This window comes from Hydractinia symbiolongicarpus, chromosome 8 (assembly GCF_029227915.1).
Source record: "Hydractinia symbiolongicarpus strain clone_291-10 chromosome 8, HSymV2.1, whole genome shotgun sequence".
NCBI lineage: Eukaryota > Metazoa > Cnidaria > Hydrozoa > Anthoathecata > Hydractiniidae > Hydractinia > Hydractinia symbiolongicarpus.
Window position 1 is genome coordinate 7,162,109 of NC_079882.1, and position 284,278 is coordinate 7,446,386.

General features: G+C 34.3%; 25 protein-coding genes across 41 annotated transcripts; 9 read left to right on the forward strand and 16 right to left on the reverse strand.

Moving 5' to 3' along the window:
• Nucleotides 1-909: 909 nt before the first annotated feature.
• On the reverse strand, nt 910-3,954 carry LOC130654006 (brain-specific homeobox/POU domain protein 3-like). 2 transcript variants are annotated; one of them, XM_057456509.1, is made up of 2 exons: nt 3,672-3,954; nt 910-2,400 (listed from the first exon to the last, which is right to left on the reverse strand). In XM_057456509.1, exons 1-2 carry the CDS (start codon nt 3,798-3,800, stop codon nt 1,519-1,521), a joined length of 1,011 nt encoding a protein of 336 aa, XP_057312492.1. In that variant the 5' UTR covers nt 3,801-3,954; the 3' UTR covers nt 910-1,518. The 2 variants fall into 2 exon arrangements, with proteins under 2 accessions (XP_057312492.1, XP_057312493.1); XM_057456510.1 differs by lacking the exon at nt 3,672-3,954 and adding an exon at nt 2,815-3,636.
• Nucleotides 3,955-5,732: 1,778 nt separating this feature from the next.
• On the reverse strand, nt 5,733-23,435 carry LOC130653994 (DNA polymerase theta-like). Its single transcript, XM_057456495.1, has 11 exons — nt 23,215-23,435; nt 19,554-19,801; nt 18,181-18,646; nt 17,774-17,922; nt 16,798-17,656; nt 16,436-16,651; nt 16,122-16,354; nt 15,591-15,749; nt 12,078-14,334; nt 8,336-8,496; nt 5,733-8,157 (listed from the first exon to the last, which is right to left on the reverse strand). Exons 2-11 carry the CDS (start codon nt 19,761-19,763, stop codon nt 6,700-6,702), a joined length of 6,168 nt encoding a protein of 2,055 aa, XP_057312478.1. The 5' UTR covers nt 19,764-19,801; nt 23,215-23,435; the 3' UTR covers nt 5,733-6,699.
• A 2,605-nt stretch (nt 23,436-26,040) lies between these two features.
• On the reverse strand, nt 26,041-38,550 carry LOC130653998 (translation factor Guf1, mitochondrial-like). 3 transcript variants are annotated; one of them, XM_057456501.1, is made up of 24 exons: nt 38,390-38,550; nt 34,283-34,343; nt 33,619-33,739; nt 33,414-33,499; nt 33,242-33,307; nt 33,042-33,122; nt 32,870-32,947; nt 32,422-32,505; nt 32,266-32,330; nt 31,666-31,778; nt 31,478-31,568; nt 31,012-31,141; nt 30,621-30,730; nt 29,870-29,948; nt 29,620-29,668; nt 29,304-29,359; nt 29,033-29,134; nt 28,811-28,944; nt 28,470-28,515; nt 28,260-28,375; nt 27,783-27,842; nt 27,668-27,704; nt 26,646-26,789; nt 26,041-26,245 (listed from the first exon to the last, which is right to left on the reverse strand). In XM_057456501.1, exons 1-23 carry the CDS (start codon nt 38,410-38,412, stop codon nt 26,664-26,666), a joined length of 1,914 nt encoding a protein of 637 aa, XP_057312484.1. In that variant the 5' UTR covers nt 38,413-38,550; the 3' UTR covers nt 26,041-26,245; nt 26,646-26,663. The 3 variants fall into 3 exon arrangements, with proteins under 3 accessions (XP_057312484.1, XP_057312485.1, XP_057312486.1); XM_057456502.1 differs by having other exon boundaries at nt 38,386-38,542; XM_057456503.1 differs by lacking the exon at nt 32,422-32,505.
• Nucleotides 38,551-38,708: 158 nt separating this feature from the next.
• LOC130653996 (transmembrane protein 214-like) lies at nt 38,709-57,148 on the forward strand. Its single transcript, XM_057456498.1, has 20 exons — nt 38,709-38,948; nt 42,762-42,976; nt 43,894-43,959; nt 44,097-44,187; nt 44,302-44,433; nt 44,527-44,609; nt 45,091-45,184; nt 45,680-45,761; nt 46,395-46,502; nt 46,771-46,810; nt 47,008-47,109; nt 53,661-53,752; nt 54,192-54,240; nt 54,359-54,466; nt 54,729-54,761; nt 54,953-55,079; nt 55,447-55,543; nt 55,878-56,046; nt 56,415-56,776; nt 56,919-57,148. The coding sequence occupies exons 1-20, from the start codon at nt 38,819-38,821 to the stop codon at nt 56,941-56,943; spliced, it is 2,205 nt and encodes a 734-aa protein (XP_057312481.1). The 5' UTR covers nt 38,709-38,818; the 3' UTR covers nt 56,944-57,148.
• LOC130654008 (uncharacterized) lies at nt 49,486-51,523 on the reverse strand. The gene has a single exon (XM_057456511.1). The coding sequence runs from the start codon at nt 50,649-50,651 to the stop codon at nt 49,680-49,682; it is 972 nt and encodes a 323-aa protein (XP_057312494.1). The 5' UTR covers nt 50,652-51,523; the 3' UTR covers nt 49,486-49,679.
• Nucleotides 57,149-57,302: 154 nt separating the features above from the next.
• LOC130653997 (uncharacterized) lies at nt 57,303-64,639 on the forward strand. Of its 2 annotated transcripts, XM_057456499.1 has the most exons (12): nt 57,303-58,547; nt 58,698-58,776; nt 59,573-59,638; nt 59,984-60,233; nt 60,902-61,140; nt 61,291-61,443; nt 61,753-61,949; nt 62,423-62,581; nt 62,773-62,831; nt 63,068-63,213; nt 63,417-63,640; nt 63,713-64,638. In XM_057456499.1, the coding sequence occupies exons 2-12, from the start codon at nt 58,704-58,706 to the stop codon at nt 64,298-64,300; spliced, it is 2,154 nt and encodes a 717-aa protein (XP_057312482.1). In that variant the 5' UTR covers nt 57,303-58,547; nt 58,698-58,703; the 3' UTR covers nt 64,301-64,638. The 2 variants fall into 2 exon arrangements, with proteins under 2 accessions (XP_057312482.1, XP_057312483.1); XM_057456500.1 differs by having other exon boundaries at nt 57,303-58,776; nt 63,713-64,639.
• Nucleotides 64,640-64,837: 198 nt separating this feature from the next.
• LOC130653995 (microtubule-associated protein futsch-like) lies at nt 64,838-73,211 on the reverse strand. 2 transcript variants are annotated; one of them, XM_057456497.1, is made up of 3 exons: nt 71,899-73,211; nt 68,667-68,754; nt 64,838-67,428 (listed from the first exon to the last, which is right to left on the reverse strand). In XM_057456497.1, exons 2-3 carry the CDS (start codon nt 68,721-68,723, stop codon nt 65,263-65,265), a joined length of 2,223 nt encoding a protein of 740 aa, XP_057312480.1. In that variant the 5' UTR covers nt 68,724-68,754; nt 71,899-73,211; the 3' UTR covers nt 64,838-65,262. The 2 variants fall into 2 exon arrangements, with proteins under 2 accessions (XP_057312480.1, XP_057312479.1); XM_057456496.1 differs by lacking the exon at nt 71,899-73,211 and having other exon boundaries at nt 68,667-71,839.
• Nucleotides 73,212-73,326: 115 nt separating this feature from the next.
• On the reverse strand, nt 73,327-80,673 carry LOC130654011 (vacuolar protein sorting-associated protein 28 homolog). The gene is made up of 9 exons (XM_057456514.1): nt 80,499-80,673; nt 77,737-77,765; nt 76,802-76,839; nt 76,480-76,569; nt 76,361-76,400; nt 76,069-76,134; nt 75,884-75,985; nt 75,131-75,276; nt 73,327-74,600 (listed from the first exon to the last, which is right to left on the reverse strand). The coding sequence occupies exons 1-9, from the start codon at nt 80,533-80,535 to the stop codon at nt 74,480-74,482; spliced, it is 669 nt and encodes a 222-aa protein (XP_057312497.1). The 5' UTR covers nt 80,536-80,673; the 3' UTR covers nt 73,327-74,479.
• LOC130654001 (nucleoporin p58/p45-like) lies at nt 80,555-94,212 on the forward strand. The gene is made up of 10 exons (XM_057456505.1): nt 80,555-81,044; nt 91,347-91,530; nt 91,604-91,675; nt 92,377-92,476; nt 92,582-92,656; nt 92,734-92,932; nt 93,035-93,117; nt 93,193-93,283; nt 93,362-93,448; nt 93,871-94,212. The coding sequence occupies exons 1-10, from the start codon at nt 80,717-80,719 to the stop codon at nt 94,134-94,136; spliced, it is 1,485 nt and encodes a 494-aa protein (XP_057312488.1). The 5' UTR covers nt 80,555-80,716; the 3' UTR covers nt 94,137-94,212.
• LOC130654010 (uncharacterized) lies at nt 83,856-88,467 on the reverse strand. The gene is made up of 2 exons (XM_057456513.1): nt 88,002-88,467; nt 83,856-84,545 (listed from the first exon to the last, which is right to left on the reverse strand). The coding sequence occupies exons 1-2, from the start codon at nt 88,338-88,340 to the stop codon at nt 84,099-84,101; spliced, it is 786 nt and encodes a 261-aa protein (XP_057312496.1). The 5' UTR covers nt 88,341-88,467; the 3' UTR covers nt 83,856-84,098.
• Nucleotides 94,154-97,248, forward strand: LOC130654002 (F-box/LRR-repeat protein 17-like). The gene is made up of 2 exons (XM_057456506.1): nt 94,154-95,267; nt 96,933-97,248. The coding sequence occupies exons 1-2, from the start codon at nt 94,309-94,311 to the stop codon at nt 97,237-97,239; spliced, it is 1,266 nt and encodes a 421-aa protein (XP_057312489.1). The 5' UTR covers nt 94,154-94,308; the 3' UTR covers nt 97,240-97,248.
• An 890-nt stretch (nt 97,249-98,138) lies between these two features.
• Nucleotides 98,139-102,043, forward strand: LOC130654009 (collagen alpha-1(I) chain-like). The gene is made up of 9 exons (XM_057456512.1): nt 98,139-98,373; nt 98,543-98,652; nt 100,191-100,277; nt 100,357-100,422; nt 100,759-100,803; nt 100,885-101,359; nt 101,447-101,484; nt 101,562-101,605; nt 101,893-102,043. The coding sequence occupies exons 2-9, from the start codon at nt 98,548-98,550 to the stop codon at nt 101,972-101,974; spliced, it is 942 nt and encodes a 313-aa protein (XP_057312495.1). The 5' UTR covers nt 98,139-98,373; nt 98,543-98,547; the 3' UTR covers nt 101,975-102,043.
• Nucleotides 102,044-104,016: 1,973 nt separating this feature from the next.
• On the reverse strand, nt 104,017-113,688 carry LOC130654005 (nuclear inhibitor of protein phosphatase 1-like). The gene is made up of 7 exons (XM_057456508.1): nt 113,462-113,688; nt 108,699-108,759; nt 108,201-108,354; nt 107,431-107,663; nt 106,225-106,366; nt 105,977-106,044; nt 104,017-105,590 (listed from the first exon to the last, which is right to left on the reverse strand). Exons 1-7 carry the CDS (start codon nt 113,563-113,565, stop codon nt 105,264-105,266), a joined length of 1,089 nt encoding a protein of 362 aa, XP_057312491.1. The 5' UTR covers nt 113,566-113,688; the 3' UTR covers nt 104,017-105,263.
• Nucleotides 113,689-113,829: 141 nt separating this feature from the next.
• On the forward strand, nt 113,830-116,479 carry LOC130654004 (uncharacterized). The gene is made up of 2 exons (XM_057456507.1): nt 113,830-115,061; nt 115,447-116,479. Exons 1-2 carry the CDS (start codon nt 114,873-114,875, stop codon nt 116,389-116,391), a joined length of 1,134 nt encoding a protein of 377 aa, XP_057312490.1. The 5' UTR covers nt 113,830-114,872; the 3' UTR covers nt 116,392-116,479.
• A 758-nt stretch (nt 116,480-117,237) lies between these two features.
• LOC130654000 (XK-related protein 4-like) lies at nt 117,238-120,265 on the reverse strand. Its single transcript, XM_057456504.1, has 2 exons — nt 119,470-120,265; nt 117,238-119,062 (listed from the first exon to the last, which is right to left on the reverse strand). The coding sequence occupies exons 1-2, from the start codon at nt 119,811-119,813 to the stop codon at nt 117,793-117,795; spliced, it is 1,614 nt and encodes a 537-aa protein (XP_057312487.1). The 5' UTR covers nt 119,814-120,265; the 3' UTR covers nt 117,238-117,792.
• An 8,167-nt stretch (nt 120,266-128,432) lies between these two features.
• On the forward strand, nt 128,433-146,645 carry LOC130654152 (ubiquitin carboxyl-terminal hydrolase 19-like). Its single transcript, XM_057456689.1, has 12 exons — nt 128,433-128,531; nt 133,452-133,549; nt 134,195-134,269; nt 134,676-134,791; nt 135,390-135,728; nt 136,204-136,337; nt 136,666-136,758; nt 142,157-142,348; nt 143,589-144,625; nt 144,749-144,895; nt 145,005-145,168; nt 145,424-146,645. The coding sequence occupies exons 1-12, from the start codon at nt 128,478-128,480 to the stop codon at nt 146,140-146,142; spliced, it is 3,168 nt and encodes a 1,055-aa protein (XP_057312672.1). The 5' UTR covers nt 128,433-128,477; the 3' UTR covers nt 146,143-146,645.
• A 3,526-nt stretch (nt 146,646-150,171) lies between these two features.
• On the reverse strand, nt 150,172-158,497 carry LOC130656046 (nuclear factor of activated T-cells 5-like). Its single transcript, XM_057458882.1, has 8 exons — nt 157,678-158,497; nt 157,516-157,596; nt 156,850-157,040; nt 156,508-156,698; nt 154,670-154,807; nt 154,528-154,577; nt 151,664-154,358; nt 150,172-151,538 (listed from the first exon to the last, which is right to left on the reverse strand). Exons 1-8 carry the CDS (start codon nt 158,185-158,187, stop codon nt 151,531-151,533), a joined length of 3,864 nt encoding a protein of 1,287 aa, XP_057314865.1. The 5' UTR covers nt 158,188-158,497; the 3' UTR covers nt 150,172-151,530.
• A 7,689-nt stretch (nt 158,498-166,186) lies between these two features.
• LOC130656047 (nuclear factor of activated T-cells 5-like) lies at nt 166,187-172,589 on the reverse strand. The gene is made up of 7 exons (XM_057458883.1): nt 171,764-172,589; nt 171,602-171,682; nt 170,936-171,126; nt 170,594-170,784; nt 168,756-168,893; nt 168,614-168,663; nt 166,187-168,444 (listed from the first exon to the last, which is right to left on the reverse strand). Exons 1-7 carry the CDS (start codon nt 172,271-172,273, stop codon nt 166,345-166,347), a joined length of 3,261 nt encoding a protein of 1,086 aa, XP_057314866.1. The 5' UTR covers nt 172,274-172,589; the 3' UTR covers nt 166,187-166,344.
• Nucleotides 172,590-181,237: 8,648 nt separating this feature from the next.
• LOC130654276 (exosome complex component RRP45-like) lies at nt 181,238-190,766 on the reverse strand. Of its 4 annotated transcripts, none has more exons than XM_057456825.1 (15): nt 190,137-190,766; nt 189,694-189,788; nt 187,437-187,556; nt 185,753-185,855; nt 185,091-185,188; nt 184,905-184,944; nt 184,666-184,748; nt 184,459-184,591; nt 184,066-184,154; nt 183,753-183,877; nt 183,445-183,469; nt 183,297-183,324; nt 182,882-183,020; nt 182,108-182,174; nt 181,238-181,744 (listed from the first exon to the last, which is right to left on the reverse strand). In XM_057456825.1, exons 1-15 carry the CDS (start codon nt 190,206-190,208, stop codon nt 181,531-181,533), a joined length of 1,431 nt encoding a protein of 476 aa, XP_057312808.1. In that variant the 5' UTR covers nt 190,209-190,766; the 3' UTR covers nt 181,238-181,530. The 4 variants fall into 4 exon arrangements, with proteins under 4 accessions (XP_057312808.1, XP_057312810.1, XP_057312807.1 ...); XM_057456827.1 differs by having other exon boundaries at nt 181,238-181,729; nt 190,137-190,765; XM_057456824.1 differs by having other exon boundaries at nt 182,108-182,177; nt 190,137-190,765.
• A 2,497-nt stretch (nt 190,767-193,263) lies between these two features.
• On the forward strand, nt 193,264-197,287 carry LOC130654278 (uncharacterized). 3 transcript variants are annotated; one of them, XM_057456828.1, is made up of 3 exons: nt 193,264-193,525; nt 193,995-194,652; nt 195,508-197,287. In XM_057456828.1, the coding sequence occupies exons 2-3, from the start codon at nt 194,284-194,286 to the stop codon at nt 196,570-196,572; spliced, it is 1,434 nt and encodes a 477-aa protein (XP_057312811.1). In that variant the 5' UTR covers nt 193,264-193,525; nt 193,995-194,283; the 3' UTR covers nt 196,573-197,287. The 3 variants fall into 3 exon arrangements, with proteins under 3 accessions (XP_057312811.1, XP_057312812.1, XP_057312813.1); XM_057456829.1 differs by having other exon boundaries at nt 193,264-193,490; XM_057456830.1 differs by having other exon boundaries at nt 193,264-193,446.
• Nucleotides 197,288-203,812: 6,525 nt separating this feature from the next.
• Nucleotides 203,813-231,454, reverse strand: LOC130656051 (GREB1-like protein). 4 transcript variants are annotated; one of them, XM_057458887.1, is made up of 23 exons: nt 231,369-231,454; nt 229,658-229,813; nt 226,838-226,864; nt 226,391-226,519; nt 225,672-225,875; nt 225,397-225,588; nt 222,737-222,910; nt 222,576-222,665; nt 222,245-222,394; nt 220,351-222,006; nt 219,918-220,077; nt 219,560-219,811; nt 219,335-219,441; nt 219,137-219,251; nt 218,704-218,912; nt 210,255-210,332; nt 209,774-210,097; nt 209,623-209,700; nt 209,384-209,487; nt 208,697-209,309; nt 208,448-208,617; nt 207,662-207,804; nt 203,813-206,886 (listed from the first exon to the last, which is right to left on the reverse strand). In XM_057458887.1, the coding sequence occupies exons 2-23, from the start codon at nt 229,800-229,802 to the stop codon at nt 205,965-205,967; spliced, it is 6,042 nt and encodes a 2,013-aa protein (XP_057314870.1). In that variant the 5' UTR covers nt 229,803-229,813; nt 231,369-231,454; the 3' UTR covers nt 203,813-205,964. The 4 variants fall into 4 exon arrangements, with proteins under 4 accessions (XP_057314870.1, XP_057314871.1, XP_057314869.1 ...); XM_057458888.1 differs by lacking the exon at nt 231,369-231,454 and having other exon boundaries at nt 203,813-206,883; nt 229,658-230,571; XM_057458886.1 differs by lacking the exon at nt 231,369-231,454 and having other exon boundaries at nt 229,658-230,569.
• A 3,105-nt stretch (nt 231,455-234,559) lies between these two features.
• On the reverse strand, nt 234,560-235,646 carry LOC130655937 (elongin-C-like). Its single transcript, XM_057458758.1, has 3 exons — nt 235,485-235,646; nt 235,034-235,082; nt 234,560-234,833 (listed from the first exon to the last, which is right to left on the reverse strand). Exons 1-3 carry the CDS (start codon nt 235,627-235,629, stop codon nt 234,692-234,694), a joined length of 336 nt encoding a protein of 111 aa, XP_057314741.1. The 5' UTR covers nt 235,630-235,646; the 3' UTR covers nt 234,560-234,691.
• A 977-nt stretch (nt 235,647-236,623) lies between these two features.
• Nucleotides 236,624-250,028, reverse strand: LOC130655936 (tetraspanin-31-like). Of its 2 annotated transcripts, XM_057458756.1 has the most exons (10): nt 249,681-250,027; nt 249,414-249,494; nt 249,209-249,257; nt 247,880-247,932; nt 247,202-247,276; nt 246,156-246,224; nt 245,547-245,648; nt 245,258-245,341; nt 244,337-244,460; nt 236,624-243,982 (listed from the first exon to the last, which is right to left on the reverse strand). In XM_057458756.1, exons 1-10 carry the CDS (start codon nt 249,726-249,728, stop codon nt 243,876-243,878), a joined length of 792 nt encoding a protein of 263 aa, XP_057314739.1. In that variant the 5' UTR covers nt 249,729-250,027; the 3' UTR covers nt 236,624-243,875. The 2 variants fall into 2 exon arrangements, with proteins under 2 accessions (XP_057314739.1, XP_057314740.1); XM_057458757.1 differs by lacking the exon at nt 245,258-245,341 and having other exon boundaries at nt 249,681-250,028.
• Nucleotides 250,029-253,507: 3,479 nt separating this feature from the next.
• On the forward strand, nt 253,508-254,498 carry LOC130655939 (uncharacterized). Its single transcript, XM_057458759.1, has 2 exons — nt 253,508-253,915; nt 254,200-254,498. The coding sequence occupies exons 1-2, from the start codon at nt 253,748-253,750 to the stop codon at nt 254,338-254,340; spliced, it is 309 nt and encodes a 102-aa protein (XP_057314742.1). The 5' UTR covers nt 253,508-253,747; the 3' UTR covers nt 254,341-254,498.
• Nucleotides 254,499-256,807: 2,309 nt separating this feature from the next.
• On the reverse strand, nt 256,808-277,226 carry LOC130655935 (acyl-CoA dehydrogenase family member 10-like). Of its 3 annotated transcripts, XM_057458754.1 has the most exons (25): nt 277,132-277,226; nt 272,184-272,236; nt 269,397-269,929; nt 269,151-269,309; nt 268,295-268,426; nt 267,609-267,734; nt 267,489-267,535; nt 267,084-267,152; nt 266,638-266,819; nt 266,406-266,556; nt 265,974-266,119; nt 265,680-265,853; nt 264,586-264,711; nt 264,322-264,494; nt 263,555-263,695; nt 263,378-263,449; nt 263,188-263,253; nt 262,933-263,023; nt 262,599-262,675; nt 262,170-262,251; nt 261,956-262,044; nt 259,972-260,150; nt 259,704-259,752; nt 259,292-259,369; nt 256,808-258,498 (listed from the first exon to the last, which is right to left on the reverse strand). In XM_057458754.1, exons 3-25 carry the CDS (start codon nt 269,907-269,909, stop codon nt 258,346-258,348), a joined length of 3,075 nt encoding a protein of 1,024 aa, XP_057314737.1. In that variant the 5' UTR covers nt 269,910-269,929; nt 272,184-272,236; nt 277,132-277,226; the 3' UTR covers nt 256,808-258,345. The 3 variants fall into 3 exon arrangements, with proteins under 3 accessions (XP_057314737.1, XP_057314736.1, XP_057314738.1); XM_057458753.1 differs by lacking the exon at nt 277,132-277,226 and having other exon boundaries at nt 272,184-272,308; XM_057458755.1 differs by lacking the exons at nt 256,808-258,498; nt 259,292-259,369; nt 259,704-259,752; nt 277,132-277,226 and adding an exon at nt 259,759-259,923 and having other exon boundaries at nt 260,045-260,150; nt 272,184-272,308.
• Between the last annotated feature and the right edge of the window lie 7,052 nt (nt 277,227-284,278).

Here is a 284,278-nt window from a genome sequence, read left to right on the forward strand (position 1 = left end):
GGGAAAAATAGCAAAATATTTTTAGGCACCCACAGCTTTTTGTAATAATTATACAGTATAAAAAGTATTTACTACGCTGCCCAGATGTCGACTAACTTTTTTCTATTAAATTATTTACCTCTAACATGAAGGCATTTTTATTTATTAATCTAATTTTTATGTATTATTTATTTTGTTTTTCATTATTTATCAAAAACAAAAAAGTACTCCGCGAAAAATGCAACAAGATTTTTTTATTGATTTTCGTTACACCTTTTACACTTTTCTCGTTTTTTTTTCTTTCCGCTGAAAAAGGAGTACACCGCATCTTTCCCTTTTATACTTTTCACCTGCGAAAATACTTTTTTTTCTTCTTATTTTTCTTTTCGTATAACAGAAGCGACATTATCGTTAACGGTTGTCGTGAAAAAACCTTCAATGTATTGTTCTCCACGTGGTTTGTTCAAAAGAAAAAAAATATGAGAACTGGATTTTTCACATTGGCGGTCTGAGAAGTGAGAAGAAAACGTTTTTCTTTTCACACAGTTTTAGCTTTTTTATTACAAGTCTGTAAAAAGCAGATAATCTCTCCCAATTCAAAGTTGTAGATACAAATATTTTTTTTCTTTGAAAGTAAGAGAAGAAAAGTTTTGCCATCAAATCGAAAACAATAACGTTAAAAAAAGCAGGTGCATAGGGAACCGCAAAAGGGCGGCAGATTTTTTCTTCTTCTTCCTCTTCTCCTTAAAAACAAAACTTCCTCTTTCTCGAGAAAGAAACCAAAGTTTCCCAAAATATTAAACGTATATATGTAAAAAATTATATTAAATTTTCACTCCGTCTGACCTTTAAACACTACATTTATATTTTATGAACCTAACAAGCAAACTTGATCAACTTATAAAATATGTAGAAAAAAATAACAAAGGGTCATGTTAAACATTTATTTCCCCCTGTTTATTTTCGTATCATACAAATACAAAACAAAATGAGCAACAGACATCATTCCTGCACACACAAGAAAATCTTGAACGTGTTCTTTTTTCAAGGACGACGCTGGAATTGTATATTACAAAAAAAAATACGCCGCCATTTTGAAAACCAAAAAAACCAATGTTTTTATATTTACTTATTTTTTTGCAATATGGACGTTCTACAAATAAAAAGTTTTTCATACATCATTTTACAACATTGAAATGTGCAATAAAAAGTATATATTACAAGTTATTTACAATAATATTATAACAAAAAAGTCAAAGAAAAAAACGACAAAAAATACGGACAAAATAAACTAAAAAATGATTCCTAAAATTTCTAAAAAACCAAGTGTATTGTAAAACTATTTTCTCCAAATCTCGAATCCATGCTTGCTTATGTCTAACCTAATAAACAGCAATAAAATTTCAGTTTAAAGCTAACTTTATTTAGAATAAACATTATGAGACATCCTTACAACAGATTCTCAAAATGTTGAATATAGCTTGTCAGAATGAGTTGTAGTAGATACAAGGAGTAAAGAAGTTTTAAAAATATTTTCTTTTAATGAACGGAAAACTTCATTCTCTTTTTCTTTTGCCTTTGATTACAAAACCAAACACGGACCACGTTTTTCGACAAGTCTAATTTTTCAGCGATGGCCGCGATTTTGTCACTCGAAGGGCGAGGCTGCATTGCAAAATATGCTTCTAAAGAACGCTTTTCAGCTGCTCCTATCGAAGTGCGTTTTCGTTTTTTGTCGGCGTTTGGTAAGAACGCACTGTCTTTTGATTTCATTCGATTAGCTCTCTCAGCCTCGTCTAGCCAAGCGGACAACACTGGCTTTAGTGCCATCATGTTGTTATGACTCAAAGTTAGAGATTCGAATCGACATATCGTTGACTGACTAAGTGAGCCCACTCCAGGTAGTTTAAGATGAGCGAGTGCACCACCGACATCAGCTTGCGTTACTCCCAGTTTGATGCGACGTTGTTTAAATCGTTCAGCAAACCATTCTAATTCTCTCGGAGTGCATTCGCTTTCTTGTCCAACCTGTGCGGCGGCCGCAGCAGCAGCTGCTGCCGCTGCAGCAAAAGTATTGTTGAAGGAACTGAAGTTCCCATTACTAAAAGATGACGAAAACGAGGTGGATGTGGGTGAAAGAAGGTGGCTGCTTGAGTAATTTGAAGCGTTTGTAGTGACCGCTGATTGATGGTGGTCGTAAGAATTTTCAGAAGCATTTGGTTGTTGTAAAGTTGCGGTAATTTGATCCAATATATCATGCGGGTCGTATTGCGGGTCTGGGTTGGCTGCGTGTAAACTATGTAAAAAGGCTGTTGGCATTTTTGACGCCCCGCTGCCTTGTTTTGGCAAATATTTTGCCATCGAGTCTAATTGGGAGGACAATAGATGGCTTTCATCGAGATTTTCAAACATGCCGGATACCTAAAGAAAAACAACAAAACTTGAATAAATGAAGCACGCAATGCGGTTACTGTAGCAACAGAATTCGTAATCAAACTTAGCACGGTTGACAGAGAAACAACTCGCATTGAGTATTGTGTTGAAGCGTTTTTTCAAAACTTCACGTTAGTTCACTACACGAATTATGTTGAATAGATAATTGAGTTATAGAGTTGCAGGTAGCGCGTCGTTAAAAAATCAATAGTGGTCTTAAATTTTTAATGAAAGACATGAAGAATTTGAATGTTTCTATCCAGCGTTCTTCAAAATATGTAAAAAGCCGCTAGCTACATCAAATATATGAAAAACATGACTATGTGAAAAATGTTAAACCTTTTGCCACAAAAATATTTAATGTTCAAAAAAACTCACTTAAGCATATTTTTTTTTACTTACGAGTTTGTGGGCCAAGCTTTTATTATCTTCGATTAGCAAACGCGATTTAATATCTTCCATGTTCATTCCCGTTTGACGTTATATATTAGAACTTTAAACCGTCGAACAACGAAACGACGTGTCCGGCTCTCACAATGTGGTTGAATAAAATAAAATTTTCTTTTTCACAATATTTTCAAGTAGAATATATTGCCTTTTGTGTTGTGTTGTTTTTTTTTATTTTAATTTTGAACTTGTCGCGTAACAACGTGTTTTGTGCAAATTTCTTTTGTATATTCTTCTGTTCATTTCAAAAAATCTTTTGTGCTTCTAATTACGCACAATATAATACTTTAGGCTAGATACCATATGTGACCCTTACAATCAGACTACGGCCATTTTCACAACAAAGTTAGCCAGATTGCTTCGAAAACTTTCTCTTTATAACAACAATGAACAACAAACATTTGTCTTCCTTTAAAAAAACAAACCTTTTTTTAGTTAGCTCAAAAAACTACAAAAATTCTCTTTTTATTTTAGATAGCTAGCTAGCTAAAGTTTTAAAAAACATAGAAAACTTTTTGTAGCCAAGTTTTATCGAGAACATTTAACCGCTGCTTCTTCCTTTTTCTTTTCTTTAAAATTTTTATTTTCTCTCGTTTAAAGCAAGCAAACATTAACGTTAAAAACACAAGGAATGTTGCTGCAAAATTTTAATTTTAAATAAAAGAAAAAAATTGATCAGTAAACTTTCATATAAAATATTGATGCATTTTTTTTGTAGAGCGTTGTTAATAATACAGAGAAAAGGAAAGAATAATACAAAATTAATACAAAACAAAACTGAACAAATAAACGAAAATAACAGAATTGCGTACCTGGGAACCGATATTAGGGTGACCAGTACCATTATGTAGAAGTGAGGGCGGTCCACGTGAGCCTAAACCACCCAAACTTTTGGCTAAAAAATCTCTCCCAATGTTTTCTGCTGTAAACATGTGCGACATTTTCAACTCAGGTTCTTGCGCTTCTCGAGCATTTACAAACCTTAACTTCTGTATTATTTTAAAACTACCGGTATACAACCTTCAGCCTTGGTCGGCGCACCGTAAATATACTTTGCTATGCTTGTTCAGGCCGTACGTTTATGAAAAATAAACCACCTGTCCCATTCGACCACAGCTTACTATAAAAGCTCAACTAAAATACTCAATGCGCACGCGCATAAACGGCAGGTGTTATGAGTTAAAATTGTTTATGAAACATTTTTGACATAAAAAAATTGTGTGATGTGAAGCCATATTTCCCGAATCCTATTAGAACATATTGGTAGAAAAATTTACATAAAAAGAACATTTGTAGCGACGTGTTACCGAGGCGTGAACAAAAGCTTATGAAGATGAATAAACGCAAAATACTCAAACGTTTTGGAATTAACCGAAAGGCGCGAAAAGTACGATAAAAAATATCGCCCAGATGTTTTATATCAAACTTAGCGTAAATTTTACAAACAAAACCAGGCTTAGAAATCTTGAAGGAAAAAGCAATATTATCGTGAGTGAAATCGTAAAGCACATTGGAATCGATCACGTGCTTTTGCAAGGCAATTAAACAGGCCGGCTTTTTAGCAAAACAAAACATCATGCCATAATCAGGCTAATTAACGTTGGGAAACAGATTGAAATTTCAGGGTCGCCATTTGTTGAAAAAGCGTTATCACATCGAAATGACTTCATTAAAAGATCATTAAAAAAATAAACAAAAAAAGTTGATTAATATTTAACATGAAATACGTTAATAAATAAAACTATAGAATCCCTTATTGCAGACTGACTCCGTATTTAACGACATGGAAAAACTGTTTCTTTAGCGTTACGTCTTTTTTTAGTGAGTCATGAGAAAAGTTGTAAAAAAGAGAAAAAAAACTGGGAGAAAAAATTTGATCAGACATGTGTTGTATTTATGTTTTTTTCTCCCGATCACACGGCGGCCATTGTTGTCGACATATTCCACATTTTCTTTGATGTCGCCTCAACAATATAACAATACGACATATTGTTTCCCACGGGCATGTTATTTTTAAACAAACAATACCACACGATCAAATGCGCATTGTTTAAAAACACTGGGTTGTCTGCCCGGTGTAAGTGTGGAAAGAGGTTGAACACAAAATATTTTGAAGTTAAGCTGTTTTGCTAATAAAATGACGCAATAAGTTCTCCAGCTAGAAAATATGTCAACAGAGCAGAAAAAAAACAAAGAAAAAACACAGAAAATCTATAAACTGGTTATAATACCAAAACTGAATAGATTTTTAACCTTGTTAGTTTTATATATAAAACATAAAGGAATTTCTCTCTTCAAGTTGTTTTTCAGTAAAAAAGTTTTCGTGCTCTCCCCTGAAAGGCGCGGTTTTCATAGCGCCATTGAAAACCTATAGCGATGACACACATTTCACATGAATGGTGAATTGATGCGCAAAACTTGAACTGAATAAGGACTGAATAATATAGCTGGCACCTGCAAACGCAAAACATCAATAAAAAAATAAAATGAATGATGAATTTTATTTCAATTCTGAATATTTGAAGATTCAAACATTTCGTAACTAGCGAAAGAGCACGTTTCAAATATTTGGTCATGTCTTGATTTTCCTTGAATCAATAAAAACGAAAAAGGGAAAAATCTGCTTTTTCGATTTATATTTATCTGCGTAAATTTTCTTTCTCATTGATTGGTTAAAAAAAACAAAAACATCTTGGGGATACAGAGCAAAAATAACATCTTTCAAAAGAGGAAAATCAAGACAATTTTAGGCAACAACAATATGTAACAAAATCCACCAAAAACGATCTGTATCTGTGTTCATCTTGCTCGAAACAAGTGTACGAGCTCTCAGTGCAACAACCATTTTGCTCAAAAAAAAATCTGTCAATCAATTTCGCCAAGGAATAAAAATATTTTTCTTCTCATAAAACCAGAAATGATTACAGTAAATTTACCAAATTTAATTAATTTCAAAATAAATATAAATTGAGTCATTACTCATGAAAATTCACGAAATACTACCACTACGAATACAATTTCATTCACGACCTCCTCGAAAAAACATTTGGTTAGCTGTTACAACATATCGATCGAGAAAAAAACTTTATTTAGCACAATGAAGGAAAAATTAAGTATATATACGATTGAAATAAAATATGCAACAACCTTTTGTTCATCTGACATTAAAAATGGAGGGGGAAGCATTATGATAACATATAAAATGAAAAATAAAAAGTTACATTATTCAAGCCCTCTCACACATCTGGTTATAACATATTGATAAGCACGGTAAATAATTTCATAATGAGGCTCCTGAGGAGGGGTAGAGAAGTTTTGTTTTTTCTAGGTATTTAAAAGTTGTAAATTTTTGTGCATTACTTTGCAACCTGTTTCTAGCACACGTACAAACACTCTAAACGGTCATAAAACATCTATTTTAAACTCACATTGAATCATTCTGAATAAATTGGAAATATACACCAAATTAAATTATCGAAAAATTTCGCGCGCTTTTGTGATAGCTGTTCAAAACCGATTTTGTGCAAAACAAAGAAGCCTGACAAACTATAATATCGAAAGAATTTGATCAGCTTAATCGTATAATGATTAGCCCTGTGAAAGATTAATAAGCATTTGAAGATCACATACAACAAAGCGACATGAATATTTAATAACACACGAGGTGGAGACCTTCACACCCGTGATGTCATCTGTTCGATTTCATTCAATAAAACTTCAAACGGGAAATTTTAAGCGCCCTTTTACATAATAATTATACAGAAATTAAAAATATATTATACAGGTTAAATCTGTTTACACATAAATCACAATTCTAGCTCCAAACACAACACAAACATTTCATAGGTCTTTTAAATTTCCCCAATTCGTACCCAGTTTCATTTTTACTGGCATCTTCACGCTTAATTCAAAGGAATGCTCCATTTCGAAACGTATAATATTTTTTACTGTCTCTACATCCTTTCTATTTACTTCATACATAAGCTCATCGTGGAGTTGCAACACAAGAAACGCTCCTCGCTGCTTGGCGCATTTCTTATTCTTCACCAAACAACTATGTCCAAATGTTTTTGTAAGTTTCCGATCAATCGCATTCATAGCGTTCTTAACAAAATCAGCAGCCGAGCCTTGAACAACCGTATTAACTGCTTGTCGCTCCGCTTGTGCCTTGGCTTGTAAGTTTCCAGATTTTATCGCGGCTAAATACCTCTTTCTACCAGATAGAGTCGTAACATAACCTTTATTGCGAGCGTACTCGATAGTCTTTTTCACATAAGTTTTTACACCGTTATATCTATCCTTAAATTGCTGCATATACACCGCAGCCTCGTCTTCAGACACACTTAGTTGTTCACCTAACGCTTTCGGTCCCATTCCGTAAATTATACCATAGCAAATCTGTTTAGCGTGTTGACGTTGTGACGTTGTGACGTGATCATATGACGTGCGGTGGATTTCCGCTGCAACGCTTTTAAAAACATCCGCTGAGGAGTTCAACACTTTGATTAATTTGGCGTCAGAAGAAAGATGCGAAATTAGCCTGAGTTCCAGTTGTGAGTAATCTGCAGCCACCAACACAGCTGCATCAAACGCCACAAATAGGCCTCTCATACTCACAGCAAACACCTCGCCTGGCGAATCTGCGTTCGGATCGTGGTCGGGCGCCATTTTTGTTCGAAACGTCGACGAAACCAAACTCTTATTGTGAGTTCGCTTCTTTTTGGTCATTTTTGTTTCAATGGGTGGACTCTCCCTGATAAACACGGGAAGTTTTATGTTAAATTCTTTTGGAACGTTTTGTATATTGGGCTCTGTAAAAGTCACTCTGCCAGTACTCGTGTGGTATTGTGCTTCAGAAAATATGCGATCCATTTCTAAGGACGCCACGGTTGCTTTTTTCCGCTGCAGGGGAAACACAACTTTGGTTAAAGCACTGTTTACACGCCGCCATTCTATTATTAGTTTGGGTAATCGATGATACTTGACAAGCTTTTCTAATACCTCTTTAGAAGTGCTCAGATATTTTGTCTTTGCTCCAGTTTTACTGCGGGTTTGCCTGGGTGGAGCGATTGCGTCAACATTACCATTAGGAGGCAACCCCAAATCATAAAACAAAACCCTTGCTACATCATTAGTGCTGGTAAGAGAAAACGTTTGATTGGCTAACTGGTAGCATTCACGTTCGATGCTCTCCAGTTTAGCTTTCATTGTATCTTTAAGGCGTTCGCACTGACTATTTGAAAAACCAATCCCGTTGATCTCTAAAACAGCCAGACTTCTTATAGAAGGCATTTCAATCTAAGAAAGGAAACAATAGGTCCATTAGATTAGAGCAGCGTTTTTGCATGCAGTATCTGCCCAGGGCCTTGTGTGTACTCAGGGCGTTATGTACCCAGGGCCTTATATCACACTTACACTCAAAGTTTTCGTGAAGTGAAACAACAATAATATACCCAACCTATAAATAACTTTTCACCTGCAGGAAAGGTTGCGACAAATTCTCGTCGATCAATCTCTTCCATAGCACATCCATCAAGTGATAGCACAAAACAACTTCCACGCATGCGCGTACTCTTCCTGTACCTGGGGAGTGCGGTACCAGTCCAAGACCGCGTGTACCGAAGCCTCCGCCAGCAGCTAAAAAAAACAACAGGAAATGCAGATCGTGGAAGCAATATAAAAACAGCTCAAATTGTATCAACACACCGTGTTAAAATTAAAGAAAAGGGATATCTGTTATGTACCGAATGCATTTGATATTGATAAGAAATAATTATATATTTATCAGCAGTGAAATGTACCTAGCGCCACGTTTAATTACGTCATTTTGTCTGACCTGCCTGCATACAAAAAGACGTCGGCCAGATTGTTATGGGCGGGCAAAAACACCTCCTCTATTTCTATATTTAATATCCACTACGTCAAACTTTGAGACGAAATTAAGAATTAATTTTTCTTCTCTAACCAACATTCCAATAAATATTAAAATTCTTCTTTTTTATGTATATTTTTGTTAGAAACATTATTTATTTACGACATTCCACGTCTACTTAACATGCGAAATATTATTTGTTTACCTTCCATTAAAATAATTATTTTTCAGTTTAAACTTACTTTATTATTCATGAGAACAAGTTAAACAACATCAAATATTTAAAAGTGAACAAAAACAAAACTTATCAACTGCTCAAATTCCGCACATGAAAAGTGCTATAAAGTTAGAGGGTTGGGGTAGCTATGTTCTATGTCTTTCTAATAAGACCAGGCAAAGCACGCGTCAAGAAGGTTATTTTTTGGTTAAAAGACTCATTGCTCTGAATGAAATGTGTCGAACAGTCTTCCTAGAACACACAAGTTAAATTATGCAGCCTGTAAAACACTCTACGCACAATGTTACTGCATTGAGTGATGGCTAGTCTACCATAAACACAAAATTGCTCGGAGCAAACTCTGAAATAAAATCAAACAAGGAGCACAATGTTGGCATGATCATGTCTACCCTCTAAAAAAGTTAGGGAATGAATTATGTTTGTTCAGGTGAGTGAAAGCATTCGCTCTCAAAATATCAAAGAAAGGATTTCTCGATAATGATCACGTGAGCAAAAAATGATAGAAGTAACCAAGTAAAAAGTGCAGTTAGTATTCTAACTCAGCGTAATTTTGGTCCACTTTATTATTTCGATTTCCCGATCGTAAGAAAAACCATGCTCGATCTCCTGGCTAAGTGATTACATAGAGAATTTAACACAACCAATTTAGATCCGAAAATGCTAAGCGTTCTTTCCTTTTTTATTTTTGAAATTCTATTGCTGCTAATTTTTGCTCATTTATTTTCTTTTATTAAGAAGAAATATTGGTAAATGTCATTGTTTTTAGTTGTTAAAATGTCAAGAAAGTAAGACGTTTTCATCAATTTTTTCTGTTCATACCATCACTTAGCCAGGAGATCGAGCATAGTTTTTCTTACGATCGGGAAATCGAAATAATAAAGTGGACCAAAATTACGCTGAGTTAGAATACTAACTGCACTTTTTACTTGGTTACTTCTATCATTTTTTACTCACGTGATCATTATCGAGAAATCCTTTCTTTGATATTTTGAGCGCGAATGCTTTTACTCACCTGAACAAACATAACTCATTCCCTAACTTTTGAAGAGGGTAGACGTGATTTCAACACGTCCCCCAACTGTTGTGAGTAGAAATTTAAGAAGAGAAGTTATATCCTCTTTAAGTACAGGCGTTCATACTCACTTTACAAATAAACAATGTTTCTTTTCTACTCTTCTCGACCAACAAAAGAGAAAATAGAAGATTCGATAAGAGTGGCAATAATTTTAGCAGCAATAAAAAGGAAAAGGGTAAATTATTAAAGTGAAGAAATGACAATATGCACAGAGGTACCTCCAAGCTACACTTTTTTTACATGCGCGAAGCATAAATTTTTCTTCTTATTTATTCCACACTTACTTATTTTATATTTTATATATATTCTTATCTTATATTTCAAGCATTTTTTTTATCTACGAGTTTGATTTGCAGCAATTTGAAAGAATTGATTGCGCTATAAATTTTGCCTTAAAAAGATATATTTCCCCTTTTTTGTTCTAATTCTAAAGCCATTCCTAACCTTAATGTTCTTATAAACACAACTGTATGCACAATTACAATAGAATTCTACAGGAAGGACGGCATGCACGTTAGGTGACTAAGTCAAAAACACGCTGATTACAATCAATACTTTCCTGATAGTAGAGCAGCCATATTTGTTTTATTCAAAACATTTACAATTGGTAAATACCACAAGGAATCGACATGTTGCAGAGTTGACGAGATGAAGTAATGACAGGAAGAAGTCCATAGTACGAATGATTTGCCACCATTGTGATAGTGCAAGATGTTTATAGTACTCAGATCATATAGTACACAAACTGTAGGATTGTTAAAACACAGCGCGTACGTTGTCAACCTAGCTATTTTATATTGAAAGAACTACTTTGTTCATCACTAACATACTGCCTGGCAGTGAGCGGGATTCGATCCGCGGTCCCCAGAACTGGGAGCCGCAGACGAACCCACTACACCACGTGCGGCAATGTTAGCGATAAACTCAGATAGTTTATCCGGATGATGTGTATACATAGGTGAATATTTATCATAGCACATCCGTTATCTACCTATTTTCTTGTATTATTTTCGCAGGAAATATAATTTTACCACAAACAACAAAAGTGGTAATAATGGAACAAGTTTCTCCCAGAGAGTCTAATCACACAACTCTCATTTGTCCGACATTCCTGACATTTTTTGAGCAAAATTTCTACCATTTATTTTCCTCATTTTTTAGCTATTTTTGGCTGGAATTTCACACTTATGGAGGAACCTTAAATTACCTTAAAAAATTAAAATTTTATTATAAGCATATTGATAGACTTTAAGAACAGTTCTGAAATTCAATCTTTGTCAATATTTTGAAAAAAATGACAACAGTTCAGACCATTTAAACATAACATTATCGAAGAAATTCTGACATTCCTGATTTTCTTTTGACATTTTTCTGACACGGTGGACAGTATGGCTTCTTCGTCGAATAAAAGGACACAAATTGAGTTTTTTTCTCTATATCCCTTGTACAAAATTCAGTTATTTGTTATTTTGGAAATGTAAAGGCGCAAATCATCAAAATTTTATCGCAAAATTTTGTCCTTGTATCAGAAACCACAGTCAATAAAAGTTCAGAGCTGTGTGCATGGATTTAGTTTTTCTTGAACTTTTAGGTACACAATTTGTTTGGTATTCCAGCTAATAAAGTGTGCCTACAAATGGGATAAGAATTCCATTCCAACGACACGCGATCTAATTCGCTCTTTAAAAATTAGGTTGATTTCTTTATGTTATTTCTGTCTTTGATACAACCCAATCACTAAATCCTCGCTTAAAATGTGGCTGTCAGTTTAAATATATGAAGCGTTTATTGCCAACACAGTGTTGGTGAACTCCCACATAAACAACAACAACAACAACAACAAATAAAATCTCAAGGATAACAGAAAAAAAAGACTAAACGCATCGCTTATCGCAAAAACAGGGATATTGGCGATGGTTAATGATCTGTGGTGTTGAGTTTTATTTGCAGATAGTGTCAGATGTTAAGGATATAAGCAAACTCAGTCTAAGCAGAAATAACGAACATTTTAATAATTATTATTGACAACTAACCTTCTGCTAGCGCAATAAAATCTTCCGACAGAAATTGCTTCACTAATGAATGTAAATTCTTTTGACGTTCGTCCGGATTTAACATCCAGTTTGCCACTTTCGGATCTTGTATGCAATCGCCTGGGGGCAGAAAGTCCACACACTCAAAGAGAAGCTTCATTTGTTCCTTCATATCAAAACTTACAATTTTTGCTGACGTTGTATTTTCCTTGAAAACGGCTCTCGTTTTATTCACACGTAATGGTAACGACAGCTCTGCACAAACAGCTGGAGGAAGAGAAGTGTCATCCAACTCTACTTGAGTAGGAGGATTGGGCTCGAAGTTGATGTAGTAAGCATCCTTCTGCCCCCAGCACAAAGCAACCCCAACAACTCGAAACTCGTCGTTTTCGTAAACATACCCGCTCTTTACGACTGCAGTATCGAGTTTTTGGATCTCATTTTTCCCTTTTCTTCCAATTATACAAGTGTTCGAAGTTTTCGGGATACTTTCACATGCAAAACAAAAACTGAAGCAACTCTGGTTCTTCCATTCTTGAAGAAATGTGAGGAAAAGCTCTTTCGATGACGCAACGTCGATAATGATAAATTCACCTGAGAAGACTTCATCGTGACCGACAACTGACCTTTCTATATCGTCTCGTGTTCTTGACGCTGCAGTGAACAGTAACGTCTTCTCGTCTACCTTTAGTTCTTGTGAGATCATCAGACTATCTGTTAAACTGATGGCCTCAAATACATTATCTGCTTTGTTTTCGCGTGTTCCATATTTTACACTGTTGCGTTTTTGACTGGAAGCTTCATCAAACTCACACTTCAAATTCATAGGTGGCACAAAGTTCTCCTCAATTGCAGATAGTTCATCAGATACTGATACTCTTAATGAAAAATCAAACAGAGATTCGGAAGAAGTTTCGTTCTTAGTCAGCTTATTATCAACAGGCGAGGTACTTTTTGCCACGTGTGGTTCAAGAAGATTTCCAGGAACAAACAACATGGAGTCATTAGACACGTCTATCATATCTCGCTTCGATTCATCGCCCTGCTTTGAAGATTCAACAGGAATGGTTAAATTGTTTCTCTCTGCGATAGGTAATTGAGTTTTGTTTTCTTCGGAAACGTTTTTCGCAATGTTTTCGCGAGCTAAAGGTGAAGGACTATTGATTAAACAGTCAGAACCATTTAGGAGTTCAAAGCTGGCTTCCTGATCAGAAAATTGATCTACAGATTTGCGTTGAGATTTCACTTCTGTCAATGGTTGAATTGTGGTCATATCAATTACCTGTGGAGTTCGTAAATTTTGTTTACTACTGCCGGAATTGTTACTCTCGCACGAGTTCTCTCTGTTTGAATCACTTTCCAGCTTACCATCCACCGATGGTGAACGGGTTTTTCTGTGGGTTTTCTTTTTCTTCTTCACACTGACATTAATACAATTTCGACTTGACTTTCTCTTCGCAGAAGAACTTGATCTAGAGCTTCCATTTGAAGATCGTCGATGAGTTAATGACGTGTTCGTTACCATAGCAACGTGCTCCATAGGAATTCCTAAGGCTACTGCATCTGCGTTTAAAATCCGTTTTGCCTCAGCAATTATAAGCTCAGCTGCTTCGTGTTCTGTCAATCCTTCTTTACCGGTCAGCCAAATGTATCTCGAAGCCGATGTCTTTGCGTTTGCTGTCTGTTTACTTTCAAACGGGACAGAATCACGAAGAATCTTAGCAATGTCGTCTTTGCTAGCATACGCTAACGCACTCACAGATTGGTATCCGCTGTCGTAAAAAGCACGAGCTTTGAACGCATTTAACAGAGGTATCCGAACTAAGTTGCACAGCTCCCGGCTTACACCAAACGAGAGGCGACTCTGAAATTGGTCAAGCAACAGCTCGATACAAGTCCATCCCAGTTTTTGACAGAACACTGTCACCATTCCAGCGAAAGTGGAAGATGAATTTTGAAGAGACTGTAAAAGTCCTCTGTTTATTTTATAACGTCTGCTTACAACAGGTAGAGGAACTTCGTTCACCAGATCCTGCAATACTAACGCAGCGTAGAACCTACGATGAAGACGTAGTACCTGCAGCTGAGTTTCGGTTCTCGTTTGAATCCTGTTACGAACAGCTCTCGCAAGAAAGCTCTCCTGCACACCCACCACCTCTCCGACGTATTTGGATTGCGCAGGTAAACGTTCCCACATGTTATAATAAGCATACCAGTCGAGATCAGGCCATTGGTCTTGAAGATATATGGGAGTAATCTAACAAAATAAATTTTGAAAAAGAAACGCATAAATTAATACAGTCCAACCTGGGTATAGCAAACACATGCGGTTCCTGAAATAATTCTCCGCTATAATCAGATGTCCACTACATGGAAGCACAAAATTTTTTAGAGAAAAAACACTTACAGATGTAATCCGCAACCTCGTTCCCAGCGCCTACTGTCTCTTTTTTATATCGGGACGGCGAGACGAACACGGCCCTGCAGGAGGCCTCGTCACGTGACCCTCAAATGCATAGTTTTTCTGGATGTAATATTTAATGTGGTTGTCTCAATGTACCAAGTTTCATATATGCTCTTGAAGAGTTAAGCGAGCTCGGTGTTTTACGCCACATATATGTGCGGCGAGTTTGTTTTCATTCCTCTCATACGAAGCATAATTGCCCTTGATTGTTTCCCAAATGTATAAACATACAATTATGTTATTTAGGTTGCTGCTTACTTGAAATTCAAACAGTTTAGCTGTGTGTATTTTACTAAAGTACTTTTTTAGTTATAAACTTTGCCAGTTATTGAAATATTTGCATGTGAGCAGTATTACTTTGTGATTCTTTTCTTGTACTTTCATTGCTTAGTAATGCTTTTTATTCAATTTTTTTTACTTTTAAAAAAAACATGCTTCAGCTCTTCCGTCATTTTATTTCGAACAGCTTTTTCCTGTTCGTTCTAGACTCACCGCCTTACTTTTTGTGACGCAATAATTATGCGACACAACCGCGCAAATCAGGTTTCATATCTGACCAGCCTCCTCCGGGTCCATGTTCGAATCGCCGTCCCAATGTAAGAAAAAGGTAAGAAATACCCTAGGGACGAGGTTGATGTAATCCAAATATTCTTCGCGTCATTAGCTATGCGTCATCACCTTATCAAACAGCGCTTTTTTACTTCAAGAAGCGAAAGAAGCAGCGGGTACAAGTTCGAAACAGTTTCCAATTCATTTCCCAAAGAAGTATGTATTCGTGTTTTTTAGTTTTCCCGAAAAAATGAAGGGTACGCTATAGAGAGGGAGATGTTCACACTGTTTCAAAAATGTATATCTCCTATTAAGTGTCCACTATGTAAAGGTTTTTCTATGTAACTTTGCCATGATTCGGCCAAGTTCCTGAAAATTGTCCGCTATATAGCATGTCCGCTATATCGCATGTCCGTTATAGCCAGATTAGCTTAATCAAATATGCATTAAAAAAAATATTAGCGTAAACAAATATCGATGCAAATAACTAAATTATCAACCTGGTAAATCACGTGCAACTCATTCTCCAGCACAAAGGATTTTCTCGCCTTCTGAAGTTCTGAAAAAACAACCAAAGCTTCATCAGGTGATAAAGAAGACGCAAGTGTGGCAGCACCAAGTTGAGTGGAAAAATATCTTTCTGGCTCATCCTCAACACTCTAAATAAATGAAAAAGAAATTTTTTGCGGTTTCGCGGAATTAATAAGTTCAATGGATTTCTCGGGATTTTATTTTCACAGATAATCAAAATTAAATTTCACCAAAAAATTTTTCTCGTTTTAGACATTGTATACACACTTAAAGATTTAAGGGTTTATTTATACAGACTATGACCAACAGGGGTGTTTAGGAATGAAATCTGAGATTTAAGAATCGCGGAATGAATCTTTGTGGTTGAATCTTGTGCGGTTTGAAAATTTTGGCAGATTTTTTCCGCCGTTTGCAAAAAAAATCTGATATTTCAAGGCTTTTAATTTCGTGAATTTTCAAAGAAAAAAAAAACACGAAACCGCGAAACATATTAACAATACCTGTTGATGCTTAGCATTCCGTAAAGAAATAAATTCATTTTCTAACAAAAACTTCATAGTACAATGAATAGCTCCCTCGGCATCATACGCCTCCAAAACAGAAAGACACGTGTGAAGGTATGTAGACTGAGCATATCGTTCCACATCTGCTGGTGTTACTGCCACGCCTGCAGCAATAACTTCTAGCAAGGCTCGCTTCATACTCTTGAACTCCTTTGCTCCAGCAGAAACACCTAAAAAGATAAAAGTTGCTTGAAAAGTATCAGAAAATTTTGAAGGCATTTCAACACAAGAGATACTTGAAACATGTATACCAAGTAAGCAACTGTACACGGGCTTTAAATGAGAGTTTAACAAGCCGAGCGCCTTCTGTTTTTCAGTATTTTTACACACTAAAATACTCTCTCCGTGCGTGTCAACGCCCTTACGCCCTGCTCTACCAACCATCTGCTTGTACACAAGAGAATCCAAAAGCTTCCCATGAAACATCGGAGATCTGATGATGACTCGTCGTGCTGGAAGATTGACACCTAAAAACGAATTTAAAATGCTGGCGGCTGGTAAACAATGTTTTTAACTAACATAATAGCAAAAAATACCTCATAAGGAAATAAGTTCTACGTATTCTATTCCAGGAGTAAGAAGCTTCGTTCTGTAAAAATATTAAACTTCATACCAGATGATAAAGTAGAGGTAGCCACAAGCACTCTCAAAACACCACGCTTGAACGCACCCTCCAAAATATCTCTCTCGTCGTATGTGAGGCCAGCATGATGAAAAGCCACTCCATATTTTACAACCTTTTCTAACGTCTCGTCTAATCCAACAGGCGAACGTCGAAGTTGATCGAGGACGGCGTCAAAATAAGATTCATCGTTATTTTGTATAACTTCCAACGTTTTTTTAAAGCAATGTGATTTTTTATCTAGTAAATGAGGATTCATGGAAAAATACGAGGCGATCGTGTTTGAAAGTTTTTCGCACCAGATTTTGGTTGGACAGAATATCAAAACAGAGTTCCCTTCTGTTATTGTATCCACACAAAGCGGAATGATTCCCTCGTTGTCACCATTTATAGGACCTAGATCTTTAACTCTGTCAACCTCTTTGTTATCCTGCTCAAAAAGACGAGCGCCAACTTTGATTCTTTCGCTTAAAGGAACAGGTCTGAAGTCTGTAAAATACAAATCTGCGTTCAACCATGACGCAAGCATATCGAGGTTCGGTAACGTTGCACTCATTCCAATCAACTGAATCGGTTGACTATCAGTGCTTAACGTACTAGATGCTACGAAATTGACTTTTGTCAAGAGAAGTTCCAATAAATAGCCTCGGTTTGGATCTCCAATCATGTGCATTTCATCAATAACTACACACGTGAGGGAGGACAGTTTCTTCTCTTCCATTAGCCGATTTACTAAGGAATTGGCTTTCTCGATGGTACAGACCGCAATATCTACAGCAGCGAACCCTCCTGCAGGAGATTCGCTGCCCATAAATCCACCAACATTTACCCCAGCTTCCTCAAATTGTTCCTAACAAAATATGATTTTATTAAACACAGGCGATAAAATACTGTTCAAGATGTAATTAAAATCTTGTAGCTGTAAATAAATAATAACACTAAGTAATAAATGAACAATAAACTTTACCCTCAAGCTGTACATCTTTTCTCTAGCCACGCTAACAAACGGTAAAATATACACAGCTTTTTTCTTCGTTTCAAAAACGCGCTTAAGCATGAGTATTTCAGCCACTAATGTCTTTCCTGCGCTAGTAGGTGCTGAATAAACTAAATTACCTGAAAATAATCACGAAAAATAAATAGTAAGAATTTAAGAGGGTTGCTTTAAGTGGAATTTACAATTTCTCTAACAACTAGGACAGACTATATTTCTAAATCTAACAATCTACAGGTTATCCGATGTAACAAAACTTTTACATGATTCTGACACAGAAAGAATTCCAAAATTTCACATTCTTAATATGTCATATGCACAACTAGAGCTGACACTAAGAAAATATATTTTAAACAAGGAGTCAAGAACTAAACCAATACCTCCTTCCATCACAGAGCCAGTCAACAAACATTCTTGTTGCCAGGAAAACATTTTTTCGATACCTTTCTCTTTATATACTGCCAGGACACTTTCAGGTAAACTCCAGTTGGAGAGACTTAAACTTTCATCCAAACTTTTTGATTTTTCACCATCTTTTAAAATCGGACCAGATTGTCTAGAGGTTTTAATTTTATCGTTCGAAAAGCTTTGTTTTGTCTCTTTTTTTCGTGCAGACTGTTCATTAACAATTGGTATAGGAGTGGATGTTTGGCTGATAGATTTAGCAACACCAACAGGAGAAAGGATGCTCGATATGCCAGTTTTTTTACACAACTGAGTAAAGCGTGGCTTTATTAAGTCAGCTGACGATTGAATATCCTTTTCAGTCAACTTTTCACCTGGCGTTTTAATTTGCTCAATTAATGAATCACTTGTACCCCAATCCAACGATGATATTCCCAAAGCCTAAAAAAACAAATGTTTGAATCAATACAGGCTGTTTCCTATCTAAAACCAGATCTTCTAGGAATGTTGGTTGTATAGTCAGAAGGCTCAATGAATCAGCAAATTGTTTATAATACAAACTAGTACAATATAAACACCTAAGCAAAATTTTAATGATTTTGAATACTTGACCTTTTCTTGGTAACAAAATGATATTTTGGCTGCACGCAATTGCAAAATTCTGCCATAATGACATTGCGATTAAACCTGTACAGATTCGCCTTGATGACGTATTTGAAATCATCAAATAAAAACGTGATTAAGGCCGGGTTACAAGCCAGGTTATTATTCTTGTGTTATAAGCAACAACATTTTTTATGAACAATACACACTTTTCTTTACTCCAAAGCAGTAATAAATACCCAGCCATTCTAATTCAAATTTGTTCGCATCGGCAGAAAATTGATTTTTTTTTGCCTCCTTTCTTAATCTGTTAGCATTAACATTAGCAATTGCCAGAAAGTTAGGAAGGTTGATATCAAACCTACTTATTGTGACAAGAAACACCTTTTGCTCATAATTTTTGAGTTGGATTAGAGAGCTTTAAATGTGTCTAGCAAGTCTTTAGGTTATTTAAAAACCTCTTTCCTTTCTCAAATATTCGCATTTAAAGATTTTTAAGGAGGAGCATTTTCTGTCATATTTAATTGTGAATATCTTTAGAACAAAAGAAGCTTCAGCCAAACACAAATAATTTTAGGTTAGTCTTTAATTTTACTTAAAACAGTAGATTATAAAAACCTACAAATATATGTAAAAACCTAAGTAAAGGAAGTTTTTCTTGTAATCTTACAAGAAAAACTTCCTTTACTTGGACACACTCTTGAGTGTATCCAAAAAATATCTAAATATGAAACAACTGCTTTACCATTGTATCTTCCTTTACTTTAATTGGCGGCGATACAATAACTTTATCTAGTGCAGCCTTGTTATCATCATTTCCATTGGAAGGTCTGAGCAAAGATGACGTAACGTTTTTACCAAGATGTATTTTTGACTGATTCCTTCTATTACCATCTCGGTTATTTGCTGGCCTGTGTTTTTGTTGTCTCCATGTATCTGATAGCTTCTTAATCATGTTGATCGATGGGAAATCATGTCTTGATATCTGGTCCACTAAAATATAATATGTTAAAAAATAATTTTGAGCAATAATATCCCAAATTTCCCATTCAAACACAATGTTCATAAAAGAGTTCTGAATTTTCAGTAATTTTTTAGGTTAATCCAATTTGCTAAGAAAAGTGTTTTAAAATAGGGAACTTTTACAATAAAGAAAAAATCTAAATAGTAAGTTCTAAAATAAGTTCTACAGCAAATAAAATCAACTTGTAAAATGTGCCCAAGAGCAGAATTTTATTTTTGTCTTGCTACTTTCTTAAAATATATTGTATTTTTGGAACACCATCGCTAAAATTAAAAAAATTAGCCAGTAATGCATTAGTAAAACAAACCCCAACTATTCCTGAGGGTTTCAGAGTTTTCATTTTGATCAAGTGTGAATGTGGAGATTAATCAAAGCAGTTTTTCATTAAACTTGGTTATGATAGAATTAAAAAATGATCTGACAATTCACTGGTTCTTTCTTACTATTCTTATTATATAGCGGTTTAAAAGTATTAAATATTTAATTTGTTTATGCTACTACCATTGAAAACTTACCTCCCACTTTAATATAAGTCTATCTTAAAATGTTCAGAACATATATCAGTCACGATTAACGATTCACTTAGTGATGAATTTAGTGTAAATGTTGGTTTACATCAGGGTTCTGTACTTAGTCCTTTGTTGTTTTTTCCAGTCTTAGAAGCGCTGTCGATGGAGTTCAGAACAGATTGTCCATGGGAGTTATTGTATGCAGATGATTTGGTTCTCATAGCAAAGTCGATGGAAGAATTAGTTGAAAAGTTTGAGAAGTGGAAGAAAGGACTAGAAGAGAAAGGGTTAAGGGGTGAACACAGCAAAGTCTAAAGTCATGATTAGTAGCATTGCAGCCAAGTGTGACCTTGTAGTTGGTTGGTAGTAACTAAATTTTCTGTTAGACTTGCAAGCATTAGGTACATAAGAAATGCAGTAGTATTGGTGGAATGTTAAGAGCTGACATCCAGTTTGTATGCAAGCATTGCAAAGGTGAGATTGTAGAGAATGAAGTATTTCAAGCTTTAATGTACAACAGTGGCTCATTAGAGATAGTTGAGAACTTCTGTTACTTAGGTAATATGTTGGGCAGTAAAGGGGGTGTTGGAAGAAGTGTTACTTGCAGGATAGGTTCTGCTTGGAAAAAGTTCAGAGAGTTACTTCCTTTGTTGACTAGCAGAGTCTTGTCAATTGAGTTAAAAGGTAGGTTGTATGAGGCCTGTGTAAGAAGTGTTATGTTGTACGGTAGTGAGACAGGGGCAGTGAAGCAGGAAGATCTTGACCATTTAGAAAGGAATGATATGAGAATGGTTAGATGGATGTGTAACGCCAGTCTGAGAGACAGAAAGAGTTCAGATGAGCTAAGAAGCAGGCTAAGTATCCGTGGAATTAAAGATGTTATCCAGATAAGAAGATTGAATTGGCTGGGGCACTTGGAAAGAATGGAGGGGGATAATTAGGTAAGAAAGTGTAGAGACTTGATAGTTCCTGGGGCAAAGCCCAGAGGCAGACCGAGAAAGACTTGGCAGGAGGTTATAAGGACAGACTTGATACAGAGGAAGTTGATTTTAGATCTAACAAAGTCTAGATCAGATTGGATGAGGTTCATTAATATACCCCATCTAACCCATGCTAGCATGGAAAACGGACGTTAAGCCGAGAATGATTATGATGATGATATAGTATCGAACAATGAATATTTGTTTTGCAAAAGCAAGAAATTGTGTTTTCCCCACTTCAATAACTTCTCTACTATATTGAAATGGTTTTCGTTCATACAGTTCCTCAGAGATGCGCTAGTTATATTAAAGAGCTGAGCAATAGAGGCTTAACAGTCGCGTTTATGTCTACAGCAACTTAATTTTGGATGGAGCAATTAATCCAACGTCAAAACTTAAAATTTTCCTGAATAATTTTTGTATGAGTTCCCCTATTGAAATTTTGATCATTTCACCGGCAAGCAACGTAATGACAATAAAAAATACTTTAATGTTAGTAGTTTGCGCATGAGCTCCTATTCAAGATGGCAACCAGGTTTGCAGAGAAGTAGCTCATTTATCTTTGTTTGTTGTAAATCAGGCAAAAAAGAGATATTTTTTTTAAACACTAATGTTAAATGAGTGTTTCGAGATAAAGTTGTTTTAAAGTGGGAGGTGAGCATTGTGAAAGACCAATTAGAAAAAAAGGGTATGTTTGGGATGAAGTCAACTTATATTGCCAGTAGTACATACAAGTACATACAATAATATCCAGGATTTTTCTTTACAGCCAATGTGTGGAAAAAGTGCTGGCATGAATTTTTTTTCTCCTGGTAAAAATGTAAATTTTTGATTATGAAAAGACTGAAAACAAGCTGGATGTCTGCAGAGATCTTCTTTGTACCACACTTACACAGGTATACTTTTTCCAAATTTAGAGTTTGTCTACAAAAATGGATACAAAAATCTAAGCCTCCTGAAAGAGAGAATAAAACTCTGAAAGCACCTTATACAGGCTTGGAGAGGAATAGCGTGCAGTCGCACGCCTCTGCACACGCCATTATCGTTTTTGGCGTGCGTAAGATCACACGCCTAGAAAGTATTTTGGCATGTTCTTAAAAGGTGGGGACGATTTAACCAGTTAACCCCAAACATTGGAGACTGCAAAAGCCTTTAAACATATTAAACAAAATAAGCCTGCCACGAATATGTTCGTTCTACAAGTGAGAAATAATATAAAAACATAAGCCGGCGGGCCCCAATTATGTTCGTTCTATAAAAACCTGCCAGAAAAATTTTGGCCTCATTAGCGGGATATCGCCGCTAAGGGGGGAGGGGGTCTGAAGTTTGAAAAAAAAATCCGCTAAGGATGGAGAAATTTCAAAAATGTGTTCGTGGCCCGAAAATTCTTCGTCGTTCAAGAGCATAATTCCTCTTGTCATCAATTCCGATAACTTTTATTTACAAAACAAGCCCCCTGATTTATCCGAATGTGTGTATTTCACGGACGGAAATCCGCTAAAAGATGGGGGGAGGGGGTCTGAATCTTAGCTGTACATAAGCTGGCCTGCCCCAAATATGTTTGTTCTATAAGTGCCAAAAAAATTTATTTAGCTGCCATATAAAATAAGCCAGCCTAAGTCAGCCTGTCCTGATTATGTTGCCCCGATTATGCATTTTCTGCCCTGTTTATAAACAGGGCAAGCTGCCATACATAATCCGGGGGGGGGGGGGGGGGGAGCGTTTCATAATCCGGGCAGAACAATATAAACTAATTGCATGTTCACATTGTTCATAACACTGTGCAATGCGATGCCTAAAAGTTCCTTTTTTATTAAAAATATAAAAATGATAAAAAAAACACAAACAAATCTGCAGGTAAAAAATAAAGAAAAAGACATTCTCATTTTTTACCTTTTATAATGACAGCATTTCATCTTGGTAATAACGAATTGTCAGTGAGAAACGAGATGTTTTATTAGGGATGATACTTTCTAGTAGGTTTCCTCTCTGGCAGTCATATTAGTAAAGTAAAGACTTTTGATTGTTCAAGCAAAAAACGTGGAACGTAAAACCGTCTAAAATAGTTTCGTTTTTTGCCGCCATTTTTTTAAAAGTGACAGCCTTAAAATTGCACGGTTGCCGACGTACTATATACATCATCAATCAACTAATATAGGAGGTAACATCAAAAGGTCGGACTCAGCGATCTTCCTAAAGAAAATATAATCAAACTTAACAAACGAAGAAAGTTCGAGGAATAAAATACAAGAATCGGTGTCTTCTTTCGAAAAAGTTAAGTCGATAGAAACATCCCTAGAGAATGGACCGTCCATTTGACTGACATCATTGATTGCCATTGAAAGAATATGGATTTGGTCTCGATAAACAGTCCTTTCGAGATGAGCTACACATAAGATATGGAATTCCTCTCCATAGAATTACCAACAGTGTGCGTTTGTGGTGCTGCTTTTTAACGTGGAGCATGCTTTTATGTGCCCAAGAGTTGGGTTTACATCAGCTGACACAATCTTGCTGCAACTAACTGGTAAATCTCTTTGGAAAATATCAACGCTGACAGGAGATTATGTGCGTGCTGATGTTTCAGCAAGAGGGTTTTGGATTATTGTTAGTTGAAGCCAAAACTTAAATTCTCATTGAATAAAGACTCCCGTCCCCAGTGATTTCTCTAATACAAAAAAGTAACGCTCGATTCACAAGGCAACAATGATGTTAATTTGTTATCCTTTAACATTCAACGTTTGTGTTTTAAATACCATTTATTGTTATTTAAAAAATACATAAAAACCTACTACGAAGTAGTTTAGTACCCAGGGTTTCCTTCCTACGAAAAAAAGCGTTATCGAAAAAAGCGCAAGTCATCTAATCAAAGAGGTTTTTAAGTTTATCCTTTTTGTTTTCAAACATTAATCTAGCTACCTGTAAAATGTTCTTAGCAATATATGTGTATATGACCAAGAGACAAAAAATCTTCTTGTTTCTCAGAAAGAGTAAAAAAATTCGGGAGGGCGTTTCGTCTATCTGTTTCAAGCTTAATGCCAGCATCATCAGGTTATCACAGTTTTTTTTTACAAACCACGACCTATTTCGCCAGATTTTGGTCGTGTGAATTAAAAAAAGATGCATTTTTTGCAATTTGAAAATACCTCCACATTTGCAGTAGGATAGCAGTAAAGAAGCATTTGTTATATTGGCACCAAAAACATTTTTGATGAACGTTGTTATAACAAGTATTTTGAATTTACACAACTTCTTGCCCCATTTTTATCCCCATCCATCCACTTTCCGTCTTTTCTTACTATGGAGTCCTTTATTCTTCGTACCTTCCTTAAATACAATTTTTTGTACCTTATTCCTTATATATTTTGCGCATTCATTTCATTTTAGCAATTGCGCAGACTTTCATATTCACACAAATTATTTAGGAGAATTGTTCTTCTTAAAAAGTAAAAGAACAATCTTTAACCTCAAAAAATAAAAAATACAGTTCTTTATTATGTTATGGCATGCAATTCAACCTTGTCCCCAGGGCTTGTTCGTTTTTTGGGACGGCACCGACTTAGAAAGAACCTAACAAGCGCTAGGGACGAGGTTAGTGCAATTCCAGTTTTAATAAATTCTGTATAATCGTAGAAAGTACTCGCATTTCAGCTGCACGAAAATTTAATAGGCACAAGAATTTAAAGAATCAATACAGCGCGATAACTTGTTGCAAAATTTAATGTAATGTAAGTAACGGGAAGTTTTAACACTCTTCCTCCCCGCTAGAGATACGTATAGCATTGCTTTTACTGGCTTACCTGCCACACATGCCAATAAGCGGTCAGTAGATGGCATTTAATAGACTGAGAACACTACATGGTAATTGCGTCGGAGTTGATACTAAATGACCAGTAGGGTATAACGTTCTTATTCATGATGGCCACTTGATCTCCCGATATAATCGAGAACATTCGAAAATAACTTTAGCAAACTTGTCCCCATCAGTTCTTGTCTTTTTGACATTGTCAGCTTTTAGCTTGTGTTGACACCCAGAAACAAAGCCTGGGGACAAGGATAGAAAAACAAAATAGAATTTTACACACACTAAAAATAAATATTGTCAGTCATCGAGTGTAGATAAGAAAAAAAAAATTCGGTTATATTTTTTCATAGGTATATAGCAACCACGTTTAAGACTTGGTTTTTGTCTTATATCCTGGTCGAAGTGCCCACAAAGATAACTAACAAAGCAGCATAAAATGGACAGTTCTGGGAACTAACAACATTGCTCTTTGTTGCTTACATCGACTTCGCGCCATTTATTTATCCAATTTCGTGTATTTATACGTTCACACTGAATGCCAGTCCGTAGCCAAATCAACCCACTTCGAAAAATATTATGTGTTGCTTTCCAGACAGTTCTATATACTAATGGAACTACATATAACCTGGATTTTTTACGGAATATCAAAAATACGAATATGAGACCATCCAGCGGGCACAAAGAGCTCTAAAAGACGTCTTTTAGACATCTTCCGCATTTCTAAAAGACGTTTTTTTTAGCGCTGATTTGTCCGTCTATAATGCATCTTTTTAAGCGTCTTAAAGAGTTCTTTTTAAAGATGCATTTCAAAAGATCTCTTTTAGACATCTTTTGAAAGACGTCACCCTGAACATGCTGTATTCTGGCAAAACAAAAAACGTTCTAACTAAATAGGCGAACGCAGGGAAATGGGATGAAAGCAAGAAAATATTATTTTAAAACATTCCTCTCTTTTAAAGAAATATTAATGCATAATGTTTAATCCTCGTAACAACCAACAATAGCCATGTTTGTTGATATAAACTTTGCTACACGATTTTAAACACATCAGAATCATGGAGTGGTAATTATACGGTAATCCCAGCAACGAGTCAACTCTCACGGCATAAAATAAATCACCTAAAAAAAACGAGGCACAGTTACTTATTAAAGCCAGTAAGAAATTAGGCTGATGTCCATTATGTTAAAAAACATCGCATATAAACATGATCTACAAAATTCTATTCCTTGATTTATTTCAAACTCATTTTGAATTTCATTATACGATGCACAGGTGGCAGGGTGTTGATGCTGACTTAGTGGGGATTTTAGTTTTTGATGAAGTATATTTGAATCATTGATTAAATGCGAAGGTCACATCTGTATGATTTCTAAATAGTTACTGTATTTTATTTTAATTGATTTACGGAAAAACATAAGAGTCCTTCTTAACCTCACCATAAATAAGGACTCTTCACGAAAATAAAAATCGAATTAAAATTCGGAAAATGGTAGAAGCTGTATGTTATTAACAACTTACCTTCACCTTGACCTGTCTTCATCTTTTAAGTAAGGCTAAAAACGCATCGTGTGGAACATCAACGCTACCGAACTTTTTCATTCTTTTTTTGCCTTCCTTTTGACGTTCAAGTAGTTTTCTTTTTCGAGTTACATCTCCACCATACTAAAGAAGAAAAAAGGTAACTCCACCATTGTGTGTAACAAAAAGTCACCATAGGGAGATTTCATTTAGGGTTAGCCCTTTTGTTTACTTCCCATTGATGACCCCCTCCGCCCGCAAAATACATTAGGTTAACTATAGTTTTGATGAAAGGCACCTTATGTATTTCAAGACTCATTTTTGGGAGAGCGAGGTTACCACTCTAGGATGGACCACTGTCATGAATATAACATTCGACACAAGCAATCTATCATCAATAAATTGCAGCCATCAGTATATTTTCGTTGACGTCATCATTAAGCCATATAAATGACCCGAAATTTTCGATTTTTTTTGTCAATCAATTTTTTCGTTTCGTTTTTTTTTTTTCTATCCAATGGTAAAAAACAACAACAAACAAAGATTTTTAACCGGGAACCGAGAATATGTTCCTAAAACCACCTTCCGGTTTAACGCCGTAAATAAAATTTTAAAACCTTTTTTTAGCGATAGACAGAAAATAAAGATTGTGAGATTTACAAGAATTACTATGTCTAGAAGTTAATTTGTGGTAAAAAATCGACGTAGGCTATTAAAATTACGCGGGAGTGCAAAGGAGGTGCACATTTCCCGATAATTTCGCGGATCTGTATCAGGTAAGCAAGGTTGGAAAAGAAAAATTTTATATTGTTTTTTCACCTCACTCAGCGTACTTTTATTACGGCTAATACATATAAAATTTTCGCGGTTAATTAATTTTAGGGATTAACTAAGATTAGTGAAATTTTAATAATTAAACACTGTATTTTAACACATATCTGAGTCTGTTGTATTTGATTATGGTAAGACTGACGAAAGCAGGGGGGAAACAAGTTAGATTTATTTAATGTGTGTCTACTTACACATTTGGCTGTTACGTCTTTCCGGATAGGTCGAATCCTGTGAACGATAGAACGTCAAATAAACAAAAGATTTATTATTTTCTATAAAACCAAAGCGATGAAAATAGTTACCCACGTTTCTCTCGCAATCACTTTGTCACGCACGGCTGCTTGTATAACTACTTCAAATAATTGCCTAAACAATCCAACCAAGAAAATTGTGTAGCGTTTGTAAACAACAACAACAAAAAAAAATAGAATTCGTTGTTTTATCTGAAAGCATGTAATTGTCTTTTAAATAGATCCTACTCACTGGTGGCCTGTTGCAGTGTATTCGCTTCCAGCACTGGCGGGGTTTAAACCCTGGCTGAGTCAGGCAAGAGACTAGAAAAGTGAAAATCGATCCATTCTGCTGAGAGAATAGGATTGATATTTTAGGCGGTTGTCTAGTTGTGGGATTACTGAAGCTTCAAATGCACTAGAAACCCTTCGCAGGACCCTCGTTTATAGGAGTACCAATAGGAACTGAAGAGGCTACTCTGGGAAATAACTTCAATAATAAAGACCAGAACGCAGTTCAAACACGACTAAATTTTTTTTTTACAATACATACCTCGGGATAGAATTTTTCAATTTAAAGCAATAACTCTTGCCCAAATCTTTAACTTTGGTTCGATGAACAATCACACTCAGAGAATCCAATCTTTTTCCATTTAATAAAATATCCATCTTAAAAAATGAAATGAATGACTAATGACGGAATAGGAATAAAAAAATGAAAAGCTAAACCGCGATACTAAACATTTGGAGGAAATGCAGCTACCTTTTCGATTAATGTTTCTTGAAAGCCACACTCTTCATAATCAAAACTAAAAATAGGGTGACGTATATGAAGTTCCTGCCCATACTCACAAGCGAGATCATGCAGTTGCCCACGAATTTAAAGTAACACCAAAAAAATGTTACATGTTTGGTCTTGTTTGTAACGGTTGAAGACTCGCTCTAATTTGCAAAGTACGAAGTAAGAAGCTTTATTTTGTTTCTATACAAAGATTTTGCTACAACGAAGGAAGTACCAGCAATGGAGTTTCACTTCAGAACAAAAAAAAAAGTAGAATTCTGATAAAAATTCTAACAAGTTGAACTCTCCATCTGAGTGCTCACCTAGCGTATCCAGATGATAATGACTTCAACTGATCGTAGAAGTCGACAACAATTTCATTTAACGGTAACTTATATTTCAGCAATATCCTTGAATCATCTATGTAAGATAATGTTAACTGTTCTCCTCGTTTATTCTAAAAAAGACGTAAAGGCAAATATAAAATATCATGCAAGGAGGAGAGAATAAAACTACACGAAGTCAACTCAATAGATATTTCTCACTTCGCATAAGCTCATGATTTTGCCAAGGTATTTCTCTGGGAATATCATCGTACCAGTGACCATGGGTTCATAATAACATTCGGTTTTTGAATGCGATGGAAACTAAAATAAAAGGTTCTACTTGTAAAAAATGACAATTTTAGGTCGGGTTTGGGTTCCGTCATGAATTTAGTTCTTGTTCTAGATGTTTTTTTTCAATTCTATAGTCCACTAAACGTTGTGTAAATCCATTCTTTTAAATCACAACAATAATGACAAAACAAGAACTCACATCTTCTGGACTTCGAATCTCAATTTTGTTTTCTTTATTTTTTCCTTTCAACATTGCTAAAAAGAAAGAAGTGCCAAAGCTCCCTAAAATAACTTTTTAATGCGAATTTTCATCGTTTTTTTGAGCAGCATACTGAGTGAGCAAGATTTTAGGCTAAGTGTTGTAAATGCAAAAATATCACCAACTTAACTATTATGTCCGAGAAAGGATAAAGACAATCTATTTTGATTTCTAACTTCACAAAAACAAAAGATTTTTCAAACTTTCAAACGATTCACACTTTATAGGAATTTATAGGAAAGTTGACATTTTTTACCTTGGTAAGGTACATTCGGTGTTGTCATGATAATTTCAGTATTATATTCCTAAACACATAAAATCATAACATGTCTTTTAAGAGAAACTACTGTTTTTTTTGGAAGAATAAATTAGAAGAATGAAGGTAAAGGGCTTGTTTGTGCTGTGCCATTATGATTTCTCCCCGCAGTGGGTAGCAAAAGAGGATTTTCGTGTAGAAAAGGAAGTCAATATATTATAAAAATTACGAAACTGTGAGTAGAACAAACCTGAGACAGTCTCTGTTTGAAAACATCCATGTGCAACAAACCAAGAAAACCAATTCGCCATCCTTGACCGAGTGCGACACTAAAACATACCAATCAAATCTAATGAAACAAGATGTATAGGTTACCTTTTAAGCTTAATAACGATCAAATATGGTGAGCACAAAATTTAACATTCAGTTCCAGAACAATCCAGGACAAACTTAGGTAAACTTGATTTTTAAGAAAATTCAAGAGACTTGTTAAAAGTGAGCAAAATCCCTGAAAATTGCAGGACGAAAGCAAGTTTGAGGATCTTCAAGGATTTATTTAACTAGCGGCAGCCTGTTTTAGGTCGTGCTTATAAAATCACCACTAATGTAAAAATTACTTAAGCACATTACTTATGTAGCTGGTGTAGTAACAAACTCTTTAATTCCACCAAAAACCAAAGAAATCTCATTAAAACTGCAATGAGGACGACTCGGCTAAGATTTTCGAAGCACGAATGCTGTTTAATGTGACCATCATGTACTACACGAATCCTATTTGCTAAAAGCTTGCTACAAGATGGTAGGATTATTAAAACGAAAACTGTAAACATTGGTCAATGAATTCAAAAGGGTTACCACCAGTGTATATGAGAAATTAGTTATTTTAAAAGGAGGCATTTGATGCACATTCCCTCAATACGAATTTAAAGGAACACAAAGGCAACTCAAAGCCAGCCCAGCCCCGATCTTTTGATATTATCTTCACATAAACAAGTGTTCACCTGTTATCTGGATGGACAGACACACTTGCATCATTCAGAGTAAGTTTTTGAATGGCTCGCTGTAAATTTCGGTACATGCTTTGATCCGATGGATAAACACCTGCAAAAACCTAAAATAAAGCAAACAATCTGTACTCAGGAAGTTATTATATATATCGTTGTAAAAATTCACTTGAAAATTAACTGCCTTAAAAGAACTATCATTCAGATGAAGAAGTAAGATTTACACTAATAGATTTTGTGTTGTTCAAAATACTTGTCTAATGTAAATAAAAACGAAAGCATTGGAATATATATCGAAAATATAATAATATCGTCTTAAAACCTAAATAATTATTGCAAAAAACCCATCAAAAACCACGTTTAGCACTGAGCTGTAAAGACAACTTACCATCGGAGTGGGAGTTTTAAATCCGGAAGCAGGAGTTACAGGTTTATCCACATGATGGAAAGTGTCTCCTACTAAAGCCAATTTTACATCTCGCATTCCCATCGTAATGAACCCGACTTGACCAGCATATCTAGAAATTTCATGCATTAAACACATACACCGCTGTTTCCAATAAACTCTAACGGTTCGCCAATAATTAAATGGAAATGTTATGACTAAAAAGGTATTTGGGTTTCTTGTCACATGACACGTCTGCGTCAAATGCTATTGTAAGGACAAGATGTCAACGACGTATGCAAAAAGGGTGTCACAGTTTAAACGGGGTAACTTTAAAATGAACATGACAGGCGGATTATGCAGAAGTCAAGATGTTCTGAAAGCTGAGATTAGGCGTGGCAACCTTGAACACATATTCTGAATGCCTTGTAGAACGCAAATAATGGAAATGTATAAATAAATATTTTACAATTTATCAACTACAACTTCATTCGGGTGAAGAATTCCTACTTCCAAAACATCATATGTTTCTTTTGAATAAGCAGATTGTAATCGGTCACCTGAAAATAATAAAAATAGTCAAATGAAACTATTCAATTGTGGCTTAACTTCAGTTTTGTTTTATACAACCAAGAAAAATCAAGATCTTCACCAGACCTTTTTTTACTACACCATTTTTCACAGCCATTAGACAGATAACACCACGATAAACATCATACCACGAATCAAATAAGAATAATGACAAATTCTCTGTGGAGTTTCCTTTAGGACTAAAATTATAAAAGGTGGGATTACTCATACTTTCTTCGAAATAGTAACATTGAATTTCAACAATTACTCACAAAATTTCCATAGTCTCATTTTTTATAAGGAAAGTACGGAAATGTTAACAAACACCCCAAGGAATTAGATCAATTCAGACAATCCGGTCAGAGATTAAAATTGGCAAACAAATGAAGGATTTTTTCTCTAAGACCCAGCTATTCATTCACTAAATTGTTGATAATAGTGGCTTCAAAATTAGGTTAATCACCATGAATCTCTAAACCGGAAAAATGGAATCTGATTACCAATCTCCAACACCAATGTACATCAAAAAAAGAGGTTAATACTTAAGCTTGTAGTAATTTTTTTAAGGTAGTGTTGCAAAACATAGTTATGGAACAAAATACAGCGTACAATTGTGTTTCGATATAGAATTAATTATGGCAGAATGCAGACACTGACAACTTTGCTGAATCTGATTATATAACTAACCACGGCATGCTGTCAAAAATATTTTCCAACATAAGCTCAATGCCAGTTCCCATTTTTGCAGATACCTAAATATTAAGAAGACAAGATAATCATTTATACTTTTCTTTCTTTAAAGTGTAAAAATCATCTGAACCATCATAATACATTTCAGCCAACCTTCATTATTTGCTCTTTTGGAAAATCTAACACATTTTCAATTTGTTTTGAGACATTTTCTACATCTGCACTTGCTAAGTCAATCTGAAAAAAGTAATTAGAATTGGTTAACCTACAGGGTGAATTTTTTTTTCAGAGAAGCTGTTAGTGAAATTCTTTGTTAATATTATCACATAATTTCCACATTATTTTAAAATGCATTTGCAAGTATATATCTTCATTTATTGCTACTGTAAATTGAAACTTGACTCTAACTGTAATAACCATGTACTTAACATTTTATGTCAGTATCATTGGAGCTGATGATACTTTCTAGCTTTATCATTGCATTTTAAATCATCTTTAAATATTATTAATAAATTTTGTTCATTTATTTAACTTTCAATTTCACACAGTTTAACTCTTCTTAACTGATACGGGTTTTAAAAGAAAAAATAAACAATAATACCTTATTAATAACTGGTATTATTGTTAAGCCATTTTCAATTGCATTGTAATAGTGAGCTACTGTCTGTGCTTGTATACCCTGAAATAAAATTAACAATAAAAACAGCTCGTATCAGTCATGATGATATACCATGATCCTCAACTTATAGTAAATCAAACAAATAAACAAAAACCTGAGCAGCATCTACCAGCAAGAGTGCACCTTCACACGCAGCTAATGAGCGGGATACTTCATAACTAAAGTCAACATGACCCTACAGTAAACAAAATAACAACTATTCAATGTACAGAATTAACAAATTTCTGTAGTTTATATCTTATAAGTAATTTTTATCATTGAAAATACAATACATATCCTGTAATAATAACTTACTGGTGTATCTATCAGATTGAATAAACAAGTATCTCCATTTTTGTGATGATAAAACATAGAAGAGGTCTATAAATAAAGAGATTGGCAGACGTTACAAGGCTAAACCCATAAAGAATAACTGCCTTAAAAAATCTTCATTTTCATATATATTTTTGTGATTTTTGAATAATACCTGTGCTTTTACAGTAATCCCTCGTTCTCTTTCAACCTGTAGTCTATCTAAAACTTGTTTGTTTGCATTTGTTTTTTCTATTGTTCCTAAAACAACAAGAAGTAAATTTATTAGAAAAGAAGTTATGCAATAAATAAAAGTTATTCCAATCAAATTCTTCTTAGATTGAGAAACACACTTAAACGAAAAAAAATTATTTTCTCACCTGTGTATTCCAACAGTCTATCAGCAAGTGTACTCTTTCCATGATCAATATGTGCAATTATGCTGAAGTTTCGTATCTTTTCTACCTCATACTGGCTCATTTGATAAATAACATCATTAGCCTACAAAAACAATCAATACTCGTTAGATACATAATAAATTATCAAATAGAAATGTCCCATGTAATAGTATGTTACAATATTTACCGTTAAGGAAAACAATTCCTTTTTGTTCGTAAAAAGACATAATCTTTTACAGTACTTTTAAGGAGAAATCTTTTGTGAATTAGCATATTTGGGTGTTAATTCACAAAAGTTTGTTTCTGCAAATTTTAGAAAAAAGTTTATTTGAACAAGTTTAAAATTGCTAAAAATTTCTATCTTTAATTTATACATAAATTGTAATTTAAAAAGAACATAAGGTCTATAATTCTATGAAAATGGTGAAAATTCATGTAGCCTTTATCAGTTGATTAAGCAAAAACTTAAATTTTAAGTTTTTCTTGCGTAATGTCAAACTTGATTATTCATGAAGTCTATACCCTAAATCTTGCAAATTTGCTTCGCATGAAAGTTTATTGTACAAAAGTTTCTTTGTTTGAAGTTAAAAATTATAAAGATTAGTTATATTGATTATATTGAAATGTAAAAAGTTAACCATTTTACCTGAGTATATGCTCTCTTGAAAATAGGAAATCCAAGTCTCCAAACCTTTACATGGCGATTTCTGAGGGAAAAAACAATTTTTAACTGCATGCATTAATTTCTTCGTGCTTAAACGAAGTTACAATTTCCAGAAGAATGTTACATTTTGTAACATGCCACTTCATGGAGAAAAACCTGTTGTCTGACATTCAAATAAGGATTTATAGTTTCTCCCACTGAGGATTTTTTTAAATAAAAAAAGTACATGTACTACCTTTTCTTTTCCGCACTTATAACAAAGTTTTTGAATAAAATATAGATATTCTAAATAGCACACGTTGATGACAAAATTATCATTTGAGGTGTGTGATGGTTGATTCTCTTACTCAAAAGACTGTTATAAATAGCTTCCTATAAAATAGATTCCAATGGAACAATTGGTAGCACTGCTCAACAGCACGTGTGTGGAGATGGAAAGACTATTTTTTTTAAAAAGTTACTCTGTCTGACCAGAAAAAACGTGTGGAACTCCAATCAATCAATATTCACATAATCTATAGCTTCAATTCATATAGAAGAACAGGAAGAGGTAGATGGAAAAAGCAAAACAGAAAAAGGACAAAGAGCGGAGGAAATGGAGGAAAGGATAATAGCAAGATTGACAAAAGTAATAGAACAGAGGCTAGGGCAACAATGAAATTTTTAGAAGGTTTAAAGTCAGAATTTTTATCCAAAAACGCACAAGAAACAAATGACCCAGTGAGTATAAAGGAAAAGAATAAAGGCAATGGATCAGGGACAGACAATGATGTAATGGACATAAGTAGAAAAACAAAAAAACAACAGTAAAATAAAAAGAAAGTATAAAGGAAATAATAGAAGCTCATAAGCCAGATGTAATAGGAAGAGTGGAAACACATTTGCAGATCGATGAACCTGAGACATAAAGGGATACAGAGTACTAAGACAGGATAGAAATAGCAAAGGAGGAAAGGTATTGGTAGCAATAAAAGAAAAATATTTTACGCCATGTGTAAGAATGGAAACTTTAAAAATGAAAGACCTGGAAAGCATATGGATACAGATCGGAACAAAAACAAAATATAAAATTGGGGTAATATATGCCCCACAAGGAGACAAACTAAAGATAACAGAGATCAGAAGTATATACAGAAACATTGAAGAAGAGATAAATAAGGGAATGTGATGAAGGGAAAAAATTGATAGTAATGGGAGATTTTAATGCAAAAGTAGGAGATAAGATAAGAGGAGGAAGCAACGAGGTTAATAGAGGTGGTAAAATGGCTAGGAGAAGTAGAATGAGGATAATAAACACGCTTGAGGTGGCAAAAGGAATCTGGACGAGAGAAGAGAAAGACAAGGAATCTACAATTGATTATATGATGATAGAAGAAGGGGAGAAGGAGAAAGTTGAAATATTTAAAATTGACGAGGGTAAGGAATATACTCCATACCACATTAAAAAAAATGAAGACAAATTAAAAGAAGTACACAGTGACCATAACACAATAATGGCAAAAATAAACTGGGAAACTTGTGACAAAGAAGAACTAAGAAAGCAAAGATGGATGATGACGAAAAAGAGTTATGGGAGGTGCAGACAAAAAGTTAATAAAGGTAAAATATCAGAGATGTTAATTAGACCAGAGAAGATGTTGCAAGGAATGGGCAAAAACTGTGTTTGAAATGAAGAGGAGTAAAAATAAGTGAGAGAAGAGAGAATTGAACAGTTAGAAAGTTAATGAGATTGAAAAGAAATTTAAAACGGGAAAAGAGAGATAATATGATAATTAACAGAATTAAATTGATCAATCATCATATATATGAAGTAAAGAAAGGAGGGTATGCAAGAAAAATTCACAAAGTTGTTGAAGAACTAAGAAGGAATGGAGGTGGGATGAAAGAAGAGAGTTTTTGGGAATTTAGAAGGAAATTGAAAGGGAGGAAGAATGAAACTGGGACACAAATGATAGACGACAAGGGAAATATAAAGTCAGACCCAGAGGAGATAAAAAAAGTGTATCAAAATTTTTACAAACTATTGTTTACAAAACCTATAAGAGAAGAAGAAGCAGAAAAATGGGTAGAACAAAATGTAATATAAAAAGTAGAGGATATTGTGAAAGAGGGAAACAGGCAAGACCCAATGAGAGTCAAGATTGAAACAGTAGAGAAAGTGATAAAGATGCAAAGAAGAAAGGCCAGAGACTGTGAAGGGTGGTGTAACGAAGTGATAAAAGATGGAGGAAATGAAATGGTGAAATCAATATGGATACTGACTAACAATATATTGGAAACATTGGAAGTACCTCAACAGTGAGAAAAAATGAAAATTAAATCTGCACACAAGAACAAAGGAAAGAAAACATTAATGAAGAACAGGAGAGGGATATTTTTGACAAGTATACTAGGAAATATTTTCAAAAAAATAGTATTAAAAGAAGTACAGGGAAAGTTAAGAAACAATAAGCACCAAAACGGAGGAAGAAACTAGAGACCGACGAAAGATAACTTGCTGGCGATAATAACTGTAATTGACCTGAACAGGGAAATAAAGAAAACACCTATATGCTTTTTGCAGATGCTGAGAAATGCTTCGACAAATTGTGGCTGGAAGATTGCATAATAGACTTGACGAAGGATGGCATGAGGGAAAGGGAAGCGTCACTTATCTATAAGCTAAACCAAAAAGCAAAAATTAAAATAATTACACCACTAGGAATTACAGATAAAATTGATGTTGAAAAGATGGTGAAGCAAGAAACAATCTTTGGACCACAGCTTTGCTGTAGTAGCACCTTGAAGGTAGACAAGATGGGAGAAGTTTCACCCAAGACTGTGATCTCACCGAGAATGGCACTTGGGACATTGGTATGTATGGACGATACAGGGGCTGTAGGGTCAAAAGAAACAATAAGAGGTGGGAAAAAAACTAGCTGAAATGGAAAGAATGAAAGGCTTTGTATTTAACAGAGAAAAAACAAAATATATGTTGATCAGGACAGGAAGGAAAGAACGAAGATCAAGTGAAGTTAAAAAAGAAATGAGACAAGGTAGAATTGAAGATACAGAAGAGTATAAGTATTTAGGAAACTTAATTGGAAGAGAAGGAACAGTGTGTGGGCAGATTGAGAAAGTGGAAAAGGGAATAGAAGGTGTAATTAGTGAAGTCTAGACTGGCAGATGGAAAGGCTGGAAAGGGTACAAGGTAAAATAGTAAAGAGATTATTGAATGTGGCTGAAACTACACCTTACTTAGGATTGATAAAAGAACTTGAAATATGGACAATGGAAAAAAGGATTTGCTACCAGAGACTGATGTTGTACCAAAACATGATGTCATCAGATGAGGATAGGCTTGGCAAACAGGTGATATTAGATCAGATAAGAAGTGGACAAAATGGTTGGTACAAGGAAATAGAAAAGATCGCAAGTAAGATAGGAGTGGAGTTGGAACATGTAAAAAAGATGACAAAAGCAGAGTGGAAAAATAAAGTAAAGGGAGGAATTGAAAAGAGACTAGAAGAGGAAATGAAGCAGAAAGAAAAGAAAATGAGGAAAATGAGACACTAAAGTGGACAAAAATTCGAAAGAAAAAAGTACATAAGTGGAATAGGGATAAAAGAAGCTAGTTATACGATAAGAAGAAGTTTGGAAATGTTAGACATAGTTAAAAATATGGAAAAAATAGGACGTGTGTATGTGGAGAAAAACAAACTACTAAACATATAATAGATTGTATGGGAAAAGAGATATAGAAAAGGATTGATTAAAGGAGACAAACAACATTGGCAGAATGAGAGAAACAAATGAATGGATTGAAAAGTATATGGAAATAAGAGACAGAAGGACAATGGAGCAAAAAGAGTAGAAAAAATAAAGGAAGGAGAAATAAGAAAAAATACAACAAAAAAGAAAAAAAGAAAAAAACAAACAACTATTAAAAAAAGGGAAAAGAGAAAAAGGAAGAAATTAGCCTTGCACCTAGTGGACAATAAAGACAGAAATATATTGTGTCAATGTATAGTTTTATTTTTTTTACTAGGAGCTTGTTGGCAACAAATATGGCGCTTGAAAGATTCAAAGGTTCAAATATAGATTACCTACAGAACATTACATCTGTTGAGCATTCTTTTCGTTCTGTATTTTACTTTATCTAGTTTTATTCACGCCTTTGAAGCTCCCCAAAGGGAAATCGAAACCAGCACATTACATTTGCATGGCGCAGCAAGGCATATTTCGTGGAAAATGCAAAATTCGATCCAAAAGAGAAGATGGGATAACCTTATTGCTCATGTCTCTCAATACACTTGATTTCTTTAAAGTGGAAGAAGTCTGGTAGAGAACTTTGTTGTACGGTTCCAAATCGGTCCGATATTTGGTGGTCATTAGCTATTGTGTAAGTAACTCGCATACGTTGTGTTGAATTCAGCGAAAGCTCCTTTTGTTGTCGTGTTATTTCAAATCAAAGTCTGATTTATTTCCACTTTTTCTTTCTCTGCGCTGACAAAGCTGTACAATACTGTCGAAAGGAGAATGGCAGCAAATAATGGGAAATGGGAAACAGTAGTAAATAAAAAGAAAAGCCAAGTTACTAAATCTGATGTTAAAAGAGCCCAACAAAAATTTATCCAGGGAGAAAAAGTGCCTAAAATCGAAATAAGAGGTAAGCCAAAAATTTGACAGGAAGTTTTATAGTTTTATTATTTTGGCCATTATTTTATTGCATTAAATTTTCCTGAAGTGAAATAAATCAAACTTACCATTAATGGGGTTATTTAGCCTCTTTTGAGTCCAAAAAAGTCAATTATAAGTGACATGGCCAAACGAAGAAGTTCACACTTAACCCTGAAACACACAAAAGAATGTGAACTTAGGGGACATCCAAACTCAAGTTGCTATACTTAAGGTTGATTCTAAAACACTTATGTTTATTATGAGACAATTTTATAGTTATTTTTTCAAAACAGTATAGTGTAAAGGAAAGGGTGAACCCATGGACTTTTTCCAATTATTTTTTTAAAAAAAGAGAAAAAGCTCAAGAAAAAAAGTAGAATAAGGAGAAAATGAAATATACCACACAGTTAGGGCATGATCGATGGTAACCAAATCAGTATACAGGCCCTTTGAAAGGTTTTTCAATATATATATATATATGTATATTTTTATCATTACTTCATAATCACAAGGTCCGTGGTTCGGTATACAGCGCGGACGTGTTTAGCAAGTGTATTTAGAACACCCAAGGTCAACCCATGCCATGCGAGGGAAATTCGGTAGGTAATGCCGGCGTATGCTTCATGTATACATTTCGAACACAGGACCCACATTGATAACAGTGTTTCCAACACTGAAGTGGCTATATCCTGTATAAATATTCGGAATAATAATAATAATAATAATCTGCCTACATTTTTTAAAAGAATTTGAATAATATTACTCTATTGAGATTTGTGATGTCAAATTATCACAGTTTTCATATTTTTATTTTTAGGAATAATATTATGTCTGCCTTTACTTGGACTTTTTGTTTTTCACCACAAAAAATGTGCTGCAAAGCAAACACAAGATCATAAATCATTATAATATTACATTTTAATATCATGCATCATGCTTATAGTACAGTCCAAATGTAAGCTTTGGTTTATGTGCTATACAACACATTTTACAAGTCAAGTCAAAAGCTGTTCTTTTGTTTATTGAAATTACTTTAATGATCTGTGCTTAAAAAGATTACAATAGTCATGCTTCAAACATGTTATTAAAATGTTTTGTGTGGTTGTTTTTTTAAAAAATCTTTCTAAACATTTTATTTGATACTTTTTTTTACAAAACATGTAAAGGATTATAAAACCGTGCACAAAACTACGTTTGTTCTGTTATTAAAAAAATATTACCCTTCTAAACATTTTATTTCTATATTTATCTTTAAACAAAACTATAAAACTCTAATAACAGGTCCTTGTGGATGAAAGTATTTTTAGCTGAGAAATTTCCTTTTCACTTCAACAGCCGATTATATCATAGAGTATTTCCCTGTAAAGAAGCCAGTTAGCCTTTCGTGGTACCATTTTCATAACTTTCATACAACTGCGGCACCATATCAACCTTCTACAGTATCGTTTTGATAATTTAAGCAACCTACTTGTATTAACCTTCTGAGATGCCATTTTAACAGTTTTTAAGCAAACTAAGGTCCTGTTTTAGCTTTACATAATGCTGTTTATATAATTTTAAAGCAACCTATAGTGCTGCTTTAATCTTCTATTGTACGTTTTGATAATTTTTAAAGCAACATACAGATGCATATTAACCTTTTCATCCCTGTTTTTACAGTTTTCAAGCAAGCTATGGCACCTTTTTAGCCTTCTACGGTACTGTTTTAATAATTTTAAGTGCCAAAATGCTGTCGTATTAACCCAGTGTTCGAATTAGAAAAGTAAAGTCGGTTCGCAAAAATTTCGGCACTCTGTAACGAAGTAAACCACCATCTAGATGTGCCCGGGAACACCCTAAATCAATTACCATTTTTCTATCGACGTTCTTTGTTTTATAATTTATAAAAATGCGATCTAACAAAGCGTTTCTATCGCCATTCTTCGTTCTTAAACTTTTAAAATGCAATCTAAAAAAGCATTTCTATCGCCACTTAAAAATGTTTGATTCGCAATTTTATCATTTTCTTTGCAAAGTGATTCGCAAAAATGGCATTTCGATTCGCAAATTGCTGCTAATTCGAACCCTGTAAAACCTTCTTTTTTGTTTTTTTTGTTTTTATAATAGGTTTCCCTGATCTATTCATCTCTTAGTGATGTAATTATTTTCTCTAAAAAAGCAATGGTTTATTATAAAAGTAATTATTTATGCTCGGAAGCTTACATTTAGATTGTACTGTATAATTGCGTTTATCCTTGCATCAAATGTGTTCTTTTTCTTCCAGTTCTGTTCACAAATATGAACCAGCCTATAATAGTCAGTTGGGGAAAACAGGCTATGTAATTTTCTGATTAATTCTAATTTAACCTCACCTAATTAAGCTCTATAGCCTAATTGGGATTTAAAAACATAACTTCTCAAAAAATGTGCACACTCACTTGTTATTTTCCAATTTTGGGACTATGCAGTGCTGCATGTCAAAATTCTAAGGTGTGCTGTAAAAATCGTTTTTCCCATGCAGTTCTTTTCAGTACTAAAGTTTGATTCCTCCCTCCCTGCCTCTATTAGCATCTGTTGAAAAATGTCCCAAGGTTATACTAATTTTCAGTGTAAGGATTTTTAGAAATTATTACAAAAATTGAAAATGTGAAAATTAATATGCAAAAAAATACATTTTTCTCCAGAGCCGATCCTGTCTTTTTGATTTGCATCAGAAACAGCTAATAAAAAGGATATAGGATTTTACAATTTACGAAAAAGAAACACATTATCTTACTATTTCTTCGTTGTTATATGTGGGGATGTTAAACTTGTGCAAAAATTAATACATGTTAAGTATATTTTATTCAGAAATGTAAAATAAGGGCCACTATTCCCAAATAGAAATTTCATTAATGTGGTTTTAGGTATTATTGAAATATTATTCCTTTATAACTGGCATAAATGGGCCATAAGTCCCATATACTTCTCTAATAAATTGGGAAATTTAAGAAAAATTTCAATTGGGAAATAGCCATTTAAGGCCAACTGAGAACACTGGAAGACGCCCTGATAAGGTAACTAGACAGCTGGAAAAAGAAAAAATTCTTTTCCGTCTTAGCAATTAGCTTTATTTGCATACAAATTGTTGACAAAAGCTTCACTGAAAAACAAAAATAGAATAATAACAAATGCTTACAATGTTCTCAATGGTGCAATAGAAAAGACAAAACACAACTTAATGCATGCAAAAATTTACACAGTGAATCTTTCACACATTCTTTCACACATTCACTGCAATCATTACTGTTTTTCTATAAAGTTTTAGAAATGCAATTTAAACAAGGAATGCGAGGGCACAATTTGTGTACCATGTATTTTTTTGTTCTGAAAGAAGCAACAATAACTTGTTTGCTGAACTGTTAACTCTCCGTAAATCAGATGAGTGTGTAAACAAGGGACAGACACAAATAAGCTATATATCTATATTATTTTGTTGAATGACTGACTTAAAATTAGGTCATTTTTAGGGCATAAAAAAGAATTAAATTCCTCTACTTCAATATAACGTTTTTAGAAAAACAATGAATCTTAAAATAAGTTGAACATTTTTTAAAAAAAAACCCGTTTGATTAAGGCTTTAACAATTAGGTACACATTAATAAGCATGCACCTAGCATGGACCTAAACTTCTTTAAGCAGAATTTAATACATATATTTCCATATTTGTTTTATTACGAACAAAAATTAACACAACTGACATCAAGGTGCACAGTGAGGTGCATGAATGGCGTATAAATTGTGTCTATGTTGATTATATTTTTTATGGGTTATTATTGTTTAGATCCAATCAAATTGGATAAAACATCTTATGCTGCTGGATTTGAAAGCAAACGATTAAATGAAAGCGAATCAGATGATGAAAAATACCCATCAAGAGTTCCATTTGAAAGTGTTGAAAATCTTCCAACAAGGTCTCCCAGAAATATTTCAAAGAAGAAAGAAAAGAAAAACCAAAAACAACTGCCTATATTTGATATGAATGCGAAGATGAAAAAGGTAAAAACTTTTAAATTTATTTGTGTACGGATAACAGCATGTGTAATTTAAGCTATGTTTTAGAGTGGATATAGGTTACCCAAATGCCTTTAAAACTTAAGTTGCTGTCATATTTTCTTATAATGTGTATTAAGTTTATTTACAAAAATACTATTTTAATGTTACTTAGTCGTCCTTATAAATATTAAAAAAAAAATGTTTGTTTAAGAAAATGTTATTATGAAATACTTGGGAATTTTTTTTTCTATATTATTAGCTGTTGTGAATCTTCACAGTGGGCACCCCTACTAAAATTCTCCTAAATAACTTGAAATTTTGGACCAAAATATTGATTTCTCCTGAAATTGTCCACTTTGACTCAAATTTGGATGTCATGGGGAAAAATAAAATTAAAATGAATTGGAGAGAGATTCGGATTGAAGAAAGTTAGTTTTTTGAAAACATTTTGGTTAAACTGTGGGATAGAAAACGAAAGGAACACGAACTTTCTGTTTGCATTACACCTGCGGCAATCCCAGTTAAGTATGCAATTATATAAAGTTTATACGGTTCAGGGTAAAACTACAAGATTTCGAATTACAGAGAGAGATTTTTTAAAGGGATTTTAAAAAAAAAAATTGTTCTGATTATGGTAGTTTTTGAATCAGAGAGACTGGAATCGGTTAAGAAAAATTTCTAAAGAGTATCTAAAGTTGACATAAGTTTATCTTTATTATAAAGATATTTAAATTACAAAGATCCTTATGAAAATCGACTGTAATAATATATTATGTTTTATGTGATAAAAAATTGAGCATAATGTTGATCATGCAATGGGACATTATATTTACATAATTACTGCAAGTTAATGAATAAAGCCTCTCTGACATTGAAAAACAGATTAAGTAAGAATGGAAATTTATGTCTGTTCTTTCTAGATTGATATTGCAGCTTTAAAACAACAAATATCTGATGTAAAAGACAAGTTTCCATCTCACCAATTGGTAAATAAATTATTATACCTAAATTGTTGACAGTTTATAAATAAAAAAGTTTTTCATAAATGTCACTTGCAAGGAATCTTTGTGTTTTGCCAATGGAATAATGTTTATTCACTTTCTGCTTTTTTTTCCTTCTTTAGATTTGGTTAAAAGAGATTGCTGGCTGGCTACATATTCAGTTATCTGGACCTCACGAAAAGGGAGATCTCGCATATCTTAACAAACCATCAGGTACACTTATAAGATCAATCTTAACATGCAGAAAAATAATTTTATTAAAACTACTTAGACAACATGCATTACGTATATAGACAAGGCATTTATAGCACGGCATTGATTTTTTAGATTACCCATTGGATGAAGTCCCCAAAGATATCCAAAACGTACTGCTTCAATTAATAAAAGGCTGTGACATTAAAGTTTTAAATAGTTTTTTTTGTTATTTACTGGCATCCTTAATTACAGAAGTTCAGCAAGGTTGGTAATATACAAATCATTTCTTTGTTTTGTTAATGTTAATATTTATTATTTATAGTTTAGTTTTAATTTTTATCGTACTATTTGTAATAGCACATGCTACTGTTGCTGATCGTCTATTAATTCAACTCCTCTGCTCCGTTCATACCAATGTTGTTGGTGATAACTGTGATGAAGTAAGAACTATTTCTATGTTAATTTATTTACATTTTTAAGTCACCCAAATCGCATTACTCTGTCGTTTACATTTTCCTGGGTTAATTGAACTAAGCCATTTTGGTGCTAGTGGAAATGGATAGTATTGAATTTTTAACATAACGTTTTTAGCATAGCCAAATAACAAAATCCCTTTGCACAACCTTACATAAGAAAACATGTTTAGAACTATTTATCAAACTTGAATGGTGTTTCCAACTTTGAAACCTCAAGAGAACAGCAGGAAAGTAAAATCGTATAAAAGTCATGACCTTTACAAAATTAAGATATCAACAGGATGTTTTTTTGGTCATGGGCATATATTAACCCCTTGGTTTTATTTACATTTAAAGAGATGTGTGTGTGTGTGTTTATTTCGGTATTTACAATAATCAGAATCCCCTCAAAATATACACTTGATTAAATCAAATGAAAATAGGCAGTAATTGTAATATATTTTAGGTTGTTGCGGGTAAATCGAGAAACGGGGACTCCTATTTAGCTGTTATTTGGGCATTATCACAAGGAAAAGGAAGTGTTAAGCAAGGATTAGAAAGTAATGTTCTTTATTTTATTTGATGGTTTAAGGCTGTGCTCAGATTTCTTATCATTTCAGCTGTTATTCTTTTTGAATTTTGCTGGCATTCTTAAGGAATTTCTTTGGTAACATTTCCTATTTTTCACCTTATTTAAAACTTAAGCAAATGTCATTTTGCATCAAGAATTTATTATCATGAACTTATATTTCGTGTATTATGCTTAGTAGGGTCAAATTCCTCATCATTTCTTTGATAATATTTCCTTTATTTCACTTCAAGAACTTTTTATCATGAACGTCTAAACATTTTGTATATTTTTGTTGATAAAACCAGCATTATTTTCTTCTTCATTATATAATATATTAAGTTTAAATATCAATATATCAATCTTAGGCATTGTGACCAATAACAGTTTCACTATTACTCTCAGTCATTTGCCATGCTAGCATGGGTTGGATGGGGGTTTTCTTGGTATATTAATATATTTAATATATTTTTCACTTTTGTTATAGTATGGTGGTCATCAATGTATTCAGTTTTGGACAAAAAGCATCATGCAGCAGCATCTATCGCTTATCTTACCAATCTATTACAGTAAGAGTTGCTCATATTTTGTTAAATAATTTTATGCCAACTTTTAAATACTGAAGAGAATTAGAATTCAAAAGTTCAGAAGCAATGTTTACATAAAAATTTCAATTTCACACCTCCACACACGCTTACACTCACAACAATTTATATTTAAAATAAGGGCCAAATTTCGAAAATGTTTTTAGAAGACACACATTTAACTTTTCAAAATTTCACTTGTCATTTCTAACAACTGATGGCTGATGCCAGCACACTTCATTTTCCATTTTTTTTTTCATCTTCACGTAATGCAGACATTACAGAAACTAGTTCATTTTTAATGCACACATCAAAGTATTGCCCAAATGATGCTGTTTGGTCATTTCGAGAACTGGCAAAGAAATTGATTTCCACAAATGTTATCAGGGGCGGCGCCACAATTTCCAACGAGGGGGGCTTAGGCAGAGTGGTAGATTTTGAAATTTTAGTGACAATCAACGAGCAAAGCGAGTTGCTGAAACAGCCCCCACCAGGGGCCGCTGTAGTGTACTGAGGAAACAGTACACTATCAGTGCGACTATCAGTGCGATATAAATCAAAAATATGATAGATTTAGCTCATTCAACTTTTTTTGTTATAATAGACGTGTTTTTCCAGGAGATGCAGCAAATCGAAGATTGAAAAGCCTTATATAAGTCCTGATCAAATGATGCAGTTATTGGAAGTGATCGTGAGTGAAAAATCTCCTTTAGTCCATACACCAAGGTAGGTAATATCTTCTACAAAACATAATATGCTAGCATTTGATCTATTCTACTAAAAAACAAAATATGCTATCGTTAGTAGGATTTAAAATAATGCTATTAAAGTTTGTGTAATTTTTTTATTAAACATTTGATATCATTTCTGATGTTGCGCATTCAATATAGTAATTCTTAATGGGTTTTAACTTCTGTATCCCAGGAAATTGCCAATGGAGATTGGCAATTACTTCCCAACCTATCATTTCTATTTCTTGTTTATTATTTTACAGTTTGATGGACACTCTCAAGAATCATTTTGACCAGTTAACAGTATGTTATTATCCATTACTTTTTTCCCAGATAGGTAAAACCGACTCCCACCCATCCTCAAGAGATAGTAGGTGCTTCCATCAGTAGAGAACACCCTCCCCCACTCTAAAAACAACGCACACAATGGAACTTACTTAGACCTGTATGTTTACACTAAATGTGAAGCATCGTGTATTATGCTGACGTTTCAACTTTAGAGGCTGTTATTAGGTGATAGTCCACAAGAGCATGCTAAAAACGTGTTCACTAATCTTCTTCCTGTTTTGCGAAACCAAGAAGACTCTAATATGAAAGATACTGTAAGTGTTTTTTTAATTTTTATTCGTTTGTTTCTTTTTGTTGTTTGTTTTTATTTGTTTGTGTGTTTGTTTGTGTGATTTTTTGTTTTTTTATTTGTTTTTTGTTTTTTTTACGCTCTCAAGGCCATAAAGCGGATTATTTGGGGGCTTGGGGAAAAATTTTGTGTTTTAAGCGAATTTTAAAAGTTACATTTTTTCATTTAAAAAAAGAGCTGCACCCGGATGAGTATGATTTATTGTTAAGAAAACTTGAGTCTAGCCTCAACAAAAGCGTTGCTTAAAACATGTTGAATTAAAAATTATAAATATATATAGTTTTTTTTGTTCTGCATTAGGAATATTTTTTCTCACCTCTTTCGTATTTTAATTTTATTTTTATTGTTCAGGTGTTCTTTGAAACAGCATTGCTTTTTTAATGTTAATGGAAAACAACCTACTGTTTCGTTAAATTTTCTTTTTTTCTTTTTGGACTTATTCCAATCTTTTTCCAATGATTCATGGTAAAACGTCCTGAAGAAGTAAGCAATGGAAAGACACAATTCGACGAATTTAACCCCTTGCAGTATCTGGGTAGTAAATAAATTGGGAGACATTCATGGCTACTCGTGGCAGAATGTGTCTTTATTTTGTGGCTTCTGCATGATTGCTGGCTTGACAGTAATTTTAAACTTTCTTGTTGTTAAAGTATTATCCGCTCGAAAACGAACGAGCGGTGAAAACCTGTTCTTTTTGTTGAGCATTTCTGATTTTTTTGTTGTTTTTTGGCTGCCGCTTTTCTCCTTGCGCTTTCTAAATCTCTCTTCGGAGTTGAACTGCAAACTCTACCCATGGATGAATTTCTTACCAGTTTTCCCGTTCGGATTTTCTTGGTGTTTAACAACTTTGATTACGATCGTACGATATGTTGTCTTGTTGCACAAGGACTGCCAAAGTGTGTTTCTCGTTAATAAATGGAACAATGTTTTCTGCGTGATAGCATGTCTGGGAAATATACTGCTTGGTTCAATATCAGCTTTGCTAAAAGAGCGGAAGAACGTGCCGAACTGTCTTCAAACCTCCCCAACATCTCGCTTACTCAGGTGGTTATAGTGTGTTTTGAAGCCTTATTGATTTTTTGTAATTCAGTATTAACGATGCGCTTGTATCGTTATGTCCAACGTCAAACGAAGTCGATCGAGGCGCATCGCCACACCAAAGAAGATACAAGCAAAAAAATGAAGAAGACTGTCATTAACATTTTTATATGTTTGACGTTGTGTCAGACTCCACACGCGTTAACAGTTACATCCCTATGGTTTAAACTGGTCGAAAACTCAGAGGCGGTATTCTTTCTGGTGAATATAACGACGTTGTTTTTATTTTCAAATTCATGCTGGAACGCTGTTATTATTTTGCGCTCGTCCAAAGTTCAGAATATGAGGAGCTCGACGCAGTCTAAATGCACGCTTAAAAGTTTTGTAAATAAAACACAAGGCTGTGAGAATGGTTAACTTGATCGATTATGTTTCAGATGTTGGCTAAATGCAAATAGAATAAAGTGTACGGGAGTTTTAAAACACTCAGGGACTAGTAACATTTATTTTTAAGGACATATATTTAAGATTTCATTTAAGATCATTTGTTACGCAAAAAGTTGCAAAGAAGATATATAAATACGACATATTATTACTCTCGTTTTGACTGGCGTAATTATTAATAACAGAAACAAAGAAAGATTGATTTTAAGTCCCTATTTTTGAGAGGTGTACAAACATTTGAAAATGACGCCAGTAAAAGCCGTAACATTAATGTTAATCTCTGTGCTACTATATAACTGTGTCTTTTTTTGTCTTTTTACATTGTTGTTGCGACATATACAGTCACGTAGCTACAAGAATTTTACTTCACCAGTAAATTGATTTCATGAAAAGGGAATGTCATTCCTAAAATGGCGTTTGATGTTACGCTCTTTAATCTTGAATTAATGTGAAAATTTATGTTATGTGATTTTAAACTACATTTTTGGAGTCCTTTTAAATTTTTCAACAAACCCCTCCTTCAAAGGCGGGAGGGGAGGGATACTTCAAATAAAACCCAATTTAAATCAATAATAGAATACAAGTTTTTATATGGCTGCCGATATTTTTTGGCTCCCACGCGCATGCGTGCTGAAGTGAAATTTTAAAAAGCTCATGTAGATCGTCAGTGCTCCGAACTTGTACAGGTGTTTTGTTGTTTATTTTTTATTCAAAATTGCCAAAAAAATGACGACAGCCGTTTATCGTTAATAGTTGTCGCAAATACAATGACGTCATTTTCACCAAAATGGCTGACGATGAGGACATTCACAGTTGGCCGGACTCATTTGTAAGCAGGTTTTATAACAAGTGATTAAGAGTGGGTTAATCAAGGAAGTCAACATCGGTAATTAAGTTAATTGGTTGTATCAATGAACAATAATTTATTAGTATATACACGTGAACAATTCGATGTCTTACAAAATCTAAATGACGAAAATTTTTTCCTTCCTTATTTTACGTGTCCTTGTAAAAAAAAATATTTTTTAAAAAATAGTTACAATCTGTGTTTCGTTACTTAGTCCTATCGACCCATTCCCCTTGCTGGCAAAGCTGCAACGGTCTCAGGTCTTTGCCGTAGTAAGCTTCTAATACCACCTTGGGTTTTCTCGGGCAATATGTTTGCTGGTTCATAAACATGCATTTCTTGACCGGAAAAATATCGCTGACAGCGAATTCTTTCTCAAACTCAGATGGATCTTTAAGTTTATTATTTTTTATTTTATAGTCGTAAATATCGATATGATAGTTTCGATGTATTAAACGACCAAACGGTTCTTCAAAGGAACAGTGGTCGCGATATTTTTTCACTCGCTTGCCCTTGCATGTGTATCGACGTCTTTGACTGTAAGGTAGTTTCCAATCCCTTTGTAAAATCAAATGGAATTTATTGTCAGTGGCGTCGAAGTTTCTTTTGTCGCGTATTTTGTGAAGCTTCATTGCGTGTTTGTGTGAGATGTAAATATCCATGTCCGTGTCTCCAGGGACGATGTCTTGATCTCTCCACGCACCGAGTAAGGAACCGCACGTGAGCATGTAGGGTATATTAAGTTTTTTCGTTATGTCTATCCATCTTTGAAATATTACGCTCAGTATTTCTTTATGTTCACTATCACCGCATGTGTTATCGCCATAATTTGAGTACGGTCTCCCTTCACTTACGTTTAACCACTCACTTATTGAATGAGTTGGTTTTTCGACACTGACGCTCTTCAACAAAAACTCATTCCCTTTAACTTTTCTTCTAGTGTAGTTGGAAAGCTTCGCTTCAGCTTTGTTCATAAGAACTTCAAGCTTGAATCTCAAAGCGTCTCGTTTACCAAGTTTCGGTGTTTCTTTTTTCTGGACTTCTACAGTTTGGCACAAGATGGCTTGACTACTAAATAAACATGAATCTGTCCCCCTTTCCATGTAATAAACGTAACACAATATTACAACCAGTGAAAACCCACACAAAAACTTTATCTTCGTTGTATTGTACATCATATCGGCTTTTTTAGTATTTATACAGACGTGTTTTTGACATTGATAACATTGTCGATTAGTTTTTCTAGTCTAATTCGTTGTCCTGAAAACGTAATTAACAAAGAATTAAAATAACATTGAATAATTACGTTTATGCGCCATGATTATTTAAGACAAATGTTCAAATTGTAAATCATTTAAACATCGATCTTTATAACGTTCGAGTTTACAAGTGTAAACTTTTACTTGTTTGTGAATTTGCGCTTCAAGTATACATCAAATAAGTTAATTTTTGAAATCGAACCTATCATCTTGTTCATTTAGTTTATTTGCGACAGGTTAGACATCAGAGAATAAAACGAGAAAAGTTTCTTTTGCTGTTGGAAACAGAATTTACATTCCAAATAGAAAAATTTTTGTAGATTTTATTTTCAAGAAAAGAAAAAGCTAGGGCGAGATCAAAAGGTCAACCCACTTTCTTCATGTATAACGTTTTTACGATTTACTTATCTTTTAGGCTTGTATGTAAAAGCACAGCTTCATCCAAATGACCACTTCTCTTTAAAATTTCTGCAAATAGAATGTGCAACTTGAAAAAACTTCTTTGTTTGTTTTAAAGTCAACAGATTATTGATATAGTTTACCTTTCTCTCTTTCTGTTCTTCTCGAACTATCTTAGTTGTAAAAAAAGGACAATATAGTCAACGTTGCTTCCCTTAAGTTTCCTGGAATACCTTTATTAGCATCAGCTAAGCATATTCTATTTAGAATTTCTAATATATTTTTATAAGGGGTGAAGCTAGCTGATAAGGAAAGTTAGGCTGTCAAATTCGATCAAAAATTAGCATCTTTAGAAGTTGTCTAGCCTTAGTGAGTAACCAGAAGAAAAACAATGCTACATAATTAGAAATTCAAAGCAAAAGAGTGCTTAATCAAAATCATTTACTGTTTACTATTGCTACAGCCATCACTTGGAATCTTGTTGCTATCATAAACTCTCGAAATTTATATAAGTACATGTTGTGATAAATAACACATTTTCAAAATATGAACTCATATTTAATGTAATTATAAGAACGTCTCAACAAAGTTGTATTATATTAAATTTCTATTTTTAATCCTACTCTACAAATTGATTGGTTGTTGTGCTAATTATTCTTTTGTTTAAATAAAATCTGATTTGTCTGTTCAAAATGTACGAGCGTATTAACCAATCAGAAAGAAATAATTCTCCATGTCTCTCGTGAAAGTAATTACTGTATAATTAAAAAACTTTCACGGACCGTTAAATTTGTAAAATAATATTACGAATATTTAAATTTAATCCCACAGAGAATTAAAAAAATAAGTTACTGACCTTCTGTGCTTACCGTGGAACTTGATAACATTACAATACGACAGCAAAAAAGCTGTTTTCTTTTTTGATGCAATTGCTGGAAATTTTTTAATACTGTAAGTTTGTGTACGCTATTCATGTTTATTTGAGCAGCAAAACAGCTGAAAAACAAAAGATCTCGTAAAAAAATATTTTCGGTAAACACAAAAAATATAGTTCATTAATGAAATACTTTTAGCTATTTTAAAAAACTGGTTGTTAGCCCATCAATGGCGGTTTGGAGCGTTCTGCATACTTTGTGCATCGGCGTACCAACAATTTGATTTTGTTTTTATAAAATAATAAATTTTACTAAAGCCCCATGCACACCATGTTTATTTCGAACATATCTCTACCTACTTATACTTGTCAACCATTTTTTCGTAATAACTGACCTGAAGATGATGCTGGAAGTCATCACTGAAGCCCACATATGGGTAACCAATGTTAAAAATTGAATTGTAGTAGTTGATGAAAGCACTTGCGTTATTTTTAAACTTTGTAACTAGCTAGTTGAGACTTGTGTGAAATCTGAGGCCAAGAAATACAAACTCTTTAAGAAAATATTTTTGTGTGTTTTATCAAAAAGGCCTTTCAAGATAAACACAAGTGTTCTTAATCTTGCATAAATAAAAAAAAATCGATTCCATCAATTAAAATCAATTTGACCATAGATATGCAATTTCCCATTTTTTACAAGTCGACTTTGGTCGAACTTACCCTTGCAAAATATTAGTCATATTTTCCGATAAATTCTTTTGAAAAAGTAGCCAGTTACAGGCGCCTATTTGAAGTAGTAAGTAGAAATTGTTTGTTTTTCTTTTGTTTTTAATTTTGCAACGTAGACTTGGAACTGAAACGAAATCTTTTTCTGTGGTATAAGGTAAAGAAATATACCTTACCTCATTAAATCGTTGTTGTTGTTGTTGTTGTTGTTGTTGTTGTTGTTGTTGTTGTTTTGATTTCGTCCTATCGTGACAATAAAACACGCGTGTTATAGCATATATAATCTCGATTTTTATAAGATTAATTTCTACTTAAGGGATGATAGGGAAAATATTTTTTCAAGGCCATTGATATATGGATATTGATGGCTTGTTTGATTGAAACACGAACACTAGTCCGCGGTAGAAGTATAAATAATTTATTTGCTTTGTGTAGATCATTTCTTGTTGTCACGAGTCTGATTTTGTTTTTGTTGTTTGTGTTGTTATTATTATTTTTTTATTACTGTAGTTGTTGTTTTTGCTGCTGTTCATGTTGTCGTCGTCTCCTCAGTTGTTGTAGTTATCAATGTCGTCGTCAACCTTGTTGCCATCGTCTTCGTTGTCGTTGTTGCCATCGTCTTCGTTGTCGTTGTTGTTGTCGTTTTCGTTGTTGTTGTTGTTGTTGTCGTCGTCGTCGTCATCGTCGTCGTCATTGTTGTTGCCATCGTCGTCCACGTCGTTGTTGTCGTTTCCGTTGTTGTTGTTGTTGTCATTTTCGTCATCGTCGTCTTCTTTGCCGGCTTCGTCGTCGTTGTTGTTGTCATCTTCGGCGTCGTCGTTTTCACGGTCCTGTTACAAGTAAAAGAAAAATACGAAACTTCTGTGTCATTTCTTTCTTCTCTCTTTTTTTTTGCTGATATACTCCACAATGTGTTATCGTTGTCTTAGGTGTGTCAACTTCTCGTCCACTGCTTGATTTTGAATAATCAATGTTTGGAATGGTGGCACAACAATTTTGTTCATCACCTAAGAGAGTCCAGGTAGGATGATTAACAACCTTGGTCCCAGGGCTTTTTCCAAAAAAGGAAAGGCCTGGTATTGGTCAATGGAATTTTGATTTTGGTTGCCTTTCCAAAAACAAGTTTTGTTGATTTTTTTTGTCTTCGACTGTAGTAGAGAACTCCAGTGGAATTACAACCACAACCTATTTAACCTTAGAAAGGGAAATTACAAAGAGAAAATTACCTTCTATAGTTTTTTGTTATGGTTGTTGGTTGTGCTCACCCAGAGGCTTGTTGAATGACTAGTAACTACTTTCTTTGCTAGCCGCATGTCTAAAAAATTAAAAAGCCCTTGGAAGAGAATTCTCTAAAGGTTGAGCATGTGTTTTCTTTCGAAAACGCTAACATGTGAACGAGTAATATAGTTTCATCAAATGTAAACAGTAGGGATGATTTGTTATTGTCCTTATTTTTTTAGTATACTGCTAAAGTACATCAAGGACAACTCTGATGCTATCAGTCAGAAGGTAGCCGATGCTAAATATTTATCTATCTAAATTAATTGATTCTTTGAATGATTGATTTTTTAATTCATTTATTCATTCATTTATTCATTCATTCATTTATTCATTTATTGTTTTCCAGTTTTCAACAACCAAACAATACAGATCAAAAAATGTTCTTCTAAATACATCCACACGGATGCTGGCTTCATTGGCAAAAGTAAACGAACGGGGAAAGTTTGAAAAAAAAGTAGGTCTCTTTGTTTTGTTAGTTTGACCACGGATGTCATATGTATTGCAATTAGTTTTTGGTATCAAAATATTGTGAAAATTGTAATTCTTTTATGTTGTTACGCCCTAATCGCGGTATTTGTGTAGCGGTATTTTTACAATATCCACAGATTCGCCCGTCCTTTTTATATCGCATTACGTGCGTCTCGCTATTTGCGGTACCATTTTTCGTAACTGACAGACAGACGTATACGGGTATTTTAATATAGATTTATTTTCAGGCTGGCTTTAAAGATTGTCGAAAATTGTGTTTGGTTAGTACTTTTTATTGTCACGTCACCTTCTCAATTTTACTTTTTTGACCTCTTGAGAGTCTGTAAGGATAAGTGTTGAATGAGTTTGACGCATGTAGTATTTCTATCAAATCTGAATTATTAAACCCCAGATCGGTGTACATGCAAATCAGATTTTGTTCTCCGTAACTGTATAAATTTCCGCATTTTAGGCTTTGCAACGATCTGAGACACAACGCAAACAAAAATCGTCTTCGCTATGGAGCGCGATAAAATTAATTCTTTTGCTACTGCTTGGGCTTACTGCTGTGGATGTTTACGTCAGCGGTGGTTACCGTGGTAACGCTTTTTTGTTTAATTATTAGTTTACTGAATCGGAAAAAAAAAATTCGTCGCAGAACAGTGACGAAATTTTAATCGAGCGATGCAAGACAAATAATTATCCTTGACGAATGTGGCTAAAGAAAAAGATCATTTTTTTGCGCTGCCAGATAAAATGTATCACTAAAAATACCAAAAATTTAGTCTAAATTGATGTAATCTTGATGCTTTCAGCGGAAAATTTTGTCGAGAAAAATGTTACAAAATTATGTGATAATGACGAAAGTTTACACCGACAAAAAAAATTTCGTCGACGAATTTTTAAGGTACTTCAAGCTTGGGATTAACCCGTAAATTTGTTCTAATTTTCTTCCAATTTTTTTAGCCAGCCATACTGGATTTTACTTAAAAGAATATGGCATTGAAGCGAAAGCTATTGTAGCCTTCGAGTATACCCAAGAAGTGACCGACTCTATGACGAGGTAAGCGAGTTTAAATTATATTTTTCATGAAGCAAGTGAAGAAGTGTTTTGAAATTATGTTAAACTGAAGAATATGTGCGTTTCTCGTGTCCTGTTTAGCATGTCGCGTGCTAGCTGTTAGCGTTCCACGGCATGTCACAAATACTTTTCATCACCAGTATGGTTGTATAGACTTAAATTAAAAGAATCTTTAAAATATAAAATGTTTCCGAATGTAAATCTTCGAGTCCGTGTCAGCATATACATTTTTAACGCAAGTTTGTTTCTTTTTACATTTTGCTCGAGTCTTCCAACTCTGCGAGACAACTGCCAGTTCTCATATTTTGTGTTCTAGATATTGCCAGAAACATGTACCGCACTATTATAGTAAAGTAAGCAAGTATGTCGACCCTGTCATCGAAACGACATGGCAATACATGGTCGTCGCTGGAAAGTTTGTTTACGAAAAAAGTGAACCAGTGAGAGAATATTTGAATGAAGTCGTGCCACCAATTCTTGAGAAGGTAATCTCACCCTCGTTTTTGTTTATCTTTGTTAGTAGTTTTTCTTCCTCGATTGGCCTCGATCGGCCGCTTTTCTTTAATCCTTGTACTTCGAAGTCATTGAGCACGATTTCTGGCCATCTGGTTGATCACTACCGAAGAGGAAATTTAATCCTCTTTTACATGAGCCTAGATTTTGATGTCTTAAAGTTGAGTGGTCTCACATTATAGAAAATAGACCTCATATCGGTATTTCGTTTTTGTTGAGATGCAAATGGCGTTTTTTGGAGTTTAAAGGCTTAATAAAACCTCTCATTCAAGGAGTTTTTTGTTGCGTCAGTTAAATTAGGTACAGCGTTAGTCACTAATACTTTTTACATCTGTTTTAGGTCAGCTTTTTCCTTACTGAACAATACCGCATCCTATCGACTTACGCACTTCAACTGTTACATACTTACTGGCCTATCATCGTGGAACACTTTAAAAGCATGTACGATTATTTATCAACTACAATTCCTTTGCTATTCAAGAATTTTCAACACGCAGTGGCAACCTTAAGTCAAAAGATTTATTCGGTGAATCCTGGATTCTTCGACAACGTATGGAATAGCGTGCTGGATTTGTGGAAATATATAGTCAAAATGACGCCAGTTGCTGTAAATGCTGTTACAGTTTATGCCAACCAGTGTGTGAACGTAACACGAAATGTGTTTAATCATGGGCAAACATGGGTGCAACAACATTTGGGAAAGTACGTTTTCACGTTTTCAAATAAATATGTCGCATCATTTTGTATCTTTTTTTGAACCAGTCAGGGGTCCAGAAAATCTATGTTTATATAATTTTCATAAAATTTTTTCCTGCGTAAATTCATATATTTTACGTATTTTTAGTGCCAACCCAGTTGCTTCGACGTGAAAGGCTTTGGAAAAATATCGATTGTTCATGTTGAACTGAGCTGGGAAATTTAAAGATGTACGGAAAGATATGTGTGCTGTTTTAGTTAGGGAAATTTTTTATTCATGCTTTTTTCATATTTTATGGAAAGAAAAAAATAATTTTTTTAGATAAAATCCATATTGTATTTTTGGAATTATTTATAAAATAGTGGCTTCTACAATTATCCTGTTTGTTTGTGAATTATTAATTTGCCATATATTTTAAAATGGAAGAAAAAGAATGGATATCTTAAACGGGGCTTTTGAAATCTGTGAATTTTCAGGAATGTCATCGTCATCATCGTCATCTCCATCATCATCGTCAATATTGTTATCATCCGGAACGACATCTTTATCATCCTTAACATCTTAATCATTCTCAAAACCATCGTCATTATCATCATTATCGTCAAAAAGATCGTCACCAACATCGTTATCATCCTCAACAACGTCATCATCGTCAACATCATCATCATCGTCAAGAACATCGTCATTACCGTTCGTCGTCGTCGTCGTCGTTAACAACATCGCCATCATCGCAAAAAAATATGTTAGAGTAAACTCACATTCCTCTGCAGCAAATCTGTCCTTATTTACCTCCTCCCAAGTCCTTCTCGGTCTACTTCTAGGCTTCTGAACATTAAAATATATTCGTATTTTTAAGTTTTCGTACACACCTATGTGATTGCCATGGTTACCGAAATTCGAAGCTCTTACTTTGTCTAAGATGTCACCAACTTTTTACTTAATTAATACCTGCTGCGCTTTCAGGTTTGGTGTATCCAAAGGACCTAGATTGCTTAAACGACAGGAAGTTCGTATTAAAAATCATTTTATTGTTTTTTCAATATCTTTTTGCTCAGAAAACGCTTAGAATAATTACACGGGTCATCCATGTAAATACAAAAACGGAAAAATGCCCCTTTTAATATCAAAAGCTATTCCTTTAGCCGCCACTAATGTCGCTAGCATTTATACATTAAAATTCAAAGACCCTAAATTTGGTACACTAAAAATATTTGCTAATATTTGTTGTTTCGAACAAGTTACATCAAATTATTTCGGGGTAACATCGACACGGTTTTAAGAGCAAATTTGACTTGCCCTTACCATTTTTGACAAATGTATAGAATGTTTCTGTCGCTTAAATGAAGGCTGTTATAAACGAAAAAGGTCAGTTGCTTAAGCAGTAAACTTTACGAAAATGTTAGTAGAACCTGTCAGGGGGTAAGCTCTCTAAGATAGCAAAAATTTGTGAAATGAGAAGTTACGGCTAACAGAAAAAATTTGTTTTTGTAATACCATGTCATCGAGGTTGACGATTTTTTTACGTAGAGATTTAACTATGATTCAAAAATATGCAATTCTGTTCATTTTTTTGTTGTTTTTTTTTTCTATGGGGAGCCCCCTGTAAATAACAAATTCGAATGTTCGAACGTTACGGTTAATGCGCTCAAACAATACAGACAATGCGATAAAAAAAATAAACCGATGAGCAACTTACATGCTTCAGTGGAGTTAATTTCGTTCTATACCTACTGCGAACGCATAGCAGGGAAGGAAAGAAATTATTCGTGAAAAAAAGTACGTACAATTTTTGCTGTATATTTTCTCTGTTGTTTTGATTTATTACATTGATTTTATAAGATGGTATTTCGCTACATTGTAATGTGATTTCTAACAATAAGCGAGTTCATAAAAATGTAAATTGGTGAAAAGGATATATATTTTTAGATAAAGATGCATTTCACTTCTGTTCTCTCAGTGGTTCTTCTTCTTGTCATCTTTTCGCACGCTAAGGTTATACAAAAAGGTATGTCTGTTAAAATTTATTTTTAACGCTATTTTGGATAGGAATTTCTTCTTTTTAAAGAGTGTAAAAGTTTTTACGCTATTTTGGATAGGAATTTCTTCTTTTTAAAGAGTGTAAAAGATTCCATTGAATTTCGCTTTAACGTAGAAACATATGCAGGCGAAAGCTTCGCGAATTTCACAAATAATAGCAAAATCCAGTGAAGATTATGTCGCGAAATTTTCCAAGTGCATCTATTCCTTTAATTCGAGAAAGTTAATGCTCGCGAAAAGAAATTTTAACCAAAAATGGTATATTTGGTTTCCAATTTTAGTGATAACTTTTGGCGATTCGCGAAAGTAAATGATCGCGGACATCGATTTACAAAAGTTCAGCTATGCTTGCAAAGTATTTTAATAATGGCGCCGTCGCGAAATATATAATGCAAAAATTTAGCAAATTTTGTTACAAAGTTTCTGTTTTTACATTTAAAGTATTTTTGTTCTTTTATAATTTTTACGGGTTAATTTTCTTTATACGATATTTTATCCTTAGTAATTCCTACTCTTAAAAGATTGAAACAGCGCAAACGTGCACGGACAAAAATAAATACGCGCTAAAATTAAGGCTTCTGAAAAAATATAGCTTTATGTAAATAATTGAAGAATTTGCAATATCACGTTAACGTTACGTTACGTTATTACCTTTCTCTTTCGGTTTATGTGAAATAAAATATAGAAAATTAGACTGTTTATAATGCACTAAAATTAATCCTCACAATATTATTATGTGGATATAATACTTGTCTTTTTTCCAGGGTCTAAGAAAAGTGATGATACTGGTGATAAACCAAAAGTTGCCGCTTTAACTGATGATGGCAAACGTAAGTGTTGGATATTTCATATATGTTAGTGAGGACTAGATAGAATATAAGTATAGATTTGTTCGCACGTTTCGAAGCAAATAACGTAACATCTTAATTCGCCGTGAACTATCACTAGTTTGAAATGCACAGGCCTGTTTAATCATTTGAAGACGAACTACAAAATTAGCTGTCTTATGTTTAATCCATGATTGTAGGAGTACTAATTGAAGCTAAAACAAACAGATTAATTTGAAATTTTTAGGCGTACTTAATTTTTTCATTTTATTATTCGGTCATTTTGGGGAGCAGACACTCAAACACAATTGAGAAAAAAAAATGCATTGAATTTTCTTGTCCCTTTAGTTTCCGACACTACAAAGAAAAAGCTTTTATCCGAAATAAACAGATTTCGTTTGATGCACGATGCAACACCACTTGGCATTTGTCCTGTATGCAGTGACGCAGCACAAATTCATGCTGACGAAATTGCGAAGTCGGGTGTTGTAAAGCCTGATCACAAAGCCAAATATGGTCAGATTATTTTTTCGACAAAAGACCAACAAGATATTGAGCCTGGCGCAGATTATTTTGGCACTTTGGTCCCTGCTCGAATGTATGTTAATTATAATTCTTTATCTAATAGAGTTGTTGTTTTCAGTTGCTCAATAAAATAAAATAAGCCAAGATTTTTTCACGACAAATCCATATTATGTTTCAACAAGCTTTCAGTAGGAACAATCCAACATGATCACGTCGGTAGTACAAACGCCAACAATATCGTTTGATATAGCAATTTTTTTATAAATTTATACAGTAATAAATTATAATGTAATCATAATGCTAGAACAATTCTAAAGGTATGAATTGAACAGTTCTATTCAGTAGAGGTTAGTTATGGTTAAACAACCTCTCCTTCAGTGTCAGTCTAAAATCGTTAGAATCACGAGCTAAAATAAAAAAATAGACAGAGAAGGAAGACATCCGCAAAACAGCGTATGTTTAAGAATCGCTGTTTTTAACTTGTTTTTGTTTTGCAATAGGGTTTCGGTCACCAATCCGTCCCGAAAAATGCCCCAGCCATACGTAATACATATTTTCATTTCCTATGAAGGCTTGTATAAACCCCCAGTCAAAGTTTCTAGATTTACATTTAAAATCATCAGCGGCGTATCACTGAAATATGTGGTACATAGGGCATATAACCGTATGTAACACAAATTTGATCATTGATGATGATGAACAAGACAAACTTTTCTTATGAGTGAGTGTGTTTCTTTTTAGCTACAATCAAATTAAGAATTACGATTTTGTCAAAAATGAATTCAAAGACAATGCTGCAGATTTCACGCAATTGGTTTGGGAAGGAAGTGAAGTTGTTGGCTTTGCTAGCAGTAAATCCAGCGACAACACCGTATATGTTGTCATGTACTTCAATCCTGCTGGCAACAATGACTCACTTAGTTATTATGAAAATGTTAATCGAGTCACCGGAGCTGGTGATATTGAAGCCAGTGGCAGAAGTAAGTTCTGAATAATTTGGTCTAAAAAATAGGGAATTTTGTTTTAAAATTTACTTGAGTTATTTTCGCAATTTATGAAAAACACTTCGGCTCCATCTTATGTTTGTAATAAAAGTATTTCTTTTTGATTTACCGCTCTGTTGTTTATAGTGAAATGTTTGGATGGTTGGGACTTGCATGGATCAAGCTGTTTCAAGTATTTTGAAGACGAGATGTCATGGCCTGACGCGGTTGATCATTGTAATGTTCTTAAATCCTCGCTTACTTCTGCTGAGTGCATGGATGAAGGGACTTACATCAGAAGTAAGTTTCTCCTTTTTCGCAAATGTTCACATTATATTGAATTATAGATTCAAAAACTTACGCTGTGGTCATTAAAATATATCTAGTGTAATAACCCGGAGGTTTTATCCCGCATGGGCCCTGCTTCTAATATACTAAGCTTTAAACGGGGAATGACATAGATTCTGCATGACCAATTTAACAGCACGTTTTATAGTCCAATACTCACCCTCATCCCTAGGGTTTTTTGCCCTCTCAATATAATAGATGACAGCGAAAAATATTTTTAATACCATCATGAAAATAAGTAGAAAATCAATCCTATTTCAGCTATGATGATGGAGAAAGAAAAACCTGCTTGGATAGGAATGTCCGATACGGCGACGAAAGGTGGTTTCCAGTTTGTTGATGGAGCACCTTATGTTTACTCTGATTGGAGTTACGATTCATACACGTGGTTATATGCCCACCCAGGAGAAGCACGTGGTAAATGCATCACTGCTGGAAAGGATGGCTGGAATTACAAGGTAACTGTTTTTATCTCATCTATTTTTTCGTAATTGAGAATTATATTTATAACGAATAATATTCGTCAAATTAGGCTACCATTCTGCACGGTTTATATTCGAATGCGGAACTACATGTTTTATTTTGTTTTTGTTTTCGTTTTCGCATATGTATTTATTAAACTTGCTTCCAGGGCATATTGTATCTTCTGGCATCATTGTCAGAAAAATACAAGATGCCCTGGGAACGAGTTTGGTATTTATTGAAACCCATTCAATATTGTGTTCCGCATTTTATGGCAAGCTAAGAAACTTTACAACTTTTATTTTTTTCAAATTTTACGTTTTGACGGGGGCGGAGTGATTAAATAAAAGTCGTCGGATTGACGCTTAGCGTACATATTTCTATTTGTGAGTCTTCCCTTATTAAGTTAGTTTTTGTTACTTTTCATGCCAAAGATTATAACATTCTAGAACTTTTTGTACTTTGGCAGGATTGCAATGAGAAACTTGGATTTATTTGCAAAATGCGTCCAAATGGTATGACGAGTTATTCTCTTGATTTATACTTCCCTGGAAGTTCATTTACCAACGATCTTAGTATGCCTGGTTCCAAGAGATACGATATCATGAAAGCAACTATTGACAAAGCTGTAAGATTCATTAATTTTTTTCTTTCTTTTTCGCATCATTTAAAATCTGAGAAATGTTTGGGTAACGTTTTAAAAAAAGATTATGTTTACATGTTTTTCGTTTGTCCAATCAAATAATGACTGAAGCAAGCAAAAGACTTGAAATTTTAATGTGGTTATCACAAATTCTGGTTCAACGTTTTTTTTTACAGTTCAACACATCATATGGATCAGATATATGGTTTGTGGGAGATACGTTTTACCAATTTATGTGAGTAGATTAATCCTTTTGATATCCATTTGAAAAAAGCATTATAGTTTTACTCAATGTTAGGACATCTCAGTAATTGGCTGGTCACTCGGCACTTGTATTGTTCGGTTTGGTACTTGTTACTTTTAAAACTACTTTAAGACCATCCATGGAAACAACAGAAAAGGGTATAGACTTTTATGTTATGTCAGAAATATTTTTATGTGTGTTACATTCAATTATTTTTATTTTTGCAGGCCACGTGACAACGGTGAGGTAGCTGCTTCAACTTTAGTCAAATTTGCTCCTGATATTCGTGCTCCAGTTGATCCCATCACAAAATTGAGAAATTACTTAAGAGAACAAAGTGATTTAAAAATTTTGGCTGTCAGACTCATTCCAGGTACTTATAAAATTCCAATAACAATTTCTTTCTAATTTAATAGTAAATTGGTACCTACTTAATCATAGAAATAAAAGCAATTTGAAACTAGAGTGTCGCTCTTGCATTTTGTTTGTTTTGTACAGGATTTACGTTTTTTTTTATTGATATACATACTAAATAATTTAAGTAGTAGCTAAATTATATATTCTCAAAATTCTTAGGTATTGGTAGAGTAACTAGCACATCTGTTAGTGGAGGTACTTGTCCATCAGGCTGTTCTGGAGATTGTTACCCTGAATGCAATCCTGTGTGTTGTGGTGCTGCTGTGTCACTTAGTGCTCCGGCTGTACCTTCTGGTTATACTGCTTGTGCTCAATACCCAGGATGTGGAAGCACTTGTCAACCAAGTTGTTCTCAGCAATGCTGCCAGCAAAATCCGTACCAGGTAAATTTCTGTTACGTACTTTATTATTTAAAAATATAAATCGCATATAATATCAATTTTAATATCATTTAGACCCAACAACAGGCCCCCCAGCAACAACAATGCCCGCAATACCCAGGGTGCAGTGCAAGTTGTGCACCTTCTTGTACCCAATCATGCTGCCAACAGCAACAGCAACAACCAACTCAAGCTGTGGCTCAACAACAAGCTTGCCCACAATATCCAAGATGCAGCCCATCTTGTGCTCCATCATGCTCCCAATCTTGTTGCCAACAGCAACAACAACAACCTCAACCGATGATGCCAGTGCAGCAGCCAATGCAACAAGCGTGTCCACAAAATCCAGGGTGTAGCCCAACTTGCGCTCCTAGGTGCAGCCCTTCCTGTTGTCAGCGCCAACAACAATTTGCTCAGACACAGGCTATTAGTGGCTCCATGGTTATTCCTCAAATGATGATGGCTCCACCACCACCACCACCACCTCCACCAATGAACGCCTGTTCTGGAATGTACCCAGGTTGTTCAAGTGCATGTGCACCCGCTTGCCGCCCAACCTGTTGTGGTATGCGAACATTTGGAGGTAAAAAACGAAGTAAAGTGGATAAAGTTAAATTAAATAAGAAAAATAAGATTCACCGAAAGAAATCAAAGGAAGAGTAATCCAAACACACCTTAACACATTTTAACAGATTCATTTTCGAATTTTACAAATGCTTTGTTTCACAGAGCAGTTGCCATATTTTTATTCTTACACATTTTACATGCGTCGGTATTTATTTTTGTACACGTAAGTACCATGTTGTATATAAGTAGTAGATAATCCCATATACATCGTCTATACACAACCGTCAATATTGATACAAAACAACACAAAGTGAAGACGCGTGAAATGCATTTACACCACACTACACCACACCACAGTTCATTGTTGGGATTTGCACCAAGCGCATTGACAAAGTGATGACAACGAGAACGAAAGAAGACAAAAAGTAGTTAAAGGAAAAATTCCATGGACAGTATGACATATTAATTATTCACAATAAAAATAGTGCTTTTATCCTAATTATTTTCTCCTTGATAGAGTTTTTTTATTCAAACTTTTCTTTCTATCAACTATTTAATTTTTACACATGCTTTGAGTATTTTAAATGGACTGTCTGGTGAAAAATGATTTTGAAGTATGGAAAAAAGAAACTCTGACAAGGAGACTGTTGTAATTTTTATCACTACTCTAGTTATGTATAATTTTCTTACAGAAAAAAGGTTTTGACGGAAAAAAAGCTGTTTTAGAACAAATTCAAATGTAACGTCCCCTTTCTGAGTACCCTCTTCCCTCCCTTCCCTCACCTTTTATAAGTAAGAAGATACCTCTTACCGATAATATAAGTGGCCGTTTATTTAAACAAAAATGGCCGTGAACACCTCTGAAAAAACATAGCTAAAGAACAAAACCAAAATTTGATATTAATTGTTATAAATTTATTATCTGTTTTTTGAATCAACCTCCTTGATTGAATAAATGAAGGTATTTCTTACAATCTTTATGTTTGTATTGAAATATTCCAACCTTTGCTCTATCAAGCAATTTTTTCAGTGAAATTTATAAGTAAGAGATAATTGAATTATACAAATGTATCGTACATGGCTGTCTTGAACTTTTTAGCTTCTCTTTCTTTTTCAACAGTTACAGAAAGCGGGGCTATAATATTGTCTTGTTTCTCTGTATACAAACTCTCATGTTCGAAGTTTATTGGATACGATTGTAAATTCGTGGCATGCATTAAATATGGTGGCGTGGTTGTGTAATAATTTGAACTCGACGGCGTGTGATACGAAGGCTGAAAAATATTGTTAAATCCACCATTTCGTCGAAATTGTTGAAACGCTAAGAAATCTAAATAATCTGCATATTTACATTCGTCACAATCACAATCGTTCTCATATGAGTTCAAACCATATATTTCATAAGATGGACTTGGTGCCGATCTGATCGTTACCGGCGTGTTTGGCGTACTCTTTGCACGTGGTTTTGCTACTACGCTAGAACTGCCGTCATTTATGGATGTTAAACTTCGAACACTTGGAAGATGTTCACTACTGGAGTATTCAACTCGATGTTGTAAACGTACATGGTGATCATACGGTATATATTTTTGGTTAAAAGAGTCAATGTCATTTGAACTTTTCGATGAACATATTTGATTAAAGCCAGTGTGTTCGAAAGAATTTACTTGTTCATTGTCTGTTCTTGTCGTATTAAGTTGATCAGGAATCGACTGTGCACTTGAATACTCACTGGGTAGAGCTTTTTGTTTTGACTTTTGCATGATTCGTTCGGCGGAGTATGACCTAGACCTTCGAAATATTTTCTTTAAAAAACTGTTTTGTTTAGAAGGTCTGGACCCTAATTTTTCTAACATTTGTTTCTCTCTCTTCTGCAATTCATCTGCTGAACTGTTCTGTATTTTATGTAAAGACGAATCACTCACCGCTCTTGAAATGGAATTATTCGATTCAGATACTTGAAGTTGCTTTAGCTTTCCAAAAACATGAGCGGTTAATTCATCAAAAGCGGCATTGTTCTTTTCTTTCTCCGTCTTTGCGTATAAGAATTCTGACGATGCATCTTTATAATGTTTTGAACTTAAAAATCTCGGTTTTAACTGTGCTTTAACTTTCTTTAATCCTGATAAAATGCTTTTGCTTCTTTTTCGATTTTCACAGGAAGACTGACCATGAAAATTAGGAAGCTTACTCTCCTTTAAATTACTAACTTGCTTTTCCTCCATCATTTTTGCATTTTGTATCAACTGATTTACTATTTGAGTCTCTTTTGTATTAATAGAAATTTCAGTTTTCATTGTATTAACGTCTTCGTAGTTATCCTCCGATATCTCTTCGTTTTGTTCCTCCGCACTTTCTTCATCGGTTTCCGGTTGTTTAGTTGTTTCGGTTGCAGATGTTGTGTAATTCACTGACGTACATTCACTGAGAGATGATATAATGGATGATATTGATGGATTTCTTGATAAAATTGTGACGTTTGTTAAAGAACTTTTATCGGTAATCACTGAAAATCTATTAAAATCGTGATCCTGTTTCTCATTGTTTTTATTTCGTCGTTTCACAAAATTCGGTGCCAAAATTGTCTCGCTTTCATAGTATCCTTTCTCGGACAATTCGCCAGCATCCGTTTCCTTAAACGACGAATCGCCGTCAAGATCTTCAGGGTTTTCATCAGCTAGGAAAAGACGGATTCGGATCATTTGGTCTCTATTGATATTTCTTGCACGTGGCGATTCTAATTTGGGAGGGGAAGGTGATTTATCATTTCTTATCGTTCCCGATCTAGATTGGTCAGTTCTAGACAAAGATACACCAGAATCGGTCCATGAGCAACGTTTCTGTAAGTCGTCTTCTAAAGCATATAGAAGCTTACCATCGTCCGTGTTTTTGTAATCATAATTATTAGCTGTGTTTTTTGGTTCTTTATTTCTCACTTTTCGAACGAATTTAGGAGACGAGTCAAAATCATCAGTTTCGGATGTCGACGTTAATTTAGAGTGACGCCTGTTGTCTAGCTCTCCTTTTGTCCTTCGTTTTCTGCTATTTGTTTTTTCGGCGTTATCACGTAATGTAAACAAACTCTCCGACACGTCTGATAAATAACCACCCTCCGTCGCAGTGCCACTGACTTCAGATAAAACATCACTTGTGTCGCTATCACAAATCACATCAGCGTATTCTTGCACATTAAAAAACCATTTTCTTCGTACGGGACAATCCGTCTAAACAAAGAAATAATCATGTTTGTGGACGAACTTATAAATAAAATAAATGAGCCTTAGGGAAGATTCGGTTTTTTTCGTGTGTACGTGGTCTCACGTAGCTCTTTATAAAGAACGCCTTTAAGCAAAATATCATATTAACAGATAAGAGGAGATAAGACCAGGCCGGAAGTTGATAGTTACTGCTATCCTTATTCCCAAAATTTTATTTATATACCCGTTGCCATCCTAGAAAAAGGAGTAATTGAAATTAGAATTGATGCTTGATTCAAACTCATTCCCTGTGCTCTTTTCGAAAAAGAAAGCTTCCGTGCAAAATTTTTAAACATCTAGGAATTATAAATGAAATTGTTGAATTACAATATTGTTTTCTGGTTCAGCAGGGATCTTGTTTTCTTAAGAATTCAAACAACTTTTATTTTCGTATGCCAAGTAAGCAAACCAGCTGGTTAATCCATCAAAAGTAAAGAAAAAATTAATTAAAAGAAATTTGTGAAAATTTCATGTTAAATATTTTTTCAGTTAAATACATAATCAGTGAAAAAACAAAACATACTACTATCCAATTGAGTTCAAATCTAAAAACAACTTCACCAACAGGCTAATTCTCCTGAGGCTTGTTTCTTTGTGTGGACAGAAACTTAATTCAAGTAGAGCAGTTTTAAAAACGCCCACGTCATAGTCATAGAAAAATATCTATGCTGGATACCTTTTAAGACTGAGAAATAAGAACAAAATAAATGGCAAGACTGAAATTTTACTGATATATTTTTCTGTTCTGATGAAAATAAATTTAAAAGCATGGGAAATATGCATCTTTTAAAGCAGACATATAATCCTGCAATACTAATCGTTCTCGTGTATTAACAAATTTTTTATTTCAGTTTCCCGAAAAATGACTCAACTTTTACTTCGGAACAAAAATCAAATAGACCTATCAGGTTTTAAAAATTGCAGTTTTAGGAAAGCCTTATCGGTAAAAAGTGATTTTTTTCCAGTGACGATTTTTTTGTACCGACCATCTATTTTTATAGTCTTTATTTTTGCTGACTAAGTTTTTTGTTAATTTTTACCTTCCTTTTCTTTTAGAGCATAAAGAAATAAAATTATTAGAACGTTGAACGTTGCTAAAAAAGTGACTAAATTTTGTGGAAGTAACACCAATTGAAAATTTCTAACGACTTTTATGTCGACTTTTTTTACTGACAAAGTTCTTTCTACAAAACAAACAAACTTACCATGGGTTTTTCTTCTGTTTGAATCTTCCTAGTTTTGTTTTCATGTAACACACGCATCAGGGCTTCTTGTTTGGTCACCAAATGGTTTCTATAACGACAAGACATTCTAAAGTAGACCATAAAACTAACAAGGTAAGCAATTTCTGAAATAAACATCAAATTCTTTAACTAAGCAATTTCAGCACACTTCCTAGACAATAACATGATAGCCAATCATCATACTTCAGACTGGAGATGAGTTCACTAATGTCCTATAGCTTACTTCTTTTTTTATAAAACCAAAGTTTCAGTAAAACAGTCTAAAAGAAACCTAACCATTCTTCACACATATGACTCTCTGGCTAACTCTGATGTTATCAAAACTTCGATATTTTATGAAGCATAATAATATAACTTACTGCACTAACTGAGAGAAGCAATTAATCACAAACACATCAAAATATGAAAAATGTCAAACAATGTCAACAAATTAAAAAAAGAAAGATTAATATATAATAAAAAAGGATATAGACGATAATTAACTTTTATATATAAAAATAATCACTTTAAGCTAACGAGTAAACGTTATTGTCACAGGCAGATATCATTAATAACATATGACTAATTGAGAATGCCTGACGAAGTATTATGTTGCCTAGAAGAAAGCAATAAAACAAATTTCAAAACTTCAGAATCACCACTTAGGCCAGAAATATCTAAACTTGTAACTTACAAAAATGAAGAAAATTTGTAGTATAAAAATTGTACCTTCTAAAAAAGAGTAATAAAAAACTATCCATGTTTAGCCAGATGGTACATACATTCTTTAAATGTTACGAATTTTATCATTGTAACAGCCCGATAAATCGTTTTAATCCAAAATAAACATCTCGCCTCACACGGTTTTAAATTTTCAAAAGAAACATTTGTTTTTGTTAAGTGTTCCTATCTACCCAGCGACCTGGCGCGACTTTTTTAACTTTAAAGTGGTCTGTTTGTACAACACAGTTTTCGGTTGGTGGCTGGGGTAGGATTAACTTGAATTTTTCCTTCAGCTTATTTATAATTAGTATTGGAGAATAATGACGATAGACAAAACTAAAGTTTTGAATGAACAAGCAAAAAAATATAAGTTGACATGATGGGTCCTCCATAGCAACCAGCACGCAGTGGTAGTAACCATAACCAGTGCATAACAACGACGTCAACAAAGGAGACGTTGTTGCAATTCTGTCGGTAAAAATAAAACCTACCTGTCACAAAAGAGTGCAAATGTAGTCACCTCCATATCCTGCAACATCGAGCTGATAAATGTTTAAACCGTTGTACGAATGTATGAACAACAAAAACACAATCAACAATCTCTAACTTATTATAAAATAATTGTCAAGCGCTAGTCAAACTACTTCATGGAATTGAAAGAACCATTTAACTCAACACAAAACAAGAATTAACACAATAGGTAACTTTGGATAAGGGAATTGAAGTGAAAGTTGTCATACACAAGAATCAAACCAATGATGCTCTACGTTGACAAAAGTCGCGCAGCACGTAATCTTCTCATATCTCCTTAACATTATGGATATTTCGAAAGAGATTTTTTCTCTATTGCCTTCAAGCACTATAGAGCTATTCGTTCCTGAGGATATCAGTTAACTGCCTCAACAATGTTATGTGCGTCATAAAACTCCTATGTGGGAAAAACTTAATTGTAACGGGTTTGAAGAAAAAGGTTAGCTATTGAAGAAATTTCATCGCTCTGATGTACGTAAGATCGTTAGCTGATTTTAGATGGATTATAAATGCTTGGATAGAGAGAGGAAAAGATAAAAATAAATAAATTTGCGATAGCATCTTATCTATCAAGCATTTAAACTAACAAGTTAATAGATGCATGTTATTACTTTTAGTGAGACAACTTTGATTTCATGTCTTTTTATCCCCTATCTGAATGTAATTCTTTGACAACCTAGAATCCAGGTTGGTCGAAAATACAGTCGGAATAATTACCTGAGGCTTAATTTTAAATTGTTTGTTTAAAGAGATTTGAATTTTAGTTAGTAGTGGAACAACTTATGTTACAGTTATTTTCTTCTTAAAAAAACTTCTCAGTAACACTAGAATATTTATTGTGACAAGTTTCTCCATTGTATTAGAAAAAAAAACTCACAGGAAACTCAAGAAATTCAGCTCAAAAACGAGTAGGTTGTCTTTGATTCAATTTCGTTCCCAAGGCGTTATTCACTATGTGATGCTGTGAATAAAACAACCCGAGACTGAGGTTGGTTTTGACGCAAACTTGTTAAAATCTTACGAAAGAAATTAGCACGCCAAAAAATAAATTAGATTTTTTGGTTATATTGACAGAAACTCGCGGCACTTCAAAGTTTTTCAAGATTTTGCTTTTTATGGAATTTAGTGTAAAGAAATCCTCAAGAATATATTTAAAAATCAAATTACAATTGCTCTTCAGAGTGGTGTCTGTTGCGTACTTGACTCTCCATAATACAACCTAAATACTATTCATAGAAAACGATTGAATAAACGCCCTCTGCCAAATAAACGCCCCTTTCAGATAAAACCTCGTCCGTCGAAAACAAGGCGTGTTTAAAGGGAGCTCATTCGTTTGTTTTTAAAATATAAGTTTTTCTTTTGCTGGCATACAAAAAATACGTCTTACTTGAATATACATTTTTTGGTTTGATTTAAATTTAAAAGTCCCGCCAAAGTCTCCGTTAAACAAGCACCCTTAGCGATCTTATTCTGTCATTTGTGTTAGTTATTAAAAAATGGAAATCGTTCACGTTGAGTAATCTATTGAAACATGATGATCAAATCAAAAGAAAATCAACCGTTATCAAAAAATACAAAAAGCCACCTTAAAAGTGCGAGAACAAAAGCAAGCAGAATAAAAAACTTTTCACTGCGAATTTGGGTAACAATTGCACTAATAAATTCCACACAAATGCCAGAAAAATGATATTTCGCACTAATAATAAGTTTTGTACTACGTAAAAAAAATTATTCAAAAGAGTCTTTTTACCTGGCCAGGTATTTTTAATTTTATTTTGTCAGATAAAGACAGATTTCCACGAACAAAACAAAGAGCTACGACAAAATATTTTCCATTCTGCATTTTGATATTGGTTTGTAACTAAATTTCCCGCTAAAAGACTATGCTAAACCAATCAGAGCGTTAAAAATGCAACGGATCTTTTGTTTGCTTCGTTTGTCCAATATAAAAATGACTTACGTGTTCACGTGGGTTGACCGATATGTTAATTACCATGAAATATACACATCTCGTTTTTAATCAAAACCTTTCACAGACACTTTTCTTTATAAAAGACAGTTTATTTTAGACATATAAAAGTTTAAATATGCAACATCTTTTCGTATTTTCACAAGGTATTCAAAAGTGTTATCGAAAAGAAAGATATTTATTAGCGGTGTTTTTTAGTGTAGTGTTGTGAACGAGGGTGTTTATAGTAAGCTTTTGTTAAAAACCATTTCACAAGTACACGTTTTTTCATTAATGATAATTGCAAGTTTTTAGATGTAAACTAGAAATATAGAATACACAGAGGAAATAAGTCATAGCCTGAAATTGCATTTTATAAAAATGAAATTTAATGGAGACAGATTTTTTACAGATTTTTTTTCATAACATTGTTCTTCTGGAATCAATTCTAAATTGGAATTTAAAATAAGATTATGCTTTCCATTTCACATCAATCATTTTCTTTTTTTTTCTAAGAATAGGTTTCTGAGAGGAAAAAAGGCTGTAAATTGCGAAAAAATTAAAAGTTTAAAACAATTTGAAGATGGGAACTTTTGAAACGCCATTTCTAAATTTTTACTAAAAAAAATTCATTGAGAAATAAAAGTGTTGCAAACCACTAAAATGACCAAATAAAACATAATTGTCCATCTTGGTAAAAAGTTGAAAAAAATAATATTTAGAGACTTGTGAAAATGCTCAATTTCCAAGTTTATACAGAAAAACCTAATTCAAAATACCTCCAGCCCTACATGAATTAAAAAGCATGAATTATTTTTGTTCAGTACAATTTTACTGGCATTTACCAATTGCTGAATTGCAATATTGACAAATGAGCTTTACACAATCCTAAGAGTTCGGCTTGATGAAAGCAATTTGATTAAATTTGATAAAATTTGATAAAAAACAGTGTAATTAGCTATCTTTGACCGCTAGTGTTTCTATCACGTAAAGAATACTGGTCACTGGTCACGTAAAAAATACCATTGTTCTATAAGATAGCGTACTGCATCGGTAACAAACTCGCCAAAAACGTAGGGCAAATATTTTAGTTACTTTTTAACGACTAAATTTTACCAACTTATTCAATTTTTGCCGACTAATTTTTTATTGAGTTTATCACACATTAAAATACACTCAAAAGATTTTACAAATTCTCCTATCATAATTTAACTGGAAATGTAAACTGAAAACATCCAACCTTTGTATTCTCTAACTTTTAAGACATTTCGGGTCTTAATGTACTAAAAAAGCAAAAGGAATTATGGAAGATTTCCTAGAATGAAAATCATTAACGTAGATCAGTACTTCTCTTCTCAGCTTCAGCTATTCAATGTCTCTATGTACACGTTGTCAAAATCCGAAGCAGATTTTAAAACACGAAGAAAAGAACTCATCAAGAAAAGAACTTTCTACATGTGTGTTTATTTTTTGTCATAAAAGAAAACGCATCATTATACAAACAAAATAAAAACAAACAAACAAACAAATAAATAAAAACTAACATGATTTTAACAAACCCTCTGATAAATTTCATTATGTAATTCCATAAAATAAACAGTGAAAAGAATGCCATCTTCAGATGTCTGGCGACACACACGCACATACACACATAAACCCCTCTTCAGTATGAATCACGAGCTCTATTTTTCGTCACGTCATCAAAACATTCGCTGTTTATTTTTCATCAAAAGTATCTATCTTTATCTTGTTTTAACATTATGAAAGTAGGTAGCCCTTAATAAGTTCTAAGTTTAATCTCATATATGACTCGATAAACATTACAAAGAGAAGAGGGCTTATTGCGAGGATTCTCCAGCTCATGTAGCCTGGTTTTTATATTCACTACCCTGGTTTCCATGAAAAGAACACTTTTTAAAACATATGATTCTAAAAATTCAGATAATTTTCTACTCCATATGTTTGACTTAAAAAAATAGTTTTTAAAAGACTTAAAGTTACTTCGTGTAACAAAAAACACAAAATTTACTTTCAAACACAATAAAAAAATTAACTTTAAATTACCTGATGAACTCAACTACTGAAAACATTCGGACATTTGAAATCAAAACAGGAGCCTTCAATACAAATTCGACATGCCAATGTTTTTTAGCTAATTAGAAAATTAACTTTATGAAGGATAAACAGAGTTTAATCTTTTATACCTATGTACATATAAAGCTGGAAATAACGAAACACATAATTACGAAAACACAACTATATTAGATATTCAAAAAGTCGAGGTAAACCAAAGCCATAAGGAATCGTTTATTATGCATATAAAAAGGAAACATCAAAGTAACAGCTAATTCATTATACTGTTTCATAATCTTTATATAAACAACACTCAATTTAAAATTTTTACGTCATTCACCATCGCAGCCAAGCCAAGGTCATCATTCATGACATTCAATAATTAACAACTCTTTCACTAGATTTTTTCAAATTTATAAAAATCTATTTAAATTTTCAGGCGGTTTTCTTTTTACAATACAGCCGGATCATCTTTTAGGTAATAATTTACTGCAAAATGGTCGTTGGGTTTCTTTTTAATTTATGAATGTTGTAACAGTCTATTAAAAGCGTTATATCCTTGCTCGATTTCAAATGTCATTTGTCTCGCTTGCTCGTCACTTAATTCATCGTGAGCTCTCATTTCGCCGAATATTTTTAACCTAAAAAACAAGTGAATCAAACGTTAAGCAAAAGAAACCTGACACCATGAAGGATTATCTGTTATTTCCTCCAACTTTTTCACGTAAAGGCGCCCTACACAAAATATATCCACATATTATTGGAAAAAAACATAAAGTTATAATACTCATCACGAGAGAGGATTACATTCACAGCTTAAGGATTTAATGAACGAAAACACGAGAAAAATATATCAAGCTTTAGCAAGGAAAATGTTCTATACAAATCCTAAATTGTGGATTACTCTCTCAAACGTCGGTCGTATTATTTTGACTTGTCAAGAAGTGTTTGAAACACCGAAACAAAAGTTTATCGTTGATTCTGCATGTCAAACGTAATCAACAAAAATCAACATGTTAATATGCCATGCATAAAAAGGACACTCATTTCCGTGTTGTGTACAAAATGACTTCAGCATTAAACTGACGTCTCGCTTCCTTCTCTGCATCTTTAGCACAACATAAAGCTCTCCTCCATCATGGTTTTTTTGGTAAAAAAAACACAAACATACCATTTCTCAATTGACACTTTTCCTTCAAAGTCTTCTGAAACAACACTAAATCTGTCCATGGTTAGTTTCAAGTCCAATAGCACTGGCTGAATTTCATCCTTCGCTCGAATTTGTAACCTCAGATTGTCCATAATAGTGATAAATAGCTAAAAACAAGCAAATAAGTGCAAAAACAAAAAAACACGAAAAAACCGACATGTGGGAAAAGAAAAAATTGTTTTTTTAAGTCGCCATCTTTAGTCAAGTACACTTTCTTTCACCTAAGCAAGAATCGTCGACTTAAATAATACAAATATATATAACTAGGGATGTAACTGAGAAATTAAGTCGTCATCAAAGTAGGTGTACCTTGTCAAGAAGAACAAATGGCTGACATTACGTGGCGAAATTTGCACTTAAGGAATAATCCAAAGTTCTTAATATAAATAATAAGCCAATACACCTTTTTTCTTAAAAAAATGTGTATACAGTAGTTCTTAAATTTGTAATTATCGATTGAAATAAACGTAAAACGAGTATCGAGCGCCAAACATGTTTCAAGCATATTACAGTGACTGTGAAAGAATAAATGTGGTACATCAATTTTTGACATTCTTATCAGACCCTTTGTTAAGTGGGAAAATTAACCATAGGACTGCCAAGTAGAAAGGTCGATGCACTTACAACCGACTCTCAATATTTAATATTGCTCCTTAGTTGGTTCAAGTTAGTTTCTACAAAAGTATTTTAAAATAAACATACATACATACATACCGAAACTATATCTGCGATAGATTTGCTCGTATTGCCTTTATCATCTTTGATAGTTATTGGTTTATCTTCTCTGATTCTTTCTAATGCAGCTGGGCAATCAAGCTAAATAGGTAAAAGTTCTTACTAACCGAATGGACAGTAAATAATATAGGTGTACAAGAAGACAAAGCTGTGTATTGACTCACTCTGTATTTCTTGGTGAATACTTCAACTGTTGGGAAATCAGCGCTTTGTACTTGTTTAAACGCTGCCTAAGACAGTAAAGGCGATTAATCAAAATACTTTAACCTTTCTGAAATCTTTACTTAGTTATTTTGTCCTTAAAGAGCAGACAAAATGAATAAAAAAACCTTGCCAAAATACGTAAATTATGTTGTTTTATTTAAATATAGGTGCAGTATTAAAAATCTCATGACAAAATATTTATATTTTTGAGGATGGTTTAACTTTAGTTAGGCATTAGTGAAATCTGCTTACCTTGTATTGTACTAGTAATTTATTGCATGCTGAATTGTACCTATAGAACGAAAAGTGATAGAAGCATAAGTGTGGAAGTATTAACGCACAGCTATTGTTTAAAAAACAAGAATACTTACTCTTTCGGAGTGACTGCATCCCGAATGTAAGCTTTTTCTAAACTCTGCAATGTATTTATAACGGCAAACAAATCAGCCATATTATCAAATCTAAATGCGTAAATACAAAACTAGTGAAATTTTCAGCTTTTTTTCCTTATTGGTGAAAAAAGCTTGTTAAAATGCCCAAATTCTGACTTAGTGACTAATATTTTTTTCCTGTACAAAATTTTTCTCGACTATTCTTTACCCACTGAATAATCAGCTAAATATTTTTGACAACCAAATAAAAATTGTTTATAACAATAAACTCCAGTATAAACAAAACATTGAAATTACATACTTTTCTCTTTCTCTTGCATTGGTGTAAAGTTTGACTTCCTAAAAAAATAAATATATTTGATTATAGGGTGTGACCAAAGAAACCAGGAATGCCACTCCCTAATATCTAAATTTATGTTATGCAGACTGAATGGTATTGAATGGTATCTTTCAAAACGAAGTTAGAAAACTATTAGGCGCAACATGATTCCATTTGTCAAATTCAATTTTTCGAATTCGAATTTTGCATTAAAATGTAATAAGGATACACAAACCATTTTCTTGAACTTGAAGGATACACGACCAATTTGTTAAATTAAAAAAATTTGTTTGGATGCTGTATCATCCGGTTTATGCAGACTTGAAAGTGGAATTATTCAACACACAGGTTTTTTCTAATTTTTTTTAAAATTATAACAGATGTTTTATTTATTTCAAGAAATAAGTGACAAGCGTTGTTTTATTTGCAGAAAGAAAAAAAAAAGCTGTTGCCAATTTGGGCAAGTTGGTTCTCGGGTTTAGAGCAGAGCATTCTTCTTGAGCCTTTCACTCTCAACTGCACAGGAAATACTGACAGATATCAAAACAACAAGGTAGGTATTCACATGAGCCCAATGCTTACTTTATGATTGATGAGAAACTAAATACATGAATTAAGGGGCTCAAAAAAATAATTTATATTCGTTATTTTGGCGCAGCATGCAGACTTAAATAGCAAGAGTATTGCAATTTCATGATTTCTATACGAGGGCACAAACATGCCTTTATACACACCAAAAATACTTTGAGACCTAAAAAAATATACACCATTACTGATATAAAAATTTAGGCAGAGTGACAGTCTGAAGATGAAAACTTTTTTATTTAATTCCACATTTTTTTAACCACCTTCTTCGAACAGAAAACAAAACGTTTTATTAAATGAAAATAGAAATAAAAATCGTAAAAAATTCTTACCTGTAAAAGCTCTGGACGCATACCTTGCCCTGCAATAAAAAAAAACTAATGAAAATAATGCATTTATGGAGCACATAAAAACAACAACACTGACAACGCCTGTTTATATAAGGGCCAGCTTGGGTGACTTCTTAAATAAAATTTGCACTTTCTGGCCGATAAATCCAAAATTACCCAAATTATGTGGGTTTTTTTTAATTTTTAAAAAGAAAGCAGGAAAAATTGAGTTTTGTAAAAATACCCAACTTGCTCAAAAATTTACTGTTTTCTTGGGCGAGTAGACAAACCATTGTCCCTGCCAATTCCTTTAGCCTTACTGCTGGATCAGCAGAGCCCATTTAAGCATGTATTATTTATTTCTATTTTCTACCATGCAGCGGAAAAAAAACAAATGTATCACTTTTTTTACTTAATAAGTCAAATTCCCTCAGTCTCAAGTAAACCCAATTTTTTGCCTGCTTACTTAACGCTCTGGGTGGTTATTTTTAAAAACACTGTCTCATCATTTGAATAAAACTGTGAAAAAGAAAAAAAATACTAAAAATTTTTTGGTCTACAGCTTAAGTATGGATTGGCTAGATAAATGAATTAAGATTTTTAACAATTTTCTTTTGACTTTTGTGATCACGAATAAACAGTGAGGATTAAAAAAAATCATCTTTACACATAAAGCGTATTGACTCGAACTTTTCTGTAAACGAATTGTCCAAACCTACTCTTTCTTTCCTTGTAACTATTTTACAGATTGCACATCCTGAACAAAACAGTGACCGTTGTTTTGGGAAAGAATAGCTCTGACAAAATTTTTAAACTGCAACATTAGTTTTTAGAAGAGAAACATTAAATTTGTTAATTGTAAAAGTTACACATGTATCAGCAAGTTAAGAGATTAACTTGCTGATACATTAGCAAGTTCACATTAAATTAAAAGCACTAGCTTTTAAAAACAGAGGGTGCCAAAAGCCGCAAACGCCCGTATATATAACGGCGAGTTCGGGCAACTTTTCAAATTAAATTGACAGTTGTTGTCCGAAACCGCCCGCACTTGCCCGCAACTTTCCTGAAGTGCAATACCATGTGGACGAAAGTTGGAAGAAGGCGTTTGAAGATAAAGGAGTTAATAAAGTTTATATATAAGTTATTTATTAAGTAAATCTTATTATAAAATATTAAAAACAGTTCTTTTAAGAACTTCACTACTACATAGTAAGTTTATTTTAATTTTTATAGTTTTTGAATCATTAGTGCATGTTTTCTTTTCTTTTTCGGGCGTTGTTCGGGTCTATGCTGGGGTTTTCGGGCAAATACTCGATTTTTTTTCAAAACGCTGAACTCGTCCGAAACGCCCGCACTTTTTAAGGCATATAGACCATTTCAAAGATTATGCGCCAATATGAAATTGCGGTGGTGCAAGTTGAACTTTGGACTTCACGTTTTATTCAGTCTTTTGCCTAATGGAATTGCTGGCGGCAGGGCAGTTTTGCTTTTTGTTATCTGTTTTTATCTTTGTGATACTAATTTTATGATATAATTTTGAAAAATACTTTCATTAGGCACTTATTTGTACTTTTTGTGAAGCTGCTTTGTGCATTATATAAAGATATTGGCATTGGATTTTTAATTTGGATTATACTTTACTTTAGAGAGAAATTTTGGATATCAGAAATACCTTACTGGATTTGGACTTGAACTTTGTTTTTGAATTTGTAAAGAAATGTTTAGGTTGTAGTATTTGTGAAGATCTAGAGAGTTATAATCCATTGTGAAAATATTTGTCAAAACTCTACAATGTTATCTATTCCTAAAGTGAAACTTAAGCTCGCAAAATAATCTGGCTTCTTCTCTATGATAGTGTAAATACGGTGAAGAGAGTCAGTCGCAAATTTTAGGAATAGAGTCATTAGTCATTTTAGTTGCAAATAATTTTTATTATTTTCATAATTTTGTTTTTCGGTGATAATTACACTAATCTGTATGTTTGTCCCTTGATTCGTCTTAAACACTCTTATCTTTGAGTCTTTCAAGAGTTGTATTAGAAAGAATACCTGTCTTTCCTTTCTGCTGTCGCTATTGCCCTATAATTTTTTTGTACGCCTCCCTTATTGAAAAATATCAAAAAGGGAAAAATGATGAGTTTAGTTTACTAGACTAAAGTGGTATTTGATTTTTTGTTTTTCTATGTTATTTGTTTCAGTCGCAATGTATATTTTACATAAGGTTTTGTTATATATATATACATGTTTTTCCTTTATCGGTTTCTTTATCAATTATAACAATTTAATACTAAAGTGTAAATATTTTTGATAAATAAATAAATTATCCTGTAAAGCTCGTTTGAATTATTGACATAATAAGTTCCATTGCAGAAAAAGCTCTGGCGATTAACTCAACTATTGCTCAGTCCACGGGCAGACAAGAAGTCAGTCAGTTCTAAAACTAAGTTCTAAAAAATTGTTTGTTTTAGGAGAGTTTTCTACTACGGCATATAGGGTTCAAAGTTCATCTTGCACCACCTGTCTTCGAAAATCCATAATGGCGCATAATCTCCGAAATGGTCTATGCGGCTTATCGGCACCCTCGTTTTTTAAACACTGTATGGCTATTATAGTTAGCCTAGTAGTTAGCTACTAGCTAGTCTACTAACAACTAGCTAGCTAACTAGCTTAGTTGGGCACTAGCTCTAGAGATAGCTCTCTAGCTATGCTATAGCTAGCTAGCTAGCTATAAATATCATTTGATGACGAAAAAAATTTTGGAGTTACCTTGAGCAGGTTGCTGTCCAAACCCTGAAGTATACATATATTTATTATTTACAAAGTATAGGCATCCACAAATTCTAAGGCTATAAGAAAGTAATGACAATGCGATTTCATAACATTATGGCTGGCTGGCTACGGATAGACTTTTCCTTCCTTGTAATCGTCCGCCGTTTAATTTGTGGCAACTATTGTCTCAGTTACCCCAGATTTTTGAAAAAAATATGGCGGCTGGATTTTCTTTCTCAGCGCAGCCAAGCCTCTTTGGGGGAAAACCTGCAGGAAATACAACTTCCACAGGGTCTGGGTTTGGAACTTCGTCATTACAATCCAATAGCCTTTTTGGTGCAAAGACAACGACAACACCGCAAATAAATTTTGGAGGATTCGGATCAACAACAACACCACCTACCTCCCAGTCAAGTCTCTTTGGAGCTAAAAGTACTGCTTCAACAACATCCTCGTTTGGATCTGCTGGATTTACTGGGCTTCAAAGTAAAACAACTAGTACAACTGGATTTTCCTTTGGAACACCAGCGATTGCTACCTCTGGTAATGTATTTTTTAAAAAATGATTCTCCCATTGGGGTTTCTAATTAGCTAGCTAGCTAGCTAGCGTATAATCCGCCATCCACGTCATTGGACCCTCAAAAAAGGTATATATAACATGACCATAATTATAATCAGTTAACTGAGATAACAATATATATCAAAAATGACCACCGTTGCACTTGACTATCTTATCCAAATTTTCAGTGCGTGACAAAAAATGTTTGGTTAGTGTCCTTTTGCGGACTCAGAAAAGGTTCGCTCTGTCAGTCGCCCATAAAAAAAACACACTTTTTTTTCAAAAAAGGTTACATTATTTTCCTAAAACATCTGGTATAGTCAAAGTCAGGTGCCGTCATACTCGAGAGATTGGGTGTAACGGCCACCACCTTGCAAAAATTAACATTACTTGCGGCGCATAAAAAGGCAGTTGAGGTACTTTTACTAACGCGCGAATTGAAGATTGTTCTTTTTAGGCCAGGCATGAAAATAAGTAGAAACAATTTTAATTTTCTTATTTCTTATTTACTTTCTTTTTAGGTCATAAAAACAAAAACTTACACATAAATGTAGTTTGAGCTTTAAAATCTTTAGGAATGGCTTTCTTAATAAGAATGAAACTATAATAAAAAAATACAATGTAGCATCCTTTAACTGTCTTTCTGTACACACACTCTTTACTGTTGCGATTAGAAGCCATTTCGGCATCAGCCGCATCGCTGCTAATTTTGGCTTTCTTTTTAAATGCTAACATTGATTGTATTTTTTGTTTTGTATCTACTGGTTCCACCACCACTCCAATTTTCACAGAAGATGGAGTAAATGGTATAGATATATGGTGCTGGACGTCATTATATAAGATGTCTTTAGCTGTTGATGTTTCAATTTTCGGAAGCGTTTTCTTTTTCCCAGACATAAGTTTTTGAAATGGAAATTTCAAATTCTACAATTGTTTCTTTTTCAGTTTCTGTCTTACCTAATACAAACCAGATAACATAACCATTGGTAACTTTTTGGAGAGGCGTATGTGATGCATGAATCGCAAAGAAGAGCATAATCTGTCAGTTTCGTTCCAACTTGCTCGACAGTTGACAACCACAAGTTTTGAATTGGCCCCTAATCACGTGACTCTACCCATACCTTTTTCAAAGTTTGACACTAGAAAAATAATGGAAAAAAATAATAAATCTTAAAGAATGCTTTGTGATTGGCGATAGGAAAAAGTTACATACTTGCGATATGTGTTGTCCTGTAGCGAGAGTTAAAGAAAACCAAAAACTGCCCATCAATATTCTCTTCCATGTTTCAGTTAAAATAAACAGAAACTACCTACAAGGCATTCGATTGCACAGATCGAATTTGGTACGTCACAAGAGAAATCGATTACTCAGATCTAATCGTGTATTGTATTTTAAAGGCTGCTTTATACATGTGCAATATTTTTCATGTTTATATTCTTGATATTTTCCGTTTTGTTAAATGCAAAAATTGTAGTGAAGTGTATCCCAGGGCTTGTGAGAAAAGGAAGAAGAAGGCTTGCTCATCATCATCATCATTCTCAGCTTAACGTCCGTTTTTCATGCTAGCATGGGTTGGACGGGGTATATTAATGACCCTCTTCCAATCTGATCTAGACTGTGTTAGATCTAAACTCAACTTCCTCTGTATTAAGTCTGTCCTTATAACCTCCTCAGGGAATTCCATGAGACGCGTGCGATTGCACGCACACGCGCCCACACACACGCAACAGCTATTCAGGTGTGCCATTCATCGCACACGCTTATACGCTCTCTACTTGCATTAAATAAAAAAATTAACGAAGGAATTATAAAAGTTGATTTTCTACAGCGTAGTTAATCAATCGTTTTACATCGACAGCTTCAACTGTATCATTAAAAACAGTTTATAACCACTTGTGGTTAAATTAAATTTTTTTAAAAAGTTAATTAAAAGCCGTGTTTTTTCCCGTGTTTAAATAAAATGTGTTTTTTTCTGCCTGTGTAAAATTAAATGTGTGTTGAACATTTTATTTTAAAATTAAATTTAACTTAAAATAAAACCTCAATAAAGAAAAAGTGACTGTGTGATGTGTAGCACGCGTGTTGTTTTCTTTGTGGAATTTCCTGCTCCTGCTAAGTCCTTCTCGGGTCTGCCTCTTGGCTTTTGTTAGGGTTTCCGGCCAAACACCCAAAACCAGATCAGGGCACAAAATACGGCATATGTTTGGAACAAAATGATTTTGAAAGGTTCAAACTAAATACAATGAAACTAAATTTAAATAATTGATAAATAGTTGATAGGAAAAACGGCAAGCCTGTTGAAAATGAGAAAACAAAACCACATGAATAAAACTCACCAGCTTGCCAGAATATTGTGCTGAATGCCCTGATAAAATTTGCTTGTTAAGACTAACTTGAATTGAGAATTTTAAATATTTAAATTTGAATTTGAAAATAAGTAAAAAACGCTTGATGTTGATGCAACTCTCGCTTATACCTTGGAGTTTGAGAGGAAGACTTTTTACATGTTGAACTAAAAATATATATATTACAAGAAATGATCGCGTTGGGACATGACATATAATAAACTATACAACAATTAACGAAACATTGGGAGAGTTACAAATGAACACAGTGATGGAGAACAGATAAAAAGAACAAGTGAGACATTGAACGAGAATGAAGACATAGGGGACAATGAACAAACATGGTACACACAAGTTTTTCAAAATTTTACTTTTCAAATAATAACGCAACAGCTTTGCCCCAAGAACTATCAAGTCTCTACACTTCCTTACCCAATTATCCTCCTCCATTCTTTCCAAAGCCCCAGCCAATTCAATCTTCTTATCTTTATAACATCTTTAATTCTACGGATGCTTAGCCTGATTCTTAGCTCATCTGAACTCTTTCTGTCTCTCAGACTGGCGTTACACATCCACCTAACCATTCTCATTACATTTCTTTATAAACGGTCAAGATCTTCCTGCTTCACTGCTCACTACCGTACAACATATCACTTCTTACAACACAGGCCTCATACAACCCACCTTTTACCTCAACTGACAAGACTCAAAGGAAGTAACTCTCTGAACTTTTTCCAAGCAGAACCTATCCTGCAAGTAACACTTCTTCCAACACCCCCTTCACTGCCCAACATATCACCTAAGTAACAGAACTTCTCAACTATCTCTAACGAGCCACTGTTGTACATCAGTAAAGCTGGAAATACTTCATTCTCTATAATCTCACCTTTGCAACGCTTGCATACAAACTGAATGTCAGCTCTTAACCTTCCACTAATACTACTGCACTTCTTATGTACCCAATGCTTGCAAGTCTGACAAAAAATTGAGTTACTACCAACCCCTTTCCTGAGAACTGCACAAGGCCACTTTCCAACTACAAGGTCACACTTGGCTGCAATGCTACTAATCATGACTTTAGACTTTGCTGTGTTCACCCTTAGCCCTTTCTCTTCTAGTCCTTTCTTCCACTTCTCAAACTTTTCAACTAATTCTTCCATCAACTCTGCTATGAGAACCAAGTCATCTGCATACAATAACTCCTGATTCAGTTTACATGCAATTTATAATCAGAAAAAGATCGCGGCGTGGTTGTGAGGTGACATGAAGAAAAGAAAAGATAAGAATGTTGGTAGATTTTGACAAGAAAAAAATACATTTATTTGTGGACAAATAAGCCGGATCCGACATGTACTATCTATCATCCGATAATGCCCTGATGGATCCTTCAACTCTGTGAAATTTGGAAAACACGTTTGCTTTCTGATGACTAGCAAAAATACTTTAAAAATTAAAATATTCATTAGAAAACATTCTCGAATCATTGGACCCTCAAAAAAGGTATATATAACATGACCATAATTATAATCAGTTAACTGAGATAACAATATATATCAAAAATGACCACCGTTGCACTTGACTATCTTATCCAAATTTTCAGTGCGTGACAAAAAATGTTTGGTTAGTGTCCTTTTGCGGACTCAGAAAAGGTTCGCTCTGTCAGTCGCCCATAAAAAAAACACACTTTTTTTTCAAAAAAGGTTACATTATTTTCCTAAAACATCTGGTATAGTCAAAGTCAGGTGCCGTCATACTCGAGAGATTGGGTGTAACGGCCACCACCTTGCAAAAATTAACATTACTTGCGGCGCATAAAAAGGCAGTTGAGGTACTTTTACTAACGCGCGAATTGAAGATTGTTCTTTTTAGGCCAGGCATGAAAATAAGTAGAAACAATTTTAATTTTCTTATTTCTTATTTACTTTCTTTTTAGGTCATAAAAACAAAAACTTACACATAAATTTAGTTTGAGCTTTAAAATCTTTAGGAATGGCTTTCTTTAGGAATGGCTTTCTTAATAAGAATGAAACTATAATAAAAAAATACAATGTAGCATCCTTTAACTGTCTTTCTGTACACACACTCTTTACTGTTGCGATTAGAAGCCATTTCGGCATCAGCCGCATCGCTGCTAATTTTGGCTTTCTTTTTAAATGCTAACATTGATTGTATTTTTTGTTTTGTATCTACTGGTTCCACCACCACTCCAATTTTCACAGAAGATGGAGTAAATGGTATAGATATATGGTGCTGGACGTCATTATATAAGATGTCTTTAGCTGTTGATGTTTCAATTTTCGGAAGCGTTTTCTTTTTCCCAGACATAAGTTTTTGAAATGGAAATTTCAAATTCTACAATTGTTTCTTTTTCAGTTTCTGTCTTACCTAATACAAACCAGATAACATAACCATTGGTAACTTTTTGGAGAGGCGTATGTGATGCATGAATCGCAAAGAAGAGCATAATCTGTCAGTTTCGTTCCAACTTGCTCGACAGTTGACAACCACAAGTTTTGAATTGGCCCCTAATCACGTGACTCTACCCATACCTTTTTCAAAGTTTGACACTAGAAAAATAATGGAAAAAAATAATAAATCTTAAAGAATGCTTTGTGATTGGCGATAGGAAAAAGTTACATACTTGCGATATGTGTTGTCCTGTAGCGAGAGTTAAAGAAAACCAAAAACTGCCCATCAATATTCTCTTCCATGTTTCAGTTAAAATAAACAGAAACTACCTACAAGGCATTCGATTGCACAGATCGAATTTGGTACGTCACAAGAGAAATCGATTACTCAGATCTAATCGTGTATTGTATTTTAAAGGCTGCTTTATACATGTGCAATATTTTTCATGTTTATATTCTTGATATTTTCCGTTTTGTTAAATGCAAAAATTGTAGTGAAGTGTATCCCAGGGCTTGTGAGAAAAGGAAGAAGAAGGCTTGCTCATCATCATCATCATTCTCAGCTTAACGTCCGTTTTTCATGCTAGCATGGGTTGGACGGGGTATATTAATGACCCTCTTCCAATCTGATCTAGACTGTGTTAGATCTAAACTCAACTTCCTCTGTATTAAGTCTGTCCTTATAACCTCCTCAGGGAATTCCATGAGACGCGTGCGATTGCACGCACACGCGCCCACACACACGCAACAGCTATTCAGGTGTGCCATTCATCGCACACGCTTATACGCTCTCTACTTGCATTAAATAAAAAAATTAACGAAGGAATTATAAAAGTTGATTTTCTACAGCGTAGTTAATCAATCGTTTTACATCGACAGCTTCAACTGTATCATTAAAAACAGTTTATAACCACTTGTGGTTAAATTAAATTTTTTTAAAAAGTTAATTAAAAGCCGTGTTTTTTCCCGTGTTTAAATAAAATGTGTTTTTTTCTGCCTGTGTAAAATTAAATGTGTGTTGAACATTTTATTTTAAAATTAAATTTAACTTAAAATAAAACCTCAATAAAGAAAAAGTGACTGTGTGATGTGTAGCACGCGTGTTGTTTTCTTTGTGGAATTTCCTGCTCCTGCTAAGTCCTTCTCGGGTCTGCCTCTTGGCTTTTGTTAGGGTTTCCGGCCAAACACCCAAAACCAGATCAGGGCACAAAATACGGCATATGTTTGGAACAAAATGATTTTGAAAGGTTCAAACTAAATACAATGAAACTAAATTTAAATAATTGATAAATAGTTGATAGGAAAAACGGCAAGCCTGTTGAAAATGAGAAAACAAAACCACATGAATAAAACTCACCAGCTTGCCAGAATATTGTGCTGAATGCCCTGATAAAATTTGCTTGTTAAGACTAACTTGAATTGAGAATTTTAAATATTTAAATTTGAATTTGAAAATAAGTAAAAAACGCTTGATGTTGATGCAACTCTCGCTTATACCTTGGAGTTTGAGAGGAAGACTTTTTACATGTTGAACTAAAAATATATATATTACAAGAAATGATCGCGTTGGGACATGACATATAATAAACTATACAACAATTAACGAAACATTGGGAGAGTTACAAATGAACACAGTGATGGAGAACAGATAAAAAGAACAAGTGAGACATTGAACGAGAATGAAGACATAGGGGACAATGAACAAACATGGTACACACAAGTTTTTCAAAATTTTACTTTTCAAATAATAACGCAACAGCTTTGCCCCAAGAACTATCAAGTCTCTACACTTCCTTACCCAATTATCCTCCTCCATTCTTTCCAAAGCCCCAGCCAATTCAATCTTCTTATCTTTATAACATCTTTAATTCTACGGATGCTTAGCCTGATTCTTAGCTCATCTGAACTCTTTCTGTCTCTCAGACTGGCGTTACACATCCACCTAACCATTCTCATTACATTTCTTTATAAACGGTCAAGATCTTCCTGCTTCACTGCTCACTACCGTACAACATATCACTTCTTACAACACAGGCCTCATACAACCCACCTTTTACCTCAACTGACAAGACTCAAAGGAAGTAACTCTCTGAACTTTTTCCAAGCAGAACCTATCCTGCAAGTAACACTTCTTCCAACACCCCCTTCACTGCCCAACATATCACCTAAGTAACAGAACTTCTCAACTATCTCTAACGAGCCACTGTTGTACATCAGTAAAGCTGGAAATACTTCATTCTCTATAATCTCACCTTTGCAACGCTTGCATACAAACTGAATGTCAGCTCTTAACCTTCCACTAATACTACTGCACTTCTTATGTACCCAATGCTTGCAAGTCTGACAAAAAATTGAGTTACTACCAACCCCTTTCCTGAGAACTGCACAAGGCCACTTTCCAACTACAAGGTCACACTTGGCTGCAATGCTACTAATCATGACTTTAGACTTTGCTGTGTTCACCCTTAGCCCTTTCTCTTCTAGTCCTTTCTTCCACTTCTCAAACTTTTCAACTAATTCTTCCATCAACTCTGCTATGAGAACCAAGTCATCTGCATACAATAACTCCTGATTCAGTTTACATGCAATTTATAATCAGAAAAAGATCGCGGCGTGGTTGTGAGGTGACATGAAGAAAAGAAAAGATAAGAATGTTGGTAGATTTTCCTTTGCTTGTTTTATCCTTCTGTTAGAAATCCAGACACCCGAATCAAAGCAGTGCATTTTTTTTTCATTGGACGTTCAGTCGGAGGACACTAACTAAACATATTTTTGTGTCACGCCCAATCTGGATCTGGGATAGCTAGCTTCATAGATGAGTTGTTGATGAGTTTAGCTTCACAGAATGTTATGTGATTTTGAATTTAGAACATTGTACATGCTTGCATTAGCATATACTTTCTTCATTACATGATTATCTGAACAAACATCTCTGGCAACGATATGGCAACTGCGCTTGCTACAACTTTATGGTTATGACTATAGCTTATAAACCACTTTCCACATGACGTAGTTGCTTTGATTTCAGAACAATGGGCACACCTTTGTGTAGGTAAAAAAGCAGGACTCTCACAGGGTAAAATGGTTATTAATAAAGTCCAAGAGGAAGTGGAATTAAATTTTAACTATATACATTCCTCTAATTCTTCTTCAAAAATTTCACTAATTTTAAGGGAATATTTATTTTTTTGGATTACTTTGATTACTGTGGGCTATTGTTTATATTTTCTACATACAGAAAAACTTTTTAACTTTTTTAAACATTGGCAAGTCATCTATATGATTTAAACTCAAACAGTCAGAGAATACTAGAACTTTACATTGTCAGACTATAATACTCCTTGCTGAACAAATTTCATATCCTTATGGAAATGATAATTTATTTGGTTTATTTGATCCAAAAGCAGGCCTCTTAATAAAACCTATACGATCGCGTTCCTGCATGCTGTCATATGGGTAATTTTTTTCATGCACATAAAACCACATTAGATAAGGAACATTGGTATTTATATAAATTTGCTGATTTTTTTAATTCATTTTATTATTAAAGTTTTTCCAACGTAGCTATTTTATTTTATTTTAACAGCCCTTAAAATTAGCGCTGGCATTGGGCACTGCCAACGTAATTGCCAACGTAAAATAAGACACTGTAATTTTGTTATGAAATTTTTAAATAACAATAATTTCGGTATAAAATAATTAAATTCGATTTTCAGTAAGTTAGGCTGGACTTAAGCGCCACCAAAATCACAAAGCTTATGAATGCCAAGATAAAAAATGTTGGTGTTATTATGAGAACGTCAGGTATAAAGAACATTAAAGTCGGCCCCTTTCCTTCATGCTGACACTCTTATGCTCAGCTGGTGCATTACACTGAGACTCAAACAAAAGACGGAAGACCATTTGGAACCATGCCACAAGTCAGTCCGACCTTCATCGTCACAGAGAATACTGGGAGAAGAGTGCGCACCCATGCAAGTTAAATACAACCAGAACATGGCCGAGGTTGGGTGTCCTGTACATTAATACAGCTTTCGGACAAATGTTCTCGTAATGTAATACCAAAGAAAAAACATGTTGAATAAAGTTTAAAAAGGGAAAGAGGAAATCAAATATGTCTAATAATAATCGAAAAGATTGTATATCGTATTAAAAAGAAGTCCAGTAGTTCTTTCTCCTACACGACACAGCAGGCAATAAGTCAGCCCTGCCCTTGGTTTTGTGAGAAGAGATGTTCTGCGAGGATTCTAACAAATGAGTCTCCTGTACAGTTTCGCTTCATGTTAAACTGTTATGGTGACAAGCATTTTCGAAGCATGCCACTGGCAACTTCTGCGATATACAACCTAATAATGCCCTAGCCTAATGAGTTCATCACGAAACATAAAATGCCAGTTGGCAGTGAACTATTAAACTAACGAATTACACATCCGGAAGGTATGCCAATTCCCATTCATCCATTCCCATTTGTCATCGTCTTAGGAGATCGATGCATTAAAATTATGAGAGGTCTAGCTCTAGTAAAGGGTGAATGACGAAAGTTATTCCCAGCTAAAAAATTTCACTAAAAAAAAATTGCCGACGCAAATCAGTTGAAATGTATCTCACGTCGGCAGTTTTATTGCCGACGTAGAAAAATTTTAATTTCAAGGGATGACAAAGTTTTCAAAACACACTACAATGTCATCTAGAATGTATCTTTCGTTGACGTTGCACAAAACAGTTATGTTATGTTTTTTGTCAAAGTTATGTACAGGACTTAGTATACACTCTTTTATAGATGTCTTGCCAATCAAAGTTTACAAAACTTTACAAAACTTTGTGGATTTTTGTACATAAACAGGGCCGTATAGGGTAATGGATGGTATTAAATTCATACAGATTCTTTGGAAACAAACTCAAAAGGCACTAAAATGTTTGAATATTTGTTTTTTAAGTAGATTTAATTCACTTCTGTGGTTTCTCGTTTATATTTCCTACATAGAAATAGGTGTGCATGTCCATTGTTTTCAATGCAAAAACAAGACATTCCATTGCATGAAAAGTGGTCTAGAAAATAGCTTTAGATTTCTGGTTTTTTATAGACACATTAAAAAGAGAAATAGGCACATGTCACAAATATCTGGGGTATTGAATGTGTCAGTAAAGAATTCTGTTTAGCTACCTTTCATGCCCAAAAAGTATTAAAGTCACATTCAAATTTTCGACTGACAGAAATGCAGTGTCCATACTTAAGTTGCCATGAGAAATGTAAATTTGATGTTTTGGTTAGTGGGTTTTCAATTCTTGTCAATCTGACTAAGAACCGTTAAGAAGGATGTTTTTTTTTTTTTTGGTGGCAAGTATTATCTTTATACTAAAATTTCTGGTGTTGTTTAAAGGTCACGTTAGTAACCAACTGTTTCTGCAGTGGTCTTAACGTAAAGGTTTTTTCCTCAAGTTCTAATTACATCTGAAATGTCGAAGTTCTTACGAATTAAAGATCCTTCTTCATTCTTAATGGTTCTCAAATATACGGTGTTTTTGTTTCAGGAACGAGCCTGTTTGGATCTCTCGCAAAAACAACAGCATCGACAGGGTTTAGTTTGTTTGGTGCAAAAACAACAACAACAACAGCTCCCACACTTGGTTTAGGTGGAAAAACAACTTTTGGATTCGGCTCTACTCCTGCATCTGGATTTCCTCTGACATCGACCAGTATAGCGACATCCAATGCGTATGCGAATCAATTAATTTCGATTCTTGACTGCTATTGTCAGTATATGATATACATTTACTATTTTTTCTAGGGCAAAACCAGTCGAGAATCCAAAAGAGGAGAAACTTCCTGAAGAAATAAGCACTTTAGTGACTGAATTAGAGTAAGATTTTTATTTTGTGTCTATCAATATTTTAAGTTTTTTTTTTTTTTTTGCCTAACATTTTCGACTTCCCATAATATTATAAATCATTTATAACAATGACCAAATATTAACTAGAGCGTTCTCAAACGCTGTTGACATATGCTATGATGTTCTCCTCCATTTTGAAATTGATGATGCGTCAGCTAGGAAACAGTTGTATATATGATAATTTTTTCCTTTTGTCTAATACTACAATCGCGCCAAGCTCTATGTCATTTATCACTTTGTCAGAGTTTACGAAGAGTGGAAACATGATGTCATTCCTTTTCACCTACTCTACAAAAGTCAAAAAAAAAATCCTTACTAAATAGAGTTAAGGGAAGTTCAATTTTGAGAAGTGTATAGATTTCGTAGATCGAAAACTTATAAAATATTATCACTTCAAAGATTTAGTTGAAAGCACAAAGTATCACGTCTTTTCCCAATTTACTGTAGCTGAATTGAACAAACACTACACCACATCAATTCAAATGAAACAGTAAAAAGACGCAACAAGATCAGTTTCATTTCAATAATCGCATTCTGCAGCGATTTAATTTTACAGTAAAACCCTAGATAATTATATCACCTCCCCCCACAAGTATGAATGTAGCATTGATTCTTTATTATTGATCACTAACGTTTTTGTTATATTGACTCTCCATCTGTGTTGTTTACAGGAAATTCATCAAAACGCAAAAAGATGTCAAGGAGGAGATCACGAAAATATCTTCGGAGGGAATCACCAAAACAAAACAAGATATAGTTGGATTGAAGCAGGTTTGACGAAGCTGAACTTCCTGTGCCGAATGCGCTGGCACCACTCAGCACTTCTGTCATTTTACTTGTACATGTTCATATATCTCGTTTTTTAAACCTTTTTAGGGTTTAGCGTTAATAGCGAACGGCTTACAGAGGGATTCTATGGCTGTGGAGAACCTAAAGCGAGAAGTGGGACAGGTAAGCTTCCCTGCTTTGTATACACTTCAAAATGAAGCAAAATTAAAATGTTTCAATTGTTGTTCTTGCTTTATCAGGAATTGAACAACGCTGAAGTTGCCCATCGTATTAAAGACGCTGCGGCGAGTTTACAACACGATTTTAGTGCATCTATGGAGTACTTCTCTCGGTTGGTATACTCCTTTGAAACGCGAATGAATTTCTATCGGAAAGAAATTGAAGAACTAGAAACATTTTTATCGACGTCAACACCTAGAACGGATTTTACACCGCAGGGTAAACCTATTATTATTTGTTTTGCTATTTTTATTTTTCGCTGCAAACCTGATTTCACCCGACTTCTTTTGAGTTTAAATGATCAAATTTGAATTTTATTAGATCTCTCGAACGTTCTGAAGAGGGTAAACGAGTCATTCGTCGGTTTAGCTTCAGAACTTCATCAAGTACACGAATCCGTTAAGGTAGCATAATTTTTTTAAACTCCATAAATACAACCCTTACGTTTTTTTTTTGTTTTCACAATTTGAGATTTTTAGGTTCTTAAAGATCACTACATGCATTTTCGACGCATTGCTTACAGCGACATGACGGATCCGTTTGCAGCTCGAAAGAAATTACAAGACAAAGGTTAGAATTGTATTTATGTTTTAAATTTCTTTCGAGGTTGCTTGAGGTATGTACTGATGTTAGTATACTTGATTTAAGGTACAAGTAACTTGATAGGACCGTCCCCGTTCCCAATGGTGCAAGGAGCTACCATCATGTCATCAACATTTCAACCTGAAAATAAAGGTAGGGACTGGAAATAATACTTTAATAGGAGAAACTTTCGCAAGTCAAAAATCGCGAAATTAAGGCGCAAATTCTCGCAAAAATTTTCTTCAAAGAGGGCTTGAAGTAGAGTGCGAAATTCTCATGAAACGCCATTAGCGATAAAAAAACTACACGATGTTGCATCAATTCAAAGAGTTGCTCAAGAACTATCACACGTAAGCTTAACCAAAAAAAACAAAAGAAAAAAAATCGAGAGGATTTACTTCACGAACTTCAAGATATTTTGCGGTCCTAAATTTCGTAATTTTAGTTAAAAAATGTGAAATTGCAAATGTTTTGTCCTTTGAAGTTAAAATTTACGCAAAAACTTTTGAATATATAGTTATTTAAAGTCTATTTTTATGGGCAGTTTCTCAACTTCATTTCTTTTTTTTCTTCAGCAACCACAATTGGTTTATCAAACCCTATCGGATTCGGTTCAGCCTTTTCGAAACCTGTTGCTTCTGGTCTGACGCGAAGTTTGTCATTCGGTGGTACCGGAAAGTCCACTGGCTTTGGGTTGGGATCTACCTTGAGCGCTGGTGGTTCGTTGTTCAACAAGACGTCAACAGGCACGACAGCTGGGTTGAACTTAGCAGTTCCCGCCAGTAATACGTCATCATTTGTACTTCAAAAACCGCCCAGTGGAAAACGCGGAAAATTTTAAGACTGATTAATTGTTAACATCTGATACTCAGAAATGTAGAACGTAATTTTTTTAAAGAACATATTTTTGCTGTTTATCTTTTTTGCTTTTACAATACTGAATTTCATTGAATGTAAGTTTATGCTTTTATTACGTCAGTGCGCCGCTAAATGACGTCAAATGACGTCTTAGAATGCATCCTGTAATGTCGGAATGGAGTGGCAGGGAGATCGTGCTCTTCTCAGGTTGTCACCTATTGAATATTTTTAAATGGTTATCATTAAAAGATTTAACACGATGTTGTTTCGTGTGTAAAATATGGAAAAGGGTGTCTTATGATTCTAGCTTGTGGACACGACTGAGTCTGAGCTCGTTTCAATACCACCTTGGAGAGAAAGGTCTGGTCAAATTGTTGTGGGATCGGTGTAGACCTTTACTTCACAGTTTGAATCTTTCTCACATACCAGTAACACCAAGCGTTTTCAACTTATTATCGAAGTATTGTCGTTATTTAAAATGCTTGGTCCTTGTCAACTCATCCTTCGAGGGATTTAAAAACAGAGATAATTTTCACTTTCCCAACACGTTGGAGTTGTTAAACCTACGACATTCTGGTGAATCGAAAGCGTTTCTTTGCATCGCGAAGAATCTACAACGCGTCAAGTATTTCGCTTTTACTAACGGATTTCTTGTGCCGATTCAAGATTACGAGAAGCTATTCCGAGGGCTGACGAACGTCACTATACTAGATGTTAGTCATAGTTATATTGTAAATGACGACATATTAACACACGTCGCGGAAAATTGTCTGCAATTGACCTCGTTATCTATACGACATTGCAGCAATTTTTATGGCGATTCGTTAGAATTTCTTATTGAAAAGTGCCAACAACTCCGTAGTTTAAGCATTATCGGTACCGGCATTGAAGATTTTGCCTTCGAACGCTGCCCATGGAAAGATTCGAAAATAGAAGAGTTGGATATCTCGTGGTGCCGTAACATAACAAACGCTGGTCTAAACTTAATCCTTCCTAACTTGACGAGCTTACGGTATTTGCGCCTGTGTTCCTGCCAGTTTGGATTAGCAATTGATGAGTTAGTGATGGAAAATATGAGGGGGAAGCATCCATTTTTAGAAATACTTGATATCAGGTGAATATTTAAAGTTTTAACTGTAAGAGGCAACAAGATTTTGTTACAACGCGAATCAGCAATTTAGATTAGCTTTAATGCTCAGTGCAAAGCAGCGTATTACAGAGTTTGCGCGCGCGCAGTATTGTTTTTTTGTGAATTTGCAAAATCTGACAAAATCTGTGGCAATCGTCATTGATAGCTAACGGTTTATTTACCAAGTGTTAAGCCCACGAGGCTTTTGGGAGTATTTAATTGGACGATAACTTCACTTTATTTTATAAAAGAAACATTTCTTCAGTTCAGTCTGTACTTAAAAGATTTTCTGAAAAAGAATAGGGTTTAACCCCTGTTTTCTAACTTTGAAATACTTTTTAGCAAGATATCTATTCATTTACATTTTCAACTTCTTCAATATTTCACTAGCTATCAATCGAAAGTATCTATAATCGTATATTGTTATAATTATTAATTTATATATTATTAATATATATTATTAATATTTACCTGATTATATGGGGTGAGTTGACTCGGTGTTGGTCCGGTAAGCGGGTCAACCCGTTTAAAAAAATTGGATATTATATGGGAAAAGTCAACCCGGGACAAGACCTACTCTGCAGCAGGTTGAAAAAAATGCGCGTAATATTTTAAAAATTGCGGGCACAAGATGTAAAAAACAAGCGAAATTAAATCAAAATTTTTATTTTGGGAATTTATAAGCTGCTCCACAAGTTCTGAAGTCTAATTAAACTTCTACAAGTTCTAGTCTGCTGTCGCCATTTTTGTTTTTCTTTTATTTTGGATCGCAATGCGCATGCTCTTCTTTTTCAACCCAACGCCTCACTCGGCAAAGCGGTATTATATAAACCGAGTCAACCCACCTAACCAAAAGTTGAAAGAACGAGCACGCCCGCCTAGGCCGGTTGACTCACCTCATATAATGTCAAGTATTATGTTAGGAGTCATTTGCCAATATGCCGAGCTATTTAATTTTATCATGCTGAGCATGTGGCGAGCCAACACCAGGCCAACTTTTTTGCTAATAATTTTTTTATTTTCTGCCAATAAGTGTCTCTATCACTGCATGAAATTTGATGTTATCCAACCAGAAAACCTGCAGGCTATCTTACTAAATAATGCGATTTTTTTGCAGTGACGCATACCAATATGCCGCAGTTAAAAGAGGAGAAAAACAAAGCTTTTCTGAAGTCCAAGGTATAGCCGTTTTACATATTTTAGGACTCTAAAATTGCGTTGGCTTCTAGTGGCTTCAACCCTGGACTCCACCAGGGAGCTTACAGCGCCCCCTGGACCCCAGATGTTTCGGCAAATAGCTTCGCTCGTTGATTGTCACTTCCACTATGCCTAAGCCCACCCCACTTTGGAAATTGTGGCGCCGCCCCTGTATAAACATGTTTCTTATGACAAAAGCGTGTATTCGCACTGTGTGAGCTACAGCTAAAGTTTATGGATATCCTTTGGTTTTCTGGTGGAGATATATTTCGAATTATACACACTAAAATGTGTGTATGCATTTGGACTTAGATCGACATGATAAAAAAAGTATTTTGATTCAGTTTGTATGCTTCCGTATCTATTTTAAACTTGCGAACTAAAAACTACCAAATTCATGCAGTTCTTCTGTTCTCCTTCCCTTTTGTCTTGAAATCTGTATACTATTTTCAGCTACAGTCAAGCGATTGAGAACGTGCATGTTATCAACCTCGTGAAATCCTTACCACTGTTGAAACTACTTCGAATCAGCAATTGCTTACAACTCAACAAAGATCTTTTAGACAGCATTCCGCACGGTATCGAAGTGTTATCAACATTTAGCGGAAGCAATCGAGTCGTGCATGGGGCAAGAAGCTATTTACAGTTACTTGGTAGTGGTGGAAATTCCTATCTGGTATCTCCTTTGCCTGAAGTACCGTCGACCGAACGCTACAAAATGTATTCGTTTGAAAATGCTATGAAAAAATATATGCCGTAATATAATTAGTTGAACACTTAACTCGAATATGTTAAGCGTATGAATTTAATTTTTGTTTTTTCAACATTCTTGAATTTTTACATAAATATCGTTCTTCGCTGATAATTTAGGATCAAGGTATACTGGCTACATTATGAGTTTTTAGGGTGTTCAGACTTCTTTTTGATCTTTTTAACACTATATATTATTAATATTTACCTGATTATATGGGGTGAGTTGACTCGGTGTTGGTCCGGTAAGGGATTCACCCCTTTAATAGAAGATTTTCTTATAAAAAAATGTGTATTGCAAATCAGTGATTATCTCATCCCCAGGGCTCTTCTTAGCCTCATATTACAATCGTAAGAGAACCCTGGGGACGATGATACAACATTGACATACAGTATACAACATTACCTTTTATTTTTTACCACCTGTAACCTCTTTCCCAGGTTTTTTCTCTGTATGTCAAAAGTAGCCTAGAGGAGTAGGTTGATACCATCTGCTTTGACAAATATGTCCGAAAAACATGTTTTGTTCCTGAAAATTTAGAAAAAATGTTATTTGCTTGCTAAATTTAACATTTGGACTTCCTTGTTGTTAAAACAGTTCAAATGAACATGTCCTGATTAAACTCTGTTTAAAACCGAGGCTTAATTGGGACAAATTAGAAGTCACGGCCGTGTCTACGCCGTCACTGATATCAACCAAGAAAGTAACGCATTTTCAACGTGACACAGCTTCTTTTCATATCATATTTATGATAAAAGAACTTTAAGAAATATATTGGTAGCTTCAAAGTTTAGAAATATCTTGTTAGGTAGCCAGCTAGCTGTATTACTTTTTCTGATATCGGGATGGCGGAAAATTTTGCCTCGCCGTCTCGGTATAAAAAAAGAGAGTCCTGGGGTCGAGGCTGCATTGAAACAGCATGTCTCCATCTCGACGATCATTAATTGCACTTGCAGCACTATATAAATTTTTTTCGAGCGTTGGTTCGATTGTTCGAATAATCAAAATATAATCTCACGCATCATTTACGCTTGTACGAGCAACATCATACAGAAAGTGATGTAGAAAACGAAGTATCTCACTTCAGCATTATAATTTAAAATGGCGGATTGAAAAAAATATATTTATACTTTTTGAAAAGAGGTGAGATGCTTTTTGTGATCAGATATTTTTGGTCTAAGAATATTAATGCGAGAAACGTGTACCCCTTGAAATGAATTTTAAACTTTTTGTGATTCTATTAAATATAGCTACCCCTTTAGCTTAATCTAAGTTGCATAGCGTATGTTTATGGTGTATTTTATTTCTACAGAATTAATGATGTGGATGCGGATCCAGCTTCCTCTTTTGTTCATTTTGATCACGTGTTGCTTGTCTAAACACCACCGCAGCAACAAATACAGCAAATTTAACAACGTCAAGGTAAGGCAGTTTATACTCTACAGCCAATAGAAAACATCGAGAAGTGACCCAAAAGTTGTATCGTGCATGTTAAATTATTATCAAGATTTTGCCCTATCCTCGTGCCTAGGTTCTCTTGATTAAATAGCCGTTATTATTAGACCACATCCAACGTTAAAGGAAAAATATTCTAGGAACGAGAATTTTCCCTATAAGATTCACTAGGCTCTTATGTCAAGAATCAAACCAAGGTTAAAATACATATTCATCTGGTACTAGTACAACAGATCCAATCGGTTACATGATTCGTGTATTTGTGGGATTTGGAGTTAGCCCACTTCGTCCCCAGGGTTTGTTAGTCTGTTTATATTTGGACAGCCATCCAAATATAAAAAGCCTAACAAGCCCTGGGGACGAGGTTAAGAAATAACCTGAAATTATTATTCATAACAAACTTAACAGAGTATTAACATTTCAGTATAATAAAATTCTACCGTTATAAATATGTGTCGCCTAGCTAAAACCGGTATATGTTTTTATATGTTAAGAATAATTGATGAAATTGAGGCTTAACATGCAACAAAGGTCGTATGACTGTAACAAAAATCTACCTGATTCGTATAAAGAATCGTTTAAACGGATGTTTCCACAAGCTACGAGAACACATACAATCATTTTTATCTACATATAAGATATATGTTATGAAATTTAACTTTTAAACAAACGCTTGATATACGATAATGCGACAAAAAACTTGAAACTTGAATGGAAACATGAGGATAGGTTCCGCAACAAGTTTTATGGCTATAAACGCTTTAAAAATACTGCTTTCATGGGTTACTTTCACCACGTGGTTCTGAATTAATACCTTTCTTTTAAAAGTAACTAGTGCCTCAGTTCATTACTCCCAGCTTCGTCCCCACGCGGGTATTTTGTATCTTTTTTCACATCGGGATGGCGGATACGTATCACCTTTCCGATGTCAGAAGAGATACAAGATCCCCTGGGGACGAGGTTGCATTACTTCAAGTTGCTTTTGGTTGCAAGATTTTCACGTTCTCGTCCCTAGATTTTTTTGCTGTAATCGCCATCGTCAAGTTCACATAAGTTATATTTAAACCCTAAATTTTACTGTCTGTATATGATTTCACAAAAACTAAGTGACATCCAAAACCACTGTTATTTAATGCCAGACAACGTGCACAATACACAATAGACATATTTATAAAATTTTAAGGTCGCGTTACTATTATTTTTCTGATGATATTCTTGCGCTTTTTGACAACCTCTTCCCCAGGAATTTTTACCTTTTTGACATTAAAACCGAAGGCGAAAAAGCCATCAAGTAAGCGCTAGTGGCTTCGATAATAGACGAAAAACCCTGAGGAGGAGGAGGAGGAGGAGGATGACTTTTGATTTATCGCCAAAAGTCACTAACAAATTTCGCCGGTCAGTAACCGGTTGCTTATATAAAAATATAATATTACTTTTGAAATAAACTTATCACGTTGAGCAACTTTTTTCCACACAATCGTTTCAAATTATCGTATCTATTTCAGACGGTAAAAGTAAAGAAAACAAGAATAGCTGAAGCACCGAAACACCATGCGAAAAAGTTCAATATTGAAGCTTCTCCACAAAGCATTGTAAGTGTGCTGGGTTTAAATATTGTTTCAATGGTAATTTCCCGCGCTTTTTAATATGTTTTCATCTTTTTAACTTCAGCTTGGAGATTCCATGCAAATTAAAATGAAAGGCGCTGACGGAATGGATGGTGCGGACGGACCTGATGTAAGTTACCTACTTCATGTTGGTGGTTACAGTGGAACCTTCCCTTAAACAGACACTTGCGGTTGCGGTCAAACATTATTGATTGCTTTAGAAAAGTTCCCGCTTTGGAAAGATGCGATCTAAAAAAATATTCTAAATTTAAATAGTTCTGTGTGTTTGCAGACCTTTCACAATATTGTTAGAAAAATCAAAAATAAAGAAATAAAAATAACTACTAATTCTAATTGACAATCAGCAGCTGCATTGTATAAAACAACCAATCGTATTTTATAGACTAATCAGCTAAAAATCATGTAAATAATCTACATGTAATTAATTTATGAATTTTAATTTTAGGGTCCAACTGGGCCCGCAGGTCCATCTGGTCCACCTGGTATTCCAGTAAGTTCGTTTTTTATATTTAAACATACTAACAGGTACAGATCTTTTTTGATGATCAAAAGTCTTATGTTTTTGTTATAGGGTCCAAAGGGAGATCCAGGAATTTGTCAACCCAGTGAATGCGACTATTTGAACATCATGCCTATGGTAGCTCGCGTAACTTCACTAGAAAGGTACGCCACTGAGGGCGGGCCAGGAATGAGTGGTGGTGTTGACAGTTCCGAAGCTGGAGGAGGTGGCGAAGGTCGTGCTGAATCTAATGGTTTAGGAGGTGGCGCAGGTTTTGGTGGTGGAGGCGGTGTTGGTTCGCCTGGCGGTGGTGGTGGAGGAGGAGGCGGTGGTGGTGGAGCAGACAGCGCTACTAGTACTACATTTGACAAACCGGCACCACCTCCAGGACCTCCTCCTCCTCCACCTCCACCTCCTCCCCCACCACCCCCGCCACCAGGTACTGCTGGAGGCGGTGGAGGTGGAGGCGGCAGTGGAACAGGTGGCGGTGGAGGTGGGGGATCTGGCGGTGGAGGTGGTGTTTCTACAGATCCAAAAACAGGTTCAAGTAAGTTAAAAAACTTTCCTTATTCTATTACACTAAAAAAATCCGCTCAATGACTGTTTTTAAACTTTTTCTTTCTTCTTTCTTTAGAAAAAGAATTTAATAGCCGGAAACCAACCAGGGATGAGGTAGAATATTAAACGCATTTAGCTGTATTTTCCATTGTGTGTTTTTACTGTTTTAATTTTGTAACTACTTATTTTAGGATTCACCTCGAGGTAACGAAGCAAACAGCATCAAACGAGATGAGTAAGTAGGCTTTTTCTCATTTTCTATTGTTTTTTTGGGGACAGCGAGACAGACAAGTTTCTCATTTGTTATTGTTGTACTATATTATGATATCTTATGACAAGTCGCCTGGGGAAGACAAGGGGCATGAAAAACGTCCGGCCAAGTATAATTACCTTAAAATGCCGGATGCTCCAACAGACTACTCATTTTGATATCAACCGGCGAGATTTTTAACTAGAAAATGAAGCTTCAGAACGATCATGTGACTTCTAAAACATTCTTTGTTTACTGTTTTCTTTTTGTAGAATAAATGATCAAACCAATAGAGAATACTGGCAGAAGTTTGAAATGAAAATAAAAAATGGCATCCCAATTGACGAAAGTTGAGCTCTTGTACTAAAAATTACTTTGTATATAATATATATTTTTACAGAAAAATATGCAATATGTGTTTTATACTGTCATGAATATCAACACTTGAAAAAGCGGTGGAAGAAGTCATAGCCAACTATGATATCAGATATTATTTGTGTGTATGTGTATGTAGGAGGTGAGGGCTGGGGGTGAGGAGTGGGGGGATGAGAGGGGACAATAAATTCCGAAATATTTTACCACATTTACCAGCATTTGGAAACAAAAGAGAATGAAATGTCGATTAACTCCCCTCCCTATCAAATTACTACACCCTTGACTCATCAACAAGACAAAAGAAAAACCAGAGACGAGGGTGAAATTAATGCTGATCAACTTCCACCCTTGACTTGAAACCTCCCTGGGGAAAAGCTGGTTTTCTTTACTTTACGATGTTCGCGAATCTTTCGCGGGAATTGCTTAGAGAATAGTCTTCTTACATTCGTGCCAGTTTTCTATGACATCTTCCATTCCTAACTCAAATTAATCAGTTAATGCAGAAAATATCTTATATTCGCGAGTCAGAATATTTTTTTGAGATAATTAAATTTCGCGAATAACTTACTTTAGTATTTTTTTATGCGAGAAAATTTTCTTGATGAATCAGAACGAAGAATCGCGATTACTTTCTAAGGTAACCATACCATCCTAAGTCCGCTGTAACTATTTGTAAATGAACTTTCACAAGTTCAAACTGCATGACCATGATATCAAAATGTCATTTCTTTTTTACTCTTAAAGTTAGGGTAATAGAAAACTACAAATAACAGAGATACTGGTTTTTTACATTGTTCTAAAACCCAGCAGTACAGTGCAGTTAGTCTTAATATATCTAGCTCGCTTGATGTGCCTAATTTACAACCATATATATAAAATAATGTCTGGCCTAAAAAACAACAGTTTTCCTCAGGCCAAAACGAAATGCTGTCGTCGCAACTATTTTCAAGTTGAAAAAACCTTCACATTAAATATGAGGATGTTTATTAGATAAATCTGTTGTTTTGCATCTTCGTTTTAACGTGCTCTACTTTTAGTATTATACCATGTACCAACGATGTTACCATGTCACGTGTAGCATTTCGAACCATCATTACATAAAAAAATTATTGTTTGGAGAGTCGTTTAAATTTTTAAGGTAAAATTTAGCGTACTGATGTACATCTGAGTAAAGTACAGAAAGACCGCGTTCTTTAGTCTCTACATTTATATCTTCTCTTACTCTACTACGCATGCTCACCAAAACCCTCCTCCATAGAGCCGAAGCGAAACTGCATATCGATTATCTTTTGAACATCGGAAATACCGCGTATAACTTGAGGTGTCGAACTAATAAATTCGCTAAACTGTCTCTCCATAATTTATTGGACACTTTATGCGTGGATATTATAGGAGTGGATGAACGAAACGAGCTTTTTTTCGCCCGAAAGTTTCAGTTTATAAAAACTAGCTTAATGTGAGAATTTATTTTTATATTTGAATTTTAATAAAATCCGCGCCAAAATTATGAAATACTCATTTTATAAGATACACTGAAGAAGAGGACAAATTTTACTATAGTGAGTTACAACACTTTTTAACGCCAAATAATTTTGGCCGACTTTTTTCAGCGACCAAGCAATTTTAGCAACTTGAGTTTTTTCGCCGATTTTTGCTTTTTATATCCTGTGAATTAAGAATTAGAATGCCTAAATAATAAAGATTTTTAGGTTTTTTGGAGTTAAAATTATTATATAAAAAGGATAATTCGTTAAATTTTTTTGCATGTATGATTATACCCATTTATATCAATAGTGTTTGCTTTAAAAAACAATCGCTTTTTTCGAACATTAGTAGGCATTAAGGTAAGTCGGCAAAAAGTAACATGTTGATAAATTTTGCCGGTAAGAAGTGAATAAATTTTTGCTGAAGTTTTTTAAACTTAATGTACCGGACGATATTCTAAAAATCCTTAAGTAATCTACTTTCCTTGGGGTCTTGCTTGTAGTAGCTATCCAAGTAGAAATTAAAAATAAACAAAGTTTGAAAAAAAACCACCACCATTTTCTTTCCCTTACAAAATTACAAAAAAACTTTTCGTCAATTATCGTCATCGTCATTTTTATTGTCAAAATTTCGACTAACACCAGCAAGGAGGTCAACCCTTAAAACTAAAATGTTTGTTTACTGGAAGAACAGGTAAAACTGTTCTATATATTTCTTCTTCTTCTTTTTTTTCTTCTTCGTCGTCATTTTACATCATCGTAGATGTTTGTACAGTCTGTCAAGGATTTGCTCTAATGTATCAACTTTAAGTAAAACTGACAATAGAGTCTTTTGTTTCATCATCATCATCATCATTAGTCATCATCACCTTTGTCTTTCGGCCAACGTGAGCAAGTATGCCAGAACTTGAAGAACAGTAAAGAGTTCTCGTTTACTCGATAAATTGCCTTCAGCTTCATGCTTGTTTGTCATCACAAAAGGCTTTATTTGTTGTTGTTTGTTTTTGTTGTTTTGTCTTTTGGCTAACGTGAGCAAGTACGCCACAACTTGAAGAACAGTAAAGAGTTCTCGTTTACTCCATAAATTGCCTTCAGCTTCATGCTTTTTTGTCATCACAAAAGGCTACATTTGTTGTTGTTTGTTGTTGTTGTTCGTCTTTCGGCTAACGTGAGCAAGTACGCCACAACTTGAAGAACAGTAAAGAGTTCTCGTTTACTCCATAAATTGCCTTCAGCTTCATGCTTTTTTGTCATCACAAAAGGCTACATTTGTTGTTGTTTGTTGTTGTTGTTCGTCTTTCGGCTAACGTGAGCAAGTACGCCACAACTTGAAGAACAGTAAAGAGTTCTCGTTTACTCGATAAATTGCCTTCAGCTTCATGCGTGTTCGCCATCACAAAGGCTTTGTTGCTGTTGTTTGTTGTTGTTGTTGTTGTTTCGTCTTTTGGCTAACGTGAGCAAGTATGCCACAACTTGAAGAACAGTAAAGAGTTCCCGTCTACTCTTGTACATGATCCTAATAACATTTTCACCGGTTGCTGTTGGTGCTGGTCATGGTCGCAGCTGACTAAGGGCAGGGGCGCCACTCCCTGGATAGTTGTATTGAACTATCTGCTACCCTATTAGGGAGAAGAGGTACGTACGTCAACACATAAATACACACTATATTTAGACGAAATATTCCAAAATATCACTATGTACACATTTAAAAAACCTCTCCGATACTCTTCTTCAAAGTTAAAGCTGTTAATTCACTGCGTTTACCCGTTGGCTACTTACTTCTACTACACGCTTAAGAGGTTTTGCGCCTTGGGTTTTCTACCCGGCCACGCCTCTTTCATGTATTTCTTTTTGTGCGGTTCTTGGCTATTGCGCTCTATAGTTTCAATCGGTGTAATTCGAGTGACTTGAGGAATGTTTGTAACAACAGCACGTTTAAAGAAGACGTCAGGCTCTTCAACGTCTGGTGCGGACGAAATTTTCAATCCCGCATTTATCGACGAGTCAGGAGTTATATCGCTATATAAGTTATTTGTTTGAAAGTCTTGTTGGGTCTTTGTGATGCGTGCATCCGTGTTTTCATGGTCCGAATTTGTGCTGAGTTTACGTTGCTAAAAGAAAACGTTAAAAAAGAAAAGTTTACTATTAATTTTCGATAAGCGCTGAGTTGCTGCAAGCATCAAGATGTCTCGCGAAGATTTGAGAGTTTCGTATTCCTTGCAATAAAATCGAAATTTGATACTAAATCAGTAGACTAAATTTTGACTTAAAGTTTAGCTGTGTTGTATTTTTTCAGTTTTTCTTTTATCTTTTGAGATTTCGCAAGAATAAATTTTAACGGTTTTTCTTTCATCTTTTGAGATTTCGCAAGAATAAATTTTCGCGTTTAAGCAACTTAGGCGTGTCTTGCGTAAAAAACTCTTGCGGAAAATGAGGTAAAGTTACCGCAAAAGTTTCTTTCCTTAAGTAAAATTTTATTCAAAAGAAATAACCTTACCTTGTTCGGTAGTATAATTTCGGTGGAGATGAGATTACGGAAACGACCAATAGTTGGATCAACATCCTCTGCAAAATAAAAATCAACGAAAATTTAGATTATGCAGAAATACATAGCGAAAATTTTTTCTGAACTTTTGTTGCGTAAATTTCAAAAAATCTTAAAAATCTCTGAAGAAGGGTTCAGTTCAGTAAAATCACTCTTAAAAAATACAAATTAAAAAAGAATGTTTAAACAGACAATCTTACCTGGATTGATGATGGTGTCTTCTTCGGAGAACGACACACCATGTGAACTTCTTCTTCGTTTTCGCGAGAGAAGGTTATTAGAGTCATCGATGGGTAGAGTGGCGAGTCGACGATTGTGTGCAGTGTTGAATTCCGTCAGGTCCTACACGTTGGAAAAATGTTATTTTTTTAAAAAAAAACATAAACGTACGAGAAAAAAAAAGTATTAAAAATAATACGGCCTTTAGCACAGGGCTCATACCCAAGTGTACGTAGTCAAAAGTTTTCTCCTGAATATCGCGTTTTTTGCAAGTTTTTTTCACAAGATTTTTAAATATAGTCCAAATTTCCAAACTTCCATGGTGCGCTACTAACCATGTTACTATTACAAAAGGGGTTTTTCTTTCTGGTCCATCTTTTAACACAGAATGAATTCGTTTTGTGTGACACTAAGAATCGCGAGCGGAACCATGTGAAAGAAATTACTTTGCTTTTTAAAGAATAGAGCTGACATTTTTCTCTCTAAAATACACACATTTTTTCTACGCCAATATATAAACAACACCTGCAAATGACATCTTCAAGGAAAAAGTGCCCCTCGTGAGAAACGTAACAGGTCATATATTATTATTATTATTATTTTATTATTATTATTTTTGTCACCGGTTCAGTTTGTCAGTCATAACATTTTCAGGTTTTCTCTTGCTTTTTCTTCTTCTTCTTCTTCTTCTTCTTGGTCGTCGTTAAGGCTGTCAAAGATTTGACCCAAATAAATCAACTTTTTAAGTAACTGATAATGGAGTCTTGTGTATTATCTTTATTTTCTTTATCATCATTCCTCATCTTCATATTCGTCGCTGTTGCATGGCTAACGTGAGCAAGTACGCCACAACTTGAAGAACAGTAAAGAGTTCTCGTTTACTCGATAAATTGCCTTCAGCTTCATGCTTCTTTGCCATCACAAAAGGCTTCATTTGTTGTTGTTTGTTTTTGTTGTTTTGTCTTTTGGCTAACGTGAGCAAGTACGCCACAACTTGAAGAACAGTAAAGAGTTCTCGTCTACTCTTGTACATGATCCTGTTACCATTTTCACCGAGTGCTGTTGGTGGTGGTCATGGTCACGGCTGACTAAGGGCAAGGTCGCCACTCCCTGGATAGCACTTACTGTACTATCTGCTACCCCATACTTACTATACAATACGATTGCTTGAATATAAAAATACTCACGTTTAATTCATGCTCAGCTTCAGGTAAACCCAATAGGCTGACGTTATTAGAGTCGCTTTCCGTGTTTTCATTTACACTAGAATTTAAAGAGGTGTCTATCGCGTTTGGCATATTTGGTTTTTCTCTCAACATCCAAGTTCTTGTAGATGCACCGAAACTGAACACTTCGTCTATAGGTAACTGCATTGGATGGTTTGCTTCTAAACGGATTGAGCCTAAAAACGTTCCATGTGCTGAAAAGAAAGACGAGAAGTTCATGAGAAGGCTGGTATTCAAAAATCTAAAAAAGTACCTAGGGCATTTAGAACTAAAAAACATTTCAGAAGTAGGGGGGAGTGTCCTTGATCTGTTCTTGATCCGCACTTATGTATTGTTGCTCTGACTTCGCAATTCACGGGTGGAAATTTAAGAAAACTTGTCAAAATCGTAAGAAAGATTAAAGAAGATTTTAATGGTGTTTTAGGGGAGGAAATGACATAATTTATACTTTTTGGAAAAAATTTATCTCTGAAATAAAATGAACATACGAACAAAAAAGAAACAAGAACAAAGGTCTGAAGGAAGATAAATGCATTGTCAGATTTATAGGTGAAAAAGACAAACAAAAATATTTGAAGTTTTTAAATTCTTTAGTTTTTCTTAAACAGAATTAAAGAGAATTTAACGAGGGTGCTTGCTTGCCACAATGTGACACTGAAAAAAAATCTCTTAAGCGTAGGAGCCAAAGTGGAATAAAACTGAAGTAAAAAAAAAAAGTAATAAACACTCACTACTTCCTAAGTCGACTATAAACATTCTTTGTAGTTGCTTGTGGTATACAATAACAGCATGTGCCCGTGAACAGGAGTTGTGATCTATGGTAAAATCTATATATTCCTTTTGACGACCAAAGAAAAAATGTGTTTTGCCATCAACTATAAATTTCTAAAAAAATAAGACAAATCTATGATTTTTCAAATTAAAGTATAAAACAAATTCACTGAGCTGCGGGTTTTGCTATAATGAAAGGTCAGAAGGAGATTTACTCTGCTATAAAATTCAAAAATTAAAAAAAAAATCTGTTTATTTTTTTTTTCACCTTTCCCAACCTACCTTTTTAGGTAAGACAAAAAGATAAGACCGATAGGAAAAACAAGACTACAAATATTAAAAAATAGTCGTTAGCCCATGGAAAAATCCACGAGTTCGCCCGTTGCAGTTAACCTGAGTGACAGACAGACGGAAGGATAGACGTATACGGGCATTAAAATATACATAAAAAACTGAACCTCGATTAGTTTTCCATCTTTCATGACATCCAGATGCATACCAGCTGGAGGCTTACCAGCCCTATAAAGTAAACAAAGAGAAAGTTGATGTGTTGCTGAAAATTAAATTGTGTTGGTCGGATCTAATATCAAAACAACTAAAAGAGGCCAAACAAAGATATAAAAAGTGGCTAATTTAACATGTTAACTTGCAACTTTAATCTCTGCATTGTTGATTTCATTTTTTAGGTTTCAGCTACATTTGCATGTAATTGCCACTGTATTTATTTTTCAAACAGCACCAAAGTTACAGTATATCTTATTTGTTTTGAATAAATATTGTTTGCGTAAAGGCATTTGACACAAGAAAAGGTAAACCATTTAACTTGCAATTGTTAAACAAGATATGTGTACCTAGGAAACTGTAATTGTTATTCAAAAAAAATTGCAACAAACATTGCTATATCTCATTACATAAGTGGTAAGCAACAAATGACATTTGTCATTAAATTTTTTTTTTTACCACAAAGAAAGATTTAACTCAACCCCCAACTCCCACCCCTTGCCCAAAATGTTACATAGAGTTTGTCAAAAGTTTTGCCAAAAAAGTAAAAAAAAAATGGATTTGATATAAATTTTGAAGACTATGAGTGTACTAACTTGTATTGTAAGTTAGTTGATACAAGCTACAAAAGAAATGATGCACATTATCAGCATCAGTCATATTAATGGGAAATCAGTAATTACTGATTTCCAATTAATATATCATTAAAGGGAAAAAGAACAAAAACTCTTTTAGGTGAAATATAATTATTTTTACCAACGTTTCAGCCATACCATGGCGCATTTCCAAATGAAATCTATAGAAAAAACCGATGAAATGTTTTCTGGAAATTAGAGTCAAAACTAAACCAGTTTTATATTCATCAAGCACAAAGCTACAAAAATTGCTATAAACGCAACTCAAAGAGAGCTTAGTAATCCGTAGGGACAAACCTATACTCAATAGAAATTTAGGAATAATTCACTTGAGTTCTGAAAAGTTCTTCCGTGAAAAGAGCAAATTTATACAAAAAGTCGATTAAGCTTGCCCTCACATATATGCCAATTTTGGTGAGTTAGCAAGAATTCCGAACTTTATTAGCCAGTGTATAATCCAGACACGCTGAAAGATGTATAAATACGCATGTCTCTGGCTGTGTTTGTATTTAGATGTCAAAACCATCATAGATGGCATCTCAGGGCTTACACAGATGTCTCAATGAGTTGTTAGCGTTGATCAGCCTGGGTGAAAAACATATTGTCAAGCCCTTGTTTATTTATTTAATAATTACATGTATGATGATTGCATGTATGATAATTTGTCTGATGATGATGTTGTAGAAGGGCCAGCTATGCAGATCAATGGGTAGTGGAGGCTATTAGGAAATTGAAGATTGGCAAGGCTGCAGGAGTATCAGGTATTGTTGCAGAAATGGTAAAATCATCAGGATATATTGGAGTTGAGCTTATTACAAGTCTTGCTAATCAGATTATAAGGGATGGTGCAATTCCCAGTTAGTGGCAGTCAAGTGTAATAGTGAATTGTTTCCAGGGCAAGGGCGATGCATTAGAAAGAGGTAACTATAGAGGTTTGAAGTTGGTTGATCAAGTAATGAAAGTTATTGAAAGAGTGATTGATATAAGTTACTTAGAGAAAGAATTGATAAAGATAAAATGCAATTTGGTTTTGTTCTAGGGCGTGGCACTACAGATGCAATATTTTTACTCAGACAGCTTCAGGCAAAATAGAGATTCTTTCTCTTTCCTAAATACTTTTATTTAGGAAAGAGAAAGAATCTCTATTTTGCCTTTGTAAATTCAGAGAAAACTTTTGATAAAGTGCCACATAAAGTTATTTGGTGGGCTATGAGAAAATTAGGTGTGGATGAGTGGCTAGTTACAATGGTAAGTCTATGTACAGCAATGCTAGAAGTCGTGTCAAGATTAACAATTCACTTAGTGATGAATTTAGTGTGCAGATGATTTGGTTCTCATAGCAGAGTTGATGGAAGAATTAGTTGAAAAGTTTGAGAAGTGGAAGAAAGGACTAGAAGAGAAAGGGTTAAGGGTGAACGCAGCAAAGTTTGAAGTCATGTTTAGTAGCATTGCAGCCAAGTGTGACCTTCTAGTTGCAAAGTAGCCTTGTGTAGTTTGCAGGGGTTGGTAGTGACTCAATTTTATGTCAAATTTGCAAGCATTGGGTACATAAGAAGTGTAGTAATATTGGTGGAAGGTTAAGAGCTGACATTCAGTTTGTATGCAAGCGTTGCAAAGGTGAGATTATCGAGAATGCAGTATTTCCAGCTTTAATGATGTACAACAGTGGCTTGTTAGAGATAGTTGAGAACTTCTGTTACTTAGGTGATATGTTGGGCAGTGAAGAGGGTGTTGGAAGAAGTGTTACTTGCAGGATAGGTTATGCTTGAAAAAAGTTCCGAGAGTTACTTCTTATGTTGACCAGCAGAGTCTTGTCAATTGAGGTAAAAGGTAGGCTGTATGAGGCCTGTGTTGTAAGAAGTGTTATGTTGTACGGTAGTGAGACATAGGCAGTGAAGCAGGAAGATCTTGATCGTTTAGAAAGGAATGATATGAGAATGGTTAGGTAGATGTGTAACGCCAGTCTGAGAGACAGAAAGAGTGCAGATGAGCTAAGAAGCAGGTTAAGTATCCGTAGAATTAAAGATGTTATCCAGATAAGAAGATTAAATTGGCTGCGGCAGAATGGGGGGGGGGGGATAATTGGGTAAGAAAGTGTAGAGACTTGATAGTTCCTGGGGCAAAGCCCAGAGGCAGACCGAGAAGGACTTGGCAGGAGGTTATAAGGACAGACTTGATACAGGAGAAGTTGAGTTTAGATCTAACACAGTCTATTAAGCCGAGAATGATGATGATGAGAATGATGATTATGTTAATTCACGTTATAATATTCAAACATACATAATTACAACTTTTTTCTCTATTTCGTAGGCCTGAGTAGCGTTTTAAACTTCAACATATGTATTTTTTAGTGGGTTATTCTAGGTCACGTTTTACAACAGGTAGAGCAGGGTTGAGAGTAAAGGTTTGTCAGAATGAGGCCTGAGGAGTTTCTGTTGCAAATCAATTGTGATCATACTTCCTGTGATTAGAACCATGAAGGGTATGTGTTCTGATGTGGCCTATCTCCTCTTCTGTCAAACTTGTGTTTGTTTTTGATTTTCTTTAAAGTAAGTGGCGCCGTAGATTAGTGGTTATAGCTCTCGTACCCTGTGCGGGAGACCATGGTTCGATTCCTCTTGACGGCAATTCAACATGGGTGAGTGAATGTTACTATAGCCCCAGGTTAACCCAAGCCATGTGAGGGAAATTGGGGAGATGGCTCCATGTGTGGGCCGTTGGATGTTGCCGGGAGTTGTCTAGTAGAACGCGGGCCCTAATTGGGTCTGCGTAGCTCAAAATGAGCATTAAATGCTCAAGGACTCTCCATCTAAGCCATAGCCCCTGCTGGAAATAATAGACAGGGTATATCCCTCGATATTAGTGAGATTAGCCATGTAAAATATGCACATCCATCCAAGTACTATGGATAAGGCCACCGTTGAAAATATGTTTCGTTAGCGTCATTTCTAATTATAAAAGTGAGTTGGTTGGACAGTCGGATAAAAATTTTTCCCAAAAAATTACAAAAATGCTATATTTCGTAGCCAAATTTTGTTATTCGTTTTAAATGTACATGTCGAAGAATGTTCGTGGATTGTTTGGTTTATTTTTTACAAATTTACTGACTCCCCGACTCAACTTTTGCCTTTTTTGCCTTCGGTCAGGTGACGCTAACCAATTATATTTTTGACGGTGGCCTAAGTGAGTCACCCGTTTAAAACTTTTCTACTGTGGCTATTAGCATCTTTTATAATAATGTTCTAAATCTAAACTACATCATGCAAACGATATTTAATTCCAAAATCAAAAAATTTCTCTATTGGAAAATAAAATTTGGAACAAACTGGTCCACACTTTACCGTCTGCATTATTTTGCATAAGAAATCTAGGGGGATATAAACAAAGAGGGTGCCGATAAGCCGCAAACGCCCACATATATACGAGCGTGTTCGGGCAACTTTTCAAACAAAATTGGCGGTTGTCCCCCGAAACCGCCCTCACTTTCCCGAACTTGCCCGGAACATGCAATTCCTTGTAACAAACCATGCGGGCGATGGTTGGGAAGAAGCCACTTGAAGAGAAAGGAGTTATTAAAGTTTATATATAAGTTATTTAAAAAGTAAACTTCTTCAAAAACCAACAAAAACGCTGCCACATAGTAGGTTTATTTTAATTTTTATAGTTTTTTTGAATCATATTTAGTGTCTGTTTTTTTCGGGCATTGTTCGGTTCTATGCAGGTTTTTTCGGGTAAATACTTGAATTTTTTTCAAAACGCCGAACTCGCCTGAAAACGCCCGCACTTTTTACGCGGTATGCGGCTTATCGGCACCCTCGTTATAAACAACATGCATCATCAGAATGAAACCTGTTTTATAATATTATACCCTACACCCTAAGAAACAAAGGATCAATTCTGATTTATAACATATATATAAAAGTCGTTGTAAAAACATTAGTACTCTTTTCTGTAGACAAATTTAACAAGGTTAAAAGGGTGGGAAGTTGAGTAAATTTCTTGTAATAAATGCCGCTAAAAAAGGGGACATCATTTGTTAGTGTAGTGGTAAGTTTAACACAAAAGGGAAAAAATTTAACGCTTACCATTTTGGCACTTCATATGAAGGTTTTACTGCAGGAGGTGCACCAGTTGGCCTGGCAAAACCTCTGGCTTTTTTGCGCACGAGAGCTGCTTTCGCATCCGCCATTGTCGATTCGAACGTTGTAGTATATTTATCGTTACCGGTTGATGGTTTAAAAGTCTGGGACGAGTTTCTTTACTCAGTCAGGAGGAGGAGGGGAGAAGAGAGTTGGTGGAGGAAGCCGAGGGGGAAGGAGGTAACCGGCAATCATCCTCCCAAGAAATTATTTTTCGCTTTGATGATATGGTGTTATGCTACAACCACATATTAGAAAGCGAAAAGGAAGCCCGTTAAAGAGATTAAGAAAGCGGCTGTATTTCAAGGTGACGCGACTGACAACTTTACATTACATAATTGCGGAGGTTGATCCGGTCACTTACCTAAATGTTTTTATAGAAAAAAAAATGTTATTAATAAAAAATTATATTGGTTCAAGTCGAGCATAGGAGTTTGCTATTGCTTGATTTCTTGATGAGGGAAGAAGTCAGATGGTCCTTACCTTCCAAGTGAATCGACTACCAAAGAGACACAGCATAACATATCTCATTATACAAAGATACTTTTCTTTTAACCCATGTTGTCGTAATCATAATAGCACAGAACAAAAAAAAAATAGAAAGAAGAACTTAAACTGTAATATAGCTCGTTTAATCAATTCGGTTTTCGGAAAAGTTTATTTTACGATGCGCGCCCACTTGTGACTGTCCACGAAAATCATTAATGCTCTTGACAAAGACAAATATGTATGCGCTGTTTTTATTGATCCACAAAAGTCATTCGATCACACCATTTTACCTAAAAAACTATTTCACTGTAAAGTCTGTGGACCCGTGGATCCGTCTACCTCCATCATCTTTGCAACACTTAGAAAGATAACTTGCGGGCTTACTTAAGCTTTTAGGTTTTGTTCTTAATCGTCTACAATTTGTACAAATGGCTGAATAAATTCTATTTAGATTGCTTTTTTTAACCACCAAGGTGGCCCTTACACTATTAAGAATATGTTTGCTGTTACATTAAATTATTAGGAATCTTATGACAATAATGTATTTTCAAGTCACAATTTGCCATAATTATTTTTTGTAATGTAACTTTTTGTAATATTTTTTATCAATGGAAAAAAAATTCTTCTCTCTTTTCTCTTATCCTCTGTTTATATTTCTAGTTACACTATCAATACACTCTCTTTTTGTGCAGATTTTATAAAGTTTCATGGCTCATGGCTTTTTGGCGTCAGCGTTTCGCTATTAAATTGAATTACGCAACCATGTTGTGAAGACGGCACCATTTTGATGACGTTGCATTTAAACTGACGTCAAATTTGTTGTCATAGACAAAAAAATCATTTATAGTTTGCTTGTGAAACTTTCACGATGGGTAAACGTAAGACGAAGAAGAATCAATATAAAAACAAATCAAATAAACAAGTTATCAACAACCAGCTTGTAAAAAACGAGTCTGTTGTTGATGTTAAACAAAGTAGTGAGGTAGACGTTACCGTTTTTGAAGAGAATGCAACAATCGTCGCAGATGAAGAAAAACTTAACATTGCGTCCAATCAAGTGAGTTTTGTTGCTCTGTTTTATAAGTTAATTGAACCTCCACTACCTACTATACGTATATCAAATTGAAGCATTATTCCAAATATATATACAGGACAGCTAGTTTAGCGTTGGAAACACTGTTATAAATGTTATTCCTGTGTTTTGAATGTATACGTTAGATATAAACCGGCACTGTTTACCCAGTTTCCCTCACATGACATGGGTTGACACGTGGCCGAGGTTAACATACTCGCGCTGTGGACTGAACCACTAACCTCGTAACCACCTCCATAACCACTAGGCTATGCATTGCTAGATTTTTACGCAAAGTTTGGTGACATGTCAAATATTTCTTGGTTGAATAAGGTATAATTTCTTAAACAATAAATACATTTTTTTTTAGAAAATGGAAAACGATATTGGTATCAGTGTTATGACGCGACAACTAAATTGTAACACGGCGATTATTTTATCATTAAAAAATGATATGGTAAAGCAAGCTAGTGAAATTGAAGCCAAAGATGCAACCATAGCTGCAATGAAAGCTGATCAGCAAAGATTGAATTCAATTCATGATGCGATTTCGGAACAAAATCGAATTCTTGAGAATGAGCTATGTGATGCAAAACTGGGAAACAAGTTTGTTAATGAAAAGTTACTTAAGATGAATCAACAAAATGCGTATCTACATGCAACTGTTGAAAAATATAAGAAGAAAGTTGAAGCGGCGGAAACACGTAGTAAATCTTTAGCAGTGCAACTCTTGGAGTCAACACAAAAAGTAAAAGCTTATGAAGATGAACGTGCACACCTGTTGAATGAGATAGCACACCTTAAGAAAAAGAATGAGATGCAGCTTCAAGAAGTTGGTGGTTTAAAATCAACAATGTCAAAATACGAACACAACATCAAGGAGAAGAATCAAGAATTGACATATATGAAGAAAAGGGAGGAACAAATCGTTGAAGAGAATAAAAGCACCGTTGCTAAACTGCTCGTTGAACATGCTATAGAAATGTCTCTTTTGCAGTTACAGCTTGAGCAAGAGCGTTGCAGGAAAGAGGATGAGATTTCGAATTTATCGAAAGAATTAATCTGTAAGGAAACACAGATAGCCAAGCTTCAAGAACAACATTGCGAACTGGAAGCTAATTTAAAATCTTTAAAAGAAAGATTTATCGAATCAAATACGTCCACGCAGGACATAATTGAACATTTTATGAGTGACATTAAAAACAAATACTCAACAAGATGTTTTTATCGACCAAGAATCAAATGTTCGACAGTGAGATCTCGTCTACAGCTAATAATGAACAAGGTGGATGACGAGATCTCAATAATTCATTAAGAGAAAACTTTCAAAACATTTTCTATTTTTTACTATTTTTCATTTATATTTTCATTATCAAAAAATTGTGTTTATTACTTGCCGTAGACATAGGTATATTTAATGTTACCTATGTTGCAACTCAAATGACCCGAATAGGTCAAGTGTTGGCCTTCCTGTGGATTATTGAATCAAGGGAACAAAAGGAAAACCATCCTGGTTCTTTAACGAGCAGTGTGGTTAAGCAACCACTGATAAAAAAGTTAGACTAAAGATTCCGTTGTAAAGCACAGGGACAAGAAACAATCCCTGACACTGCGAATCATTTTACGGGTAATAATAAAGACCAAGCAAAACTACTTTTAAAAAAAAGAAGAAAATTTTCTCAGGAAAAATTAAACACGTTTTACATAAAAAGAATTTATAAATATATGAAATATGTATGGAAAGTATAAACAAAAGAAGTAACATTTACACAACCTAATTAAAATGAACTAAATTTACAGGTAAAACAAAACAGTAGCGAAAATTATAACCTAATGATATAAAAGTTGGTAGAGCAGTTTGTTAGAGACATATTGCAAATTTTGCCTTTTATTTCTTAATAACTCTAATGATATAACTTCCGGAAGAAATTTCCGTGGAATTTATTTTCTCGATATGAGGTCAAAATTCTGAAAAATAAAACAAATAAACTCTGCGATAATTTTGTTTTGTAACATAAGATGTCATGCAAAAAAAAAAAAAAAAAAAAAAATTTACACGGACCTAAATTCTCCTGCATACCGTTCAAAGGATACAGCCTTACTTTCTTCATTCTCATTTTCGGAACAGAAACTTCATGCCGAGATACATTTTTGCGACGCAATTTTTGGAATATTTGAATTAACGGAAACTGTCTTAGATTATAATACTTGGGTATTTATCGTTACTGTCAAAGTTTTAATAATATAATAATTTAAAGTCGAGAAAAAATTGAGGGTTGTCCCGACCGTTACAATTGTCAGTTTTTTACCTATGACAATTCAATGGTGAAACTGAAACTGAAACAACAAGGGCCAAGGTGAAGTACGGCGTTCACTTTGAGGTGATGCAATAAGTCCAAACGAGATTACATTTGTGACTTTTACATGCATGCTTGCCAGCGTATTATTTCACGGGGACTTCTGGTTGGAATTTCTTAATACAGTACAGCAGTAACAGAAAAACACTGATATCTTTGCTTTTCTGGAGACAATTTTTAAAAAGTTTTCCTAAGCACATTCTAAGGTTTTTACTTAGCTTTATCAAAACACAAATGCGCTATGAAAAATGTATTTTATAGAAAATATAAATATCCTTTCATTGCATTTGTATAATTAATAAAAAGTACCTAGCTACTTATTGTCATAAATATTAGTAATAAATTAAAATTAAAATAATTTATATAACTATTTTCGTTATCAAACCTGATTGGTCGAAAGAAGATACGAATTCAGATTTTTTTCCATTGCTCGAAATGTGACGCCTGTGCGGAACATCCAGACTGCCGTAACTGTTACGGTTTACGTCTTCTTTTTCAGTAACGCCGTTACTTATATTATTATCGCCGCCACGGTCCTCTTTTCTTTCCTCTAATTGACCACTTTCGGCAATTTGGTAAACTTGTTCGTTAATACGACGTGTTTTACCGGGTGAACGGTCACCTCTCGATGAAAATTCGATGTCGATAGGTATTAAATGGTCGGATTTTTTAATAAACCGTCTGCCTGGCTTTGGCGTAACACTGACGCTAACGTGATACATACTAGTCGGCGAGTCAGTGATTTTACGTGAGCAGTTCTCACTCGTCGAAGAAGTAAATATACTTTCGGTTTGACTGTCATCTTTTGAACACATGACGCAACAGAACCATCCCGCAGTAATGTCTTGATTCGGATGGAATAATTTATAATAAATTAACATGCTAATTAATCCCAAAAGAAACCCACCAAAAACAAAAGACCCAGCGCTATACTCCAGCCAACCAAACGAATTCCGTCTAGTGGGGTACCAAGCTGCGATCATGAGGGTATTTTCAACAAAGATCAAAATATAATAAGTCATCACACGCTGTCTCGTTGCTCCCTCTTGTGTATTTATAAAGCAAAATATATGAATGAAACCCATGAGAACAGAAAACAAACGGTCCAAACATTTCTCGACGCCCTCGCTACGATCTGGCGTGTTGGGGCTGGAACAAAAATGCGTTCCCTGAAAATGCAACCAGCAAATCATAACAATCCAATGCACGAAACACACCACAAACACAACCCACTCAAATTGGGTGGCAAACAAAACTAACGCGACGACGCGCGAAGCCACCATGCACAGCCGATAAGTGACTTGGAATGTATACCCGCAGACGGACAACCCTTTGTCTTTGGCGCTTAATCTCAACGCATGAGTGTACGAGACTATAGACCACCCAAGAGAGGTTATCGATAGCAGTACAGAAAGTATGGTGATCCAGTCCTTATCCCACTGAATCTTATGGTCGACTACTGACAGAATATAAAGTTGCAGAACTACTTGGGGTGCAGACTCGAGAAATGCTTCAATTAATCGCAACATTGTCACATCTCTCCAGTTTGTGAGATAATCGTTAAAGTCATCCATGTCGATCTTTGTCATGCAGTTTGTCCGAAGACCAGACCAAAATGCCTGACAATACCTAAATGAAAATCAAAGCTATAATAGGCATACGAAATATGAGGATGATAAGCTTATTTACCAAAAAGGTAGAAAACAAATTAGATCAGTAATATATGCCTGTACTTCATAAATATATACACTGTTTTGAAAAGAATAAAGTATAAGAATACATGGCTTCAGAGGTTCAAAACTTTAGAATATGTTAAGAACATTTAACGCTTTGTCCAAGAAGTACTGAAATGCTCCTTAAAGCTTCAAAAATGACGAAGAGGAAAATTAACAATTTAAGAACATTTGTAAGCTTCAAATTGAAAAAGTTATGTCCATTTACAGGTTTCCTTCAAATTAAGTGTTGTAAAAAATGTGTACATATTTATGTAACATTTTAATACTTATATTATCATTTTAAACATAAATATTCTTTACCTTTGTACGGGCCCCAATTGGCAAATATGTAACAGCTTTGACCACCATGGCTGTTTTCCATAATCATCAAAATACCATTTACAAGACAGTGACTGCATCACTATGGACGGAATAACAATGAACAACACCGTTAGACCAAACCATGACCAATGAGATTTTACAAAATATTGATGCGCTGCTAAAATGTCTGTGCCAATGTCAGCAAGGAATGTCAATATTGATATAATGGCTATAAAACTGTCAAGGACATCTGCTTTTTCTCCTTGGCTAAGTTTTCTTGTTTTTCGGGTCGTTCCTAAATCTGTCGAGTCCATAAGAAGGTCACAGTCAGTGCAGTGTTTCATCTCATTGTGACTGTAATTGTTGCAAAGAGCTTTACATGGATAAAGTTAGTTACATATCTAGAAAAATGTTTAAACAAATATAAGGGTGTTGCTGTAAATTGCAGTTGAAGCTCGAAATGCTTGACAAATAATATTATTAACAGAGCTTATAATGGTTCTAAATACGTCATGCAATAACTATATGTTGTTGAAAAATAATTTCTGATTTAATTGTATATGTCTGGATAGTGAGGTTGCTTAGGTACACAAGCTTTTAGGTTGGTGCCACAAATTTTTGTGCACCTTCTAGGCGCACACAAGTATATCATTCATTCACCTGACCATACACCTCAATATCAATTACATAATTTTAATAAAAACGCCATTTTAATTATTGTCACTTTCTTGTTAATCTTTTTTCTCCTTGTTGTTATAGCTAAAATACACTTAACATGATGGCACTGTAGCTATTGGCAGTAAACCTACTTAAAAAAAGAATTGTAAATTTTCTTTTCGAAAGTGTTAACAAAAAGATCATTTTTTCCATGGTCAATTTTCAATACGATGTTTAACTAAAAATTTGAAACTGTGTATTGATTTTTTTCACTTTACCCCAAATACTGATTAGCTAATGGCAAAACGTGGAATATTTGCAAAATTTATGTAGGCAAATTAGTAATTTTCATTGTATTTACTTCATTTATCATTTCAATTATTAGCAAATATTAAAATTTTGGCACTTTTTGGCAATCATTTAAATCTGGATTGTTTATAAAACTGGTTATCATAAATACAAATCTGATTTTACAAATCCTGGTAAGATTCATTTCTTTTTGACAGTATTGCAACCGGATTGATTTTTACATCATATTTAACAAAGTTTATGCATGCTTATTCAAGCTGCACCTATAATTTTTGAACCTCTGTCGGTTCAGTTTATCACCCAATACTTAAGTGTTGTTCCATTTTTAAATTTCTCAAAGTATGAGTAGAAAGAATGTTGGTGTCATTGGCTGTTTAGTAAGTGCTTGCAAAGCACAATATTTTAATCTGTTATTTTTGCAATCATTCAATCATTTTTTTACAAACCTGGAAAATAGATAGATCAGAGAATGTTTAAATATAAAATTTTTATCATCACACATGAGCTATTACGCAGACAATTATATGAGATATATAAAATATGGATATATGTGAAAAAAAATCCACAAGTGTACATTGCTGTCAGGGCATCCTCTCATATAATCTGAACTTAATTGTTTGTGAAGACTTCGATTTGCTATACAATTTGCTCAATAATTATATAGTCACACAATCCTGTAATAGTTCAAAGGTTTTTTCGTGTTTGAGGCAACAAACTTGTAAGTGCTGTTTTGGTTTTCAGGAATAAAGCTCACCCAAATATAATTTGGGTGAGCTTGGGAGACACCGTATAAATAGTGCAAATTTAATTAAAAAGTCATCCAAGCTTGCCCTTGTATATGTTCTGCCTGGATAATAAACGCTGCCCTGATTATGTACAGCAGCTTGCCCTGGTTAAAACCAGGGCAGAAAATACATAATTGGGGCAACATAATAAGGACTGGCTTGTTATGTACAACAGATAAAAAATATTATTTGGCACTTATAGAAGGAACATAATCAGGACAGGTCGACTTATGTATGACAGTCTAATAATATTTAGGCTGTCTTATGTAAAATATTTTTATATTATTTCTCACTTAAGAATGAACATAATTGGGGCCGCAAAACGAATAATTTTGGTCATCCCCAGAATTCAATTCCCGCAAAAAATAAAAATGAGCCCACCACCCATCTGGAAAAACTACTTCCGTGAAAAATAGTTAACTTCAAAGTATATTATCTTGAAATGTACTCTCAAGAGGATTTTATATTTAGAATTATGTCAATATTTTTTTTCGCTATGCCTAGTTTTTAATGGTGTTTTATCCTGCAGAGAAGAAAAGCACGAAATCCATCATTCTATAACAATAATCCGTCAATGTTTCATTCACAAAAGTTCGAAGAAAATGCCAGTCGCAGCCTGCCTGGCCAGCCATTATATCAGCGTTCATATAATCCGGTCACCACGACATAATAATTGGGGCAAAAAAACATAATCAGGCCATACGTACATAATCCGGCTGTCCTGTTTATAAACAGGCCGTTTTCACAATCTGGGCAGAACATATATATATATATATATATATATATATATATATATATATATATATATATATATATATATATATATATATATATATATATTATATATCTACAGGTGTCTTAAGCTAGTCTGCAACCTTGTGTAGACCTTTTTTAATGTTTACATTTTTCGTGGTAAGCCCTTTTGGCTTTAACAAGTGCATGACAGGAAAAAAGTTGTGAGTTCCTCTTTGGTTTGTTTTTTTCGCATAAAAAGGTATTATTAAGACTTTATATGAATATATGTCAATCAGAAGTTATCCATCTATGTTAAATAATAGTTTAAAGTCTCAATCACATAATACAGGGGGTAGCTAAACATACCCTTTGATCCAATAACCTAAATAGTTCACTCTTCCCAATCAAAGAATAAAGTAGCTATATGAAAGAAAGGATAATATGGATGGGCCCAGGAGTAAGTGAATATTTTTAGCAAAAGTAGACAGACAGAAACATATGTCACTATAGACCAAGCCTTAGCTATCTTTCGTATCGCTCTTGGTGTAAAGTTCAATAATTAAAACAAACCATCACATCAATAATCTTTTAAAATATTTGTTTTGTTAGTATAGTTGTTTGCAGTTATTCTAAGTACCGGATGGTTTACGCGCATGGACCAAGTAGGCCATCTGCCCATAGCTACACACATTTTTGAAATATGCACCTGAAAGGACAAAACTAGCCGGAGTAGGGGCAATTTTAGGGCAATTATCTGTTGTTGTGAATATTTTACCGAAGGTGCGCTACCAGCTTTGTTGTTCGATACAACGCTGAAAATTTATTTTATGTGTGCATTGTCTTATATTCAATGTCTTCCGTAAACTAAAAATAGAAACCTCTTTATCTGCCTTCGTGACTTAAAATGTGTTTTTCGTGAACATTGCCCCAATTATAACCTTGTTCCCAACGTAACTATCTCAATTATTCTTGCCGCCCTCCCTGCTAAAGACCTTGTTCCCGGGGCATCTCGTATCTTTTCTGAATTATCTACGATAACGTTTCCTTCCCGTTGTCAAAAAAGATACAAGATTCCAAGGTTGAGTATAAACTAATAACCCTTTGGGACGAGGTTGACACAATTGTCTAAACATTTTTGTTCGATTTGCTTGTTTAGACAGGGTCAGAAGTAGCAACGTCATTTGCTGATAAAAGATGAACTAAACTTTCCTTAGTCTGCAACAACAACAACAAAAACAACCACGAAAACAACAATAACAACAGCAATAAAGTCGTCCTCCTCCGCCGTGAAACTCTCTAAGAAGCCATTTCAGAGGATGATTTTGTTAAATTTTTAAGTGTTTTTTAAAAATATAAAATTGTATACGTAGCTTCGATAATGGGGTTAATTAGACTTTCCTTGGGCTTTTATATAACAAAAGAAGTTGTGTGACAGAATAAGTAGTGCGACAGCAGAAACCTCGTCCCTAGAGAATCTAGGCACGAGGTTTCTGCTGTCTGACAATCACGGCGGTCAAAGAGAAAAAGCACTTGGGGACAAGGTTGATGACACAGCCGTTTTATCATAAGGATATTCCATATGGGGGAAAGTCGTACGCAGTGCAGCGACGATGTGGTCGACCTTGGTTAAGATCCAACTGTGTGTGGAGTTTGCTCCAGGCGCTCTCAGCTTACACACTGTCAATGCTGGTTTAATTTTGTGTTTTCTCAGCTTAATTTTCATGTTCTGTCTTTAGATAACTAGCATTTTGATATTTTGCTTTCAACTTAGATTTTTGTGGGTCGTCCAACTGCCCAATCTCCTCTTTTACCTGTTCTTAAACCTCAAGCAGTCAGACTGCTAGCTAGCTATAACTAGTGGTAATAATCAGAGTTTTCACTTTATCTTGGTTTATAATTAGGTCTTCGTTACCCAAATTAAACTTCAGGATTTTGCTAATTATGAGCAATGTGTCTAATTGGCAGTATTCTTGGCACTAATGGGGTGGTGTAATGCATTGTGACGCCGTAGATGAGTGGTTATAGCTTTCGTACTCTGTGCGGCAATTCAACATGGGCAAGTGAATGTTACCATAGCCCCGGGTTAACCCAAGCCATGTGAGGGAAATTGGGGAGATGGCTCCATGTGTGGGCCATTGGATGTTGCCGGGAGTTGTCTAGTAGAGCGCAGTCCCTAATTTGGTCTGCGTAGCTCAAAACGAGCATTAAATACTCTAGGACTCTCCATCTAAGCTATGGCCCCTCCTAGAAATAATAGACAGGGTATATCCCTCGATATTAGTGAGGCTAGCCATGCAAAATATGCACATCTATCTATCTAAACAAATAATTAGAATTAAATAAGTGGGTTTTACCCTACACACAGGCAAGAAATATAAACAACAGACTGCGATAATCAATATTATTAAGTTATAAAAAAATACTGATGCTAAAATTAAAGTCTGCTCTTAAAGAGATAATAGTTGAGAAAACAATTCATTTTTTATTTACAAAAATCCATAAATTAACGTAAATAGCCAATTTGGCGTACGTAGTCCTTCTCTTCTTGCCTGTCAGGATGTTCACGCATATACAGTACTGGAATCAGGACACCTAACATCATTGATCCTGTATCTTGTACGTTGCTCACGATTCACGATGCTGTTGTGGTAGTAAATTTTTTTAGCATCGTCAGGGAATTCCATGAGACGCGTGCGATCGCACGCGCACGCGCCCACACACATGCAACAGCTATTGAGGTGTGTTATTCATCGCATGCGCTAATTACGCTCTTTACTCGCGTAAAATAAAAAAATTAACGAAGGAATTATAAAAGTTGATTTTCTACAGCGTAGTTAATAGTTAAATGCTTAAGGCTATGCTTTAAGCATTTAACTATTAAAAACATTATTCCAAAAATCAATCGTTTTACATAGACAGCTTCAACTGTATCATTAAAAACAGTTTATAACCACATGTGGTTAATTTAAATTTTTTTAAAAACGTTAATTAAACGCCGTGTTTTTTTCCCCGTGTTTAAATTAAATGTGTTTTTTTCTGCCTGTGTGAAATTAAATGTATGCTGAACATTTTATTTTAAAATTCTTAACTGTATAAAAGAACATAACATACTTGTTTTACTTTTAAAAATCTAAAGAACAACTTTAAATCTAAAAACAACTTTAAACTATTCCAAACAAGCCGTCTCCCCAAAGCTAACAAACAAAACTTAAAACCTGAATAAATAGAAAATGACTCCCATTTTTACCATTTTTATAGATAATAGATAACCTACAGAGAAAATATAACCCTGGCAACAAGGTTGGGGATAAATAGCACTACAAACAAAATGGCAGACCATTGCAGTAGGTCAACGTGTGGCACGTGTCAGCGTCTCTTCGTCCACTGTTTAAATTTAATTATATGTTATTTACCTATTATAAATTACTTCCTACAAGAACCAAGGTGTTTTGTTAATATATTTTGCACTTTTACACCACTTAAAGAACACTCATGGGACTGATAAGAGTGAAATAAACCAGGAAAAAATTGAAAAAACGCACGCGAAAATTTTGTAAAATAGATTTACGCGTGCGATGTGTAGCATGCATGTTGTTTTCTTCGTGGAATTCCCTGATCGTAAAAGTTACAATCCATCGTGGGGTTGACTTTCACGATGCATCGTGATTTTCGCTATCCACATCCAGCCGTCATGATACAGCATTAAACATTATAATAATCACTTAATTAATGTCACTAGAGAATAACACCATTAAATATATATAAATAATTGTTTTTTTTTGGTTTGTTTTTTAAATCAAAAATATTTTCGTCTTCATAAGCTTCTTTCTTGTTTAGGCGACTCCAACTTAATTATTTGTTCTACAGGCCCGGCTAACCCTAATTTTCACGAAAACAAACAAAATAAAAATATCAAGCAAAAAAGTTGACAAAAAAGTTGAGCAAAATTGAAAACAAACAAACATTTCCCATCTCGTGAAAAAAAGATTATTATTGTCGTAACACCCTCCTTCGTTTTGATTATTTTATATGTTTAAAATTATATACATTTTCTAAAATCTAATTCTGCAAGACTTTTAGTCGATACCATTTAAGAAAAATAATAAAAACAAGGTAGAATACGCTTGTCATAAAACCCTTCTCAGTAAATTTGAAATAAATAATTTTGATGCCGCGAAAGACTTTAGATATTGTCAACTAAGCTATAGTCTGTAAAAACATTTTGCACTGCGCAACTGCGCAAAAAAAATAAAAGAACACTAAACCTTTTTATTAAAATATATAATTTTCCTTTTTTCATCATTTTAAGTGGAAGAATAATAACTTGCTGTATAAATTTTAAAACAACACAAGTATATTCTGTATAACTTTTAAAATAGCACAAGAATAATTCTTGCTGTACAGCTTTCAAAACAACACATGCTGCACAACTTTTTAAAAAAGTTTTTGAGCATGCAAGTATTTTTGTCTTTTCACCTTGAGTGCTAGTTACATTTTTTTAGTGGGACAAATTATTATTATTTTTTCTTCTCAACTAAAAACTAATGCTTTATGGGAAAATATGCTTGTCGTAACACCCTCCTCCATTTTGTTATTTTATTATTATTATTTTTTGTTGTTGTTGTTGTTCCGACAATAAGTTCTTATTTTTCCATGAACTTTCATTAAATCTAACATTCGCCAATTCAACATTTGCTAATTAGAGCAAAACATACATAGAAAAATATGTTTGTCCTAACACCCTCCCTCGTTGTTGTTTTATTATTATTTTTGTTGTTGTTGTTTCGACCATACATTCTCGATAAAATTATTTCTCTTTCGTTGACCGACTGACCAACTGTAAGCTACCTAATTCGCCTGTAGAGCAACTAATTAAGTTAGAGTCGCCTTATTTCTAAAAATCAATTTCTAATAAAAATACAAGGTGCAAAAGACTTTAAATAAACAGAGACACAAGATTTTACGCATCTATTGTTTAATATTTTTATTGTCAATTACGATGCATCGCGACAATTACGATTAATGGTGGCAATCGCAATAACATTGTTATTTTTTTATACATCGCGACTATCAAAAAGTTCTTTGTTAACATTTTTATTATAGGGATGGTCACGATTGGATCGCGGATTGTTCGTGTAGCGCATGATACGCGCTCACGATGTTAGGTGTTCTGATTCCAGCACTGTACAGAACTTTTTAAACATTTGCAACTCATTTATATGAGGAGCCTTTTGTTTAAAAAAATCTGCCTAAGCCAATGTCATTAAACGACTATTTTTAATGCATAGTTTTGTAAAACAACTATTTGTGTCATCTTTAATACAAGTCTTGCATCACTTAGGGACCACTCACAATTCAATCCTAAAATAAAAGACCTTAAACTGACATTGGTCCTGGACACCCTTACCCCTTAGCAATGTGATCATGCACAAACACAATTTGAAATTATTTAAATTGTTTTAAAATTGCTTCCAACATAATGATTCAATGATTTTAGAAAAAAGTCATGCAAATATATATTTTTTATTGTGTAGTTTGTTCAAATTCTTTAATATGGAATTGTAGAAAGCGGTTATCGCTGTAGATTGTTTATAATTCATCATCACAGGATTTGTTTATAAATCTTCATAACAGGATTGTTGGAAGCGAGATCAGTGTCATTAGTTTATTTAACATCAAAATAGGATTGTAGAAAGTGAAAACACTGGACGTAGATTGTTTAAAAATTATCAAAAACGAAATTGTAGAAAACAAAAACTACCATATGGGATCATAGAAAGCCCAAACAGTGCTGTAGGTCGTTTTAAAACCATCAAAATGAGACTTTAACACTACTTGATAGGTCTTTTATATGGAGATCTGGAGACCTGACTCTCTCATGTATCTATAATTGATGTTGGTAAATTGGTGTGTACCCCTGTACACACCTGTACGAGTGGAAGCCCAAAAAAGTATAAGAAAGGTATAAAAAATTTCTTATATTTTTTTAGCTCGAGTATGAACTAATAATATCTGGAATTTAATATTTTTTTTTCATTTTTAAACCTTTGAATTTTTTTTTTCCCATTTTTTTTTGAGAGTTTTAGCTTGCTATATCTGTGGGTCAAAGATTGTAGTTGAGAGTAGTGCAGGGTGGCCACAATTCTTCTAAATAACCTAGAAATTGGACCCAAAATAATGGTTTACTTCTAAAATCTCCTAAAATTGTTTATAGCTGACATCCATTTTGTTTTCAAATAGTAACTTCTCTTTATTACTTCCTAAAATTTTGGTAACATTTTCAAAAATAAAATTGTTTTTATCAATGTGTTCGTGTTTTCTTCTAAAATGTGACCAGGAAATCTCCTAAATTAAATTTTAAAATCTCCTCTCTATGTGTAATATTAAATCGGTTGCCACTGTGAAATAACAAGTTCTTGGAATTCTCATATTAAGATATTTTAAAATTTAAATGCTGTTTGTATATGTGGTTAATTAAAATATATATCCTTTAACTACAGAAATAAAAAATGAATAAATGAGATGGCCATTCCATACTACGAGTTGGATCAGATGAAAAAGGACTGGTATGAAAAAGTAAGTGATCATTGGTGTTTACGACATCACTACTTCAAAAATAAGGTGTTATCAATGCTTGCTGTCCATTGCGAGGTTAAGTGGTTTTGCAAAGTAATTTTTTACCATGGTGTTTTTGTGTTGTTTGTGTCACATTTTTCTTTTCTTTGTAATAATAATCTAATAATTTTGGGTCTGATTTTAACAAAAAGTTGGATTTTGTATAAAGAATTTTGATGCTATCATGGTAATAGAACGGCTGGGATGTGGTGGCATTAAGATATAAGTTTTATTCCTCAACTTTTAAGATGTATTGAAAACTCGATGTAACAAAATATGATTGGTTTTGAACTTAATTACAAGAAGCCCTGGGGGCTCTAAGAATTTCCGCTCGCTACCAAAATATTTGATGACAACCTGCTAATTTGTTGTGTTATCGTGCCAAACATTCGAAGAGATTTGGTGCATGAAGCTCTGAAGATAAAGCACACAAGTGACATTATATCTTAGAACAAACGCAAACAAAACGAAACGTGTCATAATAAACTCACATTTTAAAAGAAATTGCTAACAAAAAATGCAGCCTATCATTCATGGTTGATAGTCTTGCGATTGAAACGTTTATGGTCTTAAACGGCATATAGTTGACAAAAAATCAAAATTTTGATGTGACCATCATGTTCAGCATACTTTTTTTATTAACTGTGCCAATTTTTGTCGCAAATAAAGTAGTTTTAATTTTTGGACCAATTTTGGCCTAAAATGACATTTAAGGTGGCAAAAAGCCAAAATTTAGATGTCACTATCATGTTCAGCATACTTTTTTTGTTAACTGTGCCAAATTTTGGCCTGAAACGTCATTTAGATGACTTCGCAGTACTTAGGGAGCTTGGGTACGAAGTTTAAATCTGTGACGTTGCAATCCACTTGGGACAGGGTTAGTTAGTTAGTCAGTTATACCAATCCTATCCTTCTCTCAGATGAACTTAAAATCCCAGGGTCGATTTTTTCTCAAAAAATGCTCCGAAAGAAAAAAAGGACGGTTTTAAAGAATTTCCTACGCCTTCGGGCGCGGAAATTCAATAAATTGCTTTTTCATGTGTTCCGAAAATATTCCATTTTCCTTTTCTTTGGGTTTAACGACATTGCTACAATAATACCAATATTTTTGTTTACGATGACACAACACCTGCACTGTTTGTGAAAAAGATAAGATGGAATCATCCCTTTACAAATAAATTGGGATATTTAAAATAAAGTTTGATTGGGAAAAAGCTGGTAATGGCAACTGAGAATGCTTAATTTCACCCTGACAATGAAACAACATCAAAATAAGCCTTGGTCCTTACCAGAAAGGGAATGGTTTTAAAGGATTGAGAATTATAGTAGATTTTCCCAGAAGAATAGGTTTTATTAAATTGAGGATTGATTTAGGTGTGGTCTTGATGGCCTGTGCAAAATAGGAAACTGTTCAAAAAACTTACCAATGCAACCTTATCTTCGACATACACACATAAACACTTTACCTGTCTTTCTAAAAACTGAAACTTTCTACAAATCAGTCGACAATAACTTCTAAATTTAAAAAGTTATTTTTTTAAATTAAAACCAGTTAACTTGAAAAAAATAATCTGGAGTTGAAAAACCCAAATATATATATTCATTTTTAAGGCAGCATCGTGTAAATTTAAATATAAGTATATGGAGTCAAAAAAACCAAGTATTTATAACAACGTTTCGATCATTTCTTTGTCAGGTGTACAAAAAGAGTCTCGTTCCAGAATATATATATAAAAAAGTCTAAACACCGTTTTTGTACTGCCTACATATTGCATGTTACATGTTTTGCAGACAAGCCTGTAAATAACCAAATTTGAGTCACAATTAAAATGACCTCGACGGATATTAAAATCCCTATTGTTATCTGAATTAGAAAAATTTCCACCCTTAATTAGAACACTGCAAACTTGACATCTAGGCTTATTACAGCTTTGGCAAGAACATATTTCTCCCTCACTTGGTAACTTAGATCTTACTAAAGTATCTTTTAAAGTCTTAGCCCGACGAAACGAAATTAGGGGGACAGTTGGGAACAGAGTTTTGTGTTCCTCGTCACATTCTAAAATAATCTGGGCCTCCCTGAAGATGTTATAAATATTCTTATTTAAAGCAGGATGAAAAGTAGTGGGGAAAACCTCCTTACCTAAACCCCTGTCTGTCGTTGAACTTGGCAGTAAGATCTCATTACGATCTAATGTAAACGCTCTACTAACTTGCGAATCTACAAGTTTCTTTTCATACCCTCTACAATAAAGCCATTCCTTTAAGTTGAAATACGATTTTTAAAAAACTCATCCGTGGAACAAATTCGCCTTAACCTAAGAGCCTGACTATAAGGTATTCCCTTTTTAGTATGAAATGGATGACAGCTAGAAAAATGCAAAAACTGGTGCGTATCAGTTTCCTTAACAAAAAGGTCAGTTTAAAGGTTTTGTTCCTCTCTGATAACTAAAACATCTAAAAATTCTATCGAATCCCTGGAAAATTTATGGGTGAATTTAATTGTAGGGTGTAAGAGATATTGAAAAAACTCCTCCAGTTGCTCTTCACCATGCTCCCAGATTAAAAAGATATCATCAATATAGCGCCACCAAACCCACGGCTTAAGATGTCATCTCTACCGTCTAATGCCTTCCTCATGGCCTTTAAACCATCCTCATGAGGAATACTGAGATAAAGTCCCACAACATCAATAGTACAGAAAATGGCATCGTGAGGCAGAGGTGGCAAATCTCTCAATTTACATAAAAAGTCATTCGTATCTTTGATGCAAGATTTAACTTTCCTAAAAAGAGGCTGTAGGTGAAAGTCGAGAAAAGAAGAAATTCTCTCTGTCAAATATCCACAGTTTGATATAACTGGCCTACCTGGGACAGAAGATAAACATTTGTGTATTTTTGTATATATTTTTTCTCAACTCAAGTATTATAATTTGTGTAATGTGTAATTTAAATTTAGATGATGTCAGCATTGACTCATCAATATCCATTTTTTGCCTTTGCTGTATAGAGCTTTAAAGGTTCATAAAATTAATATGTAGGATCATGTGCTTTTTTGACAAATTTTTGAAGAGATATTGGAGTTTGAAAGTTTGTCCTGAAATGGGTAGGTAGACCCAGTGTTAGGAAATTAGTCCTATTTCAGTCTCATACATTGGCATAGAGCTGTTACCTCAAAAAGTTGACAAATATGACATAACTTTTTCGGCAACTTAAATGAACACATCCACAAGTATTGTTTACTTAAAATACTGAACCAGTTCTGCTATTTTTAATCACAAAGTTACAACATTATACAAAGTAAGATTAGTTAATTTTATGTTATGTTTTAATTAAACTTAGGAACGTGTTGGCAATGTGTGCACAAATTTAATATCAAATATATATACCACCATTAGAGAAAAATGCGAGTAACTACCTAGGCCTACAATTATTTTTTGTTTATGTTCTACTGGTTCTATAAGTTACAAAACAAGAATATAAGTACATGGATACTACATTCTTAACAGCATAAACATAAACAGAAAAGTATAAAATTCACAAAACAATTGTGTAAACACCAATAAGAAAGAACATCTCAAAAAGTGAATTTTCCTAGAAAAGAAAATAATACACTCCAAAAACACAATGGTCATAATGCACGTTGCAAAATCACAGACTCCAACACATTTGAGCCCCTTTATGTTTATCTTCCCTCCATTTAACTGTAATTCCTTCATCTTCTAAAGCTGGTTGGAGACTTGCCACATGTATTGTCAGTCTCATGTCCTTTATTACATGTGTGCTTCTCAACGTATCATGTATAAAATCATCTTGAGATGATCCACACTTTCCATCAGTGTAGCAATCTAATTAGCAAGGAAAGCAACATACTGGCAAGTTTGTCCAGCAACCCAAATAATCTGTCAACTAACTGGCCTTGGCAATTTTTTTTATTGGTTAAATTCCAGTCATTGTCTGAGTAATTATCAATCAAAAAAGCTAAAAAGCAACAAAAAAAACAAACAAAACAAAAAAAAATCAATAATGAAAAAATACATAGAAAAATATGTAAAAACAAAACAACCACCAATGATTTTATTAGGGTAAACCTTTTTTTCAAATTTAATCTAAAAACCGAAAATAATGAGTTGCATTTAACTTCCTAAATAAAGTACAATAAAAAAATAAAAATAATTAAAGAAACATTATTCTAAAAGATTTGACCTGACTTTTTGTTGATCTGGAATTTTAGGAAATAAATTTTTAGTCAATTTTTTGGTCGAAAATATGTTGCGCCAAAACATTTTGGGGATTAATGTATTTTATCAACCATTGAATATTATTCAACACCATAAACTAAAGATATTTAAAAAAACAGAGTGTGATGGTGAGCTATAATGGGAAACCATTTCAAAATGTAATACATGACAGAATCATGAAATGGAGTTGTACCACTTTAAACAGAACCAATTTAGGCATGCGGTTATTTTTACATCATTTGATTTTTTGTCCTCGGCTTGAGATTTATTAAAAGACATTAATTTTATGCGTATACCAATGGCATAAAATTAAATTAAAATAAAATAATTTTGGAGAACTTGAAAATTAATTCTGTTTTTAATATATACATTTGCTTTTAATTATCAGTCACTTTAGTTTTTCATTAGTGCAAACTCTAAAATTAAATTAAAATAAAATAATTTTGGAGAACTTGAAAATTAATTCTGTTTTTAATATATACATTTGCTTTTAATAATCACTCACTTTAGTTTTTCATTAGTGCAAACCCTAAGCACACTGAACTCTCAAAATACAGTAAACGTTATTGTGCAAAATATGGAGTAATTATGGGAAGATTTAAAGTAGCTAGTAGTTGATAACTTTCATTATTTTATTTTAGGGTCCTGACGATGTGAACATACATTTGTATGTTCGTGATGTAGAAGAGCATGATATTATTTTTGAAGAGAAGAGTGTTTCTGTCAAGTTTTCTACACAGTAAGTTCGTTAGTCCCTAAATCTGTGTTCTTGAGGACAAATTATTAATTTTCACTGTGTTTTTTGGATAGACATTGCTGTTTTAAAATTATCCTAGTATATAATATCTGAAACTTTCTTCGTAATTTGAGTAGTCTCTTCAATCTTCTGTCTTGCCATTTTGTTTATAATTTACTATAATTTCTTGCAATAGAGTTAAAAATATACATGTCAAACTATAAAACTTGATTTTAAATACAAATTTATGTCTTGGAAATTTTTCTGTTTTTTTATTTTAACAAAATAGTGGTGAACATATAACTGATAAGATTTAAGTAAAGGAGGAGGAAGATTTTTTCTATTTGCAACTTACCCTATTTTATTGTTTGTCACTTTTTTGTGAGTTTTATTTTGTTCAAACAACATCGACAAAGAAAATCCAAAATAATTTTTTCACAAACTTCTATTATATGTTTGGGAAGAAAGTAGAGTCATCTCTAAGAAGATTAAGCAATTTTGAAAAATTTTAGCCTGAGTTAAAAAATAATTTGCATTAACAGAACTAAAACCTGCTTTGACTAAAATTTAAGCTTCCTCATGAGTTAAGGTGTATAGAAATACAAAGGAATTTGACTGTTAATTTTAATTTTGTTGTAACTTTTTTAGGCACATTGCATTTTTAAAGCAGCATGCAAAAGGTCAACGAAAGAAGTGCTCTTTCACGTACGTCCTCAAAACAAGGTAATGGGTAGTAGTTCTTCTGAAGTATGACCAACAGTATAATAAAAGGTTTCACGAATGAGGTTATTTTGGAAAATGTGCAGACAAAATTAGCTAAAACATTTTCTATAAAATACGTCAATGAACACGTTTAGCATTCTACTAAATTGCTGCATAGTGACTATGCCTTGTGTATTCTTGCTATGACATTGTGTTATTTGTGTGAAGAAAGGCTACCAGTTAAAACAGTAAAAAAAAGTCCTTAATGAGCATGAATAAAAAATGTCTTCTTTTGCCTCACTTGACTATGCATTTTTCTGAAAGTTAAGGTTCATTTTGCTACGAGTTAACTGGTTAGTAAAGTTTACGTTTGACGGAGCCTTGTATTAAATATTTATTACTGATGTGAAGTGTTTTGTCTTTTAAGAGGAGATATCGATCCTGGGCGGTGTCATTTTAAATTGAAAGCACCATTTATTGAGTTGTTGTTAAAGAAGAAAATACCAGTTAAATGGGGAAGCCTGGAAAGATTTGATCCTGACGGTAATTATTGTTCAAAAATTTCTTATACAGCACAGCTAGATAGGAGAATACTCTATCTGGTGAATTATTTTGACCTGTAGTATGAAAGAATATTTAGTTGATCTAATGTCTCAATAATTACCTTTACTTGTGATAACTTTAATTCAAAATTTTATATACATGTTATATGCATATGGTAAGGCGATTCAAGTTCTTACACATGCTTTAATGATCATACTGTATGATATCCCCCATATGAATTTACATTTAGTTTTCAGTGGACCAACTTATTACATTATTAATAAGGTGAAATGAAAAGTTTTTTAAGAAATTCCACAACACTTGATAAGAAACTTTTCATCCTCTGTAACAAACAAAATATTAGTTTTCATATTGCAAATCCCTTTAAATATAACTCATTTTAAAAAATACTTTTAAGCCCTAGATTACATATTAATTTGTTTTTTTTTACCATTGCATTTTGTTTCCATTTTACTGTACTTTTTTTGTAAAGACAAAAAAGTTAGAAGAGTCTTTTAACTTTTTTGTAATTTTCAACAATTTGAATATTTGGTACAAGATAAAATATTGGAGTAACATGTCACCTTTTTCTCTCCAGATTTGAACGAATCGCCAAAAAAAGAAGGAAAAAAGAAGAAACAAACAAACTCTCCCAAAAATTCTCCAACCAAAAATTCTCAACTTCTCGGTGGGAAATCCACACCGCTGACTAAGGAGGGTGGCCAGGATGGTCCAACAAAGGTTGAAAATCAAGCTTCATCATCTACGATGGAGGACAAGAAGAACATCAAGAAAGCAACAACGATAACAGTGTCAACGTCACAGTCTGAGTCGCTGCTCGGTCTGACGGGATTGGAGAATTATTCCAATAACTGCTATATGAATGTTGTCATTCAGATTCTAGCTAACATTCAAGAAACCAGAGACTTTTTTAAAAGTAGGTTATGTTTTGTTTTGATGCCTTTTCAAAATCCTTGTTATAGCGATGTTAAAGGCGGGTTTACTAGAGAGGGGAAGGGGGGTGTTTTTCAAGCCTGGAAATTGGGTTAATATTACTTTCAACGAAAAAATTTCGGCCAGTTCTTAAAGTCACGGAATTATGATACGTAAAAAGAAATCTGTTCCGTGCAATAAAAAATGCAACTTTTGTATCCTTTACTTAAATTTTAACAAGTATGCATTCGAAATTGTTGTAACATGCTACTTACACTGCTATATGCGAAGGAAATATTGGAGTAGGTAGATACGTTACAGCTTCGATAGAAAGTATAGCAATACCGCATGCGGGATTATTGGAGAGCCATATCAAAAAGGCGGGTTTGCTGCAGAGAAGGGAATTGTAGAGTTACGGAAGGATTAAAGTAAATACGGTATAACATATAGATTAATAATTATCTACTTTGCTATTTTAGATGACCACTTTCTAAAAGAAATAAACTCAAACAACCCATTAAGCTCTGGTGGCAAGGTGGCGAAAGCATTTGCTGAAGTTATAAAAGCTCTGTGGTCAAATCGAAGACATGCTATCAAACCTACAGCCCTTAAGGTGAGGAAAAACCTGTCTTTTTCTTGCATTAGCCTTACTAAGTAGCACTTTTCAAAAAATTGGGAAATTTCTTTGACATTGCCAGTGTCCCTGCAAGACATGAAAATCTTCAACCAGTTATAACAGCATCAAATAATAGAAGATAATGATGAATCATGTTGACGACATTAATAATACATTTCTCACAAAACCATGCCATATTTATTACTCAGGATGGAAGTTAATTGCCAGGAAGCAGGATGAAGATAAAAAAATCATTTGTTTGTATCCGTTATTAATTTTTGTTTGTTTTTTAACGCATGTGTGGTCTTATTTGGATTTTTTTTAGAGCATCATGGGTAAACGATGTTCTTTATTTCTTGGCTGGCAGCAACACGACGCTCAAGAGTTCTTCGCATCTCTTTTGGATAACCTACACGAGGTAATTAATATATAGTTTGTAGAGGAATTGTTTTTCGAATTTTTAAAATTTGATAACAGCTTAAGATTAGTAACAAACTGCACACAAAAAAATCAATTTGTCTGCCATTTTAATATTGTCTCACAATTTTTTAAACGTTACAATTGCTTTTTCCGCTGCTAATTCTAAACAAATGTGACTCTCACATGTAATTTCTCACATTATTTGAACGTTAAGTAAGATTTTTTATCTTTTCCACCCCCTTCACTTTTCACCCTTGCATCCAGAAGAAATCGATTGATAACGCTGTTTTACTTATAAGCACCTCCCTTCCTCCCCAATCACACCCTAATCACTCCTAATCACCCTCAATCACACACCGCTTCTTTGGAGCAACCTTATTTAAGGCGTGCTTCTTTCGAAAACCACCAAATGAGCACCACCTTAAAGCGAAGAGGGCGGTTTAAACGTTCTGCATATATATATGCGCCCAGTGCGTATTAAAAGACAATAAAGAGTTAATTACATGACAGCTGATAATTATACAAAACAGAATTGGAGTGTTTAATATACTGTTTTATTTCTTTGTTATTGTTGTATATACAATTAAAAAGAAATTAGGTCCATATATAAGTTATTGGAATATTTATTACTCAAACGGTTTCGAACATGTAATACAGTTCAGGGAGAATAAGTTCACTGTAATAGAGAGGATAATCGGGGCGAATTTTATCGAGTCATATCACGTAGGCGTCGAGGTCAAAGGCGTAATTATTGATATTTCGTAGATGGTTTATTGTTTTATTTGTGTTGTGTTCATTATTTTTTTACGAGAATTCTTCTTTTAAGAGCATTTAATATACAAGTTGTGGATGGCTAAAATGTCTTTAGGCGTATTTCTGTTAAAAAGACGTGTTTATTCTTTGGTACATCTAAGGCTTGTATATGTACTATTAACACACTTCGGTTATCTTAAAGCATTTTTTAGAATGACAATACAAATCTGAAAACCTAGATGATAAAGAAGTACATAAAATACATCCAAAGCGTTTGTATGAATTTATACATAATGTTAAATACAGTTTTTTTTGTGTAAGTATGTACGAGTTTAAGCTGGTATATTTGTTCTGAAGATGGTCTAAGTTAACCGAAAAAGTTTATTAGTGGACTCTCTTTCCAATTTCTAAAGATTTTGACAAAAGTTTTACGCTTGGCTTATCTCATTGTTTCCTTACTTATACTGTAAAGAGGAGGGTGTAAGAAGAAGAGTCACATGATCTGTGCTCTATAAATTACACCAAAGTCGATTATATTAGTAGAAAAAATTGATTAGCTCAGTTGTTTTCACGTAGTGCGCAAATGACGAGCAAAGTTTACATGAGTAGATTTTCTAAACTTTTCGTATGCTCTATCCTCTGCGAAGGAGTTCAATAACTTAGTCGTCTCTCGTTGCGTTAAAAATAGATAAGTAACGAACGTGTCAAGACTCGCAGTAGCCTGGTGATCAGGTTGTCCTTCCGTTGGTTACAAAGTTTTAATCAAAGTACCTACATATCGACTTTTATAAGCCTGGTAGCTAACTAGGTTTTGTTCGTGTTATCTTAACATCAGGAAAAAGTTTTTCTCTTTTTACTTTTCACGATGTCAAGACCCCAGGCGTATAAATTATTGATGTTTCACTGTGAAAATGTAATTTATGCAAGAAGTATAATTTATGCTATTGTTTATTTTCATCCTCTTACGTTGAAAAGAGAAAAACGCATAATACTCAACCATTTCTCTTATCTTCGTCAAATATCTATTATTTTATTGTTTTATTTTTCTCAAGTTGAAACGTGTAGGTTTTGAAAATCAAAGAATGTTTCGAAACCGGCAGTTTTTTACTTGCGAACCGATTACACGTTTGCGCACAAATTAAGTTTTTTAATAATTGAATTTTATTGCAATCCTACGCCTCGTTGATCATTGTAAGTAGCAGTAAATCGCAGGAAATACAATTCTAATTAATTTCCATAGCAACCGATGAATAAAAAAGTCATATCTTGATGTGAAAATGTAAATCATATCTTAATGTTGTGATGTACTGGAGAATTTTCCGTCACCCAGAGTGCTGATGTGAGATGACAGTATCGTGTGGAAATGAGTTACTTCTAAATGCAAACGATTCAAATTTCATGAATGGATTACAAAACAGGGAGATTTTCCCTGCGAGCGGACATGTAGTTTTGAGAATACTCTTCGTTTCAATTTACTGTGTAAACGTCGTTGGAAATGCGTCCGTATGGTTTACTATACCTTTCCAGAAACAACTGCAGAGTCCGATGAATTATTTACTTTTAAATCTTTCACTCGCTCATATCATATCCGGCGTGAACGTTTTACTGTTTTGTTTTGTCACCGACACCGGCGGAATTGCCGCGTCGCAGAATAGCCGTGACGTTGCTTGCGCATTCACAGAAGGCTTGTGCGTGTACTTTATCGGAGCAGGAGCTTATTTACTAACCCTTTGTGCCATCAGTTTTAATAGATACATGGCCATCCAGTATCCCACTCGACAAGGACTGCGTATGCAGAAGAACGCGGTTGTAATTTATAATATTGTAGTATGGTTCATTTGCACTGGCTGGGTGTTGCCGTCGTCAATGTCGTTCCGATATGAAGATCGGATTCGTATATGTTTACGAGATTGGAAACACATTGATCACCCGTTTGTATATCGGATTATAGCTTTGTTATGGTCTATTGCTATACCTTTGACTTTTTTGTGTCTTTCCTTCTCGGCCATTGTTTGGAAACGGAAAGAGAAAAACTTACTTCTTGACAGAAAGTCGATGTTCGTTAGAGAGTTACATTTGCAAAGAGCTGAAAAACTTCTGGGGTTGTTAATAATGACATTTTTACTAACTTGGCTGCCATTTTTCATATACTGGGGGCTATATACTACTGGTCATTTCGCTGGATGTGCAGGAGAAGTCGACGCAATAAAATGGCTCCACGTTACTGTCTTTTTTTCGACGTTTAATGGAGCGCTAGATCCGCTTTTATATACGAGTGGCAATAAAGAACTGAAAGGGGCAGTTTTGACATTTTGTAAGAAGCTATTATGTCATACTGGTAACAAGGTTGCTCACGATAATACTCTTCGATCGAATGTAACAACAGCTGGAAGGATATCTTCAATGGCTGTATTACCCGATGTCAACCATACTTTAAAATATCCTTCGAAGTCAGAATTGTTTTTAGCTAAAAAAATTTAGTTATTATTTGTATATGTTTAAATTATTAAGCACAATGTTTTTGTGCACGCCTTCGAAAGGTTAGCGATTTGTTTATGAATTAAAAGTTACGTTACCGATGCTCGTTTTGCAATTTATGTCAAGGGAGTCAATTCACATCCATTTCTTAACGTAAGACTCTAACCTTTCTTTGGGGGAGGGGGTTATTTCAGATTTTTGGGAAGGACGAATGTTGTGACAGTGAAACTAACTAAATTAGAATATATGATATGTGAATCTTGATCATGGCGCATCTTTGTATCTATTCTCAACTGAGAGTTTCATCCCGGTCGCACCCACTACACTACGTAGGTTCGTTTGCGAAGCATATGTAAAGCAGCATGTCAGTGATACTCAAATTAGTTCTACTTCAGCGAGAAGTCAAAAAATGACCAATTTTTTCATATTTTTCTTTTATTATTATTATTTTAATTTATATTTACCTGAATTACTTCCAATATGTCAAAAACAAGCATATTTAGATTAAAATAAATGTTTTTAATCTATTTAATGGCATTAAAATTTTTCACATGTCGTGATAAAAAAAATCGTAAATGCCTGTATCTCATCTGAAACAAAAGTTTCCCATAATATACCAATGGTTGTTGTGGTAAAATGACCCCTTCGCTAACAGCTTCAGTCTTGTTCAAAATATTATAGGAAAAGGTCAAAGTCATTTCATAATAGGCACACATGCTTGGGACCTGTCAAACTTCACTTGTCAATGCTGAAAATCTTCCATAGGATATAGAATATTAGGTTATTTTCTCAGCTCTTAGGCCCTTAGCTATGCGAAATTCTGCTGACGTTAACATGACCAATTCATGCGATTTTTTAAAGCTGGTACACTTCCAACATTGTTTACCAGGCATATATCTGTCAACATAGAGCGTTTTCGGATCACGCGATGTTGTTTGACAATTCCCAGACATGGCCAAAAATGGTTGTTTAAGACTGAAGTTTAAATTTCGCCCTATCAACTTAGACTAAACGTAAAAATGGAGTTGTTTCTTAAAAAAGTGTAGCCATGTTATTTGGTCGTCAATTAATTGCATAATTGCTTCCTATCTAATTTGTTACGAGAAAAATGGCGGAAATTTTTTTCTTTCCTTTTTTTGGCGGGAATATTTTTTCTTTTTTTCGTTTCTTTGTTTTTCCTTATTTATGTTAAGCGTAAATTTATTCTTAATAGTCTAGACATAAGATGTGGAAGAAAAGATAAAGTTGTTTATATCTATCAGTTGTGTGTCTAAAAGATAACAAAGCTATCAGATAAACTCTGGAAGTTCCTGCGTATTTATTGAGATGCATGTTTTTATCTAAAAACATGGATGTGAGGCTTAAAATATGTGCTTTTAATACATTTTAAAGGTTTTCCTGTCTTTCCTGAACGTTGTTGGGTTTATCCATACGTATGCGCGAAAAAAAAAGACATTAGTTTTTTGTATCACGTGGAATAAGGTTGTTCTGTTTGCCATCATGTGATAATTCTATGCACGGACTAATGAAAACTGGTGTTTAATAGGGAATTAGCCTCGAGAAACTGCATAAATCTCATGTTAAATATCTACTCCATGGTCGACAATATATAACGTGTGGTCCTTTGGAATATCTCACAAGTAGAGCGAGATACTTTTAAAGATACGTTTATCAGAGAAATACGAAGAAAAAAGCTCTAGAAAGCCGACGTCGCTTAGTAACAAAGTAAGATTGTGTGTTGTGTAGTCATCATGAGAAAGTTGTTTGTTACGACAAGATGATTTGTCGTGCGTCAGACTGTTAAATTGCATGCTGAGAACCCTGCATTTAGCAAGCACATCGCATTGTATAGTATACATTCTTATTTCTTTATAATAACAGTGTCTCGTAAAAATCCATATACGGATGATTACATAAATTTTTGTAAGCTATTTTCATATATAGAAAAAAGAAACAAAATTAAATATGCGAGACTATAAAAGCACATAATACTCCAATAATTGATTCTATATTTGAAGGTTTAACTTCCCATGTTCTGTCTCTGCTTAGTAACAAAAACATTACTCATCGGCCAAATAATTTATAATGCCCTCCGCATGCGTGGCACGACTCTTAAACATTTCTTAAGAATTCAGTAATTTTTTAGACATTACTTTTTAATGTAGGATCTGAATCAGTATTGTTATGAAAAATCATCCGAGAAGGAGAAGGAGACTGGTAAACAAGATGGCGAATCTTGCGTCAATGAAAAACCAGATACGGCGTGGTCAGCTCATCTCAAACGAAACAATTCATTTATTATTAAACTGTTTCATGGTCAGTTAATGTCCAAACTTACATGTGCTTCCTGCCACAAGGTAGATATTTTCTCTCACGATCATTTTTACCGTAAGTGCTCATGAAAGCCCAGGAGTTTATTTAATCTTTAGGGGGCGTTTATTAGAGACGGGCGTTAAATAGACACTGGTTGTTGATTAAAAAACTAAGAACCAAGACTAACCCTTTTACGGTTACAGTATATCAATAAATTCGTCCATGTTCCCCCCTCTGTTTAAGAAACTGTAGTCTATTTTGGCATGTATTTAAATTTTACTTATTTAAAATACAGTAGAAAAGCCTTAAAGATAAATCCGTACCTTTATTTTCCTGTAAATGTTTTGAATGAAGGCTTTGATTAACGCCCTTTTTAACTGAAGAAGGGGCGTTTATTAGAGGCAGGTGTTTAATAGAGACGGGGCGTTTATTAGAGCATTTACGGTATTTGTAACTTTAATTCCAAAGAAAAAACTACAGTTGACTCTCCCTAATTCGAATTTACACGAGGAAAAATGTTTGTTTGAATTATTCGAATTTTAGAAAGTCTCTGTAATTTGAACTTTCAGCTTCAGAGAGTAAAAATTCGAATTACAGAGAGAAATTACGTTAATTTTAAAATCAAGAAAACATAATTCAAGTTTCATTCAATCTTTATTTTTATAGTTTACACAAAAAAGAAACTCTATTTTAAAAACTGTTGAATATTTGATTGCTTTACATTGAAGAGACGATCTCTTTCGATAATACGAGTTGCATCACCAAGTGCTTTGCTGTTAGGCCTTCGCTATCAGAATGTCCATCTTTATCTTGTCTCTTGGCCATTTTCAATCAAGAAGTGAAAAAATGTAGAAAGGCAAACGTTTTAAAAAATAACGTTCGAAAGACAACTTAGAAAATTTTAGAAAAACATTTGAATTTGTCAAAGCCCTATATACACACTAAAACACGAATTAGGTAGAGAATCGTGCTGAAGGGACTGAAAAACTGTTCGATTATAGAAATTTTTGAATTAGAAAAATTCGAATTGTAGAAAGTTTTTCTGTAAGAGTTTCTTAAGGAAAGTTGACGTTGACTGAGCACTCGTCGAAATATTAGAAATATTCAAATTATAGAAATTCGAATTAGAGGGAGTCAATTGTATATGTCATGTTACCGTTTTTGGCGTAATTGCGGCATTCGTACTACGCATGTCGCCTAAAACGGCCACAAATTCAAAACTTTACTTTCGATTGCCATTCGGCTATATTTCCACTTTCTTAAAAAAATTTCTTTGTTTTCAAGGTATCGTATTCTTATGATCCATGTGCGCAAGTTTCTCTGCCCATTCCTTCAAATACGAACGTGTTAAGCGTGCTTCTTTACACGCGAGACACGTGCACGCCACCTTTACTTATAACAGTCCCCGTCTCCACGCCGAACGCGCAAGTTTGGCACCTCGTCAACCTGCTGCAAGCTCTTACCAAGATACCGTCGCATTTAGTTGCATTATTTGAAGGGTATTCCGATGTCTGTTTGGATGATCGAGCTTCCCTGACGTCGTTTCAAAAACAAAAATACGTCGTGGCCTCGGAGGTGTCCTCAAAAGAAGAATCAGATGTCGTCTCGATTCCTGTGTTTCAATATTTACTGAACAAAAGTGCAATCGTTTGTTGCCATTTATGTGGTAAATTACAGAACGAGCTTCAGACAAGCAAATTGAAGCGCTGCACAAGGTGTATGGCTGTAGCGTATTGTAGTCACGATTGCCAAACAAAAGATTGGTCATGTCACAGCAAGGTTTGCACAAAGGACTTAAAAATGCAAGTAGGGCTGCCGTTTTATATAGTACTAAGAAAAGACTCAATCTCTTACGAGGCGTTTGAAGAACTGTTGCGCGAACGGGCGTCATTTTCAGTGGAATGTTGTTTGTCTACCCCTGCGGAGGAGGACGATAATAGAAAGAAGGATGAAAATACAGCTTCTGCAAATGGTGGTTCCGATGAAAGTGAAAACAAACAAAAAATGGTTAACTCCATCGCAAATTGTCAATTTGTAATTAAAATGTCTTCGAAAACAAACGTCAACGACGAAGCATGTACACTGCTGAATCAAGAGAACTTCTCCATCGATGTTATCGCCAAAACTACCAGCATCATCATGGAATGGCAGAATACACCTGTGGAGGAGGGCGCCGCTACCGGTGATATTCGTTCGAAAGAAGTGCCAACGTATAACGTTATTGAGAATGCTTCAACTCCAGCGGTGGACGAGCAGTGCACGTTGTACGATTGTTTAAGATTGTTCCTGGAGCCTGAGCGCCTGGATGAGACAGAATCATGGTGAGACAATATTATTATTTAAAATTTCTATTGTATAGAGCATGCGTCCTTTTACACTGTGTTACATATAATTTCTTATTTTGTTTGAGTATGTTTTTAACTCTCCTAATCTACGTAATACAGGAAATGTTCGAAATGCAAGAGTTTGCAGGCAGCAAAGAAAGAAATGGCGATCAGTTCTCCACCGTGTTTGCTTTTGTTACATTTGAAAAGGTTCACCTATGGCCAGTACGGACAAAAAATCAACAAAGCTGTTTCATATCCGCTGAGGTGAGGTGCCAATATATAGGCCGTACTTGTGTGTGTTCTGTGCACATTTGTGGATATCTTTTTACATATTTAATACGTATATTTTAATGCTTTTCGTGCATTTTCACAGTAATCTCGATTTATCGCCTTTCATCGCGAAAGAAACTCGAAATAAAATTGACTACCTCCCTACCTACGACTTGTGCGGTGTAATCACACATCGAGGAACGATGAGAATGGGTCATTACACGTGTATGGTTCGTTTGTTGAATCAAAGTGATCAGGACGAAGTGGGTACGTATGCTAAGCTTCAAAAAGGCGTCAAGTTTTATATCACTTTCTAACGCACGATAACAGTACACTATCGTTGAAAAGTGTTTAAGATTATCGAGTTGTAGTTACAGGGGTTGATAAATATGCTTATGATACTAAAGGGTTTGGGATAACGGGCGAGTCGACTTTTTTCTTGCTTGAAGACAAATATCTTCTACAACTTAGAATGTTGAGTACAGATGTTATTTTCTACTCGTATTTTTATTTTTTGTAAAGGTTGGCGCCTGTTTGATGATGATTATGCGATTAAAATTAAAAACGAGAAAGTGATTTCTCCAGACGCGTACGTTTTGGTGTATCGTTTACGAGGAGCTCAAGATGTAATCAAGATCGATCGCTATCCTTTGGTCGCGAACACATCTCCAGCGTCGTCTATGGAAAATATGGCATCAACAGTGAAGCGCAAGCGGGCTGATTCTGTTGCAGGTTCAGGAAAATCACCTGGTGCGGAGAGACGAAGCGTTTCTGAATCTACCTTAAATCGTATTAGGAGAAGCACCAGTGTTGAATCAGCCGAGGAAGTGGATAAAAAAGAAGGCTCGAACGCACTGCCAACGGAGTTACGACGGTGCGCAAGCGCGTTGCCAATAGAAACTAATAAAACAGAATCACATGATACTCGGAAGGGGTTACTTTCGGGTTCATTGCCCGACGTTACAACTAACGAAAACGACGCGCAGAAAAACGCGCGTTTAAAACATTTATCTTCATCGTCTGACGAATTTGCGAATGCTTTGGAAAATTTAAATAACGACAGTGCGTTGTGTGATAGTTTTGAAAAACTAACTGTAAATGCTGACATGGAGAAAAGCCTTGGTGATATTCCTTGTGTCGACTCGGAAGAGTTTCTTGAATGTAATAATGCATTTCAAGTTGACGAGGAAATTGTTGAACAAAAATTAGCCGAGGATATCAACGAGAACGACTTGGATTGATTTTTTAATTTTTTTCGCCCTAATTTTATAAGAACATAGAACTTATTACCCAGTTTCCTTTTGATGAAGTAATTTTGGCCAACTAGAAAACACGAGAGATTTGGCTTATGTTAGAAAAAAAACTGGAATTTTTGCACAATGCATCAATAGACTGGATTTCGTTAAAAGACGTTTCAAATACATTTTACCTTTTGGTTAATAAATATTGATTTTTTGCGTTACATTGTATCAAATGTTATATACACTCAAACTTATGCATAGTGTGACTCATAAGGCAATAAATATGAGCAGGTATCCGCTCATTAGAGGTTTTGTAGAAAAGTTCTTTAAAGGCAAAACCGTTTGCTATGGTTTGCACTTTTATTTGTTATGCAATATAAATATAAATCAGTTGAATATTATAATACAATTTACCTATATATTTTACCTACGATTCCTATGTTTTAGGATAACACTTTCATACGAAAATTATTTCGCTGGACAAGAGATCTCTTATAAGAGTGTATGTGTCTATGTGTCTGTCTGTCTGTAATACTAATCATGCTGCCAATAAACGTGCTGCGGTCTAATATGGCATCGTGTTGGGGATCTTTACCCTCCTGAGGAAAAAACTCCTGTTTTAACCAACTTTATATTTATGAAGTAGGTAGAGCACTTATAAGAGCCAATCTTTCCCCAGAAAATAATGGCCGTAGAGAGACATGATGCAAACAGATCAGGATGTAATGAACAGAGTTAGCCCTTATGCTGCTGCATACAGGTACATGGCGAAGTTAAAGTTGATAAATTAGCTCAGGCAGCAGTTGATAAAAGGCGATACAACTTTCCACACTATGACGAAGAAGCCTCAGCTTTTGTTTGCCAAGATAAAACTCTTTCTGGAAACAGGGATGTTGTTGTCTACACCACGTGAAAGCAACTTCCAAAATATTTCTACGCTATATGCAAATTTAGAGCCTACTTTTTCCAAGGGTGAACCAGATTGGTTTTAATGCCGAACGTGCAACCCGGGCAAGAAATGCTACTACAAAATTTTAGCACGATTCATGGTAAAAAATTATTTTAACAGTATTGTGCCAGTTCTTATGTTAAGGGTAACAACTTACATTCGCGCGAATCAAACAAACCTGCGCGTTGATATGAAGGTTTAGCCGACCACTTGAATGCTCGAGCTGAAGAGAGAGACCTTTAACTAAGACGGGTTGTATGTGCATTGTATTTCTTGGAGAGCCATGGGTGTTAAAGGAAAAAACTTAGCGACTAAGAACATCAATGTTATTGACGTTGATACGGATTCCAATTTTCACGACGTCTATACAATGGAAATTCGTCATCCTTAGCAGATGTTGAAAGTTTTCCAAATTCACCAATAATAGCAATAGCATCTTGACAGTTCTAACCCATGGCACGTTGACTTCCTGGAAAACTTAAAGCCTGAAAAACGACTCACTGTACATTCTGAAGACAATTTTAATGGTGAATATTTTGCCTTGTTGTCCAAACTTTCCATTATTGAAAACAAAGTAAAGAGGAATATCTAGATACAAATATTGGCCATCATTGTGATTTTCTTCATTTAGCACAAACCAAGCTTGACTTAATTAGCAGCTCTGTTCACAGCTTGTTTAACCTGGCCTTGCTTAAAATAGAAAAAGTACACAGGCAACCTATGGAGAACATGAGATTGCTGGTGCATTTTAAATTCGAAAATTCGCCATACTGCTTCTGTTATACTGACGTATTGAGCATGCACGAGAGTCTTTACCTCCTCATCGTGATCGGTATGTTCATTGATCTCAATGTTGGCACAATCATGACCTTTATATATTTTGTTTTACAGATTTAACAGACATGCAAGCCTTTAAGTAGGCAACTAGAAGAATCTTTGCCTTAGTCTGGTCGCAAGAAGTACATTAAGAAATTGCTTTTCTTAATTGGCTCACCATCCTTTGCTGCCAAAGTGATAAACCTGGCAGATTATTTTTTCCATAGATTGATTAATCTGTCTATCACTGTCCCTGCAATCATGAGCAATATGCTGAAACAAAAGTGGTTGAAGAACTGTACTGTCAGCCCAAGAGAAGATTATCATAGGTACGTTCTTAAAAAAATCCGAATATTGAAATCCCAGCGATCTTTATCCCAAAGCGAGAGCGAGTAAAATAAACCAATTAGTGGAAAAACGTAATAAAGAAAGCTTAAAAAGTGTTTATTGAGGGAAAAAAAAAGAAAAGATAAAAAGTATCAATTTAATTTTGGCTAATTTCGCGTAGGTACAATTTACGTAATTTTCTAAATTATCTAATATTATCTTTAGTCAAGCATTGGAATCACAATTGTATAAAGATTTTTGGCCTTAATATTGAACTATATATATAGCTTGATTGAACTATATATATAGCCTCTAACAACAATAAAATGTATTCTCGGAAATAGCTCTCAATCCATGCTAGCCTTAAGTAAAATCTTAAAATACGTTCGAGGTTTATATGTAGCTACAATAAAAAAAACATTAAAATTAATTCCACATTTTTGCGCCATATAGTAAGGGCTATATGTTGTAATAAAAAGCATGTTAAAATTGATTTTTTGATTCGAGGTTGTTGTTTAGGTTACAAATATGCATAAGAATAGGTGCCAAAAATTTTGGTCCCGCGGGGCGGAATTAGGTGACCTCATTACTTTCACTGTCAGCAAAGAAATAATTTTGAAATTATGTCATATTATTTATGGCTGGAAATGTAAAAACCGTATGCTGAAAATGTAGCGTTCGTTAGCAGTTTGTATAAAATGCAATTTGTGTTCTTTTTGTACTGAATTTTGGCAAAGTATTAGGTCGCCTAGGTATCTTTCTGTTTAATTGAAATTTATTGTTCAGATCACTGCAGGGGATAATTCAAAGACCAATAATTTACAGACCAAAGTGTGAATTCAATGGTTCTTCGTTCCGGGAAACATAGACATTTTGATCTACTAGTTTTGAAACCGTTATATAATTGATCATTCCAAGACTATATTTAAAATTTTTGGCACCCATTTTTTTGTGCTTATTTCTGACCTAAAGAACAACTTCAGATCAAAAAATTACTTTTAACTCGCATGTGCACACGAAGGACACAGCAGTCCTCACTAATATTAGCCTAGTTAACTAAGCTTTCTTCTTCGAGTTGATAAAATGACTTTCTCTCAAACTAAACCTTAGACGCGAACGAATGACTCAGCGGAAACCCCGAGTTTAAATTGGACAATGTGACTAATCGCTTCGGAGGCCACTTTAATTTATCTGTGAGTTGTTTACCCAGCTTGACCACATCTTACTGTGGTAAAAACTTTATAGTTTGCTAATGTTTTTTAGCGTGAGTGAAACCACTCGCTGGAATATTCGGATGAAAAGGGCTTTCCCCGACATACACCACGTGAGCAAAGAACAACAGAATTAGCCAATCAAAAAGCGCGGCCAGATTTTGGCCGCAGAAAAATCGGTTGAGACCCAGCGTAATTTTTCCCACCTTAACTACTCCGATTTCCCGGTGGTAAGAAAAATTACGCTGGGTCTCCTGGCTACACTAATATGGCAAACAGTGGTACTATATCGGGTACAAGTTTGAACCTTTACTTTTCAAGGTTATGAAAACTGTCAAATATGTTTTATTGTGTAATTTAGGCTCCATATTGACTTCTTGAATCTTTTTACGCTTTGAAAAATCACTTGCTTTTACATCGTCAATGCATGATCAGTGACACACACACACACAAAAACCCTATCCCTCCAAATATTCATCTTACCCTTTTTTTGCGTACTTCGAAATTATTTAAAGTTTACCTTAACTTAATGCATCCCTTTATTCTAAAATCACAATTCCTAAAAAAATCCAAATAAATTTTTATAATTCGCAAAGAAGTTTAATTTTGCGAATTATTTCACGTGCCTACATTATTCGAAAATTTTAATGGTAGCATTAACTATGAATCAAAAACAAAGTAGAAGCAAAATTATTTGTCTCGCAAACTCTTAAAATATCTCTGTCATTCACGTAAAACAGCTAAAATTTATTTAATTCAAATCAAAATATGAGATATAATCATTACAATAAAGTATAAAATCGTTAAAATCTGGAAAGTAAGAAAAAAAATTAAATAAAAAAGATTATTGTAGCTAATCATACTCGACCAGACCATAGTCCTTTTTTATGACTATGGTTAGACATTACATGCTTGTCTGTTTCGCTAACGATTGAAAATAAATTATTCTGCATAAATTATGTTATATCACAACAAGCGCTAAATAAAATAAAATCAATCATAGTTTCGCGAAAGCTAATGTGAGCGAAATTCTTCTAATTTGCATATTTAGCCATACGTCAAATCGTTTTTTTGTTTTTAGGTAACACAAACTCTCAACGTAACCACCTTTTCCAACTTTATCCCCAGGACTTGTTGGGCTATATTTGGCCGTGCAAATATAAAATGCCCGAAAATTCCTGGGGACAAGGCTGCACGTGTTCAAATATGAAAAGCATGATTAGCTACGATACATACAAAATAAAAACAGTTTTGGGGTTAAGTTGGCCACCGCAAGAACACAACAAACATTTTCACTATCAGTCAGGCAAAAAATGTCACTCACGAAAGATTGACATCCTCCATGCTTTATTCAAAAATTATCATTCGCGGTTCTTCTTAGTTTTTATATTGACAAAATTAGGATTTATAAAAAAGATTAAAAAATTAAAAATTAAACTTAAGTACAAGTAGAATTGTTATAGAAACACACGCTTCATAAAATCACACAAATAAATGGGAGGCTCCTATGTTACCGTGACAACGAAACAAATAACAATACATAAATACGTCAGCGACTAATTCACCCACGTTTTTTCTTTTTTATAAAAAATATAACTTTTAAAAATCTAGCTTCATCTAATGATTTCAACACAAAGAAAAGTCTGCTTGTGTATAATATCGCCCTGTTATAGTTTGACTTTTATATGCGCAGATCATCAGATATGACGTTCTCGCTATTGATCACAAATTTTCTAATTTTGCCACTTTTTGAGATGCCAGTACTGAATTAAAAAATTTGTGAGGCTATTTCAAAAAGGAAGCATGTTATAACGGGAGGAGAAAACACGTAGAACACGAAGTTACGTAAATTGATAGACGAAACTGTTTTGTGATCAAAACAACTGGACCCTCTTATAAAGGCTAAATTCATAATATTTATCTTTAGTCTTTAAAGACTATCTAAAATCCAATTAAAAAATGCCAATTATATATATAAAAGGAAAGAAAATACTGACATGTTAAAAATATTTTCAAGGCACGCAAATCCACGATCTATATCCGGCTACGCCATCACGTAGCGTTTGTTCAGTAAGCTTTACTACATCACCAACCTACAGAGTAAAAAAAAAAAAAAAAAACGTGTATGAAGTCTGTCGGGGACAGTAAATTTTATTTCCAACTGAGTATTATTTCCCTGAAAACGTGAATTAATGTAATATAAAGAAAGAGAAATTACCTTTTTGTATTCCATCGGTAGTTGGTTGCAGATGTTGTTGATATAATGTGGATTGGCCGTATTGTGATGTATCGCTTTGGTATGACACCCACGTGTTACTCGTTGACTTGTTAACGTTTTTATAAGCGTCGGAGTAGTCGACGCTGACTTCCGATTGGTTGAGCTCATTTGCTTCGACAACAGAATTATCCATCTGTGAAAGTTGAATATCTGACGGCGTAGTGTTAAAAACGGAGACGTGGTTTGTCATGGCAACAGGTGTTGACGGTAACGACGACGTAAACGTTTGTGAATTGTTCAACTGCTCTAATGCGGTTAAGAAATTATTATTCTCATTTTCATTTAGTTTCATAGGACTTGCAGCCCTCGAGGAGCGCTGCTTGTTCGTATTATTATCATGATACCCAACTTTATTAGTGGCTATGGCATCATTGATTGATGGACGAGTTTGCCATTGAGACTCCTTCGTAGCATCGTTTTCAAATTCCGCCTTTGAGAAATCAGTAAGATTCGTTATGTTCTCAAATAATTGTTGTTGCTGCTGAAACGTTGGAGAAGGGTGTTGCTGAAACGTTGGAGAAGGGTGTTGCTGAAACGTTGGAGAAGGGTGTTGCTGAAACGTTGGAGAAGGGTGTTGCTGAAACGTTGGAGAAGGGTGTTGATGATGAGGCTGTGAGGGCTGTTGGAATGCTTGCTGTTGCAGAGTGAACGAAGATGTTTGCGGCTGCGACTGGGTTTGATAGGAAGACGGGTGAACATGCGCAACTTGCTGGTTGTAAACAGTGGCAGTTTGCTGCGCTTGGTGCGCATTTCGACTGTTTGAAAATGGAGTAATGGTAGCTTGTTGTTGAGAAGCTGTGTTAGAAAAGTTGGACGAGGTAAACTGTTGCTGCTGCCCGACACCGTTTTGTTGTTGATAGACGACTGCCGTCTGGTATGTTGAAGTTGGTAATACTTGGTTCACCGACTGAGGTACAGTCATGTATGCTTGCTTCTGAGCAATAGCAGTATATGTTGTTGGGACGGTCTGCACAGGGCTAGTTGCAGTTATAAACGATGTCGAGATGGCTGAGGCGAGGTTCTCATTGGCAAGAGCACTTTGTATTATTTGATAATCAGGCGACGTGTGTTGGACTTGTTCCTTCTCCATCTGCTGGTAAACTGATGACGGAACTTGTATTGGTTGTTGGTTGACGTGAAGTTGACTAGCTGCTTGCTGCAGCTTACTGTGGACAAAAGGTTCTACCGTGGTCGCGGATGAAAACGATAGTTGCGTCTGAGATTGAAGGAAATTTCCTTGCTGACGATCTAACACATTATATTGCAACATAGTTTCGCTCGTCTTCAACTTTTTCAGTTTTTCTACATGGTTTGTTAAAATCTGTATCTGCTTCTCCAAGGGAACAGTTTGTGTAGGTAAAAAGTTATCGACAGCTGAGTCGAAGGGTTTCATAGTTGTCGAAGTCGAGTTCAGGACATTTACACACGGAATAGAGCGGGGAACTATTGGCACGCTTGAAGAAGTAGAAACAATAATGCTTTGCGAATCACGAGTGGATATCAAGGGAAACGTCAAAGCATTATTGGAAAACATTATCGGTACTTGGCTGTTATACATATGTTGTTTATCTTGAAGATAATTTGGTGATATTTCTTCTTCTTTGACCTTCTCGAACGCTTGCTGAATTGCAATGGAACTATTTTGAAGAAATTCCTTAGTCCCACCGGACTGCATATTAACTACAGGCGCGGTAGCGCACTGATTTACAAGCTCGTAGTTCGACGGTACGGTTAAAGTCGGAGTAATTAAACCAGTTATTCCCGCATGTTGTTCGCTAGATACTAAAATAGGCACAGCCTGCGTCGTATGTCGGTACGTCACGTGAGACGCTGCTTGCATGTCATTGTTTGGTAAATGTACGATAGGTGTTTGTGTCAAAGCAGTCTGTGTCGTGACTGAAACATTTGTTTTAGGAAGAACAGAAAGCATGGAATTAACAGCATTAATTTGTTGTTGCGATCCTACGAAATTTGCAGTAGTTAAATTGGTAGCATTAATAGTTTGCGGGTTAACGAGCGCAGGTGCAGTGATGTTTTGAATAGGCTTGTTATTGTAAACTGGCTGCTGTATCATAAAACCAGGTTGGACAGCAACATTCGGTCTACTTGTTGGGGCAACAACTGGCAAAACGTTATTCTGTACATAGAGCACACCTAACGTTGAAGGCGCAATGTTGTTTGCACATGTCCCGTTGAGTACTGACTTCTCCTGTTGCAAAAGAACACGGATATCGTTAGATGCACTGCTGGGTAAAACAGACGGCATATTCGCAACACGTTTAGCAGGCGAATCTAGTCGTAACTTGGTTGGAGTTGTCGGTTCTATATTCGCACCCATTTTACTAACATCTATATTTCGTTCAGAACTGTCTTGTTTCGCTTCAGCATTTAGAGAAGCAACGGTTAAACTTGATGGCATATCACCACTTTGTGCGCTATACACGCGCTGAAGAAATCCTTTAATTTGAGCACAGTTCGCACAACCTTCCACGGTTTTGCTGGCGGAATAGGTAAACGGGTACGGGTCACTATTTCTTGGTTCCTTTTCAGGACCAACCCGAATTTCAACGTACACTACAATACTTTCAGGCAGCGTTGTTTCTTTATAAGGAGGTACTTTTACAACACAAGCATTCTAGAAAAAAGTGAAGTAGTTTAACTTTAATTAACAGTACATGCAACCAAGCATACAAACAAAATAGAAAAATGGTTATTAGAACCTAAGAATAGACTAAAAGCGATAACTTGCTCAAAAACTTTGACTTGTTTATAGAAAATTAAATAATAATAAGAAAAACATTTACTAAATTAGATTTTGCTTTGTCCACCTCTGCGAACGCTTCCCATGTATTGCCTAGAGTAAAATTAAAACGAAATCGATATTTAAGGTAGAATTATACACAAAAGATACACACACTTATACATACATAGTGAATGGCTAAATACCATAATCCTCTTTTGAGAAGAAACGAACTTTAAACCCAGAAGCAAATTTCTTTCCAATAAATCCCATTTCTTCGCCACCTTCAGCTGAACATTCGCTCAAACTAGCCCACCATATCTCAGGGTTTCCAGATGGTGCCGCTAAAAATACATTGTATTACACTGTTATATCTCTTTAAGGGACCAATTCAGTCGGAACAATGAAAATTACTTGCATCGAAACAGTCGGAAAATCTATGTCAAGAACTTTTTTTGTTATTGACGTGCCGAAAACCAATACCCAGGGACGCTGGATGGTCCTTCTGAGCCCAAAATTCTAAAGGAGACGATCGACAAACAAGACCTGGAAAGTAGATTGCATATCGTAGGCAGCATTGAAAATAAGTCCAAAAAGGCCAAAAACCTACTTGGAGATAATATATTGAGAAAAAGGGCGAAAATTCTAAGATCGTAACTACACGCAGTAAAGAATACCATTTGTATCTAAGTAATACGCAACACGAACTTGTGAAAATTTCCTTGTCAATGTTTACAACGAAAGGTTAGGTTATTTGGTTAAATCCAAAATCCTAAAAAACTTTAATTATTGCTGACGTCAGCATGCCCTAATTCCATCATATTTCGCACCTTTCCGCGTAGTAAAGTGGATTGTTCCATAATGCATACATTGTGGAAAAAGTTCAACGTTGGTTACTTGGCCTACACGCCTGCTTAAGTAGAACTTTTGCAGCGCACTGGCTGCAGAGCACTGGCCGAGTGGTGATGTTTGTCTATTTTGAGCTGAAAAACGGGCAATTTCCCAAACATTATTTCAAGGGTTTTAGCTCTTAACTCGTTCTAAATTTCTAAACAATAAACTTCTAATTTTAAAATGGTTTCATTTGTTATTAAATAAAAATGCGTAATTCAACAACTATGATTTGATTGAGTTAGTATTATTCTGAATGCAAGTTTCATGTCATTAAAGGGGTTACGAAACGATTCAATAAGCTCAATCCCCGCAATTTCCGAAGAGTGGCGTGTAATAAACGGACCACTCAAAAGGTCAAGATGCAAGAAATTATACACAGTTTAGATATAAATAGACGTCTAGAAAACCTCTTTATGAATAACTAATTTCTCATGATCAATCTGATATTTTTCTATTTTTATTTTCGAAAATAAGAAAAAATTTCCTGCAGTATTCTTTATTTGGTGGTAAAGTAAGGTACGGTCTGTAAAATATATTAAATATCAGTAAATCGAAAGTCTGTTTTGATGAGGAAACAGAGTCAACACAAGGAGCTGTATTTATTAAAAAAATAGTATGTTACTAGCTTTAAGAAGGTAATCGAAGTCATTGTTGTTGCCAAGACTAGCTTTGTGTACAATAAACTTATATGCTTCTATGCAAAATATCGACGGTTATAGTGAGCTAGCTAGTTCAAAAGGTTTAAAGTTATTTATTAGAAAGTTTTAGTTAAAAGCAAGGTAAGTACTTATATCGAATAAATTTTAGATATCCAATATACGTGGGGAACTTTTCTATGTTTAGATGCCTAATATAATATAATATTTAAAATGATTTAAGTTGTTTTTTTTTGTCCACAGTGATCATAAACTCTTCCACCCCCATTAGCCGGACTTTCGTGTAAAACACTAAAGTCGAAAACCAACAGCCGTTTCGTAGCCCCTTTAAAATTAATATATGCAAACAATAAAAACAAAAGAAAAGAAACATACAAGCCTTCTACACAACTTATCAAAGCAGCTCCTGAAAATTTCCTTCTTCAGGCACATTTCATAAAAAAAGTCACGCATCAATGTCTGTTTTAAAAAAAATAATTAAGTTTGGCACTTACTACATAAAAATGATCTTGAGTATGTTGTCAATAAATAACCAGTGTGATTTTTAGAAGGTGCTATAGATGCTTGAAACGCCAACTTTGCTTCCTTCTTCTTACTTTTCCATGTGGAAGGTTCAATACCACGCTTTCGAAGTTCACGATCAGCTTCCCAGTTTCGAACCCGCCTGATACTTAACTGGTCAAAGCTGTAACCATTAAAAAAAAACGATTAAGCAAGTTTGTTGGCATTAACGCAAAAGCAAATATCTACTTAAAAACATTGGATACAAAAATATTTCTTTTGTAGAAAACATTCAACAAAGTCAACAATAGAAAAAAGAAACTAAAATGAAATACATTGCAATCATTTCATCATTTTCATCTTCGGGTTTCATCAACATTTGAATGGCAGGTGTCCCATCTTTTAATGTGACTTCCTTACAAGGAGCTTTTGTCGAGCCAGGACCAGTAGCAGTGTGCAAGTGAGGTTCATCTTCACGTGTCACAACAAACACAGTAATAACAACGTCACCAACGTAGCCTTCAATCTATGCAGAGAAAAGCATTGAAATATAAACCCCATAATGATTTTCAAAAAGTACTGATTTTAATGAACTCCAATCATAGACAATATATAAAACAAGTTAGTGAATTCCGAAGTTCGCAGCCATGTCAAAGTTTGCTTGTCCATGATCACAGGAAACTTAGGACTTTGGATGTTAGATTATTTGGTAAGCCCGTACTCTTGACTATAAAAATTATTGCTGACAACAGCACAACCATTTTTCCTAAATTTTAAAACCTCCATGGTCTCAGGAAAATCCTTCTACCAAATGTTAAAGAGCGACCATCTGGCCTAATTTTTAATATTCATAGCAAGTATACCACATAATATTACTGCCATGAAACATGTTATACTTGCACTATATGTACTGTACTTGACAATTTTCATTATCTAGAGGGGATCAGATCGAAAAACTCTAATACTAGCGTATATAGAGTAGTGTATTCAGTATGTGTTACCTTTATTGTTGGAAAGCCTGTTTCAGTAGCTCCATGAATTGGACCCTTACAACCCTCACTTTCGTATCTTGCTCTGTAAGTCTAAATGAAAAAGCATGATATTATATATGACACACTTGATTGCTATCGATGCAGGAATGGAAGAACTATAAAAATAGGTACTGTTTCAGGTTCCTCTATAATTTTGATTTGCGGAATACCATCAGTCATTAACTTGTCGATTACAAACTCATCTTTACGTGGAGAATATTCAGGTGTAGTTGGCTTAGAGGTTTCCACTTCTTTAATTAATTTTTTGAGTTCTTTTCGAGGAGATAGGTCACCACTACTATGCTGTGGATAGCGATGGTAAGGATCAGATACATCTGGTTTTGTATTAACAACTTTATTCAGAGCACTTCTTAGGGATAAATAAGGCTCGGCATCAGCTTGAGGGTTCCCAGGTAAACTAGCATCTTCAGTGTCAGTATCCATGAAGCTGTCACAAGAGTCCTCAAGAATTGAATCTGAAACGGAACCTCGATTATAATTTGTGACATGGATGATTTTGTTGGCAGGAACATTGTTATCAAAATGTGTCTGCACATGAACATTTCCCAAATTATTCGAAGTAGTCAAGAAAGAAAGTTGCGGTGATGTGGGTCGAGTGAATTCATGTTGTCTCGCTTGCATTTGCCTTCTTTTAAACACAATAACACAAATAGATTTTTCATAGCTGTAGGCTAACCCTACATAGAAAATTTCAAAGATAATGTAACTTCTTCAGTCAGTTTTGTATTTTTTAGTAATTTGTTTATACTTTTCTTGTATCTACAATCCTAAAATATATAAAATGTCAATTCAAGACTGCTCTTTAAGAAAAGCATATATTTTTAATTAAAGGTACAAAAACACTTCTGTAATATTACACCTGAAGTTGTTGTTTAAGTGTTTAAAAAATAGAGGCAACTCGACATTTATAAATAAGCTTGGCTTATCAGATGGAAAATATTCAATAAATGCTCAGACATATGTTTATCAAGTGATTTTTATTTGACACTATACAAAAATAAAAAACACGTAACTGACAACAAATTATCAGTGCTTGCACAACTTGCAACAATAATTGCTCTTAAAGACCATTATTTTTCGGAACAAAAAAAATATGGAACAAACATTAAGAGGTGAAAAGAGCAGGAAAACTTTTTTTGAGAAAAATAATAGATTATCTCAAGAATACTTCTATTAAAAAAACTATAGACTAATTTTAGATTAGGCCACAGCTAGTTAATAGCGCATTTCTTTTCAGGTTAAAAATTTTGATTTACTATTTTGTTAAGCTTGGGTTAACACAATTAAGTCATAAAATTCTATTAGGATAACTTCACAACATATATTTGAGTATATGTTCATGAGTAGCTGCTGACAAATGTAAAATTCATGAATTTATAAAGAAAATAATGTGGAACACAACTGGAAGCAATTATTGCTTTAATTATTTTCTTACGCGGCACCATCATACTAGTGAAATATGAAGTGAGAAAACAACTTTTAGACATGTGTAAACATAGCTTTAAGAACTTTTTTATTCTCAAATTTAGGTTGGAGACATCTTAAAAGCTAATTTTTTCAAATATTCTGCTGCCAGAGTGCTATATGAATAACAGATCATAGTAGGCAGAGTCTACCAATTTTATACTATGATGCATGGGTGCCAGACAATTGTCACGTTATGTACATTGTTTGAGGAATTGAATGACATTTTAGACACATACAAGTATCACTTACGACTTAAAGCATATTTTAGAACAATTCTGGTGGTATATACACAAAAAGGAGCAAAAACTAACTCACCTGCAAATTAATTTGAAGTTTTAATTTCAAATTAATTTGAGGAATGCATTAAAATATGCTTAACTAATTGCAAATAACAACTTTTTTTCTCGAAAAAAAATAAATAGGAACTTTTATTTAAAAGATTTAAAGCATGTTAAAATGTTTGTAGAAAGAACTTAATGTGTCACATAGGTTAAAAACACCCAGGTATAATTGGATTAAATTATGTAGTTTTTAGAGAACAATAGAGGTTAGAGATTCTTTAAAATTGATGAGAATTGAGAAGTTCTACAGGTGTAACAATCTTAGGCATACAACCTGCCTATTAAATACAATTAGTCCTTGTTTTTCTCAAAATAAAGCAGAAAATGCTGATCTAGTTTTTTCAATTAATTGAGCTTAGGGTTTAGGGAAATTGACCAGTCATGTGGCAAAAGACAACAGTTTTTCTGATCTGTTGAGGCATGTTGTTGCAACATGATTTCGAATGAGCAAACATCCCGGCACAACAAAAATTAATATATAAAGAGCCAAAAATAAGCAAACAAAGCAAATTTATCAGACCACAATTGCGTTGTGGGCAAAAAGATGCATGAGCTAGTTAAAGTAATATAGATGAGTTACCAATGTTTACAAAATTAGCGCATGCGTGAAACAGAAAAACTACTTAATGTTTTTAGAAACTACAAAGTGTGGCTGTCATAAATTTGCTTTAGTTTCCGTATTCTAAATGCATGGGCAGGATTCGTTACAATATATAATTGGCTTATAACTTACAAGACAACGAATTCCACATCATGTTCGTCAAGCTTAATGTTTTGATGTAAAGATTATTTTAAATACATGTCAACCAAAGTGGATGCAAGTTTTAGCCAATCTAACTGTAAAACAGCTGATTTGGTACGGTTAAATCTAAGGAGATACTTTAGCTCAGGGTCTTATCCCTGGATCATGGATTCCTTTGTTTGTAAGTTGAGCCTAGCTATCGGTTAACCGGTTTTCCCTGTTGATGACATAATGCACAGGCAAAAAATATAGATAACTGACCACACCTATCAAAGAAATTAACTTAAAAAGTAACTTACGCTGAAATAATTAAAAATTGCTAAAAATGTAGCAAGCTAAGCTAGCTACAGAGCTTTGTAAATATTCACAACTCATGTATTCATTGCTGGTTCCAGTAGTGATACTCTCCACATCTCATCCTTTTATCTCAACATTTTAAAATTGCAGAAAAAAGGTATATAAGCATTCGCAAGTGATAAAAAAATATGATGAAAGAATTTTGGAGATATTATTAGGGAAGATGGAGGATAATACTATTTCCCAATACAACAGAGACAAAAATATGTGTAAGCCAGACTATCGTAAATCGTAAAATTTGCAACAACTAAACTAATACCTAACCTAGCCAAACACTGAACGTTGTTTCCATAAAAACATTATCCGGCAAGGATGCACATAAAGAAAATAAAAGTCACGTGATCGTCTAATTAAAGTTTGACATAATTTTCCTTACCACGTGATAACGTATTTTAAAAACACACAAGAAAAGAGTTTCAGCACAAACCAAACAGGTGATCAATCTAAAGACTTTCACTTGTAAAAAATATCTTTTAATTATATTTTAAAAACTGCTTATGTGCTTCTTTACTAACAAAGTTGAATCTGTATAATGCACGCTGTATTTGTACAAATAAATCTGGGTAACCAATAGCGCATTTAAAACATAACTTCTTTTCCGTAGTCTTGCAGCCAATTTGGTGTATATAATTAGTTATCGAGACAAAGTTACCGTGGGTCATCACCAACTTTGTATCCAGTCAGATTTGTATCCCAGCGCATGAACCCAACCTACGTCCAGGGGCTTTTTTCGTGTTGCGTAGTGGATGTGATAAAGAAGAACGGGCTGTTTCGTCCACGCTTTTTTATATTCAGCAGCATAAAGCATGACGAAGCACAAATCCTTAAAAAACAAAAAAAATAGTTGCAAATTATTTCTGTTATGCAAGTTTCATACGACAAAAGTTCAATTCAAATTGGTGAGCAAGTATATTTTTTACATCCCCGCAGAAATAACAAAAAATTTGAACGCAGCGAGTGGATTTCTTGTTGACCTGGCTCGAATGTTTACATCGTCCACACTTCAGTTAAATATTCAACACGTTAATTATTAGTATTTTTAACCCACGTGAAGGTCCCATTTGTTTACGCATTAATGCAAAAATACTACGCCGATGACAGAATTTTTCACATTTCCATAACGCCTATCAAAGGTGTGGGTATTGATGGCGCCTCATCTGCCATCATCTTAAAACGAAAGGCGGGAAAATTTGTACGTCTCGCAAATCGTCTTAATGATGCGTAGAATCAGTTTCTGATTTGAGAGAATAAAGAACCACTCGTAAAAGAAATGAGCACGTCATGCTATGTGTTGTATACGTCAGGCATTTCAATTATAATAACGCCTATTGCCGATTTCCACTTTTTTGCTAAAGCTTTTGTGATAAAGATCATTATTAGTCAGGATGCAACCCAGTCCCGAGATTTTAATTTATATTTTGTTCCGTCCAAATATAAAAAACTAACAAGCCCTCGGAACTAGGTTGGTCAGGATTGGGTGTAACAATTAGAAAGTAGTTTCTTGTCCCAACTGGTTTGGTGAAGACTGGGCCTAAGAATCCGGCTAAAACCTAAGCAAATGGTCAAGTTGAAGATGTAAAAAGTTATGACCAGGAATCTTAAACTTAGATACTGCAATATTTAAAAAAAAACCTAAAATAAGCTTATAAATTTATAAGAACGTTTAGCTGAATTTAAAAGGCATTTGTTTTCATTATTGGACTTAGATATAGAAAGTTATTTGTTTAAAATGAAACAAAAAAGTGGCTTCATTTATTCGAAATCGGCGTCAAGGTTATTAAAGCCTTGAATTATTCATTACGGTAACATAACAACAAAACCTACAAATTGTTTTTTACAAGAATAAAAGGGTTTTTCTCTATTAAATGATAATTTAATATTTAACAATAAAAATTCACATTTTAAACATAAAATCGTGAAATCTAAATATTAGGCTTAGCAACCTTCTTACCAAAAACAAAATTTTGCCCCGAGCAACTAAGATACAAATATCTAGTCGTTTATAAAAAATAGGAATTGTAAATTGGTTGTTACTCCTAAAATGCTGGTTTGTTGTTTGTTAATTCGTTTAAAAACGAATATTCGCAAAATAAAGCAACTACAACCTACTTCGGTCGTTTAAATTTTAGTTTTTAGACTTTAAACTTGGTCGATAAAGAGGATCACCTGGCTTAACTTGTCGTATTTTATAATCGGACAATTTTTTTTTTGGTTTTGGCATCTTAATCTGAATTTTCTCTTGTAGAAATGCTTCAGTAGCAGACAAACTCCAAGTATTATTCTGTGCTAACAGCTGGGCAACCAACTGATCAATCGCCTCTGCTGCCGGAACGTTCCAGGTCCCAGGTCCAAATAGGTTTCTCTGCGGCATTAAAAACACGGCAGGGAATTTTCTCGAAATGCACGAGCTAGAAAAACAAACATTTCCACGACCCTGTTTCCCAGGGCACAAATGTTTCACGCGCTATCATCGTTTATATGTTGCGCCCACGTGTGAAATAGGATATTTTTCAGTGGATATGAATTAATAATGGTAGCTTTTTGAATCGGTTCAAAATCGTTTGTAAAATGTGTTTCGTTGAGGTACTTCATCACGCGATAGCATAACAACACATTGGGCACTGTTTCAGATAAATGTCGCAAGACATACGCCAAAACATTTCCACTCGACCAACAGCCATCAAGCTTTCTCTCTGTAAAACCTCTCTTAAAACATTTGTCACATTTTTATCGTGAAGTTCCGACAGATGTTTTATATCGATTTAAGCATCCAAAGATTTGCACCATTTCAGAGAGACGCACGGCACAACATCGATATTAATCTCCATTTTATCCTCCCATTTCAACAATAACTCGTGGGGTGGTTTAAACGGTATAACATCCAACACATTGCTTGGAGAATACAGATAGCGTAAACTTGCAGGACAGTTCAGCCTCTGAATTGCTTTTTTTAATAACTTTGAAAACTCAGCTTTCACTGACGTTGCGTCCAAGTAAAATTTCCCTTCACTTTGTAGCATGAAAGAGCTTCATCTTTTTTTTAGCATTCTTATCAAGAACTTCGAGTTTCACGTGACCTGGTGATTTCTCGTTATTTGTTACTTCGAAAATTTTAACTGTTTTATCTACATTTCTCTGGCCTCCAAGGTGCAAACATCCCGCATTATTACCACCTGAGACATCGTAATCGCCACTCAGGTCATCTAAACAAACCATTAGATCGAATTCGTCAGGATTTAACACCTTAGTTCCTTCATACGTGCTACCACTTCTGACAATGTGATTTTTAAACAATTTATTCAGTTCCCCTCTAGTTTACTTGTGATCTCTTCAATTATTTTCTCCACCGACGTTTTGATGTTCAAATTCTCTTGTGAGCGTGTGACCATAGCATAATTAGCATCTTCGTAGAAAAGCATTTTTCCAAGGCTTCAAGTTTCGTCCATAATTTTTTAGTGTGCTTCTAAACAAAATGGGCTCACATTAGGAAATTGTTTTTAGTTTCCAGACTTCTTTCTTCTTTGATAAATAAACTTTTGGGAAAAATAAAGTTTATCACAATTAAATAATTTTTAAAATAAAAACATAATTAAAAAAAATGCTACTTTATTCGCAACAACTTTTGTGCAGCGAAAAAAAAAATCTATTTCAACGTATTAGTTTTGTGCAAAGGCGAGCTTATTAGCGCCTATTAATTTCCGTTGTTCCAAAAACAATGTCTTATTTAGAGAGTTAAATAAATTGTCTTAATTAAAAAGTATCACTTCGCGTATGTATGAAACGTTTTGCGCGTTTTTTCTGCACAAAACTGGTACAAGGCAAATTAAGACTCTTGGCCGGTTTTTGCGCCTCGCTTAACCGAACTCGATACCAGAAAGTTTTGTAATTGTTGGAGTTACATAAATCCGTGAAGATAAAATGTCACGAAGTTCAAAAGTTAATTTAAAATAATAATCCTTAGAAACTCAAAGACACGCATGTCTACATCAGATAAGTTGGATCCTTAAAAAAAAAAAAATTTTTTTGAAACTAAAGGGTCTGCCTCACATTTCGGAAGTCAATCTCCACACGAGGTGGGAAACTTTACAAAACAGTAAGAACATTTGAAAGCTCTGATTGGCTAAATAAAAATGTGATCCAAAGGAAATTACTTTTTTTTAGATAAAGAAAGCAGCTTGCTTGCATGACATCTACAAAAAAGAAGATTTACCACTACAGCTTCTGCTAATGATGTGCCGATAAAGTTACACAATGCACAACAAAAAGGTCAACCCGAAATTCTTCAAGAAAAGATGAGTAGCATGAGTAGCATGCAAGCAAAGAAGGAATGTTACACAAAAAAAAAAAACTAAATTCAGTTAAAGTTGGTGAGAAAACAAGCATATAAGTGCGTCATAACGCAGATGATGCATTGCGCTTAAGTTACGTCAAATTAACTTGCAACGTCAAATTAAAGAATCCTGTGACTTGAATAATACGAGCAGAACAACATGGACAGGCGATAAGCCTGAAGAAAGAGAAAGTTACAAAGACGTTACAACATGAGAAACTTCTTACCACTATGTTGTGGTGTTGAGGCGAAACATTCACGATCAAACGAGCAAGTTCTTCACGTCTCGTCCACCATGCGTTTGGATAACTATGGCCGTTTGACACCAACCGCCTCGTGTTCAAAGGGTAAAAATAAATCAACTAAATTTGGTTCTGCTGAGATGCCACCATTACCAGATCAACCATTACAAACAAACAGCGACCAATCAGATGTAAGTATTCCAGATACAGACTTCGATAGCGCCCAATCAGTAGACTCAACACATTCGAACAATAACGATCCGAAGGAGATTGGAATACAAGCCGGATCACCTCTTGGAAACAAATCGAAAAAAACAAAAACCACATTATTTATCACTATTGACAAGTCAATTTTAAAAAATCCTTGGAGGCCTGCCCGTAGTGACCATGACACGTTGAAGCTAGAAAAACTATCACAAACCAAAAGAGATTTGGCTCCACTTAAAAAACCGAATGTGAGCAAAAAAAAAGCGACCAACATACTACAACCGGTAGACAAAACAGCCATTACAAACCAATTAGTTCCAGTTGATAAAGCATTCCTTTTGCGGCTAGAAAGAGAAAACAAAGAGAGAATCAAAACAGATAGATCACCAGCAGACAAAACCGCTGCATGTCGAGACAAAATCATAAAAAATAGAAAGAAGGTTATTGTTTCTATCACCCAAACAAAACCAATTGAATGTAGACCTAGTGAAGACAAGATAACAAAGACCTCCACACCTCCTGATAAAGAAGATGTCCAAATAATACCATCTAAGATTTTATTCACCAGAAGTGATTCTTGCGAAAATAACATCTATAAGAACCATGATGAACATGGTGACAATCATTCCAAAGAAGAAAGTGATTTCATAAATCATGTAGAATACAGCAGGTCATTGGATATTACATCAAGTAAACAGATAGACATTACGTCAAGTCAACAAATGGACGTCATACTGAGAAAACAAACAAAAACCACGTTATATAAACAAACAAACGACGCAACTAACAAAGGTAAAGATCATTTTCGGTATGACTCTGAAGAATTAGAGTTGATGGAAAGTATTGAAAAAGAATATATTTCATTAAAAGTGTAAATAATGGTTTCTTTTAAATACAAAACCACAAAATCTTTTTATTAACTGCTCAGGTTTACAAGCACAGTCATCGCAACATGACTGCGCTATGAATGGTTGTGTTTTTTAAAGCCTAAGTTTCATATGTATGTAAAGAAATTTTATTGCGCAACCGCAGCGCAGGAAGTAATATTTTAGTCCAACAGTCAACGATATTTCGTTAAATGAGTCTTGTTTCTTAAATGAGTCTTGTTTGCTGAAACGTTGGAGAAGGGTGTTGCTGAAACGTTGGAGAAGGGTGTTGATGATGAGGCTGTGAGGGCTGTTGGAATGCTTGCTGTTGCAGAGTGAACGAAGATGTTTGCGGCTGCGACTGGGTTTGATAGGAAGACGGGTGAACATGCGCAACTTGCTGGTTGTAAACAGTGGCAGTTTGCTGCGCTTGGTGCGCATTTCGACTGTTTGAAAATGGAGTAATGGTAGCTTGTTGTTGAGAAGCTGTGTTAGAAAAGTTGGACGAGGTAAACTGTTGCTGCTGCCCGACACCGTTTTGTTGTTGATAGACGACTGCCGTCTGGTATGTTGAAGTTGGTAATACTTGGTTCACCGACTGAGGTACAGTCATGTATGCTTGCTTCTGAGCAATAGCAGTATATGTTGTTGGGACGGTCTGCACAGGGCTAGTTGCAGTTATAAACGATGTCGAGATGGCTGAGGCGAGGTTCTCATTGGCAAGAGCACTTTGTATTATTTGATAATCAGGCGACGTGTGTTGGACTTGTTCCTTCTCCATCTGCTGGTAAACTGATGACGGAACTTGTATTGGTTGTTGGTTGACGTGAAGTTGACTAGCTGCTTGCTGCAGCTTACTGTGGACAAAAGGTTCTACCGTGGTCGCGGATGAAAACGATAGTTGCGTCTGAGATTGAAGGAAATTTCCTTGCTGACGATCTAACACATTATATTGCAACATAGTTTCGCTCGTCTTCAACTTTTTCAGTTTTTCTACATGGTTTGTTAAAATCTGTATCTGCTTCTCCAAGGGAACAGTTTGTGTAGGTAAAAAGTTATCGACAGCTGAGTCGAAGGGTTTCATAGTTGTCGAAGTCGAGTTCAGGACATTTACACACGGAATAGAGCGGGGAACTATTGGCACGCTTGAAGAAGTAGAAACAATAATGCTTTGCGAATCACGAGTGGATATCAAGGGAAACGTCAAAGCATTATTGGAAAACATTATCGGTACTTGGCTGTTATACATATGTTGTTTATCTTGAAGATAATTTGGTGATATTTCTTCTTCTTTGACCTTCTCGAACGCTTGCTGAATTGCAATGGAACTATTTTGAAGAAATTCCTTAGTCCCACCGGACTGCATATTAACTACAGGCGCGGTAGCGCACTGATTTACAAGCTCGTAGTTCGACGGTACGGTTAAAGTCGGAGTAATTAAACCAGTTATTCCCGCATGTTGTTCGCTAGATACTAAAATAGGCACAGCCTGCGTCGTATGTCGGTACGTCACGTGAGACGCTGCTTGCATGTCATTGTTTGGTAAATGTACGATAGGTGTTTGTGTCAAAGCAGTCTGTGTCGTGACTGAAACATTTGTTTTAGGAAGAACAGAAAGCATGGAATTAACAGCATTAATTTGTTGTTGCGATCCTACGAAATTTGCAGTAGTTAAATTGGTAGCATTAATAGTTTGCGGGTTAACGAGCGCAGGTGCAGTGATGTTTTGAATAGGCTTGTTATTGTAAACTGGCTGCTGTATCATAAAACCAGGTTGGACAGCAACATTCGGTCTACTTGTTGGGGCAACAACTGGCAAAACGTTATTCTGTACATAGAGCACACCTAACGTTGAAGGCGCAATGTTGTTTGCACATGTCCCGTTGAGTACTGACTTCTCCTGTTGCAAAAGAACACGGATATCGTTAGATGCACTGCTGGGTAAAACAGACGGCATATTCGCAACACGTTTAGCAGGCGAATCTAGTCGTAACTTGGTTGGAGTTGTCGGTTCTATATTCGCACCCATTTTACTAACATCTATATTTCGTTCAGAACTGTCTTGTTTCGCTTCAGCATTTAGAGAAGCAACGGTTAAACTTGATGGCATATCACCACTTTGTGCGCTATACACGCGCTGAAGAAATCCTTTAATTTGAGCACAGTTCGCACAACCTTCCACGGTTTTGCTGGCGGAATAGGTAAACGGGTACGGGTCACTATTTCTTGGTTCCTTTTCAGGACCAACCCGAATTTCAACGTACACTACAATACTTTCAGGCAGCGTTGTTTCTTTATAAGGAGGTACTTTTACAACACAAGCATTCTAGAAAAAAGTGAAGTAGTTTAACTTTAATTAACAGTACATGCAACCAAGCATACAAACAAAATAGAAAAATGGTTATTAGAACCTAAGAATAGACTAAAAGCGATAACTTGCTCAAAAACTTTGACTTGTTTATAGAAAATTAAATAATAATAAGAAAAACATTTACTAAATTAGATTTTGCTTTGTCCACCTCTGCGAACGCTTCCCATGTATTGCCTAGAGTAAAATTAAAACGAAATCGATATTTAAGGTAGAATTATACACAAAAGATACACACACTTATACATACATAGTGAATGGCTAAATACCATAATCCTCTTTTGAGAAGAAACGAACTTTAAACCCAGAAGCAAATTTCTTTCCAATAAATCCCATTTCTTCGCCACCTTCAGCTGAACATTCGCTCAAACTAGCCCACCATATCTCAGGGTTTCCAGATGGTGCCGCTAAAAATACATTGTATTACACTGTTATATCTCTTTAAGGGACCAATTCAGTCGGAACAATGAAAATTACTTGCATCGAAACAGTCGGAAAATCTATGTCAAGAACTTTTTTTGTTATTGACGTGCCGAAAACCAATACCCAGGGACGCTGGATGGTCCTTCTGAGCCCAAAATTCTAAAGGAGACGATCGACAAACAAGACCTGGAAAGTAGATTGCATATCGTAGGCAGCATTGAAAATAAGTCCAAAAAGGCCAAAAACCTACTTGGAGATAATATATTGAGAAAAAGGGCGAAAATTCTAAGATCGTAACTACACGCAGTAAAGAATACCATTTGTATCTAAGTAATACGCAACACGAACTTGTGAAAATTTCCTTGTCAATGTTTACAACGAAAGGTTAGGTTATTTGGTTAAATCCAAAATCCTAAAAAACTTTAATTATTGCTGACGTCAGCATGCCCTAATTCCATCATATTTCGCACCTTTCCGCGTAGTAAAGTGGATTGTTCCATAATGCATACATTGTGGAAAAAGTTCAACGTTGGTTACTTGGCCTACACGCCTGCTTAAGTAGAACTTTTGCAGCGCACTGGCTGCAGAGCACTGGCCGAGTGGTGATGTTTGTCTATTTTGAGCTGAAAAACGGGCAATTTCCCAAACATTATTTCAAGGGTTTTAGCTCTTAACTCGTTCTAAATTTCTAAACAATAAACTTCTAATTTTAAAATGGTTTCATTTGTTATTAAATAAAAATGCGTAATTCAACAACTATGATTTGATTGAGTTAGTATTATTCTGAATGCAAGTTTCATGTCATTAAAGGGGTTACGAAACGATTCAATAAGCTCAATCCCCGCAATTTCCGAAGAGTGGCGTGTAATAAACGGACCACTCAAAAGGTCAAGATGCAAGAAATTATACACAGTTTAGATATAAATAGACGTCTAGAAAACCTCTTTATGAATAACTAATTTCTCATGATCAATCTGATATTTTTCTATTTTTATTTTCGAAAATAAGAAAAAATTTCCTGCAGTATTCTTTATTTGGTGGTAAAGTAAGGTACGGTCTGTAAAATATATTAAATATCAGTAAATCGAAAGTCTGTTTTGATGAGGAAACAGAGTCAACACAAGGAGCTGTATTTATTAAAAAAATAGTATGTTACTAGCTTTAAGAAGGTAATCGAAGTCATTGTTGTTGCCAAGACTAGCTTTGTGTACAATAAACTTATATGCTTCTATGCAAAATATCGACGGTTATAGTGAGCTAGCTAGTTCAAAAGGTTTAAAGTTATTTATTAGAAAGTTTTAGTTAAAAGCAAGGTAAGTACTTATATCGAATAAATTTTAGATATCCAATATACGTGGGGAACTTTTCTATGTTTAGATGCCTAATATAATATAATATTTAAAATGATTTAAGTTGTTTTTTTTTGTCCACAGTGATCATAAACTCTTCCACCCCCATTAGCCGGACTTTCGTGTAAAACACTAAAGTCGAAAACCAACAGCCGTTTCGTAGCCCCTTTAAAATTAATATATGCAAACAATAAAAACAAAAGAAAAGAAACATACAAGCCTTCTACACAACTTATCAAAGCAGCTCCTGAAAATTTCCTTCTTCAGGCACATTTCATAAAAAAAGTCACGCATCAATGTCTGTTTTAAAAAAAATAATTAAGTTTGGCACTTACTACATAAAAATGATCTTGAGTATGTTGTCAATAAATAACCAGTGTGATTTTTAGAAGGTGCTATAGATGCTTGAAACGCCAACTTTGCTTCCTTCTTCTTACTTTTCCATGTGGAAGGTTCAATACCACGCTTTCGAAGTTCACGATCAGCTTCCCAGTTTCGAACCCGCCTGATACTTAACTGGTCAAAGCTGTAACCATTAAAAAAAAACGATTAAGCAAGTTTGTTGGCATTAACGCAAAAGCAAATATCTACTTAAAAACATTGGATACAAAAATATTTCTTTTGTAGAAAACATTCAACAAAGTCAACAATAGAAAAAAGAAACTAAAATGAAATACATTGCAATCATTTCATCATTTTCATCTTCGGGTTTCATCAACATTTGAATGGCAGGTGTCCCATCTTTTAATGTGACTTCCTTACAAGGAGCTTTTGTCGAGCCAGGACCAGTAGCAGTGTGCAAGTGAGGTTCATCTTCACGTGTCACAACAAACACAGTAATAACAACGTCACCAACGTAGCCTTCAATCTATGCAGAGAAAAGCATTGAAATATAAACCCCATAATGATTTTCAAAAAGTACTGATTTTAATGAACTCCAATCATAGACAATATATAAAACAAGTTAGTGAATTCCGAAGTTCGCAGCCATGTCAAAGTTTGCTTGTCCATGATCACAGGAAACTTAGGACTTTGGATGTTAGATTATTTGGTAAGCCCGTACTCTTGACTATAAAAATTATTGCTGACAACAGCACAACCATTTTTCCTAAATTTTAAAACCTCCATGGTCTCAGGAAAATCCTTCTACCAAATGTTAAAGAGCGACCATCTGGCCTAATTTTTAATATTCATAGCAAGTATACCACATAATATTACTGCCATGAAACATGTTATACTTGCACTATATGTACTGTACTTGACAATTTTCATTATCTAGAGGGGATCAGATCGAAAAACTCTAATACTAGCGTATATAGAGTAGTGTATTCAGTATGTGTTACCTTTATTGTTGGAAAGCCTGTTTCAGTAGCTCCATGAATTGGACCCTTACAACCCTCACTTTCGTATCTTGCTCTGTAAGTCTAAATGAAAAAGCATGATATTATATATGACACACTTGATTGCTATCGATGCAGGAATGGAAGAACTATAAAAATAGGTACTGTTTCAGGTTCCTCTATAATTTTGATTTGCGGAATACCATCAGTCATTAACTTGTCGATTACAAACTCATCTTTACGTGGAGAATATTCAGGTGTAGTTGGCTTAGAGGTTTCCACTTCTTTAATTAATTTTTTGAGTTCTTTTCGAGGAGATAGGTCACCACTACTATGCTGTGGATAGCGATGGTAAGGATCAGATACATCTGGTTTTGTATTAACAACTTTATTCAGAGCACTTCTTAGGGATAAATAAGGCTCGGCATCAGCTTGAGGGTTCCCAGGTAAACTAGCATCTTCAGTGTCAGTATCCATGAAGCTGTCACAAGAGTCCTCAAGAATTGAATCTGAAACGGAACCTCGATTATAATTTGTGACATGGATGATTTTGTTGGCAGGAACATTGTTATCAAAATGTGTCTGCACATGAACATTTCCCAAATTATTCGAAGTAGTCAAGAAAGAAAGTTGCGGTGATGTGGGTCGAGTGAATTCATGTTGTCTCGCTTGCATTTGCCTTCTTTTAAACACAATAACACAAATAGATTTTTCATAGCTGTAGGCTAACCCTACATAGAAAATTTCAAAGATAATGTAACTTCTTCAGTCAGTTTTGTATTTTTTAGTAATTTGTTTATACTTTTCTTGTATCTACAATCCTAAAATATATAAAATGTCAATTCAAGACTGCTCTTTAAGAAAAGCATATATTTTTAATTAAAGGTACAAAAACACTTCTGTAATATTACACCTGAAGTTGTTGTTTAAGTGTTTAAAAAATAGAGGCAACTCGACATTTATAAATAAGCTTGGCTTATCAGATGGAAAATATTCAATAAATGCTCAGACATATGTTTATCAAGTGATTTTTATTTGACACTATACAAAAATAAAAAACACGTAACTGACAACAAATTATCAGTGCTTGCACAACTTGCAACAATAATTGCTCTTAAAGACCATTATTTTTCGGAACAAAAAAAATATGGAACAAACATTAAGAGGTGAAAAGAGCAGGAAAACTTTTTTTGAGAAAAATAATAGATTATCTCAAGAATACTTCTATTAAAAAAACTATAGACTAATTTTAGATTAGGCCACAGCTAGTTAATAGCGCATTTCTTTTCAGGTTAAAAATTTTGATTTACTATTTTGTTAAGCTTGGGTTAACACAATTAAGTCATAAAATTCTATTAGGATAACTTCACAACATATATTTGAGTATATGTTCATGAGTAGCTGCTGACAAATGTAAAATTCATGAATTTATAAAGAAAATAATGTGGAACACAACTGGAAGCAATTATTGCTTTAATTATTTTCTTACGCGGCACCATCATACTAGTGAAATATGAAGTGAGAAAACAACTTTTAGACATGTGTAAACATAGCTTTAAGAACTTTTTTATTCTCAAATTTAGGTTGGAGACATCTTAAAAGCTAATTTTTTCAAATATTCTGCTGCCAGAGTGCTATATGAATAACAGATCATAGTAGGCAGAGTCTACCAATTTTATACTATGATGCATGGGTGCCAGACAATTGTCACGTTATGTACATTGTTTGAGGAATTGAATGACATTTTAGACACATACAAGTATCACTTACGACTTAAAGCATATTTTAGAACAATTCTGGTGGTATATACACAAAAAGGAGCAAAAACTAACTCACCTGCAAATTAATTTGAAGTTTTAATTTCAAATTAATTTGAGGAATGCATTAAAATATGCTTAACTAATTGCAAATAACAACTTTTTTTCTCGAAAAAAAATAAATAGGAACTTTTATTTAAAAGATTTAAAGCATGTTAAAATGTTTGTAGAAAGAACTTAATGTGTCACATAGGTTAAAAACACCCAGGTATAATTGGATTAAATTATGTAGTTTTTAGAGAACAATAGAGGTTAGAGATTCTTTAAAATTGATGAGAATTGAGAAGTTCTACAGGTGTAACAATCTTAGGCATACAACCTGCCTATTAAATACAATTAGTCCTTGTTTTTCTCAAAATAAAGCAGAAAATGCTGATCTAGTTTTTTCAATTAATTGAGCTTAGGGTTTAGGGAAATTGACCAGTCATGTGGCAAAAGACAACAGTTTTTCTGATCTGTTGAGGCATGTTGTTGCAACATGATTTCGAATGAGCAAACATCCCGGCACAACAAAAATTAATATATAAAGAGCCAAAAATAAGCAAACAAAGCAAATTTATCAGACCACAATTGCGTTGTGGGCAAAAAGATGCATGAGCTAGTTAAAGTAATATAGATGAGTTACCAATGTTTACAAAATTAGCGCATGCGTGAAACAGAAAAACTACTTAATGTTTTTAGAAACTACAAAGTGTGGCTGTCATAAATTTGCTTTAGTTTCCGTATTCTAAATGCATGGGCAGGATTCGTTACAATATATAATTGGCTTATAACTTACAAGACAACGAATTCCACATCATGTTCGTCAAGCTTAATGTTTTGATGTAAAGATTATTTTAAATACATGTCAACCAAAGTGGATGCAAGTTTTAGCCAATCTAACTGTAAAACAGCTGATTTGGTACGGTTAAATCTAAGGAGATACTTTAGCTCAGGGTCTTATCCCTGGATCATGGATTCCTTTGTTTGCAAGTTGAGCCTAGCTATCGGTTAACCGGTTTTCCCTGTTGATGACATAATGCACAGGCAAAAAATATAGATAACTGACCACACCTATCAAAGAAATTAACTTAAAAAGTAACTTACGCTGAAATAATTAAAAATTGCTAAAAATGTAGCAAGCTAAGCTAGCTACAGAGCTTTGTAAATATTCACAACTCATGTATTCATTGCTGGTTCCAGTAGTGATACTCTCCACATCTCATCCTTTTATCTCAACATTTTAAAATTGCAGAAAAAAGGTATATAAGCATTCGCAAGTGATAAAAAAATATGATGAAAGAATTTTGGAGATATTATTAGGGAAGATGGAGGATAATACTATTTCCCAATACAACAGAGACAAAAATATGTGTAAGCCAGACTATCGTAAATCGTAAAATTTGCAACAACTAAACTAATACCTAACCTAGCCAAACACTGAACGTTGTTTCCATAAAAACATTATCCGGCAAGGATGCACATAAAGAAAATAAAAGTCACGTGATCGTCTAATTAAAGTTTGACATAATTTTCCTTACCACGTGATAACGTATTTTAAAAACACACAAGAAAAGAGTTTCAGCACAAACCAAACAGGTGATCAATCTAAAGACTTTCACTTGTAAAAAATATCTTTTAATTATATTTTAAAAACTGCTTATGTGCTTCTTTACTAACAAAGTTGAATCTGTATAATGCACGCTGTATTTGTACAAATAAATCTGGGTAACCAATAGCGCATTTAAAACATAACTTCTTTTCCGTAGTCTTGCAGCCAATTTGGTGTATATAATTAGTTATCGAGACAAAGTTACCGTGGGTCATCACCAACTTTGTATCCAGTCAGATTTGTATCCCAGCGCATGAACCCAACCTACGTCCAGGGGCTTTTTTCGTGTTGCGTAGTGGATGTGATAAAGAAGAACGGGCTGTTTCGTCCACGCTTTTTTATATTCAGCAGCATAAAGCATGACGAAGCACAAATCCTTAAAAAACAAAAAAAATAGTTGCAAATTATTTCTGTTATGCAAGTTTCATACGACAAAAGTTCAATTCAAATTGGTGAGCAAGTATATTTTTTACATCCCCGCAGAAATAACAAAAAATTTGAACGCAGCGAGTGGATTTCTTGTTGACCTGGCTCGAATGTTTACATCGTCCACACTTCAGTTAAATATTCAACACGTTAATTATTAGTATTTTTAACCCACGTGAAGGTCCCATTTGTTTACGCATTAATGCAAAAATACTACGCCGATGACAGAATTTTTCACATTTCCATAACGCCTATCAAAGGTGTGGGTATTGATGGCGCCTCATCTGCCATCATCTTAAAACGAAAGGCGGGAAAATTTGTACGTCTCGCAAATCGTCTTAATGATGCGTAGAATCAGTTTCTGATTTGAGAGAATAAAGAACCACTCGTAAAAGAAATGAGCACGTCATGCTATGTGTTGTATACGTCAGGCATTTCAATTATAATAACGCCTATTGCCGATTTCCACTTTTTTGCTAAAGCTTTTGTGATAAAGATCATTATTAGTCAGGATGCAACCCAGTCCCGAGATTTTAATTTATATTTTGTTCCGTCCAAATATAAAAAACTAACAAGCCCTCGGAACTAGGTTGGTCAGGATTGGGTGTAACAATTAGAAAGTAGTTTCTTGTCCCAACTGGTTTGGTGAAGACTGGGCCTAAGAATCCGGCTAAAACCTAAGCAAATGGTCAAGTTGAAGATGTAAAAAGTTATGACCAGGAATCTTAAACTTAGATACTGCAATATTTAAAAAAAAACCTAAAATAAGCTTATAAATTTATAAGAACGTTTAGCTGAATTTAAAAGGCATTTGTTTTCATTATTGGACTTAGATATAGAAAGTTATTTGTTTAAAATGAAACAAAAAAGTGGCTTCATTTATTCGAAATCGGCGTCAAGGTTATTAAAGCCTTGAATTATTCATTACGGTAACATAACAACAAAACCTACAAATTGTTTTTTACAAGAATAAAAGGGTTTTTCTCTATTAAATGATAATTTAATATTTAACAATAAAAATTCACATTTTAAACATAAAATCGTGAAATCTAAATATTAGGCTTAGCAACCTTCTTACCAAAAACAAAATTTTGCCCCGAGCAACTAAGATACAAATATCTAGTCGTTTATAAAAAATAGGAATTGTAAATTGGTTGTTACTCCTAAAATGCTGGTTTGTTGTTTGTTAATTCGTTTAAAAACGAATATTCGCAAAATAAAGCAACTACAACCTACTTCGGTCGTTTAAATTTTAGTTTTTAGACTTTAAACTTGGTCGATAAAGAGGATCACCTGGCTTAACTTGTCGTATTTTATAATCGGACAATTTTTTTTTTGGTTTTGGCATCTTAATCTGAATTTTCTCTTGTAGAAATGCTTCAGTAGCAGACAAACTCCAAGTATTATTCTGTGCTAACAGCTGGGCAACCAACTGATCAATCGCCTCTGCTGCCGGAACGTTCCAGGTCCCAGGTCCAAATAGGTTTCTCTGCGGCATTAAAAACACGGCAGGGAATTTTCTCGAAATGCACGAGCTAGAAAAACAAACATTTCCACGACCCTGTTTCCCAGGGCACAAATGTTTCACGCGCTATCATCGTTTATATGTTGCGCCCACGTGTGAAATAGGATATTTTTCAGTGGATATGAATTAATAATGGTAGCTTTTTGAATCGGTTCAAAATCGTTTGTAAAATGTGTTTCGTTGAGGTACTTCATCACGCGATAGCATAACAACACATTGGGCACTGTTTCAGATAAATGTCGCAAGACATACGCCAAAACATTTCCACTCGACCAACAGCCATCAAGCTTTCTCTCTGTAAAACCTCTCTTAAAACATTTGTCACATTTTTATCGTGAAGTTCCGACAGATGTTTTATATCGATTTAAGCATCCAAAGATTTGCACCATTTCAGAGAGACGCACGGCACAACATCGATATTAATCTCCATTTTATCCTCCCATTTCAACAATAACTCGTGGGGTGGTTTAAACGGTATAACATCCAACACATTGCTTGGAGAATACAGATAGCGTAAACTTGCAGGACAGTTCAGCCTCTGAATTGCTTTTTTTAATAACTTTGAAAACTCAGCTTTCACTGACGTTGCGTCCAAGTAAAATTTCCCTTCACTTTGTAGCATGAAAGAGCTTCATCTTTTTTTTAGCATTCTTATCAAGAACTTCGAGTTTCACGTGACCTGGTGATTTCTCGTTATTTGTTACTTCGAAAATTTTAACTGTTTTATCTACATTTCTCTGGCCTCCAAGGTGCAAACATCCCGCATTATTACCACCTGAGACATCGTAATCGCCACTCAGGTCATCTAAACAAACCATTAGATCGAATTCGTCAGGATTTAACACCTTAGTTCCTTCATACGTGCTACCACTTCTGACAATGTGATTTTTAAACAATTTATTCAGTTCCCCTCTAGTTTACTTGTGATCTCTTCAATTATTTTCTCCACCGACGTTTTGATGTTCAAATTCTCTTGTGAGCGTGTGACCATAGCATAATTAGCATCTTCGTAGAAAAGCATTTTTCCAAGGCTTCAAGTTTCGTCCATAATTTTTTAGTGTGCTTCTAAACAAAATGGGCTCACATTAGGAAATTGTTTTTAGTTTCCAGACTTCTTTCTTCTTTGATAAATAAACTTTTGGGAAAAATAAAGTTTATCACAATTAAATAATTTTTAAAATAAAAACATAATTAAAAAAAATGCTACTTTATTCGCAACAACTTTTGTGCAGCGAAAAAAAAAATCTATTTCAACGTATTAGTTTTGTGCAAAGGCGAGCTTATTAGCGCCTATTAATTTCCGTTGTTCCAAAAACAATGTCTTATTTAGAGAGTTAAATAAATTGTCTTAATTAAAAAGTATCACTTCGCGTATGTATGAAACGTTTTGCGCGTTTTTTCTGCACAAAACTGGTACAAGGCAAATTAAGACTCTTGGCCGGTTTTTGCGCCTCGCTTAACCGAACTCGATACCAGAAAGTTTTGTAATTGTTGGAGTTACATAAATCCGTGAAGATAAAATGTCACGAAGTTCAAAAGTTAATTTAAAATAATAATCCTTAGAAACTCAAAGACACGCATGTCTACATCAGATAAGTTGGATCCTTAAAAAAAAAAAAATTTTTTTGAAACTAAAGGGTCTGCCTCACATTTCGGAAGTCAATCTCCACACGAGGTGGGAAACTTTACAAAACAGTAAGAACATTTGAAAGCTCTGATTGGCTAAATAAAAATGTGATCCAAAGGAAATTACTTTTTTTTAGATAAAGAAAGCAGCTTGCTTGCATGACATCTACAAAAAAGAAGATTTACCACTACAGCTTCTGCTAATGATGTGCCGATAAAGTTACACAATGCACAACAAAAAGGTCAACCCGAAATTCTTCAAGAAAAGATGAGTAGCATGAGTAGCATGCAAGCAAAGAAGGAATGTTACACAAAAAAAACAAACTAAATTCAGTTAAAGTTGGTGAGAAAACAAGCATATAAGTGCGTCATAACGCAGATGATGCATTGCGCTTAAGTTACGTCAAATTAACTTGCAACGTCAAATTAAAGAATCCTGTGACTTGAATAATACGAGCAGAACAACATGGACAGGCGATAAGCCTGAAGAAAGAGAAAGTTACAAAGACGTTACAACATGAGAAACTTCTTACCACTATGTTGTGGTGTTGAGGCGAAACATTCACGATCAAACGAGCAAGTTCTTCACGTCTCGTCCACCATGCGTTTGGATAACTATGGCCGTTTGACACCAACCGCCTCGTGTTCAAAGGGTAAAAATAAATCAACTAAATTTGGTTCTGCTGAGATGCCACCATTACCAGATCAACCATTACAAACAAACAGCGACCAATCAGATGTAAGTATTCCAGATACAGACTTCGATAGCGCCCAATCAGTAGACTCAACACATTCGAACAATAACGATCCGAAGGAGATTGGAATACAAGCCGGATCACCTCTTGGAAACAAATCGAAAAAAACAAAAACCACATTATTTATCACTATTGACAAGTCAATTTTAAAAAATCCTTGGAGGCCTGCCCGTAGTGACCATGACACGTTGAAGCTAGAAAAACTATCACAAACCAAAAGAGATTTGGCTCCACTTAAAAAACCGAATGTGAGCAAAAAAAAAGCGACCAACATACTACAACCGGTAGACAAAACAGCCATTACAAACCAATTAGTTCCAGTTGATAAAGCATTCCTTTTGCGGCTAGAAAGAGAAAACAAAGAGAGAATCAAAACAGATAGATCACCAGCAGACAAAACCGCTGCATGTCGAGACAAAATCATAAAAAATAGAAAGAAGGTTATTGTTTCTATCACCCAAACAAAACCAATTGAATGTAGACCTAGTGAAGACAAGATAACAAAGACCTCCACACCTCCTGATAAAGAAGATGTCCAAATAATACCATCTAAGATTTTATTCACCAGAAGTGATTCTTGCGAAAATAACATCTATAAGAACCATGATGAACATGGTGACAATCATTCCAAAGAAGAAAGTGATTTCATAAATCATGTAGAATACAGCAGGTCATTGGATATTACATCAAGTAAACAGATAGACATTACGTCAAGTCAACAAATGGACGTCATACTGAGAAAACAAACAAAAACCACGTTATATAAACAAACAAACGACGCAACTAACAAAGGTAAAGATCATTTTCGGTATGACTCTGAAGAATTAGAGTTGATGGAAAGTATTGAAAAAGAATATATTTCATTAAAAGTGTAAATAATGGTTTCTTTTAAATACAAAACCACAAAATCTTTTTATTAACTGCTCAGGTTTACAAGCACAGTCATCGCAACATGACTGCGCTATGAATGGTTGTGTTTTTTAAAGCCTAAGTTTCATATGTATGTAAAGAAATTTTATTGCGCAACCGCAGCGCAGGAAGTAATATTTTAGTCCAACAGTCAACGATATTTCGTTAAATGAGTCTTGTTTCCAAGTTATGCGAATTGTTTACAATTATTTGGCGGGAAAAAAATTAAGCCGAAATGAAAATATATATAAAAAGCAGAACAAGAAGTTACAAACAGTTTTGAGACACGTAGAAACGTGTCTAAAAAAGACATGTGCTAGAGATAGTTCTATCTGCATTTCGTCGAGATGAAACTATGTTGCGATAAAAAAAAAATTATTGCATAATAGTTCATTGGAGCACAAGTGTTTTCAATGCGTTGTCGCACAATTAAAAGCCATTTATATCTTTAAACAGGTTTAAGTCATGTTGCTCCATGGTGCTTCTTAGTACTGTTTACATGAATTTTTATAACTTCGGTGAAACGAAACTCCATTTGGTTGGTATTTTAAATTCACCAAATGAAATTTCAAATAAGCGCGAGATTTCTTTGTAAACTTGCTTGAAAATCAGAAACACATAATATTCGGTCCTTTAAAAGCCACATCCAAAATTAAATTTAATATAAAGCCAAACATAATGTAAACAGATTCACTACTCACTGCAGTGTGGAATGTTTTATCGGTCTCATGTGAACGGTCCTTTACCACAAAAACTTTACATACTTACTACTCCCAGGAATTTAGCAAAATCAAAATTAGCGCGAAGCAAGACAACAGGATTGGTTAATAATATAAAAATTATGTTGTAGCCATCAATATTTCGCAAGGTGTTACGGTTTAAAAGAAGTTTTAAACTTCCATCCATGTGGGTACCAATTTATACTTATATCGCGTGACCGCCTGCTGAATTTTTTCCCCTTGATATCCCTTTGTTAAAAAAGGGAAGATGTCAAGACAACAACCGAATAACTTTTTCTTTCAGCATTTAAACAGTGTATATGCTAACAAAGCTGTACATAGAGTCGAATTTAAAAAAAAAAATTAACCCCGCAAGGCAGTATGTAACACCGAAGCGACCTCGATGTAGATCAACGATGTAGATCAACCTAGTCCTGTTAAAAATCTAAATAGCATGATAAAAACACATGTATATTCGAGAATAATATAAAGTACACCGTCAATCCTTTTAGATTCAACCCGTGTTATAGGATCCCATATTTTCTTACAAGCATGTCAAAAATATCACGAGGTGACAGCTTTCTTTTTGGCTTTCTTCTTTTTCTTCGTTTTCGTTTTGCGAGTCTTTGCCTCAGTAGTCGTTTTATCGTCTTCTATCGTTGTTACCGGCTGATCTTCTATCGTTGTTACCGGCTTATCTTCTATCGTTGTTACCGGGTTATTGTTTCCGTTAATTATCTTGTCGGACAATATTTCTGTTTGCCTGAAATGATAAAAGCTGAACAGAACTGATGATACGCGATATTTCAATCTTTAGTTCGTGTAATAAAAAACAACAAAGCAAACAAAAAACAAACAAAAAAAGAACAAAATGCCTGATATACAGGAAATATTTTCGATAACTAAAACTGTCAATGAAAATAACCGAACTGTTGAACGTTCGAAAATCAAATGAATTTTTAGTTATTAAAAAATTGGAAGATTTGAACTTGTTCGAATTTGCTCGAATGCGAATGCTTAGAATATCAGGCAGGGAAGTCATGCTCTTGTGTTTAGACATAATTAACAACCACATTAAAAAACATAAAACAAATTGAGAAAATATATCGATTTTACTGCAGATAAATAACAAACTAAATACCTTTCTTCCAGATCACCTGACTGCAGCATTACCACTTCTTCTTCCTCGCTGTCGTCAGTCGGCAAATCTACTACACAAAAATAGCGGAATTGTTACTGTTTACTTAAATCTAACAGTGAATTAAACGAACAAGTTATGTGGTTTAAAAATGCGCGCTTGTATCACTTAAGCGGTGGTCAATATGCACTAAAATTTAGGTCGGTATTATTAGTGTTGCATCTTGGCTAAACGTTTTACAAATTGCCATACTTTTTTTGGCGAGTGAAAAAAAGTGCATAAAACATTGACCAACATTTACGAACATGTTCTATCAATCTGCCAACATTTTACCCCGCCTGAATGATGTATAAAATGCCTTTTAGAAGTGTTTTTTAATGGCTCTTTTTCAATGCTGATTGGCAAAAAATGCCTTGTCGAAATAGTGCGCAAGATGTGAACATAAAAAAAAGATGACTAAACAATAGCGATATGTTCGATGAAAACACAAAACTTTTGGACATTGGCGATAAAAATATTTCAAATGTAAGAATATGCTCTAAAGTGTAGGTTATATTTGCCATCATTTTATATTTGACAAGTAACAAAAAAATGTTAGTTCAATGTTGGCCATCATGTTTTAGGTTGACTTTCGCTTAATATTATTATTATTATTATGTCATTAAAAATCTTTCAACGTTCTCAAATGTCAAAAGAACTCATTACATTACCACCTTTTTGCCCTTGTTTCATGTGAAGACAAACCAAACAAATTATTTTCCTTCAATACACACTCACTTTTTTCAACAACATTTTTCTTCTTAGCTTTCTTTTTCTTAGCAGAACTTTTCTTCACAGGTGTCATATCCTGGTCACTGTTGTCGCTTATCACCCACGTACTGGCCCCACCTTGACCAAGTCCAGCTGTGCCTCGACCCTGCAAAAATTTATCACAGTGTCGTTAACAAGGTGGTTGGTTACTCGCTTTTAAAAATCAAATTCCAGGAGTTTTCCAACTACTTTTGTCAGGAATAAACCTACTTAAAAAAACGTATGTTAAAATCGGAAAAAATATCTGCAAAAAACTCTTCAGTGTCGTGTTTTTTTACAGGTTGTTGACACAGAAGCAAAAATGACTTCTTATATTATTCTCTAAGAACTTTAGCCATTGTCGTTCATATTTTGAAGAAAAAAATGAGTTTTCTTTACTCACTAAATATTTGACAGGCTGTGCAGCATCACTTTAAGGTTGGTTAAGGGGGGAAACGTGTTTTGAAGCAAATAATTCGGAACAGTACAAAATAAATAACAACACCAACAATAATAACAACTACTACAACAGCAAAAACTTGAAAAGATACGGGTCTGCGTTTATCTCCTCTACATCTATGACATAAAATAAAATATAAAGTAACTATTTTTACTAAATATTCAAACATTTGGAACTAACAATAACCAATACAGCTTCTGTCTTCGTGCTTTGCAAAAAAAAAATCTCTTACAAAAACACACAGAAGTTGATACGATAACTTAAGTTCAAGTTCAGTAAATTGTTATGAATAAACAAACGTTGAAAAGTAAATATCTATACTTTGGATCTACAAAAGAAACTACGCTTAAGGTCTACAAAGAAAAGGCCGATACAGATTGTAAAGTAAAACACTAGAACCTCTCATCTCTATCGTCTCCATGTCTGCATCAGTGGATTCAGCTGATGTTTTCATGATTGTGGATGGTGTGTATGGCGCGATTGGATCTTTTAAACCCTCCCTTCTTTCAACAGGGGGCGGTGCTCTGTCAAGAAATATTGAGAAGTTCTTACGTTTTCTACTCTTAACGGAAGAGTTTAGTTAAAATCATTCATTTGAGGACGTAGGATGGACATTAGGTTATATCAAATGTTGCTGTATAACATGACATGGCAGGGCAAGACATAGAGGAAAGGATAGTGGCGACATAACAAACAGTACATATCCACAAACCTTGAAAGCCTGTCTTCTTCTAAGCATTGTTTTATAAGTTCAATAATTTCAGCTGCTTTTACAGACGCTATTTTCGCACACTGCATTAACTGAAAAATATATATACAAGTTTGTTTCAAAATGCACACGGTCTACTTTAATGAGTGCTTCCTCGTCCAAAAGTGAATTAAAATGTTACCCTGAGAAAAATTTTCCTAGACAGAATTCTTCTTAAAAGGTTTTTTGGCTTACCAAAAATTTTTTTTGATTATTTAAAGAGAGATCTTATCACCTTACCTGCCTGATTTTAAAATCGAATTTAAATTCAAATCAATATGCAGACGATGTTGTACTTAGACCATTTAAAAAATAGCCAAAATCGCTAAAATCAAGAAGATAATTGTCTTATCAAACCTGCTCCGCTTCCAGTAACACTCCACCGGACATCTGTGCACAACACATTTCACTGTGAATATTAAAAGCAAGCGTCATTTGTCCAGATACTATGTTCTCCTCTTTCTCTTCAGGATCTATTATGACATGTTCCCTAAAGATTTCGAAAACCACTGTTATCCACTGATCAGAGATCAAATATGATGAACCAATTCTTGCAAAACATACCCTTCTCCTATAAAACCAAATGTTGTACATATGGGCATATGATGGACATTCAGGGGAACTGCTTCCTTTTCATCGAAACTGTGCTAATAAATGATAGTATATATGAATAAGAGGTTTAAAGTTTTATACGTTTACTAGTACACTTCGAATGGAGAGAAAATTTACAAAAGACAAAATGCATAGGAATATCATGAGAAGAAATATTTTACGCATACTAATAACTTTCCAAAAAGACTTACAATAACCACATCATCACCAGTAACCGTTACATCAGGTCGTCTACAAAACACGAAAACGTACAGTACATTTGTCATGCGAATTACAAAACAACAAGACACTACAAGGGCTTATACAGAGAATCTAAGAATTTAAGCAATTTTTACTGAGCAATAGCAAATTCTTTTTTTCGAAAAAAATTGACTTACTTGAAGTGTGCCAAAGAACATATGGCTGCCACACATGAACAGTCAACGATGTTTCCACAGTCGTTCATCACTGAGATATCCACTCGAATTGCCCAAACCTTAAAATATAATTGTATTCTGATAGCTTCATAAATATCAGAGACAATGTTTGGACTTCTTTCAAGCAACTTCTTTAAGAAAAACTTTTATCAATAAGATTCTCCCTAGTAAACTTTTTTGATTCAGTCATTTATTTTTAGTCATTTATCTTTAGTCGTTACTTGTTATCAGTAACAGAAAAAAGACTACCATTATAGGTATAGGAGCTATGAGCCCATTTCCGAGGGGAAAATTATTTGTAAGGAAATAAGGTAGTTGAGGAAAATCATTTGTCAGAGAAAAATTTTTGCCATGGAAAGGTTGCATCAATCAATTAGGGTTTTATTTCAAGAAAAAAATATATATACAGCCAACTCTGCTTAATGAAGTGTCTTTTATAATCGCATTGATTATGCATCGCATTGAATTAAGGGCAGCAGGTCTTTTGTGTCAACTACAGTGACAAGGTTAAATACAACAGTAATTGTTAATAAACAATAATTGATTACAAATTAGAGCAAATCCTAAATATTTGATAATAAATCACGTTTCATTTTACCTGACATTGTAAAACAAATACACACCTTTTCACCTGCAACAAGACATAGAGATTCGATATCGATTGGTCTCGATTCTTTTAAACATCTTTCAATTAGTCGATTAACTTCTACTCCCTGATTTGACATCCTATGGCATTATAAGTTAAGGACCGTCAATAAAGAACTTTTACGAAGACATAAATTTCAGGGGTACATTTTCAAAAGTTTATTCCCATGAAAAAGCCTCATCATCATCATCATCATCATTCTCGGCTTAACGTCTGTTTTCCATGCTAGCATGGGTTGGACGGGGTATATTAATGACCCTCTTCCAATCTGATCTAGACTGTGTTAGATTTAAACTCAACTTTCTCTGTATCAAGTCTGTCCTTATAATCTCCTGCCAAGTCTTTCTCGGTTTGCCTCTGGTCTACACTTTCTTACCCAATTATCCTCCTCCATTCTTTCCAAGTGCCCCAGCCAATTCAATCTTCTTATCTTGATAACATCTTAAATTCTACGGAGACTTAGCCTGCTTCTTAGCTCATCTGAACTCTTTCTGTCTCTCAGACTGGCATTACACATCCACCTAACCATTCTCATATCATTCCTTTCTAAACGGTCAAGATCTTCCGATTCACTGCCCATGTCTCACTACCGTACAACATAACACTTCTTACACAGGCCTCATACAACCCACCTTTTACCTCCATCTGCTAGTCAACAAAGGAAGTAACTCTCTGAACTTTTTCCAAGCAGAACCTATCCTGCAAGTAACACTTCTTCCAACACCCCCTTCACTGCCCAACATATCACCTAAGTAACAGAAGTTCTCAACTATCTCTAACGAGCCACTGTTGTACATCATTAAAGCTGGAAATACTTCAATCTCTATAATCTCACCTTTGCAACGCTTGCATACAAACTGAATGTCAGCTCTTAACCTTCCACTAATACTACTGCACTTCTTATGTACCCAATGCTTGCAAGTCTGACAAAAAATTGAGTTACTACCAACCCCTTTCCTGCAAACTCCACAAGGCCACTTTCCAACTACAAAGTCACCCTTGGCTGCAATGCTACTAATCATGACTTTAGACTTTGCTGTGTTCACCCTTAGCCCTTTCTCTTCTAGTCCTTTCTTCCACTTCTCAAACTTTTCAACTAATTCTTCCATCGACTCTGCTATGAGAACCAAATTATCTGCATACAATAACTCCCATGGACAACCTGTTCTAAACTCTATCGACAGCGCTTTTAAGACTAGAACAAACAACAAAGGACTAAGTACGGAACCCTGATGTACACCAACATTTACACTAAATTCATCACAAGTGAATCGTTAATCCTGACACGACTTCTAGCATTGCTGTACATAGACTGTACCATCGTAACTAGCCACTCATCCACACCTAATTTTCTCATAGCCCACCAAAAAAACCTCAATGATAAATTTGCATCTTACAAAAGTTAATTCACTCGAGCATTGTAGCAATTAGTTTTTGCAGTCCAAAAAATCTTATCTAATATTTTTCTCCAATCTTTTGTCAAAATTACATGCATCTTTTTTCTGAACTATATTCCATCGCAAAACTTTATTTCCACAAAATACAAAAAAAGACATTTGTAAAGGTTTTATTTCTTGAATTAAACATATTTTCTTTGGCAAGAGTAACATTTTTACAAAGCACACTAAAATTCTAAATAATTTATGCTTTTTATACTTTACCTCCCATTTTCAAAGGCTGGTGATGCCATAGGCGATAATTCAACATTCAGAAAAAGCTGCCCCTCAGTTGGTCTTGTATCAGTTGGTTTAACTAACTCTGCAGATGTTTGTGCCAAGACTCTAAATAAATAAGTTATTAACATCAGTAATAGAAAAACAGGATACAGAAATTCAAGTTTATCAGGAAAAACAGTTGGTATAAGTAATATTATGATGTTTATGCTTGACACTTAGCAAGGTTCAGCCCTTAAATTTAGAATTTTTTTGCATTGGCAAAAAAACTGTGACGTGAAATACATTTCAACTGATTTGCTTCGGTATTGTGTCAGTAATATTTTTTTGTAGTGACATTTTTCAACTGGCAATAACTTTCGTCATTCATTTTTAATTAGGGCTAGACCTCTCATAAATTGGATGCATTGATCTCCTAAGACGATGTCAAATGGGAATGGAGTACAAGGCTTATTGACATACCTTCATACCTTTTCGTTAGGTTAATAGTTCATTACCAACTGGCTTTTTATGTTTTAAGATGAACTCATTAGGTTAGGGCATCATTAGATTGTATATCGCAGAAGTCGCTGGTGACATGCTTCGAAAATGCTTGTCACTGGCACAGTTTAACATGAAGCAAAATTCTACAGGAGATTCAATTGTTAGAGTCTTCGCAGAACATCTCTCCTAACAAAACTGAGGGCAGGACTGACTTATTGCCTGCTGTGTTCTGTGAGAGAAAGAACTTTTGGACTTCTTTTTACATACAATATACAATTTTTTCGATTATTATTACGAATGGAATGGTACCACAGTATTTCTGTAGTCTGAATGATTTTAGTTAGTGATAATGGCTTAACTTACTGAAAATGGAATGTAATTATTTTTTTGTCGCAATGAGTGGGACAAAATTAAGAAAAAATAATGTTGGCAATTTTTTTGTCGACGCAACTACGGTACGTCGGCAATTATGTCGGCAGTGCTGAATCCCGACGCTAATTGTAAAGGCTGAAGGTTCTATATTAACTGCAATTAGCTGTGAAAACTTTATGCATATAACAGGGGCGAATTTAGCTATTTGGTGTAAAAATTTGTCTTCAAAAAGTAAAGGTGCATCTCTGTGATGTATCCCGTTTTTTCTAAATCTTTATGCGTGAAGTGTGAACAAAACCGGATAACACATGTGTGCACTTTCGAATTCCCCCCCTTCTCCATCCTGGTTCGATGTTTTTTTCTTTCAAAAATGATTACTCTTTCTGCCTGCAAAATATTTGAAATTTCTTTTGCAATATTTTTATATCATATTTTTACATCTTAGGTCAGATTTTGTTGTTGAATATTACAAAGTGCATTGAGCTAGTAACAAAGTGTTGGTAGAGCTAATAGTGAAGTGATGTGAGAGAGAAAATGGAAGAAATATAAGCACATATATGTATATAGGACCGAGACGAGCAATTTTAAGTTAATTTTCGTATATATGTAATTTCAGGTTGCTACATTTTTTGTTTACCTAATTTCCAGCATCTATCTTATAACTAATGTCCACAAAATTTGTACATTTTTTAGCAAAAGGTTGTGAAATTTAACATCCAAAAAGCACCAACTTTTTAAAATTTTCGTTAACTTTTTTAAGCCTTCAATACCGAACAGGTTAAGCAAATTACTTGTTTTTGTTAAAGGTATATTTTTTTACTGATTTTATTTTTTTTAAAAATTGACTTTCAAATATAGTTTTTTTCTCAAATGCCTATTAAAAAGTTTGTTATGATTTCAAAATATCCTGATTGGTTTAAATTAACTGTGACTATTTAGTATACAATAGTTCTTGTTTTTTGGCCCCTTACTTGGCATTTCTGTACAAAAAATGCAGCAAACATTTGGATTAATTGTGTTTTATACTTTTTAGCTCTGCATAGCAACGAAAAGACAACGTATGTGAGTTCAATGGTATCAACTATATTAGAAAAACCTTGTTGAGGTAAAAAAAACTGGCAAAATAAAGTAAATAAACGTGATGAGTTAAATAAAAGTAACAACTTCAGCGGATTAGAAGCAACAAGTTTAGGAGTTGATTTTTAAGCTGTTTTGACAATTGGAGGGCGTTAAAGGGCAGGGCTTCCAGGACACAGCCCTGGACCTATTTAGGGGTTCACAACACCTCCTAACCCCAGTTGATTTTTATCACCCTTACGGGCAATATAGCCTCTTCAAGGCCATTTTTACACCAGGGGAAAAACAACATAAATCCCTTGTATATACATACCTAGTTTCCCCAAGCTGAACTTCACAACATCCATAATCTTTTCCAAATTTGATATCAAGATTTCTGTAATCATATGACTGTCGACCATCAAGCCTCTAAACACAAAAAGATACATTGTGCTAGGGAAGAGTTGCAAGGATTATAGTGGATTTAGTTTTTCTTAACCTTTCACAGGGCAACCAACATAGTTTTTTACAAAAAATTAAGAACATTCCCAGAACATTTTCACATTTTTTAAGGAGAATAGACCACATCAGTAAGCCAACAAACAAGAGAACTAACATATATCACATCACATTTTCAGAAATGGCTTGTCAAGAAATCTGAACTCTAGAACAATTACAGAACAAACCTTAAAAAGTGGCTCTTTTTAATACTATTTCTAGTACAAGGAATTCATTAAGAAATAACAGAAAAGAAAGCCTGGACATAAAAATACTCACAATGCCACTTCTAATAGACTTCAGAACAAAATCTTTCTCACAAGTAGTGTGCCGAATTGCAGCTGATTTCATTTTAAATCAAGGAGTTTTTATTTATTAATAAATATTCTATGTGTCAAGTATTTCATTAATGGATGAAAATAAAGACTATTTTACAACACAACAAATAAAGATTCCTATAAATAAACATCAAAATGGAAAATTTTGAGCATTTTTAAACAGCATTTTAATCTTAAAATAAGAGATAAAAAAGTCTATGTACAGCCTGATTATGACCTGGGGAAACTTGTTTCAATTTGGATGGTTGTAATTGCTACTATGAAACAGCTTTTTTTAGAATAAATGCCCCATTTCATAAGTTTGACTAAAGATTGCAAGATGCTTGACCTAAAGTGGTTATGAAGTTCGCTTCATAATCAAAAGGTCCGTTGCAGGCATGTTTAGCAAGTGCCTTTACCCATACCATGTGAGAGAGATTGGGTAGGCAATGCTGGTGTACGTTTAATGTATACATTCAGAACGCGAGACCCAGACTGATAACAGTGTTTCCAACACTGAAGTGGCTATATTCTCATCATTGTGTCATGTCTTATCTATTATTTTGGCAACATAAAAATACTGTATATACATAACCCCTGCATCATAATACAATATCTCAATACTAAACCTTCCAATTATTTTATTTGGATGTGGGCATTCATTTTGTTATTACATGTTATTACAGTGAGTTTACAAGTAAAAAGCAGCTTGAAACAAAGACCGGATGTTTTACATTAAATGCATAAGTGAAGTTTAAAACTTTTGCACAAAAACTTCACAGTTTGGAACCCCCAATTCAAAGTTTTATTTAAATATATTTTGAACAAAACTGTGAAAACAAAACAAACTGACAAAATTTTTGCGTTGTTGATATGAAGAGTTATGTTAAGTTAAGTAGGGACCTTTTTTTACATCTTGTTTAAACTGGTCTAAGAGCCGTACACAAAAAGTAGAAACCAGAAGTAACCAGCAGTATTTCAGCAGTTTATTACTGATTTTACTCCAGATAAAGGCAGCAACAGTGTCCTTAGGTGTTTATTTTCCTGCACAGCACTTCATGACATAAAAACTAACAAATAAGAGGGCACCTAGTTTTTAGCGCTTTTTTTAGATACTAAGAATTATGTTTGCCAATTTACACTTTTAATATTTTTGATGAAACATCAATGAGATAAGGCGGCCTTTAATTAAAAAAATGTCTTGTTTCAGACTATATGTTAACCATTTATTTATAAAGATGTGATTACGAAATATTGCATCCATTTTTTCACACAAAGCTAGTTATATTTCGCACATAACATATACTTAACTCTTAAAAAATCGCTAAACAATTTTCTTATAAAAGTTTGCGTTTTGAAGAACAGCAATAGAAAACCTTTGTTAGATTGCATTTTAGGTCTAAGAAAGAAGAACGGCGATAGAAAAGCTTTTTTAGATCGCATTTTAAAAGTTGAAGAACAAAAAGTGGCGATAGAAAAGCTTTTTTAGATCGCATTTTAAAAGTTTAAGAACGAAAAGCGATGAAAGAAAGAATCTCACAATGGGTGTTTAGATCTGTCAAGAACGTCAAAAGTTAGATTTTTAGATTTTTCTTTGCGTTGTTAAATGTTGCTTTTTATAAGAAGAACTTTTAAAAGTTTTGCATGTTAAAAAATATGCTACAATGATAAAGAAATATTATTAAAAGTTTTAAAAAGTAGCAGCATTAGTTTTTTTTTAAATATTAAGTGTTATGTTCGTTCTTTTTTCTAAAATAATATATTTCAATAGCCCTCGCGATCTTTAACACATTTTAACAATAACATGCATGTTACATGTGACAACAAAAGGATTCATCAAATCTTATTGTTATCACTCGAGCATGACGATAACAATAGAAAGCAATTAAGTTTGTGTGTAAACAAAAGATATGTGAACGTTCTTTATGTAGACATGAGATCGTTACATAAGGTCGTAAAACTTGCATGCATGTAAAGTTAAATGCAGGCGGTACTGTAGACCCAAACAATGCCTGAAAGAAAAAAAACACTAATGATTCAAAAAGCTATAAAAATTAAAAGAAACTTTCTAAGTTCTTCAAAGAACTGTTTTTGATAAGATTTACTGGATAAAAAACTTATATATAAACTTTATTAACTCCTTTCTCTTCAAGTGCCTTCTTCCAACTATCGTCCTCATGGTATGTTACAAGGAATTGCATTTTGGAAATGCTCTGGGCAAGTTTAGTCGTTTTCGGAGGACAACCGCCAATTTAATTCGAAAAGTCACCCAAACTCGCCCTTTTATATATGCGAGCGATTGCGGCTTATCAGACCCTCTTTCTTCCGACTTGCCATTCTTTATTCTGTTATTTAGAATCAACCTTGTTTTTAACACCTTTTTAACACCATGCAATTGAAAAAAGAGACCAAAAAGCCATATGGACAAGGTTGATTTATATTATTTATTAATTTTCGCAGACATTCAATATAATTCATGTGAATTTGTTTTCACGGTTTTTAAAAATTCGTAAAATTAAGTCCACACAAAATATTTGAAGTAAGGGTTGACTGCCAAATTAAATCCATGTAAAATATTGAAATATTTGTCATCTAGGCGAGATATAATTGCATGTGTTAATAATTTTGATTATGGACACATGCAATGAACACATTTTGATTATAACTCTGAATTTGAGTCATTAGTATACCCCGCCCAACCCATGGTAGCATGGAAAACGGACGTTAAGCCGAGAATGATGATGATGATGATGAATTTAAATATGTTGGTCATTTTTGAAAATAATTAGAAAATTTCAAATGTTTCATGCATGAAAAATGTCTCGCTTGAAAACCCTTCATATATTGAACAATTTTAAATATAGTAGAAGAGAAAAAGGTTGAAAACAAAATAGACATCGGGGAGCCAAAGAAAATAAAGCCAAAGCGAAACAAAGAATTGCAAAGCAACAAACCACCACCATGTGCATAAGCTTTGGCCTCAATGATCCGTATGTACTTTATAATAAAACAATTATGTCACAGAAATTAAACGAGATAAAAATTAAAATGGTAGCTTGAATTCCTGTTACTTTCGTTTTGACCTGACCGGGTTTGATTTTGTTTTTCTGTTCACATGCATTCTGTGCACATGATTTCAGGAGAAGAAGTCCTCAATTAAATTTTTGGGATTATCTGTCATCAGCTGACCGTTATGAATTAAGTTTTTGTAATTTTTTGGCCTAGGGGTCACGACCATACTCTAAGTTGCCAGAAAGGGGAAAAGATTTGGTGTGAGTTTTAGGTGTTTATCTTTATCTTGTCGTTTGGCGATAATGTAGCGCATAATAAAAATTGCACATCAACACAAAGGTACACATACTTATTTAACATGATAAAAATGTACAAGACCTTGGTTGTTGTAGTTGTTTTTAGCTGCACTTGTTATGACATAACATTGTAACCTATCATTTGTAAAGTGCATGCTACACCCCTCCTAGATTACTAGGTAAAAGCTTCTGCTACCTAGGGGTCTTCTGCCATAGAGAATTCTATTATGGCAAATAAATAATGCTCCTTCTAATGAGCTGAATAGCTAGTCACAAATGAAAATTAAAGGGAAAATCACTGGACAATTAAAAAGAGGTGATTTGAAATAAATTTTAGGCAGCTTTTCTGGGGAATAATTATGTTGGACCAGCAAGTTGGATATGGATATTGTAACCCCTTACTTGATCAACTACAGTAATTACCATCACTTTGCAGAATAGTTTACAAAATAGCAAGTTCTTTGAATTGATGTTTTTTTATTATGACTGGAGATACATTAATTTACATTTAGATATGGGAGATGAAAGAAAATTAATTGATCTCAAAGAAAATTTTCTTAAATCTTTGGAAATTCAATCTGAACATGACTGCCTTGATGCAAGATTGAAAGCTTTTCGATGTCTGAAAAATTCCTGGTTTCGAAGCTGTTTTAAAGAACAACAAGAATTTTATTCTTGTGTCAAGGAAAGACTTTCAGAACTTAAAAAAGAAAATAAGAATTTATTGGACTTTCAAATATAATTTGAAAAAATAAGTATATAAAGTTTGGATTGTCACTATTTTTTTGTCAATATATTATAATGGTTCTGTCAACAATCTTAGCAAGACATTCCCAGCTTTTTTTGTTACGAACTATAAGAAAATGCAGTATCCAAGCTTGTCTCACATCTTTGGAAGACAAAATTAATTCCTGTGCCAGTATCAACATTAATAAAAGTATAAGTAAATTGGAAAACATTCACCCAAATTGGCTGCACAAACAAGAAGGGCAAAAGAAATTATCATCTGTTTTGTATAGCCTGTCTAAGAAAAAATACTATAAAGAACTACATGCATTTGTAAATTATCTGGAATTATCTAATTATAATATGTGGAGTGGTATGTCAACCATAATATTAAATGCATACATTGATCAGAAGCTGTGGAAAGATGCTACAATTCTATTTGAGGTATAATGTGTTAGTATTATGTTATATGTTATGTTAATATTTGAATCTATCACAAATTTCAAGGCTGATTATACAAGACTTTCATATCAGAATATAATTAACAGTAACAGTCACTTTTACTTTGCTGATTTCCACGACAATTTCCTTTTCATTTACCAAATACGTTCTTCCCAGGGCTGTTACTTTTTATAATTTTTTATAAGAAATATTTTTGGGGGTTTAGCCTGAGTGTTTCTTATACTACATTTACACTAGAGCAAATTTATCTGGATTCATGAGCTAACTTACTAAAAATAGAAATTTATATGGATTGCGTTTACACTAGATTTGCAATTTTATATGGATTAAGCATGAAAACGGAAAAGTTAATTGCTTAAATCTTCATAAATAAACTGCCAAAAGCACATATATCTGAATAACTTTAGTATATATAATATGATATGAAATTGTTAATTTAAAAAATTATACGTTTTTGTATGAGTGTAAGCGGATGAAAGCAGATAAAAATTTACTTTTTTAAACTATACGTTTCTTTTGTAAACTGGAAACTTGCTTTGACAGTATATATTATTTTTAATGAAATTCTTCTGAAATTTTTAACATTCCGAGGGCTGAATCACATGAAATTTTATAGAAAAAAATATGCAATTGATGTTGGGGAAGTAATGCCTATTTTTATCAACGCAAATTCTATTCACATCCTGTACACTTTTTATAGAAATTTAGTTAACAATGACTGAGATTTGGGCTGAAATTAACAATTTCCTTTTAAGTAACTGTATGTAGGTAAAAGGCTGAGGTAAAAATAATGTGTGCATGGCAATAATTCACATATAATTAAATTGTTACTTTCAGGCTATGAAGGAGCGTGATCAAATTAAACATTTCAGAACATACAAGAGGCTTATCACTACGCTAGCACAGGACAATCAACTAGCAATCTCTTTCAAATATTTTTCTGAATTTTTTGAAGCAGAGATTAAGTTAAAAACAAGTAGACTTGATAAGCCAGACTTTACAATTTTATCTGACATAATGCAGTCAATTTTGCAATGTGAGACAACAGAAATTAATGCAGGCATTATTAGGCAGTATGCTGGTAAGATTATTGAGTATATAGACCATTGGGGACTTCTTCCTCCTGTGGATTTAGTTGAATTAATGGGACAATGGTATAATTCTCAAAAGGATTTTAAAGTTACAAAGGCATCGTTCCAAGAAAGTAAATGCCAAAATTGCAATGAAGATTTGTCTCCATTGCTGTCGTTTAAAAGCTTGTGTAGGAGCCTGGTATCGAATTTTCAAAAAGAAATGACATCAAGCGGGAGGCAAATGGAATTGAAAGTCCTAGATGATTTGTTTGTGAAGAGAGAACCAATTGATGTTATTGTGGATGCTGCTAATATTTTATTCCACGGTAGTTTAAAAAATGAGAAGGAGATAAATCCAACAGCACTGAAGGAGGTCTTGTTGAATCTGAACAAATTTACAAAGAAATCTTTTTTCAGAGTAGCAGTTGTGTTTCCCCAGTCTTTATCAAAGCCTGAAAAATTGCAACAGTTTGATTTTGTTGATAAGATAGCGCGCCAAAATATGTTTAATTTCAATTTAAACGTCGTGGCATTACGAAGGACCAATGATGACATTGTAATGTTTTATTTGACCGCGAAAAGCGAGTTGATGTCGAAACATACGTATCCAATGATTCTCTCTCAGGATAACTTTTACAACCATCGATTTATTTTGCATAGTTCTGAAGAACAACGCTTATTTTTAAAATGGTTAGGACACAGAAAAAAATCATATGATGGAAATGCTGTTTCGGTACACCACAACCTTCAACCTATCGTACGCAGCAAAGATGGTGATCTACATATAATTGACTCAAAGAAGAATGTGATGTGTATTCGTCAATTGTAGTTCTTACATGTTTCCTGGAAAGCTATCAAATAACGTAATATTGTTTTATCCCTAAATTTTTCAATCACATCCTTCAGTGTAGAGTGTTAAAAATACCTCTCTGCACCATATTATATAACATATCATTTATAACTTGACAGAGTTGCACACTTATTTTGTAAAACCATTTATTTTCATAAGATTAGCTTGCTCTTGTGTAATCCTAATCTAATACTTTACTATATATTTCTTTTTCTTTTTTTTGTCTCTAATTTAAAATTGATAAAGATAAAACTAATCCCCGCAAATCGTTAGAAAATTCATCCGCGAAAAATGTTTAGTCGCAAAATCATATATCTGCGTGAAATTTTTGACGAATAAGAAAATATTTTGTACTTAGGTGATAATAAGAAAAATCTTAAAACGGTTCTTCGCGAAAAGAAAAATGTTCTCGAAATGTATGAACATGACGTGCTAAAAAAAAATAATTTTCGACAAACGCAATTTATAGACTTAATTAATCAACTTTAAGGTACAATTATTTCCTATTGTTCCGTATACGAACTTCCTGTTTAAAAAGGAAGAATGGTAAACTAAAAATTTAGGAAGAAATTTTGACATAATTGATTTGTATAAAAATGTATTTATTAACTTAAAATGTGTAAGCTTTTTGGATAACCCATCGTTAGTGCTATGTACAAGAAATTTTAGTAAAAAAAGTTTAAAAAACAAATAATTTCTTCTATCATATTGTTAAAAAAAAAACAGCTCTATGTTAGCTGCTCCGTACCCAAATAAAATTATAGTTACATGTTTTTTTTTTATAAGAGTGACATAACTATCCGTATGCCTACATTTGGTCATCTGTATATGCTAAAGATTATGTGAAGTCTTAGAAAAGTCTTTGTTTTTTGCTTTGGGAGAGGTTTTTCTTTTTATTCTTTATGTCTGACTTAACCAGCATGTAGTGAAATTTAAATTGTACTTACTATTGTTCTAAAAACAAATGCAATATTTTTTTTCATAAGCATTCCATATTTTGAGCCTGAAAAAGTACTTTTCATAAGCATCCTTAAGCTAATTTTGTAATTTCATTTGCTTATAAAAAAACATTTTTCCCGGTAACTGGAACACCGGATAACTCGAATTTTCGTTAACCGGACCCATTTTTCGTCCCCTCTGCGGCTAATTTCTGCGGAAATTAAAGACTAAATAAATGTCAGATTTCAATTTTTTACCTCGAACATTCGTTAAGTATAACTATTTTTTCGGTCATTTTTAACTGTATTATTACCTGATTGGTTTGACTTTAATATTGACCGTTTTCTTGAGGGATATTATTGCTGCTTCGAGGTGTTCTCCGGTAAAATAATTATTTTCCATAACTTTCTTGGTTTATCATATCGTTTTAATTTATCCAAAAAAGGTTTTACTGAACTTTTATTGGACTTACAAAACGGGATATCGATCAAAACTTTTTTGGCTCGTTGAAAGGAAACTCGGGAATGAGGGCTTTTCAGAAGCTGTCAGCTTATTTTCAAATTGTTTGATCACGCTTGTTATAAATTTTACTGGGAATGTGACTTTCGTAAATGGTCTGGAATATTTTCTTTTTTATCTTCAAAATCCATAATAATGCGGCATAATCTTTCGAGGACCAATGTGATGATAATTTGTTTACCTTTCGATGCACAGATCGAAGGGTTTTGACTGCACCTTATTACAAGCATCAGGTAATATTGGCTCAATTATGCCTAGCTTGCAAATCTGAGATTAGACCAACCTCGTCCCCAGGGCATCTTGTATCTTTTCTGACCCCGGGACGGCGATACGAACATGGCCCTGGAGGAGGCTGGTCCGATATGAAACCTGATTGGCGCGGATATGTCAAATAATTATTGCGTCATACAAAACATTTTGGCGAGGCGGCGAGTCTGTGACCAACAGGAGGAAGCTGTTCGTTTTAAAATGGCGGAGGTGTATCAGCAGTATCAAGTTTTTTTTAAAGTGAAAAATTTAATAAAAAGCATTACTAAGCAATGAGAGTATAAAATAAGACATCATAAAGTAATACTGCTTACATGACAATATTTCAATAGCTGGGAATGTTTAATAAAGCTAGAAAAGTTGTTAGCTAGCACACTATACCTAACACACTATCAAGGTAAGAACAAAAGAAAGAAACTCAATTTGTTTCCAAGTGGCCAGGTTTGATTTGCAGCTTTTTGCAAAGACTGACGTTGCATAAAATTGCCGCCCATGTCCTTTATAGACAAAATAATTTTGCACAAAGTATCGAAAATGTTTTTTTTTTACAAAATATATATACATTACGTTTTAAATTATATCAGGTTGTTATTAGTGGGCATGTTTTATTACCTTATATGCTTTGGTTACTATAAAAGATATAAAAAGCCAATAGGTTAACCGTCGGAGCCATTTTATCATTGAATGCACATTTATCCGGCCTAATTCAAGAAAATTCAAATTGCAAAAGCTTCAGTAAAAAAATAAAGTTATTGACTTGAAACTTGTTAAGGAGTACCTTTAAACCTATCTGATAAAATATAAAATTACACCAGGCATGAAAAATTTAAAAAGCCATTTTGAGGAAGAGAAAAAGGTAGGAAGATTTTCTTAAACTGATTCTTGCTAGGCCTTTTTTAACACGCTATGAAGAAATTTCAGAAAATCGAACTCAATCAAATTTTATTGAGCGCTCAATTAGGCATATGGTTAAATCCAGGATGTATTGAAGATGGTGGTAGATATTTAACAGCTCACCACTGTGATATATTATCTCAAGAGTTTTAATACAAATTACAAAGAAGTGAACATAAAAAATCACAAAAAAAGTCTAAACCGAGTATATAGTTTATAAAGCGTCCCATAACTTCAGTAAAAATTAAAATATTGACCTGAGATTTGGTATGATATGGTTTTAGATTGGTTTGATGAAATTGAGCCAAAAAATAGTTCTATTATCATCATACATTCTGAGTTTCAGAATTTAGCCCTTTTCAAAGACGCCGATAAGCCGTTTTGACAGCATATCAATTTTGACCAAGATACAGATTCAGAAAATTTTAAAAGCTATTCTAACCTCAGAAATGTCAGATAAGATTCAACCTAAAATTATGCTAGTAAACAAAAAATTTAGTTGCAAGGAATGTCTCTTTGCTGACATCTTCTTGTGATAGGATGCTCTTATGAGAATACTGAATTAATCTTCACGGTTAGCTAGTTTGGCATTTTAAATATTTTCCAAGCAGAATGATAACAATAAATAGATGTATATATCAATAAAAATCGATTTTTGAACAGCAGCAGAATTTTGATGAGCTCTAAAAAGTGCGAATTTATGAAACTAATTTTGGTCCAAAATCCCCAAAATAATTTCCTCAAAAAATTATTCCCGAAACATTTTTTTCTCAAGGTAGCAATACTTTGCTGTTCGTAAAGTCGTATATCAATTCTTTCTAAACTATTAAGGCAGTGATACATTAAATCGAGAAAACAGATCACACGCAGACTTGTCGTTCTCGATTTTCAAACCAGCATAATGCTTTTGATAAAATTTTTGAATTATTTATGTTTTAAACAGAAAAAAACCTTGTTTTTGTATAAATTAGATGCAAATTAAGTGTATATACAAAATAAATGTGAGCTTGCTGAGTAAAAAATAAAAAAGCTGCAAGGCGTTTTAAAACATGTCATTAAGAAAAGAAAAAGCAGAATTTATCAGTAATGGGTGGCTTTTTGGAAATGTTAAGGCCACAAATGTAAAAGAAAAAAATACTTCTAAAGTAAATACTCTTCTGAAGCCTTTTTCACCCAATATAACTGCAAGCAGTGAGTCCACCATAGTTGAATTCAGTTTCAGCTAAGTATTGTTTAAATACAGCAAAATCTTTGTCATCATATAAAAGCAGTAATGCAGACACAGATATGAACTCACGGTAAATGAGAATTCTAAAGTTCAGCCAAAATGAATAAAAAATGTAAATGTTAATATGAGGTTAAATTTCTGCCTAGCTACTTTCAGTCGGGCACCTAGAATGATACGAACATTTGAAAATTATGTAGCCATATCTGCACCTTAGAGAACCAACGAAGTGCTATGTTCAGATGGGCAAATCATTTACTAATTTCCAAGTTTCCCCTAGCTACAAGTTTTGCAACCCAGTGCTTGCTAGTCAACCAATTCAGTGAAATACACATAACTAAATTGCTTGAATTTCTTCAAGTAAACAGCAGCCTAAATAACATTATTGTATATTTATACATTTACACAAAACAATCAAGGGCAATATGCGAGAAGTTTGTGTGTTGCGATGAGAGGAATCAAAACAAACTCGCCGCACGCATCTGTGACGTAAAAGGCCGATCTCGCTTAGCTCTGCAAGGTTATATTAAAACTTTGGTACATTGAGACAAATCTCATTAAATATTACACACAGAAATACTGTGTATTGGAGGGTCACGTGACGAGGCCTCCTCCAGGGCCATGTTCGTATCGCCGTCCCGGGGTCAGAAAAGATACAAGATGCCCTGGGGACGAGGTTGAGATTAGACATATGCTTGTTTTAGATACGCAAGCAAGTTTTCCTTTTCATATACAGTTGACTCTCTCTATCTCGAACTCGCAAGGGACCAGAAAATTTGTTCGAGATAGAGAAAGTTCGAGATAGAGAAAAATTGACAAAAATTGGATTTTTTCGTAAAAAACGTATTTTTAACCTTCAGTGTATCGGGAGTTGATAGAGGTCAATGAGAGATGTTAAAATGTTAATATTCAATGCACAAGACTTCTTTTAAAATAAATACATAAAATAAATTTACAGCTTCATTTAAAGAAATCGGTTATGTCTTTTTGTTTAAGTGATGCCACTCTGTCTTCATTATACATTTTTTCGAATTTGGAGATAAGCATTTGCATTTCATTGCCTTTTTCAATGTTTTGTGAGTGACTTTAGAATTCGAACGTCAAACATTTTCGTTCGAAAATGGAACATTTTAATTCGATTTTTAGTGTAAATAGGTTCTTAAATCCGGAAAAGTTCGAGATAGAGAGAGAAACAGTCAGACGGGACCGAGATTTTGGTTCGAGATAGAGAGGTATTCGAGATAGAGAGGTTCGAGATAAAGAGAGGAAAATAGCTTAGAGCCTACACAAATGTCCAAGGGACCGAGACTTTGGTTCGAGATAGAGAGATGTTCGAGATAGAGGGTAGTCGAGATAGAGAGAGTCAACTGTAAATCCTTACTAGAACCTGAAAATTAGCAATGTATGCTGCGTCTTTAAATGCGTTGAAAGTTTTATTGAGCAATCTATAAAGCAAGCAGTTGTTGTTGCACATGCGTAGAAGACAACATCTTTCCAATGTTTTCATGGCTGTATGTGGCAAGAAGAAGCAATATTAAGATGTACTTACCAATAAACATAAAAAAGATCTTTAACAGAAGATAACCCAAAATATTTTACATACAATCATAGTTCCAGCATTTTACAATTTCGTTAATACTTCTTGGGACTTTATAAACATCTGTCAAGGCCAATAATAATATTTTTTCGTAATTTGGTTCGTTTTATCACAACATACTTCCAGCTTTGAACGATAAAGTTTGTTGTGATGAGATGGTGCCAAATTCGATATATACACAGACCGGAAACGTTTTTAACAACAAATCGAACGTGCTTTGTTTACAAATCTTTATTTTCTTTATAATTACTCATGAATTAATTCAGTAAAGGCCGGCTTAAATGCATCCTACATTTCATCCAACATTTTGGTTCGAATGTTGGATGAAAATTTCGAAAGTTGAAAAATTTGAAATTTGCATTTGAGTTGCTTCATCCAACAACACGTTTCATCATTTGACAATCAGTAGGGGTATATCTAATCTTTTGGCGCCTTTGTTTTGGAGTCTTATTCTTGCTTTTTCCCTTTCTTTTTTTCAGCCTTGCTTTCGGTCGATTCAGTCTTTTCAGCATCCTTATCCTTTCTTTGTTTTTCAAATGTTTCGCTTTGTTGGTAGGTATCGTCTTCTGAGAATCACTAGACATAACTGCCATCCTGACTTTTCTGCCCCTTTTTGCTATTCACATATGCTTTTTTCCACACACACTCTCGATTTATTTATTTAAAAGCATTCCATTAAAAAAAAACATTCAGTTGTCAAAAACGTTTGAAAATGTGTTTGAAAATTCGAAAATTACGTAATATACTTAGGAAATCGTAAAATGTTGGATGAAATTTGACTCAAATGCATCCAACATGAAAATTCATGAAAATTGTGTTGGATGAAGCTGAAAATGTTGGATAAAAATTTGACCGAGATCATACTTTTCAAAAAATCATGTTGGATGATGTTGGATACATCATCTAACATGATTTTTTTCTTCTTTTTTTTATTTTTGAGAAATTTTGGTTCAACTCAATGCATTCAACATTTCATCCAACATCAAAAATTTATGATGTTGGATAAATGTTGGATGTATTTGAGCCGGCCTTAATAAAAATAAACATATTTTGGTCGAGTTATTCAACTAATGGAATTTTTGCTATTTTGATCTTTAACTTTTGTCTTGTTTATTATTTTTGATAGAACAGCGTGATCAACGATACGTCGCCATCACAATACAGAGAAAGATCTAATATTGTTTCTGAATATAACCACCAGCTTGGCAAATGTGTAAAAATACTGAACTATAAAATAACTCACATTCATGAATGAGAGTAAAAATAGTATTTTGTAACAAACTTCTATGAACAGTTGTTTTACGGTACATTCCAGACCAGCATATCTGGTCTTTGAAATTAACTCTGGCATCATGAATTTTCAATCAGCAGCCGTGCCTACGCTGTTCGCCCCTCCCTAGGAAAACGTAGTCATCCGCCAAAATAAAACATTTTGGGAGAACTTATCCTCAAAAACTTTCCCAAATAATTTGTATCCTTGTAACAAAAATTGATAATGTTCTTTTTTTATTCAAAAGTTTTCAACATGCAAGATATTTCTTTAGAATCCCTAATACTCGCGTATTAAGGATTCTTGTCGTCTTAACAAGAACATTTATCAATTTGGGCTAATCATAACGGGACTCTAATTAAAAGAAAATTGATGTTACTTCTTGCAAAAGTAAAGAAATTTTTATTTAGGTCACACTTAAATTAAAAATATTTGTTTTGCCAAACACAAAAAGTCCAAAGACTACACAGGTAAGGAGAAATTAGGACAGAAAAGCATTCGAAAAATGTTTCTAAAATTAAGACGTGTTTACTTCATCCTTAATGAAATAAAAATGTACAAAATAAAAAAAAGCTATTTACAAGCTAATAATATTGAAGTTTATACAACGCAATTTTTATAACAAGAAGAATTCTGAAAAAAATATTGTGGCTGAGAAGTGTACAAAAATATTTGGATACACAAATTTCTAGGATGCGCAAATTTTAAAAAAATATATGCAAAAGTAATCAAAAAACGCAAAATCTAAAGTAAGCAAAAATGTCGTTTCGTCTACCGACAATATTTGACTGACATAAAATCAGCGACCGGATTTCATGGGATATAATGTAAAATAGTGTTTTGTTGCAAGTGCGGAATCGTGCTCTCTCCTGAACAGAACTGTTGTACTTTCTGTGGTGAGAAAGTTGTTTTGAATAAGCCAGCGCAGAGTTTAGGTAAAGTGAAAACTCGGATTATCTTTAAGAAAGTGGAAAGGCTCGAAGCTCAATGCTGCGCAAAAGTGCAAAGAAACAAAGAAGTAGTTTTTAAGAAATTGAAGAGGTATAACAAACACCCAGCAAACACAGTCATGATCGACTTCAAATTGGTTAACAAATGGTAACTACTTTTAAAACATTCAGTACACCAACGTAACTTTATGGTCCGACTTTTGGCATTTAAAAAGCGGATTCATGATCGATTTCTTAAAGATATGGTAAATGAAAGTCTGTTTTTGGACCCTAGATTCAGTCTGAAATAGTTTCGAGTAAGAAACAGTGAAATAGCACTACATTCGAAAATTTAAGTCAGCTGAAGTGTGTGGTGGACCGGAACATCTTTAATCAATTTTCCACTCATGAATTTAGCGGAGATGGAATTATAATCAGTGATGTAGATATTGCTATGATGAGAGATAATATCGCTGAATATCACGACACACATAGTGAGGAAGAGGTCGTTTTCATTGAATATTTTGACTACGTATGCGATCAGCTAAAGCTACCTACCCCCAATGATTTTGTAAATGTTTGTTTGGTTACTTGAAACGGCAGAAAAATGATGTGTAAAAAACAATGTGCAATTGCGATAACAAATTGATTTTAATAGTCGTTTTCTTTTTTTCGACACAAATCAATTTGAACCAAAGCGCCCTAAAAAATATAATGCCTCCCTGAGCACAGGTTATTAGTGTATCGACGCCAATAATGTACACCCATTTCCACAAGGACAGACCAGTGAAGTTCCATCATTTTTGCGCTTTTGATTATCTTTGTGTGTAATCGCAGTTATGTCTTTGGTATGTTTGTGTATTTATTGAAATTGTGTATCTGAAAATTATTTTTGTGCACTTCAGAGCCACCATTCTTTTTTCGCTAAAACAATAATTACATGACGAGCGAACGACCATTTTTTTAAAAGAGAGTGAGCGTGGTACCTCGTGATCCCCCGGTGGTCTTAATTTATTGAATTTAACTATCGCTACAAATTTATTTCAATCGATTTAATTAACATTTTAAAATATAAAAAAAGAATCGCAAAACCTTCACTGATAATTTAACACATTTTCACAGCGAAGAAGAAAAAATTAATGTATCTGGCATTAATCAGAAAAATAAGAAATTTTTTTTGTGAACCAATTTTTTCCTCTCAAATATCACACGTGTTCTTTAATGAAGGCTAACTTGCGACTTTCTTCTGAAATTGTTTTGCATCAACTTTATGAATCATGATACATACTATAAGGTATGTGTCATGCTTCATAAAGTTAACGATCACAAAATTAGCATGAAGAAATTAACGCGAATGTCTATAACTTAAAAAAAATTTCATTAACGGGATTTAGCTTGACTTACTTCTAAAAAGCATTAAAATAACGTGAAACAGAAAATCAAGAAAGCAAAATTTTATCTTTTTTTAAAAAAATAGGCTCGTTGACCAGTTTCTCTTATTTTCTTCGCAATGTCTACAATATAAGCTGCTCTCTAGCCTGTCTTAATCACATTAGCAGGGTAAGCGTTTTAGAATGATACTAATTTTTTTTTCTTTACTAAGGAAAATTCGCGTTAATTTTGTACTTCGGTAATTTCCTAGAATAAAGTAAGTTCTCCATGCAAAGCACATTGTTCTAAAAATTTCCAACATGCAAAAAATAAACTATATTAGAGTACAGACAAACTTACTCATATGTAAGAGCCGGTTAAGAAATAAAATGCTTTCTGACTGTCTTCTGACGTTGTAGCAGTTTGATATTCATCGCGCAAACGAATTCTCCATCTTTCTTCTAAATCTAACCTCATGGCTTCCTCACGAAGTTCGTACCGTTCCCTACACACAAATACCATTTGCGACTCCTTCACAAAGGTAAATTGCTGCAGGAAAGTCTTAGGAAGACTTTTCGAGCAGTTATATATTACAAGTCCTGCGTACGTTTTGTTAAGCATGCACTTCAAAGGAGAAGGCTCTCTCTCTATGTCATCCTTTCCATGCAATACACAAACATTCACGTGCTTGCCTAAGTCCAAATATCCACCAATCACAAGAACAGGTAAATCTGGATTATCGACAGCCAAGGGAAACAAAGTGTCACCAGACATGGACAGATACGTTTGCAAAACTAAATGTGCGTTTGCCTTGATTACTTTCATTGTCTCCATATCTGGCGGCACGACCAATCGAGACGAAGGGCTTGAGTTGAAGTTATCCGCACCCCTCCAAGTCGTACGAGTGGTTACTTTTGCCATAAAACTGAACTGTTCAAGTCGTCCAAAAGGGATATTGTGGCGAATCAATTTTAACTGGAAATCTATCTCCTCTCCGGAATACACGTGAGTTGAGAGCGAAATATTCCCTGTTACCTTCACATTGAGAAACACACACGAGTGGACGAACGTACGCAAAAAAGATGGCAGGTTAGATTCTTCTTGACCAGAACTCCATGGACGCACGCCAATCAAACCGACTTCAGATATACTCTTGTTGGATTCAAGCGATAAAAGTAGTTCAAGCAAAGATGAGGTGTCTCGCAGTGGTGACATTACAGAGTCGGAATTTCGACGCCCTTTCTTTTCTTCGACTTCCTCTTCTTCTTCAGAGTCGCTACTACTATATCGAATAAAATATAAGCAAATTCATTTTAAAGTCATCTTATATTTGCGTCAGAATTAGGAAGTTCTTTTGGACAGTGATCCCTATTTAGAACATGCGAACCTGCAGCAAAACTTCGAATTTAGCTTGGAATAACAAAATCTCATTTCTATGCAATAGAGCTTGGGGCCTAGCCGCAAAAGGCGCTTTAACTTTTGATCTACGCATACGCAATCTTCTTATAAAAATACAATAAGCCAGTGTGTATGTGAGGTGCAATTTTGACATGTGTGCATTTATATTGAGTGTCGCCGAGAAAGTTCAAATATTAAATTTTTTGACGTTACAGCACAACGTTAATAACATCAATATATAAAGCCATTACGAGGTGGTGACGTTAGTCGTTTTTCACCGCATGAGTAACTAGGAAAAACCTAAGAACAAATTGGGTAAGTTCTCAAACCTGGGTCCCCGAATCCGTTTCGGAATGAACGAGTTGATGAAGTCATGAAAGGACCCCAATATCTCTGCAATTTAAACCCTAATATCTCTGCAACCGTTTGTCAAAAGCATATGATCCTATACATTTCTTAATCAGCGTTTTAATATCTATACTATATGTTGGTAATGAGTCCAAGTTGTGATATAAGTTAAATGGAAATGGTCAAAGCATACGCGATGAAAGTTGCAGAGTATGTTGAAATCGTGGTGGGACAGCGCGACAGTTATTTTAATAAGTATTTGATTGATGTTGTAATTTCTTGAAAGTGTGGCAGAAAAATGTGTTTTATACCTGTCTGGTGCTACTTGTTTTCCAAGCTTTTGCCACATAACCAAATTATCATTCATCATGAGAACGAACGGCCATACTGCATCACTGCTACCTTCATTTTTTAATCGTTTTACTTCATTCTTGTAATTTTGCGTGGCGAAGCTCTAAAAAACGCCAGCAAAGACGATGTTACAAAAATCTTGTTATTTCTTCATCCTGGTTTACATTGCTACAACATATACACGTGTTTTTTATAAGAAACAAGACTTAAAGGAACAGGCGGTGAAGGTTATACATACTTTCAACTGCTTACTCGTGAAATTTTTACAAAATTAAAAAAGAAAATTAGTATTAAAAAAGAAAATTAGTATATTTAAAGAATACTTCCTTAAAAGCATTTTGAGGGGAAAAATGATGTTAAGAAACATCCAGGATGAACCCAAAAGGTACGTTTCTTATTAAAATATGGACTGCAGAACTTATAAAGTATACAGCCGTCGTGTGTCTCTGCGCAAAATGGCACCACAGTAGCGAGACCTCAGAAATGCAGTATATAAAGGACAAGCGAACGACTGGTAGCTGAAGTTTAAAAAAGATGTTTATTCGAGAAGAAATCTTTGTTATATTTTTGAAATTGTTGCTAATTTCCCTACTATTTTGAGAAATTAATTTTCGTACGAAATTTCAAACTGGCAGAATCCTTATTTTCGAATCTTCGCAAAAAGAGAAAACAGCCCTTTTCCTTAATTTCCAGTTCACTGATTACAGCTAGAAAGTAAAGTGAGGTCGAATTTCAAAAAAACACACCTGCATGATATTTTTGACAGCTGCATCGCTGCTTTCATCGAAATCGTCCGGCAGCACAAAGAAGACATGATTAGGCCAATTCTTTTTATATTGTTGCATTTCAGCTGAGCGTATAAACGTTATGTGAAGATGGTCGGTTTCTTCCATGGTATGAAACAGATTGAGCAAACCTGATTAAAAACAAAGGCCAGGATAGCTATAAAATCTGAATGTATGCAAGTCGTTATAAATCGCATATACCAAACCTACCTTCCTCGTCTCCTGATGAACTTAGCATCAATATGGGTGTTTTAACACAACACCCAGTAAGCACAGTTGAATCTTCAGTTGGAATAAAGGGCTCGTTATATTGGGAAAAAACCACATTGGTTATGTTCGTACTGCCTTCCTCGAAGATGAAATGCTTAGTGTGGATAGGAGGTATGACCACAAGAAGATTGACAGACCTGTGATCACTTCCCACATTATCCAATTGATAGGTTGACACTTGCGAAGCATTATTTGCAATTCCTTCACGATAAAAGCGACACATGTCGCAGTGATGGAACGTGTCGTATGCAGCGGTTTTAGCTAAAATCACAAGAGCATCAACGCTGCCCTCATCTTTTGCTCGAGATAAAACTTGTTCTTCCATTTCATCTTCAATAGTACAAACATGAGGTAAACTAAAAACATCGTATTTGGTGTCTAAAAAACCGGGAACGAATTTCGTTGAACGTAATATTTCAAGGACAGATAATTCGCGTGTTTGCTGATTAGCTGTGTAGGAGATTCGGTTATCATACACATCCACTCGTTTTAATCGAACCAGCATGCGATGTAGAAGTTGAGCGAAGTGCAAGTATGCACCAGTCTTCCCGGCCTGACAAAAAACAAGGCAAACTTCACATGAAAGAAAAGCACACAAAGCTTACAATATTTTTACTAGCTACACACCTGCGGTGGTCCTGAGAGAAGCAAACACCTTGGGTGGTATTTATCTTTGTCTGAATCTTCGTTATCTTTATCTTCGTGATCAATCTGCTCTTCAGAACCTTTTGCTGTTAAAATATATGACATAAAGATAGACAGTCTCAATATAAAGTTGTTTAAAAAGCAAACCAAACTAAAAATGCTAATGGTACTATAATTTCTCTAGATTAAAATATATTTGAGCATAATTAATATTTGCTAACCAGACAAATTTTTGTCACTTCCGTGATACCCCCGACCCACAGTAAACAATCTTCTGAGATCTTCATCACTTTTTTCTTCTAAATGAAACGAAAAAGATTTAGAGTTTGCCGTTCCTATGAAAGAAGGAAAAAGAATGGAGAAAATACATACCACTAGGTGATGGTGGAGAAGAAGTCGGCCCTGGGGTGGTCAATACTCGCCGTACAGGTCGTGCGTCCGTCCATCGACGGTAGTGTCTGGACATGCGATCTGGCTTAGACGTAGTTAAAATCGGTCTGTCGCTTCGAACCCATCGTGTGTTCGGATCAGAATTTAAGTGCACCAACGTAGGGGTGGTTCCACTTTCGGATTGTAACAACTGCCATAAAGGTTTCGACACGAGAAGGATAGGCAGAGGGTACTTGGATGAAAAGTGAGTGCTGGTGTCTGCATGATGCTTCACATGATCTTTGCTTAAACAAGCTTCGCATTTCTCTGCAAATAAATTGCGAAACAAGAGGGTAGAGAGAAATACTGCGAATGTGATAACATAACTAAGCTTGTAATACTAAAGGGACAACACACGTAGCTAGGCTCGCTTCTTATTGATATTGACGATCATTTTCTATATGCTATTCAAAAAGTGACCTACCAGAATTTTCTTTTGAATGCCAACCATCTGGATCAGTTTTGCTTGGGTCGGCTTTTTCGACTTTTTCCAATGATTGATCTAAATGAAGGTACGTATATTAGCTTCAAGAAACTTCCACAACTTCTACTTTCGGGCAATTTTCCCTGTTTCTTTTTATTGATACTTTTAAAAATGGAAAAATCTTCCTAGATTAATTTCCCGTTTTCGCCAAACCTAGTTTCTAAATTGCACATTTTTTGTCAAATTTGCGCAGAATTTCGAGTTCCTCTCTTTAGTTTGTTTTATCAGACTTTTTTGCAATATTTACAAAACAAGTAGCTATGACGCTTCATCCATAGAAAACTGGAACCAAAGCTTCCTTCGGACTTTTCAGACTGGCTTGCCAATACAGAATATAAAAATATATTTTTATACTGGTTCTTTCTTCAAATTTCATATTTTTAGACTTTTTAAATTCAAACCAAACTAAAATTGAAAACTAATTTCAAAATTGACAGTTTTTTTCAAAAACTAAGGTTTGAATTTTTATCAACTGATTACAGACGAAAGAGAGGATCCGCATTGTCAAAAAGTTTTAAAAGTATTTCCATGGATGCGTCTTAAATACAAATACTCGACAGTACAAAAAATGCATAATGTAACATAAACCTTAAACACGCAAAAAAAATCTTAACCTTAACCATTATATACAAACAGCTTGTAGATATTTTAAAGAACCTTGCTGTAGAAAGGAAACGCGGTCAATATTATATTACGACAAATTTAAACTTTCAAGATAAGAACTGATTCTTCGGAATGTTTATTGTTTGGACAATAATGTGAAATTTAGTTTCGTGGACATTTTTTGCGAAAATTGTGCAGAAAAAGCAAAATAGCGAATCCAGTTGAGCTATATTCGAACAAAGCATCAATCAACACCAAAAAAATTGCAAGAAAACAACTCCACGTAAAATTAATTTAAAATTTTAAAAAATCAGAGAAAAAAAATAAATCAGAAATAAATAAAGCTTAATCCAAAAAGTACAAAAATTGTAAAACAGTATTTTAATGTTGGCTTTTCTTTCACAATAGTGACCACACCTTTTTTCAAACCGCAAGGACACAGACCCTTCTACAGCAAAGGACATTGAGACATCTACAAGTCTACAGGACATTTAAAAGCACTCAAACTGATCAAAAATGATTACAGCGTTCTTGGCCGAACAATTCACACCAACCCGCAGTGATTGACAGGGGTCGCCGAATACACTGAAACGGAAAGACAAATAACATTTTGCCATTAGTGGCGTGCAGGTCTTAGAATACTCTACTATAACACATCAACTGCATATTACTGCAATCTTCTTTGTTTTCAACACTAGCAAGATACTGTACAAATATTATCAATCTTCGCCTCAAAACTCAGCTATCTTGCAATTCATAATAAACCTGTCGAGTTATTAATAACAACGGACAAAAACATTTCTTATTTTTATAGGTCTATCTTAAAGGTACTGTCCGATTAAAAATCAACTAAAATTTTGACAAAAAATTCTTATTTGGAACTAATTTCTATAAAATAATTAAATAATTATTTGTTTTCTTTCCTAACACCAACTGAACAATATCTCATTTTTGTTTACAAAAAAAGCATGCGGTCTCTCGCTTCGATTGTTTATATGGATGGCGGATGATAGGCACTAAAGCGAGGCTGAAATAATATGTCGCGTGTGACGTATTTACCTGGAGCGCGCCGAACTGACCAAAATAGATAAAACGTGGGCCAGGGCTGATATTTTATATGTTTAAAAATTTTGGTAATTTTACCCCCTGAATTGTGAAAGACCGCTTTTTATGAATTATTCATATGGAATTAAAAAATCGAAGGCGAGAGATGTGTCTAGACCTTAAGGTAAACACACACTGTGCTAATTCTGTACGAACCTAAGTAAGAAGCTTTCGCTAATAAAACTTGAAGTTCAATATGACTTTAGCCTTAGGGTTGCATAGTTGTTTCAGCTACTCTAAAGACAACCAATCAATAATTAAGAATTAGTTTCCTCTTCACTAGATGTCCCGCCACAGAGAGATTAGACTCAGATCGCACATTCAGTAAGGTTGAGAGGCAGAATAATGTCGTGGTGCGCTGTTGTGAATTGCACTAACAACAGTCGAAAAAAACAGGATAAAATTTTTTTTTCGCTGCTTAAGGATCCAAAAAAAAATCTTCCGTATAAGGAAAAACCAAAAGTCAGAGAAATATCTGAACGGAGGAAAGAAAAGGATGTTAAGGAGGTGAGTGGGGGCTGGTAACTAGGTGGTCGTTCGAAACTCTCTGTCATGGAGTGCCACCAAAGATGTTCACAGCGTCAATAAAACCACCGCTCGGAATTCTTCGTGTTCCGTAATACATTTTTTATCTGAAAAATATTACAATATTACTCAATCACACTCGCATCTAAGAATTACTCATAAAGGAGTAGAAACTTTTATACCATGTAATTGAAAATATTTAATAGAGTCCAGTCTTTTTCAGGAGAGGCGTGCGATCGCCGCGCACGCCTTGGCACACGCCTAAATCGTTTCAGGCGTGTGATTAATCGCACGCCTGAAAAATAAATATTGAGTTTTCAAAATCAACCTATAAAATCCATTTTGTAGCGTGCGATGGCAGCCCTCGAAATAATTTTTGGACAGTCGTCAGACAAAACGTCCGATAGATTTCCGTATTAGTCGGACACTTTTAGATCTCAGAAATTATTGAATAGTCCTGGTCCTTTTAATCCACGAGCAAGCCTATTCATAGCCAACCTGACCATCCTAGCTAATTCACCGACTCCTGACTTAGTTAAAAGAACTACGTAGACATAAATCTCTTTTGCCTGGCCCCTTCGTCGTTGGTAACCAGGTCTTACACAAGAAATCCAGCCATGCGGTTCTTAACTAATGCGGAGGTGAACGCCGACGGAGCACGGATGAAGCAAGTCTGCAAAACTGTACTTACAGGCGGAATAGACATTTTATCATGGATTTAATTGTAGATAATTTCTTCATTTGACAAAATAATTGGAAACCATAGCAGGTCCGAATTTAATGGATTTTTTCTTTATGCCTGTAAAACCGAAACCCACGGGCGGTATAAATTTTTTTCTGTAAAAATTTTGTTAAAGTGTAGCTGAACTTTTTGAATGAATTTTGAAGTTTTATTTAAGCCACGTGGATAACGATTTTTTTTAATTTGAAAACAAAGCATATTTTTGCCTATTTGCTTGTGAAAAATAAACAAGAAGCCCTGGGGGCTCTAAGAATTTCCGCGCGCTACGAAAATATTTGATGAAAACCTGCTAATTCGTTGTGTTATTGTGCCAAACATTCGAAGGGGTTTGGTGCATGAACCTCCGAAGATAAAGCACACCAGTGACATTATATCTTACAACAAACGCAAACAAAACGAAGCGTGTCATAATAAACTCACATTTTAAAAGAGATTGCTAACAAAAAATACAGCTTATCATTCATGGTTGAGAGTCTTGCGATTGAAACGTTTATGGTCTTAAACGGCATTAGTTGACAAAAAATTAAAATTTTGACTAACTTTCAAAATTTTGAATTACTTTTTTTATTAACTGTGTCAATTTTTGTCGAAAATAAAACATTTTAATTTTTATATAAATTTTGACCTGAAATGACATTTAGGTTACAAAAAATCAAACTTTTGTACCATCATCATTTTCAGCATACTTTATTTGTTAACTGTGCCAATTTTTGTTGAAAATGAAGTAGTCTTAATTTTTGGACCAATTTTGGCCTAAAATGACATTTAAGGTGGCAAAAAACAATATTTTGATGTCACCATCATGTTCACCATACTTTTTTTGTTAATTGTGCCAAAATTTGTCAAAAATAAAGTAGTTTTAATTTTTGGACCAATTTTGGCCTAAAATGACATTTAAGGTGGCAAAAAATCAAAATTTTGATGTCACCATCATGTTCAGCATACTTTATTTGTTTACTGTGCCAAATTTTGTTAAAAATAAAGTAGTCTTAATTTTTGGACCAATTTTGGCCTGAAATGACATTTAGGTAAGAAGAAATCAAAATTTTGATGTCACCATCATGTTCAGCATACTTTATTTGTTAACTGTTCCAAATTTTGTTGAAAATAAAGTAGTTCTAATTTTTGGACCAATTTTGGCCTAAAATGACATTTAGGTGACAAAAATCAAAATTATTATGTCACCATTATGTTCAGCATACTTTTTTTGTTAACTGTGCCAAATTTTGTCGAAAACAAATACCAATTTTGGCCTGAAGCGTCAATACTAAACTTCCCAGTAGTTAAGGAGCTTGGGTACGAAGTTTGCATCTGTGTCCGTCAACGTGAAATCCCAGGGTCGATTTTTTCTCAAAAAATGCTCCAAAAGAAAAAAACGACGGTTTTAAAGAATTTCCTACGCCTTCGGGCGCGGAAATTCAACAATAAATATAAAAATGACAGTATAGTCATGCATACTATTTCGGACATGTAGAAAAGGAAGTTAAGATTGAGAGAGTCGCTATACCAGTAGACGCTCGATCATCGTGTTTGGGGTTCACGATTTAAAACGTCCCCCACTTTTCTACCGCAAAATGAATGCGCAACAAAAATAACCTCGGAGCCCGTATCGCAGCCATAACATTCTTTGCACGTGCGTTTTACATCGAACGCGTTACTTGATTTACACGTGCGAATCATCGCACACCTACTCAAATATTCCTGAAAAAGACTGAGAGTCTGTCTCGTGACAGCAAAAACATTCTACACTTCAGAGGGCATCCTCTCACATTTAGGAGTAGGAGCAACAAGGTTTCCAATGTTATGTTCGTCTACGTCTTGAAAAGTCGGAACTAGCTCATCATTCGCTGTTCTTTCCGGCTTGAATTGAAATCCTAGAACCTGCGAAATATTTTCATTCATTGCTATCTTCATGAAGAACTTTTTTAAACAAAGGAAAAAAATTATAAATACAGTTGACTCTCTCTATCTCGACTACCCTCTATCTCGAACATCTCTCTATCTCGAACCAAAGTCTCGGTCCCTTGGACATTTGTGTAGGCTCTAAGCTATTTTCCTCTCTTTATCTCGAACCTCTCTATCTCGAATACCTCTCTATCTCGAACCAAAATCTCGGTCCCGTCTGACTGTTTCTCTCTCTATCTCGAACTTTTCCGGATTTAAGAACCTATTTACACTAAAAATCGAATTAAAATGTTCCATTTTCGAACGAAAATGTTTGACGTTCGAATTCTAAAGTCACTCACAAAACATTGTTTACAGTGTTTTGAACCAGAAACCTTCTTGAGGTTCTTCACCTCAAGAAGGTTTTGTCGGCTTTAAAAAGAAAACTCAATAACGTTTCTTTAATTCAAAAATGTCAAATAATTCGGGAAATCGAGAAAGGAATGTCAAACAAGGAGGCAGCAGAAAAATACGGGATCCCCAAAAATACAATTTCAACTTGGATGAAAAAAAAACATAAGATCCTACAAAGCTTGGAAGAACAAAAAACCGCGTCTGGTTCGAAAAAGGTTCGAGGCTGTGATTATGAGCAGATAGACAAGGCTGTTTTCAAATGGTTTACTGTTCAAAGAAGCCAAAACATTCCGATCGATGGCAATTTGATAAAAGAAAAGGCACTCAGTTTTGCAAACTTTGATTGTTCAAGTTTCAAGGCTTCCGATGGTTGGCTGGACAAATGGAAAAAAAGGTAAATAACATAGTTATAATTTTCATTTCGTGTATAAAAACAACGTGATTACATATCAAACACTAAAATTACAGCTTCTGTTTTTTCAAAATCTCTACCATTGACTTTTGCCCGGATAAGCTTAGAACACAGGGAACCTGCATTCCATCACCATCTCCAAGATTAACTGCCTTTCCAGTAACAGTTATATCACATCTCCCAAATTGATCAGCACGGAGAAAATAAAATATGGTTTTAGCAAACTTTCCATTTTCTCCTAACGGCAAATGTCCGACTAGTTTCCCATCTTTTTTAACGGCTACAGCGTATTTGTCGACAGGGTTGTGAGGTTCCATTTCTCCTTGTAGTTTTTCTTGTTGGACTGATGTCCATAAACTTTTGTAAACATGGTACCCTTTTATGTAAGATGTAATGTCAGTGGAAGACAAAACGACGAGTGGCATATTTTCAGTTAATTCAATTTCTTGTCCCAGTAAAATTATAGCCATATTGTTCATTACAGATTCTACTACACTCCACGTGTTCAACAATATAATTTGTAAACAGATAAGAATTGAATCGAACCAATCTTAAAATTTATGTTCGATTGTGTTATGTTCGATTAATATTAAGGGCTGCTTTACACGAAACATTTTTATTTATTTACTTTTTCAGGCACAGCATTTCCTTGAAAGTTATCGGTGGTGAATGTAAGTCAGTTACAAATCAAATGACAAGCTCCTGGAACGAAACCACGCTCCCAACCATTCTGTCGAATTACAAATTGGAGGACACTTTCAACGCAGACGAATTTGGTTTGTTTTACCAATGTCTTCCCGAGAAAACATACCACCTCAAAGGAGAAAAGTGTTCTGGGGGGAAGAAGAGCAAGTTGAGATTCACTGGAATGGCCGCAGCAAGTGCTACTGGAGAAAAGTTGCCAATGTTCGTCATTGGCAAATCAAAAAAACCTCGCTGCTTTAATAACATCAAACATCTCCCTTGCCAATACACATCACAAAAGAAAAGTTGGATGGATAGTGAAATATTTGAAAACTGGGTCCGGAAACTGGACCAAAAGTTTCGTGTAGACGGAAGAAAAATCGTTCTTATAATCGACAACTGTCCAGCACACCCATCGATCTCGAACTTAACAAACATTCATCTCGTTTTTTTGCCCCCTAACACAACGTCTGTGTTGCAACCGATGGACCAAGGTGTCATACGAAGTTTAAAAGCGCATTACCGAAGGAGAGTTGTACGTTTGCTGTGCAGTGCTTTGGAGAACAACAAACCTTTGCTAAAGATTTCAATTTTAAGCGGAATGAAGATGCTGGCTGATTCTTGGGAGGCTGTAACTAAACAAACCATCATCAATTGTTTTAAGAAATCTGGAATCTCTTCTACAGGACAACAGGATGCTATTGCTGATTCGGATGACCCATTTAAAGATCTTCAAGAAAGTTTGGATGATTTAAGAGAGGCTAATCCATCATTGGTACCAAATGATCTCAGTGCTAATGATCTTGTGACCTTGGATGATGAGGTTATCGCAACCGCCCCTCAAATCTCTAATGAGGATATCATTGATGAATTTCGGAAATCTCAGGACGACGAAGCTGAAGACGATGGCAGTGACATGGAGGATGATTCATTTGATATAGTTGTCGAAAAACCATCAAGATCAAAAGTCGAGTGTAGTATTGATATTTTGAAAGATCTAGCAATGTGTTGCGAAAAAGGCAATGAAATGCAAATGCTTATCTCCAAATTCGAAAAATGTATAATGAAGACAGAGTGGCATCACTTAAACAAAAAGACATAACCGATTTCTTTAAATGAAGCTGTAAATTTATTTTATGTATTTATTTTAAAAGAAGTCTTGTGCATTGAATATTAACATTTTAACATCTCTCATTGACCTCTATCAATTCCCGATACACTGAAGGTTAAAAATACGTTTTTTACGAAAAAATCCAATTTTTGTCAATTTTTCTCTATCTCGAACTTTCTCTATCTCGAACAAATTTTCTGGTCCCTTGCGAGTTCGAGATAGAGAGAGTCAACTGTAAACATTTAGTCGTTCGATGCGCAAGTCGGGGGGGGGGGGTTCGCCTAATAAGAAGCCAGGTAACTACGTCACAAGCAAAAATGTGCTGAATAATGAATTGACCCAGTCCTTTTGCCGCGTTCGAAAGTTCGTGAAGATGGTAGGCTAGTGCAGCAAGATCAAAACAAACAAACGATGGTGCTAAGTATTGGATAAATCTTTGTTGTTTAAGAGTGCAATCTTCGTTATTTTTGATACTTAATAAAACAAAAGAAAAGATATTGTTTTTTAATCGGACAGTACCTTTAAACATCTTACTGTCTATAGATGACTTGCTATAGGCTTTGTTTACATTTTTTGGGCAAGCAAATAGTTTTTTAACCAATCAGATCTTCTAAAAATAATTATTATCCAATTGAATTCCTTTATTTTCCTGCAATAGCAAGTCATCTATTGATAATTACTAATAAATCATTAACTGACAGCCTGCAATAATTTCTACATTTATATCACAAGCATTTATACAACAAGCATAACACTGCGAGGTGTATAATGCCATACACGTCCCCAAGAAAAATTTCTAACATTAAAGAACATTAAAAATCTCGAAAAAAATAGCGAGAAATGCAGCTAACTGATAAAAATATACATATAAAAAACTACAACAAGAAGAAGAAGAAAAACTACCACAAACCTTTTAATAGATGCATTCTCCTCTGTGATAAATAAGTTGTTCCTACACCTGTTCGTAAATTATTCATCACCACCGGCTTGCCTGATATAGCCAAATGTGTACCTGCATTGACGCTCAAGTAGCAAGCGACAGAACCAATCTCAGATTCAATGGTGGAACGATGAAAACTGCTGTGGTTAAATACGTTAAAGTCTGCATATTTTAACGACCTAAAAAAATAATCGCAAAACAGGATTAATTCTCAAAATATTTTTAAAATAGTTTCAGTCAATTATTTGAAAATTTTATGAAATATTTAATGAAAAAGATATAACAAAAAACGCTTTTTACATTTCCTTTTTAACAATGGCAGATTTCTTAAAATCTCAAGGACGGAACTCAGTGTGTAAAGCAAGCTTCATTTAATACAAAGTAAATATCGATGTTTATAAACCTTGGAAAAGTTTCTCCTGCTCTGTCTTCACCCGACAGAATAAGTATGCAGGGTAAATCCAACAAATCTTCTAAGCACTGAGGTTTCCACTTGCTAGCACTTTCTTCCTTCCAGCCTAGTGCAAAAGACGAGAAATTTTTGTCACTCTAAAAGCCAAAATAATGACTAAACATTTAAAATAAATGAAAAAATTCTAACCTCTTTTTCGCCTCCACATTCTCATTCGATCCAAAAAGAAGTCACCAATCTGAAGTTCCTGATCTCCATCGTCGTATATTACATCAAAACGATATTCAAATCCCAAACTAAACATTGTAATTCACATGTACCTCTCAACCAAACTGCATATGCACCTAATGTCTTCTAAACCCACACAATGGCCGATTAATACATTTACGCATTGGTGAAATATAGTAAAAATACCTGTTTCTGGTTTTCAGCAAGACCTCGTGAAAATATTTCCCCATATACTTGCTTGGAATACGAATCATTAACATGTATCCACTGCCGTCCGGATTTCGTAAAGGTGACTCAACAACATCGTTTACCATGCGAATAATAGACATCACTGCGTATGGCTCTGCAGGCTTGATACCACCTGCAACCATTAGTGACGCCTGGTATAAGCGCAGGAGAACAAAGCCTTGAACAACACTGTAACTGATGTCATTTAGCCTAAAGTCAATTAATGCTTTGAGTATCATTTAACCATGCAACGTTTAAGGCAAAAAGAAGGGGGTTATAATATTAACGAAAAATACTCTGCAGACTTTAAGCCAACCTGTTAGCTTTAGGTACAGCTATATCAAAGGTTTCTTCATGGCGTATTAACGCATACTGCTGATTCCAACGGGTAGACTCACAGAATTCTTTTGTGCCAAAATAGATCATGTCTTGATCATTGATCATAATGCATTTTTCGTCCATGTTTTTCATAACAGCTGAATAAAAAAGACACAATACACAATAGACTTTAGCTGACAGAAAATTTGATTACCATAGTGTAACATTCAGAAGTATAAAACAGATTAATAATGAGGAAGTTTAAACTTTGTTTTCTTAATATTTAACTACACGGAAAACGTTATGCACGTTGGTTAGTAATCCAAAAGAGACTTATAGAGAAGGGGTTACTCAGGGCACAAATGAAATGGCATGACACAAGTAATTTATAGAGGAGGAGTAAGCCTGGGTGCAGTACAGCATTGACATACCTGATGTTCTTCTGGCATCTGTCCAATAAACTTCATTATCAGGATCAATGAAGGATTTTCTTGTTTGGAACATATAAGGAACAGCTGTTACAAAAACCGGAAGCACATTGGGTGATTCAAATACCTCTTTTAAATTGGGCAAAACATCTGGCATACCTTGTGGTAAACTGTAGCGCTGAGCTTGATCAAAGATTAACAAAAACAAGGTATCATGAGAAGATTGACAATTGTGCACAAAACTCTTCCAACGGCTAACTGATTCTGGCCAATCGCTGTATGTAATTACATATTTTCCCCCGACTTTGAAATTACTACTGACATCCTCCGTCTCCAAACCCAAATAGTTAAGTACTCCAGATTCACAAAGACGTTTTACTGTCAAATAATACAGCGATATTGTTGGAGGTACAACAATGAGAATTTCCACTTTTAAGTACGATGTCAAATCAAGGATTTCTGGATTTTCAGCAATGTTGCGCACTTGTGAAAGAAGCTGATTGGCCATGGCGTACTGGTTTGCAAAGATTCCTTTGGTATGAGGTGGTACCGCAGAGATAGGAGCTACCGTTGGCTTGTATTCTTGTGCTTGAGAATGTCTGATTCTCATTCCAGCATATGCATTAAAAGGAACATACACCATATTCTCACGGGCATCTTCAAACATTGTTATTAACAAGTTCAAAGCTTCGGATGTTTGGTGAAATTGCTTTTTTAATCTCATTAAATCAGTTTCAAACTGAAGTCTGGCATTTTGTGGCCTGTTATTTATAGATTGCATGATGTGATTGATACCAAGACATTCTGCAATAATTTTTGCATGACTTATTCCTGTAACCAACACCCCAAATTCTGTTGGTCCATTCGGTGGGGTAGATAAAATAATAACAAAATTTGGAATCAACAGTTTTTTGTTGGAAACTGCTGACATGTAGAATGTATCATGAATCCATCGTAATGCTTTATAAAATCCATTTTGGAAAGAGTTAGTAGAAGTGATGGCCTTCACTCTACCATTTGATGCACTACATTGCAGATTAACCATAAGAGAAAGTTGCAAGGGATTTTGAATTAAGTATTTTCCGATAGAATGCCCTTGGTTCATAGAACCATGAATTTCTATCTTAGCTTTGCTTAGCATTAATTCAATATGCTCCTTACTAATACTGGTATCATCGAGGCTGCACAAATGTTGAGTTGTAAGTATGATGGCAGCTTGCAAAGTTAAGGATGAGCCAGAATGATCTCTATTTTGCACGTTTGCTTCTTTCTTTATTTGCACCACTAAATCACTGTCCTTAACACTAATAGACTGATCAGGTGGATCTGCAGATGAATTCCATCCCATATTAACCAACATGTTGGCTGCACTTTGTTCAACATTACTGTGGTTTTGAGTGGTGACTGCATTAGCATTGCAGGACTCTACATTGGATGTGTTAGCTGTACCATGCATAAATGTATCTGGCCACTCAAAACAGTCCACAAGCAAGTCACTAATAATGATGTCATTTACAGAGGTTGGAAGTTTACATGGGTTGTGCTGACACAGTAAGAGTACTGGCCGAACACCACAAATTGAGGAGACTGGTAACTTGAATGCTAAATCGGCATCAGCCTCTGTTGTGTGATCATCATCATTCTCTTCAGTTTCAACATCTAAATTTAAAAAGAACGTTATAGCATAGAGTCACTATATATTATCAAGGATTGCTAGCTACTGCAAATCTCTCACATAAAAAATAATAAAAAACAACAACTTTTGATCAAAAATCTATCAATCTATCTATGAAAAAAAAAACTGTTTAGTTGACCAGAGACGCTGATTGAATATAACAAGAAATGTAATTATTTTTATACAGAGTCTAAAAAGTTTGTCTAACGTTGTCATTGTTACCTTGTGGATCAGATCCTATGCTCATTTTAACTGAGGTGTTTGCATCAGTGATTTTCTGTTCTTCGTCCAACATCAATTTAACTTTTTTGAGTACAGGTTCGCGATCAGATGTAATATCAGTTGAAACAATAATAGGAGGTTGGTAAAGTTCTATAAAAAAACATAATATTAAAAACAATACTGAAGAACCAACAGGAAATATATGCATGAATATTCCTCAACCTGCACAAAGTAGCAATTCAGCTATCATTTTAAATAAAATAAAGTCATTATTTCAGAGACAGGGATACCAAATAAAAATAACACAAACTAATGCAATATGGAAATGCACCTTGTGAAGCAATAGTAATAGATGGTACAACTGCAGGTGTTCGGCCAAGTAGGTGAAGATTATGCGCCGGAACACTTCGTTTTCTAGTTTCTAGGTAAAAATACATGTAAAAAATAAACAAAAAACTATACATGCTTTCTTAATGTGTAAGTGTATATTACCTGTTCCTTTCCAAGGTATAAGAGGACCCCTGCCAAATTTTCCATCTTGATTCTTGGCAATATAATATTTCAAGTGTTTTTGTTTCTTGGGTTGGGTTGCAAGTTTTAAGTTGATGTGGGTAGAGTATTCAGTGAAATATCTGAAACCAGTAGCACCACAACCAATACAGTTTCCTTAAAACAATCACATATTTAAAGAGTAGAATGATTAACTTGATGTTAATAATGGTACTGTTTACAAAAAAGTAATGCCTTAAATTCTATGTTTTGCATAATTGCAAAATACTTAATACGCTAATTGTGAATTTTTTGTAAAAATCAAATGACTTTTCATATAACAATTTGAAAAAATATCAAAATAGTGCCAACTTAAAGAATTACTTCAATCTTGAAAAACAGATATATTTTTGATCTAAAATTTCCATAACAATGAAAAAGGGATTCAGCAAATGGATTAAGGTCATTTCTACAGTGAATGGCAAAATGTATTGTATAAGTACACAAATTAGAGTGGAATTGAGTTTTTATGTGGTTGTTGGCACTTACAAAGCCTTATAATGCTCCATCAGAATTCAAACGAGAGGCGTAAATACGATATAATAATATGCTTAAAAATCCAAAAAAATTAAGAATATTCTTGTGTATGTTTTCCTGTGTTGTAAGGCCAAAATAAAAATATATAATTTTATTTTTCTAGCTTATTCGATGGCAAAAAAGTCACCCAGACGTCCATAAAATCTTTTTATGAATTTTAATAGTGTCAGTTTTAGTTTGTAGGTTTAACTGGCATCTTTGGACGGCTAAAGTTTTCTGCTACTTAAAAAAAATAGTAACAAAAATATTATTTTTTTTGCTAAAGTTTTTTCATTCTGCATATTTGTTGGGTTTTTTGACCAAACCAAATAAACAACAACGTTTTTTGCTATAATGATCAGGACTGGTGTTTGATATTAGACATGTTTCAATATTGTTATGCTTTTTTTTTTAGCTTAGTCAAAACAACAATTCTCAACCTGTATAGTACACAAACAACTAAATTTAAAAACAAGAATAACAATTAAAGCATTATGTAGCTGCCATAGTGACGTCAAAGGGAACACTTGCAGACAAGTTTTGAATGCAAAATAAATATTAATGTTAACTTCTTCTGTTTTTTTTAGAAACACTTAAAAATCAAATCATACTTGGAAATCAAAATTTTCTAAAAGTGCACACAATCCACTCATTTTACACAGGGGTTTGTATAGCAAAGCAAGCTAAAACAGAATTCATTAAAAGGTACTAAAAAAAGCAATAAAAAGTTTAAAATCTACTGTAAAGAGACAACTATTTTACTTGGACCAGATTCTAAAAAATTAGTAAACAAACAAAGAAAAGTAAACAAATAATTCAAATTCCATAACACTTTTTAATTTTTTTAATTTTACCACTTTGTTTCACCATGTATACCCGCACCGTGTGACTTAGTATATTACACATCTCACAGCTGGGGAAAAAACTTTACCATAAAGCCTTTCAATTTCATGCATTGCAGAAATGCTATGTCTAGTTCTAGGATAATAGGAATGTGAAATTTTTATAATGAAGTCTTTTATAATTCTAAGAACTTCAGTACATTATCTGAAGTTACTTGTGTGCATCAAAAATCTTGTTTTAAAAAATCCTAGCATTACTTATTGACTTCAGTACAGTCTGAATGTAATCTACCGCGGACGCGAAACTCGCATGAATAGTTACACAGAACAATAACATTGCGATAACTTTTGTTTTTTATTAAGAAAATAATTGCCTCGCTGATAAACAATGACTCCACGCGATTGATTGTTTAATCAGAATAGGTTGCAAGATCAATTTTAGCAGTCTATTTTGCGCAAACTCTTTACAAATTTTTAATTGTAGTAATTAAATATGAAAGTTTAGTTGTTTGCGTTCCATTACAAAATTAGTCATCAGAGTTAAATTAGAAATAGTATTTTAATATAAAGTTACTTCGATAAACTTTTTCGTCATGGACACCATTGTATTTTTACGAAATGTCATTTGTCTAGAAAAGTTAAATTTGTCTGCGGCGATAGACATGCCTTTTTAGATTGCATTTTAAAAGTTTAAAAACAAAAAGCGGTGATAGAAATGTTTTTTAAGAACGCATTATAAAAGCTTATTAACGAAAAGCGACAATAAAAAAGTATGCAAGTATTTCAGAATATACACCATTTGTTTTACAAAAATAAACCGTAGTTGTATTCTTTTAATAAAAAAAACGTGTGAGTCATTTAATAGTTGTGAACAATGCTTCTCATATGTTTCTTAAATTACACTCGCTGGAATCTTTTCAAGTAATTTAATCAACAATACATTCTTGCGCAATGTATTATGAAACTTCGCGAAAGATTTTTATTATTTAATTACTTCATGCTAATACTTACGGGAATAGCTTATCAATACATTTACACAATGCATCTCACTATTGCAAGAAATATAATTGCTCTGATATTTCTTCGCGAGCGCATTGTTTTTTAACACGCAAATATAAACTCGCAAAACCCTCAAGAGATTTAATTATAACAAAAGACAAACGACTGCCGTCCTCCACGCAAAGGTGTGATATTAGCGTGTACACGCTAGATTACATTCAGACTGTACTGTAAAACATTACCTACCACTAAATCCTAACATCGTTATAGTGTTGGGATCTCCTGGTAAGTACCTCCGGTCGACAACTGTCACTAACGTTATTCCTGGCAACATAGGTGATTTTGCACCAACAAGACAAAAACCATCAGGTACATGAATAGAATTAAGCTTCTCAGATAATTCAGATAGGCGCAGTTCACCACCATTCTGGCACTTGCCTAAATAATAGTTAGCAATAAGGCATAAAAAACACAGAACAATTCAATATATTCAAAGATAAAGAGACTACGCAATACATTACCGCAATTTAAACGAGGTGTATGCTCATGTAGTGATGCTGCTGCTGCGGCACTTGTCATCTGTCGCACTTCTGCAACATCTTCAGGGCCAAGATTGCTGTTGTCATTTTCACCAACAACATGGGATAAATTTGCAGTGGCGGGTGCAGGGATACTTACAAATGGTGAATATTGTGAGAAGGCATAAATGACCCCTTTGTGTAAGCCTAAATAATTATGTGAAAAATCAACAACTAAGTGATAATAGTTCTAATACATGAACCAATCTTAGTGTTGTTATAAAAATAATTATACTTAGAAGCAAAAAGGAACAGCATTCAATTAAATAAATTTTAGTGTCTTATACAACATGTAATTTAATAAGCACTAGGGAAGGTAATTGTATCTATTACTACATTCCATATGGCTTGGCTTTAAAACAACATCTTTGCAAACTTTATTGTGTTTCGTTAGCTTGTTAAATACAATGTTTTGAAGGTATTTAAATCATTAGTAATTAGTAATTTCTTGGAATATGTTTCAATAAGTCTTTGTTGTATTGGTTCTAAAATTAGTCAATTAACAATAAACATAAATAGCTCAAAAACACAACAAAGAAATTATAGGTTAGTTTAAATTGAATTTTTTGAACATTTTTTTTTTAATTTTCAGCCAACTTACCCTATTAGTCCCTGAATACACCATAACTTTATAATAGACACATTTTACAAGAAGGTACTACCTTGACTTGATACTGTTCGATTCAATGACCGCTCCACACCAGGATAAAGAACAGGTTGTACTGCAATAGGCTTGCTTGGAACCAGATTTTTTGGCATCACTGCTGGTAAAACATCTGGCTGAATAACACCTACAATGTTTAGAATTATATTGTTCTGCACCACCCGTACAAATTCAGGCAATAAGTAATTATTTACAAAAAAAAAATGCTCATGGAAAAAATTACAGTTTATCTGCTATGAACATCATGAAAAGACAACAATCACAATAGTTCTGGAGGTGATCATTCGTAGTGAAACTGACGTTACAAATTTATTGCTAATAGCAGGAGATTGTTGATAAACGCAAAGTGGAATCTTTCTCCAACTTATCAGAAAATGTATTCTAGACAGAGTAAAGCATGGCAATGGTTCCAGATTTTAGGGAGGCCATCAATTTATCACATTACCTGCAGCCTGTGAAGCAAAACCCAAGCCTATCAATAAGAAAATAAAACCAGAGTAATACATTGCAAGGTTACATTAATTTAGAATGGGCAAGCAATAGAATAAGTTTATAAATTTTATAAATTTTAGCTAAATTTTACCTAATCTTGTCTTTTTTATATTTTGGTTATTTTTTACTCCAAATAATAAGAAATATAACATTGATTTACATATAAGATAATTAATTTTGCTCAGCCAGACAAATTTTTTGTGGAATTGGGGGAGCAATTAATGGCTCAGTTAGTTTCTCATTTCTCAGAATTGGGTGAGTTTTTGCATGAGTAAAAGCAATCACTCTTCCCTTATCGATAGACCTAAAAACCTGGTGACATAGTATGGCGAGCTTATGAAACCAGTGACATGAATTAAAAATCCTTGGAACCTAATTCTCTTCAACCGTTAAGACACGTTTTAGCCATGAGAGTTAGATTAGTGGTGTAGTGATGAGGATTCATAAGTTACTTCAGTCTAGAAGCACATCGAGAGGGTTGGATTTACCAAACAAAATTATTTTGAAATGTTGCCATGGTATACTTACTTGAAAGATGGCATATAACAATAAAATTACTGAAGTTGGCAAAAATACATCAAACATTTCTATGCTATACATTAAGTACCATTTTTTAAGTGCAAAGATATTACAGCTTTTACCTCTCACTCTCAAATAAGTTATAACCTCAAACATTATTAAACAAATAACATTTATCTTAAATATGTATCTTAAAAATTAGAAATTTAGCCTTTTTTCCACTTTGAAATAGTTATTGTCAAACATATTTTGACACTATTCAATTCTCAGGGGTGCACTAATTATTTGACAGGGCTGGGCTAGGGTCTTTTAACTGCTGTCGCACCCTCATTTATGTTTCCAACACTAAACGTCACAAGTAGTACTCTTTTATTAATATAAATCAGGTAAAAGAATACTAATGTCATATATCAGTGCTTTAAGGCCTGAATAGACGGAACAATTTTGTAGATCAATTTTCAAAAATTATTATATGTCGGAATATTGTTAAAAAAAATACACGCAAAAATTTTTGGTCGATAATTATTCAATTCTTAAATAAATTTAATATTTTTGTATACATGCACGATACAATATAAAGAAACATCTGAATTTAATTTATCACAACATCAGGTAAACAGTTTTACATGAAGTAAAATTTAGAAAAAAAGAACTGTAGGGGTGAAAGATTGGCTCCATCACAGAAATGAAAGGGAGCATATAATATACAATTCTGAACGAATTAAAATTGGCGAATTTTGGTACGATCTAAATTTTGTTGGTAATAAAAAAATGTCAGATAATTTAAAATGACATAATTTTCAGTCGCGTTTTTCTATCTTTATTTACTTTTATTTATTTAATCCTTTATTTAACAGTAGTTTATAAAGAAAAACAAATTTAAATCAACTAAAAAAACGCATCACAATTTCTACTACTATTAACTCTCTTTTACGTGCATAAAAACATTTAAAATGAATGAAAATCCGAGCGTGAGTTTCGAAAGGAAGTGAGCAGATGGCGATTTCTTTGAAATAATATTGCTTCAACGAAAAATTGATTTAATAAAATCAAACCAGTTTGATTTTATTGCATCAATTTTCGAATATTGATTTGTGTTTTTTACGTCATTTGAGTATTACCATTCTATTATTTTTTAAAAGTATATACACAATTTTAGTTCAATATTTTATTTTGAAAATTGATCTGCAAAATTGTTCCGTCTGTTCAGGCCTTTAACATTAAGTTGTTATAATTAAACTAAACATCCAAAATTTAACATTTAAAATGATCTAAAATTGTTAATTTTTTTTTAAAAATATATTTATTGAATTTCCGCGCCCGAAGGCGTAGGAAATTCTTTAAAACCGTCGTTTTTTTTCTTTCTGAGCATTTTTTGATAAAAAATCGACCCTGGGATTTCACGTTCCTCTGAGAAGAGGATAGTATTGCTATAACTGACTAACTAACTAACCCTGTCCCAAATGGTCAATTGCAATGTCACAGATTTAAACTTCGTACCCAAGCTCCCTAAGTACTGGGAAGTCGTCTAAATGACGTTTCAGGCCAAAATTGGTATTTGTTTTTGACAAAATTTGGCACAGTTAACAAAAAAAGTATGCTGGACATAATGGTGACATCATGATTTTGTTTTTTTGCCATCTTAAATGACATTTTAGGCCAAAATTGGGCCAAAAATTAGAACTACTTCATTTCTAACAAAAATTGGCAAAGTTAACAAAAAAAGTATGCTGAACATAATGGTCACATCAAAATTTTGATTTTTTGTCAAGTAAATGCCGTTAAGACCATAAACGTTTCAATCGCAAGACTTTCAACCATTAATGATAGGCTGTATTTTTTGTTAGCAATTTCTTTTAAAATGTGAGTTTATTATGACACGTTTCGTTTTGTTTGCGTTTGCTGTAAGATATAATGTCACTTGTGTGCTTTATCTTCAGAGCTTCATGCACCAAACCTCTTCGAATGTTTGGCATGATAACACAACAAATTAGCAGGTTGTCATCAAATATTTTGGTAGCGAGCGGAAATTCTTAGAGCCCCCAGGGCTTCTTGTTTATATAAAAAATATATTGAACAATCTTAGTTATGTTATCACTTTTACATTGTCAATGAAACAACTATCTATCATAGGAATCACCATTTCGTTTTAATTCCTGTTCAGCGCCTACCTTTATTCATAAAATTTTCCAGTGAGTTTAATTGAACTTGCGCACACTTAATTTCCGTCAATGACATACATTATTCAACTTACCCGTAGTTGAGGCAAGCGATTTAGTCAAATAATTGGATGGCGTTATTTGTGATACTGCAACAGATGCAGGTGCAACTGGTTGAAATGTTGTCAAAAGTGGTGTTTGCTGCAAAGTGGATGTAGGATGAATGTATTCATCATCCATTTTTTTATTATCTAAAAAGTATGACAAAGAAAACGCAAAGGTAAGATGATGCAGTGGCGTATCCAGAGGGTTTTAGACGTCAGTATCCTGGTTTGGGTGCCCAAACTAAGTGCCCAAATTAGTAAAAAGTGGGTAAGAAAAGGTTTTCTTATTTAATCCATAAAAGAAAAATAACATTACTGTAATCATTTAACAGCGTATAAGAAATCATATTAAGTTTGAATAAACTCTTTTTGGCAGGCTAATGTTGGTCTTTTTCAGGAGAGGCGTGAGATTACACGCGCACGCCTTGGCACACGCCTTAATCGTTTCAGGTGTGATTAATCGCAGGTCTGAAAAATAAGTATTGAGTTTTGAAAATCAACCTAAAAATCCATTTTGTAGCATGCAATGGCAGTCCTCAAAGTAATTTTTGGAGACTCGTCAGACAAAATGTCTGCCACATTTCCAGTTCGGTCAAACATGTCCGTAGCTCGTTACGAACGTTTAGATTTTCGTCTTGGTCGGACACTTTTAAATCTCAGAATTATTGAAAAGTCATGGTCCTTTTAATCATTCACCGACTCCTGACTTAGTTAAAAGAACTACGTAGACATAAATCCCTTTTGCCTAGCCCCTTCGTCATTGGTCTTCGTTATCCGACGGAGCACAGATAAAGCAAGTCTGCAAAACTGCACTTACAGACGAAACAGACATTTTATCATGGATTTAATTGTAGATAATTTCTTTATTTGACACAACAATTGAAAACCATAGCAGGTCCGAATTTAATTGAGTTTTTTCTTTATGCCACAAGTGTTATTTTTATCCGACAATTTTAAAAAAGAAATCCAAGCGTCCCCAACTTTTCTACCGGAAAAAGGATTACCTCGGAGCCTGTATCCGACGCATAACATCCTTTGCATGTGCGTTTTACATCGCACATGTTACTTGATTTGCACATGCAAATCATTGCACGCCTACTCAAGTATTCCTGAAAAAGACTGTAATGTCTTAAAATTATTGTGATTTTTTATATATATAACAGACAAAGGAATACTGTAGTTCATATGTAAGGAGAAGCTGTGGTAGAATTTCCCTCGTGTTCCGGCAATTTTATTAGCTTGCGTGGGTGTGCACTCCCTAGTAGTTCAGTTGGAGGGGTGTCAGGCTTCCTGTGGCAAAGTACCAATAGGTACCAGTTTGATCATAAAATGGTACCATCTTGATCATAATCCAACAAAATATGGCAGAGCTTGAAGTGTTAGCATGAAGATCGTTACTAACTCTAACTACATGTCTGTCATATAAACCTTGTAGTAACATGCCATGTTAAACACGTTAAATTAGTGACTTTGTTTATAGGATCTTAAGTAATACACGTTTTAATTCGCTTAAAAGAATGTGATTTTAGCCAAAAAACCGTCAAATTTTCGCCCCCAGACCCTAAGTTGACTTTCAAACTCTCACGCTCATGGTGTGCCCAAACTAAACTATGGATACATCACTTCCATGTATATAAAAAAACAAACACACTTATTTAACAGAACACAGTTTTGTGCATGTTGTTATTAAAACTATTACAACCTGTAGGTTAAGCTTCACTAGCACTTCACAGAGCAAATCCAATTTTTATGTAACAATCAGTGCAGCCATACTTTACATTCTTAAAAAAACCATTTACTCTAAAAGATAAAAAATGTATTACTTGATAATTACCATGTGAGCGAAGAACAAAATAGTATATAACCAATCAAAAGTGTGGCCAATCTTCTAGCATAAAATTTATTTGCAACATAACGTAATTTATCCAACATTAAATGAAAAACATTAAGGCTTGGTTACCATCTGCCGTTAAATTAAATTAATTTTTCCACACTAATTTCTGTCCTTAAGTTAATCATGAGTATTTTGCACAAAGATTTATTTTTGTTTTTAAAGATTTAATTTTGTTTTTAATGATTTAATTTATTTTAATTCTTTACGTTAATGAAATACATCTAATAACATTGACAAGGACGTTTTAATATGGATTTTTTAGGTCAAATCTAGAAGAAACAAAAAACAAAAAAAGCAATCAAGATTTTATGTTGTGAATTTTATGTAAATCAATGGAAATGCGAATGTTACCATCTTCTGAAAAAAATTAGTATATATATAAAGAAATTTTTTTTTGTTTGCCAATATGAAGAAAAATACTTGTAGAAATGGCTTTTGCACCAATAATTTGCTTAATTTTTGCATGTGCTGACTGGCATTAAAATATTGAGAAAAAAAATACTATTTAGCCTGCACGTTGATTCAAGTTAAAACAGGCACGCTAATTATTCATTGACGTATCCATTAAGCGTTAAAAAATTAACTCCAATTAGCGCACCTGCTTATAACGCGAATTAACACCAGATGGAAACCAAGATTAAGTATTTCGATTTTCCAGTGGTAAAAAAATATGCTGGGTCCCTCACTATAGCTTAACAGTGAGGAGGCAAATGGCAGAAAAAGAAACCTAGTTAGTTTCATAAATATATTCATTTGTTAAGTTAGTTTAGATCTAACACAGTCTAGATCAGATTGGAAGAGGGTCATTAATATACCCCGTTCCAACCCATGCTAGCATGGAAAAAACGAACGTTAAGCCGAGAATGATCATGATGATGTGAAGACTACTTGGTGTGATGCATTTGCTACAAATCCAATAAAGTTTCAATAAGGAGACATTTTTCATAAAAAAAAACTGTAGCTAGCTAGCAGTTCATGATTTTTCTTACCTTTAGTATAATACACTTCTGCGAATTTTCCAAAAATTGCAAAACACTTTTCTTCTCTTAAAAGACCAATATTTTAAAAAAAAAAGCAAGTGTAAAAAGTTGGAAATTATTAGTGAAGCTTATATCACACTTATATAATATCATCAAAAACAGGTGAAGCTTATATCACACTTATATAATATCATCAAAAACAGCTCTTATTAACTATAAAACATACATGGATGATTTTTAAAAAATTACTGACATTGCTGAGCATAGCTAGCTATGCTAGCTGTAACAAAACAATACAATTATGTAATTTGGTGTATGACTAGCAGGAACTTGACTATAGCAGGCTAAGTTCAAGAATTATCTAAAAAAACGCCTTTCAAGCCTTTTTGAGGCCTCGTTGTAATCCTACACTAGCTACCTCAAAGCGAGCCTTTTCTCGAAAATAAGAGGTCTGTCAGCCAGATGCACGAAAACGATCCAGAGGCGTCCACTCAGATGTTCGTCTGGGTGTTTCCAGGGGGTATAGTGTAGTAACAAGACTAAAACGCAGTTTTATTATTGTTTTTAATCCTTATGTGTGGTGATTTGTAAAGTGTAATCAAAGTTAATAACATCTATATGAATAAATACAGAATTTTTAAAGCTGTTGACTAATATTTACAAATTAATTTCGGGAAACAAACCCCCGCATATCCTGGCTAAACTCTATCCCGTGCTTCTTACCAAAGAGTGTTGCGCACAAACATATAAAACAGAAGACACAAGAAGGGGCCCTGGGAAGACAGATACAGTTACACGCCAGGTTTTCGGTTTCAGCAGCAGGTATTGTTTGGGCATAATAAACTTTTGCTTATTTTCACATTGTTTATAAAGGGGGATTTTCACGAAGCGAATTTAACGGCGAATTCGACGTCGAATTCGATGGCGAATTCGCTTTTTAATTTTCACGACAAAATAAATTAGACGCCAAATTCATTGTTTACATTGGTTAACCGCGTTCTGATTGGTCTAAAACTAGCAGCGAAACCTTTAGCCGCGAAAAAGTAGGAACTGTTTCTACTTTTCAGCGAAGCGAATATTTCGATGCAAAATCATAACAAACAAAACTGCGCATGCTCAGATACAATTCGCCGTTTCATTCGCTTCGTGAAAGTCCCCCTTGAGAAGCAGCGTCTAGGGCGTTTACCATTGCAATATGGCGTTTAATGGATTTCTAATAGAAGGGGCGTTCAGTCGAAGAGTTATGGTAGTTGCATAACGAAGAAGCAGAGCACACAGTGATTGGCACAAACATGACAATGATAGAACACACAAGGAAGAAAAAGTTTTTATGGAGCGCTTTGACTAGAAATAAAGTAGCTAAACTTTAAATATTTAGTGAATGTAAATACACTTGTTCATACTTAAAATATTTTTTTATTTTTCATTCTGTTGCAAAATAAACGCTTTTGGTTGTTGAAGTAAAATCAAAACATCATAACTGCGCATTGCAATTATCAAATTTAGTCTTGGCCCGCAAAACGTTTGATATAAGAATAACTATTTCTATATCATATTTGACACGGACGACAAATGCAAATTAGTATCAATTTTCTCCACGAATACTTTAACGGGACGAACCAGAACCCTTTATCACGGTTAAAAACTATAGCTTACTAGAAAAGAGCAGTATGGATTTTTGGAAAGCGTGTCTCTCAATAATTAAAAAAAATCTAACGCATTTCTTGTTGGGCATTCTTTCGTTTAAAAAATTCGCTGTGATTATGTTTTGACTCTGTGACATATGTTCTCGCTGAAGTTTCTTGTTTTCTAATAATCTGTTCTTTCACTTTGAATTAATGGCGGAAGTGAGGCATAAAAGCCTTAATATTTGTTAATTTCTAGATACTTTTCGGCATCTGAATATATAGTAGTCTGAAGAAAAGAATCAGGAACAATGTTGCATTGCAGTAACATGGGTTTTTCTTCGAAATATTCATGTGTTCTAATTTCACCCGAGCAGCCAGCAAGCAACATAAATTTTTGTTGTTTTTTTTCTTTTCCTTACAAAATATATACATGTAAATTTTATAATTGGCGACAAATTTAGGTCGCTCCCAAACTTTAAAATCAGGCATTCACACTCTTCTCAGATCAATCTGATTTTGCTATTCAGCAATCTAGAAAGTTGGCCGCCATTAAAAGTTCCAACGCGATATCGGGTTGAATCGGAAATTCCGGTATTTCCGTGCTGCTGTTTGTATAGCGTACTTTATAACAAAAATACGTACACACTTTTTCGAGGACGTGCGACCTAAAAAACAAAACAAAACGGCATGTAATATTATGGCACGTTAATAATCTCAATCTCCAACTGATGATAATTCCACATACCAGCATGGTGTACTAGAGAAGTCTAAAGGCGCGGTAAATCACATTTCTAAAATTTCATGCACTTCACTGTAAAGCATTTGCCACCCCAATTCACGCGTTTATAAGGGAGGACATACTTACGGGATTTCGCGAAATTGGACTTCATTGGTGTCATTCTCTTCAAACTGACCTAAACGAAAATGTAATCAGAAAATACACTCCGTATTTATTTTGAGAGAAATCCGATAAATTCGCGCATAAAAGGAACATGGATTATTTTTGCTTGCTGACGTCAGAAAGCATAATAAACCAAACCGTGTTTCTTTCCATCAAGAAAGAAATTTTGTTTCGGCCTTTGTAATTTCTGTTAGCACTCAACATTTGCCAAGGTATTTTTAAAATATATAACCTCCGGCAGGCAATTATTTTCTGGTAAAAAGGTACACGTAAAGTTCATAAGACTGCAGGTGTAATAAAGAAATAGAAGAAAAAAAATATAACGATGAAAAACAATGTTTTGATTGAAATTATGCATCCTCTCAAAATAAAAAAAGCAATAAAATCGAATGTTAAAATAACTACATGTTCTTACCAGGACCACTAAGCATTGCTTTGATAGTACCGGATGTTAAAGCATGCTCTCTTTTTACTATAAACTCGTAACCGTCACTTGATATCAATTTGACATACATCGACTCTGGACCTTCACACCCAGTATATTTGTTCTCATCAGCCATTTTATTGTAATACTAACTAAAATAAAAAATAATTTAACAATTCTCTTTTCTAATATTTTTTGTTCTGAACTTATATGTTGTTAACATGAAAATATCTGGACAGAATGCTTTTGGATTCAGATAAAAATTTTACAAGTAATCTGAAAATGCCTTTTTCCTTCTAAATATCCAAGCTTATCTACGCTGCCAAATTTAGCAGTGCAAAAATAAAGTTCTAATGCCGTTACAAAACTTAAATGTCAAACGAAAAAATACTGTCGATCTCTTGAACCACAACCACTCATGCTCCTGGAAAGCATGCAGAGGACAAGTATAATTCAAATAATTTTTATTCTTTAAGGGTTGTTTCACAGTATAAAAAAATTATCCTGTTTTTTCTTCGGAGTGTAAGATAGTGTATTAATACTAAACTAGTCGATAAAGCCTGTGGAAAGATCCACTTAGGCAGGATAACAGAGAAAAACAACCGTCATTTAAATTTTGATGACGTCAGCAGAGACATGTCAGAACACATAATTTTTTTTTCAGAAATGGTTATACCTATTGCCTTCATCGTATAGATCTTAAAACGCTGATGAAAAAAATGTATAGGATTATGTACTTTTGACAAACGGTTGCAGAGATATCAAGGTTTAAAGGTTTTTTGATGACGTCATTAACCCGTCCATTCCAAAACGGATTCGGGGACCCAGGTTTGGGAAACTTACCCAAATTGGTCCCAGGTAGTCCCTAGTTACCCACGCAGGAGATGACGTCAGTTATTTCCACCCGTTTCCAAGTTATTTAGCCTTAAATTTAAAAGTGCAATGCAATGGCTTCACTAATCTTAATATACTTTCCTTTGACGTCAATATTGCTCTAACCTCAAAGTTTGGTAATTTACAGAACAAATTTATAGGAGATGTTTTATAGACTTTATTACTTAGAAGCTAAGCGTCGCGCTCGTACAGCAGTGTATAAGGCAAAATCAGAAGCAGAGAGAAACAGATTTGCAGATGTGTTAAGAAGGGAAGACCAGCGCAATGAGGTATTCAAGATAGCAAAGCAAATGAAGAAGACTAATCAAGACATTGTAGGTGAGAAGTGTATACGTAATGATGAAGGTGTTTTGGCTAGCACAGAGGAGGAGAAAAGGGTAGCTTGGAAGAATCATTATCAGAGGTTGCTTAACACTGAGTTTGATTGGGACGAGGATAATTTGTCTTATGATGATGTCGTAGAAGGGCCAGCAGATCAAGACAGAATGGGTAGTGGAGGCTATTAGGAAATTAAAGATTGGCAAGGCTGCAGGAGTATCAGGTATTGTTGCAGAGATGGTAAAAGCATCTGGATATATCGGAGTTGAGCTTATTACAAGTCTTGCTAACCAGATTATAAAGGATGGTGCTATTCTGAGTGAGTGGCAGTCGAGTGCAATAGTGAATTGTTTCAAGGGAAAAGGTGATGCATTAGAAAGGGGTAACTATAGAGGTTTGAAGTTGGTTGATCAAGTAATGAAAGTTATTGAAAGAGTGATTGATAAGTTACTTAGAGAAAGAATTAATATAGATAAGATGCAATTTGGTTTTGTTCCAGGGCGTGGCACTACAGATGCAATATTTTTACTCAGACAGCTTCAGGAAAAGTATTTAGGAAAGAGAAAGAATCTCTATTTTGTCTTTGTAGATTTAGAGAAAGCTTTTGATAGAGTGCCACGTAAAGTAATTTGGTGGGCTATGAGAAAATTAGGTGTGGATGAGTGGCTAGTTACGATGGTACAGTCTATGTACAGCAATGCTAGAAGTCGTGTCAGGATTAACGATTCACTTAGTGATGAATTTAGTGTAAATGTTGGTGTACATCAGGGTTCTGTACTTAGTCCTTTGTTGTTTATTCTAGTCTTAGAAGCGCTGTCCATGGAGTTCAGAACAGGTTGTCCATGGGAGTTATTGCATGCAGATGATTTGGTTCTCATAGCAGAGTCTATGGAAAAATTAGTTGAAAAGTTTAAGAAGTGGAAGAAAGGGCTAGAAGAGAAAGGGCTGAAGGTAAACACAGCAAAGTCTAAAGTCATGATAAGTAGCATTGCAGCCAAGTGTGACCTTGTAGTTGGAAAGTGGCCTTGTGGAGTTTGCAGGAAAGGGGTTGGTAGTAACTCAATTTTTTGTCAGACTTGCAAGCATTGGGTACATAAGAAGTGCAGTAGTATTAGTGGAAGGTTAAGAGCTGACATACAGTTTGTATGCAAGCGTTGCAAAGGTGAGATTATAGAGAATGAAGTATTTCCAGCTTTAATGATGTACAACAGTGGCTCGCTAGAGATAGTTAAGAACTTCTGTTACTTAGGTGATATGTTGGGCAGTGAAGGGGGTGTTGGAAGAAGTGTTACTTGCAGGATAGGTTCTGCTTGGAAAAAGTTTAGAGAGTTACTTCCTTTATTGACTAGCAGAGTCCTGTCAATTGAGGTAAAAGGTGGGTTGTATGAGGCTTGTGTAAGAAGTGTTATGTTGTACGGTAGTGAGACATGGGCAGTGAAGCAGGAAGATCTTGACCGTTTAGAAAGGAATGATATGAGAATGGTTAGGTGGATGTGTAATGCCAGTCTGAGAGACAGAAAGAGTTCAGATGAGCTAAGAAGCAGGCTAAGTCTCCAAAGAATTAAAGATGTTATCCAGATAAGAAGATTGAATTGGCTGGGGCACTTGGAAAGAATGGAGGAGGATAATTGGGTAAGAAAGTGTAGAGACTTGATAGTTCCTGGGGCAAAGCCCAGAGGCAGACCGAGAAAGACTTGGCAGGAGGTTATAAGGACAGACTTGATAGAGAGGAAGTTGAGTTTAGATCTAACACAGTCTAGATCAGATTGGAAGAGGGTCATTAATATACCCCGTCCAACCCATGCTAGCATGGAAAACGGACGTTAAGCCGAGAATGATGATGATGATGACTTTATATCCACTTTGCGAAAGTCACAGACAGAACTGGCATATGCCAGTTCTGTCTGTGACTTATTATATAGACAATGGAATTTTATGCCAAAATTTTTCCCTACAAGTTTTTTAAAACATTAGCCAATCAGCTTGTCAAGTTTGACTGGTTTTATAAATATCCATACTCTCATATATCGGCCATTAACCATTGCACTTTACAGTTTCCTACATTTGATGCAAATATTCCAATGTCACTCCACACCTGCAAATACTGATTCATTGCACTCACCTTCCATATTATGAAGGTTCTTGAAAAATCCCAAAAATCCAAACTATAGTCAATTTAATGGAGAAACAACCTTTCTAATCCAAAACAACATGGTTTTTAGGACACCTGCCTCACTAGCATACAACAACATTATTCTTCAGCATCTTTCAAAGGGTTATATTGTTGATGCAGTCAGTGTATCTCAACCATTTTGCTTGACAAAGTTGACTTATATTGCATTGTCTGTATTAAAATTGAAATAATTGTTCATGTGGCAAAATCTATGAATCTTTTATATTTCTGACAAAAAGGGAGATATACACGATCCTACTAAAAGTAGGAACCAGTAGTATTTTGACGTAATCACCAAAGAACTACCAGCAAAATGAGGTCTCCAACAGACCAGCAGTTTTTACAAGTTTATAACCACAAGATAACGATCTTCTTCACTAGTTTACCAGTATAAGGTGCATTTTTAAAAACAAATGTTTGTGTGGTTGTGACCCCAGCTTTGTGCAACAGTTGGTTAAAGACTGAAGTCTCCTCGAAAAAAAACATACACTTACTGCATTATTACTATCTTGTCTCTGAGAATAGTATTGATTCGCAACTTGTAACTAAATGACAACCAACTATATCAACAAGCCTTAATACGCAAAGTTTTGTTTCAGAAAAATGCCTACTTATGGATTTTAACCAGCACCACAGCACACCAGTGCTAAGTGCAGCACACTTCCAACTGGGCCATTGCAAACAAAAAGTTTGTGAATATTTAATTTTAACATTACCCGTTTTATTTTATTTTTTATTTAAACAGCACAATTATCAAAATTATTAGTTTTTGTCAAGTTTTATGTATATCGCATTTACTTGAGCAAAATAACTTTGATTTTCATAACATAACTCCACAACACAATAAACTACAAAGAGGAAAGATGAATGATAGCGGGAGATTAAAAATACGCTTTTGATATAGGAAAGGTGTGGAGGTATTTAGGTTTACCTTTGTCTGTGAATTTATGAACCAAAACCCACATAATTTTTTATCAAATAAAAACAGGCGTACTGAAAAGCGTTCTGATGAGGGTCCAGTTGTGTATTCCCCTATCTCGCATTTTTGAAATGCAGTAAAATTCTTAAGATGGTCAAGACATATTTGCAAGCTTTCGTGTCAGACACATTTACATCTGCGTTCAGAATTTGTTTCGTTTTGATTAAAATAGAACATATTTTAGTTATAAAAAAAATATATGGTGGTGAGCCAAAGGTAAGAAGTAGTAAATAAGGAAAAGAGGTTATACTTTCATGATAATAAAATATGAAGTGAATGAAGGGGATTTTCTTTAATAACAAGTAGAGGACAATTGATATAAGGTATTATTTTTCACCGTACAGTCCCTTAAGGTCATAAAGTGTTGTGCATGAAAATCCACACCTTAGGGATATCGTTGCTGCCTTACATGAAGTAAAATTGATAATTAACTGCTGGTTCTCTGGTGGTTACTTTAAAATACTGCTGGTTCTTTGGTGGTTGCTTCAAAATACTGCTAGTTACTGCTGTCTACTATACTACTATCATTTTTGCGACATTATACATAATTTTGCTGATGACACCCCCATCTGTGATAGCATAAGCCAGTCAGTATTTCTACAACAAATGCAAGTAGATCTTGACAGTATTTACAAATAGGAATTTGGAAATATGTCCTTTAATTAATAGTGACAAATTTGAATTTAGTCAATACACATGAGCATAACTATCACCAAAAACAACCTATACATAACTCCAAGCAAGTTAGATTTTCCTAACAATAATATCATTTACCCTAAATTCTTCACATTTCAAAACTGCTTACCCTTGCTTATGGTTCCCCTGTGGAAATCTCTAATCTATAGCAATGGAATACTGAGAGCCCTTACAAGCACAAGGGTTCCAGCACACTAGAAATGCCAGAAGCTTTGGGGCAAGTTTTAAATTTTAAAGAAACATCAAAATCTTACACATAAAAGCTCAAATCCCTTTTCTGTTGGCAGTAACCCTTTCAAAAATCGGAAATTCATTCATTACGAAAGGTTATTTTCAGACTATATATCCATATTTTTTCTGTTATAACACACTTGTCACGATTTTATGGCTAAAATACTATTATCTTTCACCAAAATTATTCAGCCTCAACAATTTCTCTTTAAAATAAAATTCATGAATAATTAATTAGTTCTGCGGAATATAGTTTAAGTCTACGTGCTTGGGAAATTGTACAGAAAGAAATGACGTAATTATTAAAGAGAAATGTTAATAACAACAAAGATGGCTCATTATTCAGAAATTTAAGACGATCTTCATTATGCTACACTGCAAGAGCTTTAACCTTCGATAGCATTTTACTTTAAAAATTTCAGACATGCTTGGTGAATCATGCAGCCATGATATGGTGTGCAGAAATCTTTTTATTCGGAATATTTTTCTTTTAACAGCGTTTGATGCAGCAGGGGATGCTAAGGCTATTGTTAAAAAAATAAGAATAAACAAAAAAAATCCACATACCGTTTTAACAGGGTTAACCCGAGGTTCATTTAAAAACAGAAGCTGATGAAAAATAATGAGATTGTAAAAAGTTGCTCGTAGAAGCCGATTTTTTCCTTTAATTTTGATAATTTTTAAAAAGAAATTTATGCTGACTCAGCAATTTTAGTGTTAAGCTAAAATCATTTTATTATGTATTAAGGCCTATATTTCTAGGAAATAGTAAAAAAATGGTATAAATAAAAAACTGAGTAATTAATTCAGCTATTTGGACAGCTGAAAAAGGGTTACTGCCACCTTTAAAAATAAAAAACATACTACTTGGTTGTAGTAAAGCACTACTGCTTTATCTTTAAATCAGGAACTGACTAAGTCAGCAAAACACAGAATGCAAACATTAATACGTTTATCAACAAGAGACGCATAAGCCAAAGATGCCTTTCCTCGTGGAAGGAGTGTTATATTAACAGTACAACATCCAGCTTTTTATCTCAAAAGTCATGCACATGCACATAAACAAAGTTTGTTAAAAGTTTGTTTGCGTAGAGTTCTTAAAAAGGCTACGTTTAATACAATTTGGCTGATAAATACGTAGTTAATGGAGTTGTTCTGCCCAATCTTAGGACACTGCCCGATCTTTGGACATAAATATGCCCAGTCTTAAGACTGGCCGGCCAGTCTTAAGACTGGGCAGCGTGTCAAAAGATTGAGCAGGAGACCATGTTTGGCCCACCTTCAGACTTTAGATTTAGAAGGGGTGTAATACATAAGCTATGTTGTTTGCAAAACCCGACAAACATTCTCAGGCACATTAAAAAAATCACATTTGGGGTATGTACACAAAAAAAAAATTTGCCTGTACTGTTGAAATGACCAGGCCACTTTGGACACAGTAAAACCTAGTTGTAGCTAGCACGTATTACATTTATAGGATTCTTATACAGTTTGTAGTAGCCAAATTTTAAAAACAAAATGTTTAAATAAGAAGAATCAGATAAATTGTATTCAACCATATTGTTAATTAGCTAGCTAGCTGGTAACTTCGTTGGATGAGAAGTTTAGCTAGTAGCTAGCTATAGCCAGCTAATATGATTGAATAGTTTACATGTTATATATAATTTTTTGGCTTGCCAAGAAAAGTTTCAGTTTACAATTTACAGTCTAAAATTTTCATTTTTCTCTTTGACTTCCACAATTGTTCTAAGATTGGACATCTACGTCCATAGATTGGGCAGTCCAGTCTTAAGACTGGGCGCGTTCAAAGATTGGGCAGACACAACACTGTCTTTAATGGCATGCACAACAAATAACATGATATATACCGTAAATACAGGATAATCATAAAACCATTATTCTGAGGAGAACACACTGCAAGTCCTAAACGATAAATGGTCCTTTGTGATTAAATTTCACCTGATATGACTTGTAGGGCTGGCCTGGACTGCTTATATAATTAAGAATTCAAGGTGGAAAAAAGTAAAAAGACTTTAATAAACTTATCATGAACAAAAGAGAATATCTTCTCTTTGATGTTTTGATAATAATGAAGGGAACTTTGTGTTTTACTCTTTATGCATGAAGCATTTCCGACTTGTTGGCACCCTTGTCTAGTCACAATCACAGGTAAACCTTACTCTCTTCTGATGATGGTCTTTCGATGTGACCCATTACAAAAGATATATATAAAGAACCTGTTTAAAAAACAGGCTAAGATTATAGATATACCTAGCTAGCTATAAGATATCATTGTGATAAATTCTGGTACACTACAAAGAAAACATAAAACACAAAACATAAATAGAACAGACGTGAAAGCGTGAAAACAGCACAACCAACTATAAAAATGCCGAAAAACAGAAAAATTGTTGTTTACGAGGAGTTATCGAGTCAAAAGAACACCGAGACGCGCAATTTCGTGTGGCCAGGTTCGACTCGAGGACCATATTTTGGGCGGGGGTCTTTTACGAGAGAGATAGCAGCAGATATTTTTTCGTCAATTAAATTATTTCATTATTCCTTATCTACCATATGCTTGTGTAATATATATATTTATGATTCGTGACTCAAAAACAATTATTACACACATATATGTACATATATTCGAGATTTCTAAGACAGAAATGTGGGTCGCCCACGTTGCGTTTAGGGTGACCATACTAATTTTTGGTGTTTTAAGTCGGGAAATGCTGTTCTTCTTTTCCCAATTTTTACAAAAGTGTAAAAACATAGTCTCTATAGCTGAAACAATAAACGTGAAAGCAGCAATTTTCGTCACTATCTATGAAAAAAAACGCAGATGAACGACGAAAGAATAGCGTTCAAACAAGATACTTCATACACTCATGAGTGTTTTAGCAAAGAGGCGTGCAATAATGTTACAGAAAGGAATAGCATTTAATACAGGTGCTAAACTATTCTTTGACAACTTTATTACAATGCATAAAATATAACTTGCAAAGAGGAGAAAATACTCGTGCGGCCAGCCATCAGTCTTGTGTCGTATGGCGATTGCCGTCGTCGCGTGTGACGAAAAATACTCTTGCATTTAGCCATCGTCGCGTCGCGTATGACGGTTTGTATGTTTTGCCCAATATCTTTTGTTAGAGTTGTCCGCAGGAAAGGCATAATCCAAATCACAGAGCTCTACATCACCTACGAAAAAACGGACTATGTAACTATCTTTGCCTAGTTTGTTTGTCTGTTTATTTGCAACACAGAACATTCAGCCAGTTTATATCCATTTAAAACCAACCTCGTCAGCTGGACATTTTGTATCTTTTCTCACATCCGAACGGAGATATATATCGCCGTCCGCATATCAGAAAAGATGCAAGATGCCCTGGGGACGAGGTTGCGTTTAAAACGTAATAAATAGCATTGTGTGAAGTAAGTATGCGTTTCATAGGAAACAAAAGAACTCTCACGGGTATATTGTACAAACGTTCTTAAATTGTTTTGTGATGGATGATAGAGCTATGCGTGATGTAAACAAGGGTTAACATATACCTGCTAAATGACTTCGTTTAAACGGCATGGGAACGACTTTCGTGTGATTGTTTCTAAATGTTCTTGGTAAGTCGTGATCAGTGTAAATGCAAAGAAACAAATAGCTAAATACAATGATCGTTACCTAAAAATACAGCGGAATCCAATTAGTTTTCATAAAAAATATCCGTCTTGCATCTTGTGAAATCATTACTACATAACCACCACTCTCGTCCCCAGGGCATCATATATTGTAGTCCCGATATCAGAAAAGATTCAAGACGTTCTAAGTTTGAGGTTGCACAATTTTGGTTCCGTGCTGTGTTGGATGTAGCACAGTTAACTCCCGGATAATGCATTTTGTTTTCATTAACTCTTAACTTATAAATACAAATGTTGCCTGTCCAGATCAACTCAGTTTGCAGGGGACTTGCATGCTCTCTCGACCGCCAATCTGTAAATGTCATCCAAACTCTTAAGTATGGATCACTGTGCAAGAAATAAACTTGTCCTTTTGATGTCAGACCCTTTTAAAATTTGTCTTGTCTTGCTTGCATCCTCGTCCCCAGGGTTTGTTGCCTATGCTAAAGTATTTCATTTTTGCTTTAGTTCGACTTAACGAGAGTTTCATTTCAACTTGTTAAAAAAAATATTTATCGGTAGCTAACTGTATACATCCTCGTTCCCAGATATTATCGCGTAAGGGCAAAGGTGTTCTATGATAAGAGTCTGTCACATCGACAGTTTTTCATTGCCATCCCCTATTGGGAAGCATTGATCAAATTAAAACTGCCAAAAAGTCAATCTCGTCCCAAGGGCTTTTCTACCTCTATGATAGTCTAACGGGACTGTCTCGTCAGAAATCAAAAACATAAAAGAGCCCTGTGGACGAGGTTTCGTGACAGTAGAATTACTAACGTATCGCACTAAGCAAGGCCTTACCTCTATAAATACTAACGCTGCAAGAACTCCAAAAATATACTCTTGCTTATCTTTCAAGTAATCAATAAGCGCCGAGAAACAATCCTGAAATAAAAGTGTTACATATCAACCCCCCGTCCCTTCAGAACGTTAAAAGCCTAGAAAAGCCCTGGGGACAAGGTTGATTTAATATGCAAGTCATGCAAAAATGCATGGAATAAAAAAGGCGGGAAAGAATTTTACTGCTATCTACCTCAGTTTAGGTCAGTTTTCTGTTGAACAAATTTAAATTGTAAGTAAGAAAACTCACTTTCTTTGTTGTATGTGCTGATATAGTACCATTAACATAACAAGATGAATGCATAGTTGAATTATAGTCAGTTGTAATATCGTCCATGGAGCAACAAGACAGCTAAAAAAAATTATTGTTAAGTTTTACCAGAAAATTTCGCGCCCACAAACCTTTGTGATTTTGGGTCTAATTTACCGAAGTTTATGTGTGTGCTAAAAGTTTTTTATAATTTAAGTTTTTCCTATTAAACATAGATTCAAGTGGGTCATTAAAGTTTATCTCCCGCAAAAAATTTTCCAATGGCACCTTTATTATTTCAGTTTAATGCTCACGAAATTAAAATGAAATTTATTTTGAGTTTCTTAGATACTTTATAATGATTATTTTCCCACAACGATATTTCAAATGTGTTTCTTAAATTCTGTCAATAAGCTATCAATCTGCCAAAATGCGAAAAAGGTGCTCTGGGAACGAGATTGGTGCGACCTCCTAAGTACATGATATAGACGAGGCGAGGATATTACAAACCTTTTTCCGAGATATCACGAGGGTAAGGCCTAATTCCTTCTTGCATCATACCTTTCTACTAGCACGTACCAACTACACATCCCCGAATGAGTACCCTACCTTTTTTTGCAAACGAATGCGATTTTCATCACCCATTTTATGCCACCTGCTTTTCATTAAAACTTCGATCTAAATATTATGATAAAAAATATGTTTTGTTAAGACTTATACTAAGCAAAATTCGTCGTCAATCTATGACAGACTTATATATATTTTTTGTTCGTTTTTCTATTTTATTCTATTCTAATGTTTCTTTACCCAACCTTGTCGGAAGGCGAGAATTTTTTCACATATAGTAAAACAATCGATGTTTTAAGTTTTATATTCTGAAGGATGTTAGATCTACCACATTAGTTTCCGTTGTAGACCACGAAAGAGGAACTTGTATCCATGTAAGATAAGACCACCGCCCCTAGAAAGTGTTATTACCAACAGGGTCATTTTTCTCCTAATATATTTCTCCACGTACTATTTTCGCGCATTCATGCAAGAAGGTGTATTAGTGCGCAAATTTAGTGCATAAATTATGCGCAAAACGCGCGAAGATTAATACACGCGAAGATATATACAACATATGTTAAATTTTAAAATATTTTCCCTGTTATATGAATGGAAAAAAAATTAATGCGTATAAAATCTACTTTCGCGGGCAGAAACTTTCGCGTATCAAAAAAGAGCGCAAAATTTATTAAATAAACTTTCCCGTTTCGCGGTTTCGCGGTTTACGGAGAAAACTTTCGCGAATCGATAAAAATGGTTATTTTCGCGTGAAAAAACTTTCGTAAATGCGAAAAAAATAAATATAATATCCATCCATTGTCATTGATTTTTTTTAAACAACGAATTTTAGGAAGGGGCCTTAAATTTGATAGTGAAAAAGTTTCGCGTTTCTCGAATTGGCTATAAATTCGCGTAAAAAAACTTCTGCGTTTTGTGGTTTTGAAATTTCCAAGGCAAAAAATTCGCGAAAAAGGCCAAAAACGCGAACGTTTTTGTCCGCGAAAGTTTCTGCCCTTAAAGTAATACAAGTAAGACATGCAGAGCGCAAAATCGATCAAAATTGATCAAATCTAATAACAGAACAAAAGTTTAACATTTATACATACCTTTTCTTTCTGTGTAAACCATACAGTTAAAAGAGACATTTCGAATACCAACATGGTAAAGATAAGGATCACGTACTAGAAGGACAATACATATAATCACAGTAATGCCCAACCTCGTCCTTAGGACTTTTACATCAGGCAGCTAACCATTTGACGATGGTAGAGTAATACCCGAGCCAAAATGAATCACATTAAGAAAAAATTTCTATTAGAAATTTTAATGCCAAGATATTAATTTAAAAATAACGCCATTGGGGCATTGAAACAAAGTAGTAGGACTAGATAGGTTATTTCAACGGGCTTTATGACTAGAAGAAACAAATTTAAGCTATGGATTTTGTAATGGAGGCAAGGTGTGACCACACCTGTAAATAAGATTGCAAACGACTATGTGTTAATTGGTTGATTTAAATTCGAGGTTTGCTCTGAAAAATTGTTTGCGTCTAAGCTTTCGTATGAGAGAACCTATAATTATCATAAAAGAAAGTTTAATTAACTAGGGAATTTTTTCACCGAAAAGTACTGCCTATTGTTTTTAATGCAAAGTTTAAACCAATCGCCATTTCTATTGCATTTCGTTTTTTCACAACCATACGATTTGGACAAATAAATAGACAACAAATAATATTCTACTGTAGAGTTTTATATTTTATTGAGGAAGGGACGAAGTCGTCTTACTAGTTTAATGATTCGTTCGTTTTCTTTGTGTATTCCACAGCAACCAAGTATTGCTAAAAAGAGGTGAAAAAGTAATTATAAAATTAGAATTAAAAATGAAGCAACAAAAGAGATAAATCTCAAGTTGGTTCATCTTGTTTCATTCATGTGTGAGAGTCAATATTTTTTTTCCACTTTTATTCATTTTGGGGCCTGCCACGTTTACAGTTCTTCTTTTATAAAGCACACGATTCAAAACAACTGCTATGCTCTTTTCAAACAATAAGAGTGACAGTGATTCTGGTATCCTGTTTTTCCAAGTTAAGAACGGCGGGGTACACTTATTGCAGAATAAATCGGGGTGGATTCCTGGCTGGTCTTTTTCTAACTTTAGCTTAAAAGCTCTATTTAACCATTCCTGATGCTTTCTTACAGTGTGTACAATAGTACCAGTTACGTTTTCTCCACAAATTCTACAAAGTTTTTTTATGCAGTGGTGAGTGTTTTCCATCATTTATGACAAAAAAGCTATAACTTTTGTTAAAAAAATACCAGGGGAGTATGGTTTTCATTAAATTTAAATAAATTCTTTTTCTCTACATCAACACAAAGACCGATCAAAAAAGAATCCACAAACTGAGATATTAGTCTAAAGGCGCACAATACTAATTTTCCAGTAATTTAGCTTGTCTATTTAAACCCTTATTTATACCGTTTCGCGCCAGTGATTAAGAAGTACACGTCTTGTGTAGACCCTTGCTTAGGCTTATACATGATATAATCGGTCATTAACGGGCGAAAATAGGAGCAACTCTACCCAGTCTAATATGCGCTGAGTTTCCGCAATATCACAATTTGAAACAGACGTGGTCGAATTTGGTGACAACAGCTAAGTCCGTTTTAAACCTTCTTGGTTTATTTAAGTGTTTGATCAAGGTTTCTTGCTTAATTTAAAAAATTAGGCGCGCTCAAAGATTAAACATCACATACATTCCAGGGCCTGTAACGTTTTTAATATGAGTAAATGTGTGATACAAACGTAAGATATATGAAGAATGGTACAGGCTATGGAATTGAGGTTGCAACGTGTTCTGACAGAACCAACAATAGAAAGCTAAATAACTACAGCGATACTTAACCAACAAAAATTCTTCAAACAGACTAAGCTAAAAAACTATTTGTTGATGTGGATAAAATTTGTAATTTAAGTCTTCTCTATTGGGCTATTCTGGGTGGCACACGCCGACGCATGTGTGAGTATTTTTGACAAGTTTTTTTATAAGTTTTTTGGGGCGAAGAAGTCTTGTGCAACCAGTATTTCTTTAGAAAACATGAAAAAAATTTACTTACCGATAAGGCATATGAGAGAAGCAAAACTCATGAAGCTAATATCCACGATCTATATATCGAAGTTAAAATTTTTACAAAATAGCAACAAAAATAAATACGATGGAATAAGGGAAGGTCCAGGAAGAAAGTGTTTAAATAACGAAGTAGCTAGTCCTGTGAGTTTTATAAAAACAAGGAATCCTGGAAACGAGTTTGTAATTCTAACCTTGCTTCCCGTTACGGCGTCGTACTGTGAATTCTTTATCATTAACCACGTGAACAAGCTGACAAACCCCAATCCAAGCAGCTGTAATTAAAATAACATATTACTCCATTGGTCTTTTTTCGAAAGACAAAATTCAGTTTAAAGAGAAAGCCTCTTGACACTAATAATGTAACAGATCTTAATAATTATTTTGTTTGACCTTTTTTTTTTATAACAACACAGAAGTTACAGAACATATGTAACATAGCATATACAGAACATACGTACAAGAAACAAACCAGAAAAGAGAGAGAGAACAAATTTAAAACAAGTCATGTCTTTATCCCTTTTTTTACAATTGCAACTTCTTTTATCTGTTTGATTATCGACTGCCAAAAACGTTTTAAAAATGAAAGTAGTCTGATCTGTTTACACTGTGTTTGGTATAGAATTTCTACATTCTCATGTTACAAACACGACACAATCTACACGAACTAAAAGTCAAGTGCTTCTTAGCACCATCCTCGTCCCCAGGTTCTCTATCACATTACCTAGAGTCTAAGGAAGAGGTTGTGCCAACTCACTTTTTCTAAGCGGCAGTGATTTAATTCAAATTTAGCGTTGCCTACGTTTTCACAAGGATTTCCCAATGATTACTGTTCGTTCCCGCCATTTTACTCTTTTAAAAATCAGAGAGTGTAATAGAAACAATGTACGGATTCTTGGTTAAGCGCTCTTCATAAAGCAATTCTGTCTATTTAATATATGTTTAAACTAAGCAACTTCCTTTATTAAGTGCAGCCTTTTACTCAATTTTTGTAGCTTACCGTTAGACCAGAACAATAATCCACGTCCATTTTGCAGACTTTTTTTTCATTTGTCTCGTGCCTTACCCTTTTTCATCATTGCCGAATGTAAGGTAATGTTAGTTAAAACTTGTCACCTATGGAACGCGGAACACCATAGGCACATAGTGATATACTGTCTTATCACAGCGATACAAAATATCAATTAAGCCATATAATTTTGTTTTGGTCTAATCACAGAGGAGATATAGGTTATTAATTATGATAAAAGTGATAACTGGCGCCTGCGTTGTGATAGGAAAGCGTATGACGAGTATGTCTGACTAAGTGCCTCTGCAGTGTCGGCTTTGCTGCTGGCGTTATTCTGGTTACAGTATGTATCGTAGGAATAACAATTAATTCACAAATAGTGGAACTTAGAATCCAGTTGTGTGAAACAGCTTAATTAAGCATTGGTCATCTGTTTTCTAAGAACTCAAAAAAATTCTCGCCACCGTTGAAAATGTATTGGTTAACTGGATATTTTTTTTATATTTTGATACATTTTACTGAAGCAATGCAACTTTGTCCAAAGAGCATCTTGTAACTTTTTTGACATCACGCATGTTTGTCTCGTTGGCCTGATATAAAATATTTAAGAAGGTGTAACGCCGCACCCGATCTTGATACCAGGACCTGTAGCGTTAAAATGATATATTTTTTCCATCTAAAGGTCAGGGTAAATTAAAGTATTTGCTTTTAAGAACCAAAACATGAAAATTCACAAGAGGTACTGGGAACGAGGTTGCAAAGTAACGTTTAGCTGTGACGCAAATAAAAAGATAAGCGGCAATGCTTTGGTACATGCTGCTCTTGCAATACCAGTCTAATTAGGGTCAGAAGGCTAATCGTTTGTCAGGAATATATTTCTTTAGTGTTGGCTTTTAGTGTTGACTTACTGCCTGCCGTCTTGCAATTTTATAGACGAATACCTCAATGACATGTTGAAATAGTTTGTTCTTTTTTTACTTCAGAAACAGAAATATATGTCATGTTGTTGTATATTACATTCCTCAATATTAGTTAGTTCCTTGTTTTTTAGTCATCTAAAACCAGAATGACGATGTTTTTCAGACACTTGTATTTAATAGAAAATTCATTACAGTGGGATGTGCTTTTGGAATTTAACAATCTCTGTAGGAGTTTAAATACGAATTTCTCCTAGCTGACGTACATGGTATGTTATGCTTTTTTTTAAAAAAAAAAATTTCTAACTTTTGAAGGCACGGATCTATTATGGTAACTTCTTTTATGTAAAATTAGCTTTTTTCGTTGTTTTTGAAATACTTTTTACTGAGACATTATAAACACTTTTTGGGAATGTTATTTTGCTTAAGTTGTACTATAGCGAATCTTTATGTTATATCGACAAATATAAAAGAAAAGTCACAGCATCATATTTGTATATTATCGGTAAAAAATAAGGTTGAAAAAGTGACTGTATATTTGGCTCAGGGTGAGTTCTTTCGCATATCATTGTTTATTACCCATTTTTATTTCAAATAACCGTTGAAAAACAATTGTTGGCAAAAAGTGACTAGTTATTTGGTAATTTTGAGCAAGTGACTAATATTTTACCGACTCAACATTTATACTGACTGCTGAAATGACAAATCATTTTAACACAACCTTAATAACATTTCTTATTTGTAGACAAAATTTAAGTTTCAGTCAGCTTATAAGCTTATTCTCCTCATCATACAATTTTCTAACACATTTTATATTTCATCACATTATAATATTTATAATATAAATTAGCCTAAATTGTATTAACTGTAATATTATTACTGTGTAATATAATTATTTTGTATTTATCGTATCTTTCGAATCAACAACAACAAATAACTTCAGAAAAATAACAACAACAGCTGAAGCTGCAAGAATAAGTTTTTGTCTGAGTGCATGAAATTAACCGTAAGATTTATCGTGAAGCTAAGATCTATAACAAGCAGAATATGCACGTACAATTAAAATAAACACTGGGCCTTGGCGCGAAAAAATGAAATCAATTTCATATTGTTGTACTCTGAAATTAAAGCAAGTTTTCTGATGCATGGCGGGATGTATTACTAAAGTACATTTATTTTACCAAATCAAAAAAAAAAACGCATTTATCAGCTTAATTACTTTCAAGATGACAGTAGATGAAGGCAAGCTGGCGGGAAAAAGAAAGCTGCCGGAAAAATACATTTAATTAACGAATCTAAAGGATGATTGAAATAAGATTTACAGATACGTCAGTCTTTAAAATCATGCCATGCCAAATGTGAAAGTTCTCAAAAAGTACAAGGCTTCAAATTTTCGTTCCACTTGGTGTAAGTATCCCCAAATCAGCTTTTCTATAATTTCATCTTCCATAATTCCTTTTCATCACTAAGCAAGCGATGTGGCCTAAGTAAGTAACATTCCCGATTGTTAACAATAAATAAATTATAAAATCTACCAGCAATTTTAGCCTGTTCAACAATAATTTCAATTTATAAGTTTACGGAACCTTTAAAAGTAGTTAAACCTAGACTTGACAGCCTTTTGTAACTAAATAGTAATACTTTGCAGAAAATGGTTTGTAGGCTAAAAGGCGGAAATAAATTATCATATCTTCCTTCCCATTAAAAATCTTGCCACACTATTCCAATTTCTATCGTATATCACAAATGCTGTTGATCAATTTTGTACAAAAGTTGTAACCATTTTTGGGGAAAACAAATCTAAAACCTAGTAAAATATAAAATAAGAATTGTGACTCCTGGTTAATGGATGGTTTTATTATCATTGCTAACTCTAATAACAGTTCTCTTACGAGAGGTGAACTGTTTTAATTTTTTTTAAGTAATTCGACAGTTTTGCTGACTTTTAGCTTCCATATGTAAAACAGACGATACATTAACGTCATTTCAAGATGGCTGAACCATAGAATTTCAACTTTTATTTATTTTCTAACTTTTTTATTTTTTAACTATTTTATTATTTAATTCTAACTTATTTATTTCTAACTATTTTTATCATCCTGTGAGTTAATCATTTTACATACCTAACATGAAGCGACAATTTATGAGATTGCGAAATTAAGAAAATCTGATTAGATGCTAAGAGAATTGGTACAAGTTGTTCTGCATTTTTTACACGATTACTTCGTCAGGAAGGTATCAGCTACATTTTTTGACATTGTTTGATGGCGGGAACATGGAGGGGGCTTTAGCTACTAATTAAACCGATTAACACAGCTTATTATTAATATTATTAATATTATAGTTCACAATATGTGAATTCACCGACAGGTTTGTAAACATTAAAATGCAAAATAATTAAAACTAAATGGACATTTATAATAATAAAATGTAAAAATTAATAAATAATACTAATGTGAGTTAGTTATCATGGTAACAGTAACATATATAAAGCGAATGGATGTAGGAATTTTTACAATATTTTAAAGGTTTGTTGGCGCACAAGACAACTGTCTCACACAGAAAAAGTTTTTGCTCGCAAGCATACAAGAAATTATTCACCATGAAAATCAGTTTATGCTTTGCGTTAATTTTTATTTTGCACGTCACTCAAATTAATTGTCTTACATTTGGACCATCCGGTATTTTCTTGGAAGATGAAGCTGTCCGGGATGTTGCCAAAATTTCGGAGATGTTATCTGCAATTGAAAAGCGAGCTGAAAAATTACAGGTACATAAATTTTTTTGCTACTAATCAAAACAAATAGTTATATATAGCCGTAACCTTTTTTTTACTATCGCAGAGTTTAAATTTTTCTGTGTATGAAAGGCAAAATTTCAAAATCAAAACTTCTATAATCCAATACAATGCATAGTTTTTGCTTAAAAACGCGCGAATCTACCATTTTCAAAGGTATAACATTCACGTGTCAAAACTGTAAATTGCCATGGCATTTTTTATCAAATGTCGACAAATTTCAAGTTTAATTTTTTTAACAATCCTTTTGTTTGTAGAGAAAAATTGCCGTCATTCACGACATGAAAAATGAAGTGAAAACGCGACGAAATTTGAAGCCGAAAAAAGGAAAAGAAAACGATGTTGAAATCCCTGACAAAGAAGAAGACATGGATTTAAAAAATGTCCGAAGACGATAAAAGCAATTCGTTATTGTTTATTTTGTATCAGACATTTCTTTATTATTTTTTCATAACGAGCTGTAAAAAATGAGTTAGGAGGTTAATTTTTAGAAGAATTTTAATGTTATTGTTCGTCTTATTGTATTTAATAGTAATAAAATGTATAAATAATTTCAGATTACAATGTTTTCATTATACCATCCAAGTACACAATGTGGAGGATGTTCCCAACCAAAACATCTATCAATCAACTTTAGCGATAATATGACATTAGCTACCGGGGCGTATTTAAAAGTATATTAAGTTGAAAAGGGAGGGCGCTAAATAACTTACTACAATACTTTAAAACCTCCTATGGCTGAACTTGACTATCAAACAAACACGTTTATTTTAAGCATAGCACTATACAGTCTAGTACAACAACCCCTCCCAAAAAACAAACAAAAAACAAAACAAAACAAAAAACAAAATTAAAATACAGTCGACCTGTTAACAAACTTGTTCCTAGGGATTCCCTTTTTCTTTCTGATGTGTGGGTAGCGCTAAAAAAAAACTTCTCACGTCAGCAAGTATATCAAAAAGAGGAAAAAAAGTCGAAGACCTGTCACCACCAATGTCCTCTATTGCCAGGCACTTATAAGTGTAAATCCAACAATCATTTCAGTCAACGAGTATCTTGGCCAATACATCGATATCAAAAGTGGCAAATGTGTCAAATAGGTAAAAAAAAAAAGTGTATTAAATATATATGAAATGCGAAAATCTTTTAAAATTATGTAATTTTTTTATTATATTTTTTGATTTCCCAAAAATATTGGTGTGTTCACTGGAGAGGTAATCCTCAAAGGAAATGTTTACAGAAGAAATTATGTCTGCAATAACAAGTGTCAGCTTAATAGAGGTTTTTGTACAAATGTTTGAGTCCGTTCCACGAAAAAGTATCCGCTAATGCAATGTGTTCGCCATATGGGATATATTTTAATATACTTTAATCGAGGTTGAGCTCAGCAGACTGCATAAAAAACACACTGTCACAAATCTGTATAAACATGTCTTCATTATAGGCATATGTCTAACATAATGTTTGACTGGTGACCATGTGTTTAACACATAGAGCACTTGAATATCCAACCTCGTCCCCAGGGTCTTGTGACCCTTGAGCCGTTATTATGGAGTACTTCATCGCCATGCAAAACGCCCTGGGAACGAGGTTGCGGAATATCAAAACAAAGTTAACATTAGACCTAAACTCTCCTTTTACGCATATCGAAGAAAAAGATAATTGTTTTTGACCAACATATTGCGGGGTACATACTAGGCAACAGTCCTACTGTGTAAAAATTCAAACTACTTGATAAACAAATCGCATGACGCAATCTGAAAGTTGTTTTTGAAACTTCTCTGTCGGAAAATAATCAGAAATGTAATAGTAATTATAATCTGCTTTCTCCAATCATCTTACTCAGCTAAGCCGTTTCATACATCGGCGTAACTTTTTTATCTAAACTCTTTAAAATCTCGTGCAAATATGCTTACAATTATCCAGTGCCATAGTAATGCATGAACCTCGTCCTCAGGGCTTTTTATTTTACGATAAGCCATAAAATCATAAAAAAATTTAAAGTTAAGAGAAAAAGTTAATTTTTGATTATTCTCGCTTCTCTGATAGTAGGGGCGGAGGATTGGAATAGTCGAAGGATGGGGGATGGTCCAAAATTGAAGCAACGTCTTATAAAACAATATAATATGCGTTCATATAACATCAGTTTGGTACCTTTTATGTCAGAACAATAAATTAGTTTTAAACAATGTAAACAACTCCCAAAAAAAGGTGATTGTCTTGGGTAGCAAAAATTTCAAATATTACCAGAAGTAGAGGGTGTGAAATAAATTTTCTAGCTTGATAAATTTTTAAAATTAATAGTGCGGGAGGGAGCAATATTAGAGACTCGAGAGTATACAATAACATGAGGTTATGCTGCTGTTTAAGTCCCTTTCTTGATTTATAATCTATCAGAAGAAGATGAAGTTTTCACAATTTAAATTCTTTCCAGGCCCATTTGTTTCTCTACACGCCGTTCCGAATATCGAAAAAGCAAAAAACCGCTCTGGTAATGTTTCCCATCTTGTTCATTTCGACAGATGGAACTGCACTTGCTTCTGTGAAGTGTTTGATCGACCGTATAAAAGGAAATATTCCTTGCCACCATCTCCTCCTCGCTTAATACAACATTTTGTATTCTAAAAGATGTATGGAGGGATGTGGTTCGCTCGTGATAGACAGCGGTTAAGAATATACAAAAGTTACGTCATTTCAAAATACCGAAACTTATAAAAACTCAAAGTTGGAATTAGATTTAATTAATTTGGGTTCTTCTGATAATTGCCTTTCGAATATTTATTTCCATTTTCATGGTCGGATATATCATCAAATAAATATTTGTTAACCAAATGTTAATTTCTTAAGTAATTCGGTGCTCTGTTGTTTTTGATTAGTATTTCATATACCGCCTGCTATCTTGTATTGGACGATACAGCCTTGAAATATATCTTTAAATAAATCCCTGATTTATTTAAAGACATAAGGATCACCAAACGCCGTAAAAAGGCTTTTTAAGATTACATATTGGATAATATATATATGCAACGATTTAACAGAATTAGGAACTAAATTAACTCGTCTCATCAATATAAGCGCAAACCTCCACTCCTGGATACCACGAAATATAAAATACGCTAATTAAGTGAAAAGGCCGTTAACAAAATCCGAAGACGCTTACTTCAAAAAATTTCATAACCTTACCATGATTTCTTTTCAAAAAAAATTGTTTTCCACAACTTTTTTCAACAATTCGAATTTCTCAACAACAACAACAACAACAAAAATTGAAATCCGTATTTTAAAATTCTTCAAAAAAACAAATCAATATTTTTCAAAAATATACAAATTCCCTAAACAGCTTTTAAAGCTCTTTTATATGAAATTAACTTGTTTTTTCGCGGGAGGTAAACCTAAAAATGTGTATTTTATAATTTTGAAACACGGAATCCAGCTTTGATATCATGTCAGGAGAAGCAAATTGCAGATTATGATGCACAGAAAAACAAAAAATAAAAACCATTAACATTATTATACATAAACAAGTTAGATAAGATATAAACTAACCTTGTTGAGTTGCTGAGTTTTTTTTCTGCCAGTATAATTTGACTAAATTATTAAATAGGAGTGGCGGTTTACGTGAAGGTATGACGTGTAAAAGTAAATGCAAAAAATACCAAAAATTTAAATGCTATACTCTTGTGCCACACACACCATGTGAACTTACATACTACCAAAGCATATTCTGATCCGACACAAACACTTAGCCTGAAGATCACGTCGGCACAAAGTACACTTCAATCGCGCAGTGCAAGGCACAGTACTCAGGATGACAGCAACGCAATTATAAAACACCATCTTAAAAACGCTAATATAAATGTATTAAAACAAAATATTATCCTATGTGTATAACTAACAAAATACTACATATCGTAGAAATTTTTATACCTTACATTAGGTGAAAATAATCGTAAAGAATCGAGAAATGCACAGCTTCATCTGAAAAATTTTAGGCAATGTTCTTATCTAGAGGTGAATAACGATCGAGGAATATTCAAAGCTGCGTTTCGACAGGTATATATAAAACTAAACGACCTACCTAAATGAAATAAATATAAATTCAATGCAAAATGGCGATTTAGAAATGAGCAGTTATAACAAAAAAGACGTTCGTTCTGTCTTGTAAAAGTAGGATTGAAAATTAGATACTTTAATCCTGTATATATTACATTAGTATTTTTGTTTAATTTTTTTGTAAAAAAAAGACATTAATGCATAAAATTCAAACGCAACATAAATATATACAATATATAACAATACTTAAAATAACAAGTCGAAGGTAGAATGTTTTAACAGGCACGGTGGAGAATGAACTCCACCATACTTTCATTTTTATTCACGACACTTATAATTCCATACAACGGTTACATATTACTTTTCACATGTTCTTTTATTTCCATGCGCGCTATACTTCTCCTGTGCACCTCATCAGGACCATCAGCTAAACGTAGCACTCGCGCCCATGTAAACAAATACGCCAGAGGCGTATCTCCTGACAAGCCGGCTCCGCCAAAAGCCTAAAAAATGAGATATTGCAACATGATCAAACAAGTTACTCACAATTTGAAACAGCATTATGATTTCAGCATGCCCATTTTTTATAAGGAATTTTATTTTAAATTTTGACATTTTTTTAACAATCAGTTGCTTATATTTCGGAGGTATAACAAATTAACGAACTTAAAAAATTTTTCCATGATAAATATTCGCGTTTTATAGTTGAATGTTGGTTAATGAAGCTATAAAGTAGAGTAAAAAAGGAAGGATAAACTTTTAACTAAATGTGAGTTGCACGACATCGTGAGATGCAAAATTCCGCACTTTAAAATTTTAAAAAATGTGCAAAAATGGTCAAAATATTAACGAAAACTGCGAAAATCCTTTTACAATAAAGTAGTGGGCAACAAATTTTTTAAAAAAATTCAGAACAATTTAAAACAATTCCTGAACGTTTTCACACCTCACAAAGGACATGGACCAACATAGCAAGCAAACAAAGAATGGCAAATACCAAAAAACATTTTCTGGTGTTTTTCAGTTATTATCTAGTAACCTAAGAATTCATTTTTTAAAGTTTCTAAACTTAAGATCAATTCCAGAAAAAACATTGAAAAGTGCATCTATTTTAGCACATTTTCAATACTACCCTGTTAACGGATGAAATCTAGGCCGTGTAAAAAGAAACGCCATTTGCCTAGGAGACCGTAAACATATTGAAAAGTGCCGTTAATAAAGGCGGGCGTTACTTAGGGCGGTGTAAAAAGAGGCGCAAATTTACCATTCTAATTGAAAAAGAAGTTACACACTTACTTGTATAGCTCTGTCGATCACACGTTGTGCCATTACTGGTGCTACCACCTTAATCATTGCTATCTCTTTCGCTGCAGCCTAAATAATCATAACCTTTTGTTTTTTGCATACCAATGATATTAAAAAAAAAATACAAGGAATGTTCAGTTTTTTTAAAAGAAATAAATACCTTTTCCTTTCAACTGAGCAGTTTTTTACTTTTAAAGGGAATCTTAAGAAGCGTTTTTTGCTACCAAAATATACTTCAGTTTTTTGTGATTTAGATAGTACCTAGACACTTTCCTTATAAAAAACAAAAACACGTTTATCATCCTTTAGTTTGGTTTCTAAAAACTAGCTTCAACAAAATACGTTTTTGCAGAAAGCTACCGTTGAGAAATTTAAAACATGAAACCATAAAAAGTTCACTAACTTTATTTCCAACTGTATCCATCATGTGAGCGGCTTTTAACGTCAGCAATCTATATTATTATGCAACCAGAGTTATAGGATGAATACCACAGTGCTAAACGTAGTGCAAATGGCCGCTTTGGCTATTTCCACCATCTGTTCAATAACACAAGCAACCCCACGGTCCGCGATAATAGAGTCGTTAAAAATTGGTGCGTGTTGTGCATATTGTAGCCATGAAGCTTAAAATAAAGTAATATTCAGAATATAAGGAGGAATCCAGAACACACCTTGCTTGCTCAATGTCTATTCTTGATTCCGCAATGTCCGATTGAATGGTTCCTTGACGAATTAATGGTTTACCGAAGGCCTCACGTGACATTGTCCGTTCAATCATCAATTCTAATGCCCTTTCTGCATATCCAATCAATCTCATGCAGTGATGAATTCGACCTGGACCCAAACGTCCCTAAAATATACATAGAGTATCACAAGTCTGCGTGGAGTGTTGGGGCAAGGAAGGGATTGGTATAGAAGGCGAAAAATTATTTGCAAGAACTAATTTTCGCAAATACTTATATTTCTCTTATTTAACGCGACTGAAGACATAATTATTTTCAGCAGACCACATTATTAATTAGAAGCAAACACGGTCCATTCGCGTTAATTAAAGAAAGCGATAAATTAGAGAAATGATTGCAAAAGGTTTTTTGAGAATTCGCGGTAATTTATTTTCCGCACGTTTCGAGGAATTCGTTTTCGGGAAAAAACACAGAAACAAATATATCTATTTTGACATATCAGAAAGTTCTTCTCCGCAGCAACAAAACTCCAAGAGAATGGCCAAAACCACGAACGACAAAAAAGATTTGCTGCATCGCCAAAAGCAGTGGAAATAAGGCTATCAAATTTTTAGGCAGCAGAAAAGAGCCGAAATAAAATACTGAAAGACAGCTTTCCATTGGAACGTCTATGGCCGCCGCTCCCAACGCTCAAATGTTTGCGCTCAATATGCTCAATTTACATTAAAGATGGCAGCGTTTTCTGAATTTTCATTGGCTATTAAAAAAGATGCATGACTTGTCTTAACTTCCAAAGATGCAGATCCCGAGTTATTAGGTCATTGGAGAAAATTTAAGAGGCCTGGGACGAGCCAACGAGTACCATTTTGGTTAGGAAATTTATGCTAATTATTATTATTATTATCATTATTACTATTATTTACCCAGGATAGCCTCTTCAGTTCCTATTGGTACTGCTATCAACGAGGGTCCTGCGAAGGTGGTCCTAGCGCATTTAAAGCTCCCATTTGAGCTACGAAAGTCGTGGAAGCACAGCAATCGCTTAACTAGACAACCACCTAAGATATCAATCCTATTCTCATGCTGAACGCTAAGCAGAAAGGATAGATTCACACTTTTATAGTCTCTGGCATGACTCGGCCGGAGTTTGAACCCACGACCTCCCGCACTGGAAGCGAACGCTCTACCACAAGGCTATCAGTCGGTAAATCAAATACCCTTTACAATAGCTATGTTATATTCTATATTGTTAAGTAATAGATTAACAGGTCTAAAATTACTCATGACAGAAAATGTAAAAATTTGCTATTACTTAAAGTATGACATCATAATTTATGCAGCATAATTAAATCTGAAATTCTTTAAATACAAATATCTTGCGAACGAAAACAGCTTTGTAAAAAATTTAAAGACTTTTAACAACTTTCTGCAGGTCATAATATAAGTTCAACTTCATTTCATACCTCGGATTCCCTTTAAAAAACAAAACCTAGACACCGTTTTAGTATTCAATCGGCGTGTGATTTTTATATTGTAAGCTTTAAATATTTGTACCTTTAAGGTTCGAGAGTCAGCAACTCAAAAAAAGGTGTTCCATATTTTTTATGTCTTTCCAGTTTCTTATTTCATGACAAAAATATCACTATTTGATAGGAAATTTATCTGGCTTTCAAAAAATATACATTTTTTTTTTCGCAGTTTTGGAAATATAGGCAGTATTCTCAACATGGGTGATAGGTGTTTCATGTATCCTTAATAAAAAAGCGGCAGAAAATGTAAGGGACTAAACATCTTAAAAAGACAAACGATGAAGTAAATCTAAATTTTTTCGTTAGACGGGGACAACAAATGGTCGGGAAAATGCATTTTAAACACATTTAAAATGGGGTCAAAATTTCTGAAAATTACTTCCTGGAGAAACTGATTCCCTACTGTATCTGGATTTAGTTTAGGAAAATAAATATATACACACCTGTGCGATCTCAAAACCACGACCTTCACCCAGTAGCAAATTGGATGCTGGTACACGTACATTTACAAACTCAACTTCTGCATGACCAGCTAAAATATAAATAATGAAACATGGTGATTGAAAAGTTAACTAATATAAAGAAATTGACACGCAAATGTGTTTTATTTCTTTGTTTCAATCAGCCTTGAAACAATTTAATGTTTCACCTCCCTACCTGGTGGATCTTCAAATCCAAACACAGAGAGTGGTCGAATGATTTTAACTCCTGGTGCATCCATGGGTACTAATATCATACTCTAAAAAAATAACAATTCATGGTATTAGTACATAGTCCAAAACAAGGCAACATAAGAGGCAGGGCTAGGCACCCGAATAGGGGAAAAAATCAATCACTTCTAGTCGTTTAATAGTAACACTGCTACTAAAGGCTGCATCTTGCTGTGAATATATTCTTTCATATAATTTATATTATATTTTAAGCATCATCCCATATCAAAGGTACATAACGTCATTTTTTAACTTATGTAAAAAAATCACAAGGACAATATCTGTACGACCTCCAAGGCACAACAACTACATGTAAATCCATATTTCAGACTAAACCTTAGATGTTTTCATAAACTATTTGAAATTTCACACGAACCTGCTGTTTGTGTTTCGATGCAGAGGGGTCAGTCTTACCCATAAATATACAGAGTTTACAGCGAGGATCCATCGCACCTAGACATGGAAGAATCACATTAAATACATAAAAAAATCTAATATACATGTACTTCACTTAATTCTCGTGCAACAAGATTGGCATGGACAGACTTTTTAATTTTCGTGAAGAAGGATCTTAGGAAAGCAACAAAAAAAAGTACATATTATTTCTTTAATATGAGGGCTCTCAACGCCAACCAGTAATAAAAACATCATTTTACTTGTGAAAAGTCACTTAAAAAATACTCAAGATTAAACTAAGCTAAACTCGTCACCTGAAGTCCACCATTTTCTTCCATTAATGACATACTCGTCACCATCTCGAACGATTGATGATTGGATGTTAGTAGCATCTGACGAAGCAACCTTGGTAAACAGACAAGCTAGCGGTGTGATTTTTGGTAGTTAAGCATACTTTTATATTGTTTCTTTAATCTTACTAATTTAAAATGGTTTGATCTTGGAAATACTTCTTTTAACTTATATACAAGATATTGCGCGAAAGTACATAGAACAGATTAAATTACTACCTGTGGCTCCGTCATCCCAAAACATGAGCGAATTTCTCCAGCCAATAAAGGTTTCAACCATTCTTCCTAAAAACAACAGTTAGAAACGATTATTATATTTCTAGGAGTTGCAATTGCAACTTCTATAGCAAACCAACGACAGGGTCAAATTAAAGTGGAAACAAAAAGAGGCGTGGCACCTGTCAATTACCTTTTGAACTTCCGTACCATATTTTATTAAAACTTCCATATTACCAGTGTCAGGAGCAGAACAATTAAAGATCTAAATATAATATTTTAGATGTAAAAAAATTCCCCTTCGTTGTTTTGGAGCATTTTTCATTATTGTCTTGATATGGTTGCTTTATAAGATCTACTGAACGCATACCTCTGGTGCAAAAAGAACTTTTCCCATCTGTTCACATATAAAAGCATACTCAAGGTTTGTTAAGCCTGCCCCGTATATTTGATTCGGGTCAGTTTCCAATGGCACAAATAAATTCCAAAGTGATTGTGATTTCGCCTTCTCCTGTCATATAAAAGACAAAGAAATGTGTAAGTCAATGTGGTCGCAAGTAGGTCTATTAAAAATAACGCAAAAAGTAATATATTTCTGGCCATACATGATTTCTTATAAACAACATTTTATGAGCAACATCAGAGTGAAATCTTTAAACCAACAGCCAGTATGAAGAAAGTAAATACAAAAAAAGGAGAAGCAAAATGGAATTATAAGGGTAGCAATTAGTTTCCGAGACCTTCCTCGTGCTAAATATCATGCTTCATATAACGACAATTGTGTTTAAAAGTTTAATATTGACTGAGCAAGCAAACACGTGAATTTGGTCTCCTTAAGTATATAGTCAACAAGTTACAACTAAGCAACAATTTTAGCCTATAAAATACAGAAACTCAAGCAACGTTAAGCATTAGCCAAAAATTTATGTTTTTAATATTTTAAAACAGAGTAGCTGTAGAGAAACTTTGTCCCTATTATAATAACAGAGAAAATTATGAATAAAAATAAATACATTTGAAACACTCCCAACTAGTGAAGGGTTTGGAAAGATATGTACTTACAGTATAACTTTTTTTTCTGCAAACAAATATTATTACAAAAGTGCACAAAATGTTAGCAATTCAAGGGGGGCACACCTTAAGCTCTTCTAATTTTGGATGAACTGTCCATTTTTGTTCAGGTGATCTTTCAACAAACATTTCCTTCTCAATTGGATATATTTCATCTTTCATAAATTTGTTTACTTGCGAGTACAAATGTTGAACTTTTGGTCGCAATCCAGACACATCAAAGATTAGATTCACACAATCTTGCGAGATAAAAGAGGTTTTGGAGAAATTAGAACCAGTATGCTCTTTCAAATTATCACAACCATCAATATGCAAGATCTTAATTCTTACCATCAGCTTTGAATCGTTCAAGATGAGTTTTTTTGGCCTCTTCTTTGTCAATAAAGGAGCAACCAACATTAGCTAGAACATCCACAAGTTTGCCCATATGTTCGCCTTGATCTGAGCTAGCCTTTCCTACAACGGTAATGAATAAGTACATTTTGCTATTTGGGTAATTATGAAATTATCTGAGTTAATGCGCAATGGAGATAAAGTTGAGAAAAGGAATTGTCAAAAAAAGTAAAATAAAAAAAGAGTGAAATAAAAACAAAAATGTTTAACATAGGAAGATTGAAATAGGAATGTTTGTCACATTTGTTAGTTCACGTTTTACTACGAATTGCTTTATATTTTGAATAGTAAAAGTTCTTGATACAGTGGGCGTATTTATTGAATTGCAAATAAAACCATGTCTTATGTTAAAGAACAACAACTTGGGTGCTTAGAGTACACAAAATAAACAATTGTGTGCTAAGATAATAAACAATGCATGATACACACCGATGTACATATGGCTTCTAAACACTTGAAGTGCCTCAACTAAGCACCCCTTTCATATAAGCGTCCCTTCTATAACCCCCACCCTAGAAGTGAAGTCATTGAATAAGCGCCCCTCCCTAGAATAAATGTTTAATGGAGGCATTACAGTATGTCTAAATCATATTCATGATGTCAGAAAAAAACTTGTTCCTTGAAAAAGGTTATGCTTTAGATACTTGACTTAATACAAACCTTTCAATTCTCACCAGTCAACATCAATTGCGACTATTGATGTAGTACTTGTATTTAAATATGTTGGCAAATTTTTAACTTTGATCTCATAACTATTAAGCGCAAGTGTATATTTCAACTTTTGCAATACTAGAAAACACTAATTTATCTTGGTATTAGTAAACCATTATTTTTGTTGTTTGTGTTAAGTACAGTATACAAATATCTATTTTCATTATCACCACTGGCTACAAGCTATGTATATCTGGCTATATGTATAGTTGTATGGTTTAGCCATATATGGTAATATGGTAGTACCATATATGGTTGTATGTCATAATCATATACAGTCATACATGGTGTGTAACAGGTTTTAGAATATGCATTAGTACCTTCTAAAGCTCTCTTATAAACACCTTGTCCAATTGCAGCAAGTCTGAAAAACGAAAATGCCATGTACACATTCCAATCTTTCACATCGTCAATATTCATGTCTTTACAATATTTCTTCATGTATTCAACATCTGTGGGGATTCCTAATTCTTTTAAGCTTAATCCAAGAAGACCTGAAAATAACAAACTGGATACTTATGTTTGGGTTTTTTTAGATTTCTTTATAAAAAAGGTTGGCTGTTATCTGCAAATATAAGATATATTCACACCATGATTTTATAAAGATAACTTACCTGCAAAGACAGGGGACATTTGAGGCATGTAATGAAACAAACAGTTATAAGCCAGATCTGATAATGGGTCACCCAAAGTTGATAATTCCCAATCCAGAACTGCCACCACTTTTGAAGAGTTTTCATCAAAGATGCAATTGTCAATTCTAAAACAAGAAAAGATTTAGAGAAAGGTAGGGAAATATTATTTTTTGAAAGCACAGTTTGGAAAAAATCAACAACAGCAATTCCTCCAAAAAAACCTACGCATCTATGATGAAATAAAGTTTTAGCTTTATTAAATCAAAATTAGAGTAAAATTAAACATTTTTTGGTACAACAGAAAATACCTAAAATTTTATCGTTTTAAATTTATACAGCCCATGAAGACATTTTGGTAGTAAAATAATTAATGGCTGAAAAGGGACATAACATATATATGGAGCTCTTTACCGAAAGTCACCATGCACAACAGTACTTTTCTGATTAGTTGGTGCATATTTTGTAAGCCAATCCATTAAACGATTCATTGCAGGCTGTTCATGCATTTTGGATGATAAATATTGTTTTGTCCAACGCTCAGTTTGACGTAAAATGTAGTTACCTAGGAGTAAAATATTTTTAATAAAATGTTCTAAACAATTAGTAATAATTTTTAAAAGATATTAGACATAATATTGCTTACCTGATTTCCCATAGTCACCTAACCCAGCTTTTTTTATATCAACTGAATGAATTTTTTGTAAAACTTCATTCATAGAGTTGTATATCTGTTGTCTCTCATTTTTTGACATATTTGGTAGGGAAACTGAGTTGAATATTCGTCCACGAATATAATCCATTATGTAAAAAGGTGTACCAACAACACTAAAAAAGTATATTCTTTTTAATTAATGTAACAACAAGAACTTTTTGTATCTCTAAAATATTTTGTCTGCCTGCAAAAACCAGGTCATGCTAAAGCACAAAAGTCTTTAACCTACAATTAAAATGTGATATATCTTTATAGAATTTGTTACAACGGGCAAATTCCCATGGATTTTCCTTTGATAAATGACTAGTATATAAATACAAACATATAATTTTTTATTTTTATGTTTTGACTGAATAATCATGTTTCTTGTAACTTACGTACTATCTTCACATAAGCATACCAGATTAGGTACTGGCACTCCATTCTCTCCAAGTGCTTTCATAACTCTAGAAATTAATGAATTAACTAAAAAATTGTGCAGTTGCATAGCTCCATAGTACATTAACATAATAAAGGAAGCAAAAGTTTTTAAAATGTGGTAAATAATATTTTAAAATGATGATCTTCTTTTGGCCCGAGTATATGACACACCCCAAAATTCTCTTTTGCAGGCCATATTTTGCAATACCTCATTTGAAAATTTTTTTGGAGTATAATGTTGCTTAAGAACCATAAAAAATCACTAAATATTAGTTTATACTTGTATTTTGTGGGTACAGACGTTTTCTCACATGTCTTATATTTGTGATTTGTTTTGTGTACCTACGAAACATGAGAAATACCTGTATTCCCTTTCAACAGCATGTGCAGATGGAAGAAGCTTGCCAGGCTAAAAAAAAATTTAAAAAATTCAAAATAAAATTGCAAAGTTATTATGTGTAAGAAGAACATTGATCTCTTACAGGCTTTTTGCGTAAAACCATTTCTCTACCACCAAACTTCAGATAATATGTTGGATTTGATTGGCCATCTTTAAATTTTCTTAAAACCATGGGTAGACCATCATCAGGAAGTTTAAGGACATTGACCTAAAAAAATTTACCAGGCAGCGCAAAAAAAATCAGAAGAGTAGAATTGGAATTTAATTGTGAAGTAAAGAAAATGTCACGCGATATAAGAAAGTTTTCACACATTTTAATATTAGCAATATTTATTGATTGGTTGAAAAATTTATCAAACATATTTACCTTAAGACAAGAAACTTTCATGGAAAGATATTTATTTTATATTTATTTTTTATTTACTCCTGGGAGGTATATGAAACCCTTGAATCAGCAAAACATTATTTATACGAAAAATTTCTCAAAAGACTTAAGGTCTTTTGAGAAATTTCAAAAGACACATAAGGAAAAAAACACAAAATTTCACTGTAATTTTGATGTCACCAAAATTTTTTCCCTAATGTATGAAATATTTCTGAGCTGCTATAACAAGTTTGTTTAAAGTAGAAAAACAAACAGATGACAATGACAAGGATAATAGCAGTGGTTGTGGTGGTAGCAGTAGTGGTGGTAGTGTTAATAATGATAAAGCGAAGCATAAGATGTAACATTTTTATATTCTAAAGCAGAAATAGAAGTTACTGTACCAAGTACGCCTTGAGAGAATCAACTGGTAGTTTATGCCTCTCTGCTATGTCAATAGTTCTTGGAACTATTGTTCCAAGATTAATGTGAAAAATATTCTCAAGTTCCTTTAAGGCAGCATGTGTCTCATTTACCTGTCAAAAATAAAAATAATAAACGATAATTCAAGATAAATAAAATTGAGCAACATTTTGTATTATTTCTTTGTGTATATCTTATATTGAATGAACTTGTTATTATTATTTATTTATTTATATTATAAAACTATGACTATTTAGAAGCTATTTTTTACAAGCTTTTACAAGTGTTAAAATATTGTGTAAAGTTAGATAGAAATCAATCGTCACAAAAAACAAATATGTTGCGCGTAATTTTTTAAATCAGACAAATCAAACCAACATTTTTTCAACAACACATTACAGCTAATTTTAAAATATAATAAACAACATCTCGTGACCACCCCAGTCTTTCAAAAATGATATGGCTTTTCTTATTCTTCAAAGAAGACACATTTCCCTGTAGATTTTTACTGTGTTGAGTCTTGAACTTTTCTACACTTTTGTAACTGAACCCCAGTGTTAAATGAGTTTTTATGAAAATATATACTTTCTTTAAAAAGCAGGATTTTATGCATCTGCTCAATCAAGTTACACTACCTAGTGACAAATAAAATCTGATTTTTTTTAAACTTTGTATATACCAATTTTTTTGGATTCACCATATATACTGACATAGTACATTTTGTCCTACTTTCAAATGTTAAACCCTAGAAGTTACCACTGTTACATAAACATTTTTGTTTTTTTTCACGAAGTCTACTACTTCAAACAGACACATATAAAGCTAGTAGTTACACACTTTGATAGTTTCCATTCCAAGAACTTTTGCTGCTTTGAGATTGACACCAATGTCATCAAGATACACAGCTTCACTAGGTGCTACTTGAAGCCTGTCTAAGGCTAGCTGATAGATAGCAGGGTTAGGTTTTCTTAATTTTTCAACACAAGACTCTACTACCTGTATAAAATTAGTATAATAAAAAATTAGGCTACAGTAGCAGTTACACATAAACATACAATAAAAAAATCTATCAAATAGACTTACTGTATCAAATAATTCCCTATCTAATACAAGACAAGATTCGTTATCCTTTATCAGTATGTTGTTTGTTAACAATGCTGTTTTAATTCCAACTGCACGAAGTTCTTTAACTGCCGATACCATTTCAGGACGGGGCTTGCTAAACTCAGTTACATTGATCATTGGTGTGATTATTTCATCAGGCAAACTTTTACTGAACAACTTCATGGAACGTTCGGATAAATATGATGGAAATTCTTCAGCAGTAAACTCTCCACACTCCAGTCGACCCCATAGACTTTTATCACCACCTTTGAAAAGCAAGTCATCCATTTGAGCTGGTGAAAGTTTATGTTTTATAGCAAATTTTTGGATTAGGGGGACTGGTGATGGAATCATAACACCTCCCATATCAAAAATAACAGCTTTCGGCTGTTGTGAATTGTTTCCATAATTTATATGTCGTAGTGCACTGGTTGACATCACACAATTCTGAGTTCGAATTTTAAAAGATGTCTCCTTAAGTAGTCGCAACATCACTTGTACTAATACTGTGTCTATGGGAGAAATACAACACTTTACAACAAGCACATAGTCTAAATTACCATTACCAAATTACCAAAGACATTTCAATTTAAAGACTGATACTTAAGATGTGTCCGCTGTCCGCTGGACAAATTAGTTGTTTTGATGTTATGTCACAACATCACAATTATATTTCTAATTAAATTTGTATAGCATTTCCAGTTTTTGAGGAAAAAAAACTTGGAAATGGGTTGGTTTTTGATTCGAGGGCCCAAATTTCTAAAAAAATGATGAAACAAGCAAAGGAAAATCTACCAACATTTTTATCTTTTCTTTTATAAATTGTCTCTAAACTAACTCAGCGAGCCTCCTTGTTCTTTTTTGCGAAAACCCTGGGATAAATTTTTGCAATTAACAAAACGGAATTTATCAAGCAATACATAACATGGAAAATATTGCACATGTATAAACCAGCCTTTGAAATACAATACACAATTTGATCTAAGTAATCGATTTCTCTAGTGACGCGTCAAATTCTATCTGTGCAATTGAATGCTTTGTAACCAGTTTCTGTTTATTTTAACTGAAACACAGAAAAAAATATTGATGGGCAGTTTTTGGCCAGGAAATGGTTTTCGATAAGTCTCGTTACAAAGTTGCTAGTGCAGTATATAACATGTGAAGAAAGATAGTTAAAGGACGTTACATTGTATTTTTTCATAATAAGAAAGTCATTTCTAAAGGTTTTAAAACCAAACTATAATTATGTGTAAGCATAATTTCTTTTTTGTTTTGATGACCAAATAAGAAAGTGAATACAGGCCTTGCCATGAGTCGCGAGCAATTGCTCGCGCTTGCGTAAATGCTCGTTACGCGAGCATTCTATTGCTCGTGTAAATATTAACATTTTGAGGTAACTGAAAGATATTTGGTGTGATTATTGTCCACCCATCGTGCAACAGTTCATTCGCTATTTTATAAAACGTGTGCGATACAGACATTAATCTTTGTTGCGCATTTATTTTGCAGTTGAAAAGTGGGGGACGTTTTTAATTGTGAACCCCAAACACGATGATCAATCTTAACTTCCTTTTCTACATGTCCAAAATAGTATTTAATGTTTATTTTTCAGGTCATCACAAGCAAATAGGAAAAGATATGCTTCGTTTTCAAATTAAAAAAATCGTTATCTGCGTGGTTTAAATAAGACTTATAAATAAAATCTCTTTTTAAAAGGTACACGTCAGGCACATAAAATTTATACAGAAAAAAAATTATACCGCATGTGGTTTCGTTTTTAAAATTGTTTGCATATCAGTTGCGGCATAAAGAAAATAATTCATTAAATTTGGACCTGCTATGGTTTCAAATGAAGAAATTATCTACAATTAAATCCATGATAAATTGTCTGTTCCACCTGTAAGTGCAGTTTTGCAGACTTGCGTCATTCGTGCTCCGTCGGCGTTCACTCCGCATTCATTTAAGAACTCTTAAATGAATCATAAACTTATTAGGCCGAAGCAGTTTACTGTCGGCCACCCGCATGTATATTTACCACTACATGAAAAATTCATTATTAAAAATTTTTTTTATAATTGTCTTCGCTTTCCCGTAATAAACCCTCTGACATGCTTCACACCATCATCACTGAGGATTTCCCAACAACAACTATAATCACCACGCCTGTCATGCTTTATTTCCTGACCCTCTGATTTTAAGTCGTCCCTGAGCCACATTCTTCAACCTTGCATGGAAAAAATACTGAACCAGTATAGTAAAACATATAATAAAATAAATAAAAATTCAATATACATAAATGATGAACATATTAATCACAGTTCCACAAAGAAAGAAATGAAACATACGCAATGCATCCTATTTCATTCATGATACATTCTCAGAATTTTTAGATTGCGATTTACCAGAAATTCGTAAAAAATAACTGACTTTTATGACAGTCATCGATGTATTAGTTTTATGGCACGGTTTTTTATAGTATATAGTTTTGGTTTTAGTAACAACAGTTTTTTTGCCCTGGGAACGAATTTACTTGCTCCGGTCTGAAAATCCAGAGAAAAAATACATCTGACCGACTCATTTTTGCAAGGTCTTCAGGACGCGAACATACATATTTTTGATGGTAGCCTAAAAATGACTATTTGACTTGGATTGATGATATGGTGCATATTTTTGTTTACATATAGTATAGTCTAGATCCTACATGTTCAGGCTTTAGGCGAGTTTAGGTAGGTCTATGAAGAAAAGAATGCGCTAGTATTATCATACCTGACCCTTCTGATTCATCACCATCATAGCCATGATTGTTTAGGTAATTGTAGCTAAAAAGATTCTGCAGAAGTTGAAGACTCCAGAAAATAAAAATAAAGAATATCACATAATACATAAACAAAAGATTATCGCTATTATAGCTGAGCACAATTTTACCCAGGCGGACCAAAACACCTCAGTGCAGGCCTTTTCAGGAGATTTTGAGTGGGTGTGTGATGAATAACACTCCCAAAATGCATTTGCGTGTGCTTTAGGCGTGCTACTCTGGTCAATTTCTCATAGAATATAATATTTTAAGCATGCTATCGACAGCACGCCTGAATCATTTCAGGTGTGTGTGGGCGTGTGCGCGTGCTATTGCACGCCTCTCATGAAAAGGCCTGTCAGTGGTCAGTGGTGTAGTGCAGTTTAATTTACAAAATTAGACAAATGAAATGAAGTTTAATTAAAATAATAATTTAGCTCTGATCTAAGTATTCAAGTGAGAGACTGCTTCCGTAAATTTCCTGCTTCAAAGACCCATTGTGAAGGCCAAAATAGTGAATAATAGTGCTAAAGGTGTTAGGGGAGTGGTGGTGGGCACTTGAATACTTAGATTATTATTTTAATTAAACTTCGTTTCATTTGTCTAATTTTGTAAATAATAATTTAGCCTCTGATCGTAAGTATTCAAATGAGATTTCGAAGCCACCTACTTTGGATTCAACAAACAGTTTAGTAAAAACTGGGCAAGGACCAGTATATGATTAAACAGAACTACATATTTATGGTTTGTCTGTTATAACTCCTGGCAATGCCACAATGTACCATAACGGTACCTGTCTATTACATATATATATACAAAATCTAACGCAAGTAAACATTTAAGAAGTTCGTTCCCAAAGTTCTTGCTTATGGGCAATTTGTAATGTTTTGCAAATGTGCTAGTGCCTCTCCAGCCTGCCGCTTTTGCGATTGTCTTCATAGGTACGCCTATGTCCTCTGCCTTGCTGGTAGACGCACTCCTTGTAGAATGGGTGCTGAACGTCTTAATATCGATGCCAGCCAAGCCTAAGAAAGTTTTAACATATTTTGCAATGGTGGTGATTCCGATAGGTTTATGGGGATATGCATAGGAGAGAAGTAGTTCCCTTGGTTGGTTTTCAAGGTTCTCTCGTATAAGGTCTGTCCTCCTCCGGTATTCATCTAGGCAGTGGACTATACATATCCGGTTATCGAGGTGGTACTTCTCGAATTGCAGAGGTTCCTGATGTTTGCCTGGTTTTGTTGTCTTCATGATTGTAGAGATGTAGAAAGTGTACCTATCTGAAGATCGATGACAAAAGTTAACCTTTAGGGCACCTATTGTCTGGGCTCTCTGGCCACTCAGGAGGCACAACAAGGTGGCTAGTTTTTTCGTTAGTAACTCTAACTCCAGGTGCTGGTTACCAGGCAAGGTTGTCATATAGTTTAATATTACATCAGGGTCATATATCACGGTGTGTTTTGGTAGGGAAGGACGTAGCTTGAAAACTCCCTTGATTAGTCTGCTAACGTCCTCGTTCTTACCAAAGCTTGTTCCTGCATCCTTTGCGATGTATCCATAACTTGCCTTTTCTACGTGGAAAAGGAAAGCAAGGAAGTCCATACCTTGTTTATGACTAGCCCCATAAGGTTCTGGGATTTTTTCACTTTTACAAAACTTCAGCCATTTTCTTAAATAGAGATTATAGCTGGATTGGGTTTTTTCTGACCACGATGCAGTGAGCAGTTGTTTAAGATCGTCAGAACATGACTGTTTTAGGTTTATTGCCTCCCTGAGACAATTGCTATCCGAAGACTTAGATTTGGGTGCAGTGGATGAAAGACACTTGGTTGCTGTGGAAGCAGTAATAGGTCCATTCTAGGTAAAACAAGAATTTCTTTAATGATTAGTTCAGAATACCCTGTGAACCATGGTTGAATTACCTGGCGAAGGCAGGCGAAGGGTGGAAAGGCATAAAATGAGATATTGTGCCAATCCTCAGTAAACAAGTTTACTCCGATGCAGTTGGGATCAGGTTAATATGAGAAGAAGGCAGGTAACTGCGTGTTTATTCTACTCGCGAAGAGGTCTGTTTCTGGACGGAAGTCCAGTTCGTTCAGTACATAGCGAAATGTTGATTTGTTTAACATCCATTCTGTTCTTGTGTCCTGTTGTTGCGACTCTCTGTCTGCTTCTACGTTAAGAATGCCAGGGAGATGTGTAGCGACGATCCAATTATTTTTGCTTATTGCCCATTCCCAAATGCTATGTGTAATCTTATCCATTGGGATAGATTTTACACTACCCATTTTGTTTACACAGGCTACTGCTGAAGTGTTATCCATCTTTAGCAATATGGTAGTGTTTGCAGTATGGTTGCAAAGAGCCTGTAGTCCTAAGAATGCCGCCATTAGTTCTAGGACATTTATGTGGTGTTCCTGCTCCAGAGATAAAAACTCACCCTTTGTGTCATTGACGCTCCCCAACCTCTTGTTGAGGCATCCGTGGATATAATGACCTGAGGGTTGCCTCGAACTATTGGGGCTATGCTACTCCATAAATTATTCTTCCACCAAGATATGTCACCCATGGCAGTAGGGGTTAATGTGATCTGCACATCAAAGTTTCCGGTGCTCTTTTTTAAGGACTCAATTTTTAGTCTTTCGGTAGATCTATAGTAGAGTCTACTGTGTGGTACCCCAATAAGGCTGCTGGTAAACTTACCAATTAATCGCGCTAGAGTTCTTATTGTTATCTTCTCTCTCTGTGTCACTGCTTGACACAGATCGATTATGGCTGCCTTCTTTTTGGGGGTGAGAGCGACGGTCATATTCACTGTATCGATGACGAATCCAAGGAATTCCAAAACTTGTTTTGGTTCAAACTCGGATTTGTCTGGGTGGACCATAAATCCCAGTGAATCTAACAAAACAACGGTTTTGTGTACGTTATTGCAGCACTGTTGGTTACTGACGTTCATAGTGATCAAGTCATCAATGTAGTCAGCAATGGTGACCTGTTCCTTCCTTAATTTAGATAAGGGTGGTTTCATTATCTTGGTGAATTTTCGAGGTCCTTCTGTATAGCCGAAGGGGAGTACCAGGAACACGTATACCTTACCCTCATGTTCGAATTTTAGGAGCTTCTGGCTTTCTTTGTGTATTGGTATGCTATAGTATGCATCCTTGATATCAAGTTTTGCCAGATACATGTCCTTTTGGATTAATCAGAGAATGGACATTAAGGTTTGCATCTTAAAATTTCTTTTCTCAATGTGTACATTGAGTTTTTTGAAATTTAGGATGAGCCTGAACCCACCGTCTGATTTCTCGGTGACGAATATGGGTGAGATAAAGTCGCCTGGTTCGTGACTGCTCAACCTTATTACACCTTTCCCCAAAAGGCTTTGTATTTCTTCGTCAATGAAGAGTTTCTTTTGTCTATCTAGGGGGTATGTCAGATATGGGGTTTGGGGCATCTCGTTTACTGGAATTTGCAAACCAGACACTGTCTGGAGGATCTCCCCATCAGTAGTTATGTCTTTCCACTGATCAAAATGAAACCTGAGAGAACCGGGTTTAAAATATTTGACTTTTGACCTTAGAAAAGCTTTTAGGGTCTCAGTATCGCTTACCTCAGGGATTAATTTTTCCTGTTGGTGTGCTTGGAAAAGTTGCTGTTGTGGCTGCGGTACGGTTTCTTTGATTGGGATTGCCCATTGTGGTAGTTCGCCCTCTTTTGGGGCATAAGAGGGTCTTTGTTTGATGAAGGCTCGAATCTTCTTTTTTGGCCTCTTTCCAGGAGTGATTTGAGCTGGTTCTCCTTTTTCAGCTTCTCAAGCCTTTCGCAAACGGAGGAACCAAACAGCCATTCGGAATCCTCTTCTACTTCCGTAGCTAAGGCTACGTACTCTTTTGGTAAGGAAGGCTTAATTAAGTCTCGTCCTGACCTGATTTAGCAGCTGGGAGGTCTTACCAGCGAGGTTCATGGCGTCCTTAAGGTCGTTTAACGGACCCTTTGTGTCTGCGTTGGCATCACCAGATTTCTCCACCAACGTAGATGAAGCTTTCAGAAGCATAGCAACCGACGCTGAGTGCATGTTTTGGATGTCCTGCATCTTAACGTCAGTGGACCTGTGAAAATTGGAAAGTGTTTTCCAAATTTCGGTGTTTGTTCTCTTTGGGAGTAGAAAGTTGCAGTTCGATGGAATTGCTGCCGTTTCTAACTTCCACTTGAGAACATCGCACTTGAGGCTTTTTTGCCAAAACACTTTGGCGGCACATGCCACTGATGACGTGATTCTAGTCCCGAGGCCTTGCTGTCCTCTTCATAGTCATCAGTGGACTGTTGCCAGTACTCTTGGGCTGGCTCTTTGGTACCCTTTTTAGAATGCTCTGGTGCTTCATCTTTGGAAGAAGGCGATTCTGAGCGCGTGGATCTAAACCAGAGGTTTGAACCAGTGATAGATATTCTTTCTTCCTCCTGTTGGGTACTGGATTTGCTAGCCAGAGTTCCATCTGGAACATTGGGGCTAGGATTAAGACTAGACCGGGTCCCCTCTGGGATAATAGGGTCTGTCAGGTGGCTAAGTCTTGCCATAAAGGTGTTCATGCTGGCTAGTGTGTCGTGTATCCGACTTAGTTCAGCCTTTTGTCGCTCGGATACGATGGATACGACTTGGTCTACGATGGATACGACTTGGTCTACACCTGTGCAGTCCACGGTGATAGGAACAGGGTGTTCGGGGTCCTGTAAGGTGAAGTCATGGTCGCCATTTTTGCTGTGCTGTGGGAGCATGGGATCGTCGCTTTCTTGTTGCATTATTCTTAAACCGAATAATTAGTAAAAGGAATTAACACTAGAGGAATTATCCTAACCTAACACCAGCACTATAAACTCATTTAGTTTATATCACTTGCTATGTATTAATACAAAAGATACCTGAACGTGTCTACTCGAGCACTTGGCACTTCGCGTCTGTTCACATTTGTTTACGAAATCGAAAGAGGTAATTTACGGAAGCCGAATCTCTCATTTGAATACTTACGATCAGAGGCTAAATTATTATTTGGTTTGTCTGTTTCTCCACTTCACAGCTAGTACCCCATTATGACATGGAATGTTTATAAGAGAGCAAATAAGATAAATTTTGACCCGGCACGCGACGACCCAGGATAGTGGAATAATAAGAAATGAGCTTGCGCGCGCCCACACGTGTTATTATAAAGACAAACTTTTCCGATTGTTACTAATATTTTTCAATACCTCATGGCAATATTGAAAGATTCCCCTATCTCTGATAGTTGTCATTAAAATTTACGCTTGTAACAATCCATAAAACAAGCTTATTACAATCAGAAATCTATTTTCCGTAAATGTCACGTGGTCACCCTCGTCCCCAGGGATTTAGGAGATAACGAATCGAAAAGGCGAAGAAGGAAAAAAGCCCTGGGGATGAAGGTGGTCACGTAGTACCTCTCTCAGGTGAGAAAAAAATTTATGACGGTTTTACTTCGATCCTTTAAATGTTTTCAAAACATAGTAAAAACATTAATATTACACAGATTGAACAATGAAGACTTGTACTTTTAGATCTTTATCTATCTTTGCAGGCATTTGTTATGTAATATTTAGCATTTTTACGTAGGTTATTTTAATTCTCTATTTCGTGCATATTTTTATATTATATATGTTATTTCAACAGGTTCTCAATGATAAGACTAGTTATTTGTCTTCTGTGAGTTTCCTGGTTTATAAAAGTGTTTAATTAGGCAGAGTTATTACATATTTTTAATCTTGTAATAATTAAATTTATTGAATTTAGCACTGTAACACTTTACTACTGTATATACCTTTGATTACGAAAAATATCTATCTATACAAAATAACCTCTCTTCCAAGTTCCCGCTTAATAAAGCGTCAAAATCAACCTCGTCCCCAGGACTATTTGCTTCTCAACGGCGCTGCACTTTCTGGCTGGGTTCGAGCTTGCGTCAAAATAAATCATTACCAAAAATTCTGAATGAACCAAATTCGCTAGAAATTAATCGACACAAAATAAAAAGAAGAAGAAAAAAACACATTAACTTCTACCGATTGCTCATATAAATCGCGTAAAAAGTGATTTGATCTTCTTGCATCTTACTACGTCAAAGTGTTGCGAAAGTTTTCTGACATTCTTAGTGTCTCAAACAACTAGTTCAGCGGTCGTTGTGCGTGATCGTCAAATCATCGCTAGCAGTTTAGGGATTATTTTTGTCATCGATATCATAAATACAAGCAAACCTAGATCTTATTATTTCAGTAATTGATTGTGTAAAGAAGTTAATTTTATTAGTCTCTCATATCAAAAAGGTAAAGATCCCCGGGGACGAAGGTGACTGGTGACTCAAGTGCTTCAAGCGATAAGTCTATGCAATATATTCATCAATTTCCTAAAGTTTCAGCAGTAAATTAAAACTTAAATATTGGCGGATGTGGAGGGAAAACGAATTACCAGGAGGTGGAAGTGTGAGTAAGAATTGATAGCACCAGGAAACACTTACAATAATTACCTAAAGAAAGTAACATTGTTTTTACTGTCTGCCTATCATCTACGTGCCAGAGCTGCATCGTAATAGGGAATGGAAAATGATTTAAAGAGAGACAATTAAATTAAAAGGAAGGAGTAATGTTGTGGGGTAATCAGCGTGATTGTTTAATCAAAAGCGTGTGCAACTAATTATCTAACTAATCACCAGACGTTTTTGAATGCGGGGAGATTTTTTTCCTTCCACGTCACAAATGAATTTACAGCTGCTTTGCAAGAATCTCTAAAATTCAATGTCAAATTCTCTTTGCTGGTAAAACTTCGTAGCATATTTTTATTATTTTTCGAGTCTGTTTTTCTAATAAAACGAAACTAAAAAACAACCGTCCAAATAGCTAGTCAAAAAAACTCAAACGACGTTCTGATAATTAAACATATCGGACATTTTAACGACTTCCCAAAGTGACGTCATATATGCTAGAAGGTATAAAATCTGCTTAATTAGTCTGAAAAACTTTATCCGAGAACAAACACGGTACATTCTTATATACTTTTGTCTGTAAGATTAAATTATGATTCGACGTGTATTGCTAAGCGTTTTGGGTAAGTAAGAAAACGGATCTTTTTATGTATACATTTTTTAGAATCTTCTTAGTGTTATGTTTATCCTAATTAGAGACACAGTTTATCTATCCTCATAAATGGAACAGAAAATAATTCGATACCAATCAAATTGAAATCTATATCGCACAGTAAAATGGTTTTTAATCTAAAATAAAAAAAAAATTAATCGAGACAAACAATTAAATGTAAATTTCGGAATTTATATAATTTTTATATTTCGTTTTTTTTTTGTTACTAGGAATCTTGGTAATGGTGATACCAGCTTTATCAAGGACTGTCAGCAACAGGAATGACAGTGTGATGCCACAAGGTAAAAAAAAATTTGAATAAAAAAATAATTGGATCAAAATCAGATCGACAATCAGTATGAGAAAGAGAGCCCTCAAATTGACCGTATATACTCTTTTGCAACTTATACCTTCAGGACTTTTTGTCTTTCACTGGCAAAAAGAGGCAACTTACCTGAGGATAGAGGTTGCCTCTTTTGTTAATAAAAATAAAGTAAAATAAACCTGTCGCTTGTACGTACGTGGCCATTTTTGGTTTTACTATCATAGATCTTCAACAAGCTTCACGAAACAATGCAAGAAGACCGTTTTACATCAAAGCAAGGAAATGGGAAAAAACTACAATACCATACTATATCAACACTGATGTTGGTGAGTAAAAAAAATTTCACTTCAACCTCGTCCCCAGGCTCTTTATTGTTTTTATATTGGGTACTGCAATATAAATAAAAGCGAAAAGGGACCCTGCGGACTAGGTTGATTTTACTTCAATTTGTAAAGAAACTGGAATAGCTTCAAGACATATCGAAGAAAGAACGAGACTGTTTCACCAATTTTAGACCTAATATTAGAAGACAAGAAATTTCCTTTAGTCGGATGTAAATTTATTGTACTTAAACTTCCAATACTTGAGTTTATAATCCTAATGTCATTTCTCTTCTTAGCTATTCCCACGAAAATTCGGGAAGCATTTAAAAAGATTTCCGCTGTGTCGTGTCTTACATTTAAAGAATACAGAAACCTCCACGTCTTTTTACAACAGGGAAGTCGCATCAGATTTTATATGTCAACAGGGTAAGAATCACGTAATTTATTCGCTTGTTGTTTTCTTCTATTAGGATAAGACTCTAACCCTCACAAATTTTGTTTATTAATTAAAATACTGTAGAGCGCACCAAGCAAATTAACAAATTACAATACGTTCCGTATCAAGTTTATGTTACAATAACCAGATTTAGAACCATTCTGTCTGGACGCGTCTTTAAACATAGCTCGTTAACTAGCTACATTGTCGATAAAAAAAAACGATGATCTAATATCCAGTTTTGTCAAAAAAAAGTAAATACAAGACGACGAATTTATAACAAATGCGTACCCCTCTTTTTCAGCCTCCCGTTTCTTCGGCTTTTTGGTTACTCAAACAATATAAAAATCGTCAAAGCCCATACTATTTTTGGATAGCTAATTGAAACATTTACTTTAATGTTCGCTGTAATTAAATTATAGTAGCATATTTAAATTTTCACATTCTTCTGTCATTCCTCAGTCATTGCACCGATCTTGACCTCGGGCGATATTTTGCGGTATAGCTCGGGGTAATCGGTTATTACTGTATTATCACAATACGTTTTGTATCAAGTTAGCACTGCAAACTGCAGGAATAGTTTATTTAACTTTTAAACTTTTTAAAGAAACATAAGATCAAACAAATGCAACATTAAGTTTTTTAAACTTTTCACGCAGGTGCTCAGCTAATATTGGTTATCAAGGCAACGTGATGCATAGAATACAAGTAGCATCAGGATGTCAAATACCTGGAACGATACATGAAATACTGCACGTTCTTGGATTTCAACATGAGCACGTGAGAAGTGATCGAGACAATTACGTCACTGTGCATTTGAGTAATATTTTACCTGGTAACTAACTTACTAATGAAGTACTTAAAACACATACTAACATACTCATTCGTACCCTTTAATTGCTGATCCTTCAGCTGTGTACTGATAAGTTAGTTGATCAAGCGCAATGGCAATTTTTCTTTTGTTTAGGAAAAATTACAAACTTTCACATTCAAGATGGCGCTGATACAAGAGTACCTTACGACATCAAATCTATTTTGCATTATAATCCGTAAGTGATAATTCTAACATATTCTTATGCTTTTTCACTTCTATCATAAAGGATAATTTAAAATTAGCTGGGGACGATAGTGCGTTGACAGACAAAAATGAAATATCGAGCAAGAAATATGTACGACTTACAAGGAAAAAAATCTTAGGGCCGCGGACCCGTGAATTCTTCATCTGGTTAACGACTAGTTTTCATAAATATTTTAGATATGCCTTCGCTGTGAATAATCAAGTCAAAACTATCGAGTCAAAAAACAGGCAATCTGTATTATCATACAATTCAAAGATGAGTCAACTTGATATCATGAAATTAAACGCGTTGTATTGTAACGGCCCATTTCCAACAACTGATGGGCGTGTTGTTATTCCAAAACCGACAACATCAACGACGAAAAAAACATCCAGTATGAAGACGTCAACACCAACGATGACAACGACAACAACATCAAAAACAACGACGTCAAAAGTAACAACGAAGACATTGTTTTCAACGCTGTCTACAAGCAAAGAAATACGTACTCCTAAAGGTGGGTCTATTTTAAATTTGAACTTAACCATTGTTGCGTATGAAGATTACTTAGATTCACACAGATAATATAGATAACACATTTGGAAACAGAATATATCTTCGTTCTAAAACCTACAACGTGCAAGTCAAATATATCTAAATATACGGTAGCCGATTGGTATATACAAGATAAACAACTTCTGATATGTTGTTCTTTCAGCCTTTTATGTGTTTCGTAGCCTCGTAATTTAAAAGACGTTGTTTTGCGCCCGATATTTTGAATTAGTTTTGCATACAGCAAATAAATTCAAAGATTTTAAATTCTGTATTTTTAGTTTGCAAAGATGCTTGGAGCGCATGCACGTCCTACAGATTGTATTGTCAACACGATGCAAATGTAAAAACATTATGTTGTGCTACTTGTGGTGGTATGTGAATATTTGCTGACTGTTTGCTCACTTTGACACTTTAAAATGCACGAGGAAAAGGAAAGCAAATGAAAAGTCCTTGAAACCAATGCCTTTAGGGAGGAATAACATGGAATGAAGGCTTTGCTGGCCACATTACTCACTCAACACTTTGAGATACACGTGAAAAGAAACCAAATAAAATGTCCTTTTCATGTCGTTAGAGATCACATCTACGGGCGGGCATAAATTTGTAACGTTATAAAAACTTACATATTATCATATAATGGTAACTTATTCATCTCTATTTAATATATTTATTTGTAATATAAAAAACATAAAGAAATCCGTATTTAGAAATGTTCATACCAAATGTCTTTTATTTACAAAATCAGTTGCAGACAGATCAGCCGTTTACAAAATCACACTAATCTTTGATAGTTAGGTACTTATCAGTTATTCCTTCCCCCAATAAAGCTTTAATCTTAACCCTGATTTAAGAGTAGACTTGGTTTTTGTATTATAAATTGAGTCGTCAATATTTAATCTTGGAAAGAATTGGATCACTTAAAATAAATTTGGACCCAAGAAAAAAAAATAATGCGTTCAATATTTATGCTTTACCTAAGCAAGTATAGTGGAATAACTCCCTCTCAAGACAGTTTAGCCTTGATTGCTTTTGGGTGTCTTTACTGAAGGCTGTTTCTACGACACAGTGTCTAGCAAATCGTATCTGTCTCTTATGTTACATTTCCGGCCTTCCTTAATGGGGGTTGTTATCTACTTTTTTTGGCACCTCGATTTTTTGTATTTGTTTGATTCAACATTTTCTCGAGTACTTTGGTCATTGTCCAGGAAGCTGAGTCATGCGAAAATACAGAAGCTTCTCTTCACGTTTTCTGATTGCTGGGGTTGCCCGTAAATGGATCTTAGTTTATTAACAGCATGTTATGCCTTGACTTTCCTTGTCCCCTCTAAGCAGAGGATATTTTCTTCCAAAATTTAAAGGCTTTAGCTATTTGTTTTTTTATATATATTCCAGATTTCAATTGCCTTTGTAGTTACATAGAGGCCTATTGTTTTAGCAAATTTTAGTGTTTGGTGTAGTTTTTTAGTATTTGCATTTCAGAAATTGTATTATTGGAAAAACGTAACTATATTATGACTAATGAACAACAAAAAACACACACGAAAAATGGCGAAAAAAAAATCGCACCAAAATCTGCTCACTTGGCTCATGTTTCAGCTAAAGTTTTTACTTGAATTAATCTCTAAAGTGATCTTTGTAAGAATGTCCATAAAACTTACCATATCTGTTCAGTTCGCCTATAATGAAAGGTCTCATTAATATAATAGTCCAGCTATGTTTGAAAATCAGATGTAATTGTTTAAAATACGAGGAAATCATATAGAAGTAGACATTTAATCTGAATTTTGAGGTGTTTCATCTCTAGTATAACTTTATTTTGTGTTCCAGCCTGATGAAGTGTAGCTATAAATCTTTTGAAAGGCATGAAAGAATTTTTCGTTTGCGTGTAGTAAGTGTGTAGACCAACCTCGTCCGAGTCATCCCGGTTAGCCGGCTGGTGTGTTCATATGGAAAAATTTCATCCCGCCTTGCCGAGCTGGCTCGCTTTTCATATGAACACATGCATTTTTTATAAGGTTTTCTAAAGCATGGCGAGATCTCGAATGAGGGAGGCAGCCCAGTCAACCGGCCCAGCTCGCCTCCATATGAACAGCCCCTAACTCTGAGGTCAGAAATTAGCGGGAAAAGATTAACGCGATTTAACGCCAGATGAAAACCAAACTTTCAAAGATAAAAATCGTGGATCATAACGATCGTGGTATCTTGATACTAGCGAAACCAACAGAACACA

Excerpts from the sequence above, each read along its gene's own strand:
- LOC130655939 (XM_057458759.1), top strand. The coding sequence starts at position 253,748 with ATGAAAATCAGTTTATGCTTTGCGTTAATTTTTATTTTGCACGTCACT. Across the intron at positions 253,916-254,199 it reads AGCGAGCTGAAAAATTACAG|AGAAAAATTGCCGTCATTCA; the intron begins GTACATAAATTT and ends TTTTGTTTGTAG.
- LOC130654008 (XM_057456511.1), bottom strand. The coding sequence starts at position 50,651 with ATGATGTACAATACAACGAAGATAAAGTTTTTGTGTGGGTTTTCACTG.
- LOC130653997 (XM_057456500.1), top strand. The coding sequence starts at position 58,704 with ATGCATTTCACTTCTGTTCTCTCAGTGGTTCTTCTTCTTGTCATCTTT. Across the intron at positions 58,777-59,572 it reads CGCTAAGGTTATACAAAAAG|GGTCTAAGAAAAGTGATGAT; the intron begins GTATGTCTGTTA and ends TCTTTTTTCCAG. Across the intron at positions 61,141-61,290 it reads TATTGAAGCCAGTGGCAGAA|TGAAATGTTTGGATGGTTGG; the intron begins GTAAGTTCTGAA and ends TGTTGTTTATAG.
- LOC130654011 (XM_057456514.1), bottom strand. The coding sequence starts at position 80,535 with ATGTATACTTCAGGGTTTGGACAGCAACCTGCTCAAG. Across the intron at positions 76,570-76,801 it reads AATGCAAGAGAAAGAGAAAA|ATTTGATAATATGGCTGATT; the intron begins GTATGTAATTTC and ends TTACGCATTTAG. Across the intron at positions 75,277-75,883 it reads CTATCGCAGATATAGTTTCG|CTATTTATCACTATTATGGA; the intron begins GTATGTATGTAT and ends GCTTGTTTTTAG.
- LOC130654005 (XM_057456508.1), bottom strand. The coding sequence starts at position 113,565 with ATGGCGGATGCGAAAGCAGCTCTCGTGCGCAAAAAAGCCAGAGGTTTT. Across the intron at positions 108,355-108,698 it reads AAGATGGAAAACTAATCGAG|AAATTTATAGTTGATGGCAA; the intron begins GTTCAGTTTTTT and ends TTATTTTTTTAG. Across the intron at positions 106,045-106,224 it reads AGACACCATCATCAATCCAG|AGGATGTTGATCCAACTATT; the intron begins GTAAGATTGTCT and ends TTTATTTTGCAG.
- LOC130653995 (XM_057456496.1), bottom strand. The coding sequence starts at position 68,822 with ATGTTTATTTCAGAAATTGCTTACCTTGTTAGTTTTATGGTCTACTTT. Across the intron at positions 67,429-68,666 it reads AAACAGAAGAAAAACCCATG|ACGGATTGTCCCGTACGAAG; the intron begins GTAAGTTTGTTT and ends TTCTTTGTTTAG.
- LOC130654278 (XM_057456828.1), top strand. The coding sequence starts at position 194,284 with ATGGTTCTGTCAACAATCTTAGCAAGACATTCCCAGCTTTTTTTGTTA. Across the intron at positions 194,653-195,507 it reads ATGCTACAATTCTATTTGAG|GCTATGAAGGAGCGTGATCA; the intron begins GTATAATGTGTT and ends TGTTACTTTCAG.
- LOC130654152 (XM_057456689.1), top strand. The coding sequence starts at position 128,478 with ATGGCCATTCCATACTACGAGTTGGATCAGATGAAAAAGGACTGGTAT. Across the intron at positions 134,270-134,675 it reads ACGTACGTCCTCAAAACAAG|AGGAGATATCGATCCTGGGC; the intron begins GTAATGGGTAGT and ends TTGTCTTTTAAG. Across the intron at positions 134,792-135,389 it reads GGAAAGATTTGATCCTGACG|ATTTGAACGAATCGCCAAAA; the intron begins GTAATTATTGTT and ends TTTTCTCTCCAG.
- LOC130655936 (XM_057458756.1), bottom strand. The coding sequence starts at position 249,728 with ATGACTTGTTTTAAATTTGTTCTCTCTCTCTTTTCTGGTTTGTTTCTT. Across the intron at positions 246,225-247,201 it reads GGTTTACACAGAAAGAAAAG|ATCGAAGTTTTAATGAAAAG; the intron begins GTATGTATAAAT and ends CATAATATTTAG. Across the intron at positions 245,342-245,546 it reads CAGCACATACAACAAAGAAA|GATTGTTTCTCGGCGCTTAT; the intron begins GTGAGTTTTCTT and ends CTTTTATTTCAG.
- LOC130653994 (XM_057456495.1), bottom strand. The coding sequence starts at position 19,763 with ATGATTAAGAAGCTATCAGATACATGGAGACAACAAAAACACAGGCCA. Across the intron at positions 18,647-19,553 it reads AAGTAAAGGAAGATACAATG|GCTTTGGGAATATCATCGTT; the intron begins GTAAAGCAGTTG and ends TTGTTTTTTTAG. Across the intron at positions 17,923-18,180 it reads TGGCTCTGTGATGGAAGGAG|GTAATTTAGTTTATTCAGCA; the intron begins GTATTGGTTTAG and ends GATTATTTTCAG.
- LOC130654004 (XM_057456507.1), top strand. The coding sequence starts at position 114,873 with ATGGGTAAACGTAAGACGAAGAAGAATCAATATAAAAACAAATCAAAT. Across the intron at positions 115,062-115,446 it reads TTAACATTGCGTCCAATCAA|AAAATGGAAAACGATATTGG; the intron begins GTGAGTTTTGTT and ends ATTTTTTTTTAG.
- LOC130656046 (XM_057458882.1), bottom strand. The coding sequence starts at position 158,187 with ATGCAAGCGAGACAACATGAATTCACTCGACCCACATCACCGCAACTT. Across the intron at positions 157,597-157,677 it reads TTATAGAGGAACCTGAAACA|ACTTACAGAGCAAGATACGA; the intron begins GTACCTATTTTT and ends TTTTTCATTTAG. Across the intron at positions 154,578-154,669 it reads CTTCTCAAAAGAGGATTATG|GCAATACATGGGAAGCGTTC; the intron begins GTATTTAGCCAT and ends ATTTTACTCTAG.
- LOC130654000 (XM_057456504.1), bottom strand. The coding sequence starts at position 119,813 with ATGAAACACTGCACTGACTGTGACCTTCTTATGGACTCGACAGATTTA. Across the intron at positions 119,063-119,469 it reads CAATTGGGGCCCGTACAAAG|GTATTGTCAGGCATTTTGGT; the intron begins GTAAAGAATATT and ends ATTTTCATTTAG.
- LOC130654009 (XM_057456512.1), top strand. The coding sequence starts at position 98,548 with ATGATGTGGATGCGGATCCAGCTTCCTCTTTTGTTCATTTTGATCACG. Across the intron at positions 98,653-100,190 it reads GCAAATTTAACAACGTCAAG|ACGGTAAAAGTAAAGAAAAC; the intron begins GTAAGGCAGTTT and ends TATCTATTTCAG. Across the intron at positions 100,278-100,356 it reads AAGCTTCTCCACAAAGCATT|CTTGGAGATTCCATGCAAAT; the intron begins GTAAGTGTGCTG and ends TTTTAACTTCAG.
- LOC130655935 (XM_057458753.1), bottom strand. The coding sequence starts at position 272,301 with ATGTATTATGTGATATTCTTTATTTTTATTTTCTGGAGTCTTCAACTT. Across the intron at positions 267,735-268,294 it reads ATTCTCTCAAGGCGTACTTG|GTCAATGTCCTTAAACTTCC; the intron begins GTACAGTAACTT and ends AAATTTTTTTAG. Across the intron at positions 263,450-263,554 it reads AAGTTCTTTTTGCACCAGAG|ATCTTTAATTGTTCTGCTCC; the intron begins GTATGCGTTCAG and ends TATTATATTTAG.
- LOC130653996 (XM_057456498.1), top strand. The coding sequence starts at position 38,819 with ATGGCAGCAAATAATGGGAAATGGGAAACAGTAGTAAATAAAAAGAAA. Across the intron at positions 54,241-54,358 it reads CTGATGCTATCAGTCAGAAG|TTTTCAACAACCAAACAATA; the intron begins GTAGCCGATGCT and ends ATTGTTTTCCAG. Across the intron at positions 56,777-56,918 it reads GTGCAACAACATTTGGGAAA|TGCCAACCCAGTTGCTTCGA; the intron begins GTACGTTTTCAC and ends ACGTATTTTTAG.
- LOC130654276 (XM_057456824.1), bottom strand. The coding sequence starts at position 190,208 with ATGAAATCAGCTGCAATTCGGCACACTACTTGTGAGAAAGATTTTGTT. Across the intron at positions 184,155-184,458 it reads TGTTACTGGAAGCGGAGCAG|TTAATGCAGTGTGCGAAAAT; the intron begins GTTTGATAAGAC and ends TATATTTTTCAG. Across the intron at positions 181,745-182,107 it reads TCAGGTGATCTGGAAGAAAG|CTTTTATCATTTCAGGCAAA; the intron begins GTATTTAGTTTG and ends AGTTCTGTTCAG.
- LOC130655937 (XM_057458758.1), bottom strand. The coding sequence starts at position 235,629 with ATGGCTGATGAGAACAAATATACTGGGTGTGAAGGTCCAGAGTCGATG. Across the intron at positions 235,083-235,484 it reads AGCAATGCTTAGTGGTCCTG|GTCAGTTTGAAGAGAATGAC; the intron begins GTAAGAACATGT and ends ATTTTCGTTTAG. Across the intron at positions 234,834-235,033 it reads GTCCAATTTCGCGAAATCCC|GTCGCACGTCCTCGAAAAAG; the intron begins GTAAGTATGTCC and ends TTTGTTTTTTAG.
- LOC130654001 (XM_057456505.1), top strand. The coding sequence starts at position 80,717 with ATGGCGGCTGGATTTTCTTTCTCAGCGCAGCCAAGCCTCTTTGGGGGA. Across the intron at positions 92,933-93,034 it reads AACGGATTTTACACCGCAGG|ATCTCTCGAACGTTCTGAAG; the intron begins GTAAACCTATTA and ends GAATTTTATTAG. Across the intron at positions 93,284-93,361 it reads AAAGAAATTACAAGACAAAG|GTACAAGTAACTTGATAGGA; the intron begins GTTAGAATTGTA and ends ACTTGATTTAAG.
- LOC130654006 (XM_057456509.1), bottom strand. The coding sequence starts at position 3,800 with ATGTCGCACATGTTTACAGCAGAAAACATTGGGAGAGATTTTTTAGCC. Across the intron at positions 2,401-3,671 it reads ACCCTAATATCGGTTCCCAG|GTATCCGGCATGTTTGAAAA; the intron begins GTACGCAATTCT and ends GTTTTTCTTTAG.
- LOC130656047 (XM_057458883.1), bottom strand. The coding sequence starts at position 172,273 with ATGCAAGCGAGACAACATGAATTCACTCGACCCACATCACCGCAACTT. Across the intron at positions 171,683-171,763 it reads TTATAGAGGAACCTGAAACA|ACTTACAGAGCAAGATACGA; the intron begins GTACCTATTTTT and ends TTTTTCATTTAG. Across the intron at positions 168,894-170,593 it reads CTCAAGATCATTTTTATGTA|CGGCACCATCTGGAAACCCT; the intron begins GTAAGTGCCAAA and ends ATGTATTTTTAG.
- LOC130654010 (XM_057456513.1), bottom strand. The coding sequence starts at position 88,340 with ATGGAAGAATTAGTTGAAAAGTTTGAGAAGTGGAAGAAAGGACTAGAA. Across the intron at positions 84,546-88,001 it reads ACAGTGGCTCGTTAGAGATA|TTTGAGAAGTGGAAGAAAGG; the intron begins GTTGAGAAGTTC and ends TTAGTTGAAAAG.
- LOC130656051 (XM_057458887.1), bottom strand. The coding sequence starts at position 229,802 with ATGGATGATGAATACATTCATCCTACATCCACTTTGCAGCAAACACCA. Across the intron at positions 225,876-226,390 it reads TCGAACAGTATCAAGTCAAG|GCTTACACAAAGGGGTCATT; the intron begins GTAGTACCTTCT and ends ATAATTATTTAG. Across the intron at positions 218,913-219,136 it reads GCAGGAGAAACTTTTCCAAG|GTCGTTAAAATATGCAGACT; the intron begins GTTTATAAACAT and ends TTATTTTTTTAG.
- LOC130654002 (XM_057456506.1), top strand. The coding sequence starts at position 94,309 with ATGCATCCTGTAATGTCGGAATGGAGTGGCAGGGAGATCGTGCTCTTC. Across the intron at positions 95,268-96,932 it reads TTAGAAATACTTGATATCAG|CTACAGTCAAGCGATTGAGA; the intron begins GTGAATATTTAA and ends TACTATTTTCAG.
- LOC130653998 (XM_057456501.1), bottom strand. The coding sequence starts at position 38,412 with ATGCTCAACAGATGTAATGTTCT. Across the intron at positions 31,569-31,665 it reads AAATGGTGTAGTAAAAAAAG|GTGACCGATTACAATCTGCT; the intron begins GTCTGGTGAAGA and ends TATTATTTTCAG. Across the intron at positions 28,516-28,810 it reads TTATCATCTGGATACGCTAG|TTTTGATTATGAAGAGTGTG; the intron begins GTGAGCACTCAG and ends CCCTATTTTTAG.